Below are 264,592 nucleotides of genomic sequence, written 5' to 3' on the forward strand. Positions count from 1 at the left end.
GCGCCAGCAGCAGCGCCAGCCGCAGCAGCGGCGGCGGCGGCGGCGGCCGGGGGAGCTGCCCGGCGCCGCGCGGCGCGACCCTCATGTTGCCGCCGCCGCCGCCGGAGCCACGCGGGGGGCCTCCGCGTCCATGGAGCTAGCCGGCCAGCCGCGTCCGCCTTTACGCACGGGCTGCCGCCGCCGGCCACCCGCAGCCCGCCCCCGGAACGCGGCCGGGCGGGAGGCGCCGCGGCATCTTCGCCCCGCTTGACAGCGCCGCGACTCGCCCCTCCTTCCTCCTCCTCCTCCTCCTCCTCACCAGCCGGAGAAAAGGAGAAAAGCGGAGGGGGAGCGCAGGAGAGCGAGGAGGAAAGAAAGAAAGGCGAGAGAAAGGCACAGGCGCGCGCCGCGGCCAATGAGCGGCCGCGCGGGCCACGTGACCAGGCCAAATTTGCTACTCTTTGTGCCCCGGCCAACCAATCGGGAGGCGCCTTGGAGGCCCACGGTCGGCCCCCCCGCCCCCGCCCCCCCCGCCCGGCGTTTGCCGCCGCCGCCGCTGCTCCCTCGCCCGCGGAGCCTGCGCTGGGGAAGCGCCCGCGTTGCGTGCCTGGGGCGGCTGCGAAGGGATACTCGCCCGGCGCGGCGGAGGCTCCCGCTGCTGCCTGGGGAACAAAAGATGGAGCCCTCCCCGAGCCGCGCTCTGCCCCCCACGCGGGTCTTGCCCGAAGCCCTTTCACAGAATAATAACCGCAATGATCATAATCGCGATCAGGAGGAGGAGGAGGAGGAGAGGCGCCCCCGGGGAATAAATGTGCCTCGCTTCATGTCAGGTCTCCATTTGGAAGGGCCTGAAAAGTCCCTTCCCCCACGAGGAAGCAACTCTGCACATGCTCAGAGAAGTGGGAGGGGAAGAACTGTCACTTTTGCATTTGTCTTTGCTTCCAGGAATTCAGCCTTCCTCAGCCAGTGTGGAAGCCACAGTGAGAAAATGGTGCCTGGAGAGTTGGACTGGGGCACTGAGGAGATCCCAGTTCCGTTCTCCACTCCGCCATGGAGCTCACCTGGGGACTGGGAGCCAGCCCCTCCCTCTCAGCCTAACCTCTCAGCCTGCATGGGGTTGTTGTGAGGATAAGCTGGAGCTCTGTATCGCCCTGGATTTCTCACAAGAAGGTGTGCGTTGTTCGTGGCTAACAAGCCGTGGATTGCTACTGGCCCGGGCGGGAGAGAGGCACTTCACCGGATGCTGCTAATGCACAACCGGGTTGTGCCGTTGCAGGACACGTCTGCGGGCGAAGAAGCATCCGCTCTGAGAGCTCGAAACCAGGGGCAGTAATTAGCTGGGTAAATCAATAAATGTTCCGAGGTAGCTTGAGCCGAACCAGTGCCATTTTGCAGATGGGCAGGTGAAGACTTTAGAACCTGGACCCTGCCCAAAGAGTGACAATGGACTGAGCACTGATGCCACTCAAGTTTCATTCTTGAGCAAGGACTGAGCACCTGAGAGTCTTCCCAAATTCTGAATCCCCCCTTCTTGCCTTCTAATGCCTTCCCCTTGCTGAATTGTTGAAGCGATGTGCCACTTGCCACAGTCGCACACGTCTTCCGTTTGTTCTTGCACCCCTGCATCCATGCACAGGAGCATCTGCACACATCCAGGCATTTCAGCCACCAGGGCTGGCTGGCTGGCTGGCTTGCAACGGGCGAAAGTGTTGTGGAGGAGGAGGAATAGGACAGTCCGGAAAGTCCGAGATCAGAGAGATGGAAATGAAAGTTGAGGCCAGCTCTCAGTCTTAGATGTTGCCATTCCTGTAATTAGACTCTAGGAATCCCCCGTGTGGTCACTGTCACTGGCAGCAGCCACTCCAGCAAGCTAAAGCAAAGGGATGTGAAAGAAATATATCGGTTTAATTCATTAATTTCTTTACCTCCCACCAGCTAAAGCTTGCTGGGCACTTCACGACGACACTTCAGCAGCCCTACTGAAATATCCCGTGTGGTTCTTTTTCCCCTTCCTCTTCCCTCATCTTGCTTTTTCCTTTCCTGCTGTCTCTTTCTATAGGTATGGCTTGCTCACAGGCATTTTGGAAGGAAATGCTGTAGAGAAGTAACGATGGATGGCAAATGGAGAGACCTTGAGGAAGAGGCAGAGAACGTAGAGCTGAACAAGCCCATGGCTCCATCCATTTCTGCTCCTTTTGGTGATGCTCATTCGACACCTGCAACATGAAAACGAGCCCCCGCCCTGCGCACACACGCCTGTGATGCCCAACAGGGCTCTAACCAAATCAGCCGATAAATCCCAGCTCCATCATTTCAGGCAGTGACTTGCCCTCGCAGGCCTGATGTTGCCATGCGGGGACTTTGAGGTCAGTGGCAAAGAAGCATGGAAACATCCAGAGTTCCCCCCCCCCCTTTGTCATTAACAGGAGAAACTGCCCGGTGAGGCAAGGCACGTGGCTGGCATTCCAGGCGTGCTTGGGTGACTTTGCACCATGCAGATAGCAGGCCTGGACTGATTTCAAAGGAGGCATCGGTGCCCTTGGCGCTCTGCAAAGCAGGCTGTAAACAGAGCACCCGGCGAGGTGTGAGTGGGTGTGATTGTGTAAAGCCCAGGCAACTCATTAGGGCCAAAAGGAGCCCAGCCCAGCGGTGGGAGAGAGAGAGAGAGAGAGAGACGGCGTCAGTGCAGTTTCGAGCACGGAGCGATGCTGAGCAAAACACTCTCGGCTCACTTACAGAGCAGGCCACCAGGAAGCAGATTCGGTGGCCCTACTCCCAGGTGAGTGGCCACAGGACTGGAGCCGTAAAGGCCCGGGCATGCTTGCTTTTTTATTTATTTCAAGTGTTTATAAGCCGTCCAATGCTAAAGTCTCTGGGCAGCTTATATAAACCAAAAAACAAGACAACCGTGTGCAACAGACAACACACAACACATGCTGAGACACACACCAAAGCCCTCGCTCAGATTTACACGACCTCTTTTCCTGTGTAAACACACTGGTATGAAGTGTGGCTAAAGTCAGGCATGCTCTGCTCCCGCCCTAGCCCCAGTGAAAAGTTTAGTAGAGCTTCCCAGTTCAGAAGCAGTATACCTCTATGTGTCCATTGATGGGGGCGGACAGGTAGGGCTATGCCTTCATAGGCAATGTCAGGGGTGCTCCATGAGGGGCTGCAGCCGAATCCTTAATTCAGAGCCTTGGGTCTTTTGAGCATATCTAAATAAGCACATGCAGACGGATTTGAGCCCTCCCCACACTGGGCTTGTGCCCTGGAGAAGCAGCTAGCATTGCACCTGGCAGGGAGGTGGGATTTAACACCCACCTCGCCCAGGTACAGGAAGCAGGCACACCTCAGGAGGGAAGCCTCCATGGCCATTTGCCAAGGAGACATCCCAGCTCCCCTCCTCATGCAAGCCCCACGGATGCCTGCCAACCCGAAAAGCAGCACCGACCCCAGACAAATACTTCCCTTGTGCTGAGCAAGGGCTCGCTGGCTTGCGGTGGCTTCGAACCTTGTCTTTTCTTTTATCCGGAGCAGAAGTCCCTGAGCAGCAGGGGCGGCTGGCTTGAGGGCTGGTGTTGGCATCTCTGCAGGCAACTGGGGGTCTGTACTTGCACATGTGGGGGCGGGGGGAGAAGGTTCCTGGGCATGGCAGAGGATGGGTCCTCTTTCTGGCCCGCCCCTGTGCATCCACGCCCATCCACCAGCCCTTTGGTTGCTCCTGCCTCCAACTAGAGGGCTCTGCCGTGTTTTGGAGAAGAACGAAGATTCCCCCAAGGTTGCCCAGTCTGAGGGCCTTCTCCGGGAAACCTCTTTGGAGGGAGAGGGAGGGACAGGAGGAGGGATTTCCAATAGTGCAGAGGCGGCTTCCAGAGCCCCCACATGCAGGATGCCTCTCCCAGGCTGCCTGTACCCCCTCTGACCCCAACCCAAGCGCTGCCTCAACCCCCAACTCTCATTCTTGGGCACCATTTCTTGGAACAGAAGTTGGCAGCTTACCTGGTTCCAGCCTGGCTGCAGGGTGGCTTCATTGCCGTGTTCGTCTCGGGAGGAGGACAAGATCCAGCTGCAAGGGCCGACTTCATGGTGGACCAGGAAGACGAGGGGCCGCCCATGAGAAGGTCCCATCTGCGCTGCACCGGTCCTCTTCACGCCCTTCCCGTTAGCTCATGGACACCCAGCCCCCATGGCTCTCATCTTGTTTCCTCTTTCACCTTTAACGTGGATGAAGGAACGAACACCGTGCTACTATTTTGAACTAACCTATTTCCATATATTTGAACTAACTGAACGAGCAATATAATAGAACTGATTTCTTGCAAGGAGATGAGTTTCATTTTTTGGAAGGAGGCTTAACTAGTCGTCTCCGAAGGAGGCACTTGGGGAGAGGGTGTTTGGCATGACTAAAGCTGAGACTGCCAGGATTGCAGATCCACGGAATCATCCAGGGACCCTCCCATCACCAAACCAGGTAAGCTCAGCCATCCAGGTGCTCACATCGGTCCGCTCAGGGTCACCTGCACCTGTGTGTTCTGCAAAGCTTTCGCGAAACGCTGAGCATCTTCCCGCTTAGGAGGACTCCAGAGCAAAATGTTTCCACTGCCGCAGCCGCTGAACGCTCACAAAGGCCTTTTAAGAAAAGCCACACAATCCAAGCGTGATAATTGCTTAGATGTGCCTAGGCCTCTTCCTCGCACCGTTGCAGAAAGCCGGTGGGCCAGACCTGAATATGGAGCTCTGTGGAGACCAGGTGCCCTCAGAAAAAGAGGCGGCAACACAGCAAGAGGGAAGCCTGGAAGAACTGAGTCTCGGCGTTCCCGTTACCGACAAACACGGCGATCTCTTAGGAGGGCAGGACTAAATTCCTTTGGATTATTTCCCTCATCCACCATTCAGGCAGCTTCTAATTAAGGCTGCAGGTAAGCAGAGCACCACTGGAGGAACGACGCTTGGTGTGCACCTTTGTCGCCCTCTCCAGTGCCCAGGATGGACTGGCTAGTGCCAGTTATATCACAAACCCATTTTTTTTTTTTTTTTTACATCACCACATCTGCTTTCCGGGACAGGTTTGCTTTCTGCTGGGAGGGGAGAGAACAGGTGCTGGTATTTTACGTGTGGGCAAAGTTCATATCCTCCAGTGCATGTATTGGCTATAAAAACAGGCGTGGGTGGCTTGTGTCAGCTGATTACTTGCACAGTGCTAGGTACGTTTAGGCAGGAAAACGGCCAACAGCTCCCAGCCAGCATCTTTTCCTTTGCCAGCTGAAGAATTCTGATTTCTCCCCCTGTTAAACTTGCATAGGATTGTGCTGCAAGAAATCAAGTCAAATTTGGTGTTGGGGGAAGTGACGGAAAAAATAATTTGTGAAATTAATCAACTCAAGCATGGACTGCGCAATGGATCCGTTGTATTGTGCAGACAAGCATTCCTTGAAGCAGCACTCACAAAAGGGCCAGCTTCTGTCTCCTCCCCGAGTGCATCTTCCCACAAGGACAGTCCAGCACCAGTAAATAAAGAGCAGGCGCCTTTTATGCCTGTTGGCCTTCCTTTCCTTTTTCCAGGTCTACAAAACCGAGATAAACCCTTTAAACTGATGCCAGCAAAGGCAAGTAGCTGCATATGGGAAAAAAGCATTTGAGAACTATGTGCGAATGGTCCCAGCAGAGGCATTATGGCCAAAAGGGACATCTGACCAGCTCTTTCCAGGAGGAAGAAACATAGAAACGGAGCAAGTCAGAAGGGTTCTCAAAGGCCATCTAGTCTGACCCCCGGCTCCATGTCTAGAGAAAGAGAAGAGAAAGAACAGAAATTCTCCAGCAGTTTCTCCAGGGTGGGACTTGGGAGTTAGTGGCCAAAGCACAGCATCATTCTCCCCCACCCCAAGATTGGGGGGGGGGGTTGCAGGGGGAGACAGGCTTAATTCTCGGTTCGGGCTTGAGTGTTCAGTTTGGTACCAGTGCAAGGGGCAGATGCAGCAACAGGTCTGGCTCCCTCACTGCCTCCTGCAAGACGGAGAAAAAATTCTAGGTGGAGAAGAGAGGAGGAGCTGCCTAAGGAAACAAAACTTTTGGACAACTTTGGGGTTGAGCTGTTTGGTGGAAGCAGCCTAGAAAGAAAGGGCACCTCTGCAGAAACCGCTCGCTGAGAAACAGCACGGCTCTGGGAAGTGGGGAGAGGGAACCCTTTCAGACCCAGAGCAGTTAAGAGTCTCTGGATTCGCTGGCTGTACTTTTACTGCCACCTGTTGAGTACTGAGAAGAGGAGAACGGGGGCAGAAAGAACCAGAAAATCAGGAAAAATCCAAGCACCACTTCGTTCTCGAGTCCCCCGCTTGGCTTCTCCGCTCTCGGTGTGTTATATTTCCCAAGCCACAAACATGCGCGTTTCGAGGGACAGAGGAGGGAGCAGAGAAGAGTTTCCACCCAAGGCTGGCCCGAGACGCTTTGCTGGGTGAGATGGACGCGCAGAGGCCGACCCAGCAAAGCAGTGCTTGGGTCTTTCTTCAGCACTGGAAATGGGGTGGTGCACTCCGCCGCTCCGAAGGCCCTGGAAGAGCTGCAGCGATGCAGGGAAGGCCTCACGGCCCCCCAGGGTGTCCTGCCGTGTCTCAGCATCTTCACACTCCCTAGCAGCAGAACTGGACCTGTCTCCTCTTCCCAAATGTGATGCAGGCACAAGGAATTAGAGCCGAGGCTTTTTTCCTGAATGAATTATTCCTTTCTTCCAGAAAGGTGCCTGCGTCCACCGGCTCCGCTTTCCAGGCACTCTGCTGAGAAGCGTGGACTGACCGGATGGGACCAGAAGGGCTTCGAGCGACCTTCTGCCAAGCCAGATCTGCCCCTTCCTCCTTGGCCTCTTACTAACCCCTGACTCATCCACGCCACATTTTCATCCGGTCTGTTCGGACAGTCCAGCCAGCCTTAGGGCGGAGGCAGGAAGGGCATCAGAGAGAGTTCACACCCGTCAACTTCCCCAGATGTGCCTATCTGGCCATCGCTTATTTTCCTACTTCCAGTTCCTGTTAGGAACACCTTTGGGAGTTGCCTGCAGAGGATGATTTAGTACCAGTGCTTACGGCGATCATTTCCAGAGCTCGGCTCCATTTCTCTGGAAATCGGTCTTCGATCAGAGGTGGGCACTCCTGAAGCACAAGCGCAGCACCGCACACCTGCCCACGAGTCTCACTTTGAACAGGTGGATAAGAGACCATAGAATGAGTGGGCGTGCGTGGGCGTGTGCACACGCACGCACCTGTGCTTCTATCTCACACACAGAAAAAAAAAAGGGGCTAGGTTTTTAAAGGAGAGCAGGGCGGGCCACTGCAGAGCAAATTATGCCTCAGACATCAGATAGCGAGTGCCTAGAGCAAGGTCTGTCTGGCAGGCGGGCGGGTCTGGCAAACAGCCGTGATAGATAACCACAGCTGTGGAAAGTGTGTCCCTTTACTGGCAGCATGCAGGGAAATCTAGATAGAGTCATACCTGAGATTCCAGCTGACTAGCAGGGGCAAACAAAGGCAACACTGGTTTTCATGTATTATTATTATTATTATTATTATTATTATTATTAATAATAATAATAATAATAATAATACTTTTCCATGAAAAGATAGCATGCATATCTAAGGAAAAGTACTTGGGAACAGGACCCAATTCTGTCCTCTATTCACAGAGTGATTTAAGGGAGTTTAAAATGGACAACTGCCCATATTTGGAGTATTGACTGTTATCAAGGCTGGCAAATGGTTTTTAAAGAGGCACATGTTTGCTTGTTCTTGCTGGAATGTAGAAGCAGAAGGGAAGGGAAGGGAAGGGAAGGGAAGGGAAGGGAAGGGAAGGGAAGGGTGGATTGTGTGCCTCAGAGTAGCCCTCACGATCAAAGCCGCTCATTAAGAGCCCACAGCTGCAAAATGTGCCCCTACAGTAAAACAGATCCCGGCCACCCTGCTTTGGCTCGTCTTCTCAGGGCACGCCCCTCCGACCTCAGCTGCAGCCCACGTGGGGAAGACCCTGGGCTGCGGCTAGTTGCCCATCCGTGGTCTGAAGGCTGCGGTCCTTTGCCACGGACGGGGACTTCTCGTGGACCATCGGGCTGCCCCGGCCCTTCTTCACATCCGCCCATGCAGTCAGGGGAAGAGCCCACAAGTTGAGGATGGAGGTGGTTGCCACGGCGTCCTTTGATCCATCCTCAACCTCCCACCAGTCGCCTTCATGGGATGACCCTTTGGGTTCGAGTGCTGTGGGAGAGGGAGAGAAATTGCCCACACTAGGCATAATTTTAAGCGCCTCCAACCAAGCCTCCCCGACTCGCCTTTTTGCTAATCTGAACAGTCCCAGTTGCTGCAGGAAGGAGCTGCTCCAGCCCCCGGATCATTCTGCTGCCCTTCTCGGTCCTTTCTCCATCTCAGCACTGTCCTTTTCCAGGTAAGGCAACCAGAACCGAACACAGCATCCCAGGCGTGGCTGCAGGAAGGACTTGTGCGAGGGAAGCGGGATCTGGCCGCTCTGTTCGCTCCTCCGCTCTGAATTGCGCCCGGCACGGAGTTGGCTGTTTTCACAGTGGCTGTGCGCTGGGCTGGCCTTTGCAGTGTGTCATCCATCAGCGCCCCAGGATCCCGCTCTTGGCCAGTCCCCGCTAGCTCAGATCCCATCAGCCTGCACTCGAAGCGGAGACTTAACTGCCCCAACTTGCATCGCTCTACACTGGCTTAAACCGAACGGCATTTTCTGCTCAGATGCCCGTTCGCCCAGTTTGGAGAGTCCCCTTTGGAAGGATTGTATTTGTTCAACACTGGAGGAATGAAGAACCACCTATTGAAGAGCTGATTCTAACAAAGATTCTGGATTGCGTGGAAACGGACAGATTGACTCTGTCTTTGAAGGAGAAGGAAGATGCATACTTCTATCAAACTTGGAATTCCTTTTTTCATTGGTTAGAGAACCGGGACTACATGTAGAACTAAATATGGTTATCAATTGTAATAAGAATAAGATGTCTCAGGCATAATCGCTGTTTTAGTTTAAGTTTGTAGAGAGAATAATAAAAGATTTGGGGGGGGGGGGAGAGTCCCTTTTGGAGCTCCTCACAATCCCATTTGGTTTTAACCACCTTGTTAGGTGTCATCAAAAAGTTGCCCCCTTCACCGATTACCGTCTCCTTGGTACTTAACATGAATCCACAAAAACTACCAAGGGGAATGCCTGCCCATTACTCAGAATGTCAGTCACAAAATAGTGTGTCTGTGCAGCAGAAGGAAACGCATCGGCTGCCACCTAGCCTCAAATGAACACAGAGAACTCAGCAAACAGAGGAAGTTAAAACATATGGGGAAAAGAGGGAGAGGGATTCGGAGCATGGTAATAAATTTCACCTGCCGTGTTTCCAAGGTGGGGAAAGACAGACCTCCATTGTTCTGCCCTACACTAAAATCCCAAGGCAAGTTGAAACATTTTGTGGTCTGTTGAGTAACGGAGGGGATGCAGCAAGATTCCATGCTTGCTTCTCCAGCTCTGGAAAGCTGCTGAAGGTAATGAAGCTGATAGCCCGAGATCTGTGGCTGCGGCAGAGAGAGCTGCAAAACTCTACACCTGCTGATTTATTCACAGAGATGCAAATCCGGAAGAACGACATACATTTAACAAAAATGCAGCATGCCTGTCTGACTTGTGTGCTCGTTTGGCCTTTATGTGGTCCTAGGTTGCTGCCATAGGCAACTCTCAGGTTCGTGGGTTCTGTTCTCTTTAAACCATCTTTGGACAGAGAGGACTGTCTGCTGTAAAGTGGGCCACCCTGAGCCCATGGAAGAGCCAGTGCTGTGCAAACTGAGGCACGGATCTGAGAGAGACAGAGCATTTGCAAATTTAAATTTAAAGAATTTGCATCTGCAAATTTAAATTTAAAGAAAAGTCATTTGCTGGAGAGACGGATTGGATTATCTTGAAAGGGACACGGTCCCATGGAAGGCAATGGGAAAAGTCCGGTTCGCTCACAGGCATGCGGCGCTCCAGGTGCATCTGATTATTCTCAATGCGGAGCAGCTGCTGGCACAGCCTCGCTCCCCCAGCGAAGCTGTGCCATGTTTCTTTATTATCTCCATTCACCAGAACCCCAGAGATGAGGCCGAGCAAAGAATCCAGTGGAGGCCAGCTGCGGAGAAATGAGGGCCAGATGCTAGATATTAGCATCTAAATATTTTCTAAATAAAATAAATAGATATGGCAGGGCCATCCTGGGAAGGTTTGCCTAGTGGCCTGAGACTCAGAGACAGCGCGCACTGGAATCATGCGGCGTTGAGCCGTAAGGCATGGAGAGAGGCGGCTTTCTGTTCGTCCAAGTTCCTCTCCTGGATAAGGACAGGCGCACACAAGCATTTGGTTGTGCTTTCTGCACACTTCCGGGCTTGGAGGGTGGAGCTTCTCCCTCAACATCTTCATCACAAGGGGAATTCCTGCGCGGGTCAGGAATGTGAAGGCCCTTGTGACGGACGGACGTCCCTGCGGTGCTCCTTGAGGCCTTAAAGAAAGCAACACACGCACGGCAAACGCGGGACACAAAGACAATTTAAAGACTGCTCCCAGGAGGAATGAGACACACGGACTTGTCACTAAGCGCAATGGAGTCTGTTTTGTGCACAGTCCAGGCTTCCCTGACCTGGTACCATCCAGATGTTTCAGATGACAGCTCCCATCAGCCCCAGCCAGCACGGGCAGTGAAGTCAGGAGAGTTTATGAAGGCACCAGGCTGGAGAAGGTTGAACTGAAACCAGGACGCTTTGGCTTCAGATCTCAGCGTGACCATGGACCAGAGGGGAGCACAAGCAGCAGCATCTTTCGGAAGCGGTGCAACTGTCTTCCGAGTCAACGCAAGCCCCCTTTCCCTCACTCCCCTGGTCTTTACCTTACTTTCTCATTAGCAGAACCAAAAATGACCAACGCTCCATTGCACAGCTCATCTCTAAACATGCATTTGCGAGTGAGTGTGTTTTTTGAAGGATACAAGAGAGGAAGGAGTTTGATGTGACTGGAAAAGTCTCATGTGCCCAAGGAGGCTGGATTGGTGGCCCTTCCAGCCCGACGGTTCTGTGGTTCTAGGATGGTAAGAAAGACACGGAAATGCATGGGCCAAGGATGCACCAGTGCGAAAACAGCATCCAGAGAGGAAGAGAAAAGTGAAGCAAATGCGGTAGGGATATTTTATGTTTTTGCTGAGCCAAAAACACCCCAGACCGTTTCTCCCACCCACACACACCCCAAAATAATACGCACAGATTAAGACTCACATATATTTTCCGAAACACAGAAATCCAAAAACAGGTACCAAAGCAGTTCAAATACAGTACGGCCCCGATTACATTAATATTACATTCCTTATATAGAATAAAACGATTGCCATAATATTAATTCCCTCTTCTTTCTTTTTTTAAACTCCAAATTTACATATAGAGTCTAGGTTTCTACAAAACAGAACAAGGAACAAAAAACAAAGCCCATCCAAGATTCCTGGGCAGACAAGCAACAAGATATTTCTGAAATTGGGTGTGATAGGAAGAGCCCCCCTCCCCAAAGAGTGCTTTTTATTCCCGTGCGTAACCAAGAGACGTGGGTGCTCAGAACCAGAAGTCACTGCAACAGAAAATGCGCATGAACAGCACAACCAGAGCCAACGCAGGCAGAAACGCAGCCAAACTATTTAAAGAACAGAAGCAAAAACAGATTAGCGTCGTCTCTTCTTTCCGCCATGGCGACCCTCGCGGCTGAGCCGCTTGGATGAGTGAGCTGTCCCGAACACACAATACGCACAAACCCACGGCACATGTGCATACAATACTTACATATATAAAACCAGAAAAAAGTGTGTTTTTTAAATAAGCTCAGTTCTTTCTCTTAAAAAAAATCCCAAAGATGCGCTTTAACACACCCATGACAAAGGAACTTGAATGAAACCTGGATTCCAAAGAACATAGAAAACCCCTTAGAAGATTTTATGCACTTTTAAGTTAAAAGTCCATTTTTAGTTCATGCGCGGATGATCTCAACACCCCCACTCTCCCTTCCCCACTGCTCCCATTCTAAAGGGAGCGCACTAAAACTGGGATGTATGGGGTGGCGGTTTAATGAGACACTATAGCACCTCTTCGAACCTTCGAACCTTAAATAGTTTTAGTCATATATAAAATAACACACTTCTTCTTAAAAAATAAAAGAGCACCAGGGTATTTCACAGTGAGAGGTAGAATCAAATTAAACGAGCCCATTCCCTCTCCCTCCCTCTCTCTCTTTTTTAATTTAGCACCAATCTCTTCTCACCTCTTTCCTGCTTTAGGTATTTCCTCCTCATACAGACGAAAAGGGATGTTTCCCCCCAACAAAGGGAAGAAGGATCTCACTTGGTTTTATTTTTGCCTTAAATAATATATCTCTCTATATATATCTTTTTTCTTTCTCTCTAATATTGCACTTCAAAATGCTTCCTGTTCCAGAACAACAAGCAGATGAAAATAGTTTGCAAAAGCTTCCTTTCCTAGCCTCCTTCCTAGTTTGTTCCACAAAGCCCTGCCTGTTGCGTTCGGTAAGATGGCAACGGGGCAGCACGAACTGGGCTTCTCTGCGTAACTTTTCTTTGGCTGAAGGAAGAAAAGCAAATCTTTGGGTGCAGAACTGTCTTGTTCAACTGGCCTTCCCTTCAGCACCTTCAACTCCGTTGGTTAAGTCATGTCTCTACCAGAGCCAAGGTATTCTCCCCGCCTGATTCCGGGGAAGGAGAGTCCGAGCGTCCACTGTGATTGCACACAGTCCACACGCTCAAGACCTGGTCGCTCTCGGCTCACAGAGGTGACGGACAAGACCTGTGCCAAGATGCAGCATCTCCAAACGACACAGAGGCCGGGGCCTGAAGCACTGCGAAGGCTCCGTCTAGAGAAAGCACACAGGTCCGACCTCGAGGAGGTACTGCTTCCCCAGCGCGTGAGGTGGAAGGTTGAAGATGTCAACTATCGGCAGCTGGTGCAGCTCCTGGGTCCGGAAGGTGAAGAGAGCCCGGTGCCACTGTCCATCCTGAACCTGGATGCAAAGGTGAGGGGGGGGAGGGGGGGAAGAGAGATTAGGCCTGCCCAACAATGCCGGGACCCCTTTTGTAGGGCGGTCCTCGTCACTCTTCGGCAAGAGCCCATCGGGGACACAGCAGCTGGGGGCTTTGGGGAGGGGTTCGGCTCGGCGGCAGAGAGCAGGCTGCCTGCATGCAGAAGGTGCCGGAAGGAAAGGAAGGAACTGGGTTGAAGCTCTGGGGAGCTGCTGCCAGTCAGAGTCAAGAACGCTGGGCTGGCGAGGCGAACTCAGCATGAAGCTGCTTCATTGGTGGGCTTCCTTGCAGACTAACGTGGCTGATGCAGGCAAAGGGTAAACATCCGTGCCCTAGAACTGCTCTTCCCATCAAGCAATCCCAGCGCAAAAACCAGCAGGGATCTTTCTGCTACATCGAAGGCCTTCCAAACTTTGCATCTAAGAATGTAGTGCCTGAATGTGCTTTTCTCTTTCCTTCTGCCCTCCCAGTTGCCTTTCCTCTTATGTCACGTTTTATTGACTCAAGATGAGCAGGCAGGGTTGGTCTTAAGAAATATTGCTGTAAGCCACCTTGGAGGCTTTCTGGCTAAAGGATGGGATGAAAATGCTGTAAATATAGCAATAAACCAACAAAAATAATTTTAAAAGCCTACACCTCTCCTGGAAGCATTCTGCTGGTCCTGTGAGCAACTGAGCCCACGTTAAAGTCTTGCTGGTGGCACATAAAGGCTTAACCAAAATACTTAAGCAAGGACCTCCTCCATTTTTGGCCAGCTTAGACCTTTGATCTGCAGCCGATGCCCTGCTCCGTGAGGTGAAGCAAAGACGGTCTCCCACTCCAGTTGATTAAAGTCCTTCCTGGAAAGGCCCAAGTATTTAACTCCTTGTAACTTTAACTTCTTGTAACTGCTTGTAACTTCTGGCATCTCTGACTATTATGGTCATGCTTTACCGTTTTGATTCTTGTGATAGAATTTTGTTGCTGCTGTTGTTGCATGGCATTGTATTCCTTTCCTGCCTACTCTGCGCCTCTCCGATGGTTGTGTTTAAACTAGCTTCATTGTCATGGTAGGATGTTGTTGTTGTCGATATGTGGCATGTACAACTTTTCTGTTTTCTTAGTACTGGCATAATCAATCTTTGTGAACTGCTGTATGCTCCTGCTTTGGAGGAATGGTGGGGAGTAAGAATGGTGAAGGGAAAATAAAATAAAATAAAATAAATCAAGAATTCAAGGGCAGGCCTTTCGCATCCTTTCAGCCTCGGTAGAACTGTAGTAGTCGGATGGAATACAAAGACCTTCAACCAACCAACCAACCAACAAACCAACCAATCAATAGAAAGGAATGGAGCAGCGTTCAGTTCATGCGAACTGGCAGCAGGTGGCGGTGATGTCAAAAGCAAGGCGGGTTAACAAAGGAAAAGACAAGAACCAAGCCGCAAAGTTAAAATAGGAAATAGTCCCGGGAAGAAACGGAGCAACTGCACACATGCGGAAGTCCCCGGTGCCCTGGCCCGCGGGCCGCACAGCGCCTCCCCAGCCTCCCCCCGAGGCGCCTCGCCAGCTCTACCTGGCAGTCGTCCGACAGCACGCCGGGCCGGAGCTGCCCGCCCGCTTCGAAGATCTGCCCGTTCCAAGCCTTGAAGCGCAGGGCTGTCTCCAGCGGTCCTTCCTGCCACACAGGGGTGTCCTGGCAGTGGACAGTGATGTTCTGAACTACCTCAGAGCTCAGGAGGTGAAGGAAATTCATCTGCACTCTTCCGACGTCGAAGTCCAACTAGTTCATGAGAGATCAAAGTGGGAACAGGTGTACAAGGTCTTTCACTGCAGGCAGCATCACATTCTGGGAGCTGGCCTTCTTCCTTCCTTCCTTCCTTCCTTCCTTCCTTCCTTCCTTCCTTCCTTCCTTCCTTCCTTCCTTCCTTCTTTTTCCATGTCCCCCACAGCCAACACTCTCTGCTTACAACCCAAAAATTACAGCCCCCAGAATACGATATACCAGCAACACAACATAAAAGCTTTAATGCACAAATCGTCCAAAGTGCCATCCTAAGCTATCCTGTTGCCTTCAGTCTTTCTTAAGCAGGTGCCCCAAAGATGACGACCGTGTTGGTGCCAGACACATCTTTAGCCCCGTCTCGGGCGGCCCCGATCCACCCCCTCCCCAGACAAGAAACTCAACAGCTGAAAAAGAGAGGAGCTGAAATGCTGCATGGAATTTGCAGTCTCTACACGGGGTGGAGGTGTGTTTCCTGCACGCCCACTGGAGTTTTCCATGGGCAACTGACACACCAAGAGTGAATCACGGACACACCTGTACAGACGTGCCCACAACACCTTTCAACACACCTGATGGAACCTGGCTGCACAGAAGCACAGATCTGCATTACAGGTGCAACTGAGATTCCCATCCTGCCATGCCGGAGGTCCAACACAATCTCACCTCTTCACCCAGCCTTTTTCTTACCACAGAAAACCCATTAAGAGGAGAAAAAGGGGTCACCCAATGGGTTTCCTGTGGACTAGTCTGGTGCCATGCTAGGTAAGGTGCCCAACGTTTTCCCTGTAAAGTGTGGAATTACCCAAATGGCCCTGTCTTACTGATTCTCCATCACAGCTTGTGTACGTGTGCATACAGGTAACAATTAAGGCTGAGCAGAAACCAAGGTAGTTGTATATTCTGTAAGAAACTTCACCTCCCGAGCATAAAAACCTGGCACGCACTGCACTAAACGTCTATGAAATGTCACGGAAGAAATCCACCCTCTAGCCCGGTCTTCCCGAGATGTTAGCAAATTTTCATACAAGACGGAGCTGTGAGAACGTTCAGTTGCATCGGGTACAACTGAAGAATGACGCACCGGTTTTCACAGGTACCCCGTGATCCCGAATTAGCACTGCTGAGCTGGTTTGCTGATGATTTAAAAGCCCTGCTGTTGAAAGATTTAGCATTCCTCTTTGTGACTGCAGCCAGAAAGGTTCTAGCGCAGCACTGGAAAACAGTGGTTAATTTGACAGTGGTTGGAAGGGGTACGGAACATTGCCCTCATGGAAAAATGATCAAAGCGACTCACAGCTCAGAGAAACAGGGGAGCCAAAGATGGTTTTGCGAAAACATGGCGTGTGTTCAGAAGAGACAACGCAAAGAGGAAGCCATGGTGCTTCCTGGAACAACTTGGTAGGAAAAGAATGCGAAACCGTTACAACTATCAATGCGTGGTAGTCACAACACGCAGACTTCTTGCTTTTTTGGAATTAAACATTTGCTCACGGAATATTGCAGGGTGGGGAGGGGGGGGACTGGAATTGGTTACACATTTTATACAATCTTACTTCTGTGATGTTTTGGAAAACCTGCAAAAGGCAGACTGACAGAAACTTAACCTCCGACAAAAGGCCAACTTTGCCGAATTACCAAATTTGGTAATTTCTCACGGGGTGGTGTGCAAGGCAAGCAGCAAAATTTGCCCATCGCAGGAAAAAACAGCGCCCACCCCTGCTCATTTAGCGTTGACTGCGAGATATTATTCTGGGGACCCAGTCGGGCTGGGGACTATTTAGAAGCAGGCAGTGCCACAATCCGTGAGCTCTTTTCTTCTCCAGCCCGAGACTCTTCTTCCCCCCACTTACCTGGGAGTAAGACACACTGAAAGCAAAATGTAGAGCTGTATACTTTCCAGAGTAGCTTTTAGTAAAGCTTGATGGCTTTGCTTTTCTCTCCCAGGCTGAGCAATTCAGGCTTGTTTGAGTGTTTGTTTAAGACTTTTCTATCCCGTCCTCTTACCAAATAGTCTCAGGACGGTTTTACGATACAACAAAGTAAAGAACAGGATCATTTCTAGCCAGTAAAACCTCAAATTAAAATAGCAATTTAAACCTTAAAAAGCTGGGAAAATCAAAAGGTTTTAGCCGGGCACCGAAAAGAATACAGTGTCAGTGCAGGTTGATTTGCTGAGCCAGCCTGTGCCCCTCAGAGAGCACCTAAGAGGCCGCAGCATTCCCCGGATTCCTAGATGTGGACTTGGAAGCAGGGCCGCAACCTTGGAGAAGCTGGGGATTTGTCTTCTGGCCCCTCTCGTCCCCTTGCAACCAACACAGAAAGAACCGTGCAGGCCGCTTCTCTGAGGTTGGGAGAGCGACCTCGGAGAGGCGGTAAACAGGACAGGGAGGGGAGGAGACCAGTGCCACCGAGACGCAAGATGGCGCTTGTATCTTGATGTCACTCTGGACACCTGCCCTCCTCCCACTAAAGCATCACAGCGAGATGGGCAGGGCAGGGCAGGGGGACCCGGGAAGCAGGGCTGCCCTCGCCACCCTGCCCTGCTCTGCCCAGCCCAGGATGCTCAAAAGCCTCTGTGCACAGAGGCCTCACGGCTTCTGAATTATGCCCAGCATCTTTTTGCAAGCATAAGGATCTCTCAGCGCAAAGGTAATGCCAGCGAGCAACGCAACAGCCCTTCAGTGTGCCCCCGACCCCCAGCGGACACCCCCCCGAGGCTGCCATCCAGCAGAACGCCTGGCCACTGATGAGAAGCCCTCACGTACCTTGGAGGCAGTGATGGGGCTGAGGCACGTCTGACCCCCCTGGGTGAAGTTGCAGGTGACTTCGATGCTGTCTGAAGAACAGCCAAGGTTCGGATCAATCCAGTAGGTGCCTGAAGGAAAGAAGGGCCCTGGCATTGGAGGGTGGCAGGAGGCGAGGGTCACGCTCGAGCCCCATGGCCCTGTGGTCCAGACTTGTACGGATGCACAAGAGGGTCCTGGAATGGGCACTGTGTTCAGAGGGTCTTTGCTACTGGGTCCGCCCAGGACACGACAGGACCTGAGAGGCCTATGAAGAATTTGTTTCAGTTCGCCTTTGTTTCAGATCTACCATTCCGCCCCTTACGGACCAAACACAGGCCTGAATGCCACCTGCAATTGACCTTTGTATACTTCCAAGCTTGCATTGTGATTTGTGGTCGGGGTGGGGGTGGGGGAGAAATCCAGCAATTGGAAAATGTGCATGGAAGAATGGGTACTTTGGGAACATTTGCTGAATTGCGTTTCAGGTGATGGGGGAAGCGAGCACGTGTGTCAAAGACACTCGCGGATCGTGTGTGCATTTGGAAAAAGACGCATGGATTTCATGTGAACGGCCGGCTTTAAGCATGGATATGGATTTCACGTGAAAAGAAGCGGGGTGGGGGTGGGATCACAATTTGATTTGGGCACACAACAGAAGGAGCCCTGAGATGGAGCACGCCAGCGAATTGGAGTTTCGCTTGCACGCATACGCCCATTTATTTGGTGACTGGATCAGTACTTTCTTCCCAAAAATATGGCCCTCAAGAAGGCTTGGCAGCATGGCTAAAATCGATTAAAACAATAAAATATATTAAAATGCAATGAAATAGCACCCAGCAAAACAGACCAGATCCCCTTACGGGCCAAGAGCCTTCTTGAATAAGGTGTGTTTTCCGAGAGGCAGAAGGACAGCAGAGGAAGGGTGAATCCAGCCTCGCTTTCGAGAGCGTTCCAGGGCCTGGGGGCAGCTACCCAAAAGGCCCTGTTTCAAATGGCCCCAGATGAGCCTCTGGAGGTGGCTGTCCGGAAAGAAAGGACTCTCCATCCTCGCCCTTCATGCAGTCACTTAACCCTGCAGTGTAAATTCTTGGCTCTTCCTGGACCAAGCATTGCATTTCAACGCACTGAAACCGAGTGGCCGTTTTAACCTGTCGTCCCCTGTCTTCTGGCTCCGGGGGGGGGGGGATTTGGACCCAGAATGGCTCCCAGGGATGCACTGGGGTGACCCCCCTCCAGCATCTGGGCCAGAGGAACACGTACCATCCTGCACCTTCTGTTCACAGTTCATAAGGTCTCTACAGATGCGCGCCGGATTGTCCTTGGTTCCCAGGGGCTTCTTGATACTCTGGATCAGAGCGCTGAGGTAGTGCAGTGTCTTAAAGATCTCTCCTCCCTGGTCTAGCACAGGAAAGTCCGAGTGCGGGTAGTTCTGTCCGGAAGAAAGAGGGGAAGGGAGGTAAAGACCACGGCGGGCGGACTCTCCCGCGTGTCCTGTCCGTTCCCGAGCACGTCGCCAGACAGGACGCACAGGCCGCCTGCAACATACCTCAGGCTTGAACAGATCGCTGGTGCTCATCACAGGCTGGAAAGCGGCACCGAAGCCATCTTGCTGCTGTTGGGGGGAAAGGAGCACAGGCTCAGAGCCGGCAGCACGGAATGCCGGGGTGGCTGCCGACCGCCCGAGACCTGGGGCACGGAAGGGTCAGAGGGCCACACAGCTGGGTGGGACTGAGTTTTGCTGGCTCCAGCTCTGCTGCCCCCCATGCTCCTGGCTGGATTTCCTGTCCCCAGCCTGTGCCTGCCGCTTGCTCCTGGAGAGAAGCCGAAGCTGCAAAAGGCAGTGGATGGGGCTGTGCTGTTCCAGTGGGGACCCCGGCAGGGGAAAAGCCACTCTGTGGGCATGCCAGCGGTGCAGAAACTCGCTCGCGCAGTGCCAGACCGTGCCATGCCAGCTGGGCTGGCCCATCTGGGAGAGCCATGCCCTCTGGGCCGGTCCCTCCCAAAGCCCACACGCAACGAGATGAGCCGGTGCTCACACACGGCTTGAGGGCTACTCCTGAATATTTGCGTTGGGCACCAGAGATGGCTCAGGGATCCTGTTGGCAAGCCACGCACCCTACTCCCCTTCAAGCCCCTTGCCTGAGCTTTGGTGGATCTGGTGTTGAAGACCCCTAGGATGATGGGTCTGGGGGGAGCTCAACTTCCATGCCAACGATGTGGAACCCAGAGGGGCTCGGGATTTCACGGCCCCCATGACAACCATGGGGCTGTCCAACATATCACCGGCCCAGTACACATAAAGGGACCCACTCCTGATTTGGTTTTCTTGAGTGGACAGGAGGGCCGTGATCTGAAATGGTGGAATGAACATCTACCCCATCATCATGGTCGAATTACTTCCTACTGAAGCTGAGGTCAGGGACTAGCATAAGCCATATTTGGCAACAACCCACATTTCAAAGGCAACCCTTGAGGGTGTGCTATTGAGCTGTCGGAACCCAGTCCCTGTGGCAGAACCCTTCCAAGGAACCAAAACCCAGTAGCCGAGTCATGCGCCATATACAGACTCCAACAGACCACACATTTCAGTGGGTGTGCCAAGCCATGCAAAATTCCACGCAGAATGACATTCCAGGAAACTTACAAACATCGCCCGGATTCCTGGAGGACCCTGCAAGGCAAGAGACGAGACTGAGACGTTGGACTGGCATGGCCCGGTCACTCTTCCTACGATTTAATTCACCGTGTGAGACCTGAATGCTTATGTCATGGACCTGAATGCCACTCTACTCGCAGATACCAGCACAGTGAGCAACTTAGAGCAGTTGTGGCTCCAATGGACAGATTCTTCAACCAACAGACCTTTCATGAGTCATGGATTGTGTCAACCAGTTTTGCACTCAATGGGGGGGAATATTGGCTAATTTGTGTTCATGCTAATGGGCCCCCTTAGTTAATGCCTATTAGCATTAATTCATATCATCTAAAGCCAAATGACAGAATTGTGCAAACGTGTGTTTGAGCTACCGTGTGACGGAATGGGAATTAGAGCGGTGCCAATTAGTGCAATCGAATGAACTTCTGGATTAAGAAAAAAATCCAGTACCATTCATGAACAATCACAGAATGAAAAATGCTCAGTATTCCCTGGAGCATAACTAGAACAGGACTAAATCTGAACAACCCCAGCCGAGATACAAGTCAATAGGCAGAATTATGCAACAACGACATTAAAAGACACAATACTATCCAAGTAGTTTTTGGGAGACGTACCGGTGGTCCAGGGGGCCCTCGAGGGCCTGGTGGGCCCTGTGAAAAGAAGCAAAAGGAAAGTTAACGTGGAGGGGACCCCCTAAATTTTCCCATCGAGTCTGAACAGGGAAAAAAGCTCTCTCGAGGCTCCGTTCTTCTCGAAACAAGTGCTGTGAGCCTGAATCTCTCGCAGAAACACCTGTGTGCTTTCAAGCTGTGTGCTTCTTCCTATTTTCAGGCCTCTTCATTCCCATGCTCGGTCCTGCCTCTTGCGTTCAGACATCACACCAAACCCTGGTTAGGGTAAACCCACGGCTGGCAAACTCATGTCAAGCCATGGGATCCTCTCCCGGGGTTTGCAAATCATAGCTTTTCGATCCCTAACAAAACCCATTGTCTGTCGAACAAGGCCCAGCTTCATTGTCTTAGGGTCTTGCTAGCGGTCAGCTGGCTTGCATTGCACTGCACCGCACTGCATTCATTCTTTTTTGCGGAGGAAAACAAAGCGGACATTTTCCTTGTTTGGTCGGTATTTTAATCCGTGTGACTTCGATTGGATAGCCTTACAGTCCGACAGCAATTCTTCCATCCTAGGAGTTCATGCACAGATTAACACCGCTTCTTTCATGTCTCGAGGGTTTGCTTTTGCTTCGGAGAGGTTTATATGGAAAAAGTAATCCTGTTAGCATTGACTTACTCACCCTTGGACCTTGTAGTCCCTGGAATGAGAGAGAGAGAGAGAGAGAGAGAGAGAGAGAGAGAGAGAGAGAGAGAGATGGAGAATGGAAAGAAGAGGAGGAAAAGAGAATCAGAACAGGGCTTTGACTAAATGCACTCGCAGGTGTGTGGGTTTGAGACCAGCGGTTTCGTTTCCAATGGATGAGAAAACAAATAGTGGAGACTTTTGGCCAAACCATCCATTATGGCTACATTGATAAACTATGGTTAATTTTCCCATCTAGAGAAACCTGAAGTTCACACTATACTTCTTCCCCCTCTGGTACAACTTAGGAAAGACCCTAAGTTGTCATCTCCACCCCCAGTTAACAAGCATCAGTCATTATATCCCAGACCTCAGCTGTGGCTATTCTTAACTAGGTTATCTTGAAACTTAGTTTGTAGATGGTGTGTTCCAAACAAACCATAGTTAAAATTAACCAAAGTTGTTTGAGTTTGCATGAGGCAGCAAGGCTCCTTCAAAAACAGAAGGAAAGACTTCTGGATTGCAAGTAGCACTAGGACTGGAGGAAAGGAGGGGAAGAGCATGTGGGAGAGCGAGGCTCATTCTGCTCCTGGCAAACCACAGTTTATGGTGACTCCTGAGCCACATGCTGTGATTTCCCCTTGGACAACTTTAAAAACAAACAAACGAGCGAGCGAGTGAGCAGACAGATGCTGCAGCAGGAGATGGGAAAGCCTTCTAAAAAAGAGAGTAAGAAGAGTCTTTCTGGTTCCGGCCGAGGGCCATCCGCCCATCTCCTGCTCACACAGTATCCAACCAGCTACCTCAAGAAACAAGCAGGTTATGTACAGAACAGCACCCTGTGCCCACATTCCCCACCCACCGGTGCTCACAGGCACACGGCCTCTGCCCCTCCATCGCCAGCCCCCAGGCAGGGAAGCTGATGGAGCGCGGCCACAATCCTGGCCTCTGCGGTCACTCACCGTCTCGCCACGGCTGCCTTTCTCTCCTTTGGGGCCCTGCAAGAGCGAGGAAAAGAGCCATGTGTGTGCATGTCACCACAACCAACCCCATCCAAAACACCCACATACCCAGAAAGGGTGAGACGCCCGCGAGGGCATGCTCCCACGAATCGGCCCCAAGAAGCAGGGGAGCCATGTGGCTCCCGTGAGCAGGCCGCTGGCACCTTGAGCAGCTGAAACTCCCTGCATGTGGAAAATTAGCACTTCAGCCAAAGCGCCTTAGGAAGTTTGCGTTCCAAGCCCAGGAACAAGGGGCAGAAGAAACCCTTGCCTGTCGTTCTCTGCGTCCAGGTGCATGACCTGGCCGCCCGTGGGTGGGGCTGGGTGGCTGAGCCAACTGTGAAACGTGGGTGCCACAAAGAGAGAACGAGCCGCACCATCACCGAGAGAATGGACAAAGAGCGTTTGACAGAAGTGCAAAAGGTCAGAGATGATGGGGAAAAGTATCTGTGGGTCCAGCTACAAAAACGTAACTGCATTTTTCAGGTCAGTGGGATAAACTTAGCAAGTATTGGTGGCAAAGGAAGAATTTGTGGCATATGGTGAAAGAGGTTTTAGGAACAGTTTAAGACTTATGATAGATCATAATACAAATTTGATTGAATAAAAACCTATTGAATTGAGAGGGCATGGTTGTTTATGATGATTTGTTCACTTCTGGAACTGTATTTGCTTTTTGGGTGAAGGGATATTGTCAATAACACCCCCGCCCCCAATAAAGAGAGAGTGAGGAGCTGGCAGATAGGAAGTTGGGCACTGCAGACACAGGGGTTCTCAAGTCCCTGGTGAGAAGCGAGCCAAGATGCTTTGCCGTCAGTGCGGAATCCACTGAAGGATGTTCAAGGAGACCGAGGAAGAGCTGATGCCCATTTCCCCGGGGTGAGCCCGAATGAGCAGAGGCAGCACTTACAGGGCTTCCAGTCGGACCGAGAATCCCCAGTGGACCAAGGACGCCTTCCTTTCCCTGCAGAGAACAGAGACGCACGTCAATACGCTGAACTTCCAGCACACCCAATCACCGAGGCCGGCGGTAAGCCCGCCCCTCCTTGCCTCTGCCCAACAACCCAGTGGAAGAGGCCCGGTGATTATGCCCATTCTACAGACGGGGCAGTGCCGGCACGTGCTGTTTCCGGCCTCGTTGCGGGGCCGTTGGAAGCACGGGGCCACAGGCCAAAGAGGTGGAAAGAAATGGGCACATGGCTACTGGCTGCCGCCATTGGGCGCCAAGGGGAAGATTGCTGCCTCCCTTGCAGAACGGAGCTAAACTGTGTGATGCCGGGGTGAGGAAAGGGCCAGAGCCAACCCGTTGCGTGGGCAAACAACCAACGCTCAGCCAAGGCCCAATGCTGGTGGCCTCATTATCCTATTTCTTCCCCTAACTCAGTAGAAAATGCAGCCCGTCTTTCCACACCAGCAGATCCCTTGCCTTGCATTCCAGAACTGGCCTTGTCAACCAGCCCGTTGCGGTCCCATGTGCCTGCCTCTTTGGCACAAACGTCATCCTCTTATCGGCATGAAAGCACACGCTCTCTGTTTCCCCCACATTCTTTCTCAGGCTGAACAGTTTCCCGCCTCTCCTCCGATCCAAAGCCTTTCCTCCTCTAAAAATATGTCCCCCGCCATCTCAAATTCTCTTCCACGCACAAGCCTTGCTCTCCTTCCCCCGTTCTTACTGGCCAAGTTTCTCGCATGCATGCTTCTTCCTCTGCCTCTCTGTTTACAAATGTTCTTTCTAAATTTCTCCTTCCAAGCTTCCTGCTGCCTTGACCCTGCTTCCTTCTCTTCTCCATAACGTAGGCTATCTTCTCTGATTAGTTTGCACACACACATCGAAACTTCCTTTGTTTTCATGCTCATGGTTCACCAGCCATGGTTTCTTAGGATGGCTGGGTTCAGATAATCAGCAAGCCACATTTCAGCATCGACCACACTCAACCCATGAGCCATACCCAAGCCGGGACCACAGGTTATGGCGTTGTCCAGACCTGGGCAATTCCATTTTTTAATTTTCAAAATATGAACAAAATCAAGCGTTGGTAGTATTTCCAGAAAGAATTTATAAGAGATCAGTAAAATTGATTCTACCAATAAAGAAGATAAGCAAGAGGAATAAGGGTCCTAACACTCACCATGAGCCCTGGGGGACCTCTGGGGCCCTGGATTCCTTTGAACCCAAGATCTCCTGGAGGACCCTGTGGATAAACACATCGGCCATGAATGCCATGTCTTTGTGCAAGGGCTTTCGGGAGCAGTTTCCATGTTTTCAGAGTTACTGCACTTACAGTATAAAACCTGAAACATTTTGCAAAAGCAGCTGCAACGCTCTTGGTTTAGGAATCTAAACGGATGGCTGAACGAGTACCAATTTTGATCTGCTGCTCAGATGCACCTCCCGGGGCAGGTCTTCTCGTTCGTCTTCAGCATTGTGGAATGCTGCCCACTTCAGACACCCAGCAAATGCCTCACATGGCTCCCCGGTGCAAATACCCCATTCCCCCAGGCAACCCCTCGCTCACCCGGCAAATGATTGTATGGGCAAAAGAGGACTGGATCTTGTTTGGAAGCCTCCAGAAAGCTATATGAGGCTGCGATGCCATCATGGAGCATAAATAACCCGTTCTCTTCTTGGAAATGTAAAATAGTTATTTTAAATCTCGATCGCTTCTCCCATCAGCTCCCTACAAGACTCTGGCAGAGGGTGGTAAGAAATCGAAATGACCAACACAGGAATATAGTCCGTGGCTGTACCCAGACTTCCAATGCACCGGGGGAGTGAGAGACTTAACACACCGAAGGGGTTCTATTACATCCACCAACTGGAAGAAACGTGAGTTTTTTCTGGAGTTCATTGGTATCCACAAAGTTCAGGCATTGCTAAACGGCATCTTAAAAAGAAAAGCAACTTTTTGCTGCTGTCTTCCAAGAACATAAGAAGCTTCCTGTGTAACTTGCCTGCCTAAGATGGATATTTAAACATCACCCAAGCCAGGCGATGTTTAAATATCCACCTTAGGCAGACTGTTTTTTCGAGCAACTCCTGTGCAGCTGAGGGGAAATGTCACAACGGGCCGGTCTCACAAACGGGGGCTGACCTCACGGGCTTTTCCCATGGAGACAGCGGCACGGCAATCCCATGACCAGGATCCGTGAGCTCAGCTGGACGGATCAGGCCTTCCACACCCCAACCGCGTGGTGGCTACTTGCAGGCAAACTGTTGTTCCATGGTTAAGATCCTATTTAAAGAGCTGCTCTGTTAAAAGTGTTGGCTGGAGGGACATGATATTTACCCACAAAGTGATCTCACCTTTGGCCCGAACAGCCCGGCGATCCCTGGAAATCCTGATTCACCAAAGTCTCCCTGGAAGTTAATAAGAATAGATTTTTTAAAAAGATGAAAGAACACATTTAGCTCACAGGACCAAGCCCTGAAAAGCTCGTCTCGGTTCGTGAGTTTGAAAGCCAAGTCGAGAGAGCGGTCGTGAGCCAAGCTGCGTTGAGGGAGAGGAAGTGAATTTGCAGAGAGTCAAAATCCATCTGGCTTTTTGGCCCATGGATCGGTTTGCAACTTGAGCAAGAGGGGTGAAGAGGGAAGGCCACATTATTCACTGGACACAAGCAGGTCCAGATCAGAGGGACACTGAAGGATGCAAGAAGACGCTGGCCCTATCTTGTCACTATGCATCATTCCAGCATCCCGTTCTCTGCAGGGGCTAATTCGATGCTTTATGTGGCAGCGCACCAAGCAGAAGCAGTGCTGGGGACGGGGTGTTTTTTTTTAAACACAAATCCACATATGCTAGCTTACATATGGTCTACAGTCTGTCAACATCCTAAGGACTCGCTTGTTCGTCTTTGGGTTTTTTTTTTTTTTTTTAAAGATGTACGGATTGGAGATGGGACGCTTTTTCTGATTTCAGAAAAATTGAGATAAGGATATAACGACAAGCCCAAACTATGTTGCTCAGATATTTGGGACATTTAAAGAAGATAACTTTGTAAGAGGGCTTTCAGAAGCATTTTACATGTTTTAAAAATTAATACAGTTACAGGATAAAGAGGAAAAGGTTCTGCAAAAGACAACAAAAAGCAGTTGCGACTGCTGTCGGTTTAGGAACCTAAATTGAAGGCTGAATGAGCACCAGTTTTGATCTGCTGCTCAAAGGAGGAAAATGAGCCAGGACTTCTGGGGCAGGCATTCAATATCTCAGGGGTCATAGAACTGAATGAATCATACTGTCGGTCAGAAGGGGCCTAGCAAGACCATAAACAAGCATCATTCCAGAACACAGGGATGGGGTATGGAAGGTACCCATGGAGGACCTCCATTCTCATTCTCTCTCTCTCTCTCTCCCCCTCCCTCACACACACACACACACAGACGGTGCCATAATGATGCTGATTCCATGGCCTGCAGAGGGAAAACAAGATGGCAGCAAATGGCCAAGGAGGAAACCCATTTTGGGAGCAAAAGGGGGTTTTCTTTGGCAAAGTGCTGAAAGAAGCCGCCGTCGACATCACTAATGGCAGGTATTTCTAACCCTGAAACATCTGCAACAGCCCCGCCGAGTTCTGATGAGCGAATTCCGTGGGATCCCTTTGGCGATCAGAAAGCGAACTCGCTCTCTCTAGTGACTGAGTTTTCCCACACCATACCCCTCTAGGCTTGGAAAGGTCCTCATACCGAGAGCGCAAAGCCATGAGGCTGCGCTGAGGGACATGACCAAGGTTCTGCATGAAAAGCACGCCCTATATTTTATGTCCGCAGGACAAGCTTTTCAATCTCCTGACCTTTGAACAGGGAATGGGACGGATGGCTGGAACATTCAGAAGAGAAACGAGGGCCAAAACGACCCTCTGTGAGTCATAGAATTATCCGTGGAAACAACCCTTTTATGGCCGTCAGCCTCAGCTACGATATTCCGAAGGGGCTTGTTCGGCTCGGTTGTGAATGACTCAAATGCCGGGGTTTCCACCACTTTTGGTTGCAGGGTCTGTTCCAGAGTCCTAATAGCTGTCAGCGTTTGGAAAACTTTTCCTGCCGTGCTCATGAGATGTTTTGGCATGGCCAGGCCCTGTCTGGAAGCTAAGATGTGTGACTTGCTTTCTAAGGTTCCATGAAGGAGAGGGAATTTAAGTGGCAAAGCAAGTGGAAGAACAAATCTTCCCAGAGTCATTTTTTTAACTGCTGAAATAATTTTTCAATTTGCAAGAAAATTATCCTCTAAAAGAAATAATTCCAGGGGGGAAACTATGTTAATCTGCTGCATCAAAATAAACCAAGAATCTTTTGCCATCTGAAACACTTTCGAGCAGGTGTTCTTACTCTGGTGCAATGTGAAACAGCACTTTTAAAAATAGTGTTTAGCAGCTGCAAAAGGTGAAGAGGGCGGCAGAGGGATGCTCGGAGGAGGAAATTGACAAGGACAGCTTTAATAAGGAAAGCTATCGGCAGACTGGGCTAAATATCAGAGAAAGAAATACAGGAAAGCTTGGCTAAAGTTCAGAGAGCCAGTGCAGTACTCTTCTTCAAAACCAGTTTCCATTTCCGAAAGAGTTGGCGGAGGCGTTACTGCATTCATAAGGACTTGGAAAATTAATTTTGTTCAGCAGCCCTAAGGAAGGAACTAGAAGCGATCTGCAGTCATTTGAGGCCACTGTGGATTTTTCTGAATTCCCTAATTTGGGGCTGTTTAGCAAACATCCAACCTGGGGTGACTTATTCACAGGGCTGTTGCGTATGACATCCAAACCCACCCAGCATGAAATTAGTCTCAATAGGAGCACTAAATGACACATCCAGTAGCCTGGCCTACACCCCTTCAAAATGCAGTTTTGGCACTGCATTTTGGAACATTCTGCTCTGTAAAAAACATTCAATCATTTTCATACAGAGCATCACAGGGCGAGTTAAAGCAGGAGTGGGCAATTTGTGGCCCTCCATCTGTGGCTGGCCTACAAGACCCATCAGCCTGAGCCAGCACAGCTACTGCATTGTAGTTTGGCGATTCTGGAAGGCCAGGAGCGAGCTGGAAAAAGTGCTGGCACGTTTCAAGCCCCCATCATCAAAATTCACCCCACACCTGAAACATCCCCCGCCTCCAAAGCATAATCTCACAGCCTATGAATGCAGCTACGAAAAGGGGCAGCTTTTCAGGCGATCCCACCGGGACTCCTATTTCCTGTCTCAGAAACATGAATCTTGCAGAATTGCAATGTTTGCCTGAAATACGAGCTGCGACATGCGCTGCCCAAATTCCTCTCTGGCACGGCTGTTTGGGAAATAGCTCTGCTCGTTCGGAGCCAAGCCAGCCCCTTGGAGCCGGGGGCCGGGCCTTGTTCATTGCAACCGATAAGGATCACCTACTCTGCAAGACCAGTTTGCTTGCTGGTGATATTCCCAGGCCACGTGACGTGGTGCACAGGCCAAGGCTGCAGCTGTGCAGGGCCACTGCCTGGCAGAAGTCCCGTGGCGCTCGGCTGCGTTTACTTCCGAGCAGACCTGGCTCGGATGGCGGGACTCAGTCCCTGGCTGGCGTGGCCGCCGCCATCACCACCACCTTGACTTTTGACAGGCCTGTTCGTTCACAGCACACAGCTGCTATGCTCCATTTGGAGTGTGGGGTTCTCTTCCCCCTGTGTGACTCCTCACGACAACCCTGTGAGGTGGGGAAGGCAAGGAGGGGTGGGCGTCGGAACCTTCCCCACCCTGGGGGTGGTCCAGGGGAGGGAGAACCCTCTCCATGGCCACTTTCCTTGGGGGATAATGAGTTGGGGGGCTGCATTTCAGCACTGAGCCAGACACTGCTTTTTGGGGGGGCCCTCTGCCCATCTCTCCAGTTCTTCCAGCCCCTTTTCATTCTCTCTCCTTCTGCAGCGCCGTTCCTGCTCTCTCCCTCCCTCGCTCGCCTCCTAAGACCCCTTCTCTCTCTCTCTCTGAGCCCCTCGTTTAGGGCACCCCCACCAGCATGCCATCCATTTCCCCTGCCCAGCACTGCCTGACGTCCCTCCCCCCCTCGGGTCCCCCCTCCCCCCCCCCCCCCCAGCTTTCCTTTCCCTACTCCAACCACAGCATCACCTTGGCTGCTAATTATCATGTTTCTCCGTTCAGCCCTAGAGAAATGGTCATGGAAGCAACCCCTCCACTCACCTGCTGCCCCTTTGATCCAGGCTCACCAGGGATTCCGGGAAGACCCATCCCTCCTGGGGGGCCTCGTTTTCCCAAGGGGCCAGCCTGTCCAAGTAATCCCCTTTCTCCCTGCAAGCAAAGGGAGAAAAGCGTCAGTTCTATCCAGAGGAAAACTCAGCGAAACTTGCTCTCGGTGGGTCGTGCTGCAGCGGAGCTGGTTGGGCTCTGGCGCTGGAGACAGAATGGCTACACTGGCCGCTTGAAATCCTTCCCCAGACCCTACATGGCGTGGGGGGGTGAGGAAGGAATGCCCCCACAAGCTGCCGAAAGAATCCCACAAGCCTGCACATCGCTGGAAGAAATCCAGCACTTGGGCACCAACTCGCCCACGAAAGCAGCACAGGAGCAAAACTGCAACCTTTCTCCTCATGCCTCACCCGTAACCTGCTCCTTTGCGAGGTATGTGGGAACAGGCAGTATCCATGCTAAAACGGAACGCTTGGATTGCATTGTCAACATTTGTGTGACGCACACACACACACACACAGGTATTTAGTCTGCCGTTGAGGAAACGTATATATACAATTGAAACGTCTGGAGTTGCAGTTATTTGTATATTTAATCAGAGCGATCACCAAATGCAGGGGAAGATAATGCTTGTTTAGTTTAGTTTCTTGATTTGTTTTATTAAGATTTTGTTTGGGTGAAACTCACAGTAAAAGGAATGTAAAAAAATAACACATTTAGGGAATAATCTTATGGCGTCCTGACGTGGCTCGAGAGGCCAAAGGGTTCTTCAGAGTCCCATCTCCGAGGTCCTCGAGAGAGCATCTTCCGCAGTTTTGGAGGGAGCGGGGCCAGGCAAATGGGCTTCTCCGAAAGGGAATCTCTTATGGATCTGATAAGCAGACTGGGTCCATCGGGACACGCATGGCCCCTGAGATATCCAGAGCCAAAGCTATTTAGGGCTTTAAATGTCAAAACCGACATTGTGTCTGGAAAACAGCCGGCAACCAGAGAAGTGCTTTCAGAATGAATGCAATATGGCAGACCACGGGCCAGATCGCTGCGTTGGCTCCCCTGCCAGATTCCGCACTGACCTGAACTTCTGTACCGTCTTTAGCTGTGCAAAGAGTGTGCTGCACTCGGCCAGAGGGGATGTGAGCAGGGCATGGGCAACCACGTCCACAGGCGAACAGTTCAGGAAGGATCACAGGGGGGCGCCCCGAGCCACTGCACTCCTTGTGGACAACCGCCCCCTATCCGCCTTGGGTCAGTGTAGGATCTGGCAGCGCTGCTGACTGATGGATCTGAACCTTCTGGGAAAGGCAGCCCGGCTGAGGATACGGCGCATCCCGATGTCCTAGCAGCCAGACACATCTCCATCTCGACTGGGTTTCACCTCAGCTTGTCCGCTTCATCCAGAGCTTTGTCAAGTTTGGCTGATGCACCTCTTTTGACAGATGCCCCCAGCTCTTGATTCTTAATGGCTCCTGGAGAAGGTTTTTACCCTACAAGCAAGCACTCTGCTCCAAAGATGGCATTGTAGTGATTACGAGGGGACCTTCATGCCTTCCATTGGTAATCCCCCCGTATCTTGCTTTCTACCTTTTTTACTAACTTGAAAAAAATGGGGAGGAGAAAACAGGTCTGTAAGCCCCTTTTGACTGGTAGCACCCAAACCCCCCTGCCTGGAAGCCTTGGGCTGTAGTTCTAACTGCAATCATTAGGGGGCAGTAAAGGACAGCTGAAAAGTCTTGTGTTAAGGCACGCTTAAGTGGATCCCATCCACCCAGCCATAGCTCCTCCATGCAGCCCTCCTGTTTGGGATCTTCCCCCCATTTTTCAGAGATCCAAAGAATCAAGAATCATAGAACAGTGGAGTTGGAAGGGGCCATGAAGGCCATCAGGTCCAACCCCCTGCTGTTGCAGGACACCAAGTCACACCATCTCACTCAGAGGGCTGTCCAGTTTCTCCTTGAATGTCTCCAGTGTGGGAGAGCCCCCACCTCTCCGGGCAGCTGGTTCCACTGTCGCATTGCTCTGACAGCAAGGAAACTTTTCCTGATATCTAGGACTGAACCTGGGTTGCAGCAACATGAGTTGATTGTTCCGTGTCCTACGCTCAGGCATCAGCGAGAAGAGATCTTGACCTTCCTCTTTGTGACCACCTTTGAGGGACTTCTAGAGGGATTTCATGTCCCCTCTCAGTCTTCTCTTCTCAAGGCTGAATATGCCCAGTTCCCTCAGTCTCTCCTCCCTGGACAGTGTTTCCAAACCCTGGATCATTTCTGCTGCCCTCCCTCTGGACTCTTTCTAATTTTTCTGCAACTTTCTTCAATCTTGGTGCCCAGAACTGGACACAATATTCCAAATGAGCAGTTTTTAGCAGTTCAAAAGACAACACGACAGAAGCAAAAAAGCCTGGAGAACTTAAGAGGAAGGCCTGTACCTTGATCCTGGAGTCTGTGTTTTGTATGCAGAGGATCCCAGCTTCCACCCCTAACATCTCCAGGTGGAGCCAGGGGAGACTCTTGCTGGGAACCAGAGAGAGCTGTTGGCAACTCCTGGAATCCAGCCTTTCCTACCCCTGCCCCCCCGCCCCCCCCCCCGCATGATCAGCTTACAACTCCCACCCCCTCCAAGGATAATGGGAGGGGTAGCCCAATATCCTCAGAGGACCACAACTTGGTGCCCTCCAGCTCTTTTGGACTTCAGTTCCCATCAGCCACGGTCAGCAAGTCCAACACGCAAAAATTCTGGGAACTGCAGTCAAAAACATCTTCAGGGAACCTTGGGTTAATCAGGAGCATGAAGAGGGAAATGTTAAATATAGGGTGGAGAAAATTAATTCTTCCAATGGGATGTATGGGTAGACTGATGGAAGAATTTATATCCCACTTTGGCATGCAATCAGAAAGTAGCTTGCAACATAACCAAATAAAATACCTTGTAATTCCACCTCAGCAACCACCCATCTATATTCCATTTTAAAACCTAAAACATATATAGAATACTTTACACATAGTAAGCAGCCCAGTCCCAGCCAGCAGAAAAAAAGCACCATTTTGCACTTCCTCACAAGCACCACCCATATCAAAGGATAAAAAAAGCATTTCAGGCTCATTGAAAAGCAAGGCACCATCCTGTGGGGGTGGAGTTCCACAACAATGGGGCCATTCCTGAAAAGTCCCTGCTTCTTTGGCTAGGGAAAAGTTGGGATGTAGCAGGTAGGAGTGAGACGGGGTGGACATCAGTGTCCACGAAAAAGAGGAGAACTTGGCTCTAGCCGCAGCTTCAGCCAGGCTGCTCTGATGGGATGAGGAGATGAACGGTGCGTCTGTATTGGTGGCCAGCACACACGCCTTCAGATGCTTCTTAGATGCCAGGAAGCACTTCCTGACAGTTAGGACCTCGAGGGTCTGGAATGGGCTTCCACAGGAGGTCATTGAGGCCCCATTAGTGAGGGTGCTCAAGGACAGGCTGGACGTCCACATGGTGGGCATGTCGTGAGCGGAGCCGGCTGGAGCCGGAGGTCAGACGAGATGGCCCGGGAGGCCCCTTCTGACTCGCTCTGTTTCTCTGTTTCTAAGGCCGGGGACCAGCAATGCCTCTGAAGCAGTGGGACCCTCCAGACTGAATGGAAGGGGCTGAGCTGCAGGAGATGGGGCAGAGCAATATACGCCCTGGCACACAGCCGTCCCTTGCTTTCCGCCACTTCTCCGAAATTTGCGGGGCAGCTCTTGTGCTCAAAGGGTCCCAAACCCCATGTTTGAGGGGAGAATGCATAGGGAGCGATGTGGAAAAAATGTGAATGCAAGTCACGCACACCTGAAAGGAGTGGAAACGGGATGGAGCAAACTTATGAATAAACACAAGCAAGGCTAACGCAGACCAGAAATAAACGTATCCATCTTCTCCTCCTTTTGGACTGCAGCACCGCCTACTGCATTTCCAATCAAGCACTCTCTCCAAAAACAACACGGGTGAAGACGAGGGAGAGCTGAGCAGCGATGCCCTCGCTTCACCGGCACGGCTCTGGTGACGCTGCAAACCCCCAGCTCTCCGAGGGTAGTAAGTAATTCGACTAGAGCAAATGGGCAGATACAGACCTTGAATCCTGGGGGGCCCTGAGCCCCTGGAAGTCCAAGCACACCGGGATTCCCTCTATTCCCTGATATTCCTGGCGTGCCCTCGTCTCCATCCTCACCTTGTTCGCCCTAATTTGGGTTGGGGGAAGAGCAGAGAAAATATCCAGTCCATCATTGTTCATATTTAGATAACAAACACAGCGACCGTAAACCTTGGCATCGCACAGTAAACATGTTCTCTGAAGAGGGTGCTTGGAAGGCTGCTGAAAACAGATTCTTCCTCTCCAGAGGGGCAGCCCATGTCCTCTGATCCTGATACCTGCAGGACATTTCTGGCTGTCTCTGACACTTCTGTTCTTGAAATGTCACAAGCGCAGCATGTGACACAGGATGCAGTTGCTTTGCAGAAAGCCATCCATGTGCCCCGTAGTCATTATATGGCTTGTTTTCCCTCCAGGGAATCCAAGATGGCTCACCGGAAGATCCACTGCATCTTCATTTTTATCCTCACAACAATCCTGTGAGGTGGATTGGACTGAGAGTCCACGACCGGCCCAAAGTTGTGCTGCGAGTTTCATGGCCAAGTGAGGACTAGAACCCGGGTCTCCCGAGTCTAAACCCAACACTCTTCCTGGTAAACAGCACTGATGATGGGGGTGAGAATCATAGAAGCATCAAAACAGGGCGAGTCAGAAGGGGTCTCCCGGGCCATCTAGTCTGACCCCCGGCTCCAGACGGCTCCGCTCACGACATGCCCACCATGTGGACGCCCAGCCTATCCTTGAACACCCGCACCGATGGGGCCTCAACCACCCCCCGTGGAAGCCCATTCCACACCCTCGGGGTCCCAACTGTCAGGAAGTGCTTCCTGGCATCCAAATTGAACCCCGTTTTGGAATGCATCCATGGATAAACACAACAACAAAAGATTAACCCTCCTCGCAGGTAGAAAAGTAGCCCGGCAGGGAACAGCTAAAACACCTTTCCCTACTTCTTCCTCCTGTTGCTTGGAAGGAAGTGTGGACGGCCCCCAATCTTATGAATGTTAAAAAGGAGCTACGGTCCCACTTCCCTGCTGACTTTCTAGCCCATGCTGAGAAAAACACGCCAGCCAACAGAACTCAGAGGTGAAAATAGGTGGTACAACAGACATGGGGCAGCTGCAATACTGCATTTAGAAGTGCGGGTGGTGTGTGTGTGTGTGTGTGTGTGTGTGAAGTGCTCACTTCTACAGTAGCAGTGCTACTAAAGGTGATGTCCTGCACTGCAAGTAGTCATTGACTTATCTTATGTATTCTTATTTTTCAAATTTCAGTACTTCACTAGCATCAAAGGCAATCCAGTGGTGGTGGACATGGGCTTGTAATGACAAAGGGTGTATAAAAATCAAAATTTGAATGAAGACACAGATCCTGCCAGGATCGCGCGATAAACTCAGGCTTACCTTTTGCCCCAGGCCTCCGTCTTTCCCGGGAATGCCGTCAAGCCCGGGGGGGCCCTCTTGGCCCTGCCTCCCCACGACTCCTCGAGGACCAGGCAAGCCCACAAGACCCTGCAGACAGAAAGAGATGCTGTGACGGACGATCTCGGGCTGGGGGACAGGGCAGCCGACCCAGCGAGCCCCCTGGCTGGCCTCCCTGGACACACGGCCCGGCTGCTCCAAAATGGGACACCCCAGGGCAGAATTGGCCCGGCGGCGCTTAAAATCTTGCGTCCGCAGGTGAGCGAGCCCCAGGACACCGCGTGCAGCTCTTCTGCACCTTGCGGGGAGAACGTGGCGGCTCGAGAGAACGGGAACAGTGGGGCAGGGTTCGCACATGCGTCTGCCGCTCCTGCTCCGGAACTCCCACCCACACTTCCTGAACTGGTGGGGAAGGGAAGGGAAGGGAAGGGAAGGGAAGGGAAGGGAAGGGAAGGGAAGGGAAGGGAAGGGAAGGGAAGGGACGGTGCCTTCGCACTTACCGGTGGGCCATGGCTCCCTCTGGCTCCCTGCAAACCCGGCTTTCCTTTCTGACCCTTGGGAGGAGAAGGAAAAATGCCCAATGCCACCCTGGTTCCAGAAATCTCCCATTCCTGCTCAGCATCTAGATTTGAGGCGTGCGTGCATGTGAGCGTGGCATCGTCTCCCCAGTGTGAGATTCTTTTTGATAGTCTGGGAAATATACAGCAGCAGTTGCAAAGCCAAGCGCACTCTTTGGAGCCCAGCTCTCGGTTGCAAAACTGCATGCGGCCCTTCCTGATGCCAGGATGCCCACGATGTTCTGCCCCAAAATGGCTAGGGAGGGCACTTTGTGGCTGAAGGAAACCTTGGCAGGTCCTCAGTGCTCGCTTCCCCCAGACCCCTTTTTGCAAAACGGAGCTAAGCACCAGCCTCCTGTTTGGGAGCAGCCAAGCACCTCTGGGGGACTCCTGGCTGGGGAAGCCCAGTCTAAGCTGCTTCAAAAAGAAATAGGAAAGAAAGTCAAACTCCCACTTCGTTTATGAAGCCACACGGCTCCGTCTGTGTGAGCACACTGGTTTTTCTAAAACATGGAGGCCTTTCTGCATCTCTCTTCCCCAGCTGCAGCCTTCGGGGATCCCTGCCAAGCACATGAAACATGAGCTGGTGCTCTGAGAGGAGTGAGGGGGGACGTGTACTGCAGTGGGCCGCAAATTTCTCCCGAAACTTTCTACTCTCCCCATTTACTGCCGAGCACTTTTTGGAGTTGGGCTGGAGGGCAGCCCTTCCACATGCTGGGAAAATCCAGGAGTGCTGAGTAGGTTTGGGAGGCCGGGTGAGGAGAGGCAATTGCGACCTCCATTTCCCATAAAGGAAGCCTCCGTCGCTGCACTGGGAGACTGGGAAGGCTCCGAGAGCAGAGATTCCACTGAACTTTGAGCCAGGACGGACCACGAGTCGAGCCGCTCCTTCTGGGCCAGGAGGGCAGCCTTTGGTGATGCAGGGAAACAGTGAAAAACTGTTGAATTTGAACGGCACAGATGTGGAAAGGCCCAAGCCCATTTGGAAAGAGAGAGAGACAGAGATGATGGAGAAGGCAATAGACTTCTTTGCTCCTGGCATTTTGGGTAGGGACGTAGCCAAGTCCAAAATTCAGCCCCCTTCGGCTGTGGCACAGCAGTCCCTTCCGAAGGACCACCATGCATGGTGACAGCTGCCACAGCCTTTTGAAGAGCCCCAAAATTCAGGCAGCTAGTCCATATCAACCAAGACCTTCACCACCAGGAGCCAGTCTGCAGTCAAGCTTAACTGCCCATTCAAGACTGAGCCAGGTCAAAATACTTTGCATTACAGGAGGAAACCATCTCCATTTCAGGGGGAGGAACCCCTCCCCCCACCACAACAGACAAGACTGCAGCTAAGAAAGTGGAGAGCACCAAGGCAAAATTGGAAAGGGCACCAATTGAGAAAGACCGCTGGTTGCTTTGGTTTGCAACCTGAGCCAAAAGGGCACCCTTCGCTTCATGAACGGATCCCTGACTACAGCGTCCTTACTTCAGTCCCGCAAGCCTCCAGCTGTGGTCTGAAGCGGAAAAGCCCAGACACAAACTGACTGCATCTTGGACAACGAGCTGACAGGCCCCAGGAATAGCAGACTCCCTGGCTACCATGTTTTCTCTGTCCCTGTCAGGGCCAGCCCACTGGGAGAAGATGCCTCTTGCCCTGCCGTCTCCCAAACATACCAGACTGCCTTTAGATCCTTTCAGCCCAGGCTGGCCTGGTGGTCCCAGGTGGCCCTGCAGGAAAACAAGAAGAGAGGAGACTGGAAGCACCCACAGGAGCATTTCCTTCTGGCCGATCCCTTCAGCAGAGGACCAAGAGCAGAGTTTACCAGGTCTGTGACAACACCAGCCAGGTGGGACGACCTGGAAGAAGCAACTTTTGCTGTGTGTCCAGCTCAGGCAGAGAGACACGTGTGGATCCCAGGAAGAAGCAGCGAATCCAGTGTCTGAGGGCAGGAACCGGAGCTTGAGCTGAAACTTTGGGGACCCCCTTAGACATAAAGGAGAAGGTCTGCAGGGTTCTTGGAGGCAGTTTGGGGGACACAGCTCGACAGCAGGCCTCTGGGATGCTCTGGGGGTTGGCTCCACAGCAAGGTGAGCCTCGGTAAGCTTCCTCTCCTTGGATGGCCCCACCTGCCTTTATTTTAGGAATAGGTACCTTGCGAGTATAGAAACCCATCTTATATTGCATTGGATGAATGGACATATCATTTTCAAGCCCCAAAAGAATTTGGAATTCTTCCTCACAGCTCATTTCCAAATGCAAGGACCGCGCCTTTTTTTAACTCGTGAAAAATCTCCATTTTTAATATGCGGTGCTTGCAAATGGTAAACAATCGTGAAAAATGAGCAGCGTGCAACCTTTCCTCCTGGGCTGAGGGCGTCAAAACAGGTTTTGCAGGGGACTACACGGGTGTAGGCAGCTACATTTTCGGGTGTAGGCAGCTCACATTTTCGGAAGTGAGCATCACACCCCAGGCTGTGCACTTCTCAAACTGGAATGCGAGTGTCGAAAATGGCCACCATTCCCGAGGAGTGGCGTGGCTGCTTGTGCTTGTGTGTGCAAGCACAAAAGTTTACAGAATGGGCACAGAATGAAATTCGTCACGTGTCCTGGTCTAGCACGGTCTTGGCAGCACTGCCTGGCCTGCAGTCCAGCTGCCATGGATGCCCGTAAGGTTTCATGCAGGGGCTTTCTCTGCCCTGCCCCCTAACTGGAGAGCCTGGGGGTCAGTGCACCTGCTGCATGTCTCACAGCACTGATCCAAGCCCCTCCCGTGTGCAGAATTTGGCTTGCTCTGGAAGGGGAATGACCGTTGCTCCGGCTTAGAGGCCATGCTTTCTCTGCCAAAGATTCCAGGTCTGGCATCCGGGATCTCCCAACAGCCTCAGAAAGATCCCTGTCTGGAACCCCTGAGATAATATTGAACTGGGTGGACCAAGGGTCTGATTCGGTCAGTTTCTTTTGCTCCTAGGTAATTCAGCTCTTTATCTGGAACCCTGAGGACTGGAATCTTGTTTTGCTTTGAGATGAAGAACAATGGCTCAGTGGTAGAGCACAAGCAGAAGTTTTCCTGTTTGGTCTCCAGGATCTGCACTGAGGGTGGGGAGGCACCCCTCTTTGATGCCCAGGGTCTGCTGTTCCTCAGTTTCAGCAATCCTGAGTTGGATACACCAGCGGTGCGATTCCATATCAAGCAGTTTCTCATGTACCTTGTTCACCAAACCCTCTCTTTATTCAGAACCATGAGGACTAGACTCTTGTTTGCATTTAGGTGAGCTCAGGACCAGGTGCACTGCATGCCAAAGGCCCCAGGTTCATCTCCAGTTAGGGCTGGGAAGGAGTCCTGTTAGCCTGGGCTCCCAGTCAGTGTAGGTATAGCTGGCTTCGATGAATCCAGGCTCTGGCCTGCTTCTTGGCACCTACCATTGCTCCTAGACAGACTGTGAAATTCAAGCAAACCTGATTGTAACGATTAGCAAATGTGCTGGGGCCCCATTCTGCAAAGTTCAGAATCCAAAGCCTGTTTCTTCTTAAGACCTTCAAGCAGCACAATGACTTGGGCTGGGGAACTGGCTGGCCAGATGCTGTTGGACTGCAGCTCCCATCAGCCCCAGCCTCGGCCGTGCCATCTGGGGATGATGGGATTGGGGTCCGGCAGGCTCTGGAGGTGGCCCAACCCTGAACTCGATCACGGAACACAGAGACACACTTCTCAACAAACAGGCAAGTGCAGTCTATATCAGCAAAGGCAAACGCCACCAAAGGGTTCTTACAAGTAAACCTTCTTGCCCAGGGCTTCCTCTTTCCCCATCGAGGCCTTCTTGACCCTAGAAGGAAGCAAGAGGGAGGAACAAAGTTAATCTTTCAGCAGAGATACTTTCTGCGGGGAGAACAAGAGCTCCCGGCGCAATCGGTCCTCAATCAACAGCGCATTGTGGACGGATCCAGCAAAGCTCTGTCACCCTGGCAGCGAGTTCCAGTGTGAGTTCCAGGTGTTCAGGGAAACCATGGGCAGGGACTGTCTCTAAAGGGCAGCTATGCACGTTTTGTGCGCTGGTAGAACAAGGAACTTGGTGCGGCGGAAGCGACGTTTGCGTGCCGTCAGGAATATGAACTTTCGTGCTTTTACTGTTTGCCTCAGAAAAGTCTTGGGAGGCGCTGGTGTGCTGTGGGCAGCGAGTTCGACGGACCGAACCAGGTGCAGCTGAAAAGGATGCTTGGACCAAATCCTGCCAGGGCTCAACATTTCAGCAAAACCCCCTCCCTGCTCCTAGCATCGCTACTGCCTTTGCTCTGTGGCCCAGCCCATCCGGTGGGTCAGACGGAGGGCATCCAGCAGAGCCCCTCACGGTGGGCAAACGGGGGTCGTTCGAGCAGCATCTCAGCCGCTCAGCCCCGGCTCCTTCGCGACTTTGGCTTGCTCTGCACGAACAGGAAAACGGTGCAAACAGGCCGGAGAAACCTCCCACCCATGTTGCAGAGCTTTTCCTCCCTAAACTAAAGCAAGGCTGAATTCCGCCTCCAGGGGAAATGAGTGCAAATTAGGAGGAACCGGGAAGGTTGGTGCAAACAGAACGTGGGCACATTGCTGGCACTTTGGCCGCATTTTCTGCAGGCCCATCATCCCCATGGTGCTTGGGCATCAAACAGGGCATGCCTGCGTGTTTCACAAGCAAGGCTGAAATTCTCATGCGACTTTAGTTACTTCACAATCAAGACTCGGGGATCAGTGATGCGGACACGGGGCCTGACATTCCCAGCGCCTGCCCCCAGGCCCGACTGACGCGGAGGAGACAGATGTCCGCGATCACAAAGCAAGGAATCATGCAGCGTTTGCTCCGGAGAACTCCTGTGCCTGTGGAAGGCCCAAGCAGACTTGCCCTCTCCTGGCAGGAGAAGCCACTGCACAACCAGGAGAAGCAGGAAAAGACGGAAAAGACGATGGCGATCCATCCCTGGCACACGGATGCTCGCTTTCGCTCCGCGCAGCCGCTCCTGCCTCTTGCCATGGCTCCAGTCTGCAGCACCATGGCTTCCCTCTGCCGGAGTGCCTTCTTGCCCGGCAGCCCATCGCTTAAAGAGTGTCTGCCTCTCTTCCTTGCATTCAGCACTGAGGAGTCCTAGGCACAGCTGAGGACGAGCCAGCACAAAGGTGGCTCTCCCGGAGTGACAGTGGGAAGTGAGCTGCATTTTCCTGACCCGGCTCCCTGGCCCGGCTCCTCTGGCGTGACTTAGTCACTGCAGTGAGACAGGGCGACTGAGTGGTTGGTCAGGGGCTATCAAGGCACTCAGACTCACAAGCTCCCTGCCCCTGATGGAAGCTGTGATTGAAAGGACCGCGGGAACAGTAGGCCAGAGAGACCGAACATTACGGAGCAGTGGTAACTTTTCCCAAGATGGTTAATTTCCTAACCAGGTATTTGGAGAAGGACTCACAGGATAACCAGGGTCTCCGGACTCGCCACGGTCACCTCTGTCACCGGGGGGACCCTAGGAGAACACAAGGAAAAGGTGAGGGGGACGTGGAAGGCAACTTCACCCTCCAAACTGAGCGCCTGCATTTCCCGACCACGTTAGAAGATGCCACCAGAAGCAGGGGCTGCTCAGAGGGGGCCTCCGGTTGCAGAAATTCCTTTCCAAGGAGGCCCAACTGGCCCCATCTTGGTGATGGAGGACGCTGACCTGCTTGCTGTTGGTGCGCTTTTGGTACTTCACCAGCTCCAGAGCCAACAGTGAGCTGAGCTGCGGGAGTTTGGCAGCTGTCGGTTCTAAGCTGGTCACAGCTCTGTCAGTCTGTGCGCATGTATGAAAACCTCCTTTATGCGACTTGTGCAAATTAAGCCCAGGATTACCACACATTTCCCTGCCCTAGCAAAAGAGATCATCACAACCTGTGGCCCAAGCTCAACAGTGGGAACTTTTAGGGTTACTTCCTCATCACTGAAATGCAGAATCCCATTCCGAATTATGCAGAAATGTTGAATTAAAATCAGATTATGTCGATAAAACTGTGGCTGGTCGATTGGGGAAGTTTTGTTTTAAATAAAGATGCATGGAAAGTGAGATAACACACACACAGCTCTGCTCCATATGGACCTGGAACTGCAGGTCTGTGCAGAAACACCTAAACATACTTGTTAGAATCATAGAATCATGGAATAGTGGAGATGGAAGGGGCCATGAAGGCCATCTAGTCCAACCCCCTGCTGTTGCAGGACACCAGGTCACACCATCCCACTCAGAGGGCTGCCCAGTTTCTCCTTGAATGCCTCCAGTGTGGGAGAGCCCCCCACCTCCTCAGGCAGCCGGTCCCACTGCCGCATTGCTCTGACCGTGAGGAAGCTTCTCCTGATGTCCAGCCTGAATCTGGGTTGTTGCAACTTGAACTGAGTATTCCGTGTCCTACGCTCTGGCATCAGCGAGAAGAGAGCTTGACCTTCTTGCCACCAGTCTGTTTGCAAAACAGCTTTGTTGCTGCTTGGGCTTTCGTTTTCAGCTCCCCTGGGCTTATTGAGGAGAGGTGGAAAAAGAAAGCCCTTCTTGCAGCAGGAAAACCCACACGGCCCCCAAAAGCCGATCGTGGGGCCAGACTAACGGCCCTACCGCTAGGCAGAGTGAGGCAGCCTCCACAGACAAACGTGTTTTGGTGATGCAGCATGGCTGCAACCTGTTCGCTCCTGAATTTTTATGGGTGCACTTCTACTGGCAGGGAGGACAAGGAGGTCTTGTGGGGTCTTCTGGATCAGGTGCCAAAAATACCTTTGGGGATCATTCACCCATCTCAGGGTTGCCCTGACAATCCACAAGGCCTCTCCCTGTCAAGCTACCTTTCTGCTTGCGGGAGTTTTAGCTGGACAACACAACGCAAGCAAAGTCCACCTCGCCACCACAGCAGAACGCAGCCCAACGCAGGCCTAGGCAAGTCCTGGGAACAAGGCTGAACTTGTCTCATGGGAGGTGTGATTCTAAAGCATTTCCCCTGGGAAGGATAAACAGCTCACTCTGTCTCCAGGTGATCCAGGAGGGCCCTCAATCTTCCCATCGTCGCCTTGTTCTCCCTGCAAACATAAAACACAGTGGCAAGACAAGCCATGGCCCACAATGCGTGCCACTCTGGGCAGAGCAAAAGGCACTTCCCGAGCCACACAAAAGGCCCAAAAAAGGCACACAAGCCAGTGCCCCTGGCCCCGAGGCCCTCCCTGCCCACACATGGCCCGAGGGAGTCCAACCCAGGTGCTGCGTAACCTGAGGATGCCACGGAGGTGCGTGTGTGCAACAGGCTCGCCGCCCCCCTTAATTCATGGTGGGCTTTGGAGCTTCCTCCCCGCTTGGCTGAAGTCAAAGTTCGAAAGAAAAGGCTCGAGTGCCGAGAGAACAAACATGCTCTGACTACAAATGGAGAAGGCAAGGCCGGGGGAAGGCCTCCCGCTCTTGGCTGCTTTCCTAGGGTGGGAAGCATCAGTTTGCAATTGTAAAAAGCCTCCAGCTGGACAGTGCTGGCCTCAGCCAGGCGGCTTTGTGGAGCTGTAAATGGACTGAGAGGAGAAGGATAATCGGCCGGGTTGCACCACAGCGCTATGTGCCAAGGCTGTGGAGATCTTCTGACCGAAGACAGCTCTGGGGAAGGCTGGTCCTCCTGCTCCGCTGAAGACCCCTGCTCCCTTGGCAATGCTCCCACAGCAGATCTTTTGGTTGTGGTTTTCTAAAAGAAGCCTGACCCAGATTCCCTTTGACTTTCCTTCCGTGCCTCTCTAAGAATAGCAAGCCGGCATGATGAGAAGGTGAGTGAGGTGGAGCACCTGAATCCAAAGCTCTGATCAGTTGGTCACGTTCCTGGGCACTCTGGAGGTTGCCCCTGGTCCCCCCAGCCTGAGATGAGAATACGTGGCCAGGGGAGGGGACTCCCCCAAGCTTCTACAGTAGCCTCCCCACCCGAGTACCCCACAACTTCGAGCATCTCCCAGCCACAGCCTGTGCTGACTGGGGAAACTGGGCTTGTGGTGCACTGGCCATGTATAGACCATGGTGTCAAGGGGCCATTGGAACATGTGGATGTCAGCAGAAGTGAGGAGGTGCTGTTGGACGATCGTGCTAGCTGGGGATGATGGGTTTTGCAACCCAACACATCCCACCAGTGCCAATTTGGGGAAGGCAAGCATAGCCTATGTGTGGAGGGAGTTTAGAAGAGAGCTCTTGTGTTCTCCAAACGGGATTCCAACTCAGTTTACTGCCCCTCTTCCCCCTCGTTGGAGGAACCATACGGCCTTGATGGAATGAACTCTGTTCCAGAAGCCTGAGCGAATCCCAGAAGGCAGCAGGAAACTGTCCCCTGGCCCCTGGCTGTAATGCCATGAAAAAGCAAAAAGGGAAAAGAAAGTGTGAGTCATTTCTTTTCCTCGAACTGGTTATCATTAAGCTGACTGAGTGAAAGGGCTTGGCCCGAGCAGGGAGGCGGGGAGGCGGGGAAGACGGAACCGGGGAATAGCAGCTGAGTCGCTGGGGCAGCAGGTGTGGAGTGGGAAGAGGGGCACCGAAACGCCGGATTGCATTCGGAAGAGGCATGGGACACGGGAGAGCAGAAAGCAGGCTCTCTCCGGGATTCGTGTCACATCCAGAGATGGACAGCAGGCGAGGTTGTCTCCCAAACAGCTCTCGCCCTCTGCAGAACTGGGTGTGTGCAAGCTGCCGGACCTCACCGCCGTGCTAAATATACTCAACCGGCAGCTCTAAGGGGAGGAAGAAAGAGCATCACAGAGGATGAAAAATGCTCCAGAGGGCAGACGGCGGCGTCAGGATGGCTCAAGGAACAAAGAAATGCAAGAGAAGGATGACGCTGCACTTTGTGTTTTGGGTTCCGTGTGATGCGTGTCTGTCTCACGCCCGTTGAGAACGGCATATGTTCACTTAAGAAAAATATCTGTTCTCCATTCGTTACACAGAGGCCAGGCACCCAGTGCGAACTGGGCCTATTTCTCCAAAAAATGTAGCACTCTGGGGTGGATATCTGAGACTTGAAATCTGAAGGGGCAGAAAAGGCAGGGCCAGAAGGCTTATTACCAAGGTCAATGAACTGTGAGATAAGCCACGGGGCTTTTTCTTTGCTGGATATTTTAAGTGTTGATGCTATCTGAAAGATGGGTTTTACCTGGGTTAATTCAGATGATGCTGTGCTTTTATGGATCACCGTCCTGGGACTCAAGGTGAAGGACGGTATAGAAAGCCCTTTTAATAAATAAATAATAAAACTGAGCCATCTTCTTTAGAGTTAAGTGGCAGAGAATGGGGACTGAAACTACTCCAAGTACTTTCCTGGTAGGCTCTGAGGGTCTGGTGGGTGATAGGACATGACCCAGCAAGATGGGACAGGGCGTTTCTGCAGTCCACTCTCATGCAACACTGCGACCAGTTGCAAAGCACAAGGTTGCCCTGCACCGACACACAGACGAGCCAGTAAAATAACACAATTGTTCTCTCAACTAACATTTGGAAAGGGTGCCACCTCTCCACACGCGGCCTCCCTCCAACAAAGTCAAGAGCCTGCAGCTCTTGAAAAAGGCTAAGAATCAAACACAAACTGAACTAATAATAGCTGAATTAGACTCCAATGATGGTGCCTCTTAAGAAAAAGCTGAGATCTTTAACAGATGGTCAGAGACTCTGCTGAGCGGGACAATCATGCCAGATTACACTCCAAATCTTGGAAAGAACATTTCAAGTTGTGAATCAGTAGAGTGCGGCTAGTAATCAAATACACTATGTGGAATATTAGGTTGAATCCAAGCCTGAAGCTGCCTGGCCTCCAACATCAGTGCTCTGTTTTGAGTGAATGTGAAAAGAGGGTTCTGCCTCCTAAATTCGGGGAAGGGGACAGTGTCCCTCGGAGCAGCTGGAAGCAGTGGGCGCATCACCACTCCAGTTTGCATAACACTATTATAAATATCCCTTTTGCATTTCGTGACATTTAGGCCCGACTGTTTACATTTTTTGTGTTATGTAGATGAGTTCATACAGCTGAAGGAGTGGATCCGAGCCCATGAGAGATGTGGCCAAAATAAGTCTGTTATTCTTTAGAGCATCGCAAAACTCTTCACTGGTGGCTTATTTTATCTTATTTATCTTTTTCCTGCAACAGGGCAGTGTGGCTACTTTGGGAGGTTTAAGCCAACTGGATTATTTGGTATGGGAAGAATCTTCTTTCTAGTGAAACTTTTATCTAATAAGTTTGGCAAGGGAAGGAAAAAGACGGAGACATCGCAACCAGACCCGAACTGAACGGTCTGATAAACTGAACATCCTCAATCATCTACGTAATTATTTAAGAAAGGCTTCCTTGATTCAGTGGGACTTACAGTATTAGTTTCCATCTCTTTAAGAGGCAGAGAGGTTTTTTCCATGGTTATGTCTTGGTGAGACTTTCATAGATGTGGGGGGTGTGGAGAGAAATGAGTTTGTTTCCTATTTATTGCAAAATTAACTGAAATTCAGCTTTCCTTCAAATTCCTCACTTTTCTGAATTCTACAGCAGAGTTTTCCGGTCCAGAAATCCATTCCAATGACAATAGATCTGTGTGTCCTTTTTTTACATAGAGGGGTGGTCCTAATGAGACAAGACCAGTTCAAGACTCTCACACAGGGGGCTTTAGAGCATATATGAATTAGCTATGTGTGACTATTCTTCCCCCACAGGGGTCTGAGCCCCTGATCCTTTTAGTTCCTAATAACCCTATCAGAAAAGATGAGTACAGGTGTGGAAGAATCCATAAGGGGCTGGGGATCCCAATACAGGTGAGTACAGGTGTGGAAGAATCCATACTGGGCTGGGGAATCCCAATACAGGTGAGTACAGGTGTGGAAGAATCCATACTGGGCTGGGGATCCCAATACAGGTAAGTACAGGTGTGGAAGAATCCATACTGGGCTGGGGATCCCAATACAGGTGAGTACAGGTGTGGAAGAATCCACATCGGGATGGGGAGCTGTTGGATGCCTTCAGTCTAAATTCCCGGAGAGCATTTGTGGAATGCTCCTCAAGCAGAGATTAAGTCCGCTGCTTGCGCAACCTTTATTTTGCAAGTGTTTCCAACTTCCTCTCGGCTTTCTTTGTAAGACTGGGCCAAGCATAGGAGGAAGTCCATGAATGCTACAGGGACAGATTCCACTAAGTTTCGTCTCCAACTCTACCTTTGAGCTCCACCGCACTCTTTCTAAACCAGGCTCATGGTCTTCCCCCAATGCAGGCTAACTACAGACTTGGCTTACGGAAGATCTCCCTGGAAGTTTACTTCCGTGTCTACACCAGTTCCTTTTCTCAAACTACAACTCTGAGATTCTGTCCATTTACCTTTTCACCTTTGGATCCAGGTGGTCCAATTGGGCCTGGGGGTCCTGTGTGCCCCTGCACAGGAAGGGAAAGAGAACAAAATGCTCACAGAGTCCAGCAGGTTTTCTGTCTCTCACCTGATAAAACTTAATTTATTGATTTGATTTATATCCTGCTTTGTTCCAATTAACTCAAAGTGGCTCACACCATTCCCTTCCTCCTGCTCTCAATCTTATCCCCACAACAAGAACCCTGTGAGATGGGCTGGGAGTGATGTATAGTGGTTGGAGTATTGGCCTGGGACTCAGGAGATGTGGGTTCTAGTTTCTACTCATCCATGAGCCTACCGGATGACATTGGGCCAGTCGCTGTCTCTTACTCTAGCCTACCTCACAGGGTTGTTGTGAGAATAAGATGGAGAGGGCAGTGGTCATGTATGGAGCTGCCTTGGACTCTCCAAAAGAAAAGCTGGATGTAAAGGTAACCGACAAATAAATCATAGAATCATGGGACAGTAGAGTTGGAAGGGGCCATGAAGGCCATCAGGTCCAACCCCTGCTGTTGCAGGACACCAAGTCACACCATCCCACTCAGAGGGCTGTCCAGTTTCTCCTTGAATGTCTCCAGTGTGGGAGAGCCCCCACCTCTCTAGGCAGCTGGTTCCACTGTCGTTTTGCTCTGCCAGTGAGGAAGCTTTTCCTGATATCCAGCCTGAATCTGGGTTATCGCAACTGGAATTGATTATTCTGTGTCCAACGGGGCAAAGCTCAGGAAGCCAAGGTTCAATTTGGATGCCAGGAAGCACTTCCTGACAGTCAGGACCCCGAGGGTGTGGAATCGGCTTCCCCGGGAGGTGGTTGAGGCCCCATCGGTGCGGGTGTTCAAGGATAAGCTGGACGTCCACATGGTGGGCATGTCGTGAGCAGAGCCAGCTGGTGCTGGAGGTCAGACTAGATGGCCCGGGAGGCCCCTTCTGACTCACTCTGTTTTCTATGTTTCTGTGTTTCTACTCAGAAGACTATCATGTCCCCCCTCAGTCTTCTTTTCTCAAGGCTGAACATGCCCAGGTCTCTCAGTCTCTCCTCATAGGGCAGTGTTTCCAAATGTTTTGGTGCTGCAACCAGACCAATTTTATAAACCTAGTTCGTTCAAGAATAAACCATCCGTAGTTTGCACATTCTGTAGTCTGCTCTGTATGGCCACTTTCCTCGCTCTTGCCTCAACGTCCTTCCAAAGGCCCGAGTGGCCTCCAATGGGGCATCTGCTGGACCCCACCAAGCCCAATAGGGTGACCCGAAGAACCAATGCGAGCACCAGCCCTACAAGGCACACCCCAGCACAGCTGAGAAAAGCCAAGCGCAGGCCTCCAGGTGCCCAGAAGAATAGCTCACCTGGTAGCCCTTCAAGCCAGGCTCTCCTTGGAGTCCCATGCGGCCTGGAGCACCCTGCAGGGACGAGAGAAGACGCGCTCAGCAACCTCCTGCTCCGTACCTGCCGCATTATTTGTGCTCGTCCCCCTTACTCTTCCACGCCTCTCCAGTGGAGCTCCACCTCTGGTTCTCACCTGACCATCTCCTTAAGTGACCACCAAATACACATGCTGGACGGGTTCTCATGACGTCAGCCAGGCTGGGCTGGGAAACTCAGGGGTGTGCTAGCTGAGGTTTATCATGTCAGCCTACCCTGGCCAGGGTGGCTTCTCATGGTGGCTAACGAACTGTTGAGGATGGATGAAGCCCTTTTTCTTGGCAGAGTGTCCAAGGCCAGGTTGCACCAGCTCTGTGGCGAAAGTGGGGAGTGTCCAAATCAAGGGGGCAGGGAGGAGGGCCATTGTCCCCGGGTGCTCAGACAGACCCTGGGAACAGACCGGGTTTGGAAGAGAAGAGAGGGGAGCAAGGAACGGAGGAAGACAAGGCCTTGCCCTGACCCCACACTGAAGCGCTGGGACAAGAGATACAGTTAGAGGTCCTGCTTAAATTCAGGGGATTAGCCCCAGGGCTAGCGAAAAGGGGGTGGGGGTGGAAGCAGTTTCTAGTTTGTGTTCAATGAATCACTCTGTTTATGCTTAGAGACTAGTTTCCAGTGGCTGTAGCTTGCTAGTTGTGAACCGGCAATGCAGAACTGTTTTGCAAAGGCTTGTTTTGGAAGATTGAGGCGGATCAGGGGAATACCAGCTCTTGACACAACCCAGCTGGAACTCGTGGCCAATTTTGGTTTGCATGCCACCCGTGGCAGATACAGATGACCTGAAAAACCTCGGCTGGGGGCGTGAATGGGCATGTCCACACAGGTGAGCTGCAGCAAGCATACAAAGCAGGTCAGATAGAGACAATTTTCAACAAAAGCGCTTGCATGCTGGAGCTCCTAGTGCCAACGGTCGAAAGACATTGTCTTAACAACTATCTTAACAGATGTTTTTCCTGACAAGCAAACAGATGAGACACAAGCAGCAGCAGCAAAACCTGAGAGGGTTACAATCTGAAGAAAACAGGGTCTAATTTAGTAGAATATAATGCCCATTTAGTAGAATATAAGCGTATAAATAAATGAACTCAAGCAATTATGTCCTCAGTTTTAGAGTTAAGACTGGGCTCTAAACCCTTGGCCTTTAAGACTCATCTTTTCCCCCTGGCCTTTAATGCATGTAGTTTAACAAAATGCATTGTTTTCAATACTCTTTTGTGTATAGTCTTGAGGTTTCATTGTTAAAATTGTACATCCCCCGGATGGCTTTTTAGGAGATAAGGCAACATATAAACTGTGATGGAAAATAAATGAGGTGGGGTGAATGCAAATAAAAGCCTCATCTCACAACAACAGAAATGCAATGTGTGTATTGACACTTAACTGCAAGGCAAAAATAAAATTGGTTGAAAGTAACAAACTAGAAAGTAGAAAGAGCTGCATGAAATCCCTTGGGTGGAAGAACATCTAGATTGGAGTTCAGGTTTTTAGAAGAGCTGGACAATTAATCTTGTAGCCAAACGCTCACTTTGCCAGTGGAATGCAACGTGTTTTAGTGAGTACGGCCAGGCTAAACTGTTGCGTTTGATCCAATATTATCCATACCAGTTCAGGTGCCCAGAGGGGAAGAGACCTCCAAGGTGAGGTGATCCCCCTGCACAGGTAACAGGTAACTGAGAGAGGCAACAATTGTGTTCAACGAGCCAACACTCCATTCTCACCATCGGTCCTAGGGTACCTCTGGATCCTTTCGGGCCTTGGGTCCCCTTTGATCCCATCTTGCCTGGTGGGCCGCTTTCTCCAAGTTGCCCCTGATGCCCTTTGCTGCCCTAGAGACACAAGCACAAGCACACATCAGAGAGGGGAGCAGGGGGGCCTAGTCCTCACAATTGGCTTGCTGCCCAGGTGTGCTGCTTCCGAGCTTGGGCACCGGCCCCAGAACTGGAGCTGCCTCCACCCAAGAGTCAAACCGTGCCTGCACACTAAACAAGCAAACACGCTAGCCTGTCGGAAGAATGCTTCCTTGGATCCCTTCTCCATGAGATTCTGGTTTCCTATGTCTCAGCACGGTGCTATCTCATTCCCACAACCTGAAGTGACACAGGTTGATGATCTTAGTGAGAACTAGGGAAGAACAGAAGGAAAAGGACAGGTGAGGAACATGTATAGAAGAATCAGAGGCATCCATACCTTAAGTCCAGTTTTCCCTTTTTCCCCTTGTCGGCCAGGTCTTCCTTCTGGTCCCTGAGAAGGGCAGAGACAAATTTGTCCTCATCAGCATTCAATTCTTCCCAAGCAGTTTGGAGTCTTGGCAGACAGACCAGATGCCTTCCCCACCATCCTCTGCTCTTACTCCTTGAATTAACTCTGAGCCGTTCACACTGAATCTCACAGGATTCATCAACTGTCTCAACACCTGCTCTTTCCTTCAAAATGGTTTTCAGTGTTGCCTTCCCTTGTTTATTCAGACAGAATGTTTACCACGTTTTGTTTTTGACAACTGAACCCAGCTGCATTGCCTGTGTTACCTAGACATTTAGGGGTTATTGCTCCTTTAACTAAAAGTTTACTCCTCACGGTGTGCAATTAAAGTCTTTTCAGGGCTATTGCTCCTTTAACTAAAAGTTTACTCCTGCAGTTTCTGCCTTTTTATTATTTTCTGTTTCGAGTGTCTTGCAAATAGATGGATTCCTCTTTTTCCTTAAAATATTTTAATTGTACCCTTCACCCAGTTTAGGACTTCAGGATATCAAATCACAAATCAAGCAACAATAAAAGACATTATGAGTAACACTTATTACTAAATAAACACCAGGGTGAACAGAAGCGTTTTTGCCTGGTGCCCCATAGTATTTACAGCTTCTGTTCTCTCAGGCAGGGAAGTCGTTTTGTTATAAGGTTGCTGAACCTGCCTGGATTCCCAGTACAGCCCCCCCCCCCCCCCCTTTTCCTGTACCCATTCCCTCAACCACCAATCACTTGATGATTCCCAGTTTTTTTAGCCACCTTTCTAAAAGCATATGTCACTCCTAAGGTGTGAATACCAACAAAACCATGTTAACACTAATATAGGCTGTCAACTGGGGTATTTCTGGCCCCATCAACAACTGGAATTTGCTTCCCAGGAGCTTCTCCAAAACTGAATTGGCCCTCTGGATAAAAGAGATTCCACACCTCTGTTCCCTGCCTTTCTTTCCTCTTCGCCTGCTTTCCTCCACGTGCAGCCACTGTACCTGGAATTTATATTATCTATAACTTCACTTTGTAACATCTAAACACGAGCCTGTGCTTAAATGCGTACATTTTCCTCTTACCATCCTAATTCCTTTTCCCTTTCATAGCAAGCCTCATAGGCAGCAAAGCAACAAACGAAAGCAACCAACCAACCAACCAACCAAAAAGCACCTGAAATGCTTTGGCAGAAGTTGTGATGGGGGAGAGATAATACCAAGAAGGCATAAACCATGGATGGGCAACCTGCAGCCTCCCAAATCCCATCAGCCATCGCCATTCCATGTACTGCCTAGAGTTTATGGAAGTTGTAGGACAAAACTTCTAGAAGGCCAGAGAAGTACAACCTCTCTATCTGAAATTCCTGATCTCCAGAGAAAACTTTGCACGAGTAAATTTCCGCAGGTTTCATATGAACAGTACATTCTGAAAAACAGCAGCCTCCACTGTTAGATCCTGAGGAAGTAATAAGGCAAACTTTCAACAGAAGGTAAACTTTCAACCTTCTGCGGAGGGAGGAAGAGGGTCAGTGTAGGATGCAAAGCAATAGATGCCAACATCTCCGCCTTCTCTTAGGGTTTGTTGCTTTTGAGTTTTCTTAGCTTCTTGTCCTCTCCAGAGAAGCCCTACTGTGACTGCCACTCTCTAGGATAGGAATCGTTCATTTCCAATGTTCATTTTGATTGGATTCAACTCAGCTGGCCCAGAGAAAAGATATCTTTGAATCTTTTTGATGCGCCGTATTCTTTGGGAAGCCTTGTATATATTCACAGTGTGCTCTTTGGGGGTCATTGGTCTGGCTGAGAAAATACATTTGCTTCCAAACCTTCCTCTTGAAAAGGGACTCTTCTCAAAAGCCACTTCACTTCCCTAGATCACCCCATTTAACCCACTAAGAGCAGACAATCAAAGCAGACTACAATCAGTTCATGAACGGAATGCTGAGGGAGGAGGAGCGGTAAGGCAGCCTCTGAGAAGACATGGGCAAACATCAAAGGGTCCTCCTTTTTGGGGCTGACAATTGAACCCTGAGAAACAAAGACACCCAGAAAGAAGGTGAGGTTTCTGGCTGTCATGTCCAACTCAGGCCACGCTGATGATTTGGGGGCCATGGTGTCCAACAACCCTGTGCATTGCCCTGGGAAGCTGCCTGGAAGCCTCCTCCAGGAAGCTCCCCCAAGTTCTCTGGTACCGGTGGAGCACCCCTGAAGAACATGCTTCTCACCCAGAATTCGAGGAGAAGACCTCCCTGCTCTCAAAGGTGCCAGTGTGAGGAGGTGGAAGCACAGACCACCTCCTCGAGCCCGTCTCAAGAGCCACAGCAACTGGACTCCACACGAGTACATCCCTTTCCACGAGGAGGACTTCTTACACAAGTCTGTGATGAACACCAGCCGAGGCCTGGGTGGGGCATTGGAAGTTCTGGCTCCATCAGCTCTCTGCTGGAATGTGGAGCTCCTGGAAACCTTCTCTCCGCTTCCAATGACTCGGTCTTGCCTCATGCTTGAACTGCTGTACTCCTGACCTCTGGACCTCGACCTGACTCTGTGTTTTGGGCAACATTTCTTTGGGTTGCTTTCCCATGCTCTGACCCCGGCTGCACCTTGGACAGCTCTCCTGGAAAGCTACCCACTTGCCTAGTGAAGCTGCATCGTTGACCTCTACTCTATGACTTCCCCTTGGATCTGTCCCTCAGTTTGTCCTTTAGGTTCTAAGCCTAAATGGCACAGGTGGGAGACCAGGTGTGCCCCGGGGAACCCCCTGGGTGACATTTAAAGGCAGTTAAAGTAGGGACCCAGGTGGTCAGGGATCAAGACTGTGTTATGCAAAGCTCTGCCACCATGCCTCTGAGCCGCTCCTACAGCAACCAGACCAATAGTTGGCCCATAACTGGAAGACAGTCACAGTGGGGTGGAGTGTTGATTTCATGGAAGCACAGCACAGCCTCCCCCAAGGATGCGGGCAGCTCCTCGCCACCCAAAATGTGGTATTTGCCACCCTCCTGACTTGAATTTAACGTTAGTGGTACAAAGAGGACCACCTTGAGCAATGCAGCAGTTGGAGCGGGGGCATGAGAAGGTAGAGCCCTTTACATCTGAGTCAAAGAGAGGGAAGATGCAAAGAAATGGCTCTGTCTCAGGTTCTGGCTCATACCAGTTCCTATTAATTAAAAAACAACGACCAGCTGGAAACAGTTGGATCAAGATCTTAGGAGTGAACTGACACTGAATCCAGAGATGCTCCCCCCTCACCGCCACCCATTGCTACGGACGGGAAGATCCCCCCCCCCCCCCCGGATCTGCCGGACCCATTTGTCATCCTCTGATGTGTGCAGAAGATGTGTGCTTTGCAGGACTCTCCCTGGAGAATCTGCAAATAGGCTGAGTCACGAGCACCAAAATAGCTGACCGTAATGAAAATCAGCAGTGTCAACAAGACGAATCTTCAGGAGGCCGAAGGGGAACACTCAGCGCGAAAGGCCGTGCTCGAACAGAAATAGAAAGGAGGCATACTAGTAGCAAACAAGATGACTTCTTGCTCATTGTCAGTGTTACGAACGCCTTCTCCATAATGCTCCCTCCCCAGAGACAGATCAGATAACATCGCGTGCAAATAGTTCCCAGTCCTTGTGGAAAAAGAGGCCAGTCTGGTCCACTACCTTCGATGCGAGACCATTTCTGAGCCACATCAAGTCATTCCATGGTCTTCTCCCACAACTGGCACAGAAAACTACCCCTCTCACCAAGGTTTCAGGCAGAGCCACAAGAACCTTTCCATGCACTGCCAGACTTCGGTTCCCACAATTCTTGCCTTTCCATACCCAAGTCTCCTGATTTACGGGGAAATGGGAGATATATCAATAGTCTCTTCCCCTATCAACCTTCCTGGGCACTCAGATGAATATCAGAGGCCTTGTTCTAAGTCCTTCCACAGTCAGCTAGGCACAAAGCCGCAGCCTTCTTGATGTGTGGCTCACAGAGTTTTTTTTCTCCATGCATCACTCAAGCAGCAAAGACCACTCGCTATTTCATGAAGTCTTTAAATATCTTACATCTGGCTGAATTTTATGTATTCTGCAGCGGGTCTTGAGGGGAATTTTGTGTTTTTGCCTTCATGCTATGATTCTTTCAACCTGCTGGCCAGCTTGAGAATCGATTTAACCAAACTGGGATGGGAAAGATTATTTTTTTAAGTAAATAAAGCCTCAGTCCGAAGGTGCGGAACTGTAACCCTCCAAAGGGAAGCGATAGAATGACAGTAGCTTTTATGACCGGCAGCTCCTCTACCTTAGCATCCTGACCTAGCTCTTGGATCCTGGTGCAAAGCCAAATTAAATATGCTGTCTGCACCTGACTTCTATTTCTTCCTCCCCATTCCAGATTAGCAGGTCTAAGCCTGAGTCCAGACAGAGTGACCTCATTGCTGACCTTCCGCCATTGCTAACTATCGAGTTCAGTGGAGCTGTTCATTTTTATTGGCATATTGGTGACATATTTATTGCTTGCAGCTGTTTCCAATATGCCTTTCCATCCCAATATTTTATATTTGCTATAGAATGTCAAAACAGATCAGCATGAGAATGGCACTCTCTCCCCACAAAAAGCCCTCTTCTGCTGACCTGTTACAATTTTCAGAGAATGTAAACACTTTGGCCTCGTCTCTAGTTCCAAGAGGTCGCTCAGCATCAACTAGCACTCCTTCCAAATTCGTCTTCTTGCTCTACTCTGCTAATGATGGAAAACAATTTTTACAGGCTTGAGTTCCACTGCTGAAGCTGTTTAACAGTTTGTGCAACATTACAGCAGCTGGTTAAGTTTTTTTTTAAAAAATGGGGCTTGTTTTTACTTATATTGGAGTTCAATAAAAATGGTGACACAGCCCCAACTTGGAGAACCAATTACAATGGAAGCTCTGATCACACAGAGGTCCCGGTGTGGGACAAAAATGACCACTTTCTCCTATATGAACTTCCCTACCCTCGTCTGCAGACACCCGCCCCCCCAAAATACCAGACTCAGCAGCTCCCTTCTTTGCCGTTTTAGAGTCCTATTAAAACTTGTGTGATTGACCTTTAAAATTCCCTGGCTTTTAAGCAAACATCTTTATGGGATTTACTCCTCATGGCTAATTTGGAAATGCATTTCCCAGGAACTGATTTAATCTAAGGTTGCTGTGTGTATTGAATGTGACCTTGAATTCTGTCGCCTTTACACTGTAAGTCACTTTGGGAAGACAAAGTTCTTGAAGGGCTGCTAAGAAACATGTTGATAAGAGAGCAATGCATGGTTTGCATTGCTTTAAAATTATGCTGCTTCGATTTATGAACTTACAGAGTTTTTATACTGCCAATAGTTGAAGTTCTCTGGACCACTCACAGCCATTTGGAACATAAAATTCAATTTAAAACATAAACGCAGCAACCAAGAGGCTTGTAACTCCCTGGAAGGAGATGGGCAAACCTCTCTTTACTGCTTTAACGACTCTTGAATTCTTTCTCCTCTTTTTGCTTCCTGCGATGGACTCACACGCAACACTCTGCTTGCTCAGTAACACAACAAATGCACCAGATACCCCATGGTGCACCAAGGTTCTGCAAGGAAAGAATTCTTGATGGTCCTCCTGGGAGGCAGAAGGAAAAAGAGGCCAAGTGCTCTCTGAATTCAGACTCTTCACCAAGCCGTACTTAGCTGGGATGTGGTCTGAATTTCTAGATAAACTTTGACTCCCTCAAAACGCCAGCAACCAAATGCACGAAGGCAAACAATGGACTCTTTTATGGCAGTAGAACGCCAACAGAAATACTCCACCAGAGATCTTAGTAGAAATAAACTCAAGCAGCCCAGCAGCAGTCAAAAACAGGGTCTCAGTGCCTAGTGGTCTATTCCAAGACCCAAAGAGAGGCGTTTGCAGAAATTCAGGGTTCAGGAGTAACCAAAGTAAAGGAGCGATAGTTTACCAGTAGCATATAGCCAAGAGGGCCAGTAGCTGCTCATAGCTTTATCCTCCATGAATTTGCCCCCTCCCCTTTTTTTAAAAAAGCCATCCAAATAGGTAGCTACCACTGCATCTAGTGGCAGTAAGTTCCACGGTTTAACTTTGTGCCGTATGCAGAAGTCTTTCCTTTCATCCGGTAGGAATCTCCTACCCGTCAGCCTCACGGGATGACCTCACTTTGGTCTAGACTTATGCAGAGGGAGAAAAATAACTCCTTGTCCACGATCTCCACACTCATTCATATTTTTTCCTTAATTTTCCTTTTCTTAACTCACCCTCTTTCGGACAGCTAAACAACCCCAGATGTTGCAACGTTTCTGCAGGAGAGCTGCTCCAACCCCTGATAGTTTTAGTTCCCCTTTCCTGCAGTTTCCCCGCTGTGCAATATTATCCTAAATGTGGTCACACTGTAGCTTTATGTGAGGGCAATATGATATTGGCAGTTTCATTTTAAATTCCTTTCCTGATTCAATTTCTTTGCTAACTGTGCCTAACCTGAAGTCCAAGGTTAGCTCTGGCCAACGTTTCAAAAGCGGGGCTGTTTCCTTCTGGCCGACCGCTCTGTGAGGTAGGCTGAGCACAGTTCCCAGCACCCTGCCAGTTCACACCTAGCCTAGCCCCCAGATCAGACCACTGCATCTGGGAATCAGATTTTTCCTCCAAAACTGCAGCATCAGGGAAAGCAGGACGAATCCGGAGAGGCGAGCCATAAATGAGAGCTGATTTCACCCTCCATTCTTGGGCACTCCTGATTCCAAAGCACAGCGGTTAGCAGGGGCAGAGCAACAGCGCCACTGGGGCAGAGATCGCACTTGGTCGACTCATTCCTGATCCTGGTTTGCCAGCTGATCGCAAGCCACTTCTAAAAATGAAAGGCAGGCGTCATACGAAACCGCAGGTGAGCTAAGGAACATTGGAAGCTGCCCTGCATTCAGTGAGGTCCTTGTCTATCTAGTCAATGTTGCCAACACGGATCGGCAGCAGGACTCACTGGTGGTTCAGGCGGAGATTTTTCCAACCCTAAAAGGAGAAGCTTCCGCTAACGACTCGAACTGTGAGCTTCTCTGATTCCACTGCAGAGAAAAGGCGGTGGGTGGGTGGGGGGGATATAGTGATGATTGTCCTGTATTTACAGCCCCCCCCCTTTTTTTTTACTCCTGTGGGGAAGCTTGCATGGCACCATTTTATCCTCACAGCCACAACCACAAGAGGGAGGGACCGGCCAAAACTCACCCAGCGAGCTTTCCGGACAGATGGAGACGAGAGCCAGCGTCTTCCAGGGGCACAGCCCCTCCATGCCCCATATGTGGGGGTAATCTATGGCGCCATGGCAAGACCATGGGTAATTTCCTACAGACCAGCACAGAAGCATGGGTCTCACATGCTGCCATCCAATAATACAATAAATTGCTCGAATCCCAAGTTCTTTCTTTTCACAATAATAAAAAGGACTCAGAAGGGATCTGAAAAGGAAGCCCATCTGCTTTAAAAACATACCTTAGAAAACTGAGCTGAGAGAAAGAGTGAGAGAGAGAATCATCTAAAAATGGAAAGCTGAGTTCTTTGCCTTGCTGTAAAAAAGAGGGATGCTCATTTTCTTGGGCAAGTTGTACTTCATTACCTACAAACTCCACAATTACTTTCCTGGAACTGTAAAACTTCTGCTGTTTCATATTTGCAGCATACAACGGACAGCATATTATGAGAAACCGCAGTGCTCAGCAACAGAGAGCAATTGAAAACCCGTCAGCCCAGTTCTTTCTGCCAGTTGGCCGCACAACCTTTGGCTCGGAGGTTCCACGCGGAGGAAGGAAGTGAAGGCTTCGGTGCCATGCAGCTAACGGGGGGTGTTCAAAAATGAAATAAATAACACAAAATACAGGCCTGTCTACTGGATGGGATTGGTGAAACACCGCTCCTGTCTGGCTGTACACGGCACTTGGCAACGGGACGGGCCTTTAAATAATGGAACCTTTGCGCCGCGTTGACCGCAGGCGCGTGACTGAACGAGCCGCCGCGGCCGTTTGGACGGTGCGCTAAAACGGAGAAGTGCGCGGGGCGAAGAGAGGCAGGCTGCAAACAGCGGCGCATCCTGGGCGAACTCGGCTCCATCCCGTTTACTCCAGAAAAGGCACCGAGAAAGCCTCCCCCCGAACTCTGTGACTCGGCACCCCCGAATTTCAGCTGGCGTGTCTGTTGCTCCCGTTACTGAGCACCATTCTGCTCGGCTTTCCCCAGCCTGGCCCCTTCCAGGATCACTGGGGTGCACCTGGCATTCCCCTCAACTATGGGGAGAGCGGGAGAGGAAGACACCGGCTCTTCAGGGACACGGGCCACAAAGAGATGCAGCTGGGCACATGCTCTGGTCCTTCTGGCGCCAGGAACAAGGGAGCTGCCATTAGGGAAGATTCCTTTGGGAAAGTGAAGCAGGGCTGAAGTCCCGGGTGGAGACGGGCAAGCGCTGGGGCCCTGGCTTGCCCACCCTCATCTGCTACGGGGTCTTGGCAGAAACGTGTGACGCTGCCTTCGCCCCAGTCCCCTTGCAAAGCTCTCTCCCAGGCTTCCGCACGTGTGGCATATGCTATTGCTATCATTGCCGTTATTGCTCAGGATCGTTCCCCCGACTGGCAGTGGGTCTCCATCAGGACGGCGCTGGGGCCCATCCTCTGAATGATCCCACTACTCCGAATGCTGGAAAAGCAGGGGAAACGAGGTTGTGCTTTTCGATGGGTGTCCAGCATCAGAAATGGGCACCCTGGATAAAAATGCTTGGAAATGGCAGGGCACAGAAATGACAGGAGGAGGGGACCAGGTGGGTGGGGGTTATAGGAAGCAGGGTGAAAAATGGGGCCCAGGCCTGGCAAGCATGATCGCATCTGCGGGGCCGAAAGTCTCCACTCGTTATTCCGGGTCCCGCCTGGGCTGATGTTTAGTCTCTCTGTGTGTTGCCGTTTTCACAAAAGAAGGGGATATATAAAAAAGCATGTTAAAAATACGAGACAGTGCCAGAACCCCACAGTCAAGAGCAACCAAAGGAAGGGATTACAAGCAGGCAAACCTGCCCTGGCTCCATTACGCATAATTTCTTTTTTAAAAGGCATGCAGTTGCTCTGCACGAGGGCTGCAGAATCAGGCCCAGTCTAATGCTGGATAACTGGATGCCACTCATACAAGAAGGGCTGTTTTGAAGACTGGAGATTCTGCTTTGCGGGAAGGGACTGAGAGGAGTAGGGTGGCAGGAAGGGGGGTTGTTAGCCACCCAGTTCCCAGGCAAATGCCGTGCCTGACCAAGAGGGAAGAATCCTGCCACGGGTGTACTCTGGGCAACAAGGGCCTGTGTCACGGAGATTCCCCCAAGCATTTCCCCCATCCGCCTTCCTTTCTTGTTCAGCAAAAGAAAATTCTGCACCCACAGAGTAAGCTCTACTTCACAAAAGCTCCTCCACCCATTCTAATTTTAATAGCGATCTTATTTATTTATTTGCTTATTTAAAGCTTTTATATGCCATCCACTTCAAGCGTCTCTCAAGGATTGATTTTAGATGTTTTACATTTTATTGAAATTTTAGTGACTTTAGAGCTGTCAGGTTCACCTTGCCATGTTGTAGAACGACTCTGTTAAATTATTTTTTATTATGAATTCGTTATTTGTATTTTAAGGATGGTTTTTAATGCTTTGCGGTATATTTCTAATTTTTGCCTGTTGTGTGCTGCCTAGAGAGTCTTTTGAACTATTTGGCAGCTCAAAAATATAATTAATTAATAAATGCTACATTTTTCAACCTGTACAAAATAGGTGAATTTACCTGTACCGCAGAAGGTCAGTGACCGGATAGTCTAAAAGCCTATAGAATCAATAACATAATGTGTTTCCAATTAAGCTGCTCTTCCCCTTGGAGGAAAAGTCTGGATCTTTCATGTGGAATTTCGCTTCACTCTCTCCAGGTATCAATTTCATGCCTGCTGACTGGCAGCTGACAAGCTTGTGTTGTTCAAGGAGAACAAGTTAGCTGCATAGATTTAGCATCCAGGTGCAGGTTGGCCCTGTCCATTTAATGCAAAAGTCCCAACGTTTTGGGAAAGCTGAGCACATCTGGAAATTTGAGAGGCTGCTGTGGAATCCCAACAGGTGTGTGTGTAAAGTGCATTTATCCAGCACCTTTACAGCACCCCATGTGCGCATCTGTGCACCCACACAACAGTACACAAAAAAGAAAACCGAAACCTTGACCCACTCATCTGCATAACTGCACAAGGTTCTAGTCCTCTTGGTTCTGAATGAAGGGCTGAACGGGATAGAAATGGTTCCTTCTTACAGTAATTTATCAGTGCTTGTGAGGACCATAGTAATGTGGCAGAAAGAAAGCAGAAAGCAATGTGCAAAGAGTGTCCAAAATCTAGAAATAAAAAAGGGATGATGAGCGTTTTGGCAGCTTCTCAAGACCATGAGGAAGGGGGAGTCAGATAATTGCAAAATGATGCACCCAAAAGTAGAAAGAGGATTCAGATTTCTTCGGGGGTACTGGAGGGTATTTGAAATTGCCCAAAACAGAGCTCAGATAATTTCCACATTGCAGAGTAGAAGAGATGCAAAACTGTCCAAAGAGATGCCTGCACACTTAAGCAGCAGAGAAAAAACAGAGAATCTGGCAAACTCACTCGAACACCCGTGGGCCCAGGATATCCCGGAAGTCCTTCCTTTCCTTTGATGCCTTCCTGCCCCTTTTCTCCTCTTTCTCCTTCTGGGCCGGCTTCTCCTTTGTCCCCCTGGAAGAGTAAAATGCATGACTTGGTTCTGTTTCCTCACAGCAGCTAAGAGCCCAACAAGTCATTCAGACTTTCACCAAGCCACCAATGTGGATGCTACAGGATTAAGGCAGAAGGAGAAAAGAATGGCATTGAACGATTTAAAAAAATCCCTGCAGGTAGAGAACTAATACATCTTGGTAGACTCCTTCTTCCCCCCCCCCCCCGAGGAGCTTATTTTCTACATGCAGGGAGCATTCAGTTCCCACTCCCATCTGGAATGGTTCTGCCCCCTTCCTCTCTTCATTCTGTCACAAGCGTTGTGTAGAATAGCCCTCCTTAATAGCATCTTTCCTCAACAAAGAGCATTCATCTCATTTTGGCTGTGCATGGGGGATAAGCCATTCAGGAATAAATACAGGAAAAAGCAAAAAATTAAAGCGTCATCTGGTGAAGCAGGAATTCCTGTGCTCTGACATCCAGTCACAGATGCCAGGCGGGAACTCGGCAAAGCATAAATATGGACGATTGGAATACACTGCATGGGATCGTTCGTTTGTTCTGTCATGGGCCTTTCCAGAATAGATTTGACTTTTTCCTGGAACAGAAGGATCAGCTTGCACAATCATGAAGCAGCAGATATGCATTCTTGCAGATCCTGCGTATAGGGAAGCGACTGCTTTCAAAATTCCACCCAGAGAATGAAGATTTGAGGCAAGCGAGATTCTTCCTCGCGGCAAAAGTGAGGCAGTAGCTGCATTTACCTTCAGCCCATCTGGTCCAAGAGGGCCACTGTCCCCCTCCAAGCCTGCGTCACCCTGAAAGAAACACAGACGGGGGTGTTGGGACTCGGCAGGTTCAGGCAGGGCTTGAGAAGCGGTCCAGGCATTTCCAAGGCTGCGCTTGAAGCACTGAGGAAGGGGAGTGCTTCAAAGCGGGAGCCCAGAAGTCAAGGCCTGGAGCCGTCTGCCCTCCGCCGCTTGGGCTGTGGCAACCCTGGCTGAAGGAGGGCGGCTGATGGACCGGGGGGACCGTCGCCAGTGGCCTCTCGGCAGGGCCCCATCGGCCGAGCCATCCAGATGTCACCCTCCGGGCTGCGCAAGCTGCCACTGAGTTTGTGTGGACAAGATCCTGCTCTGAGGAGGCACCGTGTCCAAAGCCTTTCATTTTCGCCAGCCTCCAAGGGCAGCGGAAGCCCCTCCTCTGTGCCGGTGGCCTTTCATTTTGTTCCCTTGGAACGAGGCGAGGCCACAAATGGCCGCATGTCATGCCAGCCACCACCCCCCTCCCGCCACCCCAAAGGACCCCTCAGAGTGGCGCTTCGCCCCATGTGGGGCCGTTCTGGTGCATCCTTGGGAAACCAGTCTGGCCGTGAGCTATGAAGACAGACCAGCGGGGAGCTCCGGCGATTTCAACCCCCCTTTGCCCTCAACGTTCACCTCCCCCTCCAGAGCACGAAAGGGCTCTCACAATTTCTCAGCCTGCAGCGACGCCTGCACCTTGCTTGGAGCAAGGAGACGGGGGCAAGGACTTTGGGGCCTCTGCAGTGGGGCTTGACCCCATCCTCCCGGGAACTGAAAGGGCCAGCAAAGCTGTTCCAGCGGGACTGCTGAACGCCCACATCGCCTCTTCCGTTCCCTTTTCCTCGTCCATGGCGTCTTTTTCAGACTGTAAGTCTGCAAGCAGGCATTGACTTTTTAGCTGAGTATACACTGCCCTGACAGCTGATTTTGGCTGAGGAATGGATGAAAATACTTTAAGGAAATGGTTTGTTTAGTCGCTAGGTCATGCCCGACCCTTCACGACCCCGTGGACAGCATTCCTCCAGGCCCTCCTGCCCTCCACCATCCCCCGGAGTCCTCCCAAGCCCACACCCACCGCCCCAGTGACCCCATTCAGCCACCTCAGCCTCTGCCTTCCACTCGGAATACGAGCAGCTTCTTCAATCTTGTGTGGCATTTCTACTCACCCGTTGACCAACGAGGCCTTGCTCTCCAGGAACCCCAAACGGTCCAAGGTCACCCTGTGCGCATAAGAGGGATCAAAAGCTGGTTAGGGCCTATGAAGCACAAGCCTGGAGGACAACCCACGAATTATTCAAAGCCTTCCTTCCCAAGGGAGCAGGACGCAATTCTGCACACTTCAGGTCTAGTCCTGAGAGCCCCTAACCAGAGGTAGGCAAGCTGGTGCTCTCCAGAAGATGTCGAAGTGCAAATCCCATCATCCCTGCCCACTGGCCATGGCGTTTGGGATGGGTAGGTGGCATGGTCCAGACCCACCTGGAGCTGACTAGGCTGCCCATACCTGCCAAGGCTACTGGGACGAGAGAGAGATTCTTCCACCTGTGACTGCACCGTGGGTGGGCGTGACCAGGCACCTGCCAAAGACCCGCCCCCCTGCAAGGGCCCCTCTCCCCGGCGAGTGAGTGGCAGCAATCCCGGGGAGCAGGAGTCGCGGGTGACCACAGTGGAGAGAAGGGGGACCTCCAGAGAGAAAGGGCCAGGGGAGGGGGCCCTGCCCCAGGGCCCGACCCCCCCAGAGCCAGCCTGATTCCACCTCTCGAAATACAGAAACGGGAAGAGGGCCGTGCGAGAGTCTGGAGAGGCGAGTCCGTGTGCGTCAGGAGCCCGTTCCTGAAGGCACTGCCAAAGAGGGGAGAGCTTAGCATGCTCCCCCAGTGGGAGCTTCCCCAAAAGAGGAGGGTCTCCCCCACCATCTCTGCTTGCCCGCCCCGTAGTGTCCCCCAGACTGGACTGAGCGAGGCTCCTTTTCCAGGAGAGGCTGGCGAATGGGGCAAAGAAACGGGGTCTTTTTCCCCAGGAAGGCGAAAAAGGCTCGGAAACGGCCAACCAAAAAGGCAGGGATAAACCTTCGGGCGCGCTCTGGGGGGCAAAAGACAGGGTAGTTCCAGCGAGGCCCTGGAAGGCTTGCCAAGGCAAACAGAGCGGGGAGGGAGTAGGAGAAGGGGAAATGGAGCGCAGGGCCAAAGTGAGTCCTCCACAGGGCGCAGAAAGGGGGCAGAGCGCTGCGAGTGCCAGTCGAGGGGTGCTTAGCTAGGAAAAACGCCCCACAACTTCCTCGCAGGCTGCAGCATGCTGGGATCTGTAGCCTCTTTTGCTGTCTAAATATACACAGGATTGGATCCTTGGTCAGTTCAGGAGAAGAGAACCGGAGGGAAAAGCGGTCATTCTGCCACTCGAGTCCTTCGGCGTCACCAAAATTTACATGGAGAGTGTAGACAACCAAGATCCCACCCACACGGCTCAGTCCTGGAAGCCTGACAAAAAGCCACCGAGCTGTCCCTTTTCGCTCTCAGAGGAATGGGCCCCGATGACCCAAGATGCTGAAATCAAAGCTGCCCAGCTCTGTTTCCCACAACAAGGCTGCCCCTTGTGCCAGGGTAGCGCTCTGGTCCTTCTGAAGGGAGCGCGGCTTTCACCAGGTTCGGGTCTTACCTTGATGCCGGGTTCCCCTGGAAGGCCACGCCGTCCCACTGAGCCCGGCGGTCCCTACGAGCGAGGACGGGGGAGGGAAAGGAGAAAAACAAAAGCCCTTGTTAACTTAATGGAGAACAAGCTTAAAGCTGGGATTTCTGTGGCACAGGAGTCAGAGGAAAGGGGGATGGCGCAGGAATTACGACCCTGAACTTGGCTTTTGGAGGAACTGAGCTCAAGAGCAGGATCTTAGCCTTCCCTTCCTGTCCTTTCTTCTCTGGGCACCTTCACCTGCGAGCAGCCCCTCTGGAGTCCCCACCTGTTTTCCATGGCTCTTGTGTCCCAAGCCCAGAGGTCATTTCCATCTCCTAGATTCCCCCTTCCCAAGGCAGCAGAACCGCAGGAGGGAATCGCCAGTGCGACCCTGAGCAAACCACTTTGCTGCACTGCAGCAGTTAAGCTCGGCTTGTTTCCAAGCTAAGCCTAATCTTTGAGCTTAGTGACAGCTGCACAGTGTGAAAGGGCCGTCCTGGCTCCATTTGGCACTTCTGGGGCTCCCAAGCCGCTACGGACACGGAGTGTTTTGTAATGAAGACGAGAGGATGTGGCCCGGTGGGAAACCCTTACCTTATGTCCGACGTCTCCCAATGGCCCAGGTGGACCTTGAACTCCCTGAGGACCCTGAAAAAGAGGCGTATGGAGTAAAGGACACTTTGCTTTAAAGTTCTGCCAGACAGTAGGGCTGGGAAGAAACTGCCGGGGAGGAACTGTCGAGGGAGCATGTGAGAAAAGGGGAAGGGAAGGGAAGGGGACGGCTGCATCAGGTACTTGCCGGGTCTCCCAGGGGCCCCTTTGCTCCTTGCGGTCCGGAAGGTCCTTGGATCCCCTGCAGACAAAAACACAGCAAGATCCACATCAGAGATCCAGGCTGAAGTATGTCTTTGTGCACCTCCCAGAACATCGCTAGCACCTTGTCAAGATGGCATTTCAGAATGCGCAACGAGAGACTTTCCATTTCTAGAACAGGGATGGGGAAACACAGTGGAATTCTGCAGTTCACAGCACATGCTCAGAAGTCGGTCCAGCACCGTTCAGTGCTGCTTACGATCTAATCAGTGTGTCCAGGACTGCATCTCAGGAGGCAGGAGGCTTAGTGTATTTCCTTTGCTTCCTGCAGGGAAGGACGCCTACAGATCGCTAGGGAGGCCTGCTGAAAAGCTTCCTCCGTGCAGAACTGGGGGAGCCCACCGTCTGCGTGCCAACAGCAGAGGGGACAGAAAAGGACGGTATCACAGCAGCTTTTGGGAAAGGATTTCCTTTTCTCTTGCACATGCCCGGAACAGGATAAAAAGCAGAAATGGGGTAAATCCCACGGAGCTGGCATAGTTATTTCCTCCCATTCGGAGGGTGGAAAAATTTTGACAAGGGGTGAGCATGGAGGAAGTCTGGAGAAGATCAAAAGCAACGGCGGGATCGCCCACCTCACTCCCGTGATTCTGCTGTCATAAATCTGGCAGAATACAGGAAGCAAAGATCTCCCTGCTGGGTACCCCCCCCCCCCCGTAACAAAGAACGCGCTGGGGGTGGGATGCGCAAACTTACAGGGAAGCCACGAGGTCCTGCTTCACCCATCTCTCCAGCCTTTCCCTGCAAAGACACGGCGGCAACAGAAATTCAGAGGTGAACGGAAGCAGCGAAGGAAAGGCGCAGCACACACGAGCAAGCGGCACAGAAAAAGCCGGCTGGCATTTCCTTAGAGAGCACATGAAAAGGCGAGAAAGGATCCCAGCCAAAACATCCGGGTTTGTGCTCAACTTCCTGGTGGCTTGGAAGGAAATAACAGCTGGATTCCCATAGGAATGAATCATTATTATTTCTCCTCCAAGTCTGCAAAGGCATGGAACACTCCTGTATCAGCTGCTGGAGATACTGGAGTGACTACAATACCCATTGCAGATGGTGCAGATTAGCCAGCACCGTCATGGGGTGTGCACAGTAAGGACAGGTGAGAATTCTGCTGGTTTGGTTGACTGAAAAGCACCGAGTAGAATTCACAGATTCATGAAATTCAGAAGGGCAGAAAGCACCCGAGACTAAGAAATCGCATCCTTCCAGACTCAGGGGATTAATAACGCTTAATTCTTAAAAGTCTGGGTCTGGTGGCCATGTTTTTGGTGCTGGGTTTGGATTGCTGTGCCTGTCTGCCTTTTCTACAAGTTCCTCCTCTTTCATGAAGATACAACAGGTGGGTGAAACACAGCCCTTTCCACTTCGGGAAGCTCAGTTCTATCCAATCGTGTTGGGGCAGATGGGTTTGAATTCTGCTAGGTTTACTGTGTGCTTGTTCGTTTCACAGCAGTAACATGGTGCTTCATTATACCGTTTCAGGAGCAATAAGCAATCAGTGATAAAAAGAATAGAACACCATGCTAAAGAGTCGTCTTTTAGAAACAGAATTCCAATAAAGAGTATGGCTGGTATATCGGGGAGGCGTCTTGAAATGAAGGTGTTCCCAGGGGGTGCGGGAAATTGTTGGCATCTGCCTGAGCAACACAGGGATGGAGTTCCGCAGAAATGGGGAACACCACATCGAAGCGACCACACTGAAGCTGGGCCGGCAGTCCATGTCTGCTCTACGGAACTGAGTGCCGCAGGGTCTCTAGATCCACCTTCCCCAACCTGGTGGTCTTCAGAGGCATTTGGACTGCAGCTCCCACAATGCCCATCCAGCAGAGCCCTTGACTGGGAATTCTGGGTGTTGCAGTCCAAATGTGCCTGGAAGGCTGTTCTTGAATTTCCCGGGCTCCCTTTACATCCGAGCAATCCTAGAGACAGGGCCTCCACCCTGCACACGGACTGCAGTGCAGAATTTTGAAGCACAGCGGGAGAAATTGCTTGTTTCTCTTTTTGACTCAGGCGCCCTGATGGATGGAGGGTGGACAGCAGCGGAGGGATGACAGAAAGAAGCAGGACACAATTCTCAGCATAATCAAGAGTAGTTTGCCATTGTGCATTCCGAGGGAACCCAAAGTCAAAGCAGAGAGGGGACGGGCAGCCTTTGTAAACTTCGGGTAAACTTGACCGCCGTGGAGATCTGGCAAAAAGCCCAAAGATCTGGCAATTTCCCAGCAATATTAAAGACGTTCTCATGCGCATTTCTTACCTGCTGAGCATCTGGGCCATCTTTGCCTGGATTCCCTGGAAGGCCCTGTTCAGAGGAGGAGGAGGAGGAGATGAGCAGACCATGGACACTGCAGCTCCTCGCCATCTTTCCCAGCCTGGGTCCTCAGAAGCGGCCAGTGGGTGGTCCGCTCTTGTTCGGGCTATGCCACTTCAAAACAAGCCCCAGGGTGCACTCTATTTCTTCCACCACTTGGGAGATAGAGCGAGCTGAAGGCAGTCATGCCACCTCCTTCCTCAAATTTAGTCTCTGTCCCCAACCTTCTTCTAGCCAGAATTGCTTTACTACAGAAGTGTGGGAAAGGCTGGGAACCCGTTTCGTGCAGGGAGCAAGCCCCAGACATACCCAAGGACAGTCCTGCCACCACCAAGGTCCTTTGGAGATGGGGGTGTGAACTCACCTTGGCGCCTTGGGCCCCTGGTTCGCCCACGGGCCCATCAAATCCTCGAGCACCCTGGGGACAAACAGATACGTGTGTGTGAGTGTACGGACAGACACCTACATAAATAAATGACAGAGGGGGCAGTGAGAGAAGGCAGTGAACAGCAGGTGTCTCTCTAGGGCTGCCGATCATCCCGAGAGGCGGCACGTCAAAGGAGAAAAATGCTGAGCAGCATCTGAAGCTTTTCGTGCACGAATCCCTCAGCCGAACAGTAGGGCATCTTTAATTCTGCCGTTGTCAAAACAGAGTCGAAACCATTTATCTACAGAGATGGCCTGTCTCCGTGGAGGCACCCAGGGTGGGGAATCAGTGCCGCGTCACACTGTGCAACGCTTGGAAAATATTGCAGCGTCTACAAATAAAATGAATCAACAGTCCACGGGCGCTGCGGCTTGAGCAAGACATGAATTAAACGGCAACCTGAAACTTGCTTCCCTCCGCTGCTAAGCAAATGGTCTGTGCCTTTCACCTTGAGGGCTGGGAGTGAAGGACAGTCCTCTCCCGGGAGAGAATTCGGCAACTGGTGGGGCCATGAACGAAAAGGCCCTGTAGCTTTTTGTTGCCCATGTTCTTTCTTTCTTTCTTTCTTTCTTTCTTTCTTTCTTTCTTTCTTTCTTTCTATCTATCTATCTATCTATCTATCTATCGAAAGCTTTTCTATCCCATCCCCTACAGAACGTCTTGAGATGGCTTACAATAAATAAATAGAACAGCCCCACAGCATCCGGCCATTAATATACTACAGCCCCAATTAAAACCAATTAAACATTAAAATAATGGGAAAATTAAAAGGGCTTTCCATGATGCTGAAAAGAATATAACTTCGGCGCCAGACAAATCTCCCTGGGGAGCATATTCCATAGTTGGGGTGCCACCACAGAGAAGGCCCTCCTCCAGTTGCCCTCCGTGAAAGATATTAGGATGGTGAGTACCTGGAGGAGGGCCTTCTCTGCGGCGGTGCCCTGACTATGGAATGCGCTCCCCAGAGAGGTCCGCCTGGCACTGTCGTTATTTGCTTTTCGGTGCCAGGCCAAGACCTGTTTACTTAAAAGTTATTTTAATTATTAATTTATGAACTGTATTTATTGGGTTTTTATGTACGTGCCGAGATGTTTCCGGTTTTTTAAATCTAATTATGTAACTGTTTATTTATGTTTATTTATTAATGCTGTAAGTCGCCCCGAGGCTTTTTGTGAACAGGGCGGCATAGAAATGGTTTAAATAATAATAATAATAATAATAATAATAATAATAATAATAATAATAGGTGAAGCTATCTGATTATGCAAAGCACAGACGATGTGTGGCCTGTACTTTAATGATCCCTCCAGGCAGGAGCTTTGACGTGTGTCCAGGGGGAAGTGATGACAGGATCTGAGCCGAGATCAGGGAACTCCTGGCCTGTGGACCAGACCCAGCCACAAGCCTTTCCCCTCAGCCTCTCAGCTCCCCCCCAATCCCCCCCCCCAAGCTTGTCAGCGCTGCAGCAAAGCGAATGCCAACTGTAATTGCTGATCGAGATAAAGACTGATAAAGACCGTCGTCCTCAGCCAGCAAAGAGATGAGCGCGCTGGTCAGAGCAGCCCGCTCCCATATCTGGCCGCCGTGCGTCAAGAAAGGACCGCTCCCGGGGGCTTGGGGATGGGAAAGAGGCCAAGCCGGCCCACCGGCACCCTCCAGCTCTGGTGAGTGTCCCGGCGGCCAGCTAGTCAGTTTCCCACCCCTGTGCTAGCCCATCAGGGCTCCCCGTTGCAGCCGAAAGGATCCCCGGAGCCTGGAATCAGAAGGCTTTCCAGAGGTGATCTAGACCTAAGCCACTCCTCGAGGGTCGCGCGTCCAAGCGTTCCCTGGAAAGCCACACCTTGGCACTCCATAACTAGGAGCAGTCCTCAGGGACACTTAAAAAGCGCATCGTTTACTCTTGATCGCGCCCGTTGCCATTTCAGCCGCAGAGGTAAAAAGCTGCTGGAAAGGACTCTTCCCACCCCCAGCTGGCTTCCTTTAGAGCAACACACCCAGCTACGCTACTCTGTGGGTGGAAGCGTGCTTTTCATCTGCGGACGACACACCAAAATGGAATGAAATAAACAATATGAAAACACAGCTCCGGTTCTGCTTGCTGGACCCTTTTCGCCCGCCGTTCAGCTGAGATGGGAGGCCAAAGAGCTACGGCTGACAATTAAGGCAATTACGGCATAATGAAGGGAACGTTCGGCTGGGTGCGGGTATCCCCTCAGCTTCCCTGAGTGGAGGAAGTGAGCGAAAGGAGATGTGGATGAATGCACAGCATTGGCAGAGATGCCCGCCTACAGAAGCAGTCTTTCTCCTGAGCCGCAGAGGCGGTTGGGTTCATGGATGAGTTAAATGCTGAAGAAATGACATGCGAGGAACGGGATGCGGGGAAAAGCCGGGAACCCCCGTGGCCAAGCATCCCCGTGAGCTCAGCCCCCGATGCCCACGGGGCTCTCTCCGCCCTTGGGGCACGATTGCTTCCCTGCACTCGCCCACGGGTGCCTAGCAAAGGAACACACCAAGGCGCGACAAAGGTGGGTGGCATCGTTTTGAGCACACGGACTTAATTCCACGGAGGCCTTGGTGCCCGAGTAAGACTCTGTCAAACGCGAACACTGTTTGGCATGTGTTTAAGATTAATCCTTGGGATTAAACTGTTTGCCTGAAGCCCCGGGACTCATGCAAATAGGTCTGTGTGGGGAAAAGAACGGAAAAAATCAGGCTTCCTATCTCAGTTCAGAAAACATTGGCAGTAGGAGAAGGGGGGAAAGACCGAACTAAACAAGAACAAAATTCCATTCTTGTAACAGGAGAGATATTTATCAAAAGTGTCTGTTTTGGGGGTGTGTCTTTCAGAAGTCAACACTGGGACTTCTTTGTCCAAGGGCTCCTATCATTCAAATGGAGAGTCCCAGAATGCTGTATTTTCCTTTGCAATCAAAACCAGATTAGCTATTTGTTCGCCTTCAAAAATGAAATTACTAATGAAGCATCTAAACATGGATCCGTGGAATCCACAACCATCTGGCAAGGCACTGCATTAAAGTCTTTCCATTCTGAGTTGAATTACATTCTTGGATGTGGAACCAGAAACACACAGGGGAGAATGACAGAATCTGAAAGCACAGCTAGGGGGTCATTCCGACTCTTCGGCAATTTAACAAAACCCAAAGAGGGGAAAATGTAGAAGAATGACAGTGAAATTAAGGCTTTGTTGGCACAGGATAGTAAGTTCAAGGGTAGGAAGGAAGAAACGGTTTGTGTGTACAATACATGTTGTTTCTGGCCCTCCAGTTATATTTCGGTTGACAGTTTCCATCTTTCTTAGCCAACATAGCCAATGGTGAAAGACAATGGGAGAAGCAGATCCGAACTTGGAGATGAAAGGGAAAACTAAACATGACATTGATGGACTCCATAAAGGAAGCCCAAGCCTTGAACTTGGAAGAGCCAAATGGAGCTGTCATGGACTGGGCATCTTCCGGGGCTTTCATTCATGGGGTCACCATAAATTAGAGATGACTTGACAGCAGCCTTCCCCACTCTGGTGTCCTTCAGATGGATTTCCCAGGTCTTCCTGGGCCGCAGCCATCTGAGGAGCACACACTTCCAAGGGGAGCTGCGTCGTAGGTTTTGAGAAAGGCATCGAGCCACTGGGAGACTAACATTTCCTTAGCAAGCTCGTCATTCCTAGGCACGTGGACATGGAAGGCGTACAAAAAGCTTGCTCGGTTTTGCTTCCAGACAAATTAACCTAGGCCCCAAATGGAGGAATGACAATATAGTTGGGGGATTGCATATGGTTTTTCCTAATAGACCAGCCTAGCTACCTGCATTTTTCATCTAGTTTTCAGAACCCTGGGCAAAGCTTTCCAAGAAGGGATGCGAAACTTGGGGGCGTTGCTAGAACAGAGCTGGGCCAGAGGCCCATAAGACAACCATCAGGATACCATCTGCAGATGTTAACTTCCATCTGGACGGTCCAATTCAGACATTGCTCAGGTGCATTGAAAGGGCTGGTCTTGTAAATTTCACAGAAGTCAGAACCTGCTTCTTCATTTCCCACCCCAAGTGTAATACACTCTTCAATTAACTTGCACCCTAGCCCCAAACCCAATCAACTCTTCATTCTGCATGGCCATTAGAAAAAGCTTTCCATCAGCACCAAGGCAATGATCAAAACACACAAACAGAGCACGTCAGAAGGGTCCTCCTGGGCCATCTAGTCTGACCCCCAGCTCCAGCCGGCTCCGCCCATAACATTCCTACTACACGCATGCCCAGTCTGTCCTCAAACAGCCTCACCACTGGGGCTTCAGGTTCAGAGTGTGGGGCCAAGGACTCAGCCTAGTGGCACTCCCCCTGGAAGCTCAGAAAGATGACTGCCGGACAATGGCGTTTTCCCTGTTGGGGGGAGGGGGACATGCTCTCCAGCCCCCTCCCACTGGGTCCCAATGCCCAGTTTGGTTCCTCAGGACTCCTTTTCCATGGAACTCAGCAGCTGTTCCCCACAGTGGCCAGCTTCGCCCCCTTGAAGTCCCATCCTGGTCCTCATGAACACAGGGGGGTGCGGGGGGTGCATAGGTCAACTTCACGGCCACCCTCACACAGCCAGAGATGAGACCATCGGCCCAGAGGAGCGACTGCTCCGAGCAGAAAACTTGGGTGAGGCGTCCCGCCAGGCTGAGATGCAGCCAGTGAATGCCTGGCACGCTTGAAGGCCTGCAATGGGGATGGGCAAGCCCGTTCGCTCGCGGGCCGCACGGGACCCCGCGTCCACCACACAAGCACCCAGCACGCCCGGGGCAGGCTCCTCGCCCTGTGAGGATCATCGGGGCTGGAGGGGAGCACAGCCAGTGGGGAAATTGCTGGGGGCAGTGAACGGGGGTCGGAGCACTCCTGGGGAGCAACAAAAAAGCCGGGGGGGAGGGCGCGGGGAGATAAAACAAAAGGATTTTTCTTAACCCAGGAAACAGCCATTTCAGGGGTAAAAACAAGCAATGTTTCAGCTGAAATCTGTTGAAGGATCCTGACGGGGGCCTGCAGCCCACCCACCACCAGGACCGCCACCACCAGAGTGAAAAAGCAGCCAAGCTAAGCACGCTTCTCTGGACCTGTGAATCCTGTCAAGTATAATTTGGCCCTTACAGCACTGCTTGGACTTGAGTTTCCTGAGCAGAATGATCCGTGGTGACACTAACGTAACCACAGGGCCTCCGCCGGTGCTCCGGGCACTCCTGGCCAACGTGGGCCCGACCACCCAAAATATCAAAGCCCCGAACACCTTCAGGTTCCGGGTTTTCCCCTACGCTCGAGTGCAGACTCCCGCTGGGCCTTCTAAAGTCTTTAACTGCCTTATTTCCACCTCATTAAAATAGCATTTTTGAAGAGCAGGCTCCCAAAATTAAGTGGTTCTGACAGTTTTGGGGGCGAAGGCGGCGGAAGGCTTTGCCACCGGCGCCGTTTCTCTCCCATTGCTTGCTTCACCCAGGCTTAGCTGGAAGGGAAGAGGAACAAAGAGAAACACTGCAATTTGGAAGCTTTGGCAAAGGACTAGCCCAAATACCACAGTTCCAGAGAACTGGCTGCTGGAAACACAAGCTTGGCTCTGGAAAAAACGCTTTTTTTTCGCCTTCTCTTGAGAGGGAGAAGACGCTGCCGTTCCAGAACAGTACGCTGAAAGGAAGACTTGAGGGGATGCTTCCTCTTGGCCTTGCAGCTTCTGTGTGGAACTGAGCTCTAAGATTTACACGCTAGTGAGTGCAGAGTAGTTCTGGCCCAGGAAGGACTGCTCCAAAGTTATTTTCCATTCCTCTCCAGTCAGCAGGACCAGCTCCTCTAGCTGTCGTTGGCCCTTCCCTTGCAAAATGGTGGCTCTCTATCTCCCTAGCTGGGAAGAGATCATCCGGCACCAGACCTGGAAGCTCTGTTGGGGAAAGAAATCCAGAGAAGTCTCACCAGTTGCTCCCAAGGTAGGAGTCGATAGGTGGGAGAAGGTGCTGGGGCGCAGCATCCGGTCGTTCTCTTGGTTTCTGATTGGCCCCTGCAGGTGCCCAGCTCACCTGCTCCCACCAGGATTTGGTGAGGGGCGTGAATGGAAATTGCTGCTCCTGAAGATTGAAAGCTCCTTCGGATACACCAGCAACGCTGAGTGGCTTGTGAGCTCCATGTAGGAGCGACAGCGGCATCCAAAAGGAGTAAGGCCTGGAGGAACCTTCTACCGCTGCACCTGAAACTTTCCTTCACTTCAGAGCACACTCCGTCGAGCCCTAGACGGCACTGGAGGAGCCTCAGGACTCCCCAGTTCAAGGCTGGAAACAGAGCTTCAGTCAGGGAGCTCGGCGGCTTTGCCCGTCTCCTGCGTTCTCCCCTCCTTGTGGACAGAGGGCCAAAATCGGCCAACCAGCCAGCTTACGGAGAAGCAACAGCAAGCAAGGAGGCCGCGAACGGATCCTCTGCTTCCTCCCCTCTGGAGAGGACCTTCATAAGCACCGGGGTTGGACATGTGTGGACGTCGTCACTGCAGCCCCTTAGACTGCCCCCTCAATTTGTTTAGCCTTTAGCCAGTTTTAACCTCCTTCTTAGCCATCAAGTCTGAAAGGAAGGCTATGAAACAGATGAGCAGCGTATACAATGGGGATGCACACTGTCATGTCAATCGGCCTTGGAGGGTTCTCGACTGGAGCCCTACAGCTCTGTCGCAAGCTCTGCCCCCTTTCCCTGGCTTCACCCCTTTCATCCCCCCCCCCCCCCACACACACACACAACAGCCACTGGGTGGCTTCAGCAGCTTTTGTGCACGTCCGCCCCATTCAAAACCGCCGAGCCACCTCTCTCAAGGCTTAGGATGAGACGTGGTGCCTGGATAGACAGAAAGCTCATTACTGCCTCTAAGCAAGTCAGGCTAAAATATGCAGCTGTACTTGGAGGTTTCGGCCCTGCCCCCTTTCCGTGGCTCCACCCACCACCAGGATGCAGACGCCGAGAGCTTATCCAAAACAGAATTTGGCCTTCGCCCTCAGAGAGGTTCGACACCCCCGATGTGCACTCATAAACCCAAATACTCCCTGTAACGAATACTTCCCGGCCACTGCTTTGGCAGCTGGTACCTGTCTCGTAACCGCAGAAGAAAGAGTGGTGCATCGCACCCACCCCCGTGATCTTGAATACCTTCCCTCCTCTTCTCCATCTTTATTTTTCAGCCTAGATAAAAGCCTAGAAGACCAACTTTCATAGATAGCTGTTCTTCTGTAGCCAAGATCAAACTTACAAGAGAGACGTCTATTTTAATCAGGATCTTAAACACAACCCAAACGCAAAAATTTTTACTATTCCTTGCCTCATCTGAAGGCTAAATAGAAGATTTACAGTTTCGCTATGGCACTCATTTTGTGCGTTCTCAGCTTTGTTGACTCATGGTTAGGCTAACCGCTGAGATCAATTTAGAAATCGGTGGATGGAAATCCACGGAAGCTTTGCTTGCAGTTTTAGCAACTTGGGCTGAGAGAGCAGGGCCTGCCACTTCGGCATACGCGGCCCAGCCAAATCATTCCTCCACGTGTGCCAAATCTGATGAATGAGAAGCCTGAAAGAGACTTTTCCTTCCAGCTCGTGTCCAAAACTAGCAGATATTTGGCACTGAGGGTCAAAGAAGCAGTGGCTTTTGCTCTCTCAGCAAGAAACAGGCAGTGAGTATGAACTGAAATGGGCAGTGCTCAGATGACATCCATCAAGACTTATTTTGTCCCAGAGTCCCATGGGGAACAGTCCTTGTCCACTTTAAAGCCCTAACAGCCCAGATAGGTTCATATACTGCAGAACAGTCTCTCAGGCAGAGTCCATCACACACACCAAGAGAAACCCAATTCTTTCCTCCAAGATCCTCAAAGTGTCACCGGTACCGAGCCTTCTGACACAGGCAATATATTTTAACAAATAACGAAGCCAAGCAATGGATGAAATAGCTAGTCCAATTACTTAGGAGTGCGTCCTATCCAGCTGAAGGAGGGGGAGATCTCCTTGCAACCGAAAAATATTCCAGCAGCTCGGATTTGCAGTTGACCTCTTGCAAAGGTATCTCTTGATGGCCACTGACCTCTTGCAAAGCTCTTGCAGCTAGCTGTTTTTGTTTTAAGGTTGCGATTTTCAATGAGATTTTGCAGCCTCTAGAATCGGGCATTCAGCTCCATCAGATTAAAAAAAATCACACAGGCTGCCATGCAGGGCCCTCGCCGCTCACAGACCAGCACCCTGAATCTGACTACATGGATTGATTGAACCGCTAGAGTCTTTGTGATTCCAAAACAGTTAGACTTCTTCAGTAAAGAAAAGGAAGAAACGAAAACGACAGGTGGACTGGCGACAATGGTCTGAATACAGAAGTATTTCACAGCACTTCCTCGGTACCCTTTGGGTACTGAGTTCCCTGGAGCTGATATTTCATGTTTTGCAAATCTGCCACAGAAGATGGCCATGCTGTTGCCACGAAGCCACCACAGCCACTGTTCACTGCCCAGACCTGGCCCACTAAAGATGACAGTGGGGACACAATCCTGATTGTGGTCACCCTCCTCTGAGGCTCCTTCCCAGAAGAGGCCTGCTCACCCCACACGCCAATGACTTTTCGGCACCTGGGGAGGACCATCTCAATCCCCAGCCCCTTGTTCCCATTTTACATCCTGGAAAGTTAGCGGGAAAACCCGCTCTCTAGACACGCACTGCGACTACCGTCCTCACTCACCCGGCGACCCTTTGGGCCTCTTGTTCCTGGGGGCCCACGAACTCCGGTAGGACCCTAGAAACAGAAGAATAGGGGCACGATAAGCATATGACGATGACGTGTTTGGGCTGTGGTTCCCCGGAGGAGCATGGAGGTGCTCGCCTCCCTCGTCCGCAAGAGGAGAAGAAAAGCAAGACCTCTGCTTCAGGATACGGGAGATTCCCCAAAGGCCACCAGCCCCAAATGGAGGTTGGTTGCCAGGGGCCTGCCAGGAAAGCAGACCCCACGGCCACCGCACAGGGAGCGCTCTTCCGGGCCCGCTGCAGCTCATGCGGCTGCACAGCTGGAGACCGTGAGTGCTCACGGACCTCCTTTCAGCTCGGCTCACTTTGGAAGACCAGGCTGAGTCCCGGAGGAGACCCGCTGATGCTTGGAGGGGTCCTGATTGCGTTTGCCCCAACCTTACTGCTGCCTCTGACAGTGGGGCATCTGGGGCCGTGTCTGCACCTCAGCCCCAACCGGGGAGACAACTTTGTTCCCATCGATAGCGCTTGGAAGGCTCCAGAAAGGCAGCAGGGGGACCGTGGTGTGGCTGCCAGGGCTACAGGTCTTACTTACCGGTGGTCCTGGGGGGCCCAGCTCCCCGACACCTCCAGGAATTCCAGGGTGCCCCTGGAGAGAAAAAAGAAGAACACTTTATTTAGTTATTTAATTTCAAGCCCTCTCTTGTAGCCACGAACTCCGTTCCGTTCATGGAAAGAAAGAGAGGATTCAAGCCTTCGTCTTGACAGTCTCCCCTAGTTCCTTTCTCCGTTTTGCACGCTCGCACACCCAGCTTGTGGTTTGAAGTGGTACGGGCTGACCAGAGAAAAGCAGGCTGTATGCAGGTCCATGTTGGGATTTCTACGACAAAGGTGGGGTTGGCTCCAGACTCGAGCAAACTTCCTTTTCCCTGGATCAACCAAGCAGCCCCCGAGGCTGTAGGTATACCTTGGAGGGCTTCCTGATACCACGCCCTTAGCATTACCAACCCAACAACGACAGTGTACAGCTATTTCATCTTTTCCATCTTCATGGATTGCTTTGCGGAAAGAAAAGCAGCAGTGGGGAAACAGGGGAAGGTCGCAACTGGAAGATCTTCCAGTCTAGACCCTCGATGTGTGAGGCAAAGAGATCCGCTTGATAGGAAGACTAATCTAGAAGCACCCTTCAAAGGGAAGAGTTCCAAGCCAAGGAATTTGTCTCCAGGGTCACAACTGGAGGAAGCTCATAGTCCTTTTGCACAAAAGTTTGGGTTGCCGCTAAATCTTTCTCTATTTCAGCAGTGTAACTTACGCTGAGAAGGGGAATCATTTTGTGGCTGCGGCATACGAAAGAAACCTTGGCCAGCCTCTCAAAATTACCCAGAGACTCATTCGTATCTGGTTTCCCCACTCCCGGTTCCATGAGCGCCAAGCAACGGATGGTCCTAAACACTTTCCGGTTGGCTGTGACCGCCCTCAAAGTTTGTGTGTGCTTTTTCCCCCTCTTGATAAGATTTTATGTTTTTACTGGATGTTTTGGTCTCGTTTTTACATACTGTTGCAAACCACCCAGAGAGCTTTGGCCTTGGGGAGATACAGAAATGCCATTAAATAAATAAAAGAGGGTCCATGGCAAATCAGGGGAAGGATTTTCTCAGACTCGCAACGTCACCGTCATCTGAGGAAGTGGTGCATCGGGGACAGCTGGCACACTTCATCCCACTTGGGACACGAGTGCTAAGATGCTGGGATTTCACTTCCTGACCTCCCAGTGGAAGCAGGCAGGGAAAAGGGCAGCTCTGCTCCGTCCGGAAGAGGGTGCAAGAGGGCAGCTGCCGCTTGTCGGATAGAGCAGCAGCAAGAGGGACGGGAGACGGACTGCTTACCATCGATCCCTTGACGCCCTCAGGTCCTGGCAATCCTACGGAGCCCCGGTCCCCCTGAAAGAGATAATTGCACCCAGAAGCAATTAGTGGAGATGCAGGCCAAGCCACGATGGAGGAGGCCGGAGAGCATGCATGCTGAGCCTCACGTCTGTGGGCATGTGGCCGTGCGGAAGTCCCCGTGGCCAAGCTTGCCCAAATATTCTGCCCTCCCTGGAATCGCTCACTGCCCCCCCTGCCCCATTTGCCCTCCCCCGGTGAGGCAGACGAGCAGAGAGGGGTTGGGGTGTCAGAGGCAAGGAAGAGCAATACCATCAAAGCCTCCTCAAATTTGCAGCCAGCCCCAGAAACGCAGGCGAGTGATTCGATGTGATGCTGAGAATGAGCCGCCCCTATTTAACGCCTCCCGATTTCCCGCGGAGGAGGAGCCCCTGCTCATGCCAGCCACCCAGCCTCACCTTCTCCCCGATGATTCCCGGTTCCCCTACTGGACCAATGAAGCCCATCAGACCCTGAAGAGAGAACAAACAAAAGCAAATTTGATTTTCTAGTTTATTTGCTCCAGAGCAACAAACAGAGCGAGGCTCCATCCTTGCTGGATGAATTAGCTCCGCACCCTTTGCAAACTGCCCGGAACTTCTTACTGGCTACCCCGGGCAGCCACAATTGTTCCCAGACGGTGGCCTCCACGGCAGAGCCAGCTGGTGTTGCTTTTCAACTACTGTTGGGCCTTTGAAGCGCCGCGCCGGAGAGAGCCACAAACAGACAACCGGAGCAGGAACAAATTACACCCAGCGCCACGGCCAGGGGATGGAGAGACCCGTGTTTATGATTCTCCCTGGCTACAACCGCCTCCTCCTCTTGCATTGGAGCTGCGGACTGCAGAATAAAGCCGGCTGCAGGGAGGAGAAGCTGCAGGGCCGCCTCGAACCGCTTTCTTAACGTGGCTCCGATGAGATGGAGTGCAGGGACTGGCCGCCCCGCCAAAGTCAGCCCCTATCAGAGTACACGTGACCCACCGGGGGCCAGAGTGGCTACGAGGGCTGGGAGAATCGGAATCCATCCCTCCAGCAGCTGCACAGCAAGCCGAGCCAAGAAGAAGCTTGCCAATGCCCATGGCACCACGGGCAACCTTCATCCAGAGTGGCGGTGCCGCATGTAGGAAGGTTCATCCCTTTCCTGGAGATGAACCTTCCTTCCGCCTCACTGCTGGCAGTGGTGGCACACACGGGATTCCTGGCGGGCGCTGGGCATGCCCAGAGTCAGGGCCGCTGCAGAATCCAGGGAGCCATGGCACTGCATTCCCAGGCCCAAACAGATCCCTTGCTACAGCATGGGCATCTTCCAGGTGTGTTGGACCATGCACCTGCCACTGTGCCTGATCCTGGCTGGGGAAGATAGCTCTGGTAGTGGGGAAGGCTGGGGAATACTGACCAGCAGTGGTCCTCCAGGAGTCTTTCCAGCATCCCTGGAGAGGCTGGGGGTTGGATCTGGGACCTTCCGCCTTCAAAGCACATCCGTGCCTGCTGAGCTCCTACTGTCCACCTAAGTCCCCAGTCCTTCTGGTTCACAGTTGAGGGCTGTACTTATGTACCGAGCCTGGAAGGCTCGTACGGAGTCTGTGAAGCTCTGAACGGCCGGGGGCAGCTCCAATAGAGTCCTCCCCAGAGCTACCTAGAGCTGCCAAGGTGGGAGGCCGTGAAGGGAGCGAGGCACAGAGGGTCAGCGTGCCAGGACGTTGCTCTCAGCCACAGTGACGGCATCGTCTGCCCCCCGCTGCCGTCCGGCTCCTCTCCTCCCTGCCCATGTAGCTGCCGCCCTCGCCACCAGCAGGACGGTCGGTGCACGCCTCTCCCAGCAACGGTATTTTGCTGTGAGGCATCCCTGTTGCACCGTGAGGTTCCCTGGGATGGCGAGGGCTTCGGCGGGTGGTTACGGCTTTGCACGAGACCTGCTCGTGGTGGAGAAGGGAGCTTGGGAAGCAACAGGCCGTTGTTCCACCGCAAGGCAAGGCTGCACTTTCTATCCCAACATTAGCACGGATTACTGCAAACACCAACCCTTCTGCCATGGCCAGAGCATGGAAGCGGTACTGTGCGTGTGGCAGACCCAAGCGCAATTCCCGCCATCTGCCAAGCCAGGAAAGGCGTCCTGCCTGGAATCCAGGAGAGCTGCTGCCAGTCAGTGCAGACAATACTCAGGTCTGGACTAAGATGGACTCATATTTAGAAACAGAATGACTAGGCTCTTTGCTTTGGGATGGAGGCAGTAGGCCTGCTGGAGAACGTGTGCTTGGAGGTGGAAGGTCCCAAGCTGAATTCCGTGCAGGGCCAGGAAAAACTCCAGGAGGGGCTAGGGAAAACCTGCTTTTTCGACCCACCTATGGAACTCAAGTCCACAGGATGCCATGGTGGACAGCTTGGAAAGGGGACGGGACACATTTATGAAGCCACTCAGTGGCCTCAAGTCCCCACGGCTCTGTGGCACCCCTGGTGCCAGACTCCATGTGCTATGAACACCAGTTGCTGGGGAACATGGGCAGGAGGGAGGAGTTGCTGGGGCTTCTGGGGGCAGCGTGTGGCGGGTGAAGCTCCCATATTTCCACATTTATGTTCCAGTTACCCCATTTCCAAAGCTCCAGCAAGACGACGGTCTGGCTAAAACCCGCACAGTGAGAGTAGCGGTGCCGTGATTTTGGGGAAGGGAGACTGCGGGGTGGGGGGAAGAGGGGGGAGGCAGCATTACAACTGTCAACAGGGACGACGTTCTTTTTCTGACAACATAATTAGTAAGGAAACGGAAATTTTCCACCATGACATATTTAGGCAGAAACTCATCTGGGCCTGGCTTTCGTACACTTGGATCCGCAGCAACTGGCAGGGACCAGCTGCGTTATCTTAAGTGCAAACGGGACCAACATTTCATGCTGACAGTATGTCTGGAGGAGCTAAAACAGCCAGCAATACCGCAGCACCTTCAAGAGCATCTTACACAGAAACACAGAAGCAGAGCGAGTCAGAAGGGCCCTCCGGGGCCACCAAGTCTGACCCCCGGCTCCAGCCGGCTCCGCGCACGACACGCCTCCCATGTCCAGCCTATCCTTGAACACTCTCACCGATGGGGCCTCGACCGCCTCCCGCGGAAGCCCATGCCATGCCCATGCATCCGGATTCAGGGAGGTGTGACTTCGCGACCCACGCCTGAAGAGCAGTTGCAACTCTTCGGCAGAATATTACGGCACCACCAGATCGAGCCAAAAGTCTGCCTAAGTCAACAGCTTCTGTCTTGTTTGGGATGGGGTCCCGCTGCTCAGCCCCACTCGCCTGCCCCAGACCTGAACTGGCAAGACCAGGGCCCAGAAATTCCAGCTGGATAACCCTGGCTCCGTGCAGACACAACCCAGTTGTGCCGCAGTCCCAGATCTGTGTGCGACTGAAGTCTTGAAAGATAACGCCCACCATCCATACAACCCTAATCCAGGGGTGAGGGTCCTTTTTCAGTGCAAGGGTTGGATTCGACATCAGGAAAGCTCTTGGGGGGGGGGTACAGACCAGAGGGATGTGAGGTAAAGGCTGGGGGCCAGAGCAAAGACCCCCAGTGCCAGCAACCTTCAGCTGAAGGCTCTTACTACCAATAACTACGCAACTCAATGAAATGCTTTCGAGTTCTCCGGGACCCTTCCTGGAAAGAGGAAAATGCAGAATCGGGGTCTGGATGCTCTCAGAGTTGATGCTGCTGGTACTCGCCAAAGCAGCAGTACAGAAATGGGGAGGGGGCAGGCTGGGGCAGGGGGGACGAAGCTGAACTATGGCTGCTGCTAGTGGCACGTCCCCAAATTTTGGGCGATTTCTCCTCTCCCGGGGGAGGAGCACTGGCAGGCTCTTCTCCCAAGCCCCATGTTTCTGCACGTAAGTTGGGCGAAGGATTTTGCAAGCCCATTGGCACATGCGCCAGACCAGAGCATAGATGTGGAAAAAGAGACATGCCAAAATAACAGCCTTCTACCGCTGAACAGAGAAGGGGTGGGAAGCCGTCTTCCAAGAGTGGCCACAGATGCCTCCACAAACAGCCGGGCAGCCCACAGCCGGTCCTCCCGAGCCACCGCAGGCTGTTCCGTGTGGTTACCCGGGAACGAGAGAGACGGGGATGAACACAAGACCGGCCCTGCTGGATCAGGCTTCTCCGGTCCAGCACGCCGTGCACACAGAGGCAAACCAGCTGTGCGCAGGGTCCCTCCAGCAGGATGGGCGCAAGACCTCCACCTATCCAAGCTCCTCAGCTGTGGTGCCTGCAGGCTGGACTCAAGGAGGTGGCCCAAGGCCCGCAGGGCTGGTAGCCACGGAGCGCCTCCCTCGTGAATCAGCCGTCCCCACTTCCCGTGGCAGAAAATTCCATAGCTTAACTACACTTCATGTGAAGAAATACATCCTCTTATTTGTCCTCAACCTCCCACCAGTCACCTTCATGGGATGACCCTCTGGGTTCGAGTGCTGTGGGAGAGGGAGAGAAATTGCCCACACTAGGCATAATTTTAAGCGCCTCTGACCAAGCCTCCCCGACTCGCCTTTTTGCTAATCTGAACAGTCCCAGTTGCTGTAGGAAGGAGCTGCTCCAGCCCCCGGATCATTCTGCTGCCCTTCTCGGTCCTTTCTCCATCTCAGCACTGTCCTTTTCCAGGTAAGGCAACCAGAACCAAACACAGCATCCCAGGTGTGGCTGCAGGAAGGACTTGTGCGCGGGAAGCGGGATCTGGCCGCTCTGTTCGCTCCTCCACTCTGAATTGCGCCCGGCACGGAGTTGGCTGTTTTCACAGCGGCTGTGCGCTGGGCTGGCCTTTGCAGTATGTCGTCTGTCAGCACCCCAGGTTCCCGCTCTTGGCTGGTCCCTGCTAGCTCAGATCCCATCAGCCTGCACTTGCAACTGAGGTTTTGCACATTATGGGGTGGGAGGATTGGGGGATGATCTTGGGAAATGTGCACCCCTCGGGCCACGCTGGCATCAGTCCATGCGTACATTCTCCAAGTACAGCTGCACAGCATCTGAGCTCGCCCCGTCTATTTCCAGCGACAAAAGGGAACCACAGCTGTTGGCCTCCTTGTCAGCTTTTGGCATTTCCCGTCATGGACTTGGGGGACTGAATTCTGCAAAGGGCTCCTAACAGGTCTTTCAGGCCAGGATCAGAAGGCCCCCAAAATTAGAAATAACGGAATGCCTGATCACAGCATATTTTACTTTGGGGGGCAGGGGATGTTCAGGTGGGCCCCATTCCCAGGGCCTCATCCAGGCACATGGTACCCTGTACATGCATGATCCTTTTTGTAAGTCATTAAAGCTACGCAAGGAATTCACTACTCAGGCACAGCACCTAACAAGAAATTGTTTACACATCCATTAAAAGTGGGTGTCCAGAAATGTGTTTGCTAATTTAAGTTATCCGTTAAAATGCGTGCTTCTCCAAATTTTGCAATAGAGTTCTCCAACCAGGAAATGCATACAAAATGTGTGTATTAGGGGAAAGTACACACAGGTCTTTCTGAAAATCATGTTGAAGAAGTATGTTAGGGTACATGTTTGCAGAAATTATGTATACTAGCAAAAATGGTGTATGTACAACAATGCATATGGATTTTCAGGTGAATCTTTTAAAAGGTTCTCAAAGCTTAGGAGGAACTAAGCTTGAGAAAGCAAGAGAAAATAAAATTGACAGATTCATCCATCTCGAATTCCTGAGACAGCTAACCCTGAGAACTGTCTTGGGCAAACAAAACCAAACACATTCCTAGAAAAGATCAGCACATGAGGACAAAATTTCCCAGACAGAAGTGACAGAGAAAGGAGCAAAAGACACTGAATGGATTTACCTGATCGCCCACTTGTCCCGTTCGACCTGGATTCCCGGGTTCACCCTGAGTCAAGACAGAGCATGGTGCCAAAGAGTTATTATAACAGAGAATGCTATTATTCACCAAGCAGTTGTGATTTTGCAAAGTTTTTCCAACTTACTACCCTACCCTTCCAAATACGCACAACCTGCCTTGAGCCCCAATCACTGGGAATAGATGGGATATGAATAAATATAATTATATAAGTAGAAATATATCACATCTGTGAGTCAGGCTGCCATTATCCCCCTTTCACAGGGGGGAAGCTGAGGCGGTGGAATAATGTTTTGCCCAATGCTCTGTTACAGTGGTTTGTAGCTCAGCCCCCCAGAGCAGAATTCTTCATTCCCTCAGATGGATTTCCCACCCTCTCGTGTAACAAAGCCGGCATTCACGTATTTGCCCTCCGTCTGCCATGATTTCCCACTCTGTCCTCCACTGTCCACATGGGAAAGCCTTCCTCAGACTGGTACCCGCCAAATATTATAGACTCTAATTTCCATCAGGCTGGTGGGAATGGCTGACGGGCAGGTAGGATGGAAACTGTAGTCCAAGACATCTAGAGAGCACCATCTTGGGAAAGGCTCGAGATCTGTAGGTGCTCTGGGGCACAGACCTGTCCCTTTCATTCTTGGTGAAGAAATGTATCTGCAGATGGTGGTGACGGAAGACTCTCCACAGATGCTGAGTCAGGGACATTCCGGGTCTGTTTGAGAAAGGATTAACCTCAGACCGTTCCCTAATGGACTGTGGGTAGCAGAACAATTGCTAATTGGAGTACGTAAATTGCCTTTGGCTGCACACAGCCTCTTCCCACGGTCTCAGCTTTTCCAGGCAGCAGATGGGCTTCCTCCTCCTGAAATGGGTGTCCATGTCGTGTAACTAATGTTGAGGAGAAGACATTCCTTTGCAAAACGGTGGTGGCCCAATGCCAGGGGAGCCACAGCGCTGCTTGCATGCCTGGTCAGTCCCTCCCACGTGGTTTAAGGGCATCTCCTCGTGAAACATGAGCGTTTGCCCCGCAAAGCAGATGCTCCTTCTAGCGAACAAGCTACGGCTGGAACGAAAGCACCCATCCCCCAAAATATTCTCCTCCCGCGGGAGCAGGGCCTGATTTGCTAGTGATTTCCTTCAGAAGGGGAAGAATTTTCATCTGCCTTCTTTGCAGGAGAGGGAACTGGCTGCTTATCGTCCAGGCTGGCTGTGTATCATCCACCTTTTTTCTTATTCTTTAAACTTATTTTTTAAAGCTCCAGAAGAGTCTTTCCACGGTTCCCCACGATGCCTCGGGAGCAAAGACGTGTGATACGATGTGATTAGGCTCTTCAGGCATGCCAGGAAGTACCAACAGAACAGATCTGCAGAGAGAGCTTCACACCACTGGAGGTCTTTTTTGAAAAAGTAATCCCGAAAAGAGTGACGTCCCCACCTATCTTCTCAGGTAAAATGAGACAAGTAGTAACTCACTCACCCTAAAATTCCAGAGGAATTTCCTTTGCCCCCGTTCCACACACCCTTTTGGTCAAAAAAGCAGCACTCAAAATTTTGGACCCAGCTTTACAACAAGCCACAGTTTGAGCTTTCATATGTATAGGCAAGCCACGGTTTACCAAGGTGCATGTCTGTTCCCATTTCCTGCCTGCACGTAACAGCCTCCGGAGGCGACAGCTGCAATGGCAATTTGTCTATTCAGACATCATGCGGAGCCATGAATAATGCAAACCCTGGTTTATAACCCCAATTCAAACCATGGTTTCTGATTCAAATTTGCTGGTTTTCCAGTCACATTTAGAAACCAGCCGTGGTTCAATGCCATGCCTGCATTAAGCCTTACAGCATTTCAAAAGCCACACAGCTCAGCAAGCTGAACACCTTCTGGGAACTTCCAGGACTCTTGGGCACACCCCGTGCAGCAACTGCAGCCCAGCTGACACTGATGGAAACATCACAATGGAAGGGGAAACTAAGCGCACTGCAAACGAGCAAGAAAAACTGCACAGGGCGCAACAGCTCCGGCCACAGAGAAGCACCCAAAGAGCACAGCATGTCTGTAAACTGTCTGGTGTGCGGAGGGGCAAGGGGAGACATCCTGCAGATGAGCTGCCCAGGGTGGCTGTAGTTTGTCAGCTTCCAAAGTTGCATTTTTTAAAAAGTTTATAATCTCTGGGAGGAATGCTGGGGGCAAGAAGTTATGCCTTGGAACGATCCCATAGCAAGGGAGACAGCAAATGGGGTGGGGGGGCAGGGGGGCTGTTGCTGATTTCAGGCTGAGACACAGAGAAGGGTTCATGAAAAAAGGAGGCGAGAGTGTGTGTGTGTGTGGGGGGGGGGGTAGAGATTTCAAAAGAGAACTAATGCTGATTAATAATAAAACTCTGTGGTTTCCGAAACTATGCACCAGAATTCCTTCTGCCAGAGAAACCAACATGAGCAGGAATTTCCAAAGCAAAGAGCAAGAAGGAATAAAGATGGTTTGTGGAGGAGGAGGAGGAGGAGGAGGGACAACCCCCAGACTTAGAAGCAGATTGAAACCAAAGCAGTGTGCTTCCCTAAACCTCAACACTAATTTATATCTCACTGCCTTTCTTTTCAGGTAAAAGCAAAGCCTTTTCTTTTTACCTTTAAGCCCTCAGAACCTGGTTTGCCTGGAAATCCCTTCCGGCCACGTGGACCCTGAAAAATCACACACAGAGAGAAAATCTTGTTACGAGCGAGAAACAAAATGTAGGGCTAGCAAAACGTCTGGAGGTCGACGGACACATGACAGCGCTACCTGCCCTCCGGGTTCCTCAGCGGCCACGTCTGGGGGAAGATAATTTAAGACGCTCCCACTGGGAAAATGACGAAGTTCAAACTGCTCAGCAAGCACTGAGGAAAACCTTGTGATATTGAGTAGACCAAGTGCTTAGGCGACTTGGGACCTTCCAAACGTTATTGAATTGCATCTCCCGGTCAGCCCTGGACTGCACAGTCGATGGTCAGGGATGATGAGAGATATAGTCCAAAGCATCTGAAGTGTGCCAGGCTGGCTAAACACGTTTTAAACTTCCCAGGGACTGGAGTGACAGAACAAAATTCAGACAGCCTAAATCCAGCGGGAATTCTCCCATTCTCTGAGGAAGATGTATGTATTGATTAAAATAAATCGGCTCCATCGTTTTGCTCAGGCAGTCCCTCTAGGCAATTAACATTAAATCAATGATAAAATGCATAAACAGATTTTATCATCTATGACATCATTGTAAAAAGAGTACAAGACGGACAGTTCATTACCAGCCAAGAAATGAGAAGAAATAATAAAGTCGTGATCGGTCCATTGAAGGAAGAGAGGGAATCAAGTCTGGGGTGAGGAATTCCACTGAGAAGCCCACCCCCCGCCCCCGGCATACCCCCACCCTGAGATGGGATAGAAAGCATCAGTCCCCACAGGCCTTGGCCCCACCTGCCTCATGGGAGACAATGCAGAGGGCGAAACCGGGACAGCCCAGCAGCACACCAAGATGCCAAAGCTCTCCGGGTACCCAGGCAGCCCAGCACCAAAGCAATTCACTCCTCCCACACGACGCTGGAGAAGCTCTGGGGATCATTCCGTTCCTGAATTCTCATTCTCTCCCTGCTCTCTATTTCTGTCTTCCCCCAGCTCCACATCTGGAGCTGTGGAAGGATACATGCAAATGCTGTTTTCATTTGCAAAACATGCAAGAAGGCCTGAGCATAACAGCAAGCACATGCCCCCTAGAAATGTTCCCAAACCGCCAGGCGTGTGCTCACGTTCGCTTTGCACAACTTTCCCTGCTTTGACGTTGCCGAATTGGCTGATTTCTCCCGCAGGCCAAAATCCCTGCTTTAGTGTAGGGAGTAACTGGGGGATGTGCGTATGTCGGGGAAACCGTGGGCAAATTCCACATTTGATCGCTGCATCATTTCTCTGTTTGGGTAGCCTAAACTGCAGTGCAGACGGAAAGAAGAGCTGAGCACGAGATGAGTGGGAAGGTTTGGAAGACCCAAGAGAGCTGAACCTTTGTTCAGTCACCCAGCCCCGAGAGAGAGGTTTGTCCCCAACATTTGGGAGCTCCCGAGCATTGGTCTGGAGAGCCAAAAATAGTGGGACCCGAAGTCAGCAAGTTTCCCGCTCCCTTGAAGAGCGCTACTTGCTAACTAAGAAAGCAGAACGCAAGCTTTGAACCCGCTAGGTAGGTGTCGAGGTGAGTCGAAAGCACTCTGCACATGCTTAAATGCTGCTGTTTATTATTTCCCCAAATAATCTGAGCTCTCTCCCTGAAAATACATTCCAGGCACGAAGCTACAATTAAGCCCTAATCAGAGACCCGCACAGCAAAAGATCAAAACCGAAATTTCCACCTGCACCTGTCCAAAGCAACCGTAACATTTCTTACCTCTGCCCCTGGATTGCCAGGTGGTCCCACTGGCCCTTCATCACCCTGTGGGACACAGAGAGAGCACTAGGTCAGAAACTGGGCTGTTACCTGATTAAAACGGTCGATTCGATTCAAAGTGAGAGCTGCAATTAGCTCCGTGATACTTTCAAGCTGCAGGGGAATAAAATAAAGCAGCCGTCCTGCAAGGAGGTCCATCTGTTTTTTTAGATGAGGTACACAGCTTCTTTCAGGAGCCCCATCCATACAGGCCATCTTATTGAAGAAAGAGCAGTGGTCTTTTAAGGCTGCTATTGTCACTTGCCAATTTTCTAAGGACTCTGGCGCTCTGGGATGGCGTGTGGTAAGGTGTGTTGGTATCAAAAGTTTCACACAGCTGCCATGGCGGCCGTGGACAAAGAACGCTGGAAAGAGGGTGGAATAGAGCCAGAGGATTACTTTTCACTTAGAATTCCCATGCTTTTCCCCAACCATGAGGACTAGCACCTTCCCCAGCCTAGCACCTCCAGTTCTGTTAGAGTACAGCTTCCAGCTAGGATACTGGGAACCATAGTCCGGCATATCTGAAAGGCACCCGGATGGAAAAGGATGCGCTGAGAAATTATTAGGCAAAGCTAGACTTACAAGTTAGAAACTTGGTTTAGAAAGCAAAACCTGCAATGTGAGGTGGGACAAGAGGTAAAATTCTCATGACAAGAAGTAAAATTCCTGTGTGAATGTGGCTGTGGAATGGCAGAGCGCTTGCTCTGTGGAGGGATCCATTCCTGATTTCTCCAGTCAAACTACTCCTGCCCTTCAGGGGGAAATGGTGCTGGATATCTCAGAGCTGGCCTGGCCGACAGCGAACTGAATTGGGGGTCTTCAAGACCGCATTTCTGGTCTGCATTTGGCCATGAATGCAACTGAGTGACGTGGGGCCAGTCGCTTCCTCTCAGTGCACCCCACCACACAGAGTTGTTGTGAGGACAAAATGGAGCCATGCAAGACACCTTGGGATCTCACAAGAGGAAAAAGTGCAGGCTGTAATCTTAACCGTCAGTATAAGAAATGATAACAACGTCGTTATCAACGACGGTGATAACGAGATTCAACATTGCTCTGGCTCAATATCTGAGGGGGGGCAGATGGAATATTAGCAGAAGCAACATGGGGGATCTCAGAACGGTCGCTGATCCCACTGAGCCGGCTGTACGACGCTGAAGCAAAAGCAGTGGGTTCGGTGTTTGCGCTGCGTCGTCAGAACCGCCGCTTCAAACTTTCCCTTCCAGGACTGCGCTGCCCTGAACAAATCTTCTCTGATCTGGACAACCACGTCCCCTTCTGGGTGCTGCACTTTATTAAGGGACTGTGGACCGACTGGGAACCAGGTCCGAGGATGGCAACCAAAAGGGCCAAGAACAGGGACATGAGTCCAAGAGGAACCTGCAGGTGCTGAGCCTGGGGAAGAGAAGACTGAGGGGAGACAAGGCGGGGTCTTCGGTACCAGAAAGGCCACTGCAGGTGGCCGCCAAGTTCCCTTCCCATCCTGCGAGCTCCCAAAATGAGAGAAAGGGAAAGCCCCCGGAGGAGACGATGCTCCTTACCTCTTGGCCAGGTTGGCCTGTGGGACCAGGCAATCCCCGTGCGCCAGGTTTTCCCTGCAACAGAGGAGAAGGAAAAGGGGTGACCCAGCAGAGAGGCACACAGGGAAACAGAGTGAAAGCTGCTTGCCAGCCCGTGCTTCCACGGGAGCTCATCCAATGTCAATTTTGTTGCTGAAGCAGGGGGAGGGCGGAGAGGGAAAGAAAGGAAACCTACGCCAGCTCTTGGAGGCATCTCAACACAAACAAGTCCTAGAAACCAGAGGTTGGCCAGAAATGTCCCCAGGGATCTCCGGGGTTTCTTTCCCCCACCCTCTCCGCCTTTCTTTGGTTCTTTTGTTTGCACTGGCTGTGGAGAACCGAAGCAAAGGGCTGGGTTTTCGGCACCACTCACCTTAATGCCTTCCGGGCCATTTTGTCCTGGTGGGCCAATGTCGCCTGGAAATCCCTAGAAAGCATTGAAACGGAAAGGATCTGAAGGGATGAGGACCATCACACACGGCAGATGTTTTAGGAGGCAAGTCTCTGCCTGCTAGGAGAAATTCGGGGCACGGAGACATACGAATGCAGTTGTGAGCATTAGAAGCAGCAATGCCATGCCTCAGGCCCTGATGGAGCTCCATGCCCACCTGGGCAAAGGCCCACCTGAGGCCCCAACCTCGTCAGGCCTATGTCTGGCCTCAAGCCCAGATCGAGTCAGCTCTAATTGGACAGCACATGAGAACAAACTAGCAGTCAAAATAATGATGTCTTTGACTTATGTTGGCCCTGTGGACAAACACCTTTCCAAAGGCCCTATCCATGACAGCCCTGCTCAGCTCTTCCACACACAAGGCTGTGTCCTCCTTTGTGGAGTCAATCCGTTTCAGAGTTGGTCTTCCTATTTCGCTTTGCCTCGCATGACGGCTTCTCCAGTGAGTCTGCTTCCCATACTTTCCAAAGTACAACAGCCTCATGGAGCATCCCTTTTGCTTCCAGGGAAAGTTCCGGCTTGATTTGCTCTAGGACTGACTTGTTTGTCTTTCTGTCCACCCAGTGATTTCACAACGCTCTCCCATAGCACCATGATTCAAACGCATCGTTTCCTTCTTGTCAGCTTCCTTCGCTGTCCAGCTTCCATACCCCAGACCAGCGGTTGGGAATACAATGGTGTGGAAGATCCTGGCCTTGGACCTCAGGGAAACCTCCTGACACCGGATGATTTTTTCTAGCGTCCTTCTTCTTCGAATTTCTTGGCTGCAGCCACCCCTTGAGTGGATGCTTGAGCCAAGGTGTGCCGGACCGTTTTCAGTGTTGATATTAAAGCTAGGCAGCTCTTCTGCAGTTATGCTCACAGCCAAGTGTACATGTTCACATGACTCTGCAATGTTGCCTCTGTGCTTTTCTTCCTTTGCTCTTTCAATTCCAGTCTTTCTCTTCTGCAAACAGGCCAGCAGGCATATCCGTTCGTAGCATCACCACAGTTCAGGGGCTGAAGCCCCAGGACCTTTTGACTGGAAGACCTTTTTATTTACCCAATATTTTAATAGTTAAAGTAATTTTAAGAGCTGTCGTGTTATTTTACTGTTACTGTGCCTTTCCCTTTGGTTTAAATGAACTGAGCTTATTGTGTAATTTCGTTGCTGTTGTGGTCGTTTGCTCTTTGTTTTTGCATTTCTCTGTGTTTTGTATTGCTGCTATTTTACTGCTGTTGAATAGATGCTTAACTTATTGTTGTTGTACATATTATTGTGATTCCATCTTTTGCAACCTGCCCCAGAGAGCCATTTTGGCTAATGGGCTGGATAGAATTTGAATTATTAACTAATAATTATAATAATAAGTAATGTCAGTGATGACTACCCTTGACTGCTCTGCTCTTTTAAGTTTAGTTGTGACGTCACGGTGGGTGGTGTTTTCCCAGCAGCCAAATACTGCAAGGTCGGCGTGATTTTAGAAACAGGTGGATTTTGTTGTTTTGGGAAGGCTCTATCCTGTGCTGTCAATTAAGACCCAGGAAGGCCCGTTGGGCACCACTGTTACCTTTTGTGGGTGCCAGGTTAAAACTTCCAGATAATTCCAGGCCTACAGTGGGTTATTCCAAGCATGAGCAGAATCACTGAGGGTTCGCACTGATGCCTTGGCTCTTTCATTGCTGCATTTCAATTTCGTTGCTACCTGGGGTCTCCCGACTGGCTCGTCTGTAGCCCCCAGATAGCCTCCCCCTGCCTCAGCCCCCTTTTCCCACCCTGAAATTGTTTGGAAAATTCCCCAGCTTTTGTGAGAGAAATGCCTCTCCCAAGGAGGAAAAGCTTTAGGCGACAAGACGCTGTTATTTTGGCCACATCCCATTTGTTCTTTGGCTCCAATCCACTGCTGGAATGCAAGAGCTTCTCTGAAATTGAATTCACCTGTTTGGCTGAAATGATTCTACACCCCCCTAGACTAACAGGGTGACCCAAAGGTGGCTACACAAACGCATCCTGGGAAATGGGCTCATTAAACAACCAATTTGGCAACCATCTTCCCCTTTCTTCTTCCTCTGAGCTGATGCTCTGCTCATGTCAGTCCCTCTTTTCTTGCCACAACACAGCTAAGACGCATCCCTCAGACGCGCACCAGTTCCACCTGCCATGTACGTCCTTGAAAAGATAAATCAAGCCCTGACCGAGAGAAGCGAGCTTGGCATGGGGGAAGGAAAGGTGACGAAATGCGCATTAGCTGTCGCATTTGACGCTGTACACCAGCCCTGTTCCACCCACAAGCCATTCAGCTAAGGAAACAAAGAAAGACAGAGCCCAGTCCAATATTAACAAAGAGAGATTACTAAGCAATACAGCTCAACAGAGAGCTGGTCCAGGCCCAGCAAAATACCAGAACACTAATGAGGGGGAGAAAGATGCTATCAGCCAATGTGAGGAGACTTCTCCAACTATTCATGGTCGTTGAAAGAGTTTTGCAGGGCCGTCCCTAACCCAGCGCTTTCCAGATGTGCTGGTCAATGCCCCCGAGCACCCGCCAGCCACCCAGAGCTGAGCAGGGGTCCTCGGCTTTGCACATCTGGAGAGCGCCCGCTTGGGAAAGGCTGACATGAGGTGAATCCTGGGAGGGTACACCCAAAGGACACCCGAGCCTCCAGGAAGGGAAGCCCACCCGGAGGGCGTGCAGGCTGAAGCCCCCGGCCTGAATTTGGAGACGGCATCACAGCTCACAGCTGTGATGAGATCAGTCCTTCTTGCACGCGAAAGCCAAGTTGGTGGCCAAGGTCACGCCGAGCGGCAGTGAATGTGAAAGTGCCGCATTAGGCCCTTTCTCATTCTTGGATGTTGGGAAGCCCAGGAGGGTGGGGATTCTTGTTCCCCACCCCTTTGTTCTCACTTTGTTCTGTTGTCTGCCTGACCCATCACACCCCATGGACAGCACTCCTCCAGGCTCTCCTGTCCTCCACCGACCTCCCGAGTCCACCCAAGCTCACACCCTCCGCCCCAGTAACCCCATGAAGCCACCGCATCCTCCGCCATCCCCTTCTCCTTCTCCAGGGATTGTTATCACTTAGACACGTGAAATGCACACTTTGTGAACACTACCTTCCTCCATGGGGCTTCCCCACAGAATCCAAGGCTTCCACAAATAGGGCAGGTGTTCAGAAGCAAAGCATTTTCCCAAGCAACCGTTACAGCAAATGGAATGGAAGAAAGAATTGCACAGGGCAGGAGGGGGCGGAAAAATGACCAGGAAGGACAGGTCTCCAAAGGAAGCAGCAGTATTGAGCCCAGAACCTACCTCAGGACCAGGGGGTCCCGGAATTCCAATGGGGCCTTTGTCGCCGATCTTCCCCTGCAAGAAACCAAGCACACAAAAAGAAATATGGGGAGACAGGTAAGGCTGAGGTGACCCATCCATGCTGTGGCTGCATCACACTGGACTTCAGGGAAGGGCTCACTGAATTGAATATTCTGCTATACAGAAAATGAAATGACTCCCCGCACCTAGAAAGCTAGCCTGGGAGAAAGAGGGTGAGGCAGAGAGCTGCTCATTTGCTACATGCAAGGGGATTCTTCAAAAATTGCTTTTATCTGGACTGAGGGCGAACAGAAGCTCTTGTTTGGTGGGTAGATTTTAGGAGAAAGACTATTTTCTTAGCAAGAGATTAGCCCTGTCCAGCTTCCTAAAACAGACTGCAAGCATCAGATGTAAGCAGAGAATATTTTAACGGTGGCTTTTAATGTTTTGAGCTATATTTCTAATTTTTTGTCTGCTGTGCATTACTTGGACAGTCTTTCGAACGATGTGGCAGCTTATACATATCATAATAAACAAACAAATACATCCATCCATCCATTTCCAGCAATTTTCTGCAATGTCCGTGCACTCGGCCCACTCAGGCAGCTGCAATGAGCAGGAAGGAAATGCAGCGGGGGGGAAATGCTGGAGGCCCGGCCAGGTGCCTGCTCTTCTAGATCTTCATCTTTCCAGGACGAGATTGCACGGCTACAGGCGGACTCTGGGCTGGGGAAGCGAGGACTGAGCGAAGGCCGCTGGTGGCAGTAATGCAGGATACCAGATCCCCAAAGGATCACCCTGGCGTGTCCAAGGGACCGCGGGGTTTTTCCTCCTCTGACGCGGGCCGAGGGAGCGGTCCTAGCAGTATGAGGATCCGTACCCAGGCCTGCCAGCTTCCAGTCTGCCAGTCTAACAAAGGGGTGGACAGCCAGTTGTCCACTGGAGCTTTGGGCTGCGACTCTCATCGTGCCCATGGGCCATTCTGGCTGGGGTTGATGGGATCTGGAGCCCGACAGGATCTAGAGGGCCTCATGTGGCCACCTAGCTCTGGCGGAAGGTCGTGAAAGGACGCCTGGAAGGCAGAAGCGAATCTGGCTACTTACAACTGGCCCTGGCTTTCCTCGGGCACCTGGCATCCCCGGTAGGCCTTGGCTACCCTGAAAGACAGAACATGAATGGGGAGAGGATCAGCTGAATTAGGACGGGCGAGGCGGGAAACTGGACAGCGGGAGTCGCTTCGGCCATAGGTTTGCCCTGCAGCATCGGGATCCAGTGCGAGAGTGGGAATAGTTGGCCCAGCAGTATAAACGGGGGGCCAGTTCAGGGCTTAGATACATCCAGGGCTCCTTGAGTCTGAGGGCCATAGAAAGAGGCTGAGCCCAGACAGCGCAACAAGCCAGGTTGGGTTTTGCCATTGTTGCTCTGTCACGTCGACTAAACCCGGTTGCAGTCCTTCGCCATGGTAGGCTGAGTCTTTCGAAACCATGATAAGAAGCAACAGTTTGTTGCCTGGCTTGTCGGTTGTTTTGCCTGGACCCTGGATCATGGTTTCCATGGTCCTGGTATGCGGCTGAGAATCAGTCCCCTGGAGAGTGCGGCAACCTCAGGAACTGATCCAGCATCCATCTTCCAGGGGTGGACCAATGAGGAAGAGGAATGTGATACGGGCAAGGAGCAATGCACCTTGGGAATGAATTTCTGGCACAGGACTGAACAGGGATGGTGGCTACCATGATGAAGAAGAAAACACTGGATTGTCAGGGAGATTGTGGTAAAAAAAAAAAACAGTGACCACACAGGGTGGCTGGTCCTGCTGTGTGAACACCGCCACGGGGCACGTGCTTCGGAGTGTGAGGGCGCAGGTTCGATCCAGGGCATCTCCACCTGGGCAGCAGGGGACTGCATTCACAGGCACGTGCCAGGAGAGTTTGCATAAGTGGCCTTGGCAGCATAATTAGTCGACCCTAATCCAGGCAAGGCACAACTCCACAACAAGCTCACGTGAGGCCAAAGACGAATGCAAATTGTTGACACATCTGCACGTGTGCAAGCTTTCTCTGGGACTTGAGAGGCCTTTTGCCTGTCTTGGATCTGGTGAATCAAGTATGACTGAATTCGGACAACACGATATACCATAATCAGGGATTCAGTGTGGATTGTTCTTGATCTGCGGATTCTTGCAGGAACTGTGGACTGTGTTGTCTGAACCCAGCCGAGATGACAAACCATGGTGAAGAACCCACAGTTCGCAACCCAACAGCAGACGGTGGGTTCTCTTCATGGTGTTTTGTGGTTAACCAACCATGGCTTGTTCGTGTAGCTGGGTTTGGATAACACAATATCTCACATTTCCACAACAAGCCAGAGAAGCCACACTAAACTCATATCAACCTCAGGGCTCTGTGATCTGGCACAAGGCAGCATCTGTGCATCTCCAATGCAGCCGAAAAATCTATTTCTCTCCAACCCAAATCAGGACAATACCATTTCAGGCTGCAGGGGAATGGCTTTAGGTCAGAAATCTCTGCTAAAAATAGTAATTATTTGTAGTAATAATAAAACCAAAGAAGAAAAAGCACATCAGGGAGAAGGCAAGCTGAGGGCTTTCTGAAGCTGGCTTGTAAGAAAAGCAGTGCAAAACTCTCTTTCCTGGGGTTACCACCCAGTTTAAAAAAAGCTGATCTGTCTCAGTTTCTCTGTATGTATCCATGGCATTTGTGTACAAGAGCAAAAACGGTTCAAGATGCAGCAAGCCAGTTCAGTAGAAGCCAGCCTGATGCACTCTCATAGATCCACCTTCCATATGTGTGGGATGTCATCTCCCATCTCCCCCAGCTTCTGGGGTTGATGGCATCTCCGGCCCAATACATCTGGAGGGCACCAGGCTGTGAAGGCAGCTATGGATTTCTCAAGGGTCTGTTCTGTGTCTCTCCTGCCAAATACCAAACCTCTTACAAATTGTTTGCACGCAGATCGCTTTTACAAGCGCAGGGCATGAAGGAGAGTTTTATATAGTTCAAAAACTAAGAAGTGGGAAGAAGCCGTTTCAAAGGAGGGGAGCTTGGTGCAAACACCTCTTTCCAGGAAGGAAAAGAGCAGGGAGCAGGGTTATCTTTAGGCAAGTATCGATGGAAAAGAAGTCTGGTTACCTTGTCCCCTTGAAATCCATCATCTCCTGGGACACCAGGCACTCCCTGTTCGCCCTAGATAGGCATCAGCAAAGAAAGTTAGGGCAGTTGGTCATGTCAAGGGCAAAGCAGATGCCCAGGTTCATGGGAAGTGCTCAGTTTTAATGGGCTGAGGACATGTCGTTTTTGGCAGTTGTCAAGGCAGGAAGGGTGGCAAAAGATCAGGACTAGTTTGCTGAGGTAGACGGGCCTTTTCCACAACCACCCACCAAAGGCACCATCTGCCATGATGTTTATCCTGAGCCGTCTCTCCACAAATGAGTGCGAGTTCTGCAAACGAGCTTCTCTTGCTCATTTAAGTGTGGCACATGGGGAAGATGTTCCTGGTGGACGGGTTGTCCCCAAAACCTTAAATGGGGTGGAAGGGGAGGAAATACAAGGAAGAGACCATTTCCCTCAGTTCTGTCTTCCAGCATTGCCGCTAGAAGCTTTTGCTTCTGCTTTTACTCATTCACAGTTTAAACTGACATTGGAACCCTTAAGAGCAATTCAGCAGACTGGCTGGGTTCGCACAACACAACAAGCCATGGTGGGTTTTAATCCCTGTTTGTCGTGTCATCCAAACCCAGTCATAGTAGCTCAGCAGGGTAAGCATTGACCTCACAAACCATGGTAGGAAACCAAGGTTTGTTCTATGGTCTCCGCTTACCACAATTGTGTCAGAACCTGGGCAGCACAACCCATCATGGCAGAGAGCCCAGAGCACCCGCTTGGGAGAAAGACGTCTGGGGACAGCTGCTGCAGCAAAAGATTCCTCAGTGAAGCATGGCTGGGGGTGGACTTGTTGACCTCCGGGGTCCCTTCACAATCCAGGGTTCACAGACCTCCCCACAACCCCAATGCTTTTCAGCTGTGGCTGATTCACACCTTCAGGTGTGCATCCCCAGACAACACACATTCAAGCCAAGGGCAGAGGGAAAATTAAGTGTTTGGCATGCGCAATTGAACCAGTCTGACCTTCGAAAGATCCAGACACCCTTGGGAAGTTTTCAAGTGTAGGCTGAAGTGCCCGATCCTGACTAATCTTGGAAGCTAAGCAGGGTCAGGCCTGGTTGAAATCTGGATGGGGGACTTAAAGAGGTAAACTGCCCAGGGAACTTTGGCTACAGTCTGGATAGAAAATAATCACAATACAAGTGGACAAGGGAGCCCCACTTGCACAAGAACTGGCAGTAAGATTCATCTTCTGATTGATGGACTTCAAATAACAAATGGATCTATAAAACAGAACACATCATAAAGTTGCCACCCAGAGCACTGTCCAAGACTAGAAGAAAATGACAACAAAACAGAGCACCAGTAAAAACAGCCTAGACCTGCCTTCCCAAGCTTAGGAAGCTCTAGTTGCGTAGCCCAACACGGGCAGATTCCATGAAGCCCTCCTTCCTAACCTGCCGGAGTTCCACCTACTCCATGGATGGGCACCCAGTGTTTTCACAGGTGCTGGTGGACTACAATGACCATCATGCCTGCCTGGTGGGTATGCTCATTGAGGCTGGCAGGGGCTGAAATTCGAACAGCCTCTGGAGGAGGCCAGCGAAAACGAACTGGAGGTGCTCTTTGGCAGAGCAGTGAAAGCTTTCCCCCGTCTGCAGGGCTCGGTGCAGACGCGCCAAAACAATCCTTCGGAGCACTCCGAGGGGAGGGGGAAGACTTCAGTCCACGCCAGGCAGGATGTGGGATGCCCTCAAAACCCGTAATTCCGTCTCTCAGACCTTTGCAAGTCAGCAAGAAGCAGCAGATGGAACAAGTTAGGTCCAGGGAAGCGTCTCTCATACGATCTGAGTTAATAATTCAGAAAGGTTGCCGACTTTTGGCAAGCGGAGGGACAGCTAGAATCGCTGTGCCGGGGCTCCCGCGGAACCAGCACGACGGGCTGCAGATGGCTCCTCGCATGCGGCCTCCTTTCGCCTTTAAAAAGTCGGATTCCACTCTTGCTGCTTTCCCACTCGCTCTTTCAGAGCCAGCTCTGTGGATTTCTCCGGGCGGAAACCCAAGGCGTGGACCCCTGGGGTGGAAGACTCCAAGGGGCATGTGCTACAAGAGTCCCAAGCTGGAGAGGGGGTGGCCTTGGGGCACAGGCCCTCTGTGTGCTCTCAGGCACTGCCTCACTGTGGCCTGCCTGCTCGTCTTCTTAGCCAGGGCCAAATTGGCCCAAATCCAAGCAAGCCAGAAGCTGCTCCGTCCAGTCTCCCTGATGGGTCTACCATCAGGCCCCCTCAGCAGGTGCTAACTTGGGCAACCACCCCTTGTCCGAAAGAACGCGAGAATAGAAGAATACAGACAAAAGGGCAGGCACGGGTGGCAGGATGCACAGCCACGGCTGGTTTGGAGCCAAAGAACACGCCGAGGTGCTCCCCGCATTCCAGAGCACAAAAATGGAAGGAAAGAAGCGGGGAAAGGCCAGAAGGATGGAAACAGGCTCTGAAATCTCAGCCACAATTCCCCCACGCTGCCCCTTCGCCTGAGCACACGCACGGCCCGCCCTGTCCACCGACTAACGGTCCCACCAGCTGCATCACCTTCCTCTAGAGGCAAACACACAGTGCCTTCTCTCACAGCTGGCTTCACTCTGCCAGGCCATGAAGCAATTCCTGCTGCCCGTCAGAACGCCCAGGTCAGGCCGACTTGTCTGGTCCGGACAGCTGCAAGCAGCGGGCTCTCCGGATGGAACATCCACCCTGACAGAACAGCAACGCCACCCGCATTGTTCTTTTCAGGGCTGGCCTGTCACACTCTGGGCCCAGTCCATAGCACTGATGCTGACCTTGAAGGACCAAACTGGCTTCGAACCGGTTGACGCAAAGCAGCGCTTTCTTCCCTATGTCTCTGGTGGGCTCCCAAGAACACCTTTGGTACACACAACCAGTGGCAGCCACGGAAACGGCTCTCTCTGCTCGCCCAAGCGAGATCCACTGAGCATCCTCACTCTGCGTATTAAGATACCAGGCATTTCCCATTGAAAACTGCCTTCACGTTCAACATCGTTTTACCTTGATACTGTTACTTTACTGTTGTACTGGCTGGGTCATGTTGTTGTTTGGGGATGGAAGTTACAAGGGTAACTCTTCCTTTGAGCATTTGCCAGTGGGGATGTAGACAAATCGCCTTAGGAAGAAGTTCCGTAAGCGCGTTCCACAGCTGAAAAGCAGAATTTCCAGGGGGGAGAGGAAAGGACACGTGGGCAAGGTGTGGGAGGCCAAGTTCTGCTTACGGAGCAAAGCCCAAGGGAGCAAACTCAGGAAAACTAACTCAGGACAGAGAAAAAGTTGGTTCATGTGAATTTCAGGCTTCCTCGTTGTGCAGGGAGAACGTGCTTTTGCCACCAAAGAGCCCAGGCCATGATGCGTGGTAGAAATGCGACACGTCCATCACGGGAGAGAAACACAGGGGCTGAGGCTGGTGCTGAGTTCGGGGCAGGGGACACAAAGCAGGGTCATCCAATGGGGACAGAGCACACAGAGTGAAGAGACCGGTTGGCATGCAAAGAAATAAGAACAGTGCAATAAGGGAATATTCAGATCACCTTATCACCTTTCAGTCCATGTTCTCCAGGATTTCCCATCAGCCCCTAACAGAGAGAGAGAGAGAAATCAGAGCAAACTTCTTACTAGCTGCATGCCCGTCTTTCCAGCAACCGTAACAACAAAACCAGGAACCTCAGCAAAATGTTGCCAGCCACACCCTCCTCTCTAAGACTCCATTCCGTCTCCCCTCCGACACTGTTTGCCACCATTCAAGGGCCACTGAACACACTCAGTCCTTCCTGGACTGTTTATTCTATTTATATCCCATCCTTCTTCCTTTCTGAAGAACTCAAGGCGAGTTCCATAATTCTCCTGCTCCTTTCATTCTTATTCTCACAGCAACCCTGCGAGGTAGGTTGGGCTGAGAGTCTGGGAGGGACCCAAAAGCACCCAGTTGGCTCCACGGCTGAGTGGGGACTAGAACACAGACTGGCTGAGTTGGGCCCAGTCCCACCACCCCACCCTGGCTCTTTACTTCATGAGCGACCTTCCCAAAAAGTAGAGTGAAAATCTAAAGCTGCAACGGTGAGTCAGCTAATTGGGTTATGAGCGCTAACCCATTGATGGTGCATGGGTGCTGGATTTGGAGGTTTCTGAGCACCCAATGTGGAGCAAAGAGGAGAAATGGAGATGACCCCCAGCAGAAAATGCTCCCCCCCCCCTTTCCAGGAACTGTTGCTTGAGGAATCTGCAGTGATGTACATCTAGGCACACCCATCAGCCAGTCAACCTGAAGTCAACAGGTGCTCCTCTAAGATTGACTTGTTACTGGGATGTCTCCTTTCTGAGCTTTGCACATGGAAAGTCACGGGTCCAAGACAGCATTTCCAGTTAAAAAGGGGTTTGGGTGGCGACCGATGCTTCCTTCCAGGCATTTCCTGGGAGAGGTGCTTCTGTGCAGAACCGTCGGTGCTGGGAGGAATGGCCAGAGCTCTCCAACTCCAACCACGGCACCACCAAGCGATGCTGGGAAAGGATCTGACAAAGCCCAGAGAGACGGGCCACTGGTCTGTCCAGGCATCGCTACTGGATTAGGTGAATCAACGCAATTCGAGGTAAAACAGCTACCTATATTTGCCTTCTCTTATTGCATATTGTTACTGCACGCTACTAAACATGTATATGCATTAACTGCTGTTGTTGTTATTGTTGTATAGTGCTATGCATTCGTGGGGTTATTTGTTTCATCGTTGCTATTCAATATTTATACTTTGCCCTCACTGTTCTTTTCCTGCAATCTGCTCAGAGAGCCCGTTGGAATGTAAGTCAAATAAATAAAAAATATGGCCCTTTCCTGAGATTCTTGAGGACTAGAACCTCTTTTTTTTAAGATGGACAATAACTGTGTTGTAGAACCCAGGTTTTTCATGCCAAGGGTCCAGGGTTCGATTGCTGGCATCTCCAGGTCGTCCTGGTGAAGGCCTCCAACTACATCCCTGGAGAGTTGTGGCTAAGGCGGTACAGACTGGTGCTGCCAAACCTCAGGGCCGAATCCAGGCTTCGGGCTTCCCAGAGGACTGTGCCTCCGAAGCCCTTTCTTTCCTCAGACCTGCTACTTGCTTGGCGGGAGGCACATGCTTCTGGCGGCTGAAGCATCAACAGCCAGAGATCTAAAGTCCTCCCACCCAGCCGAACCGAAGAGGAAAACCGACACATGCAGAGCGCACGTTCTGAACTGCCAGGCCGAAGCCCCACCTTGAATCTTGGCGCTCACCTTTAATCCTTTTGGTCCTGGAAAACCTAGCGGTCCAACAGCGCCCATATCACCCTGGAAAGAGAGAGGAAGTGCAAGAGAAGGTAACTTGAGGATGGGAAGCGGATGAGGCAGCTGACTTTCTCAGAAAGCTCTCGAAGCCTGTTAGTCTACTGTTGCTGCTTGGCCATTAGTTGGGGAAGGGAACAAAGAAATCCTATAAACATAACAAGGAAATAAAGTCGCAGAGTTATGTAGGCTCGTGTTTTCCATAACTGATCCCCTATTTTGGGCCTGTTCATTTTAGGAGACAAACCCTAAAACGATCCTTCACCAGATGATCCTAACTTGTGAGAGCAGGGGAGGGGATAACAGAGGAGCTGTCAAAAATAACCATTCCATTGGGAAACCCTGGGAACCTGGAACAATGTGTTTTAGCCAGATGTCTGCATGCACTGGAGTATTTGATCTTTTGCAACATTAAGAGTAACTGCTTGTTTGCTGACTAGGGATGGATGTAACTGTCAGCTTCAATTCTACTCTGTTTCCCACCCACTCCTCGTTAAGTTTGTTCTCTCCAGTTTCTACGTCAGTTCGAAGATGTGTGTGGCAATGCGAATGGATTTCCATGTGCATTTCTCCTAATCAACACCATTCAGCTCTCTGGGGCTGGCTGGATGGCCACATGTCCTCTGCTCACGTTGCAGTGGCCCTCCAAGTTTTGCATGATTTCTACCCTAGTGTAAGAGGTTCAGAGTGCTCCTGAAAGGCTGAACTTCTGGCAGCAAGCGCTTTAAAATGAACCAGGCCTGTAGCTTGGCTGCGTTTCCACAGCTTTTGGCTTTGCCCCCCTTTGCATCTGAGTCCACCCATCACTGCAAGGTTGTCCTGGAGACGGACCGCAGCCCCCTCAGGCCAAGACTGGTTCAACATCTCAGCTTTCAAGTCAGCCTTCCCACCTTGGTGGCTCCTACAGATTTGGGACCTCACCTGCCTTCTGGAGGCACCAGACGGAGGAAACGGCTTTAAGGGATGCCCACTGGATCTGTTGTGCTCCATGGATGGGGGGACATGGTGTTTACTTTGCCTCGGGATAAGAGCTTACCAAAATCACAAGTCCTGGCATGAACAGGAAGGAGTTGTTGGAACATTTGCTTTTCAAATTGAACTGAAGTGGGATGGTGAGTCGTGGTGTCCTGCCACAGCAGGGGGTTGGACTCGATGGCCTTCATGGCCCCTTCCAACTCCACTGTTCTGTGATTCTATGAAATGTGGAGTAAGGTCTTCAAGTAAGGTCTTCTGAGTAAGGTCTTCAAAGAACCTAGTTCTTTTTTTAAGTCACTTTTAATCCTGGAATATTCAACCCTATTTATGCTGTTCAGCCGGGGTTGTCCCCGTCTTCTTTACAATGGGCTCTTGGTCTTTAGTTGACCCCTGCCAGTCATATACAGCACCTTCTCCAAGCTGCACCCAGGGAATTTGGCCACAGTGAATGGTCTATTGCTAAGTTCAGTCTGCTGTTTATTTACATGTTTCTTCATAAACAGGATGGAAAGGCATTCAGACGTAGGAGGAAGCAAGACATAACAGAGTCATCCACTCCTTCAAGTTGGAAGCAACCCAAGTTTTCCTCCCTTGGCTTCCTTCCACCTCAAGAACTTAATTTTGAAGAGGAGAGGGAGAACCCTTTGGAGTGAGTCAGAAATCCTGGCTGAGCTTCAAATCACCCAGAGGTCATCCAACCTTCTGCCCTGGGCCCATGAGGTCATCCTGGTCCTTTTCTCCATCTCAAACATCCTGCTGCTTCAGCTTCACTGGAAGGCTTCAAGTTTGACTGTTACGAGGCAGGCGGGAAAATGTTGCTCTCTCCACATCACAGAGGCACCTCCTCATCTTTTCTTTCAAACAGAAAGTCCCACCTTTGGCTGCCTTTTCCTTCCTTGTTTGAGACCCTTGGTCCTTTTCGAATAGCAGATCATGGCTCTTCCATCCTGCAGGACTCGGGCCTGGGGGCTGCACCCTGGCCCCTCGGAAACCCCTGAACTCAAAAGTGCCCAAAGGGTTTTTAGGTCCTGCTTCACCTGCACAGGGATGCGGGAGAAATTCTCCAACCTTCTGTATTTGCACTTTATTTTCATTTCATTATTTTCAGCCAGTCTAGCAGGGGCACTTTGGAGAAGGAAGATGGAGGTGACTCCAAATAGCTCCTATCACAGCCTCATCCATCTTCTCCTCTCTCCAATTTCAGAAGTGGTGCTTGCCCAGGGGTCACAGGGCTGCTGCCTCCCAGTGTGACACCAGTTCTCACACTTCCACCCCATGCAAGAAAAGACATGTGGATCTTGGTAAGTTCTTACACACCGGACAAAATTCTCCGCCCTCTTCACCAGAGAGGGTCTGGTTGTGCCATCCGCCAGTCTTTAAAAGCACAGGCCACGCTTTGCTCTCCGGCGACAGAAGGGCGATTCTGCAATGCTTTTCTGCAGTTCTGGAGTGTTTCCACGTCCCGCTTCCCCACCCCCCACCCCCTTTGCGTGTCCCTCCCGGACGCAGGGGCTAAAGCAACACAAGCCCTCCTGTGTGTGGTTAGAGCAGCGCCTTGGAAAGCATTCAGCACCTCCAAGAGCTCGAGCCCAAGATGAACCGCCTGCCCGACTTCTCCGTACTTACGATGAGCCCGTGAACTCCAGGAGGACCCAACGCTCCCATGTCCCCCTGAAAGGGAAAGAAAGACCAACACGGTTAGGGGGGGCTCTCTGCTGACCAATGGAGGGGGCTTGGAAAGCGAGGGCTCGAGGCGAAGGGGCGAGCGAGCGCCACCCCGCCCTCGCCGGGCAATTCAGCATGTCCACCTTCGACGAGCGAGCGAATGGAACGGAGCAGGAGCTCCTCACAGGGACACAAAGCTGCAGTTCTTCTCCACGAGCGAGGCCGGCTTCCCTTCCCAGGAAGCGGCGGGGGGAAGAAGGAGACCTCTGTGCGGCCTGGAGAGGGAGCGGAAGCAGCGGGAGGGAGCAGACAGGCAAGAAAGCAGCGGGTCGGGTGGGGTGAGGGGAGGGGAGAAGTGCACCAATCCTTTTCTTTTTCCCCTCCGTTGTGCGCAGCCGAGCAGCCCGGCATGAAGCGTTCATCCCATGCCTCTCCAAACGGAATGGCCGCCGGCCTTTTCCATGGCACTGTGCTCCAACCCAGCCGAAAACCCAGCGGGCAGCAGGGGCTTCGGCGTCAGAGGACTCCCTCCGAGGGGTGCTTGGAGGAGGGCTCCGAGGCAGAAGGCCTTCTCGGGGTGGCCTCTCGGTGACGGGATGGTCGCCCCCTGAGACGCATCTGGTGCTGAGCAACGCTTGAGAGTGTGAGGGTTTTCCTAACATCGTTCTCTTCGCATGGAATCTGGGTGACTTTTGCACATTCCTACAGCCTAAATGCAGGGCTGATTCAGCCGACAAGGGGAAATTGAGAAGGGGAAGTCAAAAGCAGAGCAAGCCGAGCACAAGGATGCGTCGGGCAATTTGTGGGCACTTTTGGCAGGAAGGCACTTGTCCTCGCAACCACACTTGGGACTCTGATCGGGGTTTGTAGACACGCTTTGAGAATAAAAACCAGCTTCTTAGCCATGCCTACCTGGCAGCAACGCTGTCAACTTCTTGGCAGAAGTTCAGACCTGCCCCCACCCCCAGGCTTGTGAGAGCAGTAACATTTTGCACAGGTCTTCATGGCTAGAGTCATTCCATGTTGTTCTAGTTAAATTATTTTACATTGTGTCGCTATATTGTATTTTAAGGGTTTTAATCTCCCCCGACGGTCCAGGGAGTTTTGGCTACTTCTGCCTCACTGCCGAGATGGATCGCGTAACTACCCTCACCCACGAGAGGGTGGTAGCTTCTGCCGGGCAATAAAACGGCCAGATGTGGCTTGAGAGCAAACTAGCTTTGACCTGTCCTGCCCTTGACTGCCAAATGGAGCCACCGTTATGGATACCCTACAGAACTGCATGAAACAACAGCTGCAGAAATGCAGCTTACAGGAATGATGGGGGGGCGGGGGGCAAAATAGACCCAGGGAGTCCTCCACGAAATTCCCGGTGCTGAAATAAATGTTTCAGAGGAGCACATCCAATCATTGTGCCTCTAACTAAGGCATCCTCTTGCGCGCAGCCTCACGGCGTATTAAGCTCCGGGAGAGCTGTGTGAAAACTGAGGGGGCGGCCACAGAACTCTCTTTTATCAAAAGGGTGGGAAATAAAATCCAGTTCCCAAAGCAATTCCCATGATCCTGACAGAGAGCGAGAGAGAGAGAGAGCAAGCGAGCATGCAAGGATATCACGAACCGTGCACTTTCAGCGACCAAGAAAGGCGCAAGAGCCCGCAGTGACATTCAACCTCTGGAATGGAGTTGCCGGACAGAAACTTGAAATGCCACTGTGCTTTTGGTATACATTCCTGCCGGCAAGCTCAGAATCTGTTCCGTGCATGTCCCTTGCCGAAATTTGCTCTGTCTGTGACTCTTTCTTGGACCTCGCCAAGCTTTTCTTCAGGTGAATGGAGGCATTCCATTTCCATTCCGCACGCTACGGGCCGTGAAGTGGGGGCGAGCGGACATATTAACACAAACAGTTTGCTCTGCTGGAGAATTAATATCACAGGAGGTTGGATTCCAAGTTATCCCAGAAAAGGCTGCCAAAGAAGGTGGCCTAAACTCCTTGTTGAGTTAATTATTTTGGAAGAGTTCGAGGTGAACAACCGAAGAGCAAACTTGGAAAACAGGTGATTGGATGGAGACGCTCCAAAAGCCTGGGATGCTTTACTGACAAGATGCTAAATGGTCCATCTGGAACAGCTTAGCATCAACTCCCTTTACCTATTTAAAGTCCTAATAGTATTTAACCTCCTATAAAATAAACCACTCTCATGTTTAACCCAGGACAAAAGTTGGCAGGTTGGACAACCATACAGTGACTACTTCCATATGTTCTAGGACTGTGTGAAAAGCAATGACATTCTGCTCTTTGTTATTCTGCCTCAAGCAAAGTATGGAGCTAAACCTGGAAGGCCAACACAGTGTCCCTTGAGGACATCTTGCCACGGATTCCTGGAGCCAGCCCGTTGCAGGAGCTGTCAGGTTTAGAAGCAAGAAGCCCTTGTCCCATGCGGCAAGCCAGGAGCAATGCACCGTGGGACACGACCCTGGACGGGGTGGGACTCAGCCACCCATTGGCCATCTGGAACAGGAAGGGACTATTACAGTTTCCTCTTCACGCTGGAAGATCGCCAAGACTTTTCCTCAGCTCTTTTTTCTCTGACTCACTCTGACCCTTCGCTTTGTCCTCTGCCTCCACCTCCCCACTGGACACTTCCATTCTGACCTCCCTCATAATTTCCGTTTCCATCAACCCTCGGCTACTCAAGCCAAGCACACTTGTCTGCAAATTGCCCTGGAAGCAATTCAGCTGGACGGTGCTTATTTAGGAGGAAGGCAAGAGGAGGAAAGGAGGGGGCGTACCCATGAGGATGCCCAGGGAGCGTCTCCTTCGCAAACCGAACCACACAGGAAATACGGCACGTGGTGCCAGGCAGGCCCCGGCACAAGACGCACGCGCAGGTGTTGGGTGGGGACCAAAGGATCTTCCTGCGCCGAAGTGTGGCAAACCGAATCTTTGCAACCTGGGAGAAGGGGAAGGCCCCCAAGCATCCCTGGGTGTCTCAACAGAGCAGGCCAAGGCAGGGCCAGCCCTACCAAGAGGCGGAGTGAAGCCGTCGCCTCGGGTGGAGATGGGGACCAGGGCCAGAAGTTCTGCCCTGTCCACATTCAGCTGTCCTGCTGCACCACGTTCCACGCATGGCCCCACAGTAGGATCCCACAGCCAGCCCAGTTGGCGTCTGCAGTGGAATAGGGGTGGGTGCCATTTACTCCCTGGACTCAGGCAACAGAAGGTTTGGGGCTGGCCTGTCCACCAGGAGATCGGGCTTGCTTCTTCATGCTGCCATCTGGGGATCTTGGGGTCTTTTCTGCCTCGTCCTGCTCCTTCTTGCTGGGCTTTGGCCACCTCTAATGGGATCGGCTGCAGCTAGGTGTGTGTGGAGGAGGATCCCAAGGCCGGCAGACTTGACCACGGACAAGCAGCAGGATCGGGCTGTCCAGGGGCCAAAGGAAGGGGAAGAGCCAGAGACAGGCAGTTGCGTCAGCCTCAAAGCAGTAGCAAAAGCTGTTCAGGCGGGAGGAGGTGACCGGGCAATGGCGGGCAAGGGTCCCGATCCGAAGGAGTGGCTAGCAGCAGGAGGGTAAGGTAAGCATAGCACACAGGTGAACAGGCAGCCGCCCATGCTGAAAAGCTGGCTTGGCTGCAACACTTTACAGGGCCTGGCATGTCCCCTTGGCTGAAGGACACCAACCAGCAGGACTGAAGCAGGGCCATCAATGGGTTCCATGCAGATTCCATGAAGGCGCCTGAAGTCCAGAATGCTGGTGGCACAAGAGGGAAGGTGCTGGCCACTGAAGAACAGAAGAACCTACACCTGAAGCACCATCTCTGTCATGCAGGACTATATCCCTCTTCCGGAACCGGCATGCCCTACCTCTCTTCACCTTTACCCTCTGCTGCTCTCTCAGCACCTCGCCTCGCCTTTCTACTGCTTCTTTCGCTGCTTCTTGGAATCCCAGACCTGCCTGATTGGCACATGCAGGGATCTCCTACCATGGGGAGATGGGGGGAAATCGACATGGTGGTACGCTCTAGGCGCATTTTGTCTGAAAGCTGCAGTGGTGGCTTTTGATGATACACCCAGTCTCACCAGACCCTTGTGTCAGGGTTAGCCTTTGCTGTTGCTTAGTCGCAAAGTCATGCCCGACCCATCATGACCCCATGGACAACCTTCCTCCAGGCTCTCCTGTCCTCCACCATCTGCTGGAGTCCACCCAAGCCCACATCCTCCTTCCCAGTGACTCCGTCCAGCCACCTCATCCTCTGCCGTCCCCTTCTCCTTTGGCCCTCAATCGTTCCCAGCATCAGAGTTGGGTTAGACTTATTCTCATCAGAACTAGAGCAGAACAGAAACGGAGAGGAAGAAAGCGAAGGCAGTTGGACCTCACGGATTTGTTTCGCCTGCTACACATTTCACTAAAGCATTTAGCTTTTGATAAAAGAGATGGGAATGAGAGGAACTTAACGCACCAAGTGGGGCCAGTCCCATCCGCAAAGAGACCGTCTCCTCTCGGGCCCTAAAGAAGCGATGTCTGCTCAAAGCCAAAGAGAATTCTTGCCAACTTACTGGGTTGCCATCCATGCCTGGAGGTCCGCGTTCCCCAAAATCACCAGGAAAGCCCTGAAAGAAGGAAGAAGGGGGATGGGGGGAAAAGGAAAACCCCGTGTTACAAAACAGGAGAGTACATGGACAACCAGGTGGCAAATACAAGATACACAAATATGGTACATTAAAGCCTTCAATGAATAGATAAAGACGTTTTCAAGCTCAGCACGGCAATCCAGAAAAGCTGCCGAGGGAAGCCATTCCTTCGTCCGTGCTGATGGCTGTCAAAGAATGGGCATTTCCCCTTTCCAGCAAGCCCCAAATTCAACATACACTGCAAAGGGATCCAACATTGCCCAGAGAAAGGAACACCACCAACAAAAATAAAAGCAAGGGCAGAGGCAATATCGTAGCGGTGCCACACCCACAGTCGCGACCCCCACATGCCGGGGGGGGGGGTCACGCAAGCTCCTCCCACGCATGGCAAGCTGGTCTGGGGCGCTGTGCAGCCTGCCTGCCTGTCCTCTTCCGCGCCTGAGAGGCCCAGGCTGGCTTAGGGGGCATGAGGCAAGGCAGCACCGCATGCAGCTCTCTCCCCCAGCTCCGGGTTCCTGGCACCTGCGGCCTGAGGCACTCTACCTAACAGCCAGGCTGGCCCTTTCCCAGCCAGCCCATGCAAGCGTCCAGTGGGTTGGAGCTTCCAGTGGGGCGCCCCCTGTTCCAGCCAGCCTCCTCGCCAAGTGCGATCCGGTGGTTGGGGGTGCTACCCCGAAGATCTGGGCTCTAGCCCCCACTCAGCCACGGCACTCAGAGGGTGGCTCTGGGCCAGTCACAGATTCTCTGCCTGACCTGCCCCACAGGCTGGCTGTTGTGAGGACAGAGAGGAGGAGAACTTGGAAAGCCACTTTGGATTCCGTGCAAGAGGAAGAAAAGGTGGGGCGTGAATGCAAAGCGAGAACGGCAACAACAGGCAGCACGGAGACCAGGCAAGCAACCGGCTCTCAGAGACACCAGCTAGCTTCAGATCATTATCAAGCTTCCAGAAAGCGGCAGACAACTCGGCCTGGTCCCCTGAAGACGGCTCAGGGCACTCAAAGCTTCTCTCGCCACGCAAAGGCAGACCAAGGGGGGATGTGTCCGTGGCAAGACTTGGCTAAAGCCTTGAGAAGAGAATGGAAGGAAAGGAAAAATATTCATCACAACAGAATCTAAAAAAGGGGGCGGGGGGATACCAGCTTCAGCTGGAGGCATCGATAAGATGTGGATGGGGTCGTTCCCGAATCTCAGGAACGGCCTCAACATGATCAAAATTAAACTGAAAGGGAGCCAAAGTAGGCACCCATGTTTAAGCCCGTTTTTGCATAAATACAGATCATCTAACAGAGGAGGCCTTTCCAGCCTCCAAATGCAAGCACATTTCTAACCCAGCACAAATGACCTCAAAGACTGCTGATTGAGGCTCTGCCTAGAATGTCGTCTTCTCCTCCGCGTAGAATGAAAGACCCTTTCAGCTGGTGGAGGTACAAGTAACCTCTTCTTCTGGCTTTCTCCTATTTGTTAATCTGATGGGCACAAGTGCGGGCATTATCCATTGTCCAAAGACGCTGATCTAAATACTGCTTGCTCCTCCAAGATGGGATCGTTAGCCCCCCGACCAGCCCTCGCGCATGGACCAAGCAGAAATGTGGCTCATTGTGCATCTGATGGAAAGAGATGTCAGCTGATGGACTGGAGTCGACCTCCTTCCCTGTAAACGGCGATAACGGCAGTCCTATTTTGGCCATCTGGTATTTTAATAACAAGATAAATAGCTTGGCAGACACGTGCATTTGTTTTATAAAAAGCTCAGAAAACTAACTTCCTGCCAAAAATTCAATTAAACCATACATCTCTCTTTTTTTCCCTACGAGGAGGCATCAATCCATGGCTACCATCTCTCACAATCAGCCCCCAAATCGATCTCCTGCGTCACTTTGTTGAATGCAGCATTTTCCTTGGCATGACTTGAAACAAGTTTAGACGTGGAGATTAATGCATGGCAACCCGTATTCGTTGGTTTCCAACGAGTGACACCATCTTTGCCTCTGGCTTCCAAAACTACTTGGTTCCAAGACCACTTCTGGTAACGAACGCTCTTCTCCCACAGCTTACTGTACAGCGTATGAGGATGCGCAATTGAGAATCCACAGTGAATCGCAAAACCTTCCATTTCTCCAGATTCCTGGCACCTCCTTGCATGCTGGGTTGAAGATGGTGGATCCATAATTTCCATTACGCCCAACCGCTATGGTCCCATGACAGCTGGGGATAATGGTAGTCCAATAACAACTGGAAGCCAAAAGGAGTCCCATGTGGGGCTATCGCTACAATATATAAATTTTAAAATAAAATAAAATAAAATAAAGGCTGAGACCAGGGCTCAAGCAGTTAGCAGCAAAGGAGATTTGGGAGGTAGTGTGGTGTTGATTATCTAGATTAAATCAGTTCCTGCAGGTTGCAGGCAACCAAGAGATACACAATACAAGCAGAGCTGTGTGAACATTCCAAATCTCTCCTTGCAAGCCTGCATGTGAATGGGAACCATTTTCTCCCAAAATTTTGGTAAATTCCCCAATTTGCCTCCTCCTTTGCAAAAATGTAAACTTAAAGAAAAGGAAGCTTCTTCGGTATACTTCTTCTGCAGGGGAGCAGAGAGCCCTTGCAGAGCGAGGTGTCGGAGTGAGGCCATGGGTAGACTTCATGCAGATGGGGTCTGGGATAAACCCAAGAGATGCCAGAGAACCCCCCATGGAGGCAAGGGAGGCAGAATCCACCCATGTGGCCTGCAGTGCAGCTGCTTTTCCCAAGTTGCACCGATTACGTGGCCCGATTTCTTTTCTTTACTCTAATTGCTAGGAATAATTAGACACAGGAAAATACAGACTTGAAATGAAAATCTGCCATCCCCCACCCCTGACGAAAGTGCAAAAATATACATTTGGGGGTGTTTGCCTATGTCGAGGGTCCCTGTGCGTTTATTTATTATTTCTGTTTTGTTTTTATTTTGCTTTTCATCCTGCCCCATTAGACATCATGCTCCCTGCATGTCTTCGGGGGGGTGGATGTGAGCAGCTGTGAATTTCTGCCAATAATTGCAAAGGCAAATTCCGATTGTGTCAAGCGATGCACAACAGACCAAAATGCGTCAGATAACCTGCAAAATCAAATAGTTTCGGGGATGTCCGGGGTTAATTCCTGACACCCCAGTTAAAATGCTGAGGCAGGGGGAGATGGGGAGGGCCCTTTCCTATCCAAAACGTTCCATGGGTGGGTGATCAGCGAGCCCTCATGCACGTGCTCATGTTCTAAGGTTTCAAGGTCAGATATTTCTGCTCCAGTCTGCAAAAAGGTCCCTCTGTTTACACAGCACACCTCACCGGTTTACCGTGTTTCCCACCTGCCGTTCTACAGAATTCGGACTCACACTGCCTGTGTATTCCCCGCCCTTTAGTGCAGCAGCTGTGTGTCCGTCTTGCATTGTGTGCCACACACACAAGCAAGACGACGCCAGCGCTGCCGCTTTCGCATGTATTTGCTTTGGGTTGCTGGGCATGGCTGCAAGCAGGAATGCTGGGCAGCTCCCCAGCTGGGCACTGTGGGGCTCCCAGCCTGCTCTCGCCAAGTAGGGAGAGGCAGCAACGAACAGCTTGCTAGAATCTGTACATTCATCCTCCGCTCTTTGCGAAAGGCTTGGGTTTGGAAAGAAAAACAATTAGGAAAAGAACAGGAGAGGCATCAACGCTGCTGGCACTTTCTTGTTTAGATGTTAATTGCCCGTTTAGTTTGCGAGAAAATCTCCACATCGGCCAGTCCGATGCCCTCCAGATGACGGCTGGAGTGGACGGGCACTGTGATCCCAAATAGCAGAATATGTTAGCAAGGCTGGGCCGTGTCCCGAGCCATTGTAAGTATCGGCTTGCCAAGTTCCGTACCTCTTGCATCCACATTCCTTCAGAAATTCCTGAATCCAACCATTGGGAATACACTGAAGGATTATTTTAAGCAAGTAAAAATTAAAGCCTTTTTTCCAAATTCAAACTATGACGATCGACTGAGGTTTCTTATCATAAACTGATCGTGGTTATCACACTGCATTTATATCCTATTTTCCTCTGATATCCCAAAACCCTCCTTTCTCAACTGGTGACCTCCAGACTTTTGGACCTTATCTCCCAGCATTCCTGATCCTTGACCCCGCTGGCTGTGCCTGATGGGCACTGAAGTCCAAAATGCCTGCAGGGCATTGAGCTGCCTCAAAAAAGCGCTTGGGGAAATGCAGATTCTTGGGATAGCTAATTTAGTGAATACAAATGCTTAAAATAGAATAGAAATCCCACATTCCAGTTGAGATTTGACATATTTTTCTCAACTCAACCATGATGGCCAAATGCAGCTGTGTGGAAAAGAGGGACTGAAATTAGATAGCCCAAATCGGTCTATTTTCACTCCAGGCACATCACTGCCTTTTAGCTCACAATCTATTCAACTTCTGCACCGGGTTGCCAATTTTAAAATTCCGTACATCATACATATGCAAGCGTGTACTTTGATATGCATCCGCACGCATGTTTTCTTGCCCTCGTTTGTTTGGGGGGGTTTTTTGTATTTATATGTGGGATTTTAATGATTGTAAGCCACCCTGAGGCTTATGAGAAGGGGGCGGCAAATAAGCTGTCTAATAATAATAATAATAATAATAACAATAATAATAATAAATGTGTCCTCTGACACATTTAGAAATCTGCCAAGAACTACGTTGCAGCTTTCTGAGATGGGCCAGTATGGTGGACAGTAAGGTTCCGACAAAGATCTAATTCCCCCCAAATCTCTAGGTCGGCGAGAGAACCTTGAGGAACCATCACTGGTTTTCCTCCTGGACCAAAACGGAGGCTGGGAGCTGGATTCAAGATACAGCTGTCCAACTCTGTAGAGCTCCGTTACTGATTTTAATGGATGGAAGTCAGAATGTCGGACGAGCCATGCTGGATCAGGTCGAACCAAAGCAAGGCTGACGAGGACTAGGCCTGCGTAAGCCCACTCAACAACCAGGTGCCCCAGTGTGAAATGGCCCTGTGACGCCACCCTGCAAAGGCACACCTCCCCCGATATTGGAGGAACACAGACCACCCGGGCGAGCAGCCCCGGTTCACTTCCTCCCCCGTGAATTGGTCCCGCTCCCTTTCAAAGCCAGCCAAGTGGACGCCCACCGCTAATCGCTTTGGTACAACACGCTCACCAACTTTAAAGCAAGCGAATTCTCCCGCAATTCTTTGGACCAGCTTCTCCAGAGAAATGCATCCGGCTGTTTCCCTGTGTGTTTCCCAGTTTCCCGGCCAGCCCTCCACAACTGAGATCACTCATCAGCCCATCGTCCTTCCACCGAAGCCATCTTGGCGACATCGTATGCGAATCACATCCGCTGCAGCTCCGTTTTCTGGCCAGTACTTAAGTGGATTTTTTTCCTCTCTGCAAAGCAGCTACATGGCATTCTTGCTGGTGGAATCCCAGGGTGGTAGAGGTGTTCGCTGAATGGCGAGAGTGGTGGGAAATGATCTGGCTGTGAGTTAGGCTTCTGTTGTTGTTAGTATACACTGAGAACATGAAGATCTAGCCAGAATCCACTTGCTATTCTTCCTTCCCATGCTCAGCCCCCGCCAGAAAGTGCGACAAGCCAAGGAGGAGTCTGCAGACATCGTGGAAGGCTACCAGCTTCTCTGCTCAACGCTTTTCTCTACCTAGTTCTTTGCACAAGGTATGAATGGTATGCAATTCTTAGTGCAAAGTACACAGACTTTGCAAGCCACGTGTGTGGATGCAGAATTCTGCTTGCACAACAGGTACATGAGGAGCAGCCAGTGTGTGCACAAGGGAGCCTCTCGAACTCACTTGGACTCACCTCCTGCCAGATGCCCATGTGAACGTTCAGGCCAGAGAGGAAGAAGCCAGACTCCAGGGAGCCAAGCTGAGGAAATTCTATGGATTCCCAGCCACAAACCAGGTTCCTCACACATCGGTAGTGTAACATAGAAACAGAGCGAGTCAGAAGGGGTCCCTCGGGCCATCTAGTCTGACCCCCGGCTCTTGCCAAACATTTGCCAAAGCTGCCATGGTGAGCCTGCCCCTTTGCAGTAAGTAACCCATTTTGTAATCATTCCTCTGGGACCAGTGGAGACATTTAACGATGAGCCACCTCTAAAACTGGAGGTTGGTGAGGAATCTCCTCCAGCGTCCATCAACACATTGAAATATCACCATGCTCAGAGAGGGAAGCCTCTGAGAACAGGAGGCCTTTGAAAGTCGGCCCAAGATCAATCAGTGGAGAACAAAGTCAAGGCAGTGTGAGAAATACGCACCGCTCGGGGGTGTGAGAAGGATGAGGAGCAGAAGCCAGAGAAGTTTCGATGTGGCCTTAGTAGGAAAAGAGGGCTGTCGGGGGCCATTCTGTCAGCGCAGTGGGGAAATCAGCCCCATCAGTTTCCGGACACCTGGAAGCTGCATTTCCTTCAGCAAAGAAGCAATGGGAAGCGGGGCTTCTTGATCACGTCTGCTAAATCGGATCGTTCCATCAGGTTTTGCCTTTTTTCTGAACCGTTTCCATTCCTGCTGGTTGTTTCAGAAGTAGCATTTTACTTTAAGGCCTGGTGCCAGTGTTTCTGTTTTCTCTGTTTCCTTTCTGAACCTTTCTAAACCATCTAATGTTGTTTAGACTGAAAGCCTAAGGGTGGGGGCTGGCTTACTGGAGAACTTGATAAACGCTTCCCCCCACACACAGCGTTAGACACATACAACCCACACACCAAACTTTCTGTCCTACGATTGCACAATAAACCACATTTAACCAAGTCATCCTCCAAACTGCCTTCCATTTTGCCCGCACCGTGGCAGCCAAATCAGGAAATAAGCTCTCTTTTCCGAAGCACTTCAGGATCCAAGGATTCATCACTGAAGCCCTCTGAGGAGCACTGACAAGATCCATTCGATGTCTCCCAAGAAAGGAAGCTGAGAGGCTTATAAAAGACTTGGTCTTCTGGTGGGAGCCTCGCAGCAGCTGCAGGACCTTCCTGAGTTCGGGTGTGTTCCTGCATTCTGTAACTTTAGTCTTAACTTTGGGTTTGTCCTTTGGTTCTGACAGATTCAATGGTCCTAGCCATGGGTTTGACCTCATCACATCTGGATCGCCTCAAGACTTCTTCCCAAGGTTTATCCCAGTGTACATTCCCTACTCTGAAGCTGACTCTTAGCTAGCAGGCATGTACACCTCCCTTTTAAAAGATAAAGTCCCTAAAAAAATAAGCACAACACTCCCATAAATGCACGTTCAAAGCGGGTTAAGTCTCACACTGAGCAGCTCATCAGCAGTAAAAGCTAATGCACGATGGGTTGCAATGGCCAGAAATTGCAGGGAAGCAATTTGTGAGTAAGCTTTGGGAGAAATTTCATAATAGAAGGAACAGCTCCACAAAAGAACACGCTAAATGGAGGAATTTCAGCACAGGCTGGAGGACCATCAAACATGGACGACGTCATGGAAAGAGCTCTGCGGGGGCAGCGAGATGAACATCATGATCACCAAGGCCCATTCCTGTTCTAAAATTTGGATCCTATGATGGGAAAACAAACCTTCCACAAATCCATACACAAAGAGTGTGAGGCTGCAGAAACGCAATGCAGTTTGGCACCAGTCGAAAGACAGAGAAGTCACCCAGCCCTTTTTCTTCAAAAGCCCCTCGGAAGGTTAGGACGCCAAAGCGCCGCCCTCTGTGCATGCAGGGCAGGCGCCAAAAGTCACAAGACACTCACAAAATAAATAAATAATAAAGACGGCCTGTGATGTCGCTTGTTCCCTCTGTCCTCAGAGCATCACTGTCGCAAAACACGGCATGTCCATGTACATGATGGCCATTCTCAGATCAGGCAACCATGCGCAATGTTTTGTCTTTAGCAGCACGGATGGGGAAAATGAGGGTGGCCATGATTTGTGGAGCGGGCCACGCGTGCCTCGTGTGGAAATGCCACACAGAGGGCACCCAAATAGGCTGGGCTCTTCCGGCAAAACGTAAACCTGGCATGACTCCAACTCCCCCCGCATTACTCTAGCGGGGAAAGAGGTTATCTGGCAAATGCCTCCAGCAGTTCTGGCCGGCCCATCACACCATTTGGCTCCTTCTCCAAAAATAGGGTTTTTATTTTCCTGTTGGCTCAGCCACGGCGCTTTCCGAGCCACCCACCCCTCAGGTCTCGCCGGAGAAAGCCAATATCTGCCAGTTGGCTGCAACCAGGTGAGCCGGTGCCCAGTGGACGTTCCCCATGGGCACGGAATCTGCAAATCAAACCGTTTTTTCACTAAAAGGGGGAGAGCTTGCAGAGGTGAGGGATCACGTATGGGATTGATTTAAAGCAGAGAGAAAAGACAGAAAGGGAATAAAATAAACAACCAACCCCCCAAAGCTTATGTTGGCCACATCCATCTTGGAAGGATTGCTCTCGAAGTAACATAGCTTTCCCGTTTCCAAAATGAATGGGGCAGTCAGAGTCGAACAGACTGCAGCCTGTGGGAATTGCAGAGGGACAGGTTCTGCAAAGGCAGAAAGCAACAGCATCCACACTCAAGACCGAGCAAAATCCCCCCCTCCCCGCCCCACATTATCCACCCATCACGTCCTTCGATTCTTAAAAACTGCAGCCCCACCACATGGCAGGTCATGAAACAACCATAGAACCAAATGCTACATCTCTGGCCTGGGGAACCAGCAGCTCCAAACACAAAAAGCCCTTGCAAGAGGTTGACAGGACAAATCCTGATCTAAGCACCCAACCGCCTACTAATCGGATCCATTAGAGCACATGGGGATAGGGGGAACTTCAAGTGGTTTCCATTTCAATGCAGTTTTTCCTTTTTGAGATAGTGGGCAAACCGGTCAAATTTGCTCGCTCATTTACCAGGGAGCTCTCAATTCAAAACACAGCCTGAAAATTGTGTCTCTTGGTGAACAGAACGTTCCAAAAAGCACAACGTTAGGGAAATATTATGCAAAAGATGTGTGCATTGGGAGAGAGGCACACAGAAATGTTTCTGAATGTTCCTACAAGCTTTAAGAATAATTGTGATGACTGAACTGAGCTTAATTTCAGGAAAAGGAGAAAACAGATTAAAGTGGCCTCTTTGGCAATCCCAAATCCAGACCCATTGGAAGGACTTCAGTAGGTGGAAATACTCTGCTGCCTAGGATTGTGATCTTTCTGTCTCCAAAAGTTGCAGCAACTAGATGGCTCTGAGAAGCTCAGCTGTTGGGCATAGATAAGATACACATCCCCCGATGAGCATCATCCAGTAATGAGGAGGACAATGGCTTGGAGCATGGGTGATGCACAGCCTAAGAGCCATCTCCAACTGGGACATCTGGACTGGGGCTTCCCTTTCCCTTTGGCTCAATCGTCCATTCAAAGGAAGGCTGCAGCCAAGAAATTAGAAGGCAGAGACTTGGAAGGGCAGTGATGAAGGAACTAGAAAAGGTCATCAAGCAGAAGATGGTTTCTCTAGCCAAGAACTTCCACCAAGGCCAAGATCTTCCACATTCTTGCATTCCCGATCACTGTGTTTGTGTGTCAAAGCTGGACAGCCAAGAAATCTGGCGGGAAGAAAATGGATGAGCTCGAAACAGGGTGTTGGAGGAGAGTTCTGTGAATACCCTGGACTGACAGAATGCCAAGCAGGTGGGTTCTAGATCCAATCAAGCCAGAACCTTCCCTAGAAGCAAAGATGACAAAACTGAAGCTTTCATACTTCAGGCACATAAGGAGAAGGCAAGACTCCCTGGAGAAGCCCCTAATGCTACAGAAAGTTGAAAGCAGGAGGAGGAAGACCAAATAGGAGATGGATCCATCCCATAAAGGAAGCCAGAGCTGAGTTTGCAAGAACAGGATATTTTGAACGGCATTCGTTCATAGGGTCGCCCTAAGTCAGAGACAAGTTGGCATCTTGGCACAGCAGTGCTGTTCCCTTTCATGGGCAGTGGCACTGAACACAAATCCTGCATCTACCTGTGCAGCTTAGCTGATCACAAAAGCAGAAAAATGAGCGCCAATCCAGACAAAATTGGTTCAGCCAGGGGAGTGGTGGCAAGTTTGGAAGGGCTTGCACCTGCCGCAGCATTTCCCGTAGCCACACCCCAAAGAGAGTGCAAAACTGCAGGCTGCTGGCTCGATCCAGATGAACAAATCCATTCTAAAGCGTCTAAACTCCACCAGCGGCGAATCCCTTGCCCACTGCGTTGCACGCTGCCCTCAAATACCTCCACAACAAGGCTATCTTGCATGAGTACGCTTAATAAAATTGCATTTATGCAATTTTTATTGTATCCGTGTGCTGTATTTTATGAAGTGTTGTGAATTGCCCAGGGAGCGTTGGCTACTGGGCAAAATAGAAATAAAATCGATTGATCAATAAAAATAATAATGATAGGATTGCAGAGATACAATAAACAGCAGTGGCTGGCCGTTCCTCACATTCTCACCCTGCCCTTTCCAGAGTCACCTCCTCCTTCATTGTCATCGTTGGCTCGTCTGCTGATCCAGAAATGTCACCTGGGAAAGCCATGCATGCATTTGCTGCCTTTAAGCCCCTATTTACTTGTTAGTGTTTCAGAAGCAAAGAAAGGTATCCATGGGTTTCTTTAGGTCTTATCATTTAGAGGGTCTTCATGAGACCCTGATTTCCATAAGACTGCATAATTAGTCTCACATCCACACATCAGGTGTGGCCAAGGAATGCAGAAGAATCCACTCCCTTCGCATTACCTAAAGTCGTTCTTTTGCACCAATAGGCAAACCAAAATTCGGGTGTCCTTCAAAATCCACATATTTTGCCATAGCATTTGTCAGCCACCAAACCTTGCATATTAAGGAAACATGCACACACCAGTGCAGCTTGCAGTGAAAATCACAAGCAGTGTGTCCACGAAATTGCATGCAGTTGTGTGTTCACTAGGCACAACTGCATTCCTAGAACATTAAATGTGCATTAAATTGTGTGCAGTTTTACCATAACTATTGTTTGCATTATTATTTCCCGGCCTTCAAGAAAAGCCAAACTTAAGACTGGAAGGAAGCAAAAAATAGAAGGGGCAGCGCTGGCTGGAGGATGCTGGGAGTTAGAGGCCTTTTTCTGTCTATATTTGCACAGGACTAACTGCTAACAGAAACCAAAACTGAGCTCTCTGGTTTGGTTTGGGAATAAGACCTCTCGTGTTCCTTGGGTTTTGGATCGACAGCAATTGTGCCAATTGTGTCTTTCGAGCCCCTTTCCTAATCTGACCCCTGAGGACGGGGATTTTTAATGGTGCGGTTTTCAGTTGGATGGCCGGGGAGTTGTGAGATGATGCTCTGCGGTTGATATTGTATAAAAATACACCGCAAGACACTCAGGCTACCCAAAGGAAGCTGAAAGGAACCCACGGGCTTTCCCACTGTGTGGAAGGAGAAAATAAATGATATTCTCACAAACGCGTTGCCACGGTCACCACCACCCAGGAATTAGCGTGCGCCCACTCCGTTCTGCATGCCCGATGTGTCGGGAAAGAAAGGAGCAGAGTAGGAGGCAGGGAGGGACATCTTGCTGAAAGGCCATATCCAAGACCGACTCATTATGTTCTTCTGGTCCCTGCTGAGCTGAACACCCCTGGAAAGGGTTCAACCTCTGACTCATGGCCAGTGTTTCTATTTTAATCCTTTTTCACATTCTTACATCATTCCAGAAGGCCCACACAATGTGGCCAACGAAGATCCCGCTGCTCCATCTATCGAGACTTTATAGCAATCACGAGTTGGGGATGTATCAACAACTGACTTGGAGTCCTCCCTTCGCCTCTGTTTGCATTGTTCCATTTACAGAGAGAGATGAGCGGGGAGGGGAGACAGACACTCAGGAAGGTTTCAGAAGCCCTGGAGAACCGATGCAGCACTGATCCACAGACCTGGGCAGCTCTGCTCTAGAAAGGCTCCCGGTGAAGTCCGATGATGTATCTCCTGGAAGATGCAACAGCGGTGCTACAGAAGGGCATTGTGAATGGCTCGCTTTTCTTTTACCGAGGATCGTTTTTGCTTTACTTGCTGGTGCTCCTGAAGGTCTCGAGGGATTCCAGCAAAGGAGAAGGCTTGTCCACATCTGCTACCCGATAGTTTTTTAGCTGAAGACGCAACGGAGTGGATTTGAAACGTCCATGTGCTTCTTGGGAAGCATTTCGCAGCCTGCTTGTGGGGCGCTGTGGGCCAAACCATCTGGGGGGCCCATGAGTTGCTCGCTCCTGCTCTGTGTGGACGTGGGTTGCCGAAGGAGCTGGCAGCAAAGGCCAAAGCCTTTATGCAGCCCTGAGCTCCTGGAGGCATATGGTTGTGTGAATGGAGGATTAAAGCAGGGCCGGACTATTTTTTCCTGGTTCCTCAGGGTATGCATGCTGGCACTCGTGGGGCCAGAAAGTAGGTATAGTTCACCCAAAGGGCCACGGTCCACATGGAACGAGGCCGAGATACAAGCAAATCTGGATTCGTGCCACATGCCTGGGTTTGACAGGTTACCAATCCAATCAAGCAGAGTTCTTATAAGTATGATTTAGCCTTAATGTCGACCTTTGTGCAGTTCATCCAATTTTATATTTTATAATTTTTATTAAATTTTTATAATTTTTTATAAATTTATATATAAAATTTATTATATATAATATAATATATATTATAAAATTTTATAATTTTTTATAAATTTAAAATTTTATAAATTTTATAAAATTTCATTTTATACTGGGTAAAATCCTGTGATTCTTGTATCCACAGATGTTGCTCTACTACAACTCCCATCAGCCCAGCCACAATGGTTGAGGGATATGGAGGAGGAGAGGGCAAGTCAAACACCTGACACCCAGGGGTTCTGCATTCCCATATTCATGGGATCATCCCTGAGTTTTCATGGCTCAATTGGAGTATTTATTTTTGACATACAATGCAACATTAATAGACTTTGTCTCACTTTTAAATATAGTCAAGCAAATGAATACAACGAAAGCAAAATAAATCCAGTCCTGACCACACAGTCCACAATTAAGGCAAGCCTGGTGATTGTTTCTACCCATCCACAAACTTCGCATGTCTACCTCCCTGAATATTTATTTTGCATTTTATTATTTTCACTGGGGTTGCCTTTAAGCTGGATACACGGGAGAAAGCAAAACTGTCCAAAATGTTGGACTGGGCTGTAGCTGTGCTACTGAAATGAGCTGCATCTATTTAAAATATTTGCAACGACTGCTTGTATGCTGCATGTCTGGCTGGACAGTGGAAATCAAAAGAGGAGGAGGAAAATCCTGACTTCTATAAAAGAGAACCCCAGCGTCCCCTGGGGCACGGGGGCTGGGAGAGCTCATTTGCAAGATAAAATGCTGCTATACAAGGAGGATGGGAAGCAGAAAAGAAGTTTTCCAACTTCAAAACCCTGCTGCAGTCAACAACAGTGGCTTTGTTCAGTTTACTTTTAAGTCAGAAGTAAACTTATTCCTTTCTCATTTTGTTCCTGTCTCTACGGTTCTGCTCTTGAGAACCCGCTGCTAAAACCGGTGGGTCAGTCACTCTAGCAGATGGCGGTTTCTCCTTCATTCCCACCCCTGGTCCTTTTTTATTCCAGAGAGCATTGAGCACGTAAGGAACGGTGTTTACTGCCAGGAGAGGGCCAGCCTGAGACTCTTTGCTGCCCCGACCATACCATGCAAAAAAGCTGGGCAGAGGAATCCTTCTTCAGCCCTGGGCGCCATGGCTGAATGCAGAAACGTCACTTCGCGTACTCTCAGATGCGTGGCCATCGCCACCTCCCGTGGCAGCCAATTCCAGTGTTTCAGGACACACCGTGTGAAGAAGGACTTCCTTTGAGCTGTCCTCAGCTTCCCACCCACCAGCTTCATGGATGACCCCGGGTTCAAAGGGGAAAATTTTCTCCCCTCTTCTCCACACCATGCATTATTATAAACACCTCTCTCCTGTCTCCCCTTCCTTGCCTTTCTTGCAAGCCAATCAGCCCTTTTTGGGAGCCACTTCAGCCCTCTGATCATTTCCGTTGCCCTTCTCTATCCTGTTTCAAACTCAGTACGGACTATTTTCAGGTTAGGCGACCAGAACTGAGCACAGTATTCCCAGCGTGGCCGCACCCCGATTTCTATAAGGCCGTGAGAAGGACAAGAGAGCCTGGAATCCTAGGCTCTTCTGTCCTCACTTTTGTCTTTGGTTTCACCAGGAACGTGACAGAGAGCCAAGCACGGAAGGGCAGACTTCGCTAACGCATCCGCAGCTCAGGGTGCACCACGGAAGAAAAACTGCGCAAATTTAGCCCGCTACCACTGGGCATTCAAAGTGCAAGGGTGTGAACACGTCTCAGCTGCTCCAGAAGCTGCTGAGATGTGCATGGTAGAACGAGCTTAAAAACCAATGGCCTTCACCTCAGAAAACAAAGAAAGGATGAATCAGGAATACCAGGGACACAGGAGCAGAAGCAGTGCCTTTCCAAACCAACCGTTTACCATTTTATGTGCCCTCGTGCCGTCGGACACACACAGCCAAGCAAGATGCCCACCTCCAACCTTTCCCCAAGCACCCACCCACCCACGCACCCACAATTTTTACTTTGAACAAAGTCTGCATAATAGACGGAGGAAAAACTTTACCGGCCTACCCATCTCGCCCCTCTTCCCAGGCACTCCGGAGACCCCCTGCAAAAGAAACAGAAAGAGGGACAAGGAATGAGTGTTAAAGTCTTGCGGAGGCTGGAAGGAGGGGGGACGAACGGAGCAAAACAAAATGGGAAATTAAAAGGAAAAACCGCACGGGCCAAAATGTCAATGGCTTACTGTCAGCAGCGAGAGAAAAGCAAAGCAGGAAATTGGTTCGGCACGGCCTTCTCGCCCGAACCCTTCCTGCTGAGGCTCGCAAGCGCACCAACGCATGCGTGTGCACACACAGGCCAGTGGTCCCGGCCAGGGCCAGGAAGCGGAGGCTGAGCTTAGCAGGAGGAAAAATCAAGCTACTGGTCTGGAACCAAATGAAGTCGGCTGCCAAGGCGCTCGCTAGAGAACCTTCTGTTTATGTTTCTGATTTGGTTACACAAGCATTAAATCAGTGCTCTGAAGCATTAGCAAATTTCTTAAAGGCACAAGCAGGATCTCTCTCTCTCTCTCTCTCTCTCTCTCTCTCGTCTTGCTGAAGTTTTGGACGTGCCGATGGCCCAGAGCAGAACAGACCCATTTGAGCATGTTTTTCTGGAGAGGGGATGCTGGGCTAGAGAAGGGGAGAGCTGGGTTCAGGTCCCTGGAAGGGCCAAAAAGCTTACTGGGAGATCTCAGGAATAAGCAAGCAACAGGTGCCCTCTGGGAGTCTTGGACTACGACACGCTAGAGCACAAATGAGAGTTTGCCTTGTTGGTGGGGACTTAGGGCAGCTGCAGCCAAAAACGCCTGGTGCCTCCTCTGGTCCCAGCCTGACCCACCTCACAAGGTTGTTGTGATGGCAGAATGGGGGATATGGGCCCATGCAAGCTCCTCCAGGGCGGACTTTTAATCTTTATTTATTTAACCTAGAAGTTCTTCTCGCATCATCGCTGAGATTACGCTATGGGGATTGAGGTGGGCTCCATGCCGGGGGGCGGGGGGCAGTGGTTGAGCCAGGCTCCATCCCTGGGGACCTTCACCACCACCCCCCCCCCCGACTGTGCCACCTGGGAATGGGGAGGAGAAGATGAGATAATTCATCCAAACTTTCATTCTAAAATGTTCTGGAGCTCCCTCGACTCTTCTTCAGTGCAAAAGAAGTACTCTCGCAAATTTAGATGTTGCCGAGCTTAGCTTGCTGGCTGCTTCTGCCTGCCCCAAACAGGGCCCTTTCATACTTTCCTGGGGCCAAAAGCCTTGCTTTCACTCTGGAAATGGGTGCTTGCGGGCTGTGAATGTTTCTTGCCGGATTTTGCTTAAAGCGCTGTGCAAGCAAACTCTCCCTCCTCTGCCACGGCTCAGATTGATCTCACTTGCTTTCTCAGCTCTAGGCAAGAAAGCTCAAGACTGACGGCAATATAATAAATGCAAAAATCATTTCCTGGCCAGGTCGGACAATTCTACCCACTCACCCACCTGCCTGCACACAAGTGCACAGACCATATTCAGGAGAGTCTGAATCCGACAAGCAAAGGGTCGTTTGCTCGTCTTTGGTCGCTTTGTGGCTGAGAAAACAGGATAAACAACGAGGTCTGGGTGGGAATTTACTTGCGGACCAATTGGCCGGGCAGCCACACTCTATTTCCCACAATCATCTGGCCATTTCCCAGCTTGCCTGCACCTCGCTTGCCCGCCATTCAAGAAGCCGAAGAGCTTCCCCGAAGCGGAGCGACTTTCAGTCTGAATGCTGGTATCGGGGGCGCCATTCCCCACCCCTCTTTCGTGCACTGCTTTCGGCCCTGGGGAATTTGGCCTCCAGGCGGCAAGGCAGGCCCTATCGCTGCACAAAGAGGAGAAAGCCAAGCCCCCACAGGACCGACACCGGCCAAAGAGGAGCGAGGAAGACAACGGTGGGACGGTTCCGTCCTGCCGGAATACTCACTCGTTCTCCATCAGCTCCTGGCAGCCCGAACAATCCTGGAGAGCCGATGTATCCCTGCGAAGGAGAGAGAGAGCAAAGAGTGTTTGTCCCCTCTGAAGTGGCGGGACGGGGCGAGGCATGGGGGTCCCGTCCTCTGGAACAAGCTGAGCGTTCTCCAGCGCTGGCTCCGGGGCAGCCGTGACGAGCTAAACCTTGAAGCAAGTGTATATGCCCATGGACTGCATGGTGCTGCCTTCCACGATGTAGTCCAAGGGCACATACCCTCACGCCAGGGATCGCGAGCGAGGACTCCGGGAGGAAGGCGCGGCCAGCGGGGCGCTGACCTCGGCCGGCTCGGGGTGCACCTGGGAGGAAACCGAGCTCGGGTCCAGGTTAGCCGGACAGGGCGACGTTGCCGCGGGCAGCACCTGCTTCACCACCTGGCCGGGGAAGAAATGTATCTGCAGACATCAGAGACACCGAGAATCCGCGGCCGCTGCGGCGCTCGGCAAGCCACGGCCCCGCCAGGTTCCCACAGGCCACCAGCCAGGAGGGCTGCAGGTTGGAGAAGAGGGAGCTGTGGAGTGAATCGGGAAAAGACCTTTTCACAGCACAGGCAAGAGGTGTATCCCTTAACCCGACACCGAACTCCGTGGGAATACGGGCCAGGAGGCCTAAACTTTCTCCTCTCTCTGCACCACAATCCTAGTTGAAAGGTGATCCTTCCTCTCACACCAAACCGCGTGGCTCCTTCCAAACCCAATTGTCCTGCCGGATTCTCGGCTCGCCTTTTTCTGCACTTGCCAGCCAGTCTGCACGCTCTCTGCTCCCATCACAACAACCCCAGGCCCCTCTCTGGATCGCGACTGTGGGAGGAAAGGCCCACCTCTGCAGACGAGGCGGCTGCAGAAGCTTGTAGCCATCTGTGAACGGGGCTGTCCCTGCAGAAGGCCCAGAAGCTTCAGCGAGTGCAGAATGCAGAGCTGCTGACACACATGGATTGAGGCCAGGACTGAGTGAGGCAGGAGGAGTCTCTGGGGCCATGTAGTCTGACCCCCCGGCTCCAGCCGGCTCCGCTCAGGACATGCCCACCATGTGCACGTCCAGCCTATCCTTGAACACCCTCACCAATGGGGCCTCCACGACCTCTCGTAGAAGCCCATTCCACACCCTGGGGGTCCCAACCGTCAGGAAGTGCTTCCTGGCATCCAAATGGATCCTTGGCTCCTGAGCGTTGCTCCGTTGGAGCGCATCCTGCCTGCCTCTGCAGGGAGAACAGGTCTCTGCCCACCTCCGTGTGACACCCCCCTCACGTGCCTATGAACACCCATTTCGAAACATCAGTGCTGGCTACCCGTTTGTTCCTGGGCCCAATTCAAATCTCTTTTTTCTTTTTTCAAGCCCCTTCTTTAAAACTCTACACCCAAAGCCCTGTTTATGTGCTTCGACAGGCCCCACTGCAGGAGAAATGTATATGAACAATAATATAACAAACATGCTACAACAGAAAGAAAGATCTGCACCAAGATGTTGCAGAGTTTTCCCACGGAGGGAATGTTGGTTCCAGGAAGACACAGATCCCCTTCCTCGCTGTCTTAGCTCCAGACATCCCTCAGCAACTTTATTTGCTCTCAGGAGTGATCAATGAATGCCAAGAGTACCCCTGAGCATGCACAAACTCACATCGCCACTGAGTAACCACAGTCACACCACTTCACGTTTGGAAAAATGTGTGTTTCTCACTCTGTTCTTTCTCCATTCGACTCAGAAAGAGCAGCTATGGGGATGGGCTTGCTTTCCAGGATGCCAAAGCCCGATCAGCCCCTTTTCCCTCAGGCACCCCACTGTCTCCCCCTGTGCAAGGATGAGAACCGGAGAGAGAGGCAACTCTTGCTTATGGCTTGCCGTTTCCTGGGACGGGAGGCAGCTGGGAGCACTTAGAGCTCCCAGGGGAAGAAGGTGCGCTCAGTGAGCTCCCTGCCTGGCCATCTCTAATTACAGTCGGAGAGCAGGAGGCGGTGAAGCTGCAGCTCGTCTTCCAGGCTCCCTCAAGAAGAGGTGGGGTGGGATCTCGGCGGCGGCGGCAGCCCGGCTGTGCGCCTCAAGAAACCTCAGCGCTCAGCTAGGCAACCCCACCCAAGCGGGGATGTGGCCACTGCAACTGGCCCGTGTGGCTTTGAGATGAGAGCTTGCCGCTAGGAAGGGGCAATGCAGGCAACCCTCCGCCACTAGGAAGGGGTGAGGCAGGCAACCCTCCGCCAGGCAGGCTGTTTTCAAAGCCCTGCAGGAGCAGACTCGAGTGTCCGTTCGGACTGGCCTCTGGAGCCCAAGAGAGCCGCACCAAATTGCTCTGAAAAGCAACCAGACTTCCGCTGCCTCTGTGCCGTTTTCCCTCAGTGGCAGGTCCTCTGCAGTTTCCGGTCCTAGAATAACGGAGGCTCCCGTTCGGATAGCCGGGAGCAAACGCTTTCTCCCCGGAAGGGCGCCTTTCTCCTTGGGGAGAGAAATATTCTGGAACGGAGTCTCCCTGAGCAGCCGGAAGATGCACAGTCCCTCCGAGCCCCTCAGCATCCTGGCTTCTCACTCGGCCCCACGTGGAGGCCAAGCTGAATCCGGTGCTCCGTCTTGTGCTGGGGAGATCCCTAAATTGCTGGCATGTTTTCTGACAAGCCATCCCTGCCCTGCAGAGCCCAGGCTGCCAGTGGCCCTGGCACCAGCTTCCTCCCCCGTGCTGGGGTGCTGGGCACATCGGGAACTTTGCGGGGATGCCATGGGGGCACCCCAAAATAGATCCTATGTAGGGCCGGCCACAGAATGTCCATTTCCAGGAAGGCAAGGGAATTTTCCTCTGTGGTCTCTGAGGCCAGACACACAGGTCCATCCCAGCTGTTCCTTGGCGCTGGTTGGCCGGCTGGACTGAGAAGCAGCGCTGTGAAGGAGGAGGCGATCCTTTGGCCCGAAGGACAAGCCCTGCCTGCCGGTGCTGTGGCTTGAGCCTTGAGCTGCGACTAGGTTCAAGCCTCCACTCAGCTGCAGACTGACCTACCTCGTAGGGGTGTTGTGATGATAAAAGGAACAATTTGGGCAAACGTTTTCCCCTGAGTAATAGATACATTCAGAAACAGCTTGTGAATTTCTCTCGTGCTGCCTTTGCCCTCTTCACATTTCTCTGTGCTTCTGTGAGACCTAGAAACTTGCTCCTCGTATTATGGCCAAAACACACACACTCAGTTGCCCATCAGCCACAAGTAATTTAGGAAACCAGCCTCATGGTATCTGCATACGGGTGCTTTTTTCTGAAGGAAAGCAGTTTTGGGACACAGCGTGTTTGAACCAACAAGTGGGAGGGTTTTAACCCTTTTGCTGCCATCTGCTTCTCTGCGCCATATTATCAGAAACCCCATAGCTACTTCCCACTCACAGTGCAAGATTTTGTGTGTGTTTGTACAAAAGGAAAGCAGATGTCAACAAACCCATAGCTGAAAAGCACTTTGGAAAGCAAAGTGAGGGGAGAGAAGTGACCTGGAGGAGAAATATGGTTGGACTGGTAAGAATTCTGCCCCCTGCCCTCCCCCCCCACCCCATTTTAAAAAGTAGCGTCCAGTGAGGCCTTTGAGGTCAACAGAAATGTGAGCGGCGGTGGAAAATGGCAAGGCGAGGAACTCTCTCTTACTTACCCGGCTTCCCTTTGGACCAGGTTCCCCTATCGGTCCAGGTAGGCCCTGAAACACAAGAGAAGAAGAACAAACAAAAGACAGATAAATGTGAAGATGCTATCGCTTACAACTTTCTGCAAACAGTGCCAAAATGGAGGCTCCACTGTGATGTGGGAGCTGGTCCAACAGATAGCTAGAAAGGAATGTCCAGGGGGGCGGGGGGCAGGGGATAATGATAATAATCACCACCATCATCTGAAAGCACAGCAGACTAATTTTTGTGGGTGATGACTATGCAGAAATTTGTATGTCCAACAGAGATGGGAATTATTCCATGTCTGTTCAAGATCAGCCCCAGTGGACTGTGCTGAATTAAAAAGATGCAGTCACGTCAGAATATAATGTCCTGAGCACACACATGCAGAGTGAGCAGCTTGACTGAGGAGATGGGGAAAAAGCAGTGGTGTTCACCGGTAGGCGACTGAGAGCTACAAGAAAAGCCAGGCTGGGTGTGTGGAAAATCCAGCCTTTCAAATCCAGCCTTTTGTTCCCACAGAGGCCAACTCGATGCCCCAACAGGAAGCACTGAAGCAACAGTGCACAAGCACCTGCCTGCTCATGTCCCCAGCAACTGGGCTGTAGGGGCATGCTTCCTCTGATCCTGGAGGGAATCCATGAATAGCTGCGTTCTCCTCCATCAATTTAGCTACCTCCCTTTTCCAGCCATCTAAGCTGGTGGTTATCGCTGCAGCTCATGGTAGTCAAATTCCCGAGTTTAGGAGCAAAGGGTGACCCATACGGGATCAAACCAAAGATGTATCCAGTCCAGCCTTGCCTTCTTTCAGGGGCCAACCAGACCCCAAATGGGAAGCCCACAAGCAGGACATGAGCACAGCAGCACTCACCTGCGCATGTTCCCCAGAAACCGGCACCAAGTAATATGCTTCTTCGTAGTACCTTAGCGATTTTAGATGCCCTGGTACCACCTGCCCTGGAGTGAAGTCAGCCCAGCAATGTGGGCCAGAAGAAGACATTCTGGTAAGACCCCCCCAGCTGACGACTGGCACAGGTTGGGTCCAACAACAGCCTTCAGCTTACTTCGGAAAACCAGCTGCTGTGGCCAAGCCATGCGGGAGAGCCGCTAGTTTCACACCCAAGTTGGGAATCTTAAGAGGTGTTGGGGCTAAAGCCAGGAAAAGTAGTGAACTCCAGCCCCCGACCCTTCCAGGGTGCAAAAGAGTTCAGTGTGGACAAGGCATGGGCTGCCTTTCGTGAGCAGAGCAATCAGTGCCTTATCCCGGGCCCTGCTGGCCACTGGACACAGCCCTCCCATCATCCTCTGGCTCTGAGGAGCAGCCTCTGTCTCCCCCAGGCTTGCAGAAGGCTCAGGCGATCCTATCAGGCACCTCCTCCAGCAGAGGCAGACCTGACCACACTGCAGATCTTGTCAACCTACCTAAGAAACTTTTCTTGGCGTCCATTCCCTGCTGAGACAACACCCTCCTGTTGTCCTTCAGGAGCTATCCAAGGTCCTGCTTTCTTCCTGTCTTGACCTGACTTCCTGCTTCAGTCTTGCTATCAAGTTTCCCTAGCCAGCCTCAGGGGAGCATGGAAGAAGGCAGGAATACCCAGAGCTTCTTGCTGCTGTTCCACATGGTTAAGCCAGCAGACCAGAAGCCTTCCGTGGGCAGCAAGATGTTCCCAGGTCTGGGGTGCCCCACCCACTGTATTGGTTCCCTCTCACCAACCCAGAAGAACTATGAAAGGACTTCCCACCACAGCTGAGGTTTTGCCCAGGTGCCACCGGCATCCAGTGTTCCCAGCTTGCAGCTCCTGGACCTTACTCTCGGCAGCTACCTAAGCTTGACTCGGCCAGAATCTGGCTGGCCACGGCTGGGGACAGTATGCTGGTCTGGGATGGATTTTTTCCTCTGATCTAACAGGACTCTCCCTCTGTGTGTGAACAGAGCTGGACCCCTTGCTTGTAAGGATGTCAAGCTGGCCCCATAGGGGCAATTCTCAGAGTTAGGGTGGCCACCTCCGAATTCATGGGGGCTGGCTGAGCGCCTGACCCAGCATCGCATGGACACACGGGCAGGGCAGTCTGACTTAACTGCAGCTGCCCCACAGCAGAAGCGCATCTTGGAGGGGCTGCAGCTCAGCTGGACAAGCAGCTGTGCCCTGGGAATCTTCTCTCTCTCTCTCTCTCTCTCTCTCTCTCTCTCTCTCTCTCTCTTTCACACACACACACACACTCAGTTCGCTTCCCACAGACCTCTGCAGCACAGGGCAGAGAAGAGGAAAGGATTTGGCCAGGGAAGCTCTCTTTGTGCTCAGCGGATGTCTCTCCACCCTCAGCCCTACCCAGGAGGCGAACCTTTTCCTGAATATATTTCCCCAAACATAAAACAAAGAGCATTTCAGGAGCATTCTCCCTGAGAGGCTGCCTTTCTGCATGCGAGGAATAGAGGCAGTGCAAGCCCAGTGGGAGTGGGCCCAAATCGACTGGGACTGAGGGACGCAGTCATCCTCTACCTGCCTGCCCCCCGCCCCCCATCCCTGTGCTGCACAGCACGGTAAGATTTACTGCACCTGCCTGCCAGGATAACCTTTGGCACCCGGGTTTCCGTCGAGCCCTCGTTCACCCTGCCAAAAAAGAGAAATGGGGAAGGGGAGGGAGAAGTGGGAAGAATTCAGTCTGGTTGCAAGATGTATCGGGGCCTGTGACAATGCCCTTTCATCCAGCTTCCTTGGCCCAAAAGCTGGGATGAAAGGGCAAGGGAGCCACGGAAGCAGCTCAGGGCACTGATCAGCCCAGTCGCTCCTTTGGTCTCCCTCCACCTGCGGGCCTTTCTTTTCCCAGCACCCCCTTCCCCAGGGAATTGCCATTCCTTTTGGTTTATTTCTGGAAGAGCAAGAGTTTTCTTTTTCCTAACATCCTTCAAGGTTTCCTTTTCCCTAATGATCGCATGCACTTCTGCAAAACCTGGTGACTGCCCCAGGCCTTCTGCACATGGTCAGTGTCATTTCGGCCTCTCAGGTAACAGCGCAGGTTGCCTGGAACATCAAAATCAGACTGGATTTTAAAAGGCTGAACCGAGGCAGTGAAGTCACACCTTTTCACGTCGCTACGTGGATCCAGATCTCTTTGCTGTGGCAGAGCAAGAGCCCTGGGGCAGGGGGGCAGGGAATGACAGAGCGTCTTTCACCTCATGTCCCCCACCCCAAAATCCTGCAGTGCAGGGACTGCTGGGAAGTGAACATAGACACTTCCCTCCACCCCCCAAAGATGTGTGAGCTGGGGGAGGGGGTCGTGTCTCCCCCTATCAAATCTTGTCCACAATGTGACCACCCCATTGGGGCCAATATGCCCCCCCCCCGATTTATCTATTTATGCATTCTGTACCACCCAATAGCCAACCCTTGTATTAAATAAAGCAATAAAATGCTTGTTGCATGCAGAACCCCCTGTGCAAGCTTCAGCTACTTTTCAGCTCTAGCAAATTCATGTATAATATTCTTTCATGGCAGCCTTAACAAGCTCTGCTATTCATTGGGTGTTGGTTTAAAAAGGGGGGGGGGAACCACATGCGCACACGCCCAGTAAACATCACACTTATTCAAACAGAAAAGGGGGGTGAAGTGAGCGTAGGAGAAAGTTGAATTATAGCCTTGCTTGTTAAGAAGGCATTCAGTCCACTCCAGCTGAAAGGTAACTGCACAGTCGGAGAAAGAACGTGATTACAGCTATTCTGCAGACACTAGAAAACGCTTCACCCATCGTGGACGCTAGATTGGTTGGGTCCATGGAACTGAGCGCAGCAGCAACAGAATCGAGGGGGACCCTGGGGGGGGACCAGACTGGAACGCCGGTGGAGAGCATGGATGTGGCTCTGACGCCTTATGTGCTTTCATGGCCTGCATTGCCGCCATTGCTCTCGAGAGCTCCCCAGCCCCATTAGGAAGGGAACATGCGCTCATGCTCTAGCCGGCACTGGTCATTCTGCCCTGCCAATGGAGCTTCCCTGGTCCAGGGCAGCCCTTGGCTGTTCTGTCCCCTGGAAACCTCAGCAGAGCCCCGCAGGGGAAAGTCTACGGGAGGCGCCCCTTTAAGGACGTGCATCAGTCTTCGAGGAGAATCCTTGGCAGAGCAGGTCGCAACAGCTCGGGTTCCTCTTGAACTGCATTACAAAATGTTGAGTGTGCGGGAGGCACCAGGCTGGAGAAAGGGTTGCACCAGGAGGAGGGGGAAAGTGCATTTGTTCAGGGGGGCAGCAACTCCCATCATCCCCCACCGGCCTCTATTACAGACTGCCAACCTCTGGAAGGCCCCCGTCCCCCATCCCTGAACCTGAAGTTGTAGACCTCAGCATGGTTATGACCTGGCGCAGGGGTGGGGGGCAGGGGGCTTTCCAGAGAAGATGAGAAGCTAAGTTGTCCTTTGAAGATTTGCAACCCGGCTTTGGAGACGCAACGGGACAAAAAGACATGGGGGGATATAAGGAGGGCCACACTGGATCGGACTGCAGGGTTCTCACTCACTCAGTGGACAAACGGATGTGACACCGGGAGGGCCAAAAGCTCCTTCCGCTCCAGTTCAGCCGTTACTACCGAACGGTACCCACGGGAACCGCACGGGCAAGTCCTTCTCGGTGAATTTGTGCCCTCCCATGAAAGCCACCCGAATGGGTGGCCGCCCTTAGAGCATGCGGGAGGGAGTGCCATCGCACGGCTCTGCCACGTGTGAAGCAGCGCATCTCCACAAAATCAAGGGAGCGGCACGGTCCGCTGAGGCAACTGCTGGATCGGAAGTGCCAGCGTGGCTTCCAGCGACTCTCCAGAGGCAGCCAAACAAGCTTTTTTGATTTTTTAATTCTGCGGCTCAAGCGGTCCTTTCCTGGTGGGCTCCTGCTCGCCTCCCACCACCTGCTTTCCAGAGTGCCACCTCTTCAAATAGCACAACCCTAGGAATGTCTACTCGGAAGTCAGTCCCACTGGGTTCAATGGGACTGACTGCGTCGGATGGCAACCTCCATCTTCCACACGCGATGAATGGAGCTATTCATTTCAGCAAGCCACTCAGATGGGCCTGGAAAGCAGCCCAGCTATTTCCTGATTAGGGGGAAATTAGCTCAGCTGATTTCCGGGCCAAGCAACGCATGCCTGCGGATGCCACTCGCCAGGGCATGGGCCGCTCGCTTGAGTTTCCGGGGACTGGCCCTTAAGGAACAAATCTGCCAGCAGCTGCAAATGCTGGTTTGTAAGTGCAAACTTGCATAGCATCCCTAGGATTTATCAGAAATTTGCAGAAGGCGGCGCCAATGAAATGCCTCTTAAATAAAGCACAGAATGCTATTAATTTGCGTGCCGGCTCTGATGATCCCAAGAAGGTTAAGAGGAAGATTTTGGGGCTGGTGCATGTATCTTGAAGCTTAGGAAGGGGCATTAACTCTTCCCGGGAGCAATGCAGCTCGAAAATTGCCCGCTGCATAGCAATTAAGCGGTGGGGTGCACAGATCCAAGGACCTGAAGAATACCCCCAGCACTGGGATTCCAGCTGCACGAGCCTGGCAGGGTCATCGTGAGGTTTAAGGCATTTTCAGGACAGAACGTTTAAGAGCGAGGCACTCACCTGGTCTCCAGGATGACCAGACGGGCCAAGGTATCCTCTCTGTCCCTGTTTGGAAGAAGACAAACACAGGTATGTCAGTGGTTGTGGTTGTGGCTGTTAACAAAGGGCTCGGGGAATTGCTACGCACAGAACAACGTGCGCAACAAGGAGCAACACTGAGGCACCCAGAGGAGGTGTGGGCTGCAAGAAGCGGGAACGGAGCCGCACACCCACCAAATGTCCTTCTTTGTCGCTTCACATTTCTGCCACTGCTTCTTTCCAGTTACTGCCTTTCTCCTGCTCCTGTACCTTGACTGGGGAAAGTGCAAAACGCCCCCAAGAAAAGCGCCATTCCAAAATTAGTTCTGGTGGAGCCATGACAACTTTCCATGGAAAAATCTGTCCGGGCTCTTGGTTTCAGCTTGCGGAGGGGGCAGCACAGCGGAGAGATAAATATTCCTTCCAGTCAATGTCCCCAGGTACTTTCATGCATGTGGACTTGGCTGAATTATTATTATTATTATTATTATATTATTATTATTATTATTATAACATTTCTATGCCGCCCCTTGCCGAAACCTCGGGGCGGCTTACAACATGATAAAATACATTGAAATACAATAGTACATAATAAATTACCATTAAATATAACAATACAAAAAATTGTGCTGGATTGTGGGATTTGTAGTCTTAAAAGGTACAGAAAATAGAGTTCTGCCCGGAAAGGGGCGGGAGCTGGCTAGCAAAGCCAGGGTTGGCGTCAAAGGTGGGCATGGCTGGGAACATGCCAAGGCCCCACTGGCAAGACCCTTGGACTTGTTCCTTCTCTTCCAGATTATTACTGTTCTGGTGAGCCCCACAGTTGAGAGCAAAAGGGTAAGGATCTTGAGCAGAACCTGCATTAGAGAGCCTGCGAATTAAAGCAGTGTAAGTGCAGGGCCCCTGGTCCATACCGGGACCCTAGCATGAGGGACGGGGGAACCACATGCCTCCCACGCCGCCGCAGTCCCAATCCAGAATGCTGCCATGCATGCCCCCAGCGTTCCCGCAATTTGTAATGCCAAACGGCGATCCGCTTCCTTTAATATGTCCCTATTTTGCAGGATGAATTAGAACAGCAGTACCTCCAGTCCAGACTGGGACTGCAGTGGGGAGGAGAAAGGGTTAAAGTCTCCTCACACACTGTAGGGTCCCATTCTAGATTAGGGGCCCTGGGTTTGCACTGGGGTAAAAGAGGAAGGAGCAAAAGATGCAACTGTTTGCTATCGCTTTCATGGGATGTACGCTTTGGAATCACTGGGAAAATGTAACGTTGAACCTCCTCCATGTTTTTTACACTGGCATCCTGGGTTTCCTCCAACGAGTCCACGGCAGTGAACAGATCATTTTCTTCTCCTCCACCACCCCGTCAGTCCATTGCCTCCAGTAAGGCCTTGAACCCAAGTCTCCAGCGACTCCGTTCGGTGCTTTAACCACTATCCCACACTGCTCCTCACGCTTCCACTGCCCCCACTTCTTTGTCAAAGCCTGCCTTTGCCCCAGTCCATTTCGATTACACATGCAAAATGTTCTATATTAACCAGAGCTCCTGCCAGGAAAAGGCAAGGCAGAGGAAATCAACTTTAGACAATGCTGATGAGTTTTCGGAAGGTTTCCCCTATTGTGCACTTCTTCAAATAGAACTGAAATGACAGGAGAAGGAGATTTGCCAAGTTCGCTTTACTTTCCAGATGCTTCTGGATCATTCCGAGACCTTAAATCACAACTGGGCGATTGCTTGAGGAGGAATTCTTACGGCTGCTCCGCTGAAGTCCTACAGCAAGTGTTCCCTGCCCCATCAGCCACGGCCACAGTGACAGAGCGGCAGAAGGCAGGGCGACCGAGGGGGAGGTGGGGGGAAGACAGCGCCATCCGGCTCATCTGATCGGGGTGCTGAAAGCCGTCCAGGCAAGGAGCAGGACCGAAAAAGCTCTTTACATTTCTAGCAGCACAACCAGGACCTGAGACACCATCCCTCCCTCCCTCCCTCCCAGTCCTCGGGCAGGTCACACAAAAGCCGCCACCGCCGCCAGGTGTGGATCTTGTCGAATGAACGCCATTCTGTTCGTGAGCCCAGCCTCCCATTCCTGGCCGCGGCTCCCAAACCCCCGACAACCCTTTACACGCCTGCCGATCTTTCCTGGCGCTTCACAGCACCCCAGAATCTTGCCTCCTAGCCAGCTGAAAGATAGCCTCTGCTCGTGTCAAGAGTGCATGAGCCCTGAGCTCTAACTTCTCCCCAGTGCTTCCCGTTCATTCATACTCCAACCTTTGGGACCCAGACGAGACACCCATAAGAGCTGTGTAACTGGGCAGCTCATCCCTCCCAGCGCCGCTGCACGGGGCCCCTGTTGGGCCTTCCTTACCCTCCCATCACCTCTCGCAAAGTGTCCTCTCCAGAATCTGATAAGTCGGTGAAGAGGGAGTGCCTGGCCCATTCGAATACATCAATACTTGCCTTTCCCCCCTTAAAGTAGCCAGAAGCAGCTTGCACGATCACCTTCCCATGTTTTCATCTCCAAAACCACCCTGTAAGGTAGGCTACGACCAAGAGCCGAGGACTAGCCCAAAGCCGCCTGGTGGTGGCGTCCCCGTCCCATCCAGGGAGCCTGCTCCACGCGACACTGGGCTCTCTGGTGCCATGCCCAGAGCGGAGCCGCGATCGGCTTGGTAGCCGTGATTAATCGGTCCCAGAAGAAACGTCAACAGCGGTTTCCTTGAAGCCACAGGCTGAATCACAGACTGCTGGTGGGAGGGGGAATCCCGAACGGAATTTATGGGCTTCCCACATGGGAAGAGCTTGATGGAAAACCCAGAGCTGCCTCCGAGGCTGAGAACGCCCCCCCCCCCCCCCTCTTTGGTCAGCTGTTCCATATCCTCTGGCAATGGAGGAAAAGCGTGGTGGGGAAGGACGGTCAGAAGCATCCCAGCCACTGCCGGAGCCCGGCGATCGCCAGATCGCGAGCCAGGCACGCCACTCCGGGTGTGAGCGACGGCCCTGAGAAAGAGCGCGTGGCAGCTTCACATATCCTTTCCATCTCTCATGCGTCTGCGCACGCATTTTCCCTGGATGCAGGCATTTTGGTTCGCTTGGCGGGCTGAGGAACTCAGTTCTGGAAAGTGCCAACAGCAATGCACAGGTAAGCGCTGATCCATAAAAACTCAGTAGCAAATTCCTCGCCCGTCCCTAACTTAAATACGAGAGTGCTCTCGACGGGGCCTGAGGCGCGTCCTTCAGATTTTCAGTGGTCAGATGGCAGGAGCTGGCTGTCCAGTGAGCCCAAGGAAAGGCCAATGCTCTCCCTGTTGACAGCCGCATTTTTCCGCAAGGAATCTGTCCAGGGCTGCGCGCCAGCAATGCACAGGGCCAAAGTTAGCGGAGCGGGAGCAGAATCCAGAGAGGGTCAATCACCCCTTTGCTCTTTCTCTTTGTTTGGCCCTGCAGCCAACTGGAGGCAAACGTCCTCTCTCTGCGTAGCTGAAGTGGGGGTCAGCGGCTGAGAACTCACAAAAAATCCTCCCTGGGAGAACTTCCTGCTTGAGCTGCACACACCCATCTCAGGGGCTTCCTTGAGCCGCGGTGTAATGGAAGTCGGCTTGGAAGGATGCAGCACTGAGACTCCCCGAGCCGCCGGGATGCTGACATGAATCCGTCACCCTCCAAGCCGAGCTGCTGTTCTCAGAGCTGGAGGGGGAGGCATCTTGCCCCTGCTGGGATGGGGCGGCTTGGCCTGGACGGAAAGACCCACGCACCTTGCAGGAAAAAAGTGCATCTGGTGGAGATCAACCTACCTGAGCCAGTTGGTGGAGAAAGAATCGCAGAAGAGCAGAGTTGGCAGGGGCCAAGAAGGACATCTAGTCCAGCCCCTGCTGTTGCAGGACACCAGTTTACACCACCCCACTCCAAGGGCTGTCCAGTTTCTCCTTGAATGCCTCCAGGGTGGGACAGCCCCCCACCTCTCCAGGCAGCTGGTCCCACTGTCCCATTGCTCTGACAGTGAGGGAGCCTTTCCTGATGTCCAGCCTGAATCTGGGTAACGTGCTTCAACACTTTCTTTAGGGGCTCTGCTCGGGGGAATGGCCCCCAAGACTGAACAGGAGGCACACTCACAGTCCGAAACTTGCCACTGGGGCAATAACTTTGTTACCCAGCAGGTGGCAAAATAGTAGGATGCTTCTTCCGTGTCTTGAACCTGCCGCAATGTCCTTTTCTGTGTGTTTTTCAATCACTGGTTTCACCGAGGGTGTCGTCTCATATTTGATCTTATATCTTATTTGGGACTGACTGCGCTTGCCTCCCGGTTTACTGACCGCCTTTGCTTTTTCACAGGTCAATGGATTTAGTGCTCTGTTTCATCCGAAAGATCTTCCCTGGAGCTAAAGGGCATCTAATCTGAATCCGCTAACGGGCAGCCACATTCCTGTGGCCAACGGTTCCTTTAGAGAAAAACACAATCCACCAACCCCTCAATCTGCCCAAGAGAAGCACAGCAGCTGGACCAAACGGAGGGAGCTTGCTCTCCAGGCGTAGCGGGGGCACCACAAGCCCCATCAGCCCCAACAAGCTTGGCCAGGGATGATGGGATTGCAGTGCCCCCCCCCCCGGAAATCTCCACACCAGCTGCAAGGCTGTGCACTCCCGCCTCGGCAGGGCTAAGCTGTCTAAGATACTCAGGAATACTAAGATGGCAGGCCTTAGAGCAAGATTACCATGGGGGACACGGAGAAACCATTCGCTTTGTTTTTATTGATGGCATCAATTTATTTGTATTGTTTGCTTTATTTATTTATTTACTGGAGGCTTTTATATATCCCACCCTTTGCAATGTCTCCTATTTTATTCACATTTATTTTTATTTATTTCATTCATGTGTATTTTTATTTATATACCTCCTTCCTGCAAGGAACCCAAGGCAGCTTAGATTCTCCACTGAATCCTCACAACCAATTGAGGCTGAAAGTCCCTGACCAGAGGGTGTCCTGACCAAGCAGGGACGAGAAACCCCAAGAAACCTAGTCTGGTACCCTAACGACCAGCCCACACCAGGCCTCCAGCGAAGGGACGCTCTTGATGAAAACCCTGCAGGATCCACACATACGGTGCGGAGGAACCAAGGTTTGTACAGCCCACAAGTGCGGCAACCTCAGTGCGTCGACCCCAATCGTCACCCCATCAGCTTCTGCCCTCGTGCCCCAGTGCTTCCCGAGCCTTAAAGGAAGAGGGAGGGATGCTTCCAATGCTTGCCAGGCAGGGGAAGCCTGGCTCTCCTCCATCTTTCTCTGGGATCATCACTGACAATGTGGCATATTATACAACAGTGGAGAGAAACCATTTGTCTCCTTTAGGTTTTCCTTGCGAGAATGGACTGTGCCCCAAAGGACTGTGCCCAATAGCAAGGACAAAGCAGCCTTACCTTCCTACCAGGTGGCCCAGGAAGCCCGGTCAATCCAGGTAAGCCAACATCACCCTGCAGGTGTAAGCATAAATGGGTTTATTCGCTTTTTGGACTTCAAGATCTCTAGAAGATAAGCATCCATCTTGTTCGTCTAAAGTCTCTAACCTCGTGGTTGTGAATGATTAAACAGGGATAGAAGAAGAGTGAAGACAGTCAAAGAGAGAAGAGCGGCTACCATCAGTTTTGGAGTCCGTTCAAGCAAAGACGTTCAAGGGGAACTCCAAACAGTTTCGGCCTTGGGAATGTTTCAAGCAGTGATCCACAGACGTCGGCACGGAAGGCTCATTAGCCAGCCTTGCGAACGGCCGCCAACCCATCCTCCCAAGTCTTTAGCAGAATCAGCAGTTTCAAAAGTTTCTTCCATATGAATGATGGCATAAAGGCTATAAAAAGCTAGGTTGGTTGTTCCGATTACCAAAGGATATGTACCCCAGCAAGCTGGGGAGTGAGTTTAGGGAGACCCCCCCTATTTTTATATGAAATTAAATTCATGTTTACCTTCTGACCATTCCGTGCTTTTCCAGGCGATAATCCAGGATCACCTTTCTGGCCCTACAACACAAAATACAACATGGCCCCTCTTCAGTGTAGAAATCACAAGGAGGACACACTGCCTGGGTTCAGACAACAAAACACCCACACTGAAAGGTTGAGTGTGAGTTGATTGTGGTTGTCCTTGAACCACGAGTTATCATGCTGCCTGAAATAGCTGTGCCAACAAACTATGGCTTGTTGGCCACAAATAACCCGTGAAAAGAACCCATGGTTTATTGTTGGAGCTATTCACCATGATTGCCAGCTCAGCTGGGCTCCAACAACAAAACAAAACTCGTGTCTCTAAACAAGCCATGGTTCAACAATAAACCACACTCCACGCTTGGGGAATTATCAGGTTGTCTAAACCCAGCAATTCCCAGTTGCAATGTATGGCTGTGAAAGCTGGACCGTAAGGAAGGCTGAGCACCGAAGAACTGAGGCCTTTGAACTGTGGTGCTGGAGGAGACTCTGTGAGTCCCTTGACTGCAAGGAGATCAAACCAGTCAGTCCCAGAGGAGATCAACCCTGGCTGCTCTTTAGCAGGCCAGATGCTGAAGATGAAACTCAAATACTTTGGCCACCTAATGAGAAGGAAGGACTCCCTGGAGAAGAGCCTGATGCTGGGAACGATTGATGGCAAAAGAAGAAGGGGATGGCAGAGGATGAGGTGGCTGGATGGAGTCCCTGAAGCAGTCGGCGTGAGCTTGAGTGGACTCCGGGGGATGGTGGAGGACAGGGGGGCCTGGAAGAGTGTTGTCCATGGGGTCGCGATGGGTCGGACGCAACTTCGCAACTAGCAACAACCACCAACCAACCCAGCCATGTCCTGAAACGCTGTTTTTCAGCCAAGAGTGCCATACCCAGCCCATGATTGGCCATGCCCAAAACACCGCCCTCCTTGTCCATGTTGGGAGGGCTTTTTCAGCAAAGGAGACTTTCCAGGCTACGGAAAAGAGCGAGAGACACGCGCAGCCACAGTCAACTGGCATCCAGCAGCACTCACGCAATCGGACAGGGGTGTGGGAGAGAAGGGCGGCGAGCCAGAGACACCCCATCTCTGCGCTCCTTGAACTTTACCCCAGCTGGTCCTTACAAGAACTCTGCAGCTGAGCAGTAGTGCCTGATGTGTTTCCTCCCCTTTTTCCTCCCACGTACGGACTTTCCTTTCTGTCCCGTGTCTTCCAGATTGCAAGGTCAAGGGTAGGTCCTCTCTTGCCTGTAAGACTCACTAGGAGACTTGGCTGAGGAAAGAGGGCAGTCTCTTGGATTAAGAGCACAGCAGGAAGAGACCGTGGGGAGGAGTAGGAGAAGCGGGGGGAGGAAGAAAGACGGAGAGATCCTGGAGCTGTGGATGAACAAAACCAGACCTTCCTGACCCCGAAAGGGTTATGCACCTGAACTTTCGAACTGGGGCAGTTCTGGAGGAGGAATAGAAACAGAGAATAGTAGAGTCGGAAGGGGCCACGAAGGCCATCGAGTCCAACCCCCTGTGGTTGCAGGACACCCACTCAGATGGTGTCCGGTGTCCTTTCGATGCGACTTGACCAAGCCATGCCTGTCCTTTCAGAGCATTAGTCTGGGCAGGGCCGGTTCAACCGCAAAACCAGCCGCTGCTTCTACAAACCTGCTCAGACTCGCAGCCAGACTGCTGCAGCCGCGCCCGGCATCCGGGGCTGCCATCCTGGCAGGGGGCTCTGCGACCACGGGAGCCTCATGCAGGTGGATGCTGCTTCCTCTGGTCCTCTGAGCAGCGGGCAGGTGGAGCAGGGGAACGAGCAGAGACAGGCGGGCGGCCCTTCCCCGAGGCACAGAGCGCGGCTCGGCTCAGGCGGCGAAGCACGTTCTCCTCCCCCGGCCATCCAGAGGGTGTGCTGCCACTGCTTGCCGCTGCCTCCCGTGCTGCCAGCGTGGCCCTCACCACACCCAGGGACGCGGTGCCACGAGCGACCTCCAGGGACAGCCCCCCACACAACTCCCGGCCGAGTGCCAAGCACCGTGCCGCCAGCCGGCTTTCCCAGTGGGGGCGGCTCTTTGAGAGCTGCAGTGGGTGGGAGATGTCGCCTGGGGCTGTGAGGGAAGCAGAGCTGTCAGCGTGTGGGGCTGGGGGCAGAGGGGGGGCAGATGCTGCGACCGGCCGAGGGGGCCGGAAGGAGCTGTCCTGGTGGGTGCCGAGTGCGGGACAACGGTTGTGGGGCATGTGCTCCCACCACGAGCAGAGGGGCAGCTTGTGCCAGTACTGGCAGCCAGCCAAAGGGGTCTTTGTCTTTTCCTCTGGGTGGAGGTTAGGGTGGGACCCAACGGAAAGCGCTGGCAAAGCCCTCCTCCCCCCAAAACACCCAAGGAGACAATGCTCATGTCGGACTCCTGATCCCATCACCCCCATACTAGCTGAGGCTTATGGGAGCAGCAGCCCCAGATATCTGGAGAGTTCCAGGACATGCTCCATACGATGAAAATGCAGCCCCTACAAACAGGGGTGGGCAAACTGTGACCCTCTCAAAGTTCGGGGCTGCATCTGCCTTAACAACTCAGCCAAGGGTGCAGAATGATGGGACCTGTAGGCCCAACATCTGCAGGGGCACCCACTGCTCGCCTCAGCATGACGACAGAGGTTCTCTCTCTGGGTCCATGCTTGTGGACTGAAGCCTGGGCATGTTGTGGGCTGAGCCGGCTGGAGCCGGGGGTCAGACTAGATGGCCCGGGAAACCGCTTCTGACTCGCTCTGTTTCTATGTTTTTTGCAAGCAGAATAATTTACGATCCATTCATTTCAATGCGTATTCTGTCCTCCAGCCATTTCTGGAAGCTGCTGCATGGTGTCCCTGTACTCGGTTGCCATGATCCACAGCCTATTCCAAATAATCAATCAATCGCACAGCGTATAACTTGCGGTCCTCGACCTTGTATTGCATTGCATTTGCAAGCTGTTTTTTCTGTTACTCAACTTCACTCCTGCCCCATGGGTTGAAGGAACAACTTTGTCTATCACTGCCTAACCATGTGGGGAACTGAAACGGTTGTGAAGTTCCTTGGAGATTCTCATTAGGAAATTGCTATCCTATAAATACAAAGGCATCGCTTTTCTCCCTCTTCAACTTTTTTCCAAACCAGCTGGACAAGTTGCAATTCCTTTTCGTTTCGGTGCAGTCTCACCCTTGTTTCACACTTCCTTCCAATTCCCACAAACTCTCCCATCTCCCTCGCTCCCCCACTCCCAGAACACTTACACACACTGACCCAGGCCAAGTGGAGATCTGTCAGAGAATTCTTGGAGAAAGACCGGGGCGAGCGGAGCTGATTCAGTGCAGATGTCCCTGCCCAAATTCTGAATGAAAACCGGCCGGCTTTGCCAAGCGGTAAATTAAGCCACGCAGAGCTTTCTGTTTTGCATGCAGCTGTCCTCGGAGCTGGAGAGCTTTTCTGTGGCATGCCCGATTCAGGTCTGGGAACAAACTGCCAGCAGTGTTTCTCACCCGGGGAGGCAGGACGATGGATCGGGGAGGCTCTGCGGATGGAGGGGACTTCTCTTGCCACAGCGACTCACTCAGCCATCAACCCTCATGTCCCCAGCCCTTTCAGAGAACGGTCAGTAATATCTCTGGCTCCGGCCGAGCATGAAACGCTGACCCAAGATGACAGCTGCATTCACTAAGGCAACTTGGGTGGGTTTTTTCTCTCCCCAGGAAAGATAAGGCTAAACGAGAAGGAAGGAGGAGATGCGGTACCTGCGAAAGCCAATTAAAGCCCAGCTCTGCAGGCTCCCGGGATGCTTGCAGGTTCTAAGTGCTGGCTTTGATGGGGAACGCCCTAACTCGGGGTGAGAAACGTGAGGCCTTCGGGATGGTTTGGCCAGTATCCATGCTCCTTCTCCACTGAAAGCAAGGCTCAGGTTTGTGGCAGAGCCGAGGGAGGGGGCGAGGTCCTTGGTGTAGTGGAAGCACTGTTAGGTGGGTCCAAGCGTCAGGAATTTGAGACTAGCAGGGGCATCACACACACACACACACACACACACACACACACACACACACACACACACATCCTGCAATTTTCCTCTTCCCCGGGGCACAGAGGCTTTGTCCCCATCTTGATGTGAGCGACCCCTGCGTTCATGCGAAGTCTTTTGGGGTAGCTTAACTTTGAAAGGCCTTTTACGACCCACCAGCTTTGCGAAAGAAAACCTTGCTCCTGGTAGGGATTAAAATGAGATACTACTTTTCTCCCTGCTGTTGGGGCCGTCCCTGGAAAGTCTTGAGCTGGTAGCCTTATGAGGCCTGGTTCAGGCCCTGTCCTTCCCCTTTCACTCTCTCCGGCTGGGATCTCCCCCTCCCAACCCAGCATGCCCACCACCACGCTGCTCTTTGCGCACGGATCCTAAAACAGGGGGCATTCTGTCACTCTCCATGCATGTGTGTGTGGACAGCCAACGTCCTAACCTCTGCAAAGGGTTTGCAGAGCCACAAAAGAGAATTCAAAATAGGGTCCCCAACAGCCTATCCCGGGAGCATCCGTTCCCTTGACACATGCACAGCAGCAGCCCCGATCTGGAAGATTTCAGCCTCTGGATGAAGATGCAACTCTTGCCTCACTTCACTGCTGTCAAACCTCATTCAAGGCATATTCCTCGCGAGTTTTCACCAGCATCTTGTTCATTCCCCAAATTATGAACCTGCTCCGCCTTTCCTGCTCATGCTGAGAACATAATTCCCACAATTCTGTTCTTCCCCAACCGCTCCTGTCGGGGGGAAATGCATGTGCGCAGGTCCAAGCACATTGCTCTAGGCTAGACTTAACATAATCAGACTTAGCAAAGTGATATGGCTTAAGCAGACACACGCAACATAACGACGCATCACACATGTGCAGAGCAAAGGGTCGCAAGCTATGCTGCCGGGAAGAAGGTGATGTGCATTATTTTTCCTTTCTACCAGAAGCGACGATGCCCCACTCATGAATACGGATGTGCTAACATGGAGCAGCTGCCACTCCCTGGCGCACCAGACTTGCGCTCGCTTCCACGCAGACGATCAAAAGTGGGCCGAGTTGGGACCTTTCCTTCAGACACGTCTCTTAAGATGGGTCGTGGTTTGTGCATTTGGGGAGAAAAACCACTGCCCCTTAAGGTAATGCGTGCAAATTATACACAGACAACATTGTTTTGGCTTCCAGTGGGCACAAATAACGTGGTTTGCACCAATGTCGTGTTTTTTTAAGAATTATGCACAAAACCCCAACCTGTCTTAGAAAAATGCAGTCTGCACATTGGCCTGATTCACACAACAGCAAGTCGAGGCAGCCGTGGGGCTCATGAATTGGAATCTGGGGGCCCTAATATTAAAAATCCAGCAGCTCTTTGCCTCTCTGAGCCCTCACACAGCGGCACCTGAGGGCGCTTTTCTTACAGCCCTCTGACTGCCCAGAACGATTATTTCCACCAAGCAGTTACATGTGCAACGCACATTCGCACCAACATCCATTTTTGAGAGACCCCGGTGGTGTTCAGAGAAGGCACAACCGTGGATTCTGACTTAGGAAGACTCAGAATGAAACGAAGAGAAAACAATACTTGCAGCGTGATCTGGAAGTCATCGACAAGAACATAAATATAAAAGGCTACAATGTAGTGGGCTGGGGTTTTTATTTTGTTATTTTACGACCTCGCTTTTCCAGGCTGTGCAACAGTGCTTTTAAATTGGGAACAGCTGTTGCCCGACAACCCATCTCTAGCGCCTAATTCTTAATCAGACAAAGGCAACAGGCCAGTAGAGCAAAAACCCCTTTTCCAGAAAATGAAGCGCATTGAGAATGAAGCACTGGCCCAGGAGTGGAAGTGGGGAGAGAACAAGGAAGGGAAAGGGAAAGGACGAAGGAATGGACGGGTGCTTTTATCTTCCTTTCAACCTGTTGAGAATGTGCAGCTGAGGAAGCTGTCAGCAGAAACCACTCGCACCCTGGGATATTTAGAAACTTATATTTTTTTACTCTTGTAGGTGTATGATCAGCCTTAAATATTGTGAGTGTAGAGCGGGTTGAGGCCAGCAAGCTACTAAGCCAAGTTTCTGGCTTCCCCACGAGAGCCAACCTGAGGTCAAGGAAGGGGATGATGAGAGTGGGGTGACCGGCATCTGGAGCCACGACTCCGACTTCCCCCAACATCAGAGGGGCTCTTCCACAATTACCGAAAGACGCTCAACAGCCCCACCTCTTCCTTACCTTAGCACCAGGTGGACCAGGCCGGCCGGGGTTCCCATGAGGCCCAGGAAGACCCTGAAAGAACAAGCGGAGAGCAGCGGTTACTGGGCCATCCCTTTCTGCTGTTAACCGGAGGTGGCCTGAAACCTCCTTCTGAGCTACACAGGGGTGGACAACCAGCTGTGTTCACCCCCAGAGGCAGCTTCTGGCAGCACCCCACCCCAGGGAATTTCGCTGAGAGTGCATAGGAAAGATGCGTCCTGCCCCGTGTAGCCTTAGCATGCTCAGAGACTAGGGCTGTGATTGTTGGGAAGGGAAAGCCGCGGCAGAGGTGGGGCTGAAGTCCTGATGAGCAGGCTTCCATGCTACAAAACGGCTTTGCAGAGCTGCCTGTATACGGAATCTCAGCCTGTGGAGATGGCAGTCCTTAGAGTACAGTTCACCTACAGATCACAGGCTAGTTTCGGGGGGGGGGGGGGGCCACCAGCGATTCTGGGAACCCTTGGTCAGAACCCAGCTGGGCCTTCATGCTGGAGAACATGGGTTGGCTCAGCCCTTTCCTCCTCAAAGACCCTGCGTGCCCAATTTTTTGAGACACTGAAGGCACGTGGGGGGATACGGAAGGGAATGAAAAGGACCCTAACCTGCAGGGCCGACATTAGCCAGCTCCAGCTTTATAACCTGTCATAGTTCACATTTCCACACCGTGTAGCGCCATCAGAGTGGGGAAAGGTGGTGTTAGGAAGAACAGAACGGAGGCTTGGATCTCCACCGGTTATGGTAAGTGCGGAATGGCACTGATATCTTCTGGAGAGCAAGCATAAAATTCTCCTATACCAGAAGTCTGCTCTCCCTCGAATTCCTTGGAAAAGTTTGTCTTGGGACAGTGCCGTAAGTCAGAACTGAGGGAAGACCAACAGCGGTACAAACCAGGAGACAGCCCACAAGATGTGCTCTCAAAAGCTGCGGGCAAGAGGAGCCTTCCCATAGCGGTGTGACACACAACCCTCTGGGGAAGGAAGCCACATCTTCGGGCAGCCCAGGAGAGCACCAGCCCCCCAGAGGCTGCAATGCGAGTCTCTCCAAAGCACCCCAGTCATGCTCCTTGTTTTCTTTCCCTTCTCCTCTTAACTAGCTCGTGGATTCGGGGCCTTCCGAAAGCCATGCCATCAGCCTTTCCGCTGGAGGCTGAAATCTCCAAGAAGAAATGCCCAGATGTTCATTTACAACTCATAGCTGGGGAGTGTGTGGGGAGGGGGAAATGAATGGGAGCGCTTCTCTCTTGACCTACAGATTCCACCCTGACCTTTGGCTCGCCAGAGAAGGAGTGACATACTTGGAAAAATACTGCTTTCTTTAAACAGTTTCTCCCTCGCTCGCCTTTCCCGTGCCTCCACCAGGCGAGCTTACTTGGCGCGATGCAGACGACCTCAGACTCCAGCCCTGGGAATAACCAGAACTTCCTCCCCGAAAAGGGGGAGATCTGAGGGTGAGGGAGGAAGGCCTTTTGCTGCATGAACGCAACTTGGGTGCAAGATGCTACCCCCTTGAAAATGGCACAGAACACGGAGAAGGCCGGGTGGCCCCGCATGGCCGTGCTCTGAAAGGGGAAAGAAGGCTTCCACAGGAAGACGCCTGGAGCAAGGATGCTGGAGAAACCCATGATGGATTATTCAAATGCATTGGAATTTCTCTGAATCCCGCTCCCTCCACAAGCAGCCTCCACACCTTCGCCCCACAGCTGCCTTGCAAACCTGTTCTCATCAGCACCAAAGGGGCTGGGGTCACCCTGGCACTGGGGCCTCCTTGCCGCTTCCCCCACCCACCCGCCTCCCCTCCACGGACCCTTCTTACTCACCCGCGGGCCTCTCTTGCCAGGCGGTCCTGGTAAACCGGGCAGGCCTGGGGGGCCCTGCAGAGAGAAAGGGAATTCCAACAACCGCAGCATTACAAAGCCGTGATCCCGCCTGCCTGTCCTTGGACTACACATCCCACCAGCCCTTGCCAGCACACCCAATGGGAAGTGAGAGAGACACCCCAAGTGCAGGCACGGCTGGGGGTCGCTGCTTCTCCCGCATCTCGGCCTGGCCCAGACACGGATGGCAGAGGGAGAGGATGCCCCCTCTGCCCAGCTCTCTGCCTGCCAAGCACTCAGGCGACTCGGTGGAGGGGCAGCAGGAGACGCTGGTGGCGGGAAGGGGGCCGGGGCCAAGGGCTCTCCAGGAGGCACGACTTCAAGGGCAGCAGCTGCACTGCTCGGGGGGCACAAGGGCTGGGCAAGACCGGTGCCTGCCCAGGGCTCACAACCCGTGCTCCTGGGACACAGAAGCAGTCAGAAGGGGCCTCCCGGGCCATCTAGTCTGACCTCCCCTCCCCCATCACACCCTGCTCGTTCACCTGCCGGCCGCGGTGCTGGGGCAGAGGTGGAGAGGAGGATGTCAGGCCAGGAAGAGAACGGGGAAGAGGGGCAGGGCCCACCGGGACCCTGCCACTGGGCATGCAGAACCCGGAGCAAGCCCTGGAAAAGGATGACGGGAACGGCGATCCCACCCCATCTCAGGGGCTCCTTGTCCTCAGGCAGGATGGGTCCAGCCGGGCCTTACAAGGGCCACGCAGCAGCCAGCGCAGAGGTTCCCCAGTCCGGGAGCCCTGTTCCCACAAGTGGGGCAAGCAGGCCGTTCGGCTCCATGGGCTGCCCCTGCCACCACCGCCGAGAGGCGAGGCCCACTGAGGGATCACGGCCGAAAGCTAATGGCCCAATCCTGGGCGAGTTCTGCAGAGAACTGTCCCATCAGAGGACAGCGGAATTGGAGGGGCCAATAGAGCCTTGAGGTCCAACCCCGCTGCTCAGTGAGGGACTGCAAGCTCTTTGGTCCAGCCAATACAACATTCATCATATTCCTCTTATAATTCAGTGGTACTAATTCTCAGTGCAACGTTCCCCCTTCTGTTTCTTTGCATGCAGACATATGCATGCACTTCTGCCAGTGTCCCCAAGGTAGAACAATACAAATAAAAACAAGACGACTTCATGACCTAACAGCCCAACACCATTTTCTTTACTTCTTGTGTTTACATCTAGCTCTTTTTCCTGCAAGAAACTCAGGGCAATTTACACAACGCTTTCCCGCCTCTTCCCAACTTAATCCTCACCACAAACCAGTGAGGCAGGCTGAGCGGAGAGCGAGGAGCTGGGCCAAAGTCAGCCAGTCAATTTCACAGCCAAGTAGGTGACTCCAATTCAGATCTCCTGAATCACAGTTTAACACTCTGACCACTGGATCACGCTGCCTACAGTTGAGAAGAGCATCATGCTAGGGAAAGATGAAGGAGAAGAAAAGGAGGAATGCATGGGAGATGGGGGGACTCCATCTAGGATGCCACAGCCTTGAATTTACCGGGGCTGAGGACGGCTGCCGAGGGAAGGGCTTCGTACGGGGCCTCCATTCACAGGGTTGCCAAAAGCCAGAGATGACTTGACAGCACATTGCAATAAGAACAACACTGGTGAAGCCACAGCTTATGTTTCTAAAAGGCCTAATTAAAAAGAGGTATCTTAACTCCTTCTGAAAAGCCAAGAGAAAAGGAGGCAGTTGTGGCCTGCAGAGTTGATCCCATAATCTGTGGGTGACGTGGAAGAAATCCTTTTCACATGTGCCTGGTAATGACACCCTTCTTGCAGACCAAAGAAACCAGGTTGGTACCAAGAGATCCAGTTCCCCAGATACTCACCCCCTAAGCTGGTTAAGAGTGTTGAAAGGTACGGACAATACATGAAGCTGCACTCAGAAAACTATTGGCAACCAATACATATCTTCCAGTGGATGGGTCCTGTTATTTATTTATTATTGGATTTCTAACCAGCCCCATTAGCCACCTTATCCCAAAACCACACACCTGTCTAGCAAACTAGCTACCCCAATTTGAACCAGTTGATACTCTCCAAGGACAGCCCCACAAAGAGCCTCTTACAGTAGTCTAAGAATGAAGGGCTACCCTGCAGGAGCGTGGGAAGAATCGGAGGAAAACATGCCTGCATAAAGGAGTCAGGAGGCGGCTGGACAGCCATCCCGGTCAAGCCCTTCCTGGTGAGCCCCCAGTGGCAAATGTCTTCCACTGATGACCAGAGATGCACCTGCACGGCCCATTTTGGCTCTGCCCACCTTTTGCTTATTTTTCCCACTGTAAGTTTGTCTCAGCCTCTTTACACACTCATTGCAAATTTGGCCCCAGATTCTCTACACAAAATATAATCTACATGGATAACCATTTTCATGGGCTTTTCTTCTAAAACAGTGACCTCCAACCCGGGGCACCTGAACCCACAGGGGTACGAACCAGGACATTTAGGGGTATGTGAAAAAATGAACAATGGCAGAAGATTCTTTTCAGTTCTGAATGTAATTACATATTTCCTGTCTGTTCGCCTTACTATTCCCTTACCTCTTCGTCCCATTACTGGGCTACTTGTTCACAGTTACAACATAAAAATCTGAAAGAACAGCAACAACGGGAATAGCAAACATTTTGCTAATATGAAAGGCACGGTTTGTGGAAATGGGCTGCCAAGAGTAAGCAACTGGAAAAAGTTGGGGAGCATCATTGCAATATAAAGGCAAAGTATGAATTTCCATGCACAAATGCATTCTTAGGTCTAGCACAGCTGCTTGGGGGTTCTTGCATTCATGTTCATACGGAACAAAGTCCTCGTGCTTGGGACCCAGGACTGCCCCCAGTTCCAGCACCGTGACGTCAGAAGCTTGCCAGGATAAAAGACCAGCCCTGCCATGTTCCTTATTTCTACAGAATAACGCATGTCAAAATGACGTGATCTCCCAGCTATTTATTGGGACGATTTGGGGGCACTTTAGGGGGAGTTTCGGAAAAATAACACATCTGAGCGTTTAAGGATGCTGGGTCAAACAGTTAAATTCTTCAGATTCAGGCTTTCCAGATGGGCCAGAGCGTCCGACGTCGCCAGAAAACGACCGGCGCTCTTAATTATCTGCGCATTTTCTCCTCCCCTCTCTTGGCAGCATCAACACGAAGAATAAACCAAGGTGTCTCCTCGAGGATTTATGTTCAAGTAGCTTGTTATGAGTGATGGCTTTTTCCTTTGTGTGAAAGGAGAGGGAATGAGAGAGACCAGGAGATGCGAGAATGCTTGGAAGGCAGCCCTTGGGAGCTCTGGAGACCGCACGGCTTTTACCAAAAGTAGAGCTTCGTTCTAAAAGCGGCTACAGCCCCAGCAAGGAGGCAGGTGCAGACGGGGCCAAGATTAACAAGAGGGCATAGCTGGGCCGAGGGCCAGGAATCTTTCCCAGGAACGGCAAGGAGCGGCTCTTTCGGCACGGGCCAAAGCAGCAGTTCAGCCACTTCTAGACTTCTCCTCGCCCTTCTATCCTCAGGAGCTAAAAAGCAGAATCCAGGGGCTGGAGGGCCACCCAGAACACCCTTGGCAGATGCTCCGTGGGAGGACTGGGGTCAGCTTTATTGGCGGGCCCCTCAGTTCAGCTGGAGTTGTGTGGCTCCTGCTAAAATGGACCATCTCGCAAAGCTCCGCTCTGTGCAAGTACACACAGAGGAGCTTTCGCGCTTCCAAAGGTACAACCACACCGACAGGAGTCACCAGAAGGAAATGTAAAATCTCAAGGTATTTCCAGCCTTACAATCTCTTGCCGATGGTCAGCTTGTTAGCATTCGCATGTGCATTCCGTTGCACAAGACACCAAGAGGCGAAGGGAAGAGAGAAGAAGGGGATTTGCTCGGACCCAGTCACAGTAACTCAAAGGAATGCGATTTGTCTCCAAACATCCGTTGCCCCTACGACTCCATTTGGGCCCTGATTTCGCTAAAGAATCTGCTGCTCGAGATGATGAGCAGCACATCCACTGACCTCTGGGCTAACAACACGCAGAAGGAAGAGTTCAAAAGCTTCACGAGGCCTCGTGCGGCTTGCGGGAATGTAAACCCAAGCACAACTGTTTAGAATAGAGGCAAATCTAGGAGGTTCCCTTTGAGAAGGCCACTCCTATGTTCTGCTTTTAGATGACAGAACATCAAAGGCCCACGAAACAAACAAACAAATCAAACCGAGACCCAAAAAGCATCCTTTCTCATGCCATGTTATCTCAAGCTTCTCGCAGCTTCATCAGTTGAATGGCTGCCTCCCCACACTCTCTTTCAGAAATCACCCACTGCCACTTATATGGATCCTGCACTGGATAAACAGTCTGGCATACAGCAACCTTAAGTTTGCACCTTCCGGATTTTTCCAATGTGCACAAAACACAATCAAAGCCACCTGGAGTTGCTAAAACTAGGTTTTAACATGGTCATCCTCTGTCACATTCTGTTATACTAGTTCTGTTATTCTATTTTTTTGCATTTATTCATTGTTATGATATTTTTATGCTGTAAGCCGTCCGGGGATGTTTGTATAGGACAGGGTAAAAATACTGTAAATAAACTAAAGAACGAAAGAAATGGCAAGGAAAGGAGAGCCTTCCTCAGGGGAACATTTTGTCCCATGCACCGGGCAAAGCTAAATCGATTTTCTCTTTTGCAGCAATTTGAGGTCGGGCAAGACCCTTGAACTAAGCGATGCATGCAAGCGAACGCTCTGCTTACGGAGCAGAAAAAGTTCAGCTTGAGAACTGTGTATACTTCCGAAGGCCTGCTCAGCACCAGATATAGTCATATAGTGCTGCACTGTATATTTCCACTTGCTATATTCCTTCTGAAGGGCTTAAGCAAACGTCTGCTCCCTGGGGCATTAAGAAGGCGTGCTTTCCCACTCCAGCGCACACCACAAAGCAGCAGTATCTGACCCGCAGGGAAAGGGACATGGGCCACCTGGGAAGACTACTTTCAACACCCCAAGCCTGCCCTCCCAAGCCCGCCATCTGGCCATCTCCACTCTGCAGACAATTGCTCAATTGCCATTAATATTACTTAGGGATATTGCATCACTGAGCATCAAGTGGTGCTGGCTTCCCTCTACGCACGAGGAGGAAAAGGAACTCTGGGGCAGCCCGAGCACGCGGTCATTCTCCAAATCCCATTGCAAAGCTCAGTTCACCTTTGCTCCCAATTTCCCACAACCTCCTTTTCCCCCGTTTTTGCTTGACTGGGGAAAGTGTGCATCCCCACACGTATTTTTCAAAACTCTTCCCTATAATGAAAGATGAAAATGCTTTTCTTTTTTAAAAAGTGAATGTTAAAATGCACGCTGTGGAAGAAACAGCAGCACGTTTTTCAAAGGCGAGCACAGATTTGGGAATATATGCTCCCCCCCCCCCCCCCCCCCCCAAAATGGTGCCCCTTTTTGTGTGGGTTTCATACAGGGCTGTAGGACATCAGCACTTCTTCCCCGAACACTGAAAAAGGGACATTTCTAGATACTGGCACGCAGCGAGTATTGCTTCTACCCTTCCCTAATTCTTTGGCTCCATGCTTTAAAAGATGACAATGGGGACAAAACTGAAAGAAAATCAGAGGGCCAGACATGCTGGAGAAGACCATCATGCTAGGGAAAGTCAAAGGCAGAAGAGGAGGGGGAAGAGCAAAGGCGAGATGGGTCGATTCCATAAAGAAGCCACAGCCTTGAGCTTGTAAGAGCGGAGCAGGACTGTGAAAGGCGGGACGCTCTGGAGAACGCTCATCACCATGGGTCGGAGACCACTTGATGGCACCTCGCAGCCACAAGATGCAGGTCATTATCCATAGATTATTTCATGCACGTGTCAGTAATGCTTTCATGCTGTGCTGTTCGCTGATTTATTATTCTTTTTTCTAACCCAGCTCTCACGTCTGGGAGCAAGAGAATGGGCAGAGCCATGGTCACCTCGAACCCTGGAGAGATCCTAGAGACGAAGGGACGTGCCCCAGCAGGGGCTGGAACAGCAGAAGCTGCCTCATTCTGAATCGAGCCATGGGTCCGTCCAGCCTATCAACGTCAACATGGACCAGCAGCCACCTCAGCCAGAGGGTCAGGACCATGGAGAGCTCCTTAACCACCGGGGTGTAGCCTTGCCTGGGTGGCTCCCTGCCCGTGTGGAAGCCACCTCCAGCGGCGGGGCAAAGCCACCCAGCTAGGCCTGGATGCCCAGAGATTCCACCACAATCCAGGCATCCTTGCATGCCTCCTGTGCGCGCAAGCACACACCTGCTTTGGATTGCGACTCCTCTCGGCCCCGACCATTGGGCATGCTGGCTGGGACTCAGAGTAGCTGTGATCCGGCACACGTGGAGGGTACCAGTTTGGGGACGCTTGCTTCCTGAGCTGAGCCCGATGGTGCATCCGCCACACATCTGGGCATCCTCTAAGTTATCCTAGAGCCCAGTCCAATCGCTCTTTCCTTCTTGGACACCTTCCCCACAGCCCCACACTGTTCTGCTCGCCACTGCCTGCCAAATGAGCAACATCTGGGAAGCGGTGCTGCACGGGAAGCACAGCTTTCGCCCCTGCAGGCTCCCTGACTGAAGCGGGATGGGCTGGCTGAGGCAGAATAGACATGGTCAGGAAAAGCCTTGGCCGCAAAGGCCGGCCGCATCAGGAACGCCCGCCCGAGAGTGCCAGAGCAGTTACTCAACCAAAGATCTATTTATGATTAGCATCTGCATTCTGAAAATGCATTGTCTGGCTGCATCACAGCTAAGTTCTTACATTTCTCAAGATGTCATCTCACTCTCCCTGGCCAACAAAGTACTACAGAAAGCGAGACGGGGAGAGAGAGAGGCTCCGGAAAGGTCAAAGCAGCTCGGCTGAATGTGGCTGAACCCTTTCCATCGCCATCGCGCTGACTTTATTTCAGAGGTCAAATTCAACTGAGGGCTGCATTGCTTCCTCTCCACAATGCCTGATCTTTCCACCAACTACGGCAAAATAGCTGTAATTCATATCCACAGAAGCGCACCAATGATTCACGGACTAAGGGGCATTCACATCCCAGCTTTTCTCGGAGGACTCTGGATTTATCACTCTCCTGGAATTGGTCACAGTGGAAGCCAGATACAACCTTCCCTAAAAATGGAGGTGGGGGTCTCCAGGAAGACACTGAGATTTCCATTCAGGCTTTGGGGCTCTCACCCTAACCTAGCAGTGACTTTCTAGCCAATATTTGGCACTGGGGGCAGGGGGTTATGGGGCCAAAACGAGTTCAAAGGAGGCAGCCCATGGTCCCACCTGCCTGAAAGGTGAGCTTGGTTCTTGCTTTGTTTTACTCAGAAGCAGCCTCACGGGAGCAACACATGCAGACATTTCAACTTGGACTGGGCCTTTGGCAGGACTTGAAAAGACACTGTCACTAGTTTGTTTGGCCCCACAAGGATCGAAGCGGCGACGCTTCATGAAGACGTACGCACGTTTTCTGGCTCACAGATGCATGTGCATCCAAGCCTGAGTCACTGGGAGCCGCTCTGGGAGCCCCGACTGGAGATGCCACACACAGAATCTGAGACCTTCTGCGTGCAAAGCAAGGGCAGTCCTTCATCAAAACCCGAGGTAAGATTCTAGTCCTTATGGTTCCAAATAAAGGGCTGAATTCAACCGCAACATGGAAAGCTGCCTTGAATGGTGCCGGAGCACCGGTTGCTGTAGCATAGCAGCCACTCTCCAAGTCGTGTTTGATGCCCTGCAATCCAACCAATACTAAAACATGCCCGGGGGGAAGCTCAGCGCTTGCCATTTGCAGATGTCTGGGGAGGCTTTGGCCAAGCCTGAGATGCCATGAAACTCCCCAGAACAGCAGTTATGTTAAGGAAGGTTATGCAAGTTGTCTGATGCCGAAACAGAAGCGTGATTCATTTGGCTGAGCCCCAGAGAGCAGCACATGGAAAAGGCATTGCTGCGCAAGAGAGATAAATTAGTGCTCCAGGAAGGCAGGTGACCTCCGTGACCGCTCCCTGGCAAAAGGGGGTGATTAACCATTTATATGGGGCCTTTTTATAGCAATGATGCTTTGCAAACGGGGTAGGTTCACTTTCAGTATCAAGCAGGCCAAGTCGGCACGCTTCTCGCTCGGCCCACCCAGCTCTGCCGGAAGGGCTGTGCATGAGCAGGAAAACAGACGCTGTGCTGCAGAAGAGCCCAGCGGCTCAGGCCGGCCACGGGGGCAAACCACGCGCAAAATTTCTCTTGCACTGGACCCGGCCCGGCAGAGCAAGCCAAGCCAACATCCACGGACACTCACGGCCCCGCCAGCTGCACAACTCAGGATGGTCCTCGCCAGGAGCAGCCTGCTCGAGAAGCGGAACGGACCCCTCGCCTCTCTCGCAGCAACGACCGATTTAGCCTCCTTCGGACTCTGTCGGTCCTGCAGCTATTCGGTCACCAGTCCACTCCTCCTGCCTGCCATGATCTATGCATGAAAATTCCTATTTCTTTTTGTCTGTAATTTGCCCAAACCTGTGCCTTTTTCTGCGCTACTTTCCTTGTTAAATATATCATCCTGCATGTTAAGAATCAAGAAACGCATTGCAAAATTCAGAAAATTGCATCACTGGAAGAATAACTGTTCCAACCCACATTTTCACCTGGGAAACATGAATTTGGGGTCTTGCTTTAACCTGGGAAACATGAATTTGGGGTCTTGCTTTAACCTACATTCTTTCCCACTCACATGAATATTCAAGGTCCCATGAGGTGCCCTGAAGAGGCACCAGTCAATGCCGAAGTGGATTATGGGGTTTTCAAGTCCACCCCGAAGCATTCAATCAAACCAGTGCAGGGGTGGAGGGCACGCAGGGGCCTGTACCAGCCCACAAAGAGATCTACCCATGGCTGAACCCATTCCGTGTGCGAAGGGGCTTTATGTCTGAAGGTGAGAACAACCCTACACAGAAAAGCTGAGATATCCAGGAAGACAAATTCTGGCTGGCCTTTCCCAGCCCTATCCGTAAATATGGTACGTTTTCTATGACCGTGATTTTTTCTTTGAGAACACAGAATGTACTGCAGGAACAATTTTACTTAGGATCTTCCACAGATCAGCCCAAACTTAGGACACCTTTTGGAGGCGGAAATGGCAAGGTGCAGTGAAATAGCTGATAGGAGCATAAAGCATAACACGCACACCGTGGTGCCCCGTTGCCCAGACAACTTGAGTTCAGAAAGCTTTTCACTTACCGGAGCACCATGGTCTCCTTTCTGCCCAGGAAGCCCCACAACAAATGGGAAGGGAGTGGGTCCAATCGGGTCGAACAGCTGGTACCCGTCAGTGGCGGCCGGAGTTGTTAAATTAGCATTTGGCACACTTGCTCTGAGAACAGGATAAACCGCTCTGGGAGTTGGCTTAGTATAAGTGACGGTGGCTGCAGCGAGACTTGGTTTCTTTGGAGGCGTGACTGTCAACAACCTTTTGGGTACGGGGCTCTGCGTCACGCTCTCCAGCCGGCGCTTCGGGGTCCCTGGAGGGAAGCTGCTGGACGCACGCTCCGTGGTCGTCTTTGTCCAGGGCTTCGGAGTGGTAGGCAGCTGAGAGGGCTTGGCAGCTCTGCTTTGGCCCCCGCTGCCCGTCCTTTTGGTCCCCTTTGCCACCCCCTTTGCGCTGCTGCTTGCTTCGGAGCTCGCGGCTGTGCTCGGGAGCGTAAGGGGAGAGCCCTTCTTGGAAGGCAAATGGGTTCTCTCCGAACTCGCGTTGGAAGCGGGACGAGACGCCCCGGGGGCTGCGGTGGCCTGGCGAGCTGCTTTGGACGTCGGACTGGCTACTGTGACAGCCCAACGGAGCGTCTGGGTAGGCAGCTGGGCTTCAGCTCCCGGCTGGAGGGGCAAGGACGTGGCTACGGTTTTGCTGGCTCTGGTGGTTGGTGGCCGGACCGGTGGCTTGGCGGAGGTGGTGGCGGCGGTGGAGGTGGGTGCAGCCCCCGCTTCCCTGTTCCTCTGGGGCGTGGGGGCCTTGGAGAGCAGGGAGGGGGGAAGCACAGTGGTCAGGTTCGTCGAGCCCAGGAAGAAGAGCTCTGACAGAGGCGCGTTCATTTCGGAAGCTCTCGGCTCCTTCGGCAGCAGCGGGACAAGAGGCGGGAGCTGCGGTCGGTCGGCGTCTGCCTGCCTGCACTGCTTTTTCAGGTACTTACAGTAATTCTGAGCTGCCTTGGCAGAAGGATAAATATCAAATTGGCAGAGGGCCCCTTCGAACTGTACTGAGTGCTGGTTGAGCTTCCCCAGGAGGAAGGACCCCCCCGGATCCAGCGCCTTGTCCTTCCTGTGCTGCAGATCCGCACGAACCCTTTGCTTCCCACACGAGGTGAGCAGGGTGACCTCCTGGCCACGGATGTCAAGGGCCAGGTTGTGCCACCGCCCGTCGTGAACATTGTAATCGAAGTACACCGAGCGCTGGTGGCCCACGTAGACGATCACCTTCCCCGGGATGAGCTGCACGCCCAGCTGCAGCCTCTTCCTCTTGCTCTTGACCGCGAACAGGAATGCGCTGTTGACCCGGTGGGAGCACAGGCTCAGCACCAGGGCCACGTCGGTGCCGAAGGCCGCGGGAAGGACCTCCCGGACGGGCACCTCGACGCGCGCCCGCTGGGTGAGGATGACGCCCAGCTTGAACGGGATGACTCCCTGAGGAACGGAGCGGGAACTGGGGCCCAGCAGCCCCAGCCTCTGGAGAACGTCCACATCTGAAAAGAGATGAAGAGCAGTCAGGCACGGGAAGGCGGCCGCCAACCATCCACAGAGGGCTGGACCAAGCTGGCACACAGCGGCTGCCCTGGACTACAGCCCCCAGAATTGCCGGGGGTTCTGGGTGTCGTGGTTGGTAGGTGCTGTGTTTGTTTCGTTCTCTTATTGCTCTTATTGTAAGCCGTCTTGAGATGCCAGACACGGTACAAACGTTTTAAATAGATAAATAAAATATCACATCCAGAGAGTAGCAGGTTGGGTGTTTTATAGCTAACTTTTCCCTCCTGTTTTTTATTTCCCGGAATCACTGCCTTTGGGGGAACACGTGGCATTTCTACTTGCATTATTTCCCAATTCGTACCTTGACCTTTTTTTATTTTGGTGGTCAGTGGTAGAACTGGTGGATTGGAGGGAGCAAGGGGGTAGCTATGGGTGCCGGTCTGCGGCCCCTCTGAGACGGGGCCCTCTTCCTACACAGTCCCTCCCTTCTGGCTGGGTGTGAGCAGCCCTTCCAGGAGGCCAGGATTCCTTCCCCACACGCTGCTGGCTTCCATGCTGCTCAGCGACCCACGGCAAGACCGCGTCACACACCGGCGTGGCTGACCCCCAAATGCAAATGTGGCCATACGTGCCGTGACCAGGTGCAGCTTTCACATCACGCGCACCTGCTTCCCAGACAGAAAGTAAAGCCTCACAGAATCATGCCAAGGCCTCAATGAGCCTGACTTTCTGTCCTTCACACTGCCGGAGGAAAGCGTGCTGGACTCCTTCTCTACCCCACAGCGGAGGATCCAGTGCATGGGCCTGGAAACCCTCTCCAAAGGGAGGGTTTGCATTTTGCCGGACATAAATCAGAAGTGTGGCTAGAATCCTGTTCCTCTCCCAGGGTGGCTCATCAACTCTTTGCCCCCTGTGGAGTTTTCCTACTCAAAACCAAATGTAGCAAAAGCTAAGTCAGCCATCCCCTAAACTCCGTTTTGCCGGACGAGAGAAAAGAGATCTATGCAGCACATTATTTTGCCAAAATCACAGCATTAGTTGTGGGATATTTTTTACAGGGGAATTGTCTGAAGGCTAAGTAAACCCCACAACTCCTTGATTGGACTTCCATCGATTCATTTCATAAAGCAAAAAGTCCCAAGTGACGGAGGAGCTGCAGCAAAGACCAGCTTTGGTGTGGACAGCTCCAGGAGTCCACCAGAAAGACCATCAGCCTGACCCCATGGGAACACAATTATATTCTTAGGAAGCAGAGTAGCAATCAGAGCTATTTTTAAAGGCACTTCCAAAATATTCTGGGACATCTAGCCTCTTTCTTCCTGCACTGTTACGCAACCCATTGAGTTCTCCGCATTTCTGGAGCTGGAAAGGAAAACAAGCAAATATGAAAGGCAGAGGTGGCCAACTTTGGTCCGGCTGATGAGTGCAATTTTCTCGAGCTGGAAAGAAGAGAGATGAGTGCTGTTCCTTCCCTTTGGCAAATCACCAAAAGGAAGCCAAGTCGGTGTGATCTTCCCATCCCCACCCCACACCCCCCCCTTCTCAATCAAAGAGGAACCGGTGAGGTGGCTGGAAGCACTTCCAGTCTCCATGGCAGGCAAGACGACAGACCTGTTTCCGGGAGAAGTGGAAGGAGCACGGAAATTCCCGTGCCACTGTCTCTCATTCCGAAGACGGTATGATGGACGGATACCGCTAGCATGGTTTATTAGTATGAATATTTCTGCTTGCTACTGAATTCCTCCTTCCATCGAACAGCGCAAGGCTCTGCCAACTTCTCCCCCAAAAAGTATGTGGAGGAGAGAGTGGCTCTGCTCAGAAGCACTTCGTGGAAGCCACACCTGGATGGCACTGGGGCACAGCCACTGGCCACAAAGGCTGTACCTTCCCTCCAGGATGCTAGGAAGGTGCAATTGTAGCCATGCCCCCCTGGTTGGCTTCCCAGAGGACACCTGGTGGGCCCAGCTGGCTGGGAATTATGGGAGCTGTGGTCCAGCAGACCTGAAATCCTTCTGCAGGACAGCCAGGTTTCTTTTAGGAGCTCCTCATCCAGACTGCTGAATCCCAGTCTTGTACCAACTGCATCCAACAACGGATCCAGGGAGGCACAATTTATGTTACTTAGAAGGCTCCACCATTCAGGGGTCATTTCTAAATTCCTTTCCCACCCACTTCCCCCACACTGAGATCAGCAGAGATAAGAGTCTATTAACTAGTCAGATAAACTATTAACTCACTTAAGCAGCCTTTCTCAACAATCCACCCACCCCACCTCCAAAGGAGAATACGACAAGCTGGAGGAGAAATTCACAACCTCCATTAAATCCAAGTTCCAGCCTGGGATCCAAAGCCAGGACCTCTTTCACCCCGAGGGCTGAACCTAGTTTCGGGGGGCCATGCCGGCAGCATCGATTCTTTGAGGCTACATTTCTATTTTAATATAATCGCTGCACTGTATTTTCTAACAAGGCCAGCCACCCTGAGAACTGTACAGGTGCTGTAAGAGTGAGCAAGAAATACAAGAAAGAAGAACAATAAGTTTATACTTAGGGGGCTGAGCGTTTGTTTGAAGGAGCTGATGCCAAACCAAAAACATGCAGGCATTCCACAGGTCTACCAAGAGTGGAAAAACAGCACAGAGAGCTACCACAAACTAAAATGGCTATTCCAGAGAGCGAGAAAGAGAGCTAAAGGTTTGTTACCCCTTTTTTCAAAGTCAGCACACACAACTCAGACGGAAAAATGTTTGCTTAAGTGATTCCACCAGATGTTCTCCACTTATGCAAGGAAGTCGTAAATTGGAAGGGGGGGTGACAATCTTTACATGTGCTGAATGCACAGATAATACTTTTTGTTCCCCTTTGATTTTTTAATGTTGCTCTGCAGTTACTAATTAATGGCTCAGCTTTAAGAAATGTTCTTAATTTTGATTCAGAGAGAGAGATACACGCTTTTCCGTATTGTTCTAAAGCAAGATGATATAATTTAGAGCTTGCCTCAAGGCCAGCCTGAATAGTTTGGATTAAATCCAAGAAGATAAGGAGGAACAATGCAGGCACTGGATGGAAAAGTGAAATGAAAGCTCCACAAACAGCAGCGGCATTAATTAATATTAGACTAGTGAGGCCTGGGTTCAAATCCTGCCTCAAACCATTACACCCACTGGTTAATCTTGGGTTGGTCACTGTGGCTTGGTTCAGACAGCACAATAACCCACACTCACAAGTGGAGTACAGGTTGACATTAGGCTGTTAAAACTTGGGTTATGTGGGTGGAACTTGGCTTGTCAAGCTAATAAAATATGCTTTGTTAACCACAAATAAGAAAACTGTGGGTTGTTAGTGGTTAGCAAGCCATGAATTGTTAGCACAGCTGGGTCCGGACAACTAAAAGCTTGTCAACAACCAATGACGGTTCAGTAACAGCCCAGCCTCAACCCACACTCAGCCCTTCAGTGAGATTTATTCTCTTGTCTGAACCACCCCCCCCTCTCTCTCTCTCTCTCTCACTATTATTCACCTCATAGGGTTGCTGTGAGAATAATTTTGCAAAACGTGGATCTATGTTGCCCTAACCTCCTTGGAGAAAGCCTGAATTAAGAATGAGTGAATAAATCAATTAACAATCCACATTCTTTGGCATGCTAGAAACAGTTAAGGCCAGCCGAGTTATCCACACGAAATCTCGGGCGATCTAAGGGCAGATGCAGGCAGAGCCGCAGCTTCCCCAACACTTGGTTGCAGTCTCCCACGCCAGCCGGTTGGGAACCAGCCGCCATCTTAATTCCCCACACGTGAGCAATACCAGGCCTGCCACCATTAGCCATTGGTAAACTCCCCCTGCTCCAACCTAGATCCAGCCTTGAATCAGAGTGGGGTCCCCATCCACCAGTCTGCACAACCATCTTGAGACTCGTCTTGCTGAAAGGAACGGGACTTGCTCAAATCCTGTCAACCCCAAGTCAATCCAGGAGGGATGGCTTTGCCATTTTTGGAGCAGGGAGGTTTCCGGCCACCGAGCGGATGCTCCAGAGATACCGCATTCCAAGCAGACCACTGCGGAAGCAGTAGAGAAGTTCCTCTTGGTCCTCCTGAAATTGGGGGAAGTTTCACAAGGGATTCCTAGCATTGTAGCTTCTGCAAGGCGTTTGTCATGGGGGGGACAACTCCGTTGGGGTTTCCTCGTGACCAGTTGTGCCTCCACCGGCATTCTGCCCCCCTCAAGCAAGGGTGTGCCTTCATGAAAGAGACTCACGGTGCCCCTCGTCATTAAGTCATGAGTAACCCAAGTGACAGACATGCCTGGGTGAATCAGTCCTTATTCATGTCTCCCGTTCAGGACAGCTCAGTGAGTGGTTAGACTGTGTGCTGAATGGCCACGTTCAGACATGCACTTAGCCCTGTGGGTCTCGGGGTGGCTACTCTAGTCTCCCTGTGAGGTTCTTGGGAGGATAAAACATGGATCCATTTTTGTAGGAAGGAAAGGGCCCACTGTAAATGAAAGTCCCTCCTGGCTTTCACCCTATTAGCTGTTCAGCTTTCCCCATTATCTTAAGAGTGGTCTGATTGGCTGGATCTTGTGGGTGGGACACTGTGTCAGGAAGACCACCCTAAACCCCCTGGCCTTTTGACATCCTTTCCTAGCTTTTTCTAGAAAATTATTAGCCAATTAAGGATGTCTGGGTTTTGTTAAATCCATTCCATCTGTGTTTCCTGGACTATCCACTGCCTTTCACTCCATCCTTTGCTCATGGATGGGGTCAGATTTTTAAAAAATTTCCTGAGCTTGAGAACTCACGGACAAGCCTGCAGGTGTGCAAATGAACACACCCTTCCAAAATGCACAGTTTTGTACTTTAGCCTTGGTGGGGAAACATGCATTTGTTCCAAAGCAGTTTTTCCATTTTTGATGTTCTTCTATGACTAGGTTTATTTAGCAAAAACTAGTCTGCAAGTCCCCAGAATCGGTATGACTTGGGAAAAGCTGGTCTGCTGTGGAATCCGTGGGCTGGATTCATAGAAATAGGAACTCAGCTGAATCCATGGCAGATTTCTCCAGCTTCTTTAAAGTCAAAAGAACTTGGCTGAAATATCACTGGAGGGTTTTGTTGAGTTGTTGTTTTAAAAAAAAAGAAAGAAAGAAAACCCAGTCACATGAATGACCTTCGGAAAGGCAGGGGAGCCAACCGGTCCCCCTCACAATGCCTGGAGGGAAATGCCAGCCACACATGGAATCCATTATAACATTTCTGGGCTGGCAGCCGAGTGGAAAGCTCCATATGCCATCATCCGGAAAGCAAGGAGGACAGGGCGACCTGGGTTGGTGGACCTTCTCTTCTGGGTGCAGGCACATCAGATCTGCAGCATGACGAAGTCCCCCCACGGAGGGGGAAAGGGAGCACTAGGCGAAGAGCTAGCCGAACAGGGCCGTGACGGAAACAAGAGGTGCATCTGTGCCTCCTCCGGGCAAGAAGCACCGTCTCCTGCACACCTTGGGAGTGACAGGCAGGTACGGCAGGAACACGGGGAAAGGAACACTGCAAGACCGTGGCTATGGAAAGCGCTTGTCTACTGCTCATTCAGGCTGGGCAACTCAGAGGTGCCCAGGGGGCATTTGCACCCCCGGAACTGCCCCCACACACACACACACAGCCTTCTTACCACTCCATCGCCAAATTCAGCAGTAGCAAAACTTGGGCAGCACACCAACAAAATTTGGCAGCGAACTCTCCCAAATAGCTCAAAACTCAGCTTAGAATGAATAAATCTGACCTTTTCAACTCCCATAGAGGTGAAATGATGAATGGGGAGGTGGGGGGGGGACCATTAATTTTGGCAATCCAGGGGAGGAAGGTGGCAGGGACCACGTATCACCCACTGCTGGACTGAACCATCCCAGAACCATGGGGTTCAGAAGGTCCATTAAGCCCAACCCCCATAAGAAGCAAGTTTCCAGGCCTGGTACTTCTTGACTCTAGAAACGCGGGTAACCCATTCTGCGGGTGGCTCAGACCGATTCCTAGGGAATGGCCATCAGCAGCTTCCAGGGACAATCGCCCGAGAAGCACAGAGGCGCTGAGGACCATCTGCTTGGGAACTGCTGTGGACGAGCGCTTCATGCCACGCGACCAGGAAGCCATCGTGCAGACACAGTACCAGACCAAAATGACTCTGCCCTGATTCTTGGGACTCTCCTCCTGTCCTCAGGACATGCCGCCTGCCATCGTGGCCTGATCCTATCACACTTGCTTTCAGGCAAAGCCTTCCTTAACATGGGCTGAGGATACCTGCAAGATGACCTCTCCTGCAGGACTGAACCTCCTTCTCTCTGTCTCTGATCTGGCAGGGCGCCTGGCTTCTGCTTCCTCCACCTGTAGGAGCCAGTAAATGGCCTTCGCGATGGAGATCCCACCGTCTTTGGAAGGAGACACCCCCAGGGGAAGGCACGCCTTAGTCAAGGCCCTCACTTTACACGCACACTTAAAGTACTGGATTCGGCTTTTGTCCCCCGTCACCTGCTCGCTCTCCCATCCCTGGAAAAGGAAAGAAAAACACCAAATCGGTGAAATTTACCTTCAGGACTTCCCTGTGCAAATCCTAGGAAACAGGTAAAATAGAAAACGGTCCAGAGAAAAGGTCTTCCCCTGAAAGAGAGGCAGAAACATGAGTGTGAGTCAATTGCTTCCGTTTGAGAATGGCTCCAACATGCATTTGGGGTGACAATCCCTCTGCACAAGACGAAGCGGCAATGAGAGGCTGCGGCGTGGGGAGCCCCCGCTTGGTGTGTGTGCCCACTTTCTCAGAGCTCCATTCCGTTCTCCCCCTGCCCTCTGAGAAGTCAGTCGGCGCTCTGCACCCAAACAGCAGCGGCAGTTTGGGGAGGGAGGGCTCTTCCCGCTGGGATTTTTCCGAAGTCCAGTTCTGTGGATACCTCCCCCTTGTGCTCCAAGAGACGGAACTTCAATCCGAGAATGGGGTGGCTATGACCATGGATTAGCTACTCTCGACTGTGACATTGTGTTGCTCTTCAGAATCAATGCACACGTGCACCATGTATTCCTCTCATATACCCCCCTTTCTAACGCTGCATTAGCATGAAAATCAGCCCGCTCAGAAGTTGCCCGTGAGCCACTACATTTTAAGGGAAAGAAAACGCTCTGCTGGTAAGATTGGCTGCACCATTTCTAGAGCAAGACCTCATTCACTTGTTGGGTAATCCAGTCCTGGCGAAAAGGGCTTCGACTCCCACTGTCAGGAATGAAGAAAAAAATCAAGAGCAGGCCAGGCACAATTATTCCTGACTTGTCTGTAACCTTTTCCACGGACTGCCTGAGTGGAACTAATGAAGCATCAGAGGCCTGGGGCTGCAGGTGAGAAACTTGGCAATCGCGGGGGAAAGGGTTCGCAGGCTGGGAAAAAGAATCTTTGCTGGAAAAGGCGCTTAAGCGTACCACATCCTGCCCAATACCGGTCGCTGGGAATCATGAGCCGAAGGGTGCCGTACAACTCACATTCTGCCTGCGGTTTTTCATGGCCACCCACTTGGCCAGGACACGGTCAGCAAACTAGCCAGGAGAGGCTCTCCGTTCGATCCCACCCTGCTAGGGGCATACGAATTCTGTTAAATGGGCACTGCAGAGGCTGGCCTCCTCCCTCAGTGGCGGAATGAACCTGAGCGTTGTCCTACCTGAGTTAGTGCCAATGTGCCCCCCAGACAGGCACAGACTTGTGCTAAGGTACCTTGGTGAGCACTTGTGGAAACGTGTCTTCATCGATAGTGCCGTGCTAGGGCGCATTTGCACGAACACAAATTAGCCCATGTGAGTCAGTGAAAACCTGATCTGTGTGTGAGTGGGATCTCGTGATTCGGTGTGGTGCTTCAGGTGGTCAGCTGGGGACCCAGGAGGTCTGAGTTCTAATCCCCGTGCAGAAATGAAGCTCCCTGGGTGAATCAGGACCCGTCGCTCACACTCAGCCGATCCCACCTCACCAGGTTGTTGTTGTAAGGAAAGATGGAGTGGAAGAGGCCTATGGGTTTCTCGCAAGAGGATACGCATTTGTATGATTGCATATAAACACAATGCAGGCATACGACTCATAATGGAAATGACAGGTCAGATTCGTAGAAATCCACCCGTTGGACTCCACGGCTGGTGCGCCAGTCGTCTTAACCACAGCGCTTACCTTCTTACGAGTGAGCACGTCTGATGCAGAGTGTAGCTACAGTTCCTGTTCCAGAGGTGGACACTGCCAACCATTCCTGTGTGAGGCCATGAGACCCACGTCACCTAAAGCAACACTGACTAATCTGATAGATAAATGGCGGCTTGCCATACAAGGAGTTGGACCACAGGTCCACCGAGCCCAGCCCAGATGGATTCTCTCCATGTGTTCCTGACTCCAGCGCTTATCAGCCCTAGCAATCACAGCCAATGGCCAGGAAAACTGGGCATTGTAGTCCAAAACATCTGGAGGGAATTGGGCTGAAAACGGCCGAACACAGCCCAACACTCTGACAGAGGAAGGAGGTTTTTCCAGTCTTGCGAGCAGAAATTCGTACAACTCCAAGACAGAAGGCTGAACGTGGGACCTTCTGCGAGCACAAAACGCATCCTAGGTTCTCCCGCCACAACACCAGCTGAGGAGGAGCTAAAGGGGGATTGCAAACGCCAAGGCGGTGCTTGCTATTGGAAGCGCTCGCCTGCTCAAGCGCGAGAGCCGTTCCTCGCAGCGGAATATCCCCAGCTCCTGAGCAGCCCAGCCCCTGCTGCTGCTCGGTGCGCTTCTTCGAGGCTGTGACGCAACTCAATTGTGTAGCGAGCCAACACCAATACGCCTATATATGCCTTAGCACAACGGGGTATGAGCAATTCTGAAGACATATGAGCCATTTCCCAAATTCCCTTCCAAGCAACACAACACTTCAGGGAAGTTTTGACATTTGTAGTTCTGCAGAAATGAAACGGGCAGGCAGAAACGGAGACGCACCGCAGGTTCCAACTGGCACTAATTTTCCAATCACTGCTTTTGCAGCCGGCCAATAGTTTAGGAGACTTGAACAGGGACAGGTGCCAAAAACATTGGAGGAAAAGAAGAAAAACGTGCATACAGGCAAAAAAAATTTTTTTTTAAATTCTCATGTTCAGGGATAAAGCAAACACTGCGTCCAATTACCAGACCTGCAGCTGACAAGCATTAATGGTTTTTGCAGAATTTTCATCATTCCTTTTTTTCGTATTACGCCGAAGAATTTACGGAGATCCCAGACTAAAAGCCCCTCTTGTCCAAGCAGGACGTGAGCAAAAGAGCACTCCCCTGCCCATGATCCCCAGCAGTTGCTACTGACCAACAGCCTCCTTGTAGATCATACCAGCTTCCCCACTCTCTGCAGACCCCTCCCTGCCCCCATCCCCAGCAAAATGAGGCTCCAACAAGGTAGAAAAACAGGTTTGGAATGGCCCAATTAAAATCTGCTCAAGGGCCCAGGAAGCCCCTCTTAACGTCTGTCCCTCTGATCTGTTTTTTGTGAAAGGCTGTTGTACACAAACTAAGATCATGGCATCCAGTCCTCTCACTTCCTGGCAAATAGATGGGGAAGAAATGGAGGTAGTGACAGATTTTATCTTGGGCTCCAATATCACCGCAGATGGGGACTGCAGGCAAGAAATTAAAAGACGTTTGCTCCTGGGGAGGAAAGCTATGGCAAATCTAGACAGCATACTAAAATGCAGAGACATCACCCTGCCGACAAAAGTGCGTATAGTCAAGGCTATGGTTCTCCCAGTTGCAATGTATGGCTGTGAAAGCTGGACCATAAGGAAGGCTGAGTGCCAAAGGATTGCGGTCTTTGAATTGTGGTGCTGGAGGAGACTCCTGCGAGTCCCCTGGACCACAAGGCGATCAAACCGGTCAGTCCTAGAGATCAACCCTGACTGCTCTTTAGAAGGCCAGGTACTGAAGATGAAACTCAAATACTCTGGCCACCTAATGAGAAGGAAGGACTCCCTGGAGAAGACCCTGATGGTGGGAACGACTGAAGGCAAAAGAAGAAGGGGACGGCAGAGGATGAGGGGGCTGGATGGGGTCACTGAAGCAGTTGGTGTGAGCTTGAGTGGACTCCGGGGGAAGGTGGAGGACAGGGGGGCCTGCAGGAATGTTGTCCATGGGGTCGCGATGGATCGGACATGACTTCGCAACTAACAACAACAACAACTTGTACTCCAAACAGCTAATAACCCTGTGAGACAAGCACATCCCTCCACACACCTTTGTATCCACCTTTAACCTGAAGAATAAATCTCCCCTCGGCTTTTGCACTGCGGGATTTGATCACCTGGTCAGCAGACGCAACATGGAAAGAACAGAGATCTTTTTCCAATCTGCACGGATGCGGCAAAGGGCAGTCCTGGGGAATGTTGAACGAGATGCAGCTTATTGGGGAATGACATCAAAAAAAAAAAAAAAGTCCCATCAGGAAATATTGATGAGAAGGGTTGGTCTGGAGAAGCGAAGCTGAACAGGGAAGGCAAGCGCATGAACGCCTGCCCTGCGTAAGAGCGGCAGCTCCTTTCCATCTTATCCACCACGCCTCCCCCTGAATGGAGGAAGGACGGCCACTCACCAACCACGAAAAAAGAAGAAAGGCAACACCAACCATTGTGAGGAGGAGACAAAAACATTTTGCATAACTTATGCTAATGCACCTGTACAGAAGCAGGTTTAGAAACAGCTATTATAACTTAAATAGAAATGTATTGCTCTATAGTGTTTAGATATAGTTCCATGCCTGAACAGATTCTGAAGCCGGGAACAGCACTATTTTAACAAGATAAAAAGAATAAAACAGCATATTAAAAAAAGAATATTGAGAAAAATGTGGGAGGCTTCCTGAGCTAAAGAGGTGTTCAGGAGTTTCTGGGAACACCCCCAGTTCTGCTGCCTGCACCAGGTGCAATACTTGGCAGCCCTTGACCAGAGTGCTTGGCCACAGTTGCTGGGTTCTGAAGCAACTCCCTTCTGTCCCGGGTTTCTTTCTCTTTCGGCTGGACTTGGATCAGACTGCCTGCTTAGACAGTCCTCTGTCAGCCTTCCCCTGTGAAAGACGACACACGGCCACCCTGGGCATGCTCTGCCAGTCCTCGGCCAGGATGGCGATCCAGCATTTTAGAGCAGAGCTTAAGAAAATGACTGCTCGTCTAGACATCCATCCCACATAACTGGAGCAATGCTCCCAAAGAGGTGACTCAACTGAATTATGAAAGATGGCTCAGTCTTTGCGAAAAGGGTAAGGTTCCAGAAGCAGAGGGCCAACGGAGTTTTGCAAGATCATCAAAAGGAGAGCTTAAAATACATCTTCAACCCCAGGAGCCTGGTCTTTTAAAGAGGGAGGTGGAGGGAGAAAGAAACACACACACACACACGTTCACAAGCCGTGCTGGTTGGTAAGCCCAGACGGGGCAGGAGCACACTAGCTTCAAGGAAGCGCACGGCTTCGGATCATGGGAGAAGGACGGACATGTTTTATTGCTCCTCCTACCCTCTTCAAACTGAAAGCCCTCCTCGGAGAGAGCGTCCGTAAGGTTGTGATCCTACGCCTGCTTGCATAGAAAAGGTCCTCCAGCTCTCAGCGTTCACATTTGGACAGCTTTTTTCCGTCTACACATGTAAACACTGGATTCCATCCTGACATGCCGCCCGCCAGGTGTGCCAGTTCTCCGTTGAGGGGGCACTCCTCGCAGGCCGGCCCATCTGCGTCCATCCAAGCCTGCCAGGTGAACTCCCGACTGGCACAGCTCTTTGGGGGTCTCAGGGGGTGGTCTACAGCATAACCCCGTTTAAGATAGCATGGACCGTGCAGATGGAAACAGCGGTGAAGGCGGACAGGTGGAGAAAGCGACAGTCTCAAAAGCAGCGTTGCTCGGCATGTCATGCAAGCCCAGCCGTGGCGAGCGAATGCGGGACGCACAGAGGTTTCTGCGCACCGCAGCTGCTTGCTGGGTCATCACAACCCGTGGTGGGAGAAACCCCAGAAGGAGGCGGCTGCACGGGTGGGGTGGGGTGGGGGGTGAGGACAGCTGGGGCTGCTCTTGCCAAGGGGCAGGGCAAAGAGCAGTCCCAGGTTGGCACGATGGTCAGAAGCTTCTTGCCCCAGAGTTCTTCGGGGGGCTGCCCCAAACAGGGCAGTGCTGCCCAGCTGATGACCCCCCCCACACACATGTGGGAAGCTCCTGGACAGACGGGAGGAGGGAGCATTGGGTCACCTCTGGAGCAGGAGGCATGGGGGCTTGACCATCTTCCCCTCCTTCCTCTGCGCTCCGGGAAGGGAGCCGCGTCGGCACAACTGAAGCTGCCCAGTGGCTTCAGGGAGCCAAATTCAGCCCGCAAGAGCAGTTGGCGAAGAAGGGGCCTCGTGCCACCCATGGTCTCCCTGAAGACACCACCTGGAAAACGAGACGGAAGGAAACGGAGGAGGAGGAGGAGGAGGGACTGCAGCAAGCCCAGCGGGCTCCTTTTCCACATCATCGTCCTGATGTGCAGGACGGTGATGCTTGCCTGTCGCATAAACAAAGCCAAATGGGACGGTGGAAGTATTCCCGGAGCCCAATGTCAACGTCCTCGCAGTGGCCTGAGCTCCCAGACCACAGCCTCACTCGGCCTCCCTCTTGGGCACTTTCCTCGTCCCTGTTGTGCTGCGGAAGGCAGGATCCTGCATCTGGCTACCCACTTCCTCTGGGCTGGGAGACGCAAATGGATTCCAAGGGCAACGTAGAGACACCTGCTGACTTCGCTAGCGAAATGTAAGGTGCGTTCCGAACCCGCACAGCGTAATGCTTCGATCACAAAAACGCGCAAGCTACAAAAGTCATACTGATCTCTTCCTGAGGCAGGATGTGATGAAGAAGTGGGTTCATGCGCACCATTTGGGGTGCTTAAAGCCGCATGGGCCTTGGCAGAAGTTGAACTTCCTGGCACTTGGCCTCTGAACCGCCGGGCGCCATGCACCCAACACCCCTGAGTTGGTCAGATGCCAGAACAGGTGTTCACCCCTAGCTTTCCAGGTGCCCCACAGCCATCCAAAGGGGCAGATCACCCACAGCTCCCTAACTGGTAGTCCCAGTGTCCCCAGCCCCTCCCCCAGCACAGCCCCTTTGTTCTGGCACTGCCTTTTCCCGTTCATCTGCCCCGCAGCTGCTTGTCGCGGCCTCTCCCGTTCGCCAGCAGCTGCAACGCCAGGCAGGTGTTTCCCCAGCACCCCCAGGTATGGCTGGTACCCAGACAGAGCGCGTACGCCCAGGCACAAGGCAGGGTGAATAATTACCAAGCCCTCCAGACACGCCGAAGCCAAGTCTGGGCAAAGCAGCAATGCCTGGGCACAGATCCTCTGCTAGCCCAGCACACACGGCTGACAGATACCTTCTGGCACGGGTAATCTCAACCGGTGCGTCAAATGTGCCACAGATGTTGCACAGGGCAGATGCGAGGAGCACGTGAGGCATGTCGGAAGCGCTCTTGCGGAGGCTCCGCCTGGCTCTTTCCCTCCCGGCCGTGTGCTGACTTGGCACGGCGGCTCCGAGAATATCAGTTTTCCCTTCCCAAAACACACGCGCAAACCACAAGACGCAGCCCTGCTTTAACTGCTCCAGCTTTGCCCGATGTGCTGAAGCATCGGACGGCAGCGCCCAAGGCGGTCCAGGCTGGGGGTGATGGGCATCCAGCCTGGGGCCTTCAGGTGCAACCATGGGCCCCTCCTCATCTCCCCTCTGGGTTTGCACACCCAGGACATGGCTCTGGGAAGGCCTTTCAGGGGAACGGGACTGAGACAGGACCCTTCTGCATGCTGAGCTCAGGCGCTGCCCTCAGCTACCAGCCCCTTGGGTTACAAGCGTCCCACAGGATCGAGACCTCCCCTCACAAACGTCCTGCTGCATTCTGCTCTTCTCCAGTGTTTTGGGTACTCGGCCTCATCCAGCAAGATCTTGTGTTCTCGGGAGCACAGTGGTCTACTCAGAGGCACCCTGTACGGGAAGTGGGCCCGATCCAAGCCCAGTTTAAAGATAAAAATGCCTAAGAGGTTGGGAGAACACCCAGCGCGAGCACCTGGGCAGGCACCTGTGCCTGCTGCTCACCTGGACACCTCCTTCCTCACTACTGCGAGGTGCACGGCAGCACTGCTTCCATTGCAGGCCTCACTTCTACGTTCGCATCCATAGCAATGTGCCACCAATTGGGAGGGCATAAAAGGGGGGGGTCCAGAAACATTCGTGGCAGATGCCACGTTCCCCGGCGGCTGGTGCATGCAGGCTTCCCACCTTGGATCCTGCAAGCTGCATGCGGCCCTCAGGACAAGCGGCTACCGACAGCCACTTCGTCCTCCAGGTACGCCTCAAATTCCCTCTTCAAGCTGTCCAAAAGAGGGCCCGCTCTGTGTTCCACTTGGCAGAGTCAAGAAATCCTCCCACTGATCTGAAGCCCTCACTCATCAGCTCCTAATCCGAACACCGGAAGGAGGAGAACGTCTAACCCGGCAGGGCTCTCCAGACATCTGTAGGTTTCCCGCCACACCTGCATGGCTCTTTAACCCAAGACGCTGTGGCGACCCTGGCACTTCTTGCACTAGGCGTCCGTCGGCCACCACCAGCCAAGAGCCTCCGTGGCTGGGAGACATCATGGATTCGGGGAGCTGCTCCCAGCCACCCACGGAAGCCGTCCTGCTCTGCCACTTGGGGGCGGTGGCCGCACCGCAGCCTTGTCCACTGGCCTGATCCTGCGCTACTAAACGCCTTCCTTTCCCGCTCCCCCCCCAGCAGAGGGTGAATCCCTAAAGCACAATCACAACCCAGGGAGCGTCTGCAAATCATTGTCATATGCAGCAACGCAGGAAGCAGACTTAACCCTTCGCTGCCAGCCCCGGTCCCTATGGGGCAGCTCAAGGCTTCCGTGGGAGGAGGAAGGCACTTTCAAGAAACATACGGGGGAGGGGTCAGAACTTTCCCGACTGGTTTGTTTGTGGTTTTCTCAGCGGGGGGGGGGGGGCAACAGACATGTCAGAGATGCTCTGTACTTCCCTCAAGCCTCTTTTACAGAGCAATGGGGCGCCCAGCCCTGTATCCTATTTCCTCTGACACACACGCCCAGCCAGCTTTGTACATCGGAGGGGTTTCCTTCCACTCTGGTATTCCTCACCCCAGGCAGCAAGAAGAGAAAACCTTCCACCAGAGACCCCCCTGCCCCTGCCACTACTGCTGGGTTCCCCCATCCTCGGCTCCCCCTTTCCTCTGCCCCCCCCCCAGCAGCTGCACAGTCTGAGTCCACCTTCCCAGTTCCAGCTTCTCTTCTTTCTGTCAGCCCATCCTGAGTAGGATGGGGGTCCTCACCGCTGTCCTGAACCCCAAAGCAAGGACCAGCCCGTTCCACATTCTGCACACGCGCCCCCTCGGCACGCTCCTCGCGGCCAGGCGCCCCCTCCGCAGCACACCCCCCCCCCCGCAGGGCCGCCCCGGCCGCCCCCGCTCCCCCCAGGGCGCGCCGGCTCCGCACTCACCCCCGCGCCGCCGCTGCCTTGAGTTGGAGGAGCGGTTCCGACGCCAGCTTCATCCCGCTCCCTTAGCGCATTGTTTCGCAGTGACCGCGCAGAAAGCCGACCCGGGGGTGCATCCTTCCCTCGAGACGCCCCCCTCGACTGGCTCCGCCGACGGCGGGGTTCGGCTCCGCAGCCCTGCGGGGGGGAAGGGGGCGCGCCGCCGCCGGCTCCCCCGCTCTTCGCCTGCCTTTCTCTCGCTCTCTTCCGCGGACTCCTCTCTTCGCTGGCAGCCGCTTTCCGACGCCCATTTAAGTCTCCGCTCGCGAGTGCCTGGAGGAGGAGAAGCGGGGAGAAGAGGAAGACGGCGCCGGGGAGCGCGGATCTCGCATGATCCCGGGACCGCTCGCCCGCGCCGCCGGCCCGCCTGGGCTTCGCCCGCTCGTCCTCACGGATCAGGCGCGAGTGCCATGGAGGCGCGGGGCCCCCCTCCGCGCGGACGCTGCCCCTAGTGCCCCGCGACGCTGCCCGGGGGCGAGAGGCCGGGCGAGGCTGGCGCGGCGGCGGCGGCGGCGGCGGAGCGGGGCCAGCATGGGTCGCGGTCCCGCATTTGCAGGGCGAGAGGCAAGCCTTCCGCCTCTGGGCTCAGGAGAGAGGAAAAGGCAGCGGAGGGGGAGCGCGCAGGAGAAAAAGTTTGGGGGCGCCCGGCCGCCGCTCTCTGCTGCCCCCTAGTGCGGGAAGGGAGGCAGCGCGCGGGACCTTCGGGGCAGGCGAAAAACAAGGCACCGCGCGCCCTGCGGGGAAAGGGGCTCCTCGCCCCGCGCCCTCGGCAGCCCGGGGGCCGCGTCGCCCACGCGTGCCCGCGGGAAGCCCCGCCGCGTGCAAGAGGACCGACTCCGGAGCGGACCGGGATGCGGCCGCGCCGCCCCGGTGGTGGGAAAGGCCGCTCGAGCTCGCCGTCCCAAGCACGTTGAACCGGCGGACTTGCTTCGAGGCGGGAATGTCAACGCCAGCCGCGCTGCGTTGCGCCCGAGCTTGGCGCCCTCCAGGACTACAACCCCCATCATCTCCAGCCGGCGCGGGCCACGTTGGCCACGGAGGATGGGAGCCGCAGTCCGGAGGGTGCCAAGGCAGAGCAGAGCCCGCGTCTCAGAACTGGACGGTCGAAAGATTCCCCAGCCTCCGTCTGCACCACCCCTGGAAAAAGAGGCGTTCTGGAGGCCATTGAAGCTCTCTCCCCACCCGCCCGTTTAAAGGCAGGTGTGCAGAAACATGCATCCTGCGTGGGGAGGGGGTCCAGTGAGTCCAGCGGGACTCACTGTGCTTGGCTGCACTTCCAGCAGCGTCTCTCCTGCACCAACCCCTTCTCTGGAACGGGGAGGAGGTTCGGGGGATGCACACAGGTACCCCAAGTTCTCCTGGAACTTAACGAACGCCAGATTCCCCCTCCCCCCAAAAAATAGACAATACAGACAATTTCCCGTTGATCCAATACATTCCTCTGGACCACAAGGAGAGAACCTCTCCAGACATCAAAATAAGGTGCGGGGGTCGCCTATTCGCGGTTCCTAGATAAACTGAGTTAAACTGCATCTCCAAGCTCCCAGCCCTGGGAGGAACCCAGAGAAGAACGGCTGCTGCTTTAATCCGATCGTGGCTTTCGCTACCCGCCGTTCGCACGTTTTCTTAGGCATAACCCTAAGCCGCTGGGTTACTTCCAAGCAAGCACATACACCATCACACACGTGATGCCTTCAGAACGGCTCCCGTCCAACTTGGCGCCCGCACCGGATGGACTACAACGCCTATCCTCCCCACGCTCCGAGTTGGGGATGCCGGGAGGCAGGGGGTGGGGGGAAACCACTCCAGAAGGCTGCATAGCTAAGGAAGCCCCTCGCTGGGGCGGACAGAGGGAGAACTTAGTTGCCCCGGGTTGCTCGGCCGCACCTCATTACCTGCAAAAGTGACCATACCTGTTGGAAGTGCCTTTAAAAATAAAAAAGCCACGAGGCAGCCACGAGGCAGAATCTACGGCGAAGCTTTGGGGAGGAGGGAGGGGGATAAAATGCAAGAAGGGACAGCATGGGCAAGGATGGCGATTCCGACTCCCCCCCCCCCGCCGCAGCACACACCTGGGATGGTTTAAGGGTAATTTGCAACGGCGTGTCGGGCATTCGGAGCCACGTCCCCTCACGCCGCTGTGCGCCTACTCACGAGTCAGTGACCCCAAAGCGAGCGCGGCTAGGCTGGCGGGACACGCATCGCCTATCGCCCCAGGTGCGGTGCGGTGCACTTACTCTGCAGCCAGGTGAGTCAGGGCGCAGCCACGAGGCCCAGCCGCGACCATTGGAGCTCTTCTAGGGCCGCTGGGTTCCCTCCTCGCGGCGTCGGTCTTTCCCCGCTCGATCCCAGAGCTCAGGCGACGCGCCCTAGAGGCTCCCGGGTCCCCCGCTCAGCTCTTCGGCCATCTTTGGCCCCTCTCAAGGTGGCCCGGGCCTCCTCAGGTGGTCCAAGGGATGCTGCGATGGTCCAGTCCAGGGAGGAGGCGGCGATGCGGATGCTGGGCTGGCTGGGGCGAGGCCGGGCGGGGAGGGATGCTGGAGAGGTGCTTCTCACAGGAGCGCCCTTGTCCTTTTAAATGGCCGCGGGGACTCGGCTCTTGGGGGCTGGCCCGAGCCAGGTGTCTGGTTTCAGGAGCGGCTCTGCAGCTAATGAGCGACCGGCGCAGCCTCCGGAGGGCCGGGCTTGGGCTGCTGCGAGAATCCCGAGCTGTGGATGGAGACGCGCCGCGCCGCCCGGCCCCGCGGGCGAGAGGCAACGCGGGACGCTCGGGCGGCCTACGCGGCGCCCGTTCTGGCGCAGCGGGACCGGGTCCGACTCGGGCAGCCAGGCCTGGCCCAGCTCAAGGCGGCGGGTCCCTAAGAAGGCTGCAGCGGGTGAGCTGGAAGCAAGGCACCTGCCCGAGAGCTGCTGCTCAGGTGCCCCGATCCAGAACGCGCCCGTCACTGTTGTCCGAGGCCCTGTGGTGCAGTGGTTAGAGCGAGACGCGGGCGAGCTGGGTTCCAGTTCCCACTTGGGCCCAAAGTTCACTGGGAGACTTTGGCCCAGGCGCAAGCTCTCAACCTGCCTCCCTGGCTTGTGCAAACAAACCGGACAGGAGGGTTATGGGATGCTGCCTTGGGTTCCTTTTACGCAAAAAAGGCCGGAAATGACAGACAGACAGACAGACAAGTCATCCTCCCCTTTGGGTTTCTATGCTGCTTTTCCACAAAGCAATGCCCAGTGCAACTAAGGAACCCAAAAACGACACCGAAACAAGAGCGCCCACCAGGGCATCACCACAGACCCACTTCCTAGCATTCGCTATGCCGATTCCAACGGGGCAATCTTGCGAATTAATTTCGACAAGGGCAAAGTCAACCAACCAGGCACAATATCACTTCTTATTCTTTGGTAGCGCGTAAAGGCACAGTCACGGCACAGCAGAGACTTTCCCCAAACCAGCATCCTCCACATCCCTGGGACGCACCCCCCAAGCAAGCTTGTTCGGCCGCCAGCACCCGATCGCTCAGGGGTCTTCAGACGATTAGCCACTGCCTGCCTGCCTGCCAGCCCTTGGCCCAGGCCCATGCCGGCTGGACCTCTGCAGCGGCACAGAAGTGACGGCGGGACACGGGTGCAGCTTCCCTTCGTCACCGTGGCTTGACGTCACCAGCCCAGGAGCAGGCGAAAGAAACTCTCCTCCAATTGCATGGCCACCAGAACCAGAACCAGGGCTCCTGCAGCTGCACCCACAGCAGCAAGACTGGCCAGAGCAAGGCTCTGCAGGCTGAGGAACAAGAAATGCTGCATTTACATTTCAATCTCATTTCTTTCATTTTGCAAAGCAGCTTGCACAGTCCTCCTGCACCCCTTTGCATCCTCTCAACAACAGCCCGGTGAGGTGCATCAGGCCTCCAGAGAGTCACAGTCCCAAGGTCACCCAGTTAGCATCGTGGTTGTGTGGGGAGTAGGATCCGGATCTCCCGGGGCCCCAGCCCAACACTCTCGCTGCCCCTTGACAAAGAAATGTTGGCAAACGCCACCTGGAGCACCAATCGTCCACGCACAGCCGTGAGTGCAGAAGTAGCACCACGCACGATTTTCAGCAGCAATGCTCCCCTGGTTCTGACTTAGCACTGTGGTGCCTTGGAAGTATCCCAGGACAAGATGAGGTGCTTTGGGGCGCAGCTCAATCCCACACTGAGTGCTAAGGAGCGCATAACCCGTGATGACATGTGCAAACGACACGTGCGCACAGGAGGAAGTCTGTGCTCACATCTCTTGCCCAGTTTACTGTCGCTGCCATCACCAGCATCATCTGGGACTGAGAGAACAGGGCTTTATTTATTTTTAAAGATATATATCTTTAGAAATAAAAAACACAGAGTGGCTTACATCCTCCTCCTCTTCCTGCTCGCCATCTCTGTCTGCATCTTCTGCACTGGCACTCTTTCTGGGCATAATTCGAAGTGCCGGCCTTCTGGATGAGCTGGGGGACAGGGTACCTCTGATCCCATCTGATTTTACCCACCCGTTTAGCACTGGAGACTCAACTCATGGCCCCAGCTTACCTGGGCAAGGTCTGGGCTGGTGGTGGCCCCAAAACTGGAATCGTCTCACTCTGGAGACAATCTGGATGCTATACTTTACTGTATTTTATTGTAGCGCTGTCCTAGGACACAATGAAGGGCGGGGTATGAAAGCTTTAATTTAAGAAAGAGCAGCCCTGCTGGATCAGACTGACGTTCATCCTATCCAGCACCTTTGTGTCACTGCACCTCAGCCTGAATAATGCACATCAGTTTACGCACGCCGCCTTACACACTTTTGCACAAATGTGCATTCTCATAACAAGCAAGCAAGCAAGCAAACCTGATTTCAACAATGGAAGCAAAGGTGTCTGACCATCCGCAGAATACACCCAAGCAGATTTTTTTTTAAACTGAAAAATTAAACACAGAGTGGCTTTCGTCATTCGCCGCCTCCTGCTCGCAATCTTATCTGCACGACCCTGTGAGGTAGGCTGGGCTGAGAGTCGGTGGCTGGCCCCAAGTCCCCCCACCCTTGGCTTCATGACCAAGCAGGGACCAGGACCCGGATCGCCTGAGTCTCACGTCCACTTTCTTTGTCACGACGCCACGCTGGCCCTTTGTACAAATTGGCGCGTCACAAAGTAGGGTGCCCCACTGCCTCTTTCCCTGAGGCTGTGGCAAGAGGAGGCCCTCAGAGAACCGGGGACGGGCTTATTCGCACATCAGGCAAGCAACTCCAGCCCTGGCGCCACCTCCTTTCTTTGGGGACTTGGCTGAAAGAAAATCTCTACCACCTGCCCCCTCGGGGCTGTTCCTCAAAAGCTGACATCCGCTCCATTGCTCCCCCAGTCCTCCCGAAAATGCTGGACATGGGCTTGGCTGGAACTGGGCAGGATGCGCGCCCCACTCAGATCTCCAGCCGCTGCATGAGCCCTGCGTGGCCTCGGGCCGGGGCGTTCGGGAAGGGCTGTGGCAAGGGTTCGGCCCACAGGGGGCAGGGAGGCACCCCAGGTAAAGGGGGCTTTTCTGGACCTCGTGGGAGGGGAGTCCAGTGGGTGAAGCATGGCTGGTTTGTTTTCGGGCCAGCGTGGGGGCACGCGTCACCTTCCTCGAAAAAGCACATGGAAAAAGAGGGAAATGATGTGCTGCGCATGAGGGGAGAGGGATGCCCACAGCTCGGAAAGGAGGGACGGGCAGCCCGAGTGCTGAGGAAAGGCTTTGTTCCATTTAGGAAAACGGCACCCAAGGGAGGCCATACACACGATTGCAGAGGATAAATGTAATCCTGCGGAAGACTAGTTTCCCCCAGTCCTGGTGCCTGCCGAAAGCAATGGGCCGCAATTTCCAGCCAGGTGCGTTGCTTGGAGAGAGGGGCAAGCTGGCAGTGGGTGCACATGACAGGACTTTTCTCATCACCTGTTCTCACCCTGAGCATGGGCTCCACCTCTCACAGCACCTCTGCTCCGAAGGGATGGGTGAGACGCTCTGGGATACGCGGAACTCAGGAACGCGAAGGAGCCTGGCCGCCGGAGCCGGCTCCAGGTTTTGGAGGGGCCTGGAGCAAGACGCCTTCTAGAGGCCCCTCCCTCAGGTGGACCATCTCCCCGCCGCCCCGCCCCCCCCGAACTTGGTCCTTTATCCTCATCCTCCTTCAGCCAGAAGCAGGGGAGGGAGCAGGCTGCAAACGCGAAGAAGCAGGACTCTTGGCATGGCCCATGCGGGACTGTGGGGCCTCGGCGGGTGCCCGTTCATTCCAGGCTTGGACCCAGCAGGCAGTGCCCGGCCTGGTTCTTTGCACACTGCCACTGGGGATGCTGCAGTGCTTTGAACCCTGCACATTTCAGTTGGAGATGTGCTGGAAATGCTCAAGACCCACAGCCATCATTGCCAATAGGGGAGGCCCAGGCCACTGAAGAGCAAACAGACGCATTTCAGACAAGGCGGTGCTGAAGAGACAGTAAGATCTTCTGCAGGACTTTGGGGGTGCGGGAGGTATTTGCTACCCCCCCCCCAATTCTCCCTTTTCTATAAGCGCTTAAGTTGCCACAGGTGCTTTTTCAGGCGTGATTTTTTTAGAGAGACAAATGAATAACAAAATAAATCTCAAATCTCCTCAGTGCCACCTGTCAAGCTGAAGTTCCCCCCAAGTTCCACATGACCCGCATTTCATCTCAGGACACGGCCCATGTGACGGGGCAGGGGGCAGGTGCTGGGGAGCAGCGAAGGAGCACAGATCAAAGAGAGATGCCAGGCTCTTGCTTCTGGGCCTCTCTCGCCCCCTCCTCCTTCCTGCTCCGAACCCTTCAACAGGCTTTTGACAAATTATACCGCACATCTTATTCGCTGCCAGTGGTGACACGCTTCAGCTCCAGCCACTGTTTGATGTCAGATGTTTTGCATTCTTTCCCAGAACACTCGGGACCATTGTTCCGGGTCCATCTCCGCAAGGGGATGCCACACACAGCAAAGGCCAAGCTGCTTTGGGGTTCTGCTAAGGCCGCCTGCCTCTCGTCGGCTGGAGAACACTCTCGGAGGAAGCCCAGGAGAAAGGCTGCTCCTCTCTGGTCGTCTTCCACACTGCTCTCAATTCCACCCGAAAAAAGGAATCCCAGTTGATGCCCTTGTACACACCACTAATTTCATCCACGAATCTCCCACTCTACAGGATGGCACCTTGAATTGCAATCCTATAGCTCTTTAGATAGGATAAAAATACCCACACTGCCCAGCATTGGCCGGTCAACCATGTTCATTTCTGTTCCTGGATGCATTGGATTTCACCCTAAATCCACAGACGTGCTTTTTGAGCAGGGAGGGAAATGGAAAATGAGCCAATGTTTCCAAGAGGGTATGTAGATGTGTCACCACAGGCAGCATCTTAGAGGAGGTGTTCTCACCCCTGTGCAGAATCCTCTCCTCCCAGGTTCACAACCGCTGTTTGCCTGGGGGAAAACCATCCGCCTCAAGAAGCAGCAGCAAAAGCAAAAAGTACACCCCCACTTCCAGAGGTCCTGCAAGGATAGGAACGGGGTTTTTTACATGTGATGGAGGAAGTTGGTGGGTCGATGGCCCCTCATGGAGGAAACCATCCAAGGAATTCTAACAACAGATTTCCCTGAGGAAGGGCCCTTTGCTTGGAACACCACGGAATGTATACAGTCAGTCTCTGTCCGTCCATCTTCCACATCTGCTTGACAACTGGCACATTTCAAGGGCTGCTGACATGCATCCAGTGCCTGACATGCATCCAATCCAAGGTGTTGGGGAACGCCACTCTTGCGTTCACGCCAGGTGTTTTCTCTCGACAGCAGTTTTTGGCCGTCCAGATGTGCTGTGAGGGGGGAGAGAGAAATTGGCCTGGATGCTGATGGGTAAATCCAGGATCTCCCTCCTCACCCCACCCTCTTTGCAACCCCAAGAGCAGAGTGAGGCCTCACCCTGCAGAGATATTCTGAGGATTATGTCCCTTCCCCAGCTCTGATGCTTTTCCTGGAGCCAGCGATGATGAAGAAATTGCCACAATTGCAATACACTCCAGTGCCACGCAGAACAGGGCATGGAGCTGTTTTCTCTACTGCCTCTCTACAAAACTGCCATCCCTTTGATTCATGTTGCCAGCAAGGGTTGCATTATGATAACAGAAGCCTCACAAGATCCGCGGATATCGGTTTGATTTCGTTGTGTTACAGGAACCGAATGCAGGCCTGTGGCTGACTGCCAGGTGACAAGAAATGAGCTGATGAAAAAGCTCTTCCATTTGTCTAGCGCTGCTGGCATCCCACCCAGAAATCTAGAGACCTGCGCACTGCCAGGACTGCAAAATGACTCTTTCCAGCCAAGTTGGCCCTTGGCCCAGCGAGGACTGCGAAAGCTGCTGGGTATGGCTGGGCCTTGCCAAGCAGGTTACCTTGCTGCTCTCCCAACGGTTTAATACGGATTAAACAGCTCAGTGTTGTACTTTTCATTCCTATTGATTGTCTCAGCCGCCACTGGCACAGAAGTTGATGCATTTTGCTCTGCAGAATGCTCTAGTTCTCTGCCTTTGGTTTTGGTGGCTTTGTCCTGAGGACTTTGGGGTTGTCATGAGTCGGAGACGACTTGGTGGCGTACAGCAAGAAGAGTGTCACAGCACGGGTGTTGCAGCTCCTTCCAACTGAAGTCGCATTTTAGAGGAGCTTGAGGAGGCTGAATGTGAGTGGTGGATGAGGCCGAACTCCAACAAGCCAGCCTATTTCAGCTTACAGCTCTCTTCTCGTCTGTCATGAAAACTTGGGGGAAGCATTTCGACCTTTCAGTCCTGGGATGGAACCGTGTAAAACCCCAAGAATGGGTTGAGGAAAAAGGCGGTGAGACCGAGGGACAGTGCGACAGGAGTCTGAAGAACTTTAGAAACCTGACTGACCTCAAGAAGTCAAGATTTTCTCCATGGAACTGTGCTTCTGCACTCGCCCTGCGCAACCATGCCAGGTAGCTCCTGGTCCTCCTTTCCGATCTCTTCTCAGCCTCCGCAGCCTTTCCCCTGGAGCATCTTGCTCTTCGAAGAAGCAAGGAGAGTAAGAACAATATATCCTTGCAGTTCTGCCCCAGCTGAAACCGCATCCCTAAAGCGATATGAGGGTGTGCTTTATTGATGTTTGGATTAGAAAGAAGAGGCTGGGCTTGTCTTGCTTTTCCTTTGATGGCGGAACGTTAAGTCAATATTTAGATAGCCAGTGGTGAAGGGAACCTTTCCTCCCCAGAGGAGAGCGAGCTCATATAAACGCGAGGGATTGAAATAGACATTAAAGGAGCTATATAGAAAATGTATACCCTAAACAGAATCGCATAGCATGACAGTCATGGCAGGGAAATGACCTCATAGCTAAAGGGACCTTGAATGAACAAATGATTGTTGGTCTTTGGCACAAGGGATGCCTTTGCGGCACCGGCGGAACAGAAAAGGGCCGGTCATGGTGAGCCCGGAGCTTCGACGAGGATGGCCGTCTGCAACTTGGTTCGCGGGGAAATCATTCCTAAGCCAGTCCGAGCTGTGAGGACCCATGGGTTGCCCACCGCAGGCTCAACACACACAACGCAAAAGGGCAGATTGGCTTGGGAATGCCCCAGAATGGCCCACCGCTTAGAGGAGTAGAGCGAGGATAACTATACGTTGTAAACTGTTCAAAAATTCTAACTCAGCCGGCGCACTAAAGCCGAGATGTCCTCACTCCCGCCCTGTTGGATAACCCTGTGCAGGCAGTTTTACCCGAACAACTAAGCCCAATGGTGACACAACCAGCCATGGATTTTCAACCATGGTTGTTCATGGTTGGCAAGCCGTGGCTTGTTGGCACAGCTGTGTTTGCAGTATGACAACCCACAGTTCTGCCCATACTCAGCCCTTGACTGGGGGTTATGTGCCCTAAACTCAGCCATCGGCTTGTGCCTAACAAAGCCATTAGTTGATGAGGCACCAAAGGATGCTTGGAGAGGCAAAAGGGGAGAAAGAATGACTGGTGATGGATCCTGGAAGGATTTGTCCTGGAAAGTAAGAGCAGAGTGCATGTCAGTGGTGCTTTTAAATTCAGGCGGAGAGCATCTTGCTTTGTTTCATCAGCACTATGCAGAAACATGCCACTTAATCTCCTTCTGCATCGCCGCTTGTTTGATTGTTTGGGCTACAGGATGAGCAGTTCTGCTTCTTCCCAGTGCTTATTAAAATTTCAAAGCGTTGTTTCTTCCCCTGGAGAAGGCAATGCAGGCAGCTTATTCAACACTAAGCCTCGATAGGTTGCCCATCTCCCCAGCCCCACGAGTTGGCCTCCCCTGGACATCCAAGAGAGGTTTTTGCAGCCCTTCCTGAAGACACCAAGGATTGAAAGTGGAGGGTTTGCATGTGGGGTAGAGACTCCCTTCCTGGTCCGCAGCCTGGGGACCAGCGTTCCGACATTCTTCAAATCAGAGCTCTCCACATCTCCAAATGCCCATGAGGTTTCAAGGGAAAATAACCAGCTGTCCTTTGGGGGAAGCGTTTTGTTCCCATTAGCTTGGACCATTTTAATTTAAACTAATTAAATTTAACTAAATTAAGATTTTTAAAAAGCATAAACAAAAGGAGCCTGGCGTGCCCCATGGGAACAGTCCATGGGCACCCCACTGGGGATCCAGGGTAGCTTGCTGGAAAGAGATCCAAACCTTGGATGTGCTTTTTTGGACCACTGGATCCACTGGAGGGAGGGAGGGAATCCCCCCGATTTGAAACAAGCTGGGGATGCCTGACCTTTGCCTAGTAGAAATCCCCCCCCACCCCACGCCACCACCCCGATTCTGGCATTTCTACTTTCTTTCTGACTGTTTTCTGTAAATTTCCAGAGGTGTGTGGGTTGTTGTGTGTTCGTGTTTAAATCTTCATGTGGAATGCAAACACCAACTCATTGGTCCCAAATACTGTCCTTCTGTAGTACTCCAGTGGGCAGAATAATAAACAGTTTGTCCGGCCTTCTCTCCCACACCCGCCTCACTTCAACCTCCTGATTTTCTTAAGAATGGAAAGTTATGGGGAGGCGGTGGGGGGGGGGGGGGCGCAGAGAAAAACAATCCCGCTTTGGCCCTCGGACCTGCCGTTTTGGCCCAAGAACGCAAAGCGAGGTTGAGGCCACACCGACCCATCCTCAGCGTATCGATCTCTTGCTCTGACTTTGCATTTAAGGCATCGCCCTCTGCAGCCCTCTCGGACCACCCCTTCAGGCCCTGGGGACACGGGGTGGGGGAGTTGGCTGAAAATTACAGATCGCCAGGCTTGTTGGGAACCGCCGGATGCCTAATTACAGTCATTGCCTCACCAAACACCCACGGACGGTTTCGTCTCCCCCTTTGCCAGAAATAACCATGCAAAGTAAAGGTAGCAGAAAACCCAACATTAAACAAACCAGAACTGGGAGCTGCTCGTTAAACGGGTGCTCCGCCCAAGCCGCCCACGGCACGGCACAGGACCGGGGCTGGTGGCCACCTCTTTGCAGGTCCGGCTTTTTAAAGGCTGCTTTATTAACAGGGTCTTGAACCCGCGCCTACACGCACCGAGGAGCTGAGTCGGGCTCCCATGCTTTCCACCAAACCCACCTTGCCTTTTCAAACAGCCCAAGGATGAAATTATGCAGTTTTCGTACTGAAGTGCCCCTTGGAGACCATCTATCTGCCCCCCGGCTCAGCGCAGGACTGGCAGTTTAGCAGGCCGTCCTCTGCTTAAATACGAGACAAGCGATACTGCTGCCAAATAGTTTTCGGTGCCAGGGAATTTTTTCTCATGTTAAGCTGAAAACGGGTTCCTCACAGTTTCCACCACCTGGTTCCACTGCTGCTCCCTGGAGAAATCAAGAACACCGCTCTACCATCTCCTGCACAACGGCCTTCAGATATTTGAACATTGCTATCCTGCCTGCCCTTAATATCCTCTTCTCCAATCTAAGGATTGCCCAGTTTTATTTTTGAAGCTGTTCCTCTTCGGACTTGGTTTCCAGACCCTTCCACCTCTACGCACAATGGCTCCCCTCTGCCATTGTTCAAGAATAAATCCAAGAAAGACCCAGACAGATTGCAGCAAAGATTTTAAAAAGAAGATGCAAAGCAGCTGCAAAATCAACAGACTGATCCTGACAGGAAATTTAGTGAACTTGGCACCTGCCCTATTCGGGGCTGCATTCATCAAAAGACCACTTCCAAATCACGCGGTGTACCAGTTTCCCTCCAGTGGGCACTGGTCAGGCCTCCTCTGGAGTCCTGTGTCCAGTTCTAGGCATCGCTGTTGAAGAAAGATGCAAACAAGCTGGAACGGGTTCGGGGGGGGGCAACAGGGACTGGGGACAAAGTTCTATGCGGAGAGATGGAAAGAACTGGGCATGTTTAGCCCCAGGAAGAGAAGATGGAGGGGAGACAGAATAACACTCTCCAAGTACTTGAAGGGCTGTCTCAAAGAAGGCGGCCAGGGTCTCTCCTTGATCATCCCAGAGTGCAGGACATGGAATGAAACGGGCTCAAGTTACAGGAAGCCAGATTCTGGCTGGACATCAGGAAGAACTTCCTGCCTGTTAGAGCAGTACAGCAATGGAATCAATTATCAGCAGAGGTTGTGGGCTCTCCCACACTGCAGGGATTCAAGGTGCCATCGGACAGCCGTCTAAAAGGGATGCTTGGACTTGGAGTCTTGCATGGAGCAGGGGAAGGATACTATGAAGATCCCTCATAGCTTGAGTCTTTGCATAGCCTTGGAATTGCAAGCGATGTTGTTCTCCTAGATTGACCCCTTCCTCCTGCCTCCAGCTATCCAGTGACTCTCATCTGGATTTAAATTCTCTCTGCTTACAGCACCGGTTTGGTCTGGGCTTCCGGCAGGCACCGGAAAACTGGGTGCAAGCAGCTGGAGCCAGTGCCTGGCATGTTTGGGCTGCTGCCAAGGCCCATGACCCAGCTGGGGTGCTCCTTGGTGACCTCCAGAGCTCCGAGTTTGCAACCACTTGGTTCTTCCATGGCGGCCACCAGCTTGTCCCAGCCACTTCAGGCAGGTCTGGAAAGCAAATTCTACGGAGGCCTCCAAAAAACTGGCATAGTAGTTGTACAGCAGACCCAGGAGAAAACCACATTTCATGGTCCAGGAAAGCACTGGGGTGTTGAGGTGCTGTTGCTTCAGCAACGACGCAGTTTTGCTGCAGGCCCTGATCCAGGCAGGTGGCTGCATGAGCTTCCCTCTCCTCCCAAGGAGATGATGTGCGTCCGTCCAGGCGCTGTACCAGCAGCAGCCTGAAATATCACGTCTGACATAGTCTCTCCTCTGTCCCAGCGATCGAAGAACTGGCCAGGAACCTGGGGGACTGGGGTGGAGACCGCCAATCCTATGGCCACGTCTGGATGCACAAGATTGTTGGGGTGCCTGGGAGAGCGGGAGTCTCCCAGGGGTCCTGAGGTCCCTGCTCGTTCTTCCGGGCCCTTCAGCTTCATGGGGCAGGGCTAAACACCAACCGCCGCCCCACACCAAGTGCGCACCGAGCCAAGTAAGTGAGGGAGTCCCACCTGCGGCCACATCAATCCTCTTTTATCATGGAAACGGGGGTGGAAGCGGAGAGAGAGGAGAGGGACAAAGCGTGGGACCTCTGAAGTTGCCTCAAACTTTTCTTCGGTGAAACGAAGCAGATCCGTGACTCGGCCAGGAATGCGACTTGGCATGCGTGTGGCAGAACGGGCAGGAGATGTGAGCACTCTTCTTCGGAGCTGACCTCCGGTTGCATCCCGTCCCGGCCGGCTGCAATCAGCCCCATCTCTCAACAATCAGAGCTCTTTCTGAGGCTTTTGATTTGCTTGCTGCAGGCCGGAAAACAAACAGATCCATAGACGGGGAGAATAAAGTCAGGAATAGATCCATCTCAGCAAGCTACTTCTAGGACACTTTGTTATGAAAACAGTGACTGTCTTGCTGCTACTGAAACCAAAATCCGTTTTGTTCTCCGGTCCGTGGAAACAAACACCAGAAAGAATTGACCAAACCTGGCTGAGAGCCAAAATCAGAGGGATGGATTACAGGATGTCTCTCAGGTTCAGTGCTTGGTTAATGCTGCCAACCCAGATTGAGGCTGGGCCCTCCAGCCAGTAGGGGGCACAGGAGAAAACGCTTAATCCACGCCAAATTAATACAGGATCTGCGTGCCAAAAGCTAGCCTGTCCGTCAGATAGTTAGGCTCTCTCCTCTCCTGCTCCTCCTGTTTACTTGTCCAGGAGAGAGAAGGCCTGAAACCAGGAGGGGTGGGGGGACTGCCCTGTAATTTCTCCCCGCCCACCGTTCCTTTTAGGAACTGTTTTTTAAGTTCACTGTTCTTGCCTTTTAAAACCCTGCAGAGCAGATGACTTGACTCTTGCGTATCTTTTTTGGTGTTCGTCACCTGGAGGCTTGGATGCAGTTGAGGAGCAGTGGCTGCTTCTCAGCACCACTGTTGCTGGGCTCAGTGGGGAGGAAAAGGGGGGGCATTGGAGGCACCTCGCCAGGAATGCCTGGCAGGGGGTGGGTCTCACTGGTGCCCAACTTTGACAGACGATGCTGGCCAGGCAGGGAACCCAGAAGATGCGGACTGGTCCTTTCCCACCTTCGGTCTGGTTGAGTCAGAACTCAAGACAGTCCTCTGACATGCGGCTAACGGAAAAGCCAGGGGCATCAGTAGCCTTCGCCTGATTCCCCAACCCCATTCGGATCCTTACATCCGCAAGCCGGGTCCATTCTGCCATTTCCGTGGCAGGACAGGCTTTTCCGACGGCTGCAGATCCAGAGCTGAAAATCCCCCAAATCACACCAGGCCCAAGGTACCGCCAACTTCACAATTCCTTGGCAAACGCCCTCCCTCCCATTCTGACACCCGTGTTCAGAGCCCCTTTCCAACCAAGATTAGGCTGTTCTGCCATTCTTAGCACAGGAGGTGCTGTGCACAGTTCAGCGACCATTTCTCACTCTTTTAAAAACTTGCTCTGCTAGTTTGGCTTGCTCTCTCACCCTGTACCCATTCAGCTCATCAGCTGGCTGGGATTCCCAGTGCCTCTCTCCTAAATTTTGAAAAGCCAAACTAGAGATGCAGAGGAAAATATATAGGCAGGATTTTGCCACTCAGCCTGGGAAAACACAACCCTGTTCCTAACTTTTCACTGAGGCACAGTGAGGACTGATGCTCCACAGAGAAAGAGAGACGACGTTCGTCCAAAGCTGGAATTTTGTGGCTTTTTCTGAAGTTCTTATATTTATTTTTCCTCCTCCAGTGATAAGGAACACTTGCCCAAAGAAACCAGTGGACAAAATCCAGGATTTCAGCAGACCTGAAACTGGGCAGCAACTGAGACGTCGTCATAAAGGATGGCATATAACTGTTTTAAATAAATAAAAATAAATACATAAATGGACCCTTCCCCAGGCAGGGCATTGGTGTTTTTTCTAACTTGGCTTTTCAGGTGGAAGATGTGTGCAGGGGAAGCATTTTTTCCTCATTTTTAAAAGTTGTTCCTCTACTGGCAATGCCCATCAAGCCCATTATTCCCATATTGCCACTTGTGGAGACAGGGTGACAGGGCTCAGAGAAAGTCCGTACAACAGCCCTGGAGTGTAGCCCGTTATTTGAATCCTCCACACAACACACCCTCCCTTCCAGGGGTGCAGCCAATGTTCAGGCTCTGCCTCGTTTTCTCCACCACAACCAGCCCCAGGCCTCTGCAGCATGCAGAAATCTTGTGAAGCGTTTTAAACCCAAACAAAAACCCCTGCATTTTAAAAATGCAACCTATGAGTCGAATTGCCATCACCCCAGTTCCAAATGACCGGCCAAAACTCACAGTGCAGATTTCTGAGATAGAAACAAACAAGAACAGAGCAAGCAAGCAGCCCCACACGAATTCGAACATCAATAGTGTCTCGATGCACGTATTATCTTTCGCCTCTTATCCTTCCGCTTTTTCTGCCTGCCACAGAAGCCCCTTTCACCGCTTCTCAATCGGTGCAGCTTCACCCAATTAATCGGGGGGTTCAACAAGTGAGCTTTTTAATTAAAGCAACTCAGACCAAGCTTGGAACAGTAAGTCTACAGTGTGTGTTGGCCAGGCGTCCCTTCCTGAGGAACAGGGTGTCATGGGCATCCACCCTTACGTGCCAAATTAACACATTAAACTAAAGAGAGCAGGAGGGTGAGGGCAGCAGGCAGGCAGGGGAGAAAATCTTTTTAAAAACTCTGCGGTGAGAATGAACAAGGCCGGGCCCAGAGGTTTGCCATGGCCCTGGGCCACCGGGTTAGTGGGATCGTAACACTCTGAAATGAGATTTCATTTTAAGACAGGCGCTTTTGGCCTGGATGTGCAAACAGCCCCAGATGCTTAAATGGCCACATTTTCAGTCCAAGCCTCTGTTTTTCCAGCAGGGATGCTATGAACAAAAGCCCATTGAACCGGGACAAGTAACTTTGTGGGGAAGATTCTTCCTCTTCAGCAAAAGGGGGTTGAAAAGTAAGTGGTCTCGGAGGAACCGATCCTGAAATTCGAGAGGTAGCCAGGGCCCTCCAGCCAGCAGGAGCGGACACGGATGGTGCCGGTTCCACAGCTGCGGTCTTTCCCACACCTGCTGCGGAGATGCTGCGATCCTGGAACGCCTGCTGGAGGGTGCCTGCAGCAAGGAGCTGGCCTGTGGCAGGCCTGGAGAAACTCCGGGGGGCATCCAGCCTGCCTTCTCTCAGACCTGCTGCCCCACAGGGCAGATGGGCTGCCTTGTCCTGCCCTGCAGAGATCAGGACTGGGAGAGGAAGCTGTGGAGGGATTCCTTCCTCCTGCCTTCCAAGCCTTGCCCTGCTTACTTATGAGCGCACAGCCAGAGGCACACCCTGCCTACTTGTGAGTAACGCAATGGTCACGATGACTTCTGCAAGGGTTTCACATCTTGCAGATCCAGGTCTGCATCTCTCCAGATTTTTTTTTTTTTTTCTGGTTTCAAAGGGCAACATTGATCCTTGCAGGGGGCAGAGCAGGGACACGGTTATGATTTAAAGCATGCTCTCTACAAGGTCTCGAAAGAACGGTACGGCGCTAATTTGTGTATGGTGCCATGGTCACTTTCTCCGTGCAGGAGTTTTGAATATTCGCTTAGTCTGGGGGCCGTTCAGTTTTGCGATCTGCCTTCTTTTGGAGCACTGCAGAATGGTGATTCCCCTACCTGAAATCGCTCGAGAAAAATAATCCATGCATGTAGGAAACGGGGATATGGCTGGCATGCTTGTCTCCCTCCCCGTTGTGCTAGCTTTCTGACTCTAGAAATTATTTATTGTATAGAGAGTCGCTTCATAGCTGAGCTCCCACCTGCAGCCTGAACGGCTGCAGCCCAGACATAGGTCAGCCGTTCTGATACTGGCAAGACCAACATCTGGTTTTTGGAGCAGTGGCTTGCAGCCCATTCGTATGCCAGATCCCTGCTTTCTGGAAGCAGATGTCTTCATCATATGTAACAGCAGGTTCCTGGCGATTGTTCAAGTGGCAGAAGGGAAGAAGTGGCTGGGAGCACAACTGACACTCATAATAAATGAGCTCTTTTCAGCACTTTGTAAGTTCTATTTTTAAAAAAATACAGCCTGCATAGTCTGCTCTTTTCCATTCTCTCTGGAATATTAAAAAAATCCCCTTCCCCCCCTTCCCCTGTTGCAGCACTGCGGAGCTCTTCAAGCGGCATTGGTAGCTCTGAACTAAAGCGTTCAAGTCCGTAAAAACAGGATATCGGTCCCTCCAAAACAATCTTGCATGAAGCCGAGCCAGAATGAAGCAGAGCCCTGTTACAGTGCGGGAGAGGCCGAGGTGGCCGCGCCAGGGCAACGCACGCGGCCACGGTGCAGGGCCGAGTCCTGCGGGGGCTGAACCCCGTTCATGAATGACCAAGCACATGGGTGGGGCCGTTTGCCACGGATTTGGCACGCTCTCACTCGGAAGAGCAGAAAAGCGGCTTTCATGGGGCTGCGCCTGATCGATGCCTGGGTGGCTGCGCACCGCTTTTAGCAGTGGTTTAAATTGGAGCGGTGTCAGGTGTGGATTCCTTTGAGCTGCAGGACAAACCTCTCAAGTGGGCATTTTGTTCTTTCAGAGAAGAGGGCAGAGAGAGCCCTTTATTTATTATTATTTGTTTATTTAGCATTTTTGTATGCCGTCCCATCGCTTCTAGCCTTTAGGAGCCCCGAGAAGGCTGTGCCTGGTCGTGGGTTAAGGCTGCCCTGGAACCACTCTGAAAGGCAGAGCGTCCAATGTACTTTTGCCGCAACGGGGCAAGCAACTCACAGAGGCAGCGTGCAGAGCAGACCGAACTGGAGGGGTGCGGAAGGTGTACCAGCTAATTCTTGATCCCTGCTGTTTGCTGGCAGTTCTGCAAGGAAAGAAGTAGGGATGGACCTGGAAAGATGACTCTTGAGTGCTTCAAACTTGCGCGTAGAAACAGAGAGAGTCAGAAGGAGCCTCCAGGGTCATCAAGTCTGACCCCTGGCTCAACTCATGACATGTCTACCATGTGCATGTCCAGCCTATCCTTGAACACCCTCAGTGATGGGGCTTCCGTGGGAGCCCATTCCATACCCGAGGGTTCCTAGCCATCAGGAAGTTCTTCCTGGCATCCAGGTGCAGGTAGATGAAAGATCATGGAAAGGTTCGCCTTTGGAAACTACTTGCCCCAAGTCAGACTGTGGTCTATGAAGCCCAGGACATTCTGCACCAAGGAGGGGCAGCTTCGTGTCCTCCAAGGGTTTTGGCCAACAAATCCCATCAGCCCTAACCTTAGGCAAGCGGCAGAGCCATAGGACAGAACGTCTGGAGGGATGCATGCAAACTCCTGGTCCGTGCTGGTGGCCGTGCTGGCCGTAGCGGATGGGGGTTGCAGGCCGAACTTCCAAAAAGGAACTGGACCGCCTCATGGAGAAGGCTCTCAGTGGCTGCTAGTCCTGCTGGCCACGGGCCCCCTCCTTCACCGGAGCCAGCCTGCCTGCGTGCCCCAGTTGCTGGTGAGCGAGGGCACAAGCACCTGCGGGGTTGCCGCACCCTCCACTAAGTCACAGCCCATCTCCATCGTCTTTATTGGGTAAGACAGCCTGGTGCTCTCCAGACTCTTGAACTACAATGCCAATAAGCCCCAGACAAGCAGTAGTCAACTGTTTGATAGACAGTGATCCAACATTTCTAAACACCGCCCAGTTGCCTGCCTAGCCCTATACACAAGCCATCCTAGAGGGAGTCAAACCAGTGGCCTACGCAACTCAGTACTGCAGGCACTGACTGGCAACAGCTACCCACAGTTTCAGGAAGCAAACTGTGTTTTGAGCCAGCTTTCCCGCTTCACACGTACAAAACAACAGACCATTCTTTGGCAAAAGCTCTACGAAGCTCTTTATCCTCCGATGCACCTCCAGTAAGAACAACCAACACAGAATGAGTCTCTGAGCATGCACAGCGTGGCTAGTCGCACCCGATCAAGCAACTACTTCCAAGAATCCCCCTTCTGAGTATCCCTTGGGCAAGCCTGTTTGCTGTAAGCAACGCATCTCGTTGGTCAGCCCCATCTCCCCTGAGGTTGCGTCACGGGGTCAGGAGTCGTACCAGGCTCAGCCGGCTGTGGGATTTCTCCTCCCACACCCCCTCCCTGCCGTTGTAAGTCCTGGCCATTCTCAATGTCCACCTGGGCAAGGTCCCCTTGAGACAGGCCCTCCACTTATCCCATGTCAACATCTGAAGATGCTGGTTCCCCTTCATCTGACGAGTCCGACTCTGCTTGATCTTAGAATGCAAACCCAGAATAACCGCCGCTTTCATTCCCCACCCCTTCCACATTTACCTACCCAGACCTGAAAGTCATCTTCGGACGGCCTTTCCAAGAGGTACCAGCCAAGTGATATCGCAACAAGGTGGAAGTTTCTCAATATTTCGGACAAAGCAAACTTCAGACAAGAGCAGGGAGAAACCAAAATGGACAGATTCGTCCCTCCTTATCCTTATGTGACCTTTTTCTCCCATTAATCTAGTACTTCGAGTATTTGCCTGGCTCGGTGGTGGTGTGCCATTTCTAAAAACACACACTGACCGTGCATAACTCCAGGTTTCAGCACAAGGAGAGTGTCAAAAATTGCCAGCCATGGTAAGAAGTATTTGTTGAGCAAGCCAAAACATTTGCCTCTGTTGGGTGTGTCAGCAAAAAAAAAAAAAAAAGCAGCTTGCCAAAGGTGGCTGTTTTTATACCTCTTTCGTTGGTCTGCACATTTTCCAGAGCCCACTGTTTATGTTGTCTTTTTAAAAATATGTTGGGGAAAAGCCCTCGCCATCCCCAGAACAAACGAGCTCTTTGCTAGTTTCTTTGGGTATTTTTAGCCTGCCGAGTCTTTCTCACAAACCCTTTGGGCCAGGTTTGAAAAAGAAGTGTCAAGGTAGAGCCCTCGCTGCTGTTACCTTCTTTGGCAAGGAGCAGTCTGGTGTGGATCTTTTCCCTACCTGATCCACGGGGACACGGTGACAAGAAAGAACCGTGTGCAGAGGGGCTGCGCGGCTCGGCCAGCTTCTGATGCAAGAGCCCACTACCGGTTGTGAGCCACCTCGAGGCTTCGGCGAATGGGGCAGCATAGAAGTCCCCTAAATAAGTAAATAAAATAAATAAATAAAATAGCCTAAGGACAAGAGTCCATTTGTTTGAGCAGAAAGTGGCCATCTGTCATGACTTTCCCCCGGGGGACCTTGGGAGCCGTAGTGCCGGGAAGATTCGGGCTCTGTGCATGCTCTCCTCCATCTTTTTTCAGAGACCTTTTCGGGGCAACAGGATCAGACCGCAACATGGCCAAGTGCTGCTTGGATCAGCATCCTTTTCCCATCCGGATGATGCTGATGCTCGTCCGTCGTTTTCGATGAGGACCTTGACATCTAGCAGGTTGAGAGTTGTCCACGGCGTGTCCGCAGGTGGCTGCTAAGGCCGATACGGGCACGGGGTGTTCTGCCACATGTCAGGCAGACATGTGTGGGCGCCACGGTTGCAACTTTTGCATCTCTGGCTTTACGGAGCGCTCGCTTCTCTTGTGCTATGGTTGTCCTTCTGGCTTCAGAAGCTTGGCAGCCTCGGTGGATCAGCGTGTGCCATGTCGATCGGTCTTGTGCCAGGGTCTCCCAGGAGGTGGTGTCGATAACCAGGGACTTGAGAGAGGCTGTCAGCATGTCTTTGCATCGCTTCTTTTGTCCCCCGTGCGAGCGCTTTCCTTGAGACAGCCCCCCATAGAAGAGCTGTTTGGGGATGCGGTGGTCTGGCAACCAGATGACTCTGAGACGGGACCCGTACCAAAAGGAGGGCTGGTCTCAGCCTTCCTGAGGGGCCACAGCCCAGCAAATGCCCACTAACGAGACCCCAGTAGCTTCCCCCAGCTCTTGTTTTGGCCCGGCCAAGGTTGGGAAGGAGGCCAACGGATGTCCTGGTTTGCTCGTCCTGGTTCCCTGCCTGCCCACTGAGCAAGGAGCACCACAGCAGAGGAAGAGGAGGAGGAGGAGTTGGTGGCAGTGGAGGTTCGAAGGCAGACTCAGTGGTGGGGTGGGCCTGCAGGGTCCGTTGCTTGAGGGTGCTCCCAACAGCTGGAGGCTGGACTGGGGATCAGGAGATCCACGTTCTAGAGGAGATATGATAGCACTCCACAGGGACCTCAAAGGCTGTCCCAAAGAGGAAGGAAAAGGCCTCTTCTCACTGATACCAGAGTGCAGGACCAGGACCTGAAGGAATGTCTCCTTCCTTGCATGCCCTCACGCCCCCTAAGATCTGCGGGAGAAGCCCTGCTCCGGGAACCCTCTCTAAAAGAGGTAAAAAGGTCATCAACTCGGAGTAGGGCCTTCTCTGCGGTGGCACCCAGACTCTGGAATGTGCTTCCCAGAGAGGTACGGCTGACGCCGAGCTAATACTCTTTTCGGCGCCAGGTCAAAACCTTTTTAGTTAAATGGCATTTTAAATAGTTCTTAATGTTGAGTCACTCTTGTTTTGTTTTGTTTTGTTTTGTGATTTACTGTTTATTGCTTTATATATTATTACTGTTCTAATTCATCTATTTAAAGCTGTGGTTGTTTTAAATTGTCTTTTAAAGTACTGTAAGTCATCTTGAGATATTTATATAATAGGACGGCATATAAAAGCTGTTAATAAAAAAATAATCAACTCAAGTTGAAACAACCTAGATTCAGGCTGGATATCAGGAAAAGTTTCTTCACTGCCAGAGTAAGATGACAGTGGAACCAGTTGGCTAGAGAGGTCGTGGGCTCTCCCACACTGGAGGCATTCGAGGCGAAACTGGACAGCCCTCTGAGTGGGAGGCTGTGACCTGGCATCCTGCACCAGCAGAGGGTTCGACCCGACGGCCTACTTGATCCCTCTCAACCCTACAATTCTAAGAATCCATGGATCCACTCGACCATGAAGCCCACTGACTCACCCTAACCAACTTCACAGGGCTACTGTGAAGATCTTCACAGGGAAGAACTTCACAGGGCTCCTGTGAAGATCACATGCAGAAAGAGGAAATTCTTGAACACCTTGGAGGAAAGGCAGAGGATAAATGTAACAAGCAAGGCTGCAAATAAATAAATAAATATTTTCCAGCGCCCTCTTAAACTACCCTGAGTTTGCGCTGTCCAAAACAAAACTCAGCCTAAATTTGCCACCTCAGCTTCTACCTCTTGTACAGAGCCTTTCTATATATTGAAAATTCATACCCGATCCTTGGGCTTGGCAGATAAACTCCGGTCCCGTAAGAGCCATATTTTTCCTCCTTTGAAATCCTTTGAATAGAGCCCTTTATAACCAAACGAAAAGCCCCTCATTAATATTTCTACCTATACTCCTTCTCTCCATGGCTTCCTGTTTAAATCCAAACAGAATTTCCACACAGAGAAATGTTTGGAAATTCATATATTTACTCCTTCCAGCACCGCCCAAAACAGCAAAAGAGGTTGGGGGAGTGTTACTTGCGGCGGGGCCGCGTGTGAGAGGTGGCGTTGTCTTTTCTGGCCTTCGAAGGATGAAGCCTTTGATTCATGAAGGAGGTAAAAGGTTGGAGGAAGATGGGGCCGTGGAATGCAGTGCTTAAAGGTCCTGATCCAGAGAGGGGTTGGGGCCTGGGTTTTGTGGGGTATATCATTGCATTGCATGTCACACAGCACTCTGTTTTAGCACCGAGCGGGACACTACCTTGGAGGCTGCCCAGCCGCTGCTCCGTGAAGGCATCTTCCTCTCCTACAGCATCCTTGAGCGATGAAAGATGACCGTCTGGTTGCGGTTGCGATACGTCAAGCGCAGGACGCCCACCATATCCCAAGGCAGGCTGTTCCATGTTGAGCCACTGATCTGTTAAGAGGTTTCTCCTACGTCCGTCTGGTTTCCTGCAATTTATACCCATGAGGTCACGTTCGGCCCTTGGGGGGAATGGAAAAGTCAGCTTCATCTTCTCCATCACATGAGGAGGGAGGGGTTCAAATATCCTCCAGGGAGAGGAAGACCCTGACCCCGTCTCCCCTTCATTCTTCTTTCCCAGGCAATGCCAAGCTCTTTCAGCTGTTCCTCATAGGACTTGGGTTCCAGCCGCCTACTCATCCTCCCAGTCGCCTTCCTCTGGACATGCTCCCGTTGGTTGTTGTCTTTCTTAAACTGTGGCATCCAGAACTGGACACGGTACTCCGGATGAGGCCAGAGCAGCAAACATGGATGTGGCTGACCATGCTGGCTGGGGATGCTTGGGGTTGTAGGCCAGGACATTGGGAGAGGACAGGGGTGAGGAAGCCTATGGGCATTCACGGTCCAAATTTTGGACACTAATTAATGAGTGTGGTGCAGTGGTGAAGAGCGTGGGACTGGGACTCAGACAATCTGGGTTCGAGTCCCTGCTCAGGCATGGAGCCAACTGGGTGACTCTGGGCCAGTCACAGACTCTCAGCCCAACCTACCTCACAGGGTTGTTGTTGTGGGGATAAGACTGAGAGCAGGAGGAGGAGATTGATGTCACCTGCTTTGCATTCTTTGAAAGAAAAAAGGTGGGATATAAATTTAATAAATAAATATATGAGGGAACAGACCATGAGTTTTCCCCACTTTTTAATTTTTAAGCGGCTCTTCATATTTAAGAGGGTTTATCTTCTTGGGGGGCACAATGTGTGTGAATTTAATTTTCAAGAACCAATTATATGCACAGATAACGAGAGATAATCTTACCATTCTCATGAAACATCCCCTAGAGGTCCTAACCATCAGGAAGTACTTCCTGGAATCCAAATTGAACCTTGGTTCCTTGAGCTTGGCTCTGTTGGAGTGTGTCCTGCCCTCCTCTGCAGGGGAGAACAGGTCTCTACCCATCTCCGTGTGACATCCCCTCACATACCTGCATGTCTCCAACAAATCCCCTCGGAGTCTCCTCTTCTCCAGGCTGAAGAGACCCAGCTCCTTCAGTCTTGCCTCATACGGCTTTCCCTGCAATCCGGCCACCATCCTTGTGGCCCTGCGCTGCACCGATTCCGACCTGAAGGGACACAGAAGGAGCGTCAAGCTCCAGAGCACAAAGATACACCACGAAATTTGCTCCCATAACAAGGGTTACTGAAGGCCATGGACACGGACAACTTCGAAAGGGGCTTAGGCCAATTCATGGAGGAGAAGTCTACCCATGGCTAATTATCTTCATAGTTATAGTAGCCAGTATCAAAAGAGGGGACTCTCTCAATAGGAGTCAATGGGGATGATGAGCAAGAGAGTCATTTTTTCTGCTGGCCACTGTAGCGACAAAACGCTGGGCTAGAACAGCCCTTGGTTTGGGGCAGTATGGCCCTTTTCTCCTCTCATGAACCATTCATCGGTTGCAGCTCAGTCCCCAACGAACAGAACGGAGGCCTGGATCTCAACACGCATACAAAGGCCAGCTGTTGTGGGAGGGAAAAAAAAAAGGCTGCGATAAGGTTATCGGCAGTGTTGTTTTCTTTCTGGGAGGGAAAAGATTCCTATATACACAAGTCAGGGATGTGAGTCAACCAAAACAGCTGAGGATTGGAAGATTCTGAAAAGGCTTTTCTGTGTGGTGGAAAAAAAATATATAAACTCCTATTTGGAGTGGCTCCTCTCTCTTTCTGCCTACCTTGCTCCACTGGAGATGTTTCTCAGATGAAATCGATCCATCTGAGACTGCAACTTGTTCACAAAATGGGCTGTAGAATCACACCGGCCCGATAGATCTCGCAGGCAAACGGTATTCCACCGCCGGAGCCACCGAGAAAGGTCACAGCCTGCCTTTGAACAGGGACCAAAGCTGGGGCCGTTCTGAGAAAGAGGACAGGGAGAGTTGACATGATGGAGATGTTTAAAGTCACGCACAGGCTTTTTCTCCCTCTCCCATAACACTTGAACCCAGGGTCATCCTGTGAAACCTACCTGATGGGCAGCAGGTTTAGGACAGATCAAAGGAAGTCCTTATTCACACAGTATGTGAGTGAAAATATGGAATTTGTGGCCACAGGAAGAGGTGGTGGCCACCAGTCTGGGTGGCTTTAAAAGGGGACTGGATTTATTCATGAGGGAGGGGGCTCTCCGTGACAACTGGCCTTGTGGGCCATGGGCTATCTCCTTCACCAGGAGGTGGCCAACCTGCAGGCACCACTGCTGAGGAGCTTGGAGAGATGGAGGTCTTGCGCCCATCCTATTGGAGGGACCCTGCGCACAGCTGGTTTGCCACTGGGTTTGATCTGGCAGGCCTTGTCTTACGTTCTTAACTGAGAAGGAAAACAACACACCTTGTCGTTCTAGCTAATCAACATGATCTTTGGGACAACTTGGCTTCTGCCTGGCTCTTTTCCCTTTCTCCAAGTTTTTTTCTCTCTTTCTTTCAGAAGATTTCATGACAGATTTGATGCTTGCTGGACTCTTCTTTGCGAGCGAAAAGCCAGCACACAACAAATTCTGTCTCTCTGCACAGCTGGGGATCATAATGAAGGTGATTCTGCACCACAAGGACAGGGAAACGCTTTTTAAAAAGAAATATAAGTTCACTTGGATGATCTTCGTTGCTTCCCATCCAAACCAGCCTCTGTGTGCATAAAAAATGGTGCCTTTGGCAAAGCCAACTCGCAAAGTGTTGCTGATCTTGGAAGAAATGTGAAGAGAACAGAGGAATCTGCAAAGGTGGACCATCAATCCCAGCATGCTGGGCCAGATTAGACAGGAGCTCCACAAACACTCAGCCCCTCTTTGTCAGGAGGAGGGGGAAGGTAAGGGTGGCAGGAAGCAGAGGTGGCCCTGTGTCCTTTGTCGCACAGGTCCATCCTCGATTCGAAGGCATTCAGTTCTCCTGAGAGAGCGCAGAAATATGGGACTCTTGGGTTGCCCACCAAGAGATGGGGGCAGCACCCTGACAGGTAAGCACACAGCTCACCTGGATGCGAGCTCCCTCGCTGTGATGAGCTGCATTCCATTCCCTTTGCAGTGATAACAGTTCTCTCTAACAGCCTTTACACACATCAAGTCATCAGCAAGCACTAACAAAGGAAAGGGGCAGCTGGGAATTCTGTGTCGCCCTCAGGATGCCAGCTGGATGCTCCTGGAAAGAGCATGGCAGCTGACAGACAAGATGCCCATCACACCTCTGTCTGTCTGGCACCACCAGGTACCCGGAGGTGCATAATGTATACAATATATAGGACTGGGAGGAACTCGGCCCCCTCTGAATGCCCTGCTTCCCACTGCCTGAACTCTAGATGTGGAGGGGGGCAGCTGCGAGTCCTCAGAGCCAAAAGAAGGCACTCAGAGCTCCTCCTTTTGAGCCCTGAGCCCAGGAAACTCATGGAATGGGCCTGCAAAACCCCAGAATCTAGCATTAGGGTAGCCCCACGGCTCTGCTGGTCCGAATTTGCCTGTCTTCTAACTCTGCCACGTGGTTTGGACCTAGAGCTGGCCTGAGCTGCCAGCTTCGTTAAAGAGCAAGAGAAGGGATTGTGTCATAGGCTCCAGCTCTCAAAAGGCTCGTTGCCTCCAACCAGCGAACCTCTCACCATCTGCTTTCTGGACCTGTGCGTATGGGATTAACTGCACATGTTTGCAGAGTCTCCCCCACTGCACTGGCCTCGCCTGATCAGCGTTGGCTGAGCACAGGCGAGGGGACGGCTGGATCTCTCTCCGTGACAAATCGCTCCCGCGTAAAACCGATTTCATCCTTAACAATGCTGGAATGCTTGAGCACGGCCAATGCTGGTCAAGCAAGACCAGCAAGGGAGGGTTCACAGGCATGTGTCACTATTGCTGGATCTGCATGCCCAGAAAGCAGATGGTAAGAGGACGGGCCAAGATGCCACTAAAAAGTCATAGGAGAGGCATTTTAACCTCTGAGCATGGGGGACAGGGATGGTACGAAGCCAAGAACATGCAGATGAACCAGGGGTTGGTGGAGACTCCCCAGCTGGGGAACCCTGCAAATTCAGATTGAGACAGCCCCCCCCCCCCCCCCAGGAATACACACACACACAACCTCCGCTAACGATCACTGTGCTTAAACATTTGAGAATACGCAGGTGACGGTGTGGTTTTTCCAGAGACTTTGGAACTCTAAGAAAATAAATTCTCAACCTGCACACGTTTCATTTCCCTAAAAGCTGCACTTCTCACACAGCTTTGCTCAAGCAACTGAGGGAAAACAGTTTGGCCTTCCGAGATCTGGATTTCTTTAACCGGGCTGAAATTATCCTGAATGGAGACACTGCTGAAGCTTCCCTCGCACGGAGTCCACCATACGGAACCGATTAGGATCCGGCAGGCGCAGCGACATGCGGGAGGAGCAATAATGGAGTCCATGTGGCGACAGCACCAAGGTAACAGTTTTTTGCTCCGGGAAGCCACAAAATCGGGGGGCCCATGAATGGTATGATCTATTCTGTGCCACTTACAGAGGCGGAAGGGAAAGATGTAACTGGTGAGGCTCCCACTGAAGGTGACACAGGGAATTATCAGGAGCAATGATTCCACAGGTGCTGTGCTAGAAGAAGCCAACCAAAATAGGACTGGATGAGAACCGAACTCTGGGGCTTCTCTGCAGCCTTTGTGCAATCCCACAGCAAGTTCTGCGCCTGGGCAAAGCTGCATTTTGGAAAAATCCAAGAGCAGCCTTCCTGATATGCTCCAGACTACAAAAGCCCTCATCCCTTTGTGGCAAAGCCACCGGGTTGGAAAAGTCTTCATAGATCCTAGAATCAGACAGTTGGAAGAGGCCTCGAAGGCCAGTGGGTCCAACCCCCAGCTCAGGGCAGGACGAAAGTCTCTCGGCCAAATACGAACCAGGCCTGACCCCGTTTAGCTTCCAAGATAAGGCGGGATCAGGCACTTCAGCCGAGGTGGAAGCCTTGTTCTAGAGCTTTCAGGCCCAGTCACAAACATGCTCCTTCTGGGCAAGGGAACCAAGAGCGGTCCATGCAAAGGCAGCAGATGCAAAGCATGAGATCCACACCCCCTTCTCCTCTCCTCCAGTGACTCCCAGTTGCATCCCTGCTATGTTCAGTTCAGAAGAATTGCAAGGAATGTCTAAGTAAGACAGACCTGTCGATATCACCAAAAACGGCAGCTTCAAATGAGAAGGCAGATGCGTCTTCGCAGAAGCGGGGTGGGGGAGGCCCAGGTGATGCCCAGAAGGTGCCCAGGAATGACACCCATATTCCCGAAACGTGGAATCGCTGGCCCAAACTGCTGCCATGGCATTCCTGGAGGCCAGCACGATGGATGGACATTTTGGCTGACGGCTCACTCCGGGCCCCATAATTTGCTTGTGCATTGTTGCCTTTCTTTCAGCTGACTCTGAAGACACTGGTGGCTTTAAACCATCTGCAAGCTGATTCATAGCGCAAGAGAATCTGGGACTTGCTGAAGGAGAAGTGGTTCAAAAGTCTGAGGTCTCTTTCTTGCAGCGGTCGTGGGACTTGCGTCACAGCTAATAAGTAACACAATCTTTAGGAAGCATAACAATTTAAAAGGAGGAAATTAGGTCACTGATTTTTGGTTCACAAACAGAAAAGTTCTCCCAGCACCAGCGCTCGTGATGTCTGAGGGATACTGGGGGAAGGAAGTGAAGCTGCAAAGACCCCAGCGTTGATGGCAGACAGAAGGCACCATTGGGTGGCTCAAAGAAAACGTATGAAACGGCTCACCTTACATACTTCTCGGGACTCACCCGCACCCGCACTTCGTCTGGATGGCTTTGGCCACCGGTATCTGGAATGAGAGGAAGAGCAGGTGAGTACCAAGAAGTCAGTGTCTCATCCACCACGTTCCGCACCTCGCAGGCCCTCTGCAAGACACGTCCCTAGCAGGACTCCTCGACAGATACTGCTGGCTATTCAGGTAGAAACCCAGCTTGGGCTCTCGATGCACTTTTGGTCTCCACTGAGGTTTCTCTGTTGCTCTCTCGGGTCTCTTAGTTGGCACCGTTGCGCTTGGACCAAGGCTTCAGAGCGTGGCTCCTTTGCCCAATTTCAAGCACACTGAAGGCCTTTCATTAGGAGTTCACCTGAGGGAAATCTGTGCTCTTGGAGCCCAATATTTGCACTCAGGCTCCTGCAAGCTTAGCGGAGGAGTAACCACCGAAACAAATCCCCCTCTGTGATTTTGGATGTGTGCAGAAGTGCACTGAATTTAGAATGCGATGCAAAATGTGGATTTCTGGGGTTCGAAAGCAGAAAGGAGCCATTCCCTAGTTCTTGTTATGCAGAGACATCTGCCGCTGTGAAGACGAAGGAATAAATTGCGACAGCTTGCATCTGCAGAGTGAGCATCGACACACGGAAGGAGAGACTCAGACGGGTTCTCCCGGGCCAACTAGTCTGACCCCCGGCTCCAGCCAGCTCTGCTCATGACAGGCCTACCGTGTGCTTGTCAAAATGTGGACTGGAGGAAAATAATTCTAAATTCTACCAGTACAACTGGGAAACCACGATGAAATGAGTTTGCTGGAGTGTTCAAGAACATGTGGACTGTCCAACTGTTCTTGGACTACAATTCCAGTCACCCACGAGCCTTGGCCATGTTGGCTGGGGATGATGGGACTTGCAATCAGTGGCATCAGGAGGGGCACGGGTTTCTTGTGTACAGGCCGGAGGTGCGAGTAATCGAAGTGTTTTCTAAAACAAAATTAAATGCTGTGCACTCACAGCATTTCTACAGATAACAGAAACTTGCTAAACTATCACACTCAGATTTCTGCATTACAGAAATAAAAACAGCCTCATCATTCAGGTTCTTGCCAGGGTGTAGCTGATTGCGTTTCACAGGTTTTGAAAATAAAACCCAGGCTTTCCTCTCATACGTAGGAATGATAGAGAATAATTGCAATATTCCATAAGCATGTGGTTTATGAAAAGCTCGCCCCATACTGGCACTCTTGGGGTACTTCATATAAAAATAGTAACATTTGAAAAACACATTTAAAACTAATTTTAACAAGGGAAAAGGGAAAAGACACACGAACTGGGCCCAACAGTGGCTTAAAAAAAACCTTTTTCATATCTGGCCAGGAGCAGATTCAAACGCTGAGCTCGTTCACTGAGTTCCAGTCTTAACGCGACCAGAACCGCACCAACCTGTCAACTGACTTGGGGCAAGCTGAGGGTGTGCAGAAATACAAGATGACCCGATGGGGGGATTTGAATGGGGACCCCGAGGAAGAACAGCCCAGAGAGGACTGAACATGTATAGCCAACGTGAGATGCCGGTGGTGGTCGGAAGAGACAAAAATTAGACATAGCATCGAGGAAAGGAGAGCCAGTGTGGTGGTGTGGTTAAGAGCACAAGACCAGGAACTCCGGCGATCCGAATTCTAGCCCCCGCTCGGCCATGGAGCCAGCTGAGTGACTTTGGACCAGTCCCGGACTCTCGGCCCGGCCTACCTCACAGGGTTGTTGTTGGGGGGAGGAGATATAGAGATAAAGATATGTAGATATATAAAGATAAGATTGTATATATAAAGATAAAAAGGGACTGCAGGTGGCGCAGTGGTTTAACTGCTGTGCTGCTGGGCTGGTGGATCAAAAGGTCGCTGGTTCGAATCTGTACAATGTTACTCCGCCCCAGCTCCTGCCAACCTTGCAGTTCGAAAGCCTGCAAATGCAAGTAGATGCAAACGTACCACTTTGGTGGGCAGATAACAGCGTTCGTGCCCCTCAGTGTTTCGTCATGCCGGCCACATGACCACGGAGACTGTCTGCGGACAAGCGCTGGCTCCCTCAGCCAGGAAACAGAGATGAGCAGCACCCCCAGATGAGGCATGACTGGATGTAACGTCAAGGGGAAACCTTTACCTTTACCTTTAAAGATAATATATAAAGATATGTAAGCCTTTATATGCTTTTCGGCGCCAGGTAAAACCCTTTTTATTTACCCAGTACTTTAAAGCTTAAATAATTTTAATCTGGTTTTATTAATAATATCCTCAGTAGTATTTTATCTTGCTATTACAGTCGTGGACTGTTGTATTTATTGTTTATATTATACTGTAAGCCATCCTGAGACAACTACTTGTATAGGACAAGATAAACATATCCTAAATAAATAAATAAAATGGAGAGCAGGAGGAGGAAACTGATGTAACCTGCATTGCATTCTTTGAAAGAAAAAAATGGGATATAAATCTAATAAATAAATGAGGGGGCAAACCATGAATTCTCCCCATTTTTTAAATGTTTAAGTAGCTCATCATATTTAAGAGGGTTCAACTTCTTGTGGAGCACAATATGTATGGATTTAATGTGCAAGAACCAATTATACACATAAAATAAAGCCATAAAACCCACCGCATTCTCTTGCAGGCCTCACTTCTGAACGCGAAGCCACTGATGTGGTCCGCACTGGACTGGAACCTTCTGGAAAGCATGCCCAAAATCTCTCAGCCTATGGAAAACTGGATCCATTTTAGCCTTTGAAGGACCACCTCATGGGTCAGGCCAACAGGCTGCCAGGGATTGGTTTAAAAAAAATTACAGCAACAGAGAATGCAGGACCAGAGCATACAAAGGATGCGCTTTCCCATGCAAAAAATTACAGCAACAGAGAATGCAGGACCAGAGCATACAAAGGATGCACTTTCCCATGCGCAGCGCTGCTTCTCAGGCTGAATAGGGAGGAAGCAGCCCAGGGCAATCCTGCAGGGAAAAGATGGGGCCGGATGAGGAGGGGCACAACATCAGCCAGGCTGGGCAAACCACACTGTCCAGTTAGCGCAAAAAAACGCATTACCATCCAAGGCAGTTTTCCTCTGCCTAGAGCCCTGCAGGAGGGTTGGACTCCAACTCCCAGCATGTCCCAGCCAGCCATGTCAGCTAGGGCATGCTGGAAGGTGTAGTCCAACACATCTCGAAGGCACCCAGGTTGGATCGAAGGAGCTTCTCCCGGCCTCCTCAGACTTTAAAGGTCAACTCTCCGTGCAACGGGGGTTGGCTGAAGAAACCTGGGTGTCTACTCCGTGTTGGACAGGCATGCTTTGCCGTGCGTTGTTGGGTGTCCGAGGCCCAGCCATTATGAGGTTATTCAGCTTGGCTTTTCCTTAAGACAACCTTTTCCCTGGGTGCTTTGTGGAGATGTTGTGAAAACGTTGGCACCAACCAGATTAATTGGGATGGATACAGCTGAACAAACCTAAGGAAGAGACTCCCTCTTCAGGGTATCGTCTGCCTGTGCCTTCTCGGTGGAAGAAAAATCCACACCTCGGGATGCTACAGTGGCAGCAGCAATATCAAATCCATGCCTAATTGTGGCCCCAACACCGTCTGGAAGAGTCCCCCCCCATGTCTTCGATTTCTCAGCCTCTATTGATGCCATGCCACAAAAAGCAGATCGTCAAATCGTAAGCCTTGGTTCTCTTCCAGCCTGCGGAGGATCGTGCCCTTCCCCTCTAAAGACAACCGAAGCAGAAGCGACCCTCGCCGGCAAGCCCGTGGGCCCGTGAACTGGTGCAAGATTGCTGTGTGCAAAGACAGAGCTTTGTGGTCACCATCTTCTGCAAGTTTGTCCCTGGAGGAAACCTGCCGCACCTTGGCGAACGGCTGCTCCGGCCACGCTGGAACGGCATGTTAGCATGTGGGCCCGTAAAGCGGCCGGCTGTGCAACGGGCTGGTCCTGATGGCAGGATCTGGCTCGGAAAACGGCAGAGGAAAGCACAGCGAACCTTCCCCTCAGTTCACCTCAGGAACCAGCCGCACAGAGCACAAGGTGCAGTGCATGCTGGGACCGCAACTCTGAAGTGTGGTTTTTGGAGTGCTTTTATTTCGACGGAAGACAGAGCAATTCGCTCGGCGGTCGGCTGGTTGCCCCGCTGACTTTGGCCTTGGCCACCAGGTCCATCTTGGAAGTCCCTTTGCCCTCCATTTTCACGTCTCTCAGGTCCACTCATCCCCTCGTTCGTTTCTCCAGCCAGCTCTGCCCATTTGCATGCGCCTCATTTTCCCAGGTCTTCAGCCTTTGTTTTCCCCGCGCTTCTCTTCTGGCAACTCTCATTCTTGCCTCAGGAACCCGTTCACCAAAATAAACAGGGCTGTGAGAGGATTTTATGCTACACATAAAAGGTGGGAAGCCGGTGCCAAAGAGCCAAGCAACATCCATTGTCCGTTTTTTTGCAGAGAAAAAAAGAACCCACCCCTAGAACGAATATCTTCTTTTCAGCACTTAATATTGTTCCTGTGCACTTTTAAGGCTTTTAATTGTGACTGGTTTCCTTTTATTTTGTCGCTGCCTGAATTGTGCGGTTTTTAGTTGGATTTTGCCTCACTTGCTGAGCAGAAGAACAACTCTGTGCATTTCTGTGACCTTTACCCTAATTTCTCACAGGTGCACAAAATGTCCATCACCTGCTTTTCTTCTGGCACCTCAGAACTGAGGGAAATTCAGTTAAACGGAGTTGAGAGAGTGAAGTTCAGTCAGAGAAGGACATTAACATCTGTGAGGAAAGTAAGCTGAGAGTAGAGCAAAATTAGCAGATGCCTAGCTAGTGTCCATTTGCCCTTGAATTTACCTCAGCTAATTCACAAGTTCACACCATTGCTTTCGCCTCCTGTGAAAACTGAAGTAAAATCCACATTCACATCGGATTTCTTCAGCAGGTTGCTGTTTGTTTGCTGCAAGGTCTTTGCCCAACCTTGCAGCAAACGCCGAATTCCCCGGTATCTGTTCTCTGTCAAACTGGGTTTGCCTCCATTTCATTCCTCAATGGGGAAATCGCCCCTTGGTCTATTTCATATGCCCCAAATACCCCTGCAGCGTTTATTACATTTGCCTGACAGACTCCCAGGTTGCTGGAAAAGATATTTAGAGATGGTGTTCAAGTGAGGGGAATTTTGACACATCCGGACCCCTTAAGCTGCAGCTGTGGCAGCCCATGTTGCTTAAACATGCATGTAAAAGGCAAGGTGGGACAGGTTAATTTTAGCATTTAATGAGAGATGCACCTGAGGGGAACCAGGCTTTCCCCCGCATTATACTTCTATGCTTCGTTTTCTCAGACATTTGGCCTATTTTGGCTCTCTGTCACGCTGGAGCCAGGCTGAGCAGCGCAGGAATAACACATTTATTTTATTAGAACATTTCTATGCCGCCCCTTGCCGAAGCCTCGGGGCGGCTTACAACACAATAAAATACAAAAATAACAATATAAAATTAAAATTAACAATATAAAATAAATAAAACACATAAAAGATATAAAAGGGGGCATCCTTCAGCGGCTGGCCTCAGCGCAGCGGCCATGGCCTGGAGGGTGTTCCTCCACCGAGATGGACGCAGGCAGCTTGCCCCACAGCATCGGGCAGCTTGGTAAATGCCTGGCGAGGCGGACAGGTGTCGGTGCCGTGCCCTTCCCAGAATGAGGAGCCAGGAGGATGTCTGTCTGTCGCTCGATGGGAATCGGTCCCTGCACTTCCGTTGGCCCTCGAGCCCAAATGGAGGGACAAGAAGTCATGACGGGGGACAACCAATGAAGAAAACTGAGGGGAAATGAAGAGGGGGCTCAGCTCTAGGAAAAATATCTGGCCGCTGGCAAAGAAGTTCGCATTGTGGGACACAATGGCGGTTCAGGAGGAACTGGGGGGGAAAGAGAACCCATCACTTGTACATTTTAGCTCGGGGGAGATGGCTCACCCCCAAAAGAGCCTCAACCACAGACATTTCCGGAAGCGAGGCTCCCCACCGTCACAAACCTGTGTGTGATGCACAGAGACCTCAACGATGGAGGAAACTGAAACGGGGAGTCAAAGTTAGATTATCAAAACCACAGTAGTAGTAAGACACAACAGGTAGAAGCCAACCTAGCAATCCACGATTTCAAAGTTTTGTGCTGGCGCTAAGAGCAGCCTCTCAAATTTCCAGCTGTGCCCACAGGCCCAAAAAGCTAAAGATCCCTGACTTCATCTTTGAACCTTCTCAGTTGGGCAGTGCCTTTTTGCAGGGAGTTTGAATAGCCTTTTCTGAAATTCAGCAATATGGTGTATTCGACAGCAGAGGGCACTCCAGGCCTAGAAACTGGCAGAATATTGGCAGCTTGAACAGTCAGTTGCAAAATCAGATTTATTTTTATAACTATTACCACCATGAGGCTGATGCACAGCTGTCATAGCGAGACAGGAAGGAAATGGCATCACGGCGAAACAGCTGGCTGGCACATGCAGCAGAGCGGAGCACCATAATATCAGGGGTGCCTTTTGCAAGATGTTGTCACATCGAAAACCCTTTTTTGGAGACAGAAAAGCAGCGAGTGCTAAGAGCGTGGTTCCGGACTCGGCCTGCTCTGCTGGTTTTCTGTTTACAGGGAGTCTGTAAACATAGGAAAATGTCTGACAAGGTTCCTTCCAATCCGGGGCCCAGAATGAAGCAAACCATTGTACCCCTTCACTGCACCACGCCTGGAAAAGTAGCGTGAAATGAGAAGAAAATTAAATTTCAGCTGCTTGTCAAACAGCATTATCTTTTCCTTGGGTGACTGGAGTAGTTTGAGTGCTGACGGGCAGCCTAGAACTGCACCAGAAAATCCAGAACACCCAAGATGGGCAGTGATCTTAAATAAAAGATGATTTAGAGCAGAAGACTAAAGGTTTAGCAGCTTAGATTCTAACTTCACTCTCTGCGAAGCAGGACATGGATGAAGGATACTCTTCAGTGTTTACTCTCCGTGTTAACGGAGTTGTAGACTGAGCTCCTTTAGGCTCTGTTGCTTCTTGACGTTTCCCTTTGAGAAATACGGGAGCAACCCCTCGATGAACACATGCTTTGCCTTTGAGGAGTGACTTTGTTGCATGTGAATGCTAGTCCTTGCAAGGGCCAGCTGGAGATCTCCAGTGGAGATGCCTGGAGCCCCAGCTGTCCAGCGTAGCCGGTGTCACGTCCGTCTCCACGCAACACTCTTGAAAACCCATTCATGTCGGTCAGCTGCATCTCTGACCTGACCTTTGCTCATTCCACCAGAACCCACCCAGTTCTAGCTCCACTGGCAATTTTTAGGATTTGTAAGCTCCTGAAGGAGGTTCTGTCCTAATCCATTCCGTCTTCCTTTCATTTCCTTCCTTTCACAGAGAGCATCTGGCTATGGGGTGGCATACAAACGCAATCAATCAATCAATGTGGCACGCATATAGGGATTGCCTTACAAGATGAGAAAAATGTCTAGTAGGCCTGAATTAAAAGGTAGGCCTGAAGATGCTGTCTGAAGACACTTTCTTCTGAGAAGACTCTGTGGACAACTAACTGGGGAGCAGAGTAAACACAACATCAAGAATCAGGAGGTCAATTCTGCTTCCAACACAGACACTCAGACCGGTACAGGGTGCATTGCCAGTGCATTTGGTTCCTGTTGTCTCCTGAATCCACATCCTGGCATGCCACATCTCCTGAACCCCCATTTGTCCTCCTGGTCTTGAGTGTTAACGTGTTTTAATCCTTGTCCACCACCTGGAGAACTCTGGCTACTAGAGTGTATGGAAACGTAATGGAGACAAGCTCCTTTATTTTTGCTTCCCTTTTTACATTATCCAAAGTTGACCATTACACTCAGATTTGGGATACCTGATGCGGTGAACTCCATCGATCATCAGTGTGGTTAACTCCCTCATCACACCACATCAGTGATTAGCTCAAACAGTGTTTGACGATTCTGGTTTGCTCAGTGCCAAGTTATGTCTAGGCTGGGCTGTTATATCAGTCAACGTGGCTGAAGGTCTTTGACTCTGGTATAATGTGTCATCTCTATGTTTATCTATTGTTACTCTCAAGTCATGCAAGACGCAGATGCTTTTGTTGGAGTGGTTAAGTTTTGACAAGAAATAAATCACGGCTGCAGTTTCTGGTGGTTCAAAGATGGGGCGTTCTGGTGCTTTTCTATGCGGTTTTTATAGCTGCACACACAGGTATTTGAGACCGGAGAAGAGAGGACAGGACTGTGAGGATGTCCGTTTGTTCTGTTTTCTGTTGCAAACCCATGAGAGGGTGGCTGAAAAAAGAGACGTACCACTGACCAAGAAACCCTGCCAGTGTCATGAAGGCCAAACCAGACAAGAGGTAAACCCTTTTAGCATGGAGAGGCCAAAGCCATCTGGAACTGTCCTCAAATTCTTGGTGCAGCCACCTCAGGAAACTGCATCCGTCAAAAGCAGGGCACTCCAAATTCCCACCCCCAGCGATCTTTGTGTAATTGTGGATGGCAGGCCTCCGTGTGCTACAGATGGGATAGAGAGAATAGGTAAGGAACCCTGGGGAAGGAGGCGGGGAAGAGGCTGTACCTCTGCTAAACTCATGACTCCTACAGAGGAGACCCACCTCGGTGCTCCTCAGTTCGACACAGAGCTACCCACTGAAAATCCACTATGACTGTAAGATGCTGCTGTGAACTTCTCCTGGTAGGTCTTTGCTGATCGGATTTTTCAAGGTAAGCAAGTTTGAGAAAATGCACACAGGCCCCTACAGACGTCAAGCTCCACCGGCTACAAACTCAGCAACAACAAAAACAAACAAAAAGACACAAGAAAACGTGAGCATGATAAACTTTTATTAGCAAACAGTTCCTTACTACACAAGGGCTTCTTGTTTTGTTAAATTTGCTCTTCATAAATCCAGGTTACAGCGTCGGAAATGGTTGGTTTTGCATTTACTGGTATGTTCAGAATACTCTCTTCAGGCCACGAATGGTGGGAAGGGGATGGTACGAGGGAGGGAGGACAACTCGAGGCCTGCCAGATGTTTGGGTCCAACCCCCAGTAGCTCTTGCTAGCAACGCCAACGGGGAGGGATGATTGCAGGCCGAATATCTGGCGAGAGAGAAGCTGCTCTCCCAGGTACAGTGACTCACGAAAGGGCGAGTGGGGAGCAAACCACATCAGCCAACACAAGCAGGCAGTTGCAGCAAAAGCAGCAATGGATTCTCCTGACAAAAGGAGAGAGGATCCCGTGGAGATGAAGGAGAAAGCTGCCCCGAACAGCGCAGGCCTTTCAAGGCATGGAGCCACTGCAGGGCCGGGAGGCCACTGCTGCGTCCAGGAATACCAGCCATGCTGCGGTTCTTTTCCATGCACCTGGAACAGGACTCAGAAAACTGCCCGAAAAATGGCCGCAGCTCAGCGCCAAGTGCGAATTTCCTTCCACACATCAGGAAAACTGGCATCTTGTGACCTTGGTCTCCCTGAGATTTTTATTTCCTTTTCCTCCCAATCCAACCAGCCCTTTTCATTCTTAATGCCCCATCCCACCAAACTGCCCCTATTTTTACAGAAATCCAACTTGTGTGTTTCAACCCACAACCCATAAAGAAGTCAGACATGTGGCAATTCCACAGTGGGGCAAGCTCGAAGCAAACCAACAGGTTCCCCACTCTGGTGAAAACAAGTTTCCTCCAGACAGAAGATTTGCCTCACCCTGCCTGTCCCCATCCCTAAGGCCTTTTCCTGCAGGAATTTTCTCTGGACGGACCGAGCTCCTCAGCCAGGCCCAGTGGCAAGCACACTTTATAAAAACGAAACTGAGCACTAGCAACCACGAGAAGTGGTCCTCACCCACCGACAATTCGATCCGACAATGCTTAAACGTGCAAAATGATTTTTAAGAACATAAATACAAGACCTCTACAAAAACACAGAAAAACAAGGACACGGTAACTATATTTAAAACAAGTCTATAAAAAATAGTTTGAGAACAGCTCTTGCCTTCAAATAAATACAAAATAAATATGCTTTAAGCAGTAAAAACAAAACCATGGAATGTGTTGCTGGCCCCGAAGTCGGACGAGGACCCTGCTGGCCCCCCAAGAGGTCTGGGCAGGCAGACTCAAGTAGCCCCTGATACAGTCAGAGATACAGCAGCCCGACTGTCTTCCCTTCTCCCTATGAAAAGCACCTGGCACCAGAAGCAGAGACCAAGACGTTCCTCCCGTCCACTCACCCACAAAAGCTCCAGCCTTCCTGCCGTCGGCTTACCCTGTCCATCCCCTGCAGCAACGCCATTTCCCACCCTGAAGTCCCGGGCCACCACCCCACCCACCTTAAATGCTACCTCTCGAACATCCACCTATAAAGACTGAAAGCAGCAAGACCCCGTGTTCCAGGCGGAGGAGCCCGGCGAGACTGCGTTCAAAAGCACCATGCAAAAGGCTCACGGGGGCGCCAAGGTGGCTTCTGTCAGGTGCTGCGCCCTCCGCCCCCCATGCTGGACTCGCATCCAAGCGACGCCCAAAAGCAGCACGGCTCCGCAACCGGCTCCACAAAGCCACCCGAAGGGTGCCGGGTGGCACGGAGCCTCACCCCCCCAGCCCACCAATGGAGAGACAAGCCGCCCCGGCATGCAGAGAGACGTGCAGGCACGAGGGTACTGCTTCGGATCATAAGTGCAACTTGTTAGCGGTTTTAGAGGGACACACGCTTGCTCAGACCTAGAAAAATAAAAGGCAAAATTTTGGCTCTGCCCAGCTAGCCTTAAAGTAACATTCAGCCCTGGCAGGAAACCAGCTTTGCCCTCAAAGTCTCAGTTTCCGAAGTTACATTGCAGTGTCAAGGATTTTGCCGTGGAACATGAATTACTCCTACCCAAAAGGAATGAATGTAAACAGCAACAGAATATTTGGCCCAGCGGCCATGCCTCCTCCAAAGCAGGCCTTCTGGATGTTTCAGGCCGTGGGCAGGAGGAGTCTGGCGACGCAACAGAAAGGAGCTCTTCCAAGCAAGTCGAAGATGACGCCTGCTCCAGTTCCGCTCCGGCAGACTCAGAGCAGGGCGGTGCTGCTCACCCCCACGAGCCGGCCGGCTCCGCCAGCTTGCGGCGTCTCCCTCGGATTCCCGCGCAGGGAGGGCTGACTGAGGAGCACTAAACACGCGGCTCTCTCCGGAGCAGAGGCCCGAGGCCCTCCTGCTCCACAGCACGGGGACGCTGCCTGGGCTCTGCACAGCCTGGCCGAATCGGCTTCGTGTCAGTCAACGCATTCACAGAATGAAATGGCCAGCGCCCTGGGGTTGCGCTCCCAGGGCTGTGTTCGGAGTTCAGGGTGCCGGATGCCGGGTGGTCACCGCGACTGCACGCCCAGAGTCATCTTCAAGTTCTCGTAGACCACGTAGCTGATGCTCACGGCCGGGATCACCTTCATGAAGTTGGGGGCCAAGCCCCTGTAGAGGCCGAAGGCTCCCTCTGTCTTCAGGATGTGCTTGAAGAGGCCCCGCATGGTCACCTGGGGTGCTCCCTCGATGGAAGCTGGAGAAGAAAAGAAGCCGTTAAAGGTTCCGCTGTACTGCGGACTGAAGAACAGGCCTCTGCAGTATGTCTGCTTAACCCCTGCCAGAAAGACTTTCCCAAACTTCTGGCCTGTGGGCATGTGCTTTTAGGATTCCCATTTTCCTGGATCTCTTTCCTTTCACCATTCTCTCCACATTAAGGCAAGAGGTAATAATTAACAGGAGGGAGGGGAGGGCTTCTCGTGTATTTTGGAAAGCCCCCAGCGATGACTGCAAAAATGAGACCCCAAGATCTCTCCAGCTGTCTTACCTTGAGCTTGCATCCGTGTCCGAACCAGGGCAAGGGGGTAACTGGCCAGCTGCCCGCAAGTGCTGGAGATGGTGCCACAGGCCAGGAGAACGAACACGCCGGGGTCCGCACTGTTCACGGCATAGTGCTGCAGCCAGCTGTTTTTTAATGTCTAGGAGAAAAATCAGAAACGAACTAACGCCTTTGCGGAAGAAGGATGAGTACAGAGACCTAAAAACCCCCAGAGGTAATTTGACTCAGACGCCCAGATCTACCTGCCCTAGGTCATTCCTCCACGGACACCTTCTCACCTCACCAAAGGTAGCAGCCAAGCCTCTCACCTCGTAGACGGCCAGGTCAATCCCAGCATATGGAATGATTCCCAGCATGTTCGGGATGTAGCCTTTGTAGAAAGCGCCCATGCCTTCCTTGGCCAGGATGTTCTTGGCGCAGTTCAGCATTCCCGAGTACTGCCCCGTCTTCCTTAGGGCCATCCGTGTCTTCAGAACCTAACCCATCAGGAGAACAGAAGTGTCAGGAGGGCATGTCACAGACCAGAAAAAAGAAACGCTTCTCCTGAACCATGACCGAGAAAGTTGACTGCCAAGGAAAGTGGTAAAGCGCTAAAGTGCCACTATATGCTCTATCCATGGGGCTCTCTAGACAGTTTACATAATAAAAAACCAACAACATAAAACATAGCACTATTAAACGCAATTAAAACCACACTAGAAATAACAACAGATCATAGCAGGAACACCAAATAATAGTTTAACGGCAGATGGGAATTGTCTTCAATGTCATAATGAAGAACACTGACATTTGCATTAAAGTGGAATTAAAATCGAATTCCAACTAAAATCATCAGCAATGAAAATGCTCTTGGAGTAAAAACGTCGCAAGGACAGAAAGCTGGTGCGACCTGTCCTGGGTGGGGCTACACTCCCTCCGGAGGACAAAGTCTGAAGTCTGGGGCCGCTCCTAGCCCCCGAATGTCTCGAGTGGACGCAGTGGCTAGGGGCACCTTTGATCAGCTGCGGCCGATTCGCCCACAGCGGCAGAGCCAAGACATGCTCATCCACGGCACTTCCTGTCTGGACTACTGCAATGCGCTCTATGTGGGGCTGCCTTTGAAACCGGTCCAAAATCCTCAACTTGCCATGTCGCCATCGTGGGGGGACATGCGTCTAAATGAGTCTCCAGGGTATCCCCAAGGGGGGAGACAGGAAACTGTGTTTTAATCTATGGGATCCATTATTGTTTTAACTCATTTTTGCTGATGCCTTGCACGCCGCCTCGACTGTCCTTTTCTCGGCAGAAAGAGGGGTTTGAATCCAAGCAATGGAAGAACAAGGAGTGGGGACGGCAGCCGTGGGCCAGGCTGAGCCTCACCTCCATGGGGTAGATGCTGCTCTGGGCAATGGCTCCCGCCAGTGACCCGGCCACCAGCCTCTCATGGATCCTCAGCACCTCCTGGTCAGTGCCAATGAACCGCTTGATCTGTTGGGGGAGAGAATCGCAGCGTCAGATCCAGCGGCCCAGGCCGCCACGCTCCTCTTCCTCGCTTTGCCTCCCGGGGGGATTCACGCGCCGCCCCTCGCCCCGCAAAAGCACAGAGCCCCCCCCCGTCCCCCCCGTCTGGATGCTCTACCTGCTCGTAAGCCATGAACTTGATGGCAGACTCTGGAGCGATCTTCAAGACATTGATGCCGTTCCCTCGCCAGAGCGACCTCGGGCCGCCCTCCTTAATCATCTGCGTGAAACCCCCGACGATGCACATGTTGTTGCTGCGAGAAGCGTGAACCTGAAAGGAAGGCACCACAGATCGGATCGAGGCCCAATTCTCAGCCAGGCCGCGTCTCTGATCTGTTTACAGACCGCTCTTGTTTCTTTGATCTACACCCCGCCTTTCTACGAAGACCCATTCTCAAGCCGCCAAACAATAACAAAATGCAGAGTGAGAACAAACTCTCAGTGACAACCCAGAACAAACACGCCTAATAGAACAGTCAAAAGGACCGTCTCGTCTTCGAATGTCCCCCACAATTTCGCAGAAAAAGCGGGTCGTTTTCATCACGCTGCTTCTGGAATTGCAAATAATGGCATGAGAGCCGGGGGAAGGGGCGGAGAACGGACTTCGACAGGGTTGCAAGCACACATGACGCTGCCAGACCGGTACGGTCAGTCCTGACCGGTGCTCTGCAAAGTCCAAATTCCTCATTTCACAACCCGCTTCCTGACAGCAAGAGTGCTTCTCTGCCCTTTGAGCCCAGAAGAGAAAGAACTGCCAGCGAGTCACAGGTCACCTTCCGTCCAGCTGAGCTGCGGTCAACACAGACCAGACCAGCCCTGCCCTGCTGCTTCCTTCTGAGGGGCAGAGTGGCAAGCAATCCGCCCTGAGGTGCAGCGGGAGGGCCGGCCGAATTGCTAGCTGCTGCCGGGAGAGCGACGCTCCCCGCGTTCTTATCCCTCTCCCATTTCTGGAAGAAAAGCCCGGGTTCCCGAGAATCTGTTCCGCGAGAAAATCCTTGTCCAAAATGAGCAGCCAGGCTACCTGCATGACGACTTTCAGGCGGTCCAAGGGGGCGGTGCACGTCCGCGACACGGCTCCTGCACCTCCGCCTGCAACCAGGTGCCGCCACCACATCCCGGTCTGCCTCTCCTCCACCGTGAATTCATCCGGCACGGTCAGATTCTCTCCCACATCAAAGATCTGCAAGGGAGCAAAGTGAGGCACACATAGGATTCTTTCCCTGAGCGACACTCGGGAAGTGCAGTGGCTTCCTCAGAGGACTGCCCTTCATTCCCCACACTCTGGGAGGAACCATGTAAGCCGAAAAGTCTGAAAGCTCCGTCTTGCTTATAGACCAAGACATTATTGCTTTTGTTCTCCACTAGAGGAGGGAATTGTGGTGAATGAGGTGTGCCAGGAGGCATCGTCCTAGCTCCACTTGAAAGATTGTTTCGCCGCCAGCCCTGCAAGCCAGTGTCCACAAGAAACCGGAGAGGGACAAGGCTCCAGCGTTCTTTCGGAGTACAGGCTGGTCTGATCCAATTGCATTGCAATAAGTGCGAACTTTACCAAAGGTGGATTCTCACCAGCTGGCAGGTTGCAAACTAGCAGGAGCCAGTTCCTCGCGTACACTGAAATCCAGGAATGTAATCAGCCGGCTCTACCCGCCCTGCACCAGAGTTTCCAGGAGCCAGGACAGAACAGACATTAAAAGGGGTGTTGAAAGAACCAGGACGCGACCTGAGGGGTGCAGAGGCTGAGTCTCGATAAAGACTGCAGAGAGGCCGGGTTGACAGGCGAGGAAGGAGACCTTTGTCTCCCTTTATTCTATAGTGCAATAGAATAAAGCTGGTTTTGGCTCTGAGTCTCGTCTCAGGCTCTGTTTGGCTTCGGGTCTGGGGTCCACCTGGGGTTTGCCCCAGCTGCTGACTGGCTGAGTCCGGTAACACTCAAATTTGGCCTCGGTGTGCCGTGCCCTTCCTTACCGTCGAATGCTTCCAGTACAAAATAATCTCCGGAATGTTCTCCACCGGGTGCAAGAGGTGATAGTCACGCCACTCGTTCCAGTCTATGGTCATTGTCCCGTTTTTATCCATGCTGCAAGTATAAATTGGGAAAAGCAGAATGAACAGGGTGGTCGGAGGGGAGCGGCAGCATGTCAGTTCCCTAACCTCACCACCCACATTCAAGCGAGTCGCTCTGGGAAGGCCGAAGGAGGTGCAATCGCAGCCTTAGCACGGAAGGGCTGAGCCGCCGTCAGCCCAAGGACCGATTCCTTCGCAGAGACGATCTTGCAGGCAGCAGTGCAGGGGTGGGAAAGGGTGAAGACGAAAGGTGGGGAGAGGGCCAGGGGGGCAGAGTTGGCCCCCGGGCCTGAGCTTGTGTACCAAGTTTGCTCATCAGGCTGTGCACAGTTTGAGAGAACCCCTTCTGGACATCGGCGGCAACAAAAACACTCCCTCGAATCGAGGGAGAGCCAGATGGAAGTTCTACCTACTCGTTTTATGAGGGATAAGCTGCGCTCTTCTCTCAGAGGCCTTACTGGGCTGAAGAAGCCTTCTCCACCGCCTCTCCCCACCGCCTCCCTTTATTTCCAGCCCAGCCAAAAGAATGCTCCTTTGCCCCACACAGCAGGGACCAGTGCCTGGGCGGGGGCACACACCACACCCCCCGCGACTCCACTGCCCGTCCTCGCTCCCTTGCTGACAGTCTGGTCTGTGTGGCTCCCCCTGAAGCACACCTGCAGGGCGCGCGGATTCAGTCTTGGGGCAGGGCGAGGGGCACGTGCCCCTGTGGCAAGGCACAGAAGCGCTGGCCCCGTTGGGCGATGCTTACGAGTCTGAGCAGAAACCCACTGGCAAGCCGAGAGCTGCCTCTCGCCTCCCGTCTCCAACATGGGGAACCGAGGCTGCTACCAACGTGCAGGCTGAAAGGACGTGACCTGCGGCAGGGACCACGCCATAGGTCTGAAGTTTAACCTCGGTCCCCGATGGCGCTCCGGAAGACCGGACTTTTGGGAGTTACCCCTTCCCTTCATACATCCCTCTGCTGTGTGGTCTTAGGAGTGTTTTACGGATTTGCTGTGCAGCTTTTTATCACCTGCACTGAGATCGTAACATTTTCATGAGATCACCTCTGCACTACCTTTGGGCACACGGGCTGAACAACAGCACAGATTCCTGCCACACTGACATCGGCTTCTGGGTTTGTCCACCGCCACCAGAGAGCCCTAAAAATGTGCCAGATGCTGCCGACTTTGCTGGAACGGAGGCCCGCCGGCACGAGCGACACGGGGCCCCACAAGAACACGCACCACGGTTACTTACTAGGTGACAGGACCCCAGACGTGCCCAGTCCTTATTCTGACAGACAGACAGACAGGCAGGCAGGCAGAGGGGAGGATGCAAAGAGGGAGAAAAGGACAAGTAAGTGATTGTTAGAAGCCACTGCCATGTGCGCCCAGTGGAAAGCATTCTAGTGTTAAACCGCACACACAGCAAAGGAGAGCACGGGGCAGGGGGGGACAGACGCCCCCTGGGACTGCCGGCACTTTGAGACCTGCTCTGCGAAAGAGCACCGTGCGCGGCGATCACAGAAGGCTTGGCCTCTTCCTTAGCAGAGGGCCGGCAAGAGCCGCTCTGCTTGCCTGTTCCCCGCCCTGCCTCGCATGCAGGTAAACACCCCCAGTCTGCGACAGGGGACGGAAAGTTACCGCAACGACCCCCTCCTTACAAAACGGAGAAGCCGTTCCACAGAGACAACAGCAGCATCTCGTGAAGCAACCTCCTGTTTGCTTTGGGCGTCACATGCTCTTACACATTCTGGTTGAACGATTTCCTAGCTTCAAATGGCCCTTATATTTCCAGGAAAAGATGCAGTCAGGGTTCTAGCACGGCTAGCTACAGAGAAAAGCAGCAGAGCTGTCTCGCGGCAGTGTTTTTTCAAAAGCAGGAAAACAGCGAGAGTGCAAAGGACGAGGAACGCAGCGCTGCAAACACCGAAGCCAGCTGCGGCACTCACCTCTTGAGAATTTTCTCTGCCTGCTGTTCGGAGATCTTGACTCCCAAATCCCGAAGGGACTGCATGATCTCCTGCGCGTCGATGCAGCCTGCAAGATGGAGCGACAAGAGAGCTCAACACACAAAGCGCAACAGCCCGGGGGCCTGGAGAAGGAGCACGACCCCTCCGCCCCAGAAAAGAAGCAGCTCTGAGCTCACCGTCATTCTTTTTGTCTAGACTCTTGAAAACCAGCCTCAGTTTCTTTTCATGGTCTTGGAGATAGTGAACGAACTCCTCGAAGTCCAGCTGGCCATCCAGGTCCTTATCTCCAGCTTTTACGATTTTCTGTAGAAAAGGAGCAAAAATAACACCCGTTAGTCTCTATCCGTTGCTCCATAGTCATAACAGAGGTGGGTGGGAACTGTCAAGTCGGGTCAAACGCCAGGAGGAATTGGCGCGCCTTGCGCTCACAGAGACACTCGCTACTCCGAGGAACCCCCAGTCTTCGGACCCCAAGCGCAACCCACTCGCGTGTGACAAGCCCTTGACAGAAACCCACCAAGATGCCCACCAGTGGCCAGCAGGAGCACAGCTCGGTGTGGGCGCACAGCGCATCCCTGACACCTTTCACTGTCATTTCTGTAGCGCTCCGGGCAACCCAGGGCGTCCATCCCGATGCTGCCAGGCGACCCTGTGCGCTGGGATGCAGAACTGGGGGCGTGGCTTGGAAGGAAGGAGTTCTCAGCCCCGCGTTGGCTCGCAACAGGCCACTCTTCCAGAAAGCCATGCAAGATACGGAAGGGGCGTGGCTTGCTCCCAGAGCAGGAAAAGCAAGGAAGGTGGAACTCCACTGGCCACACAACACAAGCGCTGAATGGCCCAGCAAATGGTCTAGACCACATGCATGCGCCCTTCCCTTGAAGTTACAAAGGCTTCATCTCCACCTCCACCCAGATGATGCCCTCCAGATGCGCTGGATTAATTTACAGCACATCCTAGCCACTGGCCCAACTCTCGCATTGCCTTTTTCTACTTCCTTATGCAAGTTACCTTTTTTATTATTAATAAAGGGGACAGATGGGAAAAGCTAGCCGTACCCAGAGAAAGCTAACTGTTGTCAGAGCCGGCAAACTGCAAGATAATTTTAATGGGCAATTTTTAAAAGATAATGGCAGTTGCATTGCAAGCACGAACTGGTTTGGTCACTCTGAAGTTACATACTTGTGCAGGATCCTGGGGGAACCAGATTTTGGGAGCAGCATGTAGCTTTCCAGAAGAGATTAAGAGGTAGCAAGGTCAGGCTGCTAAAGGCAAGCCTACCCTTGAAACCTTTTCCGAGCAGGTGACACGGTGCCAATGTGACTTGGTCAACACCTGTTTCACTACCTGCTTTGCATAGACAGCAGGAAATGGGCTTGGCAGGTAATATGTTGGAAGCCACCCAGAAAAAAAGCAAGCTGGTTACTCATGGTGGCTAATCTGCATTCCCAGCTGATCACCCCAGCATTCAGAGGGATCAGCTATGGCTTCCCCAATCTGGTGGCCAGGTGAGCTAAAACACCGAGTCCCAACGCAGGGGAGGAATGCTGGAAATTAAAGTCCAACATGTCTACGGGCATCAGAGGCCGGGAGAGACTGCTAAATTAAAGGCAACTGCCAGTCACACAATCAAAACTTTACTTGCTAGGTGGGGAAGAGATGAACGACCGAGGGAAAGAAATGCATTAACATACTTCTAGAGTGAGATTTCAGGTCCTAGCCTTGTATTAAGTTCATCTGACATTTGACATCACCTATCAAACTTGAGTTATGAGAATCACACCCAAATTACTGGGAGGGCTCCTCTCTACTCCACCCCACAGCCCTCCATTTCCAACTGCTAAATTTAAGCCATCATATAATTTAATACCTTTCTAATCTAACCTTGGTAAGGACATTCAGTGACCATCTGCAATAACCTTTCATATATCTGATGTGCAGCCAATTTGCAGACAGTCATATGACGGTTGTAAAAATGTCGAGATGGAAGGATCACCGTTTGTGAGCTAAAGATAGAAAGAAACCTCTGGCACGCCGGCCAATAACTGCGAACTGGCCCATTCCGGATTTCTCAACAGCGAACAAGCCCTTGTAAGAGACGCTGAGATTTTGCAGTCCTTGTAACTTTGCCCTGGAGAACCGAAAATACACCTTTCTCCTCCATGGGCGCAGGGCAAAACTGGGTAAAATGTCTGTGCAAAGGAGCATTCCTAGCACAGCTGCCAAGTTATTTGCCCCCGCTGAACTCACACGGCTGTGGTGCAAGCCATTTCTAGCACTGCAGCTCTGGATTCCATCATGATCAGCGGTGACATGTTCCCCTGCCTATGCACAGGATTGGCATATTATCCTCCTTGTACAGTGAATCAAGGCAGCTGGAGCCCTGCCGCCTAGCTCAGGTTCCTCGCATGCCCGGGGATCTTAGGTGGCTTCCTTTTATTCTGTAGATTGAAGGGGGGGGCAGGGCAGGGGTGGAGGCAGAAAGGGATGCGCTGGAGTTCTCTGGCAGCGGTTCCACGAGGGTTCCCGGTGTCCAGCTGCTTGACAACTGCAGGAACGAAAATGGTCCCCTCCAGCAACCTCTGCACAGGAGACTGCTGGGAAGAAAACCTGCTGTGGGGGCAGGAGGAGAGGTAGCTCGGATACGATCGTGACAAAAACCCTTGGTCTGAGTCACGGAAGCCTTCTTTCTGCAATGGCAGCCTTGCCCAGCCCAGAGGACTTGAACTACAGCTGCCAGAATCCCTGGCCATTAGCCATCAGGCTGGTGTGAGTTGAAGCCCAAAACATCTGTAGGGGACCCTCTTAGGGAAAGCTGTAGTGGGTGCATGTTTGCCCTCAGCTCCTGATTCCGTCTGGGGGACCCAGGTGTGGGGTAAAATGACAAAGTCGACCCAGGAAGATGCCAGGGTCTCCCTCGGTGTTGCCTCGTAGCTGAGCTCCAATGCACAGCTCTACAAATACGGGCAGTCTCGAGTCCAGCCTAGGTCGGACCGCACAGAAGCCGGCAACCTGTGCCCTCGGTAAGAGGGGCATTCTGACCCACGGCGAGTATGGCGAGCGGGACACAAGGTGCCGCAAGCGCAGCGCGAAGGGCTGGGCATCGCGACCCAGGAAGGCCAGTGCCGGAACACCCAGTGCTCCCCTTTCACACAGCTGCTGAAGCGGCGCTTCAGGCCACCGTTCCTCACTTGCGAATTAATGAGTAACAGACGTGTGGCGAAAGAGCTGACGCGCACGGCTGAGCCGGCAGCTTCTCTCCGGTACTGGCCGCCCCGCGGTTGAGCCCTGGGAAGTCTTAACGACGTACAAGCACTGCTGGGGCCGAGGCAGAGTTTCGAGCCAACTGAAGCAGCTCGCGGAAGTCCATTAACTCCTTTATGCAGGTGATTTTACGCTGGTCTACCAGAAACATGTGCCCCTTACGGTGCAGCTTATGCACGTTCAGACGGAAGAAAGTTCTACAGCTCTCGGCACGCTCGGTCCTGTGGGGCTTTCTCCCATCTGCACATGCACAGAGAATGGAGGCCGTGAAGATACAGGCCGCTCAGAACTCACAGGCTGCCAGAACACACGCCGCCCGTTCTCAGCACCACCTCTGCTGCAGCCCGGAGGAGAAAGGTAGGGGCTGAGCATCAGAGCAGCTGCACTGCATTCAGGCGGTCCTGAGTTCAGTTCTCAGCCTCACCACTAGGCTAGAGCTGGGAGAGAGATCCGCGCCTGGAAGCCCGCCCAGCGCAGATGCTGGATCTGGTGTGGACGCCCCCCCGGGGAAAGCGAGCACAACGGCGACAGATGCTCTGCTCATGTGTTAAGCCAGAGCCGCGGACATGCAGGGCCACCTGATCAGCCCATGAGCTGCTCCACCAGCTGCTTCGCCACTCCACTCGTTCCGTCCCAGGAACGGAGCTCAAACCAGGGACCTTGCAGCCCTCTGGGGCTGCTGGGTTGTGCTGGGCCAGGCCTGCTTTCAGCAACCTGGGACCTCCTGAACTTTACCGAATTCGTGACCATCACACCACCTGTTTCCACGCCAGCCCATGTTTGCAAGGGAGGAGAGGAACCTGGGAGATGAGCAAGCGTTCCCGTGCCGTTCACTGATGCTGCCCCTGCATGTGCCACCGCAACCAACCCAGCATCTCTGTCTCCCCGCTCTCTTTTTATTTGCTTGTAGCTGTGAGCACGGACAGTTCCGGGAGTTAGCAAGACGGAGAGCCTGGCTCACTGTGCAGGCCCAAGATGTTGTGAAAGGATGTTAGGAAATTCCACCCGAATTGCTCATCCCGGAACACGTGAAACTGTTGGGGAAAGGGAGGGTCCCCTCCACCGCTGAGCTAACAATGCACGCCCAAGCGAGACCGGGACCGGCATGAGCCGACGGGATGCCAAGCAGGCCTGCCAAAAAGAGATCCTTGCTTGGAGCAGAGGACAGCGCTGAAGGCAGCCGCTGGGCCATGCAGGCCTGCTGCGTGGTCCCAGGCAGCCAGGACATCACAATTACTCTCTGGGAAAAAGGGTAATTTTTTTTCAGAGCAAAACCAGGCACCAGACTCCTGCGGAGCTGCTATTCAAGTGAATGGCAGCTCATAAATTAGCAGGAGCCATCCCGAGACCAGAGAAGCGGCGTGCTGCCAGGGCTAAATGTGCCTGGCTCAGAGCGAGGCGTCCCGGGCTCAAATCCCCACTCAAGTATGTGAAGTTTTTTCGGGTAAATTTGAACCGATCACTGTGTGTCAACCCAGCAAGAATGTTGTGAAGATACAATTGGGGGTGAGGGGGCGAATAAGACCATTATTCCAACCTTCCCCAAGCTTGGGTCCTCCAGAAGTGCAGGACTACAATACCAGCCAATGGCCATGCTGGCTGGGGATGATAGGGCTTGTAGCCCCAACACATCTGAAGGACCTAGCCATGAACCGGGGATTCTATGGGAAGGCTGATCCTTGGGGAAAGGGGAAGGGGGCAAGGGAATACAAAACGCAAGAGCGAGTTCGGCTGACTTGCCTCGCCCACCCTCCACCGGACGCAGCCTTGTTCGTACCTGTTTCCACTGCCGGTAGGTGGAGAACTCCTGGGACGGAATGAACAGGCTGAGCCTGAAGATGGACTTGAGCTCAGCAGGAAGTCCCTTCGACTCGAAATACTCAAACTCTGCCTGGGACTCCCCGAACGTCGGCACGTAGAGGCACAGGCAAAGCATCTTCCCGCGCCGCTCCGCTGCTCGTGGAATGCACCTCACTCGCGGGTGGAAGGGAAATGCCGGCCAGTCTCATGACACATGCCTATGAGCGGCCCTGCCCTGCGCCGATTGGCCGCCCCGGCCCTGCCCTTCTGCTTAAAAGGGAAGCCGGTGCGCCTCAGCCCTCCCTCCGCCGATCCGGCGAAGCCTTGGACTCTTGACAAGAGCACGTGACCCACTTCCAGATTGCTCCAGCAGCTTTCGTAAAAGGCCAACGTCACTTTCACCAGCAGGCAAGATTAACCCTCTCGGCCTCTCCCACACTCCAGCGCTGCGTTCGACAGGAAGCGCATGCAAGAGCCGAGGCATGGGAAAATGGGCTTCTCCTTTCCTCTGTGATGGACAACAGAGTTCATCTTCTGGCGGAGGGGGGGAAGCAAACAGGGTGCACCCCCCACCTCAGAAGGCCGCCGGAGCCCAGGCTGGTGTGCAAGCCCCTGCGATAATCGAATTGGCCATCGTTTAAATGGCTTCTACAAGAAAGGGAAGCTGAGAACAAGAAGCACATGCCTCCCACTGAACCAAATTCAAGCCCAGGCAAAGCGTGTCTCAACCTGCTCGGCTCTCCCATGACGAATGTGGCCGCAGCGACAGAGAGACCTCACCAAGTCACTGGGCAAGCGATATTCTGCAGTCCCGAGTTCCCTCTGAAACGCCCGTGCCTCGAGAGCTGCTGCGTCCGACCCGCCAATGGAACCAAGCGCCTTTCCTGCAGAAGGACGGTCCGCGAAAGCAGGTGCCACCACTGAAGGGGCCCCGCCTGCGGAGCTGGCACACTATGGCTTTAGCATCTTGTCCCTGGTGCCAAGTAAGGCTCAAGAGGTTTGTTCAACAGGAGGTGGAAACGAAGGCCTGGGACACCTACCCTGACGAGTGTGTTAAACAAGCATACGGACTTCTTTTTCCTTGAGGAAAATCACCCTTGCTGAGGCCGGACAACTCAAGGTCTCCATGCCGCTACTGACGCATATCGCATGCAGCTCACTGTACCCAGCACTGCACAAACAGTCGGGCGTGTTTCCTTTAGATCAGAACCACATTCTGATTATCGTTCAGCTAGGATGCCTTAGTCAAGTGTTAAACTCCACTTAAAGGGTGCAATTTGCAACCCGCCATTGTGAATGCAACACGGAAATGAGGACGCCACCCACGAAGTAACATAGTGCTGGGTTAGGCCCAGTGCATGGGCACAGAGTGTTCTGCACAGTTTGCAGCCCTTGGGTCGAAAGGGGTGGCGGAGGACGAAAAAAGACCTATTCCAGAGGCACGATTTTGCAGGCAGGTTAATTAGCCGCTTTACAAGACTGCAGGCAGAAATAGCCGTGAAGTGACACAGCTCATGCTCTGCACGAAGGAGGTGCCAAGAGCACTTGCAGCCTCCACGAAAAAGTCACCTCGGGCCACTTAAAAGCCGTCTCAGATAGCAGGGCTGGAGAGGAACTCTCTGACCCAGGAGCTGCCTATCAGGGCTCGCGCACCGAGCTGGATGGATGCCGAGGGGGGGCGGGAACGAGGAACGCAAGAAATGATGAGCTGGACCCGGAGGTCTGAGGCCCAGAAGCACCCGCCTTACATAAGAGCAGCCACTTGCAACCGGAGAGCAGGGCATCCATCCCACCAGGATGAGGTCCAGCCAGTCAGAGCGGCTGCTCCTGCCATACCTCCAGCGCAGAGTTCAGCAGTGCTGGCGTTCAGATGTGCAACTCCCAGCTTCTGCTTGCTCAGAACGTATTTCCATGGCCCTCGCACAATTTGCCGCACTCCAGCCAGTTTCCTTCCATTTAATATCACCTGGGAAATATCAGAATTGGGAACTATTCTGGTTTTTCTTAAGTGTGTAGTGCACAAACGCTAGGAGCTTCTTCTTGCATACTTTCCACCTTCCTCATTGTGGCCTTTCTGGATCACAGGTGAGGAACCTCCCATCTGCAGGCCAAAACCAGCCCAGCAGGATTATCCGAGGGCCATACCCCCTTCCCATGGCCACTGCACTCTTTCTCCCCATCACTGAACCGGCGGCCTTTGTGTAGTTTTCTTCCCATCCCCAAAGGGTGAAAAGCCTCTCCTAAGGGTGAGTGACTGGTAAGAAGAACTTTAAACTTAAATATGCTGGGGAGGGGATTCCAGCTCGCCCTGGCCCCACCCAGCAATGGGATGTGGCCACGCGTGTCTCTCCAAAATAAAATGTGGCACTTGGCTGAAAGAAGCTCAACAGCTGCCTTAAGCATAAAGTTGCAGGCAAGATTGGTTTCTTCCAGTGGATCTGTTTTTATGCAGCATTTTAATTCGGGTTTTGTTTTTCATCTGCACTGCAGTATTGTTGAGCTCCGCTCTCGGAGTAAAGTTGAGAAAACAAACAAACAAGCGACGTTTCATCTCCAACTTCTTAATCTCCATCCCTGGGCCTACTGACTACACCACTCCTTTCTAAAATTGGTGACTCTCAAAGGAAACCAGACCCCCTTCCACCTAAACTGCCCCTGTGTGACAGTAAAGCAACTGCCAAGCACCATCACCAGCAGGCGGGATCCAGTCCTGTGCCCCTTAGTGAGGAGTCCAGTGGCGGGATCCAGGCCTGCCCCCCTTAGCTGGAGTCCTTTGATCACACGGACAAGGCATTTTCGCTGCTCAGTTCAAACACCTCTTAATTTTGGCTCAGAGTGGGTTCAGAAGACCCACTACGTCCCCATGGGTTAATTAACCCACGGGAAGCCTGCTGGGCTTGGGCAACTCATGGGTTATCATGTTGTCCAAACCCAGCCAATGCAGGTGTCTTCATTCCTAAGCAGCTCTCCTCTGCAGCAAAGAATCTCCTTGGAGAGGCGCAGAAAGAAATGTTCCCTTCTTGGCTTCAGGAAGGTCATCATGACCAGCTCTGGGTATACTTGGTCGCTGAACAGGTCATAAAAATTGGTGCTGCTGGACACCCTGAATAAAGCCTCCTTCAGGGTGGAAGGTGATATTAGAACAATATTGGGCCAGTCTTCTAAATGAGGCTTCAGAGTCCGTCTTGAACATAAAGGGTAGTACACTTGTTAAGAACTGCTGCTTGACAGAACGACTCCAGAGGAGCACATTATGCAGGAAAGACGGAGCCTGCACACTGTGGAAAAACACGATAGTGTAATAAATCCTGACAAATTAAAGTTTAATTAAGTCTCCATGGCTTGTGTGCTCATCCAGTAAAGCGGCTTAATTCGAGATGAAAAACAGGAAAAGCATTTCCAGCCACCTGTGCGCCAACTAACTCTGAGCAAGCATTTCTAGGGACAGTCTCAAAAAATCGACAGCACACAAGGGACTTCAGCAAGGTGTGAAACCCAGGGCCAGCACACAGACTTTGTCCAAAGCTCTTCCAACGAGTCCCAGACGAGGCTGCGAGTGGCCTTTTGTGGAATTTCAGCCTCGCCAGAGCAGAAGCAGAATTCGACTTCCTGAGAAGGAAGAACATCCAGCGTAACTCAACAGGTGGCAAAGAACATTCATCAGGACAGAAGGCCACACAAATCGGTTGCTCAGGATCTCAGAACAAGCACTGTTTTAACACAGCACAAAGAACCACCACGGATTGAAATTAGAACCTCATATGCATCCGTCCATAAGATACTTAGGAACAATCTTATGCGTGTTTAGCGAGAGGAAAGTCCTACAGACTGCTGGGAGTCCCAGGCTGTTCCTCGTCTTAACATGCATAGGATTGTGCCTTCAGACAACTCTTTGTCCTTGGCATGTGAGTCTATTTTTCCCCAGTCATTCCAGGTGGCAGCGAATCTGTTACACTGGGAATATTTTGTCTCGGGACTTGGGTAGCCATTCGTATGACTCCCAGTGAAAGTCACAGGGAAGCAAATGCCCACCCCATCTCCCCTCCTTGTGATATGGGCAGCGTTTAACTCGACCTTGTCATCACATGATGGCTGGCTTGTGACCCTGCCACAGGTTGGCGGATTTCGCCAATCCAGCATGCTGCTTTACCGGCATTTGGGCATCCCGTTTCCCCCACAGACTTTTTAATTGCATTACCAACTGTGGCCTTTTATTTCTGTTACCTAACCAGACTTAACCTATTCCCCTTCTCTGACGTCTGTCTCCACACAAAACAGGATCCGGTCTCAAAATCCAGATCCTCTTAGAGATCAGCTGCAGCGGGCGGGACTAGTTAAAAGAGAAGGAAAAGAAAAGCAAGGCAGCTCAGCTTCCCCACGTACTCCTAACCTCCCCGGAGCGCTCTCCCCAAGCTGTCTGGCCACTCTGCCTCCTCTCAGGGTAGGTCTGCCAGCTCTGAGAAATCAGAGTTAAGCTGGAGACAGCCGTTAGACAGCTAAACAGCGAACGCTTGGGAGGGTGCCCAGCCCCTCCGGGCTCAGAGACGGCACTTTCTCATTCAAACTGCAGTATGCTTGACTTGCCTCTGGCAGCATTATGCAATTTTAACCACAGCAAGCTGCTTGGCCAAAAGGACCCAAAGATGGAAAAAGCCAGGAGCTGGAAAAAGCCAAGGCCCCTTGCTTGTGCAGAGACAGCGGGCTGCACCCCTTCAGTAATGGGACCAGCACCCGGAATCTCAGAGCTACTGTGCTTTGGTGCCCAGTCCGCTACCAGGCAGCACGCAGATCCGAGGGGAGCTGTGGCCGCCCTGTGCGACCACCACACAAGCAGGGGACCAAACATCGAGAGAGAAGCCTCCAAAGGCATTTTGGATGGGTGGTGGGCTCAAATCTGAAAAAGAAGAGCGCTGCGGGTGAGGCGGGCCCACGTTGCAGTGGCTTGGCTGCACAGCAGCTGACGGTGAGCTTGTGCGTATATACACGTGTGTCTCTGTGTGTCCGTGTACAGAAAGAGGAGGAGGAGAGAAGCAGAAACTACACAGACAGATGCAGTTATCCAGTGTCCCAAAGCTGAGCATTTGGGAAAGAGGCCCGGAACTGCCCTGGGGGGGGCCCAGGCCTCACCTTCAGCCCCGCCGGTCCCTGCTGCGTGTGAGCTTACCAGATGGCCCCCATGAATACCAAGCAGTGAGCTAGCCCAAAACCCCCGCGCCAGCAGGGCCAACGATCAGGGCAGATGAAGCTGCTGCAGTCAGGCGATGCCCGAAGGGCCAGGGGCTACCCAGCACTGATGCACGGCGGTGACTCAAGGACGCCGCAGCACCAGAGTCATGGCCGGCCGGCCGGCGGCAACACGATCCCCCTTCTCTGCCAGAGGGAAGCTGCAACACCAGCACAGTCTGCATTCAGTCTCTGGAAAACGGGCCAATTTTAGCCCAAGCTCGGGCAACCCAGAGCACTGTGATGTGGCCCTTCGAGACATTCCTTAGGTCCACTCTCCGGATCCTCCCTCCGTTACGGAAAGCTATCTGAGGGCACATTCCTATGGAATGCACCCCGGAGCCCAGGAGTGCCGAGGTTCCCTTGAGTGTTGGGCTGAAGCAGAACAGAACCGCTGGCAATCCTCGTCCCCCCGTCCTCCGAACTCCGTATTTTTGCTAGATGGGCTTCAAAGGGTGTGTGGCAGGAGAAGGGAAAGCAGCTGGAGGTGGCTGAGGACATCTTGCTGCCTGGCCTCTTTGCTCTCCCCCTGCCCTGGCTGCTTGCCCTGCCTCGGAGAAGCACCCGGCACAGTCCTTTCTACACTGGCTGTGAGGGAGTTCCCAAGCCACCTGATGGTCCTGCGACAGACCTGCCACAAGCAATGCAGGTGGCTTCAAAACCAGAACCGAAGCCTGCAGCTGGGTTTCCGGTTCTGGATTCCAAGCTAGTTATGGGCTCCCTGCGGTGAGTGATGGAACAAAGGTGACGGCGAGCCCACAAGCCCGGTGACAGCCAAACCATGGTGGAAAAGGCCAACAAGTTTTAAATAAAACTGGTGGAGGTACACTCAGGATGTCCTTTCCTACTGTGCCGGGAAGCACCTTCAGACAGCAAGGCAATTGTGAGCTGCTAAGCTACCCTAGTGATGCATATACCAAAGCTGCTGCTTCTCAATCTGAACTTGGTTTATGATTATCCAGAAAGGCAAGGAGCTGCTGTGCCGTGCGAACAGGGGCTTTAAATATGTGCTATTTAAAGCAGGCCCGCTGAACAGGGGAAGCTTAAGTTAGACGCAGCCCACAGCAAAGAACATCTAATTTCACCCTGCAGACGACGAGCAGTTTAAATGGAGGCACAAGGACGGGTGACTGAAAAGGAAAACTTCATACACGGCAGCAGCAGCAGCTCCAAAAGTGAACGCATTTGCCGTCTCTACAAAATAATGCCGATGACTGGAATCGACTGAATGCAAAGGCTGTGAGCCGACACAGTGGACCCTGGGGAGAAAACCCGTCTTGCGCCCAGGGCGTCCCACAGCCACCGCTGCCGCAAAGCCCACTGAAGTGTAAGGGTAAACAAGCCCATCTCTTGCTGGACTATGGAACGTAATTGCATTGTGCTCATTTGCTCATGGCTCATCAAACCTCAGTATCCAAAGCATCCCGGTTATTCTCATATCACCCCAGTCCTCCATCAGTTCCACTGGCTTCCCATCGAAGTCTGGGCTCAATTCAAGGTGCTGGTTATGACCTATAAAGCCCTAAACGGCTTGGGACCAGGATACCTAAAGGAACGCCTGCTTCCCTATTTGCCCTCCCGCCCCGCGATCGGCAGCAGAAGCCCTCCTCCGGGAACCCTCTGTGAAAGACATTAGGAGACAGAGTACCCAGAGGAGGGCCTTCTCTGCGGTGGCACCCTGACTGTGGAATGCGCTCCCCAGAGAGGTCCGCCTGGCGCCGTCGTTATTTGTTTTTCGGCGCCAGGTTAAGACCTTTTTATTTCATCAATATTTTAATAAGTTTTAATATTGAATTTTATCATCATATTTTAATTGCAGCCAGAGTGGGTCATTAATTAATTTGTTATGTTAGATCTTGGAATTTTATTTGGGTAAGCCGTCCTGAGGCTCTCGCAAAGGACGGCATACAAATACCCTAAACAAACAAACTTGTGATCCCATCGGGGTCAGCCAGCACATCACAAGAGAACAAACAGAGGTGCTGAAAGCGAGCAGATGCTGACTCATGAGCTGGCAAGCGAAGAACGGAGCACCCGCTACTCTTGCTCTGGCCAAACATTACCGCTGCCCTTGAAAAGGTGAAGCGGCTCCAGTTTATTTGACTGTAACTGAGAAGATGATTCCCAGGTGCATTTGCCTCAGACCAAGAGACACCTCGGGACAGCTCACGTGTCACCAAAAGCCAGCATTTCTGACATTCCACTTATGGTGTGGTCAAATAAAACTGGGGTGCTCCGTGTAGGAACTGATCAGCATATGTCTAAACAGGGTTCTCCAGCTTGCTGCTCTCTCGGCGAACCAGATCTGCAAACCAAAGCCATGCTCACCAGGAGAAAAAGGCACAGGAAAAAAGCAGTCTGCATTCTTGATCAGGGATGATACATTGATTGAACCTCATTTAAAGCGATGCTTTCCCTACATGGAAAATGAGCCCCACCGACTGCTTTAACTAGTTCATAAGCTACCATGTAACAATAGTTTCCAGGACAGCACCCAAGTAAAACAAACCAATATTAACATCAAACACCACAATTACATAAAAACAATTATAATGCAAGACACACACACAACTATAAAACCGAGCCAAGTCATCTGGAAACGAAGAGAGGAGAACCACACAGCACTGCCCTGAAGAGCTGGAAGGAGGGAGCAAAGAAGTAAAAAGAACAATACAGCGTATGAAATAGCCTAACCACACGGCATAAAGGACAGTTTTAAAGGGCCTGGGAAAATAAAAGATATAATGCGAATGCCAGGCACGCGGAAGAAGCCATTCCAGAATTGTGGGGTGGCTGCTGAAAAGCCCCTCTCCTCTTAGAGCCACTGGCTATATTTTAATTGAGGGGAGACCTCAGAGAAGCGTTGCAAAGGCTCTCAAGGGGGAGGGCGCTCCTTGTCCTTTCAAAGCTCCAGACTGTGAACCACAGGAACTCTGCTGTTTGAGGTAAGCATAGATGAAGGAAGAGTTTTATAACAATTAAGGCCTTTGTATGAGTCTGCCCTGGGGGACAGTGCTTTGCATTAGCCCGTGGAAGAGAGCAAGGGAGGCCAAATTTCTGATCCAAGCATCCCTGAAGCTTTTCAGGGGTGTTTTCACTCCCTTGCTCCGCTTTCCCAGCAATCCCTAGCAAGTGCTCCTTGGCTAGTTTAGAATACGAAGCAAACAGTGCCAAGGGAATTTGGTCTCCCGAGGGAACGGGAGCAGCAGGCTAGCAATTCCGCAATCCAACTTGTACCCAAGCGAAAGCCACTCACTTTTATCCAGAAAGTGCTTCAGAGGGGGATGGGGGGACCCCTTCCTATGTCACTCTGCCCCACAACTATATAAAATGTATTCATATATTTGGGGTCACTCTGCCCCACAACTATATCAAATGTATTCATATATTTGTTGAGGAGGAGGAGATTAGGATTACAGTCCACCTTCCTTCCTCTTGAAAGGAACGCAAAGTGTCTTGCACATTCCGCCTATTCTCCGTTTTATCCGCACAACAACCCTGTGAAGTAGGTTAGGTTGAATGTCAATGACTTTGGCCTAAACCACCCAGCGGGCTTGCTGGCCAGGTAAGGACCAGAACCCAAGTCTCTGGAGTCCCAGTCCAGGATGCCAAGCACTGAGCAAAGATGGCTTTCCAGCACACATGGGCGATGCTTCTATCCAAACCACGTATATTCCGTCTTTTTACCAAATCTAGGCACCCGAGTGGGGCCACAACAGGGCCAGCGACGAAACGAGGAGCAAAAATCAAGAAGAAAGCAACAGCAAACGAGGGTATGTACACCGAAGCACGGACCAAATGCCGGCCAAAGGGGGCCCACAGCTAAGCCCAAACCCCTTTGCCCTACCCTCTGGCTAAAGCCGAAAAGGACGACGCTCGCTGAAGCTGCCTGGGCAGGGTACTCCGAAGCCTGGATGCCACAGCAGAAGAGGTCCTGCTTCCTGCACCCTCATGGGAGCCGGTGTGGGGCAGCTGTCCGCGTCTGGACTGGCTCTCAGTCGCGACGCTTCTCTAGCTGGTTCTGGGCCAGTCACTCACTCTCAGCCGACTAGGGCTGAAAAGGGAGGGGGGGATGGAGGCGCACGCCACCTTGGCTTCTGTACCCTGCAAGAGGGACAAAGGCAGAAAACAACCACGACAATGAGTAACGGAGGAGGAGGAGGAGATCCACAGCAAGGTCTCCGGAGGCTGATGCAGACAGAGTCTGGGGAACCGTTTGTTTGGAAGACAGGCCAAACGCATGACTTCCAAAGCCTGACTCGTTCAAGGAGCTAACCTTCAAGATAGCACACAGACTACTTCCATCATTTCCTCCCCCAACACTTAAAAAAAATGAAATGATCCAGCTCCCTTCTCCATCACAGCTCCTGAATTCACTCACATCCCAAAGAGTGTTCCACTTTCCAGTCTGTGTTCTTGTGGCACGGCTAGAAAGGAGAATCTGGAATGTTTGAAAAATTCGTTAAGGCTCTGCCAGCTAAAAATGATGCAGTGGGAAAGATTCTAGCAAACATTCCCAGAATTGCACAGTCTAAGTGTGGAGAATTTCCAGCTCAAGTTTTTCAAGGAAGCATTCAAATTTAATAAACATTAATACCTTCCATTTTTGGATTCTGACGCAGAGTTTTAGACGCAAGTTGGCTGCTAGTTCAGAAGAGTTTCCTCTATCTGACAGGGGTAACAATAACATTTTATAGAATGCTTTGCATTTTTCTCCTTTGACAATAACACTTGCAACCCGTTTCCATTCCACTGAGACGTTTCTGCTTCACCTGTGTGGTCAGAGGTTTGCGCTGAACAAATATTGGACAACCCTAAAGCCATCTTTCCTAGCAATTTTCTCTGGGGTTTCCCCTTGCAGGTCTGGGGTTCTCAACTGACCAAATGACCTTCCAAAACCTGTGTTCCCCATTCTTTAGACTAAGGAGGAATGAGGCATCGTTGCAAAGGGGGGAGTGGGGGAACAGCAACTTTGGAAAAACACACATTAAAAATATATATATTTATACCCCCCCACCACCTGCCCTTTTAGGCTGGTCCAACCATGCACAGCCTAAGGGTCTTCCACAAGCAGGTCCTATAATAAGAGGTTGCACTGCACCCCCCCCCCCCCCCCCTCCTCCAACAAACCACCTGTTCAGGATCTGGCCTCAAATGGCACGTTTTACCGGTGGATCGGGGCGAGGAAGCAGGAGAGTGCGTCTCATCCTCCTCCTGAAACCCTTCCCTCGAGCAAGGAAGGGCGTTTAACCTAGCAGGCGCCCATGCCCCCCTCCAGCACGCTTACAATACATTTAAAGCACTCCACGTCTGAGTAAACCCATCCCTGGTCTTTAAACCCTCCCCAAACCTTCAGTTTCCTTCTTGCCCCACACTCTCAGCAGCCCCAGAAATCCTGGAAGTTTACAGTTGTCAATTTGTTTGTGGGGGGGGGGGTCTTAATGGCTTGATCACAAATCCGTGTGTCCCTAGAGAACAGCACGCCCTCCGTGCGCACACTCATGTAAAAATTGATGATCTTCCTAGGGCCTTGATTCCTTTCCAGACTGATATGCACTCAAGCACCTGGGTCTGTAGAAAGACTGATTCTTCGGGTTCCGTCAGGAAAAGGAGCTGCACCTTCACAGCATTTCCCACCGAGCGCCGGCTGAGGAATACCAGCTGTTCCGGACGGCACCTCAGCGCTGTGTAATTGATTCCTCCATCTTATAAGTGATCCTTGCTCTCAGATGCTCAGACGTGTCACTGCCACATCAGGTGGGACACAAGTACGGCAAGGAGAGGGCGAGCTGCCCACCACGCTCCCTCGGTATTTGTCTTTCGGCACCAGGCTAAGACCTTTTTATTTAAAACTTATTTTAATTGCTAAATCATTGTATCAATTAGGATTTAAAAAAAAATTAGCCGAGAATGCACCGAGGGTTTTTAAATGTTGTTGTTGTTGCTTTTTTTTCTTCTTTTAATTGCTATATTATTATTTATGTTTTATGTATTCTTTGTGAGCCGCCCCAAGGTTTTGTTGCGATGGGGGCGGCATAGACATGTTTTTAAAAACAAATAAATAAATAAGAGCTGCAATTTTGAAATTACATTGCCCAAACATGAAAATGACTGGGAGCTCTCCGGCGTGCGTGATGAATCGAGGGCTCACTGCTGAACATCTTGCCTGGCGCTCCGCAGAGCAAAAAGCTCCCCTCACCCCACATTCACCTGCATGGCAGCACTCCTGGTACGAGGAGGGTATGTGCTCTCTCGCTCGCTCGCTCGCTCGCTCGCTCTCCCTCCCTCCCTCCTCCCTCCAAATATTCAGCCTATACGGCTTCTCTGAAAACAGATCAGCATGTAAGGTCTTGCTCTGTATGCCCCCCAGCACAACAACAGCCCGGAATTGCATCCAAGTTAAGCCTCCTCCACACCGAAGGGCCCCCTCCCTCTGGCGCTTGCTCAAAGCTTCACCTTTGTTCAGCATCTATTGTGCAGGCTGCCTCCGCCTCCCCGACACCTCCAGAAGTTTCAGACTCTGCAGGTTGCGCTTCTACCAAAAGATGCAAAGGAGCTTTTGCCTCTACGCATGGGAGACCCTCCCACATTCAGACTAGGCGTTTGGTGCTCACGGAGCCTTGACTTGACCATCAAAGTCGTTCAAAGAGCCACCATTAGCTAGTTTGCCCCCCCTCGCACCCAGCCACTCCCAGGAAGTTCTAGCAATGAAGCCCCCGTCCAAGCCACCAAACCCGCCCATCCACATGCCAGCCTGGATTAGGACGGGCTTCCTGGTGCAAGAGGACAGATTTCCACAAAAGGTTACCTGCGTGAAATGCTCTGCTGGTCCAACGACCAGGAGAATTGCTGGTCTCCTTTCGGAGGGCTCAGCTGCTTTGTGGACCAGCTTCCCCGGTGTCCTTGGCCCCTGGTCCCCAGCAGTGCGCGCTGGGAGTTCTTTCGCTCCATTCTCTTTTGCCTCGGCAGGGCCCTGACAGGTAGCCTTGGAGAAAAGGCAAGAGAAAAACCGCCAAAGAGACCACAGCATCGCTCCTCCCTCGGCGGGAACCTTAGCGAGGGAGCCCCTGCAGCTGCGCTGGGAGAGAGGCGAGGGTGCAGAGAGAGACGCAGAGAGAGGGAGTCTTAGCAACGCCAGAAGCCCATACTGCCGCAGCCGCTTCCCGCCGTGGAAACCGCTGCGTGCCTGGCCTCCCAAGCAGCCGACTCAGGAGCCAGAGCCCCAGCCCGCTAGCGAGAAGCCAAGATGCTGGGCATGGCAGGAGACCCGGACAGAGGAAAGGGGAGGCTCCGGTCCGAGGCAGCCGAGAGGACGGAGCCCGGCACGCCAGGCGGCCGTCTCGCCCAGCCCCGGCTCCCCAGCACATCCAATGCACATCCAAGGAGCAGAAGCCCCGAGCATCCAGGCTGCATTCTCACTGCAGCAGTGCCCAACCAATCACCGTGCCCAACACTAACAGGTTCATTATTCAAACCAGCACTCTCAGGCCAATCAGGGACGTGTGTGACTGGACAATTTCTTGCACGCGGCCTGATCGCTCTGCAGAGGGGTGCTAGCTTTCACCTCTGTGGCGAGGCTGCCTGGACCCGCTACGGTAGAGAGCGGCACGGATAAATGGGAGGGCGGCCACGGTGGCACCACGCAGGCCGGACTTCAGCAGGCTGAGCCATGGCCCGGGGGGGGCGCCTAGAAAATGCGGCGACCGACTCCTTTCACTTCTCAGTCTTCCAGACCAAGGCTCCATCCCACTTGAGCAAAACGGTCGCTCTAAGCGAACCATTTCTGCCCGAGAACTGAGCTCACAGAAAGGTATATGCACCTCGAGCTTGCCGTAACTTTGCCATTTTTTCTCTCCGTGGTGCATGACAGACTCGCGTCCAGGCACTTAACACCCCTCAAAAGCAGTCTCATGTTCAAAACCTAGAACAGGAAGCTTAAAAGGATGATGGAAGGCAAAACCACTTTCCTTCCACTCATGCAGAAAGTTACGGTGCTGGGAGTCTATTTTAAACAGACAATCAGCCCACACTTCTGTCCACAGCTGACTTTTCTGCCATTGGATCTCCAAGATTATTTTCGCTTGGCCAGGGTCACTCCTGTCTCCCGGCTCAAGTGAGGAACTACAGGGCTAATAGCCATGGGTGGAAAGGGGAAATACTTCCTATATTCCTCTCCCATGTGCCCCCGACCCTCCCTTCATGTTATGCTGCGATCAGAAACCAGCCGGAGAAGGCAAGGATCAACCTTTCTGCATTGCTCTCAACTGGACGGCCCCACATTCAGTGTATCTGCCTCACTTTTCATGGACATATTTCAAGGTAAAGATTAGGAACTGGCTCTGTTTTAAGAGCTGTGCTCCTCGGGATTTAAAATTGCTAGTATGGCTTTTCATTCAGGATGTGGATGAGAGTTGCTGGACTTAAACCAAGTGCTGTACTTCACGTAAGATCTGAATGCCGGGAAACAAAACAGAGCTGAGATGGGGGGATGGAACTGTTTTCTTCTTTTGCCGAGTACTGGAGTAAAGTGAGGTTTCAAGCTACGTAAGCAGAAGAGGTACATCCGGGAAGGCTATGGATCCAAATTCCTGCTCAGCCACAAAGTTACTTGGCCAAATCCCTCTCCCTCAACCTAACCTACTTCACAAGGCTGTTGTGAGGATAAAAAAGGAAGGGGAAACAACGCGTATCAACTCAAAACACAATTTTTTAGAGGAAGAGTAGAGTAAAAACGCAATAAATCATCCACTGGCGAATAAATATAGCTTGACAGGAATAACATAGCATTCTGATCATTACATGTTTTATGGCGCTCTGGTCATTAAAAAAAAAAAACATTGGTTTTGTGTTTTCTCATCCATGCCTGTCAAAACACTCGATGGAATCGCATCACGCACAGTTGTGACTCACCCTGAACCACTGAGACAAAGCAGGGCAGAACTCCAAATAAATATGGTGCGGGCCAGTTGAAGAAAGACAAAACAGAAGACTGGATTCCCAGAATATGTAGCAGCAGAGTCCAGGAAGTCCCCATTGCACAAACAGTCCCACTCTGGGTGGTAAAAGAAAAAAAAAATCATCTACACGGAAAGGGGGAGGTTTCAAACCCAGATTACCATCAGAAAACTAAATGCCAAAGTCCAGGACCAAGCCAAGAGGAATTTGCTCAATGGATTCCAAGACAACGGTGTCAATGACTCTAAAAATACTGCTCGCAAGGACGGGCCCGTTTTTTTACGCAGCAAATATCCCAAGAATGTTCTCTTCCTGAATGCTATCTGGTGCGTACTACAGACAGCATCCTGCCAGAGGAAATAAAGGTTCCGTTTTTGGAAAGGAAAGAGGATGTTTCAAGGACAGGACAGATCTAGGAATCTGTATTAAGAGAACTGATGCCTTCACAAGCTTACACACACTACAGAACACACGGAAGGCTCTGGGGTCGCACAGCCCACATCTTCACAACCACTTTACGTCCGGATTGCTCAGCAAAGTCTATACGGGCAAGCCCTGCTAAAGATCTTTTCTTCATTAGTGAAAGGCAAGTGGAACATGGACTGTGAAATTCTTGGCAGGGCTGTAAGTCATTGTGCTGATAGTTCCTCAGCAGTGGTAGCTTCCTTCGAGCATGGCGTGATGGCAGCATCAGGAATAAAGCACATAGGTCTCCTGAGCATACATCCTCCCCAAAATTCAGGACTCTTTAGCAATACACTGAGATCCCTATTTGGAAGTGTAGGGACAAGGGGCAAAGCTGAATTTCTTCTACTGCGTTTTCCTCCAAAATACAGCCTCCCATTGACATCAATCCCTCCATGGCATTGGCATTGCGTAGCCTTGGCCCCGTGCATCCAGTTCTCCAAAGATCAGACTTCTCTAAGCACTGTTGGTGTCATAGAAGGGTTAAAAAGGAGCAGAGAGACAAATGTTTTAATGTTGTGTGCGTGCACCCAGGAAAACACTTAATTACTGCAGAAAATTAAATGATTTCTCAACCCGAGGGGCTGCCAGCGTAGCAATGAAATGGTAGAGGATGAGAAAAGCTGCGGACTAGGTAGTCCCAAGCTACTCTCCAAAAACAGCAAGCAAAAGCAGCTGCAGCATTGTCTCCCTGCAGTGACTCATCAGGTTTCAAAGCTCCCCTAGAAAGGGGAGCCAGGCAGGCAGTACAGATAAGCCGGCACATGATTCAGCATTAGAGACTCCTCGAGCGTTTGCAAGAAGACACCTAGTTCTGGGTTGCAGAACTGCCTCTTGGCACTGAAAGATTGTTCCTTGCACTATCAGCGCTGGAAGCAAACTCATCTGTCTGTTGCAGGGGTTTATCAGTAATAGGTACTAAGACTGTCCATGCAGACAGTTTTCCTTATAGAGCACTATTGGAAATTACTAACAAGAGTTTTGCGGTTGTTTTAGGTACAGGGTCCACCGACATCTCAAACTCCTTGGACATGCCTGCAAGGGAGCGCATCACTTCCGAGGACCGGTCTGTCCCCAAAGGGCAGAATCCAAGGAGGACGCCCCCTTGCCCACTGCGTGGCCCAGGAAGCCCCCACCACAGGCTCAGTTATGATTTGGTGCTCCGGGGCGATCCAAAACCAGCAGAAAAGCTCTACCAGCCAGCCTCCCTCCAGAAAAGGTTAGGCCTCGCCATGTGCAGTGCTAAATCTCACTTGAGCTAGTGATGGTCAAGTGAGATTGTCAATTTATTATGCAGGTTTTTTTTTTTTTAAGCCGAGATGCACAGGCTTTAATATTTTTATTGTATAATTTTTATATGCTTTTGTTTTTGTTGTGAGCCGCCCCGAGGCTTTGTTGCGATGGGGGCGGCACAGAAATGTTTTAAATAAATAAATGGTCCTGCTTGCAATATGGAACTGGCAGGTCCCTGCACTTGCTGAAGGGAACTGGTGGGGCAGAAAGGAATGAGCAGGGACATACTAGATTCTGCTGAAGTCCAGAATTCCTGTGCCTGACGGAGACATAGCCATGAATTTTAATAAATTGCAGAGGTAGTGAAGCATCCTAGAATGGCATTGTTTCTCTCCTAAGCCAGTCCTCATTTTTTTTTCCTATAACCTGCTAAGGAGCATCCCTGGAGCAGTCAACCCCAAGGTTTGGCTCCTTCCACGTTTAACAAGCAGCAGAACTACCAGCACAACTGTGCAAGTAAAAGCATTCCAAAAGCAAAGGGCCCAAGTTTTCTCTGCACTGAGCACAAAAAATAAAATGCAGCCGACAAAATTTCTGGCAGCTTGTTTTTACTGTTTATTTTGAAACTGCTGAGGGGACAAACTTAACGTTTCTTTTTCAGTATGCTCCAAATCTGAATAATGACCTGGCTCCCTCCCTCGCGAAGTTGCATAAGGAAAGACTCCCCCCCCAAAAAAAAACATACTTTATTTCCTTCAAACCAATTCTGTGACTGTGCAAAGCAACTTTGTGGTACATGCAGCCTCGGTCAAGATCTTTTTATTGTGTAAACAAAGTGGGAAAAGTATCCCTAAATCCTACTTGCCACTCAGTTTACTCCCAATTTGTAGCAATCTGCATCTCACAGAACAGCTCTCCAGAAGTTCGCCTGCAGCTCTCACAAGGTACATTTAAGATTTTGGAGGTACAAGGCAGACCTGGGACCCAAGCCTCAGCCAAGGATACTGGGTGACCTACCTTTCAACTACTGGGTGGTATGAAATTACATTCACCTGCCGAAACTGCAATGCAAAACAGCACAACACAGAAATTTGGGCTAGCAAGGAAATGGGGTTCTCCCCTCCCTCCCTAAGTTTCAGGTCTGCTTTGATTTTTCTTTGGAGATGACACTTCAGGATACTGCCCAGGTTTATGTGCTATCCTTTTTTAAAGTGAGCAGGTGTTTAAGGAGAGGAGGAAGGTTGAGAGCTCGGAACAGATACCTAAAGGCACTCCTCAAACTTTTCCAAGATGTGGTGTTGCCATCAGTAACATAACCTGTGCCTCTGTAACCCGAAACTAGCATTGGCCAGCCAGAAACACTTCCCAAACGCACCCCGAGATACGGCTCAAGGGGGACTAACCAGCAGGGACAGAAAGACGGTTTTCCTCGGGCCATTACTGTCGTGACATGGAAGTTAACCCCCTCAGTTTGCAGCATGTCAAGCCAAACCCTGATGTGGCCGAGTCATGCAGCAGTTACAAGCAAGCTGAACACGCTTCGCTCGGAGGTGTTCGTACCACTGGAGCACATGCCTCTGGAGTGCTTTGCCCAGGAGGATGGGTTTTGCAACGGTGACTGTTCTGTAGCATGTTAAGTCTGACTGCTTTGCTGATCGCCCCGTTCCAAGACTTCACCCCACCAGCTGCTACAGTGGTTCTTCTGAGCCAAAAGATACTCACCACACCATATTCTGGCAGACTGATAGCCAGTTAATGGCCCATAAGTAGCAAGTGATTTGAAAGATCTCTACCCAAGAGCAGCTGCCAGTCAGAGAAGACTAGGTTGGATTAGATGGACTGTCTCCACAGCTTTATGCACAAAAGGTCACATATCAGTAGAGAGCGAGCATTATAACTGGAATAACACCGTACATTCATTCTATTATTAGAGGTGGGAAAAACCAGTACCCTGAACAGAGTTTTCCTCATTGCCGAACCCAAAACCAAGCCGACAAGGTAGATGAACAGACGTATACAGGTTCAAGTGTGCCACAGATTGCTCCTTAGATGGGCAGGTACTTTTCTCACTTTAGGGCTTCTTAGCTCAACACGGAGACCTTCCTTCAGCTGAGGTGAGAACAAAGTCTACCTGGTGCAACTGCATTACAGGTATCCAAGGAGGTATTGTCTAACCCCCAAGACTGCCCCGGAAAGTCAAAACACACAGGAGAAATGGGAAAGACGCTCACCAGCTTTGCCCAGCCTCACCGCACACTGAGGAGCAGGTCAAGGAAAGTTCTTTTATTTGGAAAACTGAATGATTTACTTAATCAGTACAGGAAAATGGTAGGTGATCTTCCTGCCGCTGCCAAAAGATTGGCAGCCAAACCCTGGAAGACAGAAAGCAGCAAGAGTGGAAGTTATTTGAAACTTAGCATGTGTACACCTCATGAGAACATGGAAAAAGGTGCGGCCATTAAAAAGAACACTTTAGAGTGTTGGTACAAATTTATTCAGCACTGTAACCAAAAATCCAGTCCTAAAATATACAAAAAGTACTGGAAGAGATGCTAGTTGTATTAAAGGTATTATTACAGAGACAAGTGACAGATAGGTAAGAAACTAACTTGTTAAAGAAAAATGTGGCTCTCTAAATGGACGGAATCCCTCTTACTGCATTAGCATTAATACATAGAGCATATATTGTAATATGTCTAATAAGCAGAAAATAAAACATCTCATACTGATGCCTGCACTCCAGCTTTGGGATTCTGTCTTCTGAATCATCCAAGCAGCAGCATGTCAATTTAGATGATAATTGTTTTGTTAATGTGAAGTGCTGACATTTTCAAAGAACATGTTTTGCACATTTTAAGTGTTCCAACATTGATCATTCCAGGGTTCAGGAATCGACATCCCAGACCATTTCTTATCTGTTCCATGAATGAAAGCCCTCCCCTAACTCCCATTATTTGGACAAAATATCTCATACCTCAGCATATCACACACACAGCTGAAATATTTCACAGAAACATACTGCAGCGAAGTGAAAGAATACAGAAATCAAAGTAGAAACATTTATAACAGAGGGAATATAGTATAGTAGGCAATTCATCTGTTTGACAGCCGTATACTGTTAAAATAACACAGCATAAACGAGCAATGCCTTTTTATGAGTTCAACTGAAGACGATTCCAGAGGACGTGTACACAGCTGCCAGGGGTTTTAATGGCATAGCCAAACACACACCTACCAACTGTAGCTTGTGGGGAGGAATTAACTGGTCCCACTCTTCTGAATACACGAGAGGTCAAACAGAAGGGCTCACATGCCGGAATCTAGACAGCTGATACACGAGAAGACAAGTGAGAGAAGAGTTGCCAGACTCTGCGAGAGAAGAGATGAAAGAGCAGATGAGGATTGTGTCCTGGGGCAGACGAAAGAAAGTCATACTGAGGAGATGCTGAGGTGGAAGAGACAGGCACATTTGTAAGTACGACATCAGTGAGAGCAAACGGGTTCAGAGCAGACACTGGTTACAGACAGAAGCAGCACAAAGAATTGTCTTATCTGCCCCCACGGAAGCACTGGATTATTAGGAATGCAAAAGAGGTATTTGTAATATACTGGCCAATCACAATACTATACAAATTATGAACCCGCTGAAGTCTTGTGTCTCCACAGACTTAATGTTTCTCTAAAGTGTATTTTTCACAGATTTACACATTCCCCCAATTCTGCACCAAGTTCTCAACAACAATTGCACCCTTTCAGATTCCAATGCCAATTTTTTTGTTGTTTAGATGTGCATATGCATGTGGGTCTGCTGTCTGTTTATATGCTTGCACATAAGCTGTTTTTATATTACATGTGATTATTTTAAGGCTTGCAAACTTTGTAAACCAAGGAGTTTGTCATATTAGGCAACAAAGAAATGTGATAAATGAAATTAAATGCATTGTTCCATTTGGGCAGCTTATAATGAAGGCTAGATATCACCTGAAAGGGGAAGAAAACCATGAAATTTGCATTTTAACCTCCTTTCTGTTTGTCCTTCCAAAAGCTCAATATTTCACTGATAGCAGCTGTCCCTCAAGAAACAATTCAAACCAATGCACAGAGTGTTCAGAAAGCTCGTAAGTTAGTAGCCATTACCGGCACCTGAACAGAGCTGTACAGATCTGACCCAAAATATAACCATAGGAATGGCAGTAGCACTGAGAAAGAGAGGGATTTCCAAAAAGTACAGTTAATCATGCACGGAAAATAATGCCTGAGGAAAAAGAATTCCTGGCATTTGGCTTCACATTTTCCGTGCAATGACAGCACCCACTAGAGTCCAAAGCTTTGCTTCACAATTGGCATTAAGACAATCAGAAACAACCATCCTGCACTTTGAGGCAAGCACAATGCAACCCACGTTCACAGACCAGCCTGAATTTTAAAAATACAGATATACTGCTTTTATGATTTCATGGCCTTTAATTTGTTTATCTTTTTGTGTTCACATTTTCTAGCAAACCATCCCAGGAATACCATTGAAAGGTTGTCTGGAAATACTTAATAGAAAAAAAAGTGAAATAGAACCAGAAACACACATTATCACCAACGTTGATTATCCAGCCACTTGGCCTTAATGTTCTAGGAAGTGAGGCCAACCGCAATTCTCCCACTGCACTTTGCCTCCCCGGCCCCAAACGGGTCTACAACCAGAGCGGAACTGCACACGAGCAAGCCCACTGCACCCTCTTGGCAGAAGCACAGCAGGGTCCCATAGACAGCCACACACGGTGCTGTGTAGGCACTCTGCCAGCCGTCCAAACTGTACCGTGCTGCCGTCCGTGAGCTGAAAAGCATCCCTTCCACAACGCTGTATGCCCCGCCATGTCCCATTTGGACCCCACTCCACACGAACGAACGGAGGTTCCCTGGGCTTCCCAGGTGCTCTCCCAGCCAGGCACTGACCAAATTCAGATCCGCTTAGCATTAGAAAGGGCCATGCTTTACACACCCACGGACCAGCTGCTTCCTGCAACAAACCGCACCCAGCCACAACATCCACGCATTTGCTCCGGCGGCCTCGCTGTCTCGCCACCCTACCTGGCTCAGCCGGGCCGGTGCCTTTTCCCCTCCTGTACCATTTCTAAGGCGGCAGGATACAGAAGACAGACTTTTCCTGGGACAGAAGAAATGCCTCCATGTGGCACTGCGGTTTATTATTCCATGCATCCCAGGAGACTGAAGGTAATGCTCTTACGAACTCTGCACAGGTAAAACCCGATTGCCCTCTGAGCTGCCGAATTATGGCAGAGGATCAGTGGGTAGAGGACAAGTTTCCCATGGTGAGGGTCCCAAGGAGATACCCAAGTCCTCTCTCTCCCTCTCTGACGAGGCATACCACCGCAGGGAATGCTGCATGGGTCTCTAATGACGGAAAACTCATTTCAGGAAAGCTGTGATGCTGGAAACATGGGAACGGTTTTAACTTGTGATATGATGAATAGCCTTGTCCTGAAAGCCTTTCTTACTATACGTGACACAGAACTCAGGTGAGATGGCTCTGGGCAAACCCACTTCTATATTACGAGGTTTCAACAGTATTAGCCCAAATATGAGTGTGGTTGATTATGGGTTGTATCCAGCGCTAGACTAACTTAGGCCTCTCATATTCCAACCAGTTTAGACTAAATGGGACTAACACGGAATACAACCTGATGGGTTTAATCGGAAGAAAGCAGAGGACAAGTGCGATATGATGTTTACACAGCTTCCCTGGCATACGTGACTTTACTGCGTGAGCCATGCAAGCAAATATACAGGAAAGGGAAAGGTGAGGCAGGGGCAAATCATCAGTTGTAAGTAGAGATACCTGGGTGGCATGCCAGTAGGGAGCTGAAACCTGAGGAGCTATGTTACAGCCTTAGCAGATTTTCAGGATGAATGCGAAGGGGAATAAAGCGGAGATACTGCAGGAAAAATTCAGAGGCATTCCAGGTACGATTGTCAACAAGGATGCATAGGAGGAGCTGACAGAATATTTTTGGATGGTTGGAGCTTGAGGGAGCGAGAGTCACAAGATGGAGCAGAACTTTAAAGATCATTGACTCTGGATGCACAACGGGATGGAAGGAATGCAAGCAGATGCGCTGAAGGGGAGGCGTGCAGCCTGAACGACGGCAGACAAATTATTGGGTGAACTAAGAATTCTGAGGAAATGTAAGTTGACTGAGGGGCTGAGACAAAAAGAAGAGATTTGTGAACTACCATGGAAGCCTTGGCTTTTGGGCTGTACAGGAATGGAACAAACTCAAAAGAAAAAGACAGGATTGTAGCAGTCGGAGGACTAGGAAATAAGACAGAGTCGAAAGGATGCAAAAGCCAACCGGGATTTGATTTCTCGTGCGTTTAATATGCTAACGCAATTAGGCTAACATATGATTTTCATTCCAATTTCCAAGTAACGTTTAATTGAAACACGTTAGTGGGGCCAATATGCATACATATAATTTCAGAACAGAAATTGAAAAATAGGGGCATATTGAGACAATATGGAAAAAGGAAACACTAACTGAATTTCTGATGCATAATTAATATAATAAAATAATTTATAATGTGGCAAACCTAATTAATAGGGTTAATTTATTTATTTGTTTGTTTATTTAGTTATTTAGAAAATTTCTATGCCGCCCCATTCGCCGAAGCCTCAGGGCGGCTCACAAAACATCAATTAAAATATAATACATTAAAAATATAAAACGAATTAACAACATAAAATAAGTCGCCCTGGCCAAAGAATAAAATAAGGAAATAATATTAGCAATTAAAATGATGTTTGAATAAAAAGGTCTTCGCCTGGCGCCGAAAAACAAATGACGACGGTGCCAGGCAGACCTCTCTGGGGAGCGCATTCCATAGATTGGACGCCACCGCAGAGAAAGCCCTCCTCCGGATACTCACCCTCCTAATTTCCTTCACGGAGGGTTCCCGGAGAAGGGCCTCTCCTCAGATCTCAGGGGGCAGGCGGGCGTATATGGACGTAAGCGCTCCTTCAGGTAGCCAGGACCCAAGCCGTTTAGGGCTTTATAGGTCATCACCAACACCTTGAATTGGGCCCGGACTTCAGTGGGAAGCCAGTGAAGCTGACGGACGACTGGAGTCATGTGAACATAACGCCCAGTCCCCGTCAGCAGCCTGGCAGCTCTATTTTAAATTAGGGCAATTTATGATTGGCATTCCAATATGCTTACATTTAAAGCTTGAAACCTACTGCTGCAAGACAGAGTGCCCGTAACCTAGCCTCACAAGAACACCATGGCAAAGGAGAGGCCAACCTGCTCCCAGAGAATAGCTAGAGAAGTAACGGCTTCTTACTCCCTTACACATGCCTCTCGTCTTTCCCTGCCAGGGTAGAACACGTACATGTAGAACAGCTTTGAAACAAAGAACTGGTGTCCAAAATTTGCTTTACTTTCCGTCTTCTCCCTCAATCTCTTTCCTGACGTATCTTTTAGATTGTAAACCTTGAGTACAGAATTTTCCCCATTATAAATCTTTGTAGGCCACTGCTATGTACTTCCTCCTTTTCTTGAAGAGCAAAGTCAAAAATTCTACTGTAAACTCACAAATATACAAATTCACCCTACATACAAACATGTTCAGATTATGAAATGAGAGATTTATAGTCCGATGTATAAGGATGAAGAAAATCTGTTTGCACACAAACACAGACACACAAACACCTTTTTTATGGTTTTGTAGCCGCTTAAGATGCAATTAAATAAAATGTAAAAAAGTAATAGGAGCACGAGTAAATTACAATATTGGAAACATACATGCCCACCTCTATAATGCAATGGATTGAAGACTTTGCAACACTTGGCAATATTCCCAAGTGGGTGCATATATGATGTTTTGGTCTTCCTTTACTGAAACAGATGTGTAACTGATGGCACGGCAGTCAGTGTGGGATGTTCTAGTCCCCCTGCTCAGCCATGAAGCCGATTCTCAGGCTAACCCACCTCACAGGGTTGTTGTAAGTAAAATATGAAGAGGAGCTAACAAAATGGAAGGGAGGGCAAAAGGAAGACGAACCCAGAACCCTGTAAAATGTCTTCCTTTCTTTTCAGAAGGAAAAAAAAGATAGGGTGTTAGTGTAATACAATAATAAATGTAAGCCGTCAGGACAGCTGTGCAAGCAAGAACACTGTCCCCAGGCGTGGAAGCTCTGGGTTTTCGCCTCCGCTGAGCTCACCGGGTGATGTGGGACCAGCCCTTGATCCTCAGCCTGGCCTACCTCGCTGGGCTATTGTTACGAAAATAAAACAGAGGAGGAGAACCCGGCCAACTTCCTTCCAAAAGGAAACAAGGCCTGATGCCGGTGCAGCGAAAGCAATTGCCAACGCACACGAAAGCCAGCGCAGCTGCGAGGCCAGCCATTCCAGCCGGGCACTTCACGCCCAGCCCCGCCAGCGGCCGACCTGGCAGGGCTGTTGTTGCGAGGGCGAACCGGGGCGATCCCCGGCCGCTGCGGGGCAGCCCAGCCGCGCAGAGCGAGGCACGGCCGCTCAAGCCAAGGCCCTGGGCCCCGCACGCGGGCTTCCGGCCTGGCCCCGGCCCTACGGCAGGGCAGGGCAGGGCGGGGCGGGGGGCGAGGGGCGAGACGGGGCGCCGGGCGACTCACCCACAAGTCCCTCTCGGAGCGGTGCAGGCCGAGCCGCTGCAGGCCGACGGCCAGGTCGTGCACGCAGAGCGCGCCGTCGCGGTTCACGTCCAGCTGCACGAAGAGGCTCTGCACGCGCCGCTCGTGCTCCGCGGCCGAGCAGGAGGAGCCGCCGCCGCCCGGGGGCCCGTCCGCCGCGACCGGGGCAGAGCAGGCGGAGGAGGGGGAAGGCGCCGCCGCCGTCGTGGCGCCGCCGCCGCCGCCGCACTGGCAGAGGACGCCGCTCACCACCGGGGAAGCCAGCGAGCGCCGCGCGCCGCCCGGCATGCCCGCCCACCTGCCTGCCTCGCCGGTAAATGGCCGCGCGCCGCACAGGGCCCGCCGCTGCCTCGCCCCGCCCCGCCGCGCCCCGCCGCGCCGGCCCCGCCGATTGGCTGGCGCGGCCGCGGCCCCCGACTGGCGTCGCGGGGGCAGCCGGCCACGTGACCCGCCCAGCCAATCCGCAGCGCGTCGCGCGGCAAAGAGGCGGAGCCAAGCGCGTCAGGGTAGGAGGGTAGGAAACCGAAAGTGCTGACGTAAGGGAGCACATGACCCGGCTCCTTCTCCGCGCCACATCCCGGACTTCCCCCCAGCTTCCGGGGAGGGTGACGTAATGGGCCGGGGCGCCGCCGGGACGCGTGGTCAGTGATAGGAAGGGCTAGGCAGAGGGTCGTGATTGGCGAGAGCGGGCTGTGGTTATGGAGAGGGTCGTGATTGGCTAGGGCGAGCGCTTACAAGAGCCAGTCAGCGTAAGGCAAAGCGGGTAGGGGGCGGAGCTCATGGTACGGAATACGAAAGGTAGAATAGGCGGGGCAAAGGGGTGGGCATTTGAGAACTGACGGACACGGAAATTCCCCAATCAGGAAAGGCGCAGCGTGTACGTTCCTCGGATGGACGAGCGACTGGGGCAAATAGGCTCGAGACGGTGCCGCGGACAAAGGAACGACGGCATCCCGTGGAGCCAATGAGGAGGGCGCCGCGGGCGGGCTCAAGGCCCTGATAGGCAGGCGCGCGGCCCAATGAGCGGCAGAGGCAGGAGGAGGCTGATTCTGGAAGCCATTACGCCACTGCCGCAAGCCTCAGGCTCCCTTTGAAGCGGGTTTCGCCGTCTAGCTGGGGTACGCAATTTGCGTATCTTCCCTCGACTGGAGGGAAGCCGGCGCGGGGAGGGGAGTTGGGGCCTCGGCGCCTTCTGGGGGCCGGAGGGGTCTCGCCTCGCCTCGGCGGAGGCCGGTGGCCTCCGGGGGACCCTCCCCGGCTAGGCCCCAGGCCTCGGGGCCCTTCCCGCCTTCGCCCCGGGCCCCCGTCCCCGCCGCTTGCCCTGGGCGCCCTCCGCCCCTCCGGAAACGGGGAGCGATTCGAGCGTCTCTTCCCGTCCCTCAAAAATAGCATTAAAATTGAAATTATGGGGGGGGGGTCCTTCCCCTCCCCTCCCTCTGAAAAGGAATTCAAAATGTCGCTTCTTCTGGAGAGTTGCAATAAATTTAGTTTCCGCGCCCCATTCCCTCAGAAATTATATCGAGATTGAAAGTATAGCCTTTCTTGGTCCTTCCTCTGAAACTAAATTAACATTGTTAGTTCTGGTTCTTTCCCTCCCTCGGGAAATAGGGAGTTGCTTATCAATTAATAAGGGAGTTAATTGCTATGCTGCCCGACAGCCGAAGTTCTCTGGACAGTCACTCAGAAATTATATTGGAATTGAAAGTATATCGATTCTTCCCCCTTTTCCCTCCTTCAAAATTAAATTGAATTGTTTGTTTCCTTTTCTAGCGCCTTTTCCTCTGAAATAGTTGCAATTGATTTCAGTTGCATGCCTCTTCCTCTTGGAAAATATGTTGGAACTGAAATTATATCACTTCTTTCTCTTTCTTCCTTCAGAAATAATTCTGAAACTGAAATCACGGTCTTTCTTTTTCGCACGCTTTAAAAGTGAAGTTGAAACGATAGCATTTCTGTTTCAGCTCCATTTCCTTCCTCAGAAATTATATTGAAAGGAAATAATTGTCTTTCCTCCTGTTTGCCAGTCTTATCAGAAATTAAGCTACATTTTTTCTTTCATTCTTCCTTAAGACATTCTGTTGAAATTTGGTATTAAATTTCATGTTTCCACTGCTCTTTTACTCCTTCAGAAGGTATAGTGATGCTTGAAATTACATTTCATTTGCCTGTTTTTTCCTCCTATTGAAGTTCTATTGAAATTATACTTCCTTTCTCAAACATGCAATTAGAAATCTCTTTAAAACTTACATCTTTTGGTCCTCCATTTTGCACCTTCCTCATTGTCCCACAATGATCTGGGAGCTTATTCCCAGTTAAATCTGTGTATATATGTGGCACGGTCCTAAACATGCTTATTCAGATGTAAGTCCCACTATATTCAGGTAACTCCTAGCTAAGGCGATGCACATTTTGTATTGACTCCCACCTTTTAATGCTAAATTCTGCCCCCCCCCCCCCGCATCCTGTAGAGCTTTAGCTTCTTTCCTGTCCATCCATCCCCCACCCTCAGTTAATCTTGGTGTAAATTACCTCTTACTCCCTACCACATACGCTCTTGTCTTCCCTGTCCCTTCAGCTAGGCCTGTGCCCATGCAGATTGTTACCCCCTAGAGAACATTAACGCGTTCTGCTTTCAATATTTTAAACACATTAAAAGTGTTCTTCATAAAGTGGCTGTATCAATGTTTATTTTATTTATTTGTTTCATTCCATTTCTGTGCTGCCCCATAACCCAAAGTTTCTCTGGGCAGCTTACAAATGCTAAAACAGCATCGAATACATAGGATACAATAAAAACAAAGTAGATAAAACCATAAAATAATAGATAAACATATCATGATAAAACACAGCTGCACAAACTATAATAAATACAGCCAATAAATTGACCAAAATTAAAATATCTTCTTGCCCAGCTTCTGCCAGTGTGGCTTTGATCCAGACCTTTGAGAATGCAGATCCCTATAAAATGCCCCAAGACTTCTGCTCTCTGCCTTTCACCGATGCCCTGGTTGACGTTAGCCTGACCAACTCTGCCCTTTCATAACAGGTTTCTGCCTTGGCCAAGAGGCCCAGCCTCATCCTTCATCCCTTTCTGGAGTCTGGTGCCCTGCTGTTACCGTTTCCACTCGGATCCCTGCTCCTTCCCAGCTACCCTCCCTTGCCGGGAAGTCTCGCACCGAGCCCACAGCGCCCTGCTTGTCTCTGGGCTCGAAGTGCCCCATGGCCATGTCATCCCCACCCGCACCACCGGCCAAGAAACGGAAGATGAACTTCTCGGAACGGGAAGTGGAGATCATCGTGGAAGAGCTCGAGCGGAGCAAGCACCTGCTGATCAACCACTTCAACGCGGGCGTGCCGCTGGCGGCCAAGGCGGCTGCCTGGCACAACATCCTGCGCCGCGTCAACGCCGTCGCCACCTGCCGCCGGGAGCTGCCCGAGGTCAAGAAGAAGTGGTCGGACCTCAAGACAGAGGTGCGCCGCAAGGTGGCCCAGGTCCGGGCCGCGATGGAGGGAGGCAGCGACGGCCAGGAGGGCGGCGGCGAGGGCCAGGAAGCCGAGGACCCAGCGGGCGCCACCGCAGCCCCTGTGATTCTGACGCCCATGCAGCAGCGCATCTGCAACCTGCTGGGGGAAGCCACCATTATCAGCCTGCCTGCGGGGGACTGTGCTGCGGACGGGTCCGAAATGCCTATCACGGCGGCAGCCACTACCGTCACCCTTACTCAGAGTAAGTGTGTGGTGCCCTCCCTTCCCACAGCACGCCGACCCCTGATTGCCTGTGCAGAAGCGATCCCCTTGGTGAGAGCAGTTCCCCTGTTTGTTTTAACCTGACTAAAATGTAGCCATTTGCAGTGTTTAAAATGACAGGAAAATGTAGTGTCGGGTATAAAGGAATGAAAATCTAAACCTTTTTCTCATGGTAATTACAAAGAGGCTTGGGGCATCTTGACAACCAAAAGATTTCCTGTGGCGCAGGCTTTCGTGGAATACAACCTATTTTGTCAGATGCATGAAGTGCATTTAGTCTGCAAATGTATCCCGCAGTGGGGAGAGGGAGAGGAGGCCAAAAGTCACAAATGAGAGAAACGTCTGGCTCTAGCACTGGTGTATTTAAATATACTGAAGGCCACCTGTATAGACACAAACATAAGTTGAGCAGTGCGGTGTGTGGTGTGGTGTGGTGGCAAAGCCAGGCCCTGCTTTGTCCCATGCACAGAGAGCTTATGGCTTAATGAGCTTATCAGACGTCTGTCAACAGAATTATCTCTTTGGGTTTGCCTTAGAGCAGGGAGGGAGTAGCGCTTTTGCCCTCAAGGAATGCGTGTGACAGTGGGCTGGACGTGGAATATAATGATGGACGTGACCAGGGCTGGTGTCTCCGTGCACAAACAGCCTTCGCCCCTTTCATGCACTTGCTTGGCACGCATGTACTGATATATCGTACGTGCAGTCACACACAAATTCGCGAAGAGGGCTGCCACCTGGGTAGGCAAGTGTGAACCCTTCCTGGGTGTTGTTTCCCTCCTCGTACTCATGGCCGCTGTCCTCTGCAGGCTGTGGGAAGTACGATTTTCATAAGGTGGGTGGTGTGAAGTTTTTGTCCCGGCACGCCACGCTTTCTGTGAAAATGGCACTCTTCCCCAGTTCGGCTGGCAGGCAGAGCACAGCTGTGATGGAGAGAATTCGGCAGAGCTGGGGATGTGGTGGGCGCCGCAAATGCCACGCGGAAGTTCTCCAGGGGTCACGCATAGCTCTTTAGTCACCTGCACGTGATAAGGCAAAACCCGTCCAGTGTATTGGACTCCATAAAGGAATGAGGATAGCTTGGGGTGTTCTGGACATGTGTCTCTGTGTTAAACAATCACACCGGATACCTGGGTCTTCTGAAGGAAGCAAAACCACCTGACGCCCACTAGCTAAGGCTATTGTAGCCTGGAAGAGGGGTTCGCAACCTTTTTTTTTTTTTTAACCCATGGTCTCTTTCTGAGCCTCATTTACTTCTGTGACCTTCCTCATGGCTACTGTTAGCTGGAGAAAGTGCTTTACCGTCTGCACTGTGCCCCCTAGGACCATGGCATAGCCTCCTGGGGGGCCCATGCCGAGGAGTGCTGTTGTAGATGATCGTGAAAGGGAGTGACGGCCGGCATTTTCAAGTGAGAGGAACTGATGGGACCTGTTGGACTAGCCACATTTTGGGGTGCCACCTACTTCTCTCTGGAGACAGGATGTAGGGGGGCAGGTTGGTCTGTTGAAGTGCCCCCTCGCCTATGCTCAGCTACATATCTGTAAATAAATTCAATTATTACAAAGTGCCATAAGCCCCCACTGACCTCCTCCCAAAGCTAACCGGAAGTCAGTGCCCCGTCCTGGAGCTTCTCACCATGCAGAGAAGTTAATAACGATAGTTATCTGTCCATGCGAACTGCCGTCTATGAAATCACTGTACATCCGCCAGCCTGAAGGTCTCACGAGACCCTTTGCTACTTTCTGGCAGCACCCAACCCGAGGCCCGTGCCCTGCAGAATGGTTTTTGTCTTCATGCCTGGGAAGGAACCGGGGAGGCTCAGCATCCTGCTTCACCCACCGGCCCATTCCCATACCCCTTTTCTGCTCCTGCAAAATGGAGGACTGCTGTTGGCCTGGGGTGTCCCTTCTGCTCGCTCGCCTCCCAGCCCAGCTTCCTTCTAGAACATTGGATGAATGAGCTCCACTCATGTTTTCCAGGGAATGACTGATCATGACATTTAGAGCCACCCACAAAGTCACATTTTCACAACTCAGATTTGCTGGTGACAGTGCACCCTCGTCACTGCCTTCCCTGCACAGTATGTGATTTTGTTGGCTGGTGTGATTGTTTTCCTGCAGGGAAACAATGGGGGGGGGGCGCTATTCAGTGCATATGGCATAGCGTAGGCTGGAGAGTGGGGGTGGGACTGAAGGTGGATGGTCCCTCTTGCCTGGAATCCACCATGAAGGCTAAGCACACCCATCCCCACGCTCTCGGCCAGCAAAGCTGGGAAGAGGAAACCATTCTTAGCGCTTGGACTTTTTAGTGATTTCTTTTCCAGCAGAAAGGTCAAACTGAAACATCAAATAATGAAAAAAATTCATATGTATTATCTGAAATGAATGAAGTGCTTTTAAAGGCAACACTTAATAATTCAAAAAGTGTGGTATACAGGTTTTTATTTAAGATCTAGCATTAGAATCCCCGTGTGTTCTGGAGTGTCCTCTGGAGGCTTCAGAATACGTATCCAGTCAACTGGACCGGTAGTCAGGGAAGATGAGATTTGCGGCCAAAAACCACGGGGGGGGGGGGGGTCTCACCAGCGTTGGGAGGGCTGCTGTGGCACTCTCGGCACTGGGACCAGCTTTTTTCACACCGAGGGGGTGCTGCCCTCTCCATGACACGGGGGGGGGGGCGGGCTGCTTGCCCTCCAATGATCTTGAGGACGGGACAAGGAACACGCATGCCGTAGCTGCAGCTCCTTGGGCCGGGCCTCTCGCTTCTGGTAGACCTTTGCGCATCCCTCCTGAAAATCAGTGACAAACACACCCCATTAGGAAAACTGAGGCACTTCTTGAAGAGGGAGAAGGGCTCGGGGCACGCCTAGGGTTGTTCTAGTGTCATCAACACGCAGAATAGTGCAAATCTATAGGCTAAACATATACATATATTCTCCCACGTGTGCTGCTCTATGCCTAAATGCCTACTTCCTTCATTTAAACCATTCTTTCAGGAGCATATGCAGAGGAGGGTGGGGAGGCCAGAACAAGATTCAGATCACAGTGCCTCCAAGTTAGCTCCCAATTTTACCACTTAACCTGATCCTTCTCTTCACATTCTAATAAGCCTCCATTTTTCTCCTGTTTATCTTTATTCCTTTTGCAGAGCGTGGAAATACATTTCAGCTTCCTATGCACGAGCAAGAATGGGTTGGAGCCTGGAGAATAAGCTAGTCACTGGGGTTCTGTATTTGCAGCATGCTGTTTATAGAAAACATGGCCCATTATCTATTGCATTGTCGGCTCGGTGCCTGTGTTAAAGAATACATTTTGCTGTTGTTTTAAATCTGGTTTGCTACTTAGTACAAAAACACGTAGCCAAGACATGCTTTTCTCGTTCGCTCAACAACAGCAACAAAAGTAGATCCCATACAAAATGGTTAATTTTGCAGTGAGGCTTTAAAAAACAACCACTGGGGCATTTTAAAATCTTGAATTTTAAATCTTAAAATACTGTTTTGTAGGAAAATCTGTCAGCTGGCTCTCTGGTTGTGGTATAGATTTAGCTCTGGTGTTCACCTATGTTTCGTCACGTGTTCTGCTGTGTTATACTTTAAAACAGAGATGGACTTAAGACTGCCGTGTTTGATTAATTAACTCTGTTAGACTAGTATAAAAAAGGCATAATCTATGCATGTTTAGAAAGAAAAAAATATTCTCCAACTGCCAGCATTCTGCAGGCGGCAGTTGTAAGACTTTTCTGTCTAAACATGCTTAGAATTGTCTCATTGAATTCAGTGCAGTTTATTTCTTAGTAGACATGTACAGGGTAGCATTTCTTACAATTATCAGCTTTTCCAGTCGGTGCTCGTAAACACGGGCGCTGTTAATGTCTTACAGAGGAATGCCTCCCATATTCACTTCCCTCAGTCATTCAGGAGCATGTGCCTCATCAGTCGAAACCTCATCAGTGGGCAGAGCAATCCTGTATCCCCAGGGCAGTGCCTGGAGGAGCACAGTATGATTTGGAGGGCCAGTTCCATCCAGCCGTGAAGCTGGGAGTCTGTGCCTGGAGCAGTTGCAGGAAGACCAACACTGGCCCCCTAAGAGCAACCTCAGAGATGGGGCGAAGAAAGCGTCCTGGGGCAAGAAGGGCGATGCCCCAGCCTCCTCCCTCCCCTGTCCAAACCATCTCAGCCGGATGACCAAAATCTTTGCCTCTGTACTCTCCCCAACCGCCATAGGCAGCCCGCAGTGCTGCTTCAGAGGGTTATGGGTATCTCTCGTTGGACTGCATCCTTAGGCTTCAGCCTATACACTGTTATCCATAAGCCCTATAAAATCAAATGGGGTTCATTTCTTAGAAAACATGTAGAGGATCGGTATTATTTTTGTCAGCTGTTTCAGTTGGCGTATTTATATGCTCTAGAGCAAGTAACATGGAATGCCTCTTGTGCACCCCTCCCTGGTCTTTGGAAGGTCTGCCTCACCCGTGGTGAAGTCTTTTGCAAGACTTGTGGACCTCATTAAAAATTACTAAAAAGTAAAGCAATTTATTTTTTCTTTTACTTTCAGAATTATGTTTACTGACGTGCATATTTTATCGATGTTTGTTTACTTATTTTTATCATGTCGCATCTTGTTGGAAGCTGGTATGTAAGAATTCCTGATTAATTTTTTTTTAAAAAGTTGCCTTCCCTCTCTTTCTCCCTAGTTCCAGCGGAGACAACGTACCATAGCTTGGAGGACGGTGTGGTGGAATACTGCACAACCGAAGCTCCCACGACAGTTGCCGCAGAAGCCCCCTTGGAGATGATGGCTCAGCAGGCGGAGGTTTCCGGGAAGCCCCAGGAGTTGAAGAGCAGGATTGCCCTGAACTCTGCCAAGCTTTTGCAGGAGCAGCGGGTGACGAACCTGCACGTGAAGGAGATCGCCCAGCACCTCGAGCAGCAAAACGACCTCCTGCAGATGATCCGCCGCTCTCAGGAGGTGCAGGCTTGTGCGCAGGAGCGCCAGGCCCAGGCCATGGAGGGGACACAGGCCGCTCTGAACGCCCTTATTCAGATTCTTCGCCCCATGATCAAGGACTTCCGCAGGTTTCTGCAGAGCAACACGGCTGCCCCGCCAGTGACCACAGACCATAGCCAAGCGGTGCAGAACAGACAAGATGGCATCATTCAGTGAGATCCACGCCCAGACTTGGTAGAGGGAACGGGCTCCCTTGCCAGCAGGAGTGAACCGGTTCAACGCCTGCTCCTGGGAGCGGCTAGGCCCTCTGCTGGACCGTACTCACCGTTGCTTCATCTTTTAAAGTATTTAAATGTGCACAGATACGGCCTTTATTGAGCATACAAGGCAAACTCATAATTTAACATCAGGCTTTTCAGAAGCACGTACCAAAAGATTGGAAAAAATAGATTTTCTATAAAAGAAAGCACCCGTTCCTTTATCGTATGAAAAATTACAGGTTTTAGGGGGTTTGCTTGAGGTTAGGGTCATCATCTGATGGCAGGAGCTTGGAGATGATCACAAACAAAGACAGTTATTCTAAAGTGTCCCAGTAGTGGAGACTCTTGCCGGCATTAATTTGTAACAGCAGCATGTCTCTTTGCAAAACAATACCTCCACCAAGCCAGTGGTCAAAGCTGAGTGGTGCCAACAGCTAAGGGGGTGTGGCTGAACTATCAAAATATGGGGGTGAAAATGCCCCAAGGCTGAGTGACCATGCAGCAATTCACAGTGGGGGGGTGGGGATGAGCTGGAGCTGACCTGGGTTTCCACACTCCTGGTCTGTACTGACCGGCAGCAACTGCTCCCCTGCGTTTCAGGCAGGGGTCCTTCAAGTCCTTCCTGGAAACTGAGCCTGGGGGTGTTGGCTTGCAAACTGCATGCTGTGCCTCTGAGCTATGAATGAGGAGGAAACTTTCAGCAACTTTTTGGCCATGAGGACTAGTAGCTCTCAGTATGCTTCACCATAATGTGTCCAGTCCCCCTTTTAAAGCTGCCCAAAGTAGTTCGTGTGCAGAGGTCCCTTTTATCTGTCTTGCACCTCCTGCTGATCAGCGCTATAAAATGACCTTGGATTCTACTATTATGAGAAAGGGAGAAAAATATCTCCCCGCTTTTTCTGCCTCCTGCATAATTTTGTGTATCTGCCTGCTTCTGGTTGCCAGCTGAAGTTGCTGAAAATTTCATAGCTCGCTTCATGGCAGCAGAGCGAAGATGCTAGTGATAAACAAACGTGAAATGGCAAAGCCTTGAGGCACCTTAAGGACTAGCAAGTTTATTCTGGCATAAGCTTTTCTGATCCAGCCGACGCAAGAGATGTAGTCCAGCCTCAGGAGCTTTTTTTACCGTCCGTCTGCATGGGGCAGGGATGAGAACTGTGAACAGTGAGAGAGTTTAACGCGGAAGTTGAATGCCATTGGTTTCGTGATGTGCTTATGATGGAATGGGCTATCACCTACGCGACATTACACCAGAATAAATGCGTTAGTCGTTACGGTGCCACAAGGCTCCCTTGATCCACTGCCGTCGACGCAAAGGTACCCCTCTGGAAACATCTCGTTTTTAGCCCATCTTTCCTCCAAAGATCTCTGGGTTGTACAACTTGCCTAATTCCCCCTTCATCCCAAGGGCGGACAAGCGCACGGCCCTTCCAGATGTTTGGCAGCCTTTGCAAGCACAGCCCCTGGTGGGTCCGATGTCGGCTAGAACATCCGACAGTCCACAAGTAGTTCCCGTTCTCCCGACAGCTGGAGTGGCGGCGACTGGCCAGGGGTCCCCCGGGGGCTTCATGTCTCAATGAGTTTGAACCCCAGCCTGCTCAGTCCACCTGGGGGACGGCTCCACCACGTGGGTAAGGGCAGGATCCTGGGCAGTCGCCTTCAGACTTTCGCTAGGAGACAATGGCATCCTTGGGCGATTGCCTGAAGTCTAGCTTCTCCACCACCAGCCGTGCCATTTCACAAAACCAAGACCCTCTTGGTGGGTTGGATTAAAGCTCCTCGACCAAGTTCAGGGGAGAACCTGAACTGCACATGGTCTGGCGCTGAATCGGGAGCGCGGGGCTGCGCGGCGTGGCTCGCGCGATCCGGACTCGAGCCGTACTGGTCTTGGTGCGCAGCTCGGTCCTCCGGCCGCCCCGTCCCGGCCTCACCACTGGCCCGCAGGGGGCGCTCTTTGCTCAAGAAAGCCGCGGCTCCGCTTGCCATCGCTGTGCGGTGACTAGAAAAGGCCTGGGCGAACACCGAAGCCGGAAAGCCCGCATTCCGACGAACAGGCCGGAGCGCACAAGCGAGGCTGTTGCCCGGAGGTGCGCCTAAAGTTTGCGGTTCTGCATCCCCGGGGCTCGAGGAATGGGGCGCGGGCGGGCGCGCGCCCTCCCCCCTCCCTCCCTCCCTCCCTCCCGGAGGCCTCCGGCGAGGCGCTGTCGGGGCTGCCGCGGGCGCCGGGGCCCAGTCCGCCCCCCTCCGCGGAGCGGGGCGAGGCCTCCCGTGCTTTCCGCGCGCTCTCGCGACCCCCCTCAATTTGAAGGTAACCAAGTGACTCTTTGGCGCCCCCCCCCCCAAAGAAGGATCAACTCCACTCCCTGGACGTGACGGAAGGCCCTGCTGCCCAATCGCCGGGCTCGGCCTCGGCGCGGCGTCGCCCCCAGCCAATGGGGAGCGGGATGCCTCCCGCCCCAGCCGCTCGGGACGCGCGGAGCCTCCGCCCCGCCCACTGGAGGACGGGCACGTCCTCGTGGCTGGCTGGCGGGGCGGGGCTGTCGCACCGCCTCCAGCGTACGCTGCTGGCGTAGCGGGCGCACTTGGCGTAGCGCTGGCAGGGCCAGCCCGCGGCCA

The 264,592-nt window shown here is 51.8% G+C and overlaps 4 protein-coding genes across 10 annotated transcripts in view; 1 reads left to right on the top strand and 3 right to left on the bottom strand.

Moving 5' to 3' along the window:
• Window positions 1-4,107, bottom strand: part of MEGF9 (multiple EGF like domains 9) — a 40,323-nt gene extending 36,216 nt beyond the window's left edge. Inside the window, exon 1 of the mRNA XM_044439721.1 lies at window positions 3,979-4,107. Within this exon, the coding sequence (XP_044295656.1) occupies window positions 3,979-4,107 (129 nt within the window). The remainder of the gene's footprint in view (window positions 1-3,978) is intronic.
• A 7,140-nt stretch (window positions 4,108-11,247) lies between these two features.
• COL27A1 (collagen type XXVII alpha 1 chain) lies at window positions 11,248-176,898 on the bottom strand. The gene is made up of 61 exons (XM_044439980.1): window positions 176,797-176,898; window positions 167,829-167,899; window positions 159,760-161,255; window positions 150,490-150,543; window positions 148,653-148,706; window positions 142,405-142,458; window positions 141,865-141,918; window positions 136,433-136,477; window positions 133,393-133,446; window positions 130,822-130,866; window positions 127,166-127,219; window positions 125,245-125,289; window positions 110,528-110,581; window positions 105,933-105,977; window positions 103,284-103,337; window positions 101,569-101,613; window positions 98,004-98,057; window positions 95,958-96,011; window positions 94,855-94,908; window positions 91,487-91,540; window positions 91,096-91,149; window positions 89,513-89,557; window positions 87,735-87,788; window positions 85,095-85,139; window positions 79,692-79,745; window positions 79,237-79,290; window positions 77,946-77,999; window positions 77,349-77,402; window positions 68,555-68,608; window positions 68,137-68,181; window positions 66,576-66,620; window positions 65,806-65,859; window positions 65,601-65,654; window positions 64,995-65,048; window positions 63,509-63,562; window positions 62,304-62,357; window positions 61,453-61,560; window positions 50,758-50,811; window positions 50,289-50,396; window positions 48,495-48,548; window positions 47,125-47,178; window positions 42,785-42,841; window positions 41,220-41,273; window positions 39,557-39,610; window positions 37,460-37,513; window positions 35,741-35,794; window positions 35,223-35,330; window positions 33,800-33,907; window positions 29,709-29,816; window positions 25,866-25,919; window positions 24,691-24,753; window positions 23,472-23,525; window positions 22,523-22,558; window positions 21,559-21,576; window positions 20,879-20,914; window positions 20,250-20,276; window positions 19,152-19,217; window positions 18,866-19,034; window positions 17,585-17,694; window positions 14,610-14,816; window positions 11,248-13,038 (listed from the first exon to the last, which is right to left on the bottom strand). The coding sequence occupies exons 1-61, from the start codon at window positions 176,847-176,849 to the stop codon at window positions 12,892-12,894; spliced, it is 5,283 nt and encodes a 1,760-aa protein (XP_044295915.1). The 5' UTR covers window positions 176,850-176,898; the 3' UTR covers window positions 11,248-12,891.
• A 37,982-nt stretch (window positions 176,899-214,880) lies between these two features.
• Window positions 214,881-253,310, bottom strand: SLC25A25 (solute carrier family 25 member 25). 7 transcript variants are annotated; one of them, XM_044439782.1, is made up of 11 exons: window positions 253,005-253,310; window positions 240,498-240,767; window positions 223,582-223,708; window positions 223,385-223,472; window positions 221,350-221,461; window positions 220,406-220,564; window positions 219,503-219,655; window positions 219,244-219,351; window positions 218,193-218,360; window positions 217,873-218,023; window positions 214,881-217,581 (listed from the first exon to the last, which is right to left on the bottom strand). In XM_044439782.1, the coding sequence occupies exons 1-11, from the start codon at window positions 253,308-253,310 to the stop codon at window positions 217,397-217,399; spliced, it is 1,827 nt and encodes a 608-aa protein (XP_044295717.1). In that variant the 3' UTR covers window positions 214,881-217,396. The 7 variants fall into 7 exon arrangements, with proteins under 7 accessions (XP_044295717.1, XP_044295722.1, XP_044295719.1 ...); XM_044439787.1 differs by lacking the exon at window positions 253,005-253,310 and adding an exon at window positions 242,600-242,788; XM_044439784.1 differs by lacking the exon at window positions 253,005-253,310 and adding an exon at window positions 242,600-242,637 and having other exon boundaries at window positions 240,498-240,762.
• A 775-nt stretch (window positions 253,311-254,085) lies between these two features.
• Window positions 254,086-262,192, top strand: NAIF1 (nuclear apoptosis inducing factor 1). Its single transcript, XM_044439818.1, has 3 exons — window positions 254,086-254,140; window positions 256,069-256,749; window positions 261,463-262,192. The coding sequence occupies exons 2-3, from the start codon at window positions 256,242-256,244 to the stop codon at window positions 261,930-261,932; spliced, it is 978 nt and encodes a 325-aa protein (XP_044295753.1). The 5' UTR covers window positions 254,086-254,140; window positions 256,069-256,241; the 3' UTR covers window positions 261,933-262,192.
• The last annotated feature ends 2,400 nt before the right edge of the window (window positions 262,193-264,592 follow it).

The sequence above is a fragment of the Varanus komodoensis genome, unplaced genomic scaffold, assembly GCF_004798865.1.
Source record: "Varanus komodoensis strain SLA01 unplaced genomic scaffold, ASM479886v1 scaffold36, whole genome shotgun sequence".
Classification (NCBI taxonomy): domain Eukaryota; kingdom Metazoa; phylum Chordata; class Lepidosauria; order Squamata; family Varanidae; genus Varanus; species Varanus komodoensis.

Coding starts and splice junctions, on each gene's coding strand:
- COL27A1 (XM_044439980.1), bottom strand. CDS start 176,849: ATGAAGCTGGCGTCGGAACCGCTCCTCCAACTCAAGGCAGCGGCGGCG. Junction 110,582..125,244: donor GGGGCGAGATGGGTAGGCCG/GTAAAGTTTTTC, acceptor TCCTTCTTTCAG/GGCTTTCCTGGTGATTTTGG. Junction 19,218..20,249: donor CAGGAATCCGGGCGATGTTT/GTAAGTTTCCTG, acceptor TCCCCCCAACAG/CAGCAAGATGGCTTCGGTGC.
- SLC25A25 (XM_044439782.1), bottom strand. CDS start 253,310: ATGCCGGGCGGCGCGCGGCGCTCGCTGGCTTCCCCGGTGGTGAGCGGC. Junction 219,352..219,502: donor AGTTCATGGCTTACGAGCAG/GTAGAGCATCCA, acceptor CTCCCCCAACAG/ATCAAGCGGTTCATTGGCAC. Junction 218,361..219,243: donor GCAGCATCTACCCCATGGAG/GTGAGGCTCAGC, acceptor CTGATGGGTTAG/GTTCTGAAGACACGGATGGC.
- NAIF1 (XM_044439818.1), top strand. CDS start 256,242: ATGGCCATGTCATCCCCACCCGCACCACCGGCCAAGAAACGGAAGATG. Junction 256,750..261,462: donor TACCGTCACCCTTACTCAGA/GTAAGTGTGTGG, acceptor CTTTCTCCCTAG/TTCCAGCGGAGACAACGTAC.